A 231964-nucleotide genomic window follows, 5' to 3' on the forward strand; every position below is an offset into this window, starting at 1 on the left:
AAATAGTATAAAATAAACTTACAATATTAGAAATGAAATTTATTACTATTTTATACATTTTTTAATCTAGCTTTATCTATTTTTAGTTTTTTTTTATAGATAAGTAATTGTCTACTGTACATAAGCACTGAAGGGTGTCAGTTATGTTTCCCATCTTCACCAAAACAAATTTTTTCACATATTCTATACTTGAGTTTGCTATTATCATGTAACAGAAATCTGGTATATAGTACGAGACATACATAAAAAAAAGGTAAAACAGGCTATCTATTGCAGACAATTGTATTTGTGGCATTGTGAGCATGTCCTACAAGATTTTATTATGAAGACTGTTGAAAGAGTGGGCACTACTAAAGTACAGCTGACTGCTGCTATAGCTTCAAATGGAAAGACCCTCCTGTAATGTTGGGGGAGGACTACCACTAACACTTGTCTTTTACGAGATATGAGAAACTTGGCCAGTGCTAGATAATTCTGGAAAATAAATTAAAAAAACATTAGCTTTATGCATTTCTGGTATGCCAGCACTATGCTTCTCTGTTGGGTAAACATTTGTATTACACGAGTCTGTGATATCCTTTTTATAGGTGTAGCCTAACCCAAACTAAAATTTCACTTTCTTGTCTGGGGATTTTTGTCCAGGTACGCCCTAAGCATTGCAAGATCCTCCGCCAGAGGAAGTAGATTAATTTTGTTGTATTTTCTCTCTCCGACAGAGGCTAGGGACTTGGAAGATACCTGAAAATATATTAACACATTAGTTTCTTTTAGAATAGCTTGAAAGTCATTATCACTATTCTTTTTATAATCAGTATAAATGCTGAACTTTTTATATTTAAAAAAACATCAAATTAAGCCAAAAGTGTTAAATGCTGCGGTTGTAACTGACTACACTAATTTTAGGGCGGACCACAAGGATCTAACATAATGTGGAATGAACAGATCCATACCTTTTGAGCCCACTCTATATCCATAAGATGGAGGATAGCTGCATCATCTTGGCGCCTGAGCCCAGTTGCCCACTTCAGTGAAGTGCACTAGTGAAGTGCGCTAGGGATGGTGAAGATATGCCGGGCACCACTAAAGCCGGCAACCCGCTTCACCCCCTCTTTTACCAGGGCGAAATTTCGGGAAGTGATGAGTTCAGTCAGGCCATGTTGGCTCGGTTCATTTATTTTAACCTCGAGCACCAATCTGGCTATCTCCCTCATTTTGGTGCTCATATAAGTAGCCTGCCTCTCGCCATGCTGATCATAGAGGCAGTTCCCCATCTGTATTATTAGTTCATCGTGCTTGGCCACGAAGCCGACCTCGTCACGCTCACAATACAATTTATTCACTTCACCGTATACAGATTTGGTATATAGGTTGGCTGAAAATGAAATACTAAATCATAGACTCCAGCAGCATTCCCCTTCTATGTATCGTTTTTTTAATTAAAAGCATGAGAAGACATCCTTGCCGCCTCCTTTGCTATTTTCTTTGGAGGGTTATTACAGAGAAAATCTGCTTCTACGATTTCTTAGCGAAAACAAATCCCCAGGATCTACTGCGTATATTTTCTGCACTGCACGACAAAGTCCTCCGTTTACCGTGTCCGAAAAGAATTGAAATGTATGTTCATGAACTTGTTTATAATATTTATACCTTCTTTGTCTGTCCCATGCTGTTTAAACGCACACTTCTTTCTGTGCCTCCAAAGGTCGTCCCCCTTGTGAAACCCAAGGCACGACTTACAAGGGAGGTAGGCATACCACAATCAGTTGTCCTTCGCCTAAGCTCCGGACATTGCAATTGTGGTGATAATCACCGAGGAGCCGGAGCCTTTCGTGTTCTTTTACTTTGTTCTTTTTACTCGTTCCTGCAAGCTGGCAGGCCACTTCAGATTCCTTGGAATGTTGCCTTTTGATGTGCCTCGCAAGCTTCACCCCCTGGTACCCACAAAAAAGCCCACTTGCATTTGGTCTGTGGCAAAGGTGATACCAACTGTAAAAAAAAAATAAGGTGTTATTCATTATTTATTTTCCCTATAGCCAGGCCACACAAGAAAAAGGGGGTAAAAATGTTTTTTTTTTTCACTTATTTTGTCTTGTTTTGAATTGCTTGTTTTGGAGCCTGAGTATCCTTATCTTAATATATTTAGCGAGAAGTGTGGTTTCAAATAAACCACGATTTATCGACTTGACGGTTGTTTTGGGAGCCGTTTTCTGCGTAGATAATCAGAGGTCAGATAAACATCTTCTTTTATTACAAATGCCATGAAGGCTTTTACAATTTTAACATAGAATCGTTTGTCAAATCTAAGTCAACTAGACTAATCCGCCACAACTCTGCCCTCGATCTCTTTGTTCCTAAATGTCGCACTCTATATCCATAAGATGGAGGAAGTCCTGTGCCTCTCGGATAGCTGCATCATCTTGGCGCCTGAGCCCAGTTGCCCACTTCAGTGAAGTGCACTAGTGAAGTGCGCTAGGGATGGTGAAGATATGCCCGACATCACTAAAGCCGGCAACCCGCTTCACCCCCTCTTTTACCAGGGCGAAATTTGGGAAGTGATGAGTTCAGTCAGGCCATGTTGGCTCGGTTAATTTATTTTAACCTCGAGCACCAATCTGGCTATCTCCCGCATTTTGGTGCTCATATAAGTAGCCTGCCTCTCGCCATGCTGATCATAGAGGCAGTTCCCCATCTGTATTATTAGTTCATCGTGCTTGGCCACGAAGCCGACCTCGTCACGCTTACAATACAATTTATTCACTTCACCGTATACAGATTTAGTATATAGGTTGGCTGAAAATGAAATAAAAAATCATAGACTCCAGCAGCATTCCCCTTCTATGTATCGTTTTTTAATTAAAAGCATGAGAAGACATCCTTGCCGCCTCCTTTGCTATTTTCTTTGGAGGGTTATTACAGAGAAAATCTGCTTCTACGATTTCTTAGCGAAATCAAATCTCCAGGATCTACTGCGTATATTTTCTGCACTGCACGACAAAGTCCTCCGTTTACCGTGTCCGGAAAGAATTGAAATGTATGTTCATTAACTTGTTTATAATATTTATACCTTCTTCGTCTGTCCCATGCTGTTTAAACGCACACTTCTTTCTGTGCCTCCAAAGGTCGTCCCCCTTGTGAAACCCAAGGCACGACTTACAAGGGAGGTAGGCATACCACAATCAGTTGTCCTTCGCCTAAGCTCAGGACATTGCAATTGTGGTGATAATCACCGAGGAGCCGGAGCCTTTCGTGTTCTTTTACTTTGTTCTTTTTACTCGTTCCTGCAAGCTGGCAGGCCACTTCAGATTCCTTGGAATGTTGCCTTTTGATGTGCCTCGCAAGCTTCACCCCCTGGTACCCACAAAAAAGCCCACTTGCATTTGGTCTGTGGCAAAGGTGATACCAACTGTAAAAAAAAAAATAAGGTGTTATTCATTATTTATTTTTCCTATAGCCAGGCCACACAAGAAAAAGGGGTAAAAATGTTTTTTTTTTCACTTATTTTGTCTTGTTTTGAATTGCTTGTTTTGGAGCCTGAGTATCCTTATCTTAATATATTTAGCGAGAAGTGTGGTTTCAAATAAACCACGATTTATCGACTTGACGGTTGTTTTGGGAGCCGTTTTCTGCGTAGATAATCAGATGTCAGATAAACATCTTCTTTTATTACAAATGCCATGAAGGCTTTTACAATTTTAACATAGAATCGTTTGTCAAATCTAAGTCAACTAGACTAATCCGCCACAACACTGCCCTCGATCTCTTTGTTCCTAAATGTCGCACTAAACTTTTTCCATCAAGCTACTTCAATCGTATCCCTAAACTGCGGAATAATCTATCTACGTCTACTCGCTCTGCTAGCTCACTTAACCAGTTTAAATCCTGTTTAACTTGCCACTACTTACCTGCGTTTACTAACAGCTACGACACAGATAACACTAACACCTGGAAATCCATTTGCCCTAAGTGCTCCTCTTCCCGCAACCTTACTGTCTCTTCTGCTCGTAACTGCTGCTACTAATGTCAATTTTATCACAATTTTATATTATTATTGTTACAAACCATATATTGTACATAGTTGTTAATATTTTACCTATCAATGTCCTTATTTTATATATTTGCTCACATCATAGTTTAGTTAAATAGTTTTAGATTAGATTAGTTATTAATTATAGATATATATATGCAGAACTGCTGAGTACTTGAAAGTTGCAGTATCTTTACCAGTTTGACTTTGAACTTGTGTTGAGCTTGTCGGGGACAACCAAATAAACTCACTTATATTCTCTTTACTTTATTTCTTGATCACAAACTCTCCGTAGTAATAGTACACTCGCATCTCAACTCTAGGGGCACAACCCCCTTTTTTACCTATCTCGAATTACAACATGATCACATAACAAAACTAAATATGTAACGTAATACAGTATTATAAAGTAACGCAATCTTGCGGGTTTTCTACTTCCGGACACTTGGCCCGCCATCTAGCACGTGTGACATAAGAATCGCGTAGACTTTTAGGACGAGATCGGCCTTTATGCCGCGCGTATTTTCTTTGTAGGAACGTAAAACATCTCTAAGACTCTTTACAGAAAGTTTCTGAATGTCTTCTAACGAATTGAGATTGACATTTTGATAAACTAGAACCATTTTTGCCAAAAACTCAGCAATGACAACAATGTTTGTTTTGATTATGAGTCAACTCTCGCCTTGTTTTCATGTTTGTATCCAAGATGGCGGCGGGGACTGTGAATAGGACTATTCAGTCTCCTAATTTCTCACAGAACTATCCTGTCCATCTGCACTTTGTAATAATAAAAATATTTTATCCACTGTCGTTTAAATTCGGAACCGGAATATTTTATTGTGCGTTCTATAACTTTTAGTGTAACAAGCTAGAGTAATCACAAAAATTTATAATTAATCGCTCATAACTCATAAGTATCATATGCTTTACTTACTTGACTGTGAAATAAGTAGTTAATGCTCTATCCAAATTGACCAGGTATTTTTTATGCCACATGTGTTTACTTGGTATTTCAATCAGAGTATGATAAATGAATATAATTACATAATAAAAATTAGATACAAAAAAATAACCACTTGATAATATTCTAGGGGGGATCTAGCTTTTTGCTGATAGTAAAGGGATGTAATGTCCATTTCTACGTTTGGCTTTCTTACTCCCACAAAGAGAAAAATCACTTATATCTGATATTGAGATTAGGATATTATCATTGTTTCCCTCTGATTATTTGCAATTAGATGGTTATATCCCTCTTATCTTATTAGGATCTTCTAGATGTCTATTCAGATACCCTCCTTCCCTTTTCTGGACACCTTGATATTGTATTATTATCAGAAATTATCTTATTAGAACCTACTAGATGTCTATTTAGATGTACTTGCCTCTGCTGCCCCTTAACATTTTGATATTATCCGAGATAGAGCCCCACAGTCCCACATAACCATCAGTACCAGTATGGGTGATATTATCCGAGATAGAGCCCCACAGTCCCACATAACCATCAGTACCAGTATGGGTGATATTATCCGAGATGGAGCCCCACAGTCCCACATAACTACCAGTACCAGTATGGGTGATTTCAAGAACTTGCTTATACATAATTTTATATGATGCTATAACAACTTTTTAACACTATATTCAACCGAAGTTCAGTCCAAGTTTGGTTCAATAACATACAAGATTAGTAATAGAAGCAGAGGTAAGCAATTTTCATTTCGCTCGTTCTTTAAATAACAGCCCATAGTTTGTTTTTGTAAACGTAATTGGTTAAATGTTTGTAAAAGTGTTTAACAGATAGAGTCAACATTAGTCATAGTTTATGCTTTTGTAGCCAGGAACTGAATTACAGGAAAGTTGTGGTACACCCAACACACACACAAATAGTGTATAAAATAAATAGTGTATGTACACTATAAGAGTAGTCTCGAATCAGGGGATTGACTAATGTAAGATCTTAATAAAGCCCCTGGGCTTGTATGATCATTCACTAAAAATAGTATAGAATAAACTTACAATATTAGAAATGAAATTTATTACTATTTTATACATTTTTTCAGCTAGCTTTTACTATTTTTAGTTTTTTTTATAGATAAGTAATTGTCTACTGTACATAAGCACTGAAGGGTGTCAGTTGTTTCTCATCTTCACCAAAACAAATTTTTCACATATTCTATACTTGAGTTTGCTATTATCATGTAACAGAAATCTGGTATATAGTACGAGACATAGATTTAAAAAAAAAGTAAAACAGGCTTTCTATTGCAGACAATTGTATTTGTGGCATTGTGAGCATGTCCTACAAGATTTTATTATGAAGACTGTTAAAAGACTGGGCACTACTAAAGTACAGCTGACTGCTGCTATAGCTTCAAATGGAAAGACCCTCCTGTAATGTTGGGGGAGCACTACCACTAACACTTGTCTTTTACTAGATATGAGAAACTTGGCCAGTGCTTGATAATTCTGGAAAATAAATTAAAAAAACATTAGCTTTATGCATTTCTGGTATGCCAGCACTATGCTTCTCTGTTGGGTAAACATTTGTATTACACGAGTCTGTGATATCCTTTTTATAGGTGTAGCCTAACCCAAACTAAAATTTCACTTTCTTGTCTGGGGATTTTTGTCCAGGTACGCCCTAAGCATTGCAAGATCCTCCGCCAGAGGAAGTAGATTAATTTTGTTGTATTTTCTCTCTCCGACAGAGGCTATAGACTTGGAAGATACCTGAAAATATATTAACACATTAGTTTCTTTTAGAATATCTTGAACGTCATTATCACTATTCTTTTTATAATCAGTATCAATGCTGAACTTTTTATATTTAAAAAAACATCAAATTAAGCCAAAAGTGTTAAATGCTGCGGTTGTAACTGACTACACTAATTTTAGGGCGGACCACAAGGATCTAACATAAGGTGGAATGAACAGATCCATACCTTTTGAGCCCACTCTATATCCATGAGATGGAGGAAGTCCTGTGCCTCTCGGATAGCTGCATCATCTTGGCGCCTGAGCCCAGTTGCCCACTTCAGTGAAGTGCACTAGTGAAGTGCGCTAGGGATGGTGAAGATATGCCGGACATCACTAAAGCCGGCAACCCGCTTCACCCCCTCTTTTACCAGGGCGAAATTTGGGAAGTGATGAGTTCAGTCAGGCCATGTTGGCTCGGTTAATTTATTTTAACCTCGAGCACCAATCTGGCTATCTCCCGCATTTTGGTGCTCATATAAGTAGCCTGCCTCTCGCCATGCTGATCATAGAGGCAGTTCCCCATCTGTATTATTAGTTCATCGCGCTTGGCCACGAAGCCGGCCTCGTCACGCTCACAATACAATTTATTCACTTCACCGTATACAGATTTGGTATATAGGTTGGCTGAAAATGAAATACAAAATCATAGACTCCAGCAGCATTCCCCTTCTATGTATCGTTTTTTTAATTAAAAGCATGAGAAGACATCCTTGCCGCCTCCTTTGCTATTTTCTTTGGAGGGTTATTACAGAGAAAATCTGCTTCTACGATTTCTTAGCGAAATCAAACCCCAGGATCTACTGCGTATATTTTCTGCACTGCACGACAAAGTCCTCCGTTTATCGTGTCCGAAAAGAATTGAAATGTATGTTCATTAACTTGTTTATAATATTTATACCTTCTTTGTCTGTCCCATGCTGTTTAAACGCACACTTCTTTCTGTGCCTCCAAAGGTCGTCCCCCTTGTGAAACCCAAGGCACGACTTACAAGGGAGGTAGGCATACCACAATCAGTTGTCCTTCGCCTAAGCTCAGGACATTGCAATTGTGGTGATAATCACCAAGGAGCCGGAGCCTTTCGTGTTCTTTTACTTTGTTCTTTTTACTCGTTCCTGCAAGCTGCCAGGCCACTTCAGATTCCTTGGAATGTTGCCTTTTGATGTGCCTCGCAAGCTTCACCCCCTGGTACCCACAAAAAAGCCCACTTGCATTTGGTCTGTGGCAAAGGTGATACCAACTGTAAAAAAAAAAATAAGGTGTTATTCATTATTTATTTTCCCTATAGCCAGGCCACACAAGAAAAAGGGGGTAAAATGTTTTTTTTTTCACTTATTTTGTCTTGTTTTGAATTGCTTGTTTTGGAGCCTGAGTATCCTTATCTTAATATATTTAGCGAGAAGTGTGGTTTCAAATAAACCACGATTTATCGACTTGACGGTTGTTTTGGGAGCCGTTTTCTGCGTAGATAATCAGAGGTCAGATAAACATCTTCTTTTATTACAAATGCCATGAAGGCTTTTACAATTTTAACATAGAATCGTTTGTCAAATCTAAGTCAACTAGACTAATCCGCCACAACTCTGCCCTCGATCTCTTTGTTCTTAAATGTCGCACTCTATATCCATAAGATGGAGGAAGTCCTGTGCCTCTCGGATAGCTGCATCATCTTGGCGCCTGAGCCCAGTTGCCCACTTCAGTGAAGTGCACTAGTGAAGTGCGCTAGGGATGGTGAAGATATGCCGGACATCACTAAAGCCGGCAACCCGCTTCACCCCCTCTTTTACCAGGGCGAAATTTGGGAAGTGATGAGTTCAGTCAGGCCATGTTGGCTCGGTTAATTTATTTTAACCTCGAGCACCAATCTGGCTATCTCCCGCATTTTGGTGCTCATATAAGTAGCCTGCCTCTCGCCATGCTGATCATAGAGGCAGTTCCCCATCTGTATTATTAGTTCATCGTGCTTGGCCACGAAGCCGACCTCGTCACGCTCACAATACAATTTATTCACTTCACCGTATACAGATTTGATATATAGGTTGGCTGAAAATGAAATACAAAATCATAGACTCCAGCAGCATTCCCCTTCTATGTATCGTTTTTTTAATTAAAAGCATGAGAAGACATCCTTGCCGCCTCCTTTGCTATTTTCTTTGGAGGGTTATTACAGAGAAAATCTGCTTCTACGATTTCTTAGCGAAATCAAATCCCCAGGATCTACTGCGTATATTTTCTGCACTGCACGACAAAGTCCTCCGTTTACCGTGTCCGAAAAGAATTGAAATGTATGTTCATTAACTTGTTTATAATATTAATACCTTCTTTGTCTGTCCCATGCTGTTTAAACGCACACTTCTTTCTGTGCCTCCAAAGGTCGTCCCTCTTGTGAAACCCAAGGCACGACTTACAAGGGAGGTAGGCATACCACAATCAGTTGTTCTTCGCCTAAGCTCAGGACATTGCAATTGTGGTGATAATCACCGAGGAGCCGGAGCCTTTCGTGTTCTTTTACTTTGTTCTTTTTACTCGTTCCTGCAAGCTGGCAGGCCACTTCAGATTCCTTGGAATGTTGCCTTTTGATGTGCCTCGCAAGCTTCACCCCCTGGTACCCACAAAAAAGCCCACTTGCATTTGGTCTGTGGCAAGGGGGTACCAGCTGTAAAAAAAATAAGGTGTTATTCATTATTTATTTACTCTATAGCCAGGCCACACAAGAAAAAGGGGTAAAAATGTTTTTTTTTTTCACTTATTTTGTCTTGTTTTGAATTGCTTGTTTTGGAGCCTGAGTATCCTTATCTTAATATATTTAGCGAGAAGTGTGGTTTCAAATAAATCACGATTTATCGACTTGACGGTTGTTTTGGGAGCCGTTTTCTGCGTAGATAATCAGAGGTCAGATAAACATCTTCTTTTATTTTGATTATGAGTCAACTCTCGCCTCGTTTTCATGTTTGTACCCAAGATGGCGGCGGGGACTGTGAATAGGACTATTCAGTCTCCTTATTTCTCACAGAACTATCCTGTCCATCTGCACTTTGTAATAATCAAAATATTTTATCCACTGTCGTTTAACGTGCGTTCTATAACTTTTAGTGTAACAAGCTAGAGTAATCACAAAAATTTATAATTAATCGCTAATAACTCATAAGTATCATATGCTTTACTTAATTTACTGTAAAATAAGTAGTTAATGCTCAGAGTATGATAAATGATTTATAATTACATAATAAAAATTAGATACAAAAAAAATAACTACTTGATAATATTCTAGGGGGGATCTAGCTTTTTGCTTATAGTAAAGGAATGAACTGTCCATTTCTACGTTTCGCTTTCTTACTCCCACAAAGAGAAAAATCACTTATATCTGATATTGAGATTAGGATATTATCATTGTTTCCCTCTGATTATTTGCAATTAGATGGTTATATCCCTCTTACCTTATTAGGATCTTCTAGATGTCTATTCAGATACCCTCCTTCCCTTTGCTGGACACCTTGATATTGTATTATTATGAGAAATTATCTTATTAGAACCTACTAGATGTCTATTTAGATGTACTTGCCTCTGCTGCCCCTTAACATTTTGATATTATCCGAGATAGAGCCCCACAGTCCCACATAACCATCAGTACCAGTATGGGTGATATTATCCAAGATAGAGCCCCACAGTCCCACATAACCATCAGTACCAGTATGGGTGATATTATCCGAGATGGAGCCCCACAGTCCCACATAACCACCAGTACCAGTATGGGTGATTTCAAGAACTTGCTTAGACCTAATTTTATATGATGCTATAACAACTTTTTAACACTATATTCAACCGAAGTTCAGTCCAAGTTTGGTTCAATAACATACAAGATTAGTAATAGAAGCAGAGGTAAGCAATTTTCATTTCGCTCGTTCTTTAAATAACAGCCCATAGTTTGTTTTTGTAAACGTAATTGGTTAAATGTTTGTAGAAGTGTTTAACAGATAGAGTCAACATTAGCCATAGTTTATGCTTTTGTAGCCAGGAACTGAATTACAGGAAAGTTGTGGTACACCCAACACACACACAAATAGTGTATAAAATAAATAGTGTATGTACACTATTAGAGTAGTCTCGAATCAGGTGATTGACTAATGTAAGATCTTAATAAAGCCCCTGGGCTTGTATCATCATTCACTAAAAATAGTATAGAATAAACTTACAATATTAGAAATGAAATTTATTACTATTTTATACATTTTTTCAGCTAGCTTTTACTATTTTTAGTTTTTTTTATAGATAAGTAATTGTCTACTGTACATAAGCACTGAAGGGTGTCAGTTGTTTCTCATCTTCACCAAAACAAATTTTTCACATATTCTATACTTGAGTTTGCTATTATCATGTAACAGAAATCTGGTATATAGTACGAGACATAGATTTAAAAAAAAAAGTAAAACAGGCTTTCTATTGCAGACAATTGTATTTGTGGCATTGTGAGCATGTCCTACAAGATTTTATTATGAAGACTGTTAAAAGACTGGGCACTACTAAAGTACAGCTGACTGCTGCTATAGCTTCAAATGGAAAGACCCTCCTGTAATGTTGGGGGAGCACTACCACTAACACTTGTCTTTTACTAGATATGAGAAACTTGGCCAGTGCTTGATAATTCTGGAAAATAAATTAAAAAAACATTAGCTTTATGCATTTCTGGTATGCCAGCACTATGCTTCTCTGTTGGGTAAACATTTGTATTACACGAGTCTGTGATATCCTTTTTATAGGTGTAGCCTAACCCAAACTAAAATTTCACTTTCTTGTCTGGGGATTTTTGTCCAGGTACGCCCTAAGCATTGCAAGATCCTCCGCCAGAGGAAGTAGATTAATTTTGTTGTATTTTCTCTCTCCGACAGAGGCTATAGACTTGGAAGATACCTGAAAATATATTAACACATTAGTTTCTTTTAGAATATCTTGAACGTCATTATCACTATTCTTTTTATAATCAGTATCAATGCTGAACTTTTTATATTTAAAAAAACATCAAATTAAGCCAAAAGTGTTAAATGCTGCGGTTGTAACTGACTACACTAATTTTAGGGCGGACCACAAGGATCTAACATAAGGTGGAATGAACAGATCCATACCTTTTGAGCCCACTCTATATCCATGAGATGGAGGAAGTCCTGTGCCTCTCGGATAGCTGCATCATCTTGGCGCCTGAGCCCAGTTGCCCACTTCAGTGAAGTGCACTAGTGAAGTGCGCTAGGGATGGTGAAGATATGCCGGACATCACTAAAGCCGGCAACCCGCTTCACCCCCTCTTTTACCAGGGCGAAATTTGGGAAGTGATGAGTTCAGTCAGGCCATGTTGGCTCGGTTAATTTATTTTAACCTCGAGCACCAATCTGGCTATCTCCCGCATTTTGGTGCTCATATAAGTAGCCTGCCTCTCGCCATGCTGATCATAGAGGCAGTTCCCCATCTGTATTATTAGTTCATCGTGCTTGGCCACGAAGCCGACCTCGTCACGCTCACAATACAATTTATTCACTTCACCGTATACAGATTTGATATATAGGTTGGCTGAAAATGAAATACAAAATCATAGACTCCAGCAGCATTCCCCTTCTATGTATCGTTTTTTTAATTAAAAGCATGAGAAGACATCCTTGCCGCCTCCTTTGCTATTTTCTTTGGAGGGTTATTACAGAGAAAATCTGCTTCTACGATTTCTTAGCGAAATCAAATCCCCAGGATCTACTGCGTATATTTTCTGCACTGCACGACAAAGTCCTCCGTTTACCGTGTCCGAAAAGAATTGAAATGTATGTTCATTAACTTGTTTATAATATTAATACCTTCTTTGTCTGTCCCATGCTGTTTAAACGCACACTTCTTTCTGTGCCTCCAAAGGTCGTCCCTCTTGTGAAACCCAAGGCACGACTTACAAGGGAGGTAGGCATACCACAATCAGTTGTTCTTCGCCTAAGCTCAGGACATTGCAATTGTGGTGATAATCACCGAGGAGCCGGAGCCTTTCGTGTTCTTTTACTTTGTTCTTTTTACTCGTTCCTGCAAGCTGGCAGGCCACTTCAGATTCCTTGGAATGTTGCCTTTTGATGTGCCTCGCAAGCTTCACCCCCTGGTACCCACAAAAAAGCCCACTTGCATTTGGTCTGTGGCAAGGGGGTACCAGCTGTAAAAAAAAAATAAGGTGTTATTCATTATTTATTTACTCTATAGCCAGGCCACACAAGAAAAAGGGGTAAAAATGTTTTTTTTTTTCACTTATTTTGTCTTGTTTTGAATTGCTTGTTTTGGAGCCTGAGTATCCTTATCTTAATATATTTAGCGAGAAGTGTGGTTTCAAATAAACCACGATTTATCGACTTGACGGTTGTTTTGGGAGCCGTTTTCTGCGTAGATAATCAGATGTCAGATAAACATCTTCTTTTATTACAAATGCCATGAAGGCTTTTACAATTTTAACATAGAATCGTTTGTCAAATCTAAGTCAACTAGACTAATCCGCCACAACACTGCCCTCGATCTCTTTGTTCCTAAATGTCGCACTAAACTTTTTCCATCAAGCTACTTCAATCGTATCCCTAAACTGCGGAATAATCTATCTACGTCTACTCGCTCTGCTAGCTCACTTAACCAGTTTAAATCCTGTTTAACTTGCCACTACTTACCTGCGTTTACTAACAGCTACGACACAGATAACACTAACACCTGGAAATCCATTTGCCCTAAGTGCTCCTCTTCCCGCAACCTTACTGTCTCTTCTGCTCGTAACTGCTGCTACTAATGTCAATTTTATCACAATTTTATATTATTATTGTTACAAACCATATATTGTACATAGTTGTTAATATTTTACCTATCAATATCCTTATTTTATATATTTGCTCACATCATAGTTTAGTTAAATAGTTTTAGATTAGATTAGTTATTAATTATAGATATATATATGCAGAACTGCTGAGTACTTGAAAGTTGCAGTATCTTTACCAGTTTGACTTTGAACTTGTGTTGAGCTTGTCGGGGACAACCAAATAAACTCACTTATATTCTCTTTACTTTATTTCTTGATCACAAACTCTCCGTAGTAATAGTACACTCGCATCTCAACTCTAGGGGCACAACCCCCTTTTTTACCTATCTCGAATTACAACATGATCACATAACAAAACTAAATATGTAACGTAATACAGTATTATAAAGTAACGCAATCTTGCGGGTTTTCTACTTCCGGACACTTGGCCCGCCATCTAGCACGTGTGACATAAGAATCGCGTAGACTTTTAGGACGAGATCGGCCTTTATGCCGCTCGTATTTTCTTTGTAGGAACGTAAAACATCTCTAAGACTCTTTACAGAAAGTTTCTGAATGTCTTCTAACGAATTGAGATTGACATTTTGATAAACTAGAACCATTTTTGCCAAAAACTCAGCAATGACAACAATGTTTGTTTTGATTATGAGTCAACTCTCGCCTTGTTTTCATGTTTGTATCCAAGATGGCGGCGGGGACTGTGAATAGGACTATTCAGTCTCCTAATTTCTCACAGAACTATCCTGTCCATCTGCACTTTGTAATAATAAAAATATTTTATCCACTGTCGTTTAAATTCGGAACCGGAATATTTTATTGTGCGTTCTATAACTTTTAGTGTAACAAGCTAGAGTAATCACAAAAATTTATAATTAATCGCTCATAACTCATAAGTATCATATGCTTTACTTACTTGACTGTAAAATAAGTAGTTAATGCTCTATCCAAATTGACCAGGTATTTTTTATGCCACATGTGTTTACTTGGTATTTCAATCAGAGTATGATAAATGAATATAATTACATAATAAAAATTAGATACAAAAAAAATAACCACTTGATAATATTCTAGGGGGGATCTAGCTTTTTGCTGATAGTAAAGGGATGTAATGTCCATTTCTACGTTTGGCTTTCTTACTCCCACAAAGAGAAAAATCACTTATATCTGATATTGAGATTAGGATATTATCATTGTTTCCCTCTGATTATTTGCAATTAGATGGTTATATCCCTCTTATCTTATTAGGATCTTCTAGATGTCTATTCAGATACCCTCCTTCCCTTTTCTGGACACCTTGATATTGTATTATTATCAGAAATTATCTTATTAGAACCTACTAGATGTCTATTTAGATGTACTTGCCTCTGCTGCCCCTTAACATTTTGATATTATCCGAGATAGAGCCCCACAGTCCCACATAACCATCAGTACCAGTATGGGTGATATTATCCGAGATAGAGCCCCACAGTCCCACATAACCATCAGTACCAGTATGGGTATTATTATCCGAGATGGAGCCCCACAGTCCCACATAACTACCAGTACCAGTATGGGTGATTTCAAGAACTTGCTTATACCTAATTTTATATGATGCTATAACAACTTTTTAACACTATATTCAACCGAAGTTCAGTCCAAGTTTGGTTCAATAACATACAAGATTAGTAATAGAAGCAGAGGTAAGCAATTTTCATTTCGCTCGTTCTTTAAATAACAGCCCATAGTTTGTTTTTGTAAACGTAATTGGTTAAATGTTTGTAAAAGTGTTTAACAGATAGAGTCAACATTAGTCATAGTTTATGCTTTTGTAGCCAGGAACTGAATTACAGGAAAGTTGTGGTACACCCAACACACACACAAATAGTGTATAAAATAAATAGTGTATGTACACTATAAGAGTAGTCTCGAATCAGGGGATTGACTAATGTAAGATCTTAATAAAGCCCCTGGGCTTGTATGATCATTCACTAAAAATAGTATAGAATAAACTTACAATATTAGAAATTAAATTTATTACTATTTTATACATTTTTTCAGCTAGCTTTTACTATTTTTAGTTTTTTTTATAGATAAGTAATTGTCTACTGTACATAAGCACTGAAGGGTGTCAGTTGTTTCTCATCTTCACCAAAACAAATTTTTCACATATTCTATACTTGAGTTTGCTATTATCATGTAACAGAAATCTGGTATATAGTACGAGACATAGATTTAAAAAAAAAAGTAAAACAGGCTTTCTATTGCAGACAATTGTATTTGTGGCATTGTGAGCATGTCCTACAAGATTTTATTATGAAGACTGTTAAATGACTGGGCACTACTAAAGTACAGCTGACTGCTGCTATAGCTTCAAATGGAAAGACCCTCCTGTAATGTTGGGGGAGCACTACCACTAACACTTGTCTTTTACTAGATATGAGAAACTTGGCCAGTGCTTGATAATTCTGGAAAATAAATTAAAAAAACATTAGCTTTATGCATTTCTGGTATGCCAGCACTATGCTTCTCTGTTGGGTAAACATTTGTATTACACGAGTCTGTGATATCCTTTTTATAGGTGTAGCCTAACCCAAACTAAAATTTCACTTTCTTGTCTGGGGATTTTTGTCCAGGTACGCCCTAAGCATTGCAAGATCCTCCGCCAGAGGAAGTAGATTAATTTTGTTGTATTTTCTCTCTCCGACAGAGGCTATAGACTTGGAAGATACCTGAAAATATATTAACACATTAGTTTCTTTTAGAATATCTTGAACGTCATTATCACTATTCTTTTTATAATCAGTATCAATGCTGAACTTTTTATATTTAAAAAAACATCAAATTAAGCCAAAAGTGTTAAATGCTGCGGTTGTAACTGACTACACTAATTTTAGGGCGGACCACAAGGATCTAACATAAGGTGGAATGAACAGATCCATACCTTTTGAGCCCACTCTATATCCATGAGATGGAGGAAGTCCTGTGCCTCTCGGATAGCTGCATCATCTTGGCGCCTGAGCCCAGTTGCCCACTTCAGTGAAGTGCACTAGTGAAGTGCGCTAGGGATGGTGAAGATATGCCGGACATCACTAAAGCCGGCAACCCGCTTCACCCCCTCTTTTACCAGGGCGAAATTTGGGAAGTGATGAGTTCAGTCAGGCCATGTTGGCTCGGTTAATTTATTTTAACCTCGAGCACCAATCTGGCTATCTCCCGCATTTTGGTGCTCATATAAGTAGCCTGCCTCTCGCCATGCTGATCATAGAGGCAGTTCCCCATCTGTATTATTAGTTCATCGCGCTTGGCCACGAAGCCGGCCTCTTCACGCTCACAATACAATTTATTCACTTCACCGTATACAGATTTGATATATAGGTTGGCTGAAAATGAAATACAAAATCATAGACTCCAGCAGCATTCCCCTTCTATGTATCGTTTTTTTAATTAAAAGCATGAGAAGACATCCTTGCCGCCTCCTTTGCTATTTTCTTTGGAGGGTTATTACAGAGAAAATCTGCTTCTACGATTTCTTAGCGAAATCAAACCCCAGGATCTACTGCGTATATTTTCTGCACTGCACGACAAAGTCCTCCGTTTATCGTGTCCGAAAAGAATTGAAATGTATGTTCATTAACTTGTTTATAATATTTATACCTTCTTTGTCTGTCCCATGCTGTTTAAACGCACACTTCTTTCTGTGCCTCCAAAGGTCGTCCCCCTTGTGAAACCCAAGGCACGACTTACAAGGGAGGTAGGCATACCACAATCAGTTGTCCTTCGCCTAAGCTCAGGACATTGCAATTGTGGTGATAATCACCAAGGAGCCGGAGCCTTTCGTGTTCTTTTACTTTGTTCTTTTTACTCGTTCCTGCAAGCTGGCAGGCCACTTCAGATTCCTTGGAATGTTGCCTTTTGATGTGCCTCGCAAGCTTCACCCCCTGGTACCCACAAAAAAGCCCACTTGCATTTGGTCTGTGGCAAAGGTGATACCAACTGTAAAAAAAAAAATAAGGTGTTATTCATTATTTATTTTCCCTATAGCCAGGCCACACAAGAAAAAGGGGGTAAAATGTTTTTTTTTTTCACTTATTTTGTCTTGTTTTGAATTGCTTGTTTTGGAGCCTGAGTATCCTTATCTTAATATATTTAGCGAGAAGTGTGGTTTCAAATAAACCACGATTTATCGACTTGACGGTTGTTTTGGGAGCCGTTTTCTGCGTAGATAATCAGAGGTCAGATAAACATCTTCTTTTATTACAAATGCCATGAAGGCTTTTACAATTTTAACATAGAATCGTTTGTCAAATCTAAGTCAACTAGACTAATCCGCCACAACTCTGCCCTCGATCTCTTTGTTCTTAAATGTCGCACTCTATATCCATAAGATGGAGGAAGTCCTGTGCCTCTCGGATAGCTGCATCATCTTGGCGCCTGAGCCCAGTTGCCCACTTCAGTGAAGTGCACTAGTGAAGTGCGCTAGGGATGGTGAAGATATGCCGGACATCACTAAAGCCGGCAACCCGCTTCACCCCCTCTTTTACCAGGGCGAAATTTGGGAAGTGATGAGTTCAGTCAGGCCATGTTGGCTCGGTTAATTTATTTTAACCTCGAGCACCAATCTGGCTATCTCCCGCATTTTGGTGCTCATATAAGTAGCCTGCCTCTCGCCATGCTGATCATAGAGGCAGTTCCCCATCTGTATTATTAGTTCATCGTGCTTGGCCACGAAGCCGACCTCGTCACGCTCACAATACAATTTATTCACTTCACCGTATACAGATTTGATATATAGGTTGGCTGAAAATGAAATACAAAATCATAGACTCCAGCAGCATTCCCCTTCTATGTATCGTTTTTTGAATTAAAAGCATGAGAAGACATCCTTGCCGCCTCCTTTGCTATTTTCTTTGGAGGGTTATTACAGAGAAAATCTGCTTCTACGATTTCTTAGCGAAATCAAATCCCCAGGATCTACTGCGTATATTTTCTGCACTGCACGACAAAGTCCTCCGTTTACCGTGTCCGAAAAGAATTGAAATGTATGTTCATTAACTTGTTTATAATATTAATACCTTCTTTGTCTGTCCCATGCTGTTTAAACGCACACTTCTTTCTGTGCCTCCAAAGGTCGTCCCTCTTGTGAAACCCAAGGCACGACTTACAAGGGAGGTAGGCATACCACAATCAGTTGTTCTTCGCCTAAGCTCAGGACATTGCAATTGTGGTGATAATCACCGAGGAGCCGGAGCCTTTCGTGTTCTTTTACTTTGTTCTTTTTACTCGTTCCTGCAAGCTGGCAGGCCACTTCAGATTCCTTGGAATGTTGCCTTTTGATGTGCCTCGCAAGCTTCACCCCCTGGTACCCACAAAAAAGCCCACTTGCATTTGGTCTGTAGCAAAGGTGATACCAGCTGTAAAAAAAAATAAGGTGTTATTCATTATTTATTTACTCTATAGCCAGGCCACACAAGAAAAAGGGGTAAAAATGTTTTTTTTTCACTTATTTTGTCTTGTTTTGAATTGCTTGTTTTGGAGCCTGAGTATCCTTATCTTAATATATTTAGCGAGAAGTGTGGTTTCAAATAAACCACGATTTATCGACTTGACGGTTGTTTTGGGAGCCGTTTTCTGCGTAGATAATCAGAGGTCAGATAAACATCTTCTTTTATTTTGATTATGAGTCAACTCTCGCCTCGTTTTCATGTTTGTACCCAAGATGGCGGCGGGGACTGTGAATAGGACTATTCAGTCTCCTAATTTCTCACAGAACTATCCTGTCCATCTGCACTTTGTAATAATCAAAATATTTTATCCACTGTCGTTTAACGTGCGTTCTATAACTTTTAGTGTAACAAGCTAGAGTAATCACAAAAATTTATAATTAATCGCTAATAACTCATAAGTATCATATGCTTTACTTAATTTACTGTAAAATAAGTAGTTAATGCTCAGAGTATGATAAATGATTTATAATTACATAATAAAAATTAGATACAAAAAAAATAACTACTTGATAATATTCTAGGGGGGATCTAGCTTTTTGCTTATAGTAAAGGAATGAACTGTCCATTTCTACGTTTCGCTTTCTTACTCCCACAAAGAGAAAAATCACTTATATCTGATATTGAGATTAGGATATTATCATTGTTTCCCTCTGATTATTTGCAATTAGATGGTTATATCCCTCTTACCTTATTAGGATCTTCTAGATGTCTATTCAGATACCCTCCTTCCCTTTGCTGGACACCTTGATATTGTATTATTATGAGAAATTATCTTATTAGAACCTACTAGATGTCTATTTAGATGTACTTGCCTCTGCTGCCCCTTAACATTTTGATATTATCCGAGATAGAGCCCCACAGTCCCACATAACCATCAGTACCAGTATGGGTGATATTATCCAAGATAGAGCCCCACAGTCCCACATAACCATCAGTACCAGTATGGGTGATATTATCCGAGATGGAGCCCCACAGTCCCACATAACCACCAGTACCAGTATGGGTGATTTCAAGAACTTGCTTAGACCTAATTTTATATGATGCTATAACAACTTTTTAACACTATATTCAACCGAAGTTCAGTCCAAGTTTGGTTCAATAACATACAAGATTAGTAATAGAAGCAGAGGTAAGCAATTTTCATTTCGCTCGTTCTTTAAATAACAGCCCATAGTTTGTTTTTGTAAACGTAATTGGTTAAATGTTTGTAAAAGTGTTTAACAGATAGAGTCAACATTAGTCATAGTTTATGCTTTTGTAGCCAGGAACTGAATTACAGGAAAGTTGTGGTACACCCAACACACACACAAATAGTGTATAAAATAAATAGTGTATGTACACTATTAGAGTAGTCTCGAATCAGGGGATTGACTAATGTAAGATCTTAATAAAGCCCCTGGGCTTGTATGATCATTCACTAAAAATAGTATAGAATAAACTTACAATATTAGAAATGAAATTTATTACTATTTTATACATTTTTTCAGCTAGCTTTTACTATTTTTAGTTTTTTTTATAGATAAGTAATTGTCTACTGTACATAAGCACTGAAGGGTGTCAGTTGTTTCTCATCTTCACCAAAACTAATTTTTCACATATTCTATACTTGAGTTTGCTATTATCATGTAACAGAAATCTGGTATATAGTACGAGACATAGATTTAAAAAAAAAAGTAAAACAGGCTTTCTATTGCAGACAATTGTATTTGTGGCATTGTGAGCATGTCCTACAAGATTTTATTATGAAGACTGTTAAAAGACTGGGCACTACTAAAGTACAGCTGACTGCTGCTATAGCTTCAAATGGAAAGACCCTCCTGTAATGTTGGGGGAGCACTACCACTAACACTTGTCTTTTACTAGATATGAGAAACTTGGCCAGTGCTTGATAATTCTGGAAAATAAAGTAAAAAAACATTAGCTTTATGCATTTCTGGTATGCCAGCACTATGCTTCTCTGTTGGGTAAACATTTGTATTACACGAGTCTGTGATATCCTTTTTATAGGTGTAGCCTAACCCAAACTAAAATTTCACTTTCTTGTCTGGGGATTTTTGTCCAGGTACGCCCTAAGCATTGCAAGATCCTCCGCCAGAGGAAGTAGATTAATTTTGTTGTATTTTCTCTCTCCGACAGAGGCTATAGACTTGGAAGATACCTGAAAATATATTAACACATTAGTTTCTTTTAGAATATCTTGAACGTCATTATCACTATTCTTTTTATAATCAGTATCAATGCTGAACTTTTTATATTTAAAAAAACATCAAATTAAGCCAAAAGTGTTAAATGCTGCGGTTGTAACTGACTACACTAATTTTAGGGCGGACCACAAGGATCTAACATAAGGTGGAATGAACAGATCCATACCTTTTGAGCCCACTCTATATCCATGAGATGGAGGAAGTCCTGTGCCTCTCGGATAGCTGCATCATCTTGGCGCCTGAGCCCAGTTGCCCACTTCAGTGAAGTGCACTAGTGAAGTGCGCTAGGGATGGTGAAGATATGCCGGACATCACTAAAGCCGGCAACCCGCTTCACCCCCTCTTTTACCAGGGCGAAATTTGGGAAGTGATGAGTTCAGTCAGGCCATGTTGGCTCGGTTAATTTATTTTAACCTCGAGCACCAATCTGGCTATCTCCCGCATTTTGGTGCTCATATAAGTAGCCTGCCTCTCGCCATGCTGATCATAGAGGCAGTTCCCCATCTGTATTATTAGTTCATCGTGCTTGGCCACGAAGCCGACCTCGTCACGCTCACAATACAATTTATTCACTTCACCGTATACAGATTTGATATATAGGTTGGCTGAAAATGAAATACAAAATCATAGACTCCAGCAGCATTCCCCTTCTATGTATCGTTTTTTAATTAAAAGCATGAGAAGACATCCTTGCCGCCTCCTTTGCTATTTTCTTTGGAGGGTTATTACAGAGAAAATCTGCTTCTACGATTTCTTAGCGAAATCAAATCCCCAGGATCTACTGCGTATATTTTCTGCACTGCACGACAAAGTCCTCCGTTTACCGTGTCCGAAAAGAATTGAAATGTATGTTCATTAACTTGTTTATAATATTAATACCTTCTTTGTCTGTCCCATGCTGTTTAAACGCACACTTCTTTCTGTGCCTCCAAAGGTCGTCCCTCTTGTGAAACCCAAGGCACGACTTACAAGGGAGGTAGGCATACCACAATCAGTTGTTCTTCGCCTAAGCTCAGGACATTGCAATTGTGGTGATAATCACCGAGGAGCCGGAGCCTTTCGTGTTCTTTTACTTTGTTCTTTTTACTCGTTCCTGCAAGCTGGCAGGCCACTTCAGATTCCTTGGAATGTTGCCTTTTGATGTGCCTCGCAAGCTTCACCCCCTGGTACCCACAAAAAAGCCCACTTGCATTTGGTCTGTAGCAAAGGTGATACCAGCTGTAAAAAAAAATAAGGTGTTATTCATTATTTATTTACTCTATAGCCAGGCCACACAAGAAAAAGGGGTAAAAATGTTTTTTTTTTCACTTATTTTGTCTTGTTTTGAATTGCTTGTTTTGGAGCCTGAGTATCCTTATCTTAATATATTTAGCGAGAAGTGTGGTTTCAAATAAACCACGATTTATCGACTTGACGGTTGTTTTGGGAGCCGTTTTCTGCGTAGATAATCAGAGGTCAGATAAACATCTTCTTTTATTTTGATTATGAGTCAACTCTCGCCTCGTTTTCATGTTTGTACCCAAGATGGCGGCGGGGACTGTGAATAGGACTATTCAGTCTCCTAATTTCTCACAGAACTATCCTGTCCATCTGCACTTTGTAATATACAAAATATTTTATCCACTGTCGTTTAACGTGCGTTCTATAACTTTTAGTGTAACAAGCTAGAGTAATCACAAAAATTTATAATTAATCGCTAATAACTCATAAGTATCATATGCTTTACTTAATTTACTGTAAAATAAGTAGTTAATGCTCAGAGTATGATAAATGATTTATAATTACATAATAAAAATTAGATACAAAAAAAATAACTACTTGATAATATTCTAGGGGGGATCTAGCTTTTTGCTTATAGTAAAGGAATGAACTGTCCATTTCTACGTTTCGCTTTCTTACTCCCACAAAGAGAAAAATCACTTATATCTGATATTGAGATTAGGATATTATCATTGTTTCCCTCTGATTATTTGCAATTAGATGGTTATATCCCTCTTACCTTATTAGGATCTTCTAGATGTCTATTCAGATACCCTCCTTCCCTTTGCTGGACACCTTGATATTGTATTATTATGAGAAATTATCTTATTAGAACCTACTAGATGTCTATTTAGATGTACTTGCCTCTGCTGCCCCTTAACATTTTGATATTATCCGAGATAGAGCCCCACAGTCCCACATAACCATCAGTACCAGTATGGGTGATATTATCCAAGATAGAGCCCCACAGTCCCACATAACCATCAGTACCAGTATGGGTGATATTATCCGAGATGGAGCCCCACAGTCCCACATAACCACCAGTACCAGTATGGGTGATTTCAAGAACTTGCTTAGACCTAATTTTATATGATGCTATAACAACTTTTTAACACTATATTCAACCGAAGTTCAGTCCAAGTTTGGTTCAATAACATACAAGATTAGTAATAGAAGCAGAGGTAAGCAATTTTCATTTCGCTCGTTCTTTAAATAACAGCCCATAGTTTGTTTTTGTAAACGTAATTGGTTAAATGTTTGTAGAAGTGTTTAACAGATAGAGTCAACATTAGCCATAGTTTATGCTTTTGTAGCCAGGAACTGAATTACAGGAAAGTTGTGGTACACCCAACACACACACAAATAGTGTATAAAATAAATAGTGTATGTACACTATTAGAGTAGTCTCGAATCAGGTGATTGACTAATGTAAGATCTTAATAAAGCCCCTGGGCTTGTATCATCATTCACTAAAAATAGTATAGAATAAACTTACAATATTAGAAATGAAATTTATTACTATTTTATACATTTTTTCAGCTAGCTTTTACTATTTTTAGTTTTTTTTATAGATAAGTAATTGTCTACTGTACATAAGCACTGAAGGGTGTCAGTTGTTTCTCATCTTCACCAAAACAAATTTTTCACATATTCTATACTTGAGTTTGCTATTATCATGTAACAGAAATCTGGTATATAGTACGAGACATAGATTTAAAAAAAAAGTAAAACAGGCTTTCTATTGCAGACAATTGTATTTGTGGCATTGTGAGCATGTCCTACAAGATTTTATTATGAAGACTGTTAAAAGACTGGGCACTACTAAAGTACAGCTGACTGCTGCTATAGCTTCAAATGGAAAGACCCTCCTGTAATGTTGGGGGAGCACTACCACTAACACTTGTCTTTTACTAGATATGAGAAACTTGGCCAGTGCTTGATAATTCTGGAAAATAAAGTAAAAAAACATTAGCTTTATGCATTTCTGGTATGCCAGCACTATGCTTCTCTGTTGGGTAAACATTTGTATTACACGAGTCTGTGATATCCTTTTTATAGGTGTAGCCTAACCCAAACTAAAATTTCACTTTCTTGTCTGGGGATTTTTGTCCAGGTACGCCCTAAGCATTGCAAGATCCTCCGCCAGAGGAAGTAGATTAATTTTGTTGTATTTTCTCTCTCCGACAGAGGCTAGGGACTTGGAAGATACCTGAAAATATATTAACACATTAGTTTCTTTTAGAATATCTTGAACGTCATTATCACTATTCTTTTTATAATCAGTATCAATGCTGAACTTTTTATATTTAAAAAAACATCAAATTAAGCCAAAAGTGTTAAATGCTGCGGTTGTAACTGACTACACTAATTTTAGGGCGGACCACAAGGATCTAACATAAGGTGGAATGAACAGATCCATACCTTTTGAGCCCACTCTATATCCATAAGATGGAGGAAGTCCTGTGCCTCTCGGATAGCTGCATCATCTTGGCGCCTGAGCCCAGTTGCCCACTTCAGTGAAGTGCACTAGTGAAGTGCGCTAGGGATCGTAAGGATATGCCGGACACCACTAAAGCCGGCAACCCGCTTCACCCCCTCTTTTACCAGGGCGAAATTTGGGAAGTGATGAGTTTAGTCAGGCCATGTTGGCTCGGTTCATTTATTTTAACCTCGAGCACCAATCTGGCTATCTCCCGCATTTTGGTGCTCATATAAGTAGCCTGCCTCTCCCCATGCTGATCATAGAGGCAGTTCCCCATCTGTATTATTAGTTCATCGCGCTTGGCCACGAAGCCGACCTCGTCACGCTTACAATACAATTTATTCACTTCACCGTATACAGATTTAGTATATAGGTTGGCTGAAAATGAAATAAAAAATCATAGACTCCAGCAGCATTCCCCTTCTATGTATCGTTTTTTAATTAAAAGCATGAGAAGACATCCTTGCCGCCTCCTTTGCTATTTTCTTTGGAGGGTTATTACAGAGAAAATCTGCTTCTACGATTTCTTAGCGAAATCAAATCTCCAGGATCTACTGCGTATATTTTCTGCACTGCACGACAAAGTCCTCCGTTTACCGTGTCCGGAAAAAATTGAAATGTATGTTCATTAACTTGTTTATAATATTTATTCCTTCTTCGTCTGTCCCATGCTGTTTAAACGCACACTTCTTTCTGTGCCTCCAAAGGTCGTCCCCCTTGTGAAACCCAAGGCACGACTTACAAGGGAGGTAGGCATACCACAATCAGTTGTCCTTCGCCTAAGCTCAGGACATTGCAATTGTGGTGATAATCACCGAGGAGCCGGAGCCTTTCGTGTTCTTTTACTTTGTTCTTTTTACTCGTTCCTGCAAGCTGGCAGGCCACTTCAGATTCCTTGGAATGTTGCCTTTTGATGTGCCTCGCAAGCTTCACCCCCTGGTACCCACAAAAAAGCCCACTTGCATTTGGTCTGTGGCAAAGTTGATACCAACTGTAAAAAAAAAAATAAGGTGTTATTCATTATTTATTTTCCCTATAGCCAGGCCACACAAGAAAAAGGGGTAAAAATGTTTTTTTTTTTCACTTATTTTGTCTTGTTTTGAATTGCTTGTTTTGGAGCCTGAGTATCCTTATCTTAATATATTTAGCGAGAAGTGTGGTTTCAAATAAACCACGATTTATCGACTTGACGGTTGTTTTGGGAGCCGTTTTCTGCGTAGATAATCAGATGTCAGATAAACATCTTCTTTTATTACAAATGCCATGAAGGCTTTTACAATTTTAACATAGAATCGTTTGTCAAATCTAAGTCAACTAGACTAATCCGCCACAACACTGCCCTCGATCTCTTTGTTCCTAAATGTCGCACTAAACTTTTTCCATCAAGCTACTTCAATCGTATCCCTAAACTGCGGAATAATCTATCTACGTCTACTCGCTCTGCTAGCTCACTTAACCAGTTTAAATCCTGTTTAACTTGCCACTACTTACCTGCGTTTACTAACAGCTACGACACAGATAACACTAACACCTGGAAATCCATTTGCCCTAAGTGCTCCTCTTCCCGCAACCTTACTGTCTCTTCTGCTCGTAACTGCTGCTACTAATGTCAATTTTATCACAATTTTATATTATTATTGTTACAAACCATATATTGTACATAGTTGTTAATATTTTACCTATCAATATCCTTATTTTATATATTTGCTCACATCATAGTTTAGTTAAATAGTTTTAGATTAGATTAGTTATTAATTATAGATATATATATGCAGAACTGCTGAGTACTTGAAAGTTGCAGTATCTTTACCAGTTTGACTTTGAACTTGTGTTGAGCTTGTCGGGGACAACCAAATAAACTCACTTATATTCTCTTTACTTTATTTCTTGATCACAAACTCTCCGTAGTAATAGTACACTCGCATCTCAACTCTAGGGGCACAACCCCCTTTTTTACCTATCTCGAATTACAACATGATCACATAACAAAACTAAATATGTAACGTAATACAGTATTATAAAGTAACGCAATCTTGCGGGTTTTCTACTTCCGGACACTTGGCCCGCCATCTAGCACGTGTGACATAAGAATCGCGTAGACTTTTAGGACGAGATCGGCCTTTATGCCGCTCGTATTTTCTTTGTAGGAACGTAAAACATCTCTAAGACTCTTTACAGAAAGTTTCTGAATGTCTTCTAACGAATTGAGATTGACATTTTGATAAACTAGAACCATTTTTGCCAAAAACTCAGCAATGACAACAATGTTTGTTTTGATTATGAGTCAACTCTCGCCTTGTTTTCATGTTTGTATCCAAGATGGCGGCGGGGACTGTGAATAGGACTATTCAGTCTCCTAATTTCTCACAGAACTATCCTGTCCATCTGCACTTTGTAATAATAAAAATATTTTATCCACTGTCGTTTAAATTCGGAACCGGAATATTTTATTGTGCGTTCTATAACTTTTAGTGTAACAAGCTAGAGTAATCACAAAAATTTATAATTAATCGCTCATAACTCATAAGTATCATATGCTTTACTTACTTGACTGTAAAATAAGTAGTTAATGCTCTATCCAAATTGACCAGGTATTTTTTATGCCACATGTGTTTACTTGGTATTTCAATCAGAGTATGATAAATGAATATAATTACATAATAAAAATTAGATACAAAAAAATAACCACTTGATAATATTCTAGGGGGGATCTAGCTTTTTGCTGATAGTAAAGGGATGTAATGTCCATTTCTACGTTTGGCTTTCTTACTCCCACAAAGAGAAAAATCACTTATATCTGATATTGAGATTAGGATATTATCATTGTTTCCCTCTGATTATTTGCAATTAGATGGTTATATCCCTCTTATCTTATTAGGATCTTCTAGATGTCTATTCAGATACCCTCCTTCCCTTTTCTGGACACCTTGATATTGTATTATTATCAGAAATTATCTTATTAGAACCTACTAGATGTCTATTTAGATGTACTTGCCTCTGCTGCCCCTTAACATTTTGATATTATCCGAGATAGAGCCCCACAGTCCCACATAACCATCAGTACCAGTATGGGTGATATTATCCGAGATAGAGCCCCACAGTCCCACATAACCATCAGTACCAGTATGGGTGATATTATCCGAGATGGAGCCCCACAGTCCCACATAACTACCAGTACCAGTATGGGTGATTTCAAGAACTTGCTTATACCTAATTTTATATGATGCTATAACAACTTTTTAACACTATATTCAACCGAAGTTCAGTCCAAGTTTGGTTCAATAACATACAAGATTAGTAATAGAAGCAGAGGTAAGCAATTTTCATTTCGCTCGTTCTTTAAATAACAGCCCATAGTTTGTTTTTGTAAACGTAATTGGTTAAATGTTTGTAAAAGTGTTTAACAGATAGAGTCAACATTAGTCATAGTTTATGCTTTTGTAGCCAGGAACTGAATTACAGGAAAGTTGTGGTACACCCAACACACACACAAATAGTGTATAAAATAAATAGTGTATGTACACTATAAGAGTAGTCTCGAATCAGGGGATTGACTAATGTAAGATCTTAATAAAGCCCCTGGGCTTGTATGATCATTCACTAAAAATAGTATAGAATAAACTTACAATATTAGAAATGAAATTTATTACTATTTTATACATTTTTTCAGCTAGCTTTTACTATTTTTAGTTTTTTTTATAGATAAGTAATTGTCTACTGTACATAAGCACTGAAGGGTGTCAGTTGTTTCTCATCTTCACCAAAACAAATTTTTCACATATTCTATACTTGAGTTTGCTATTATCATGTAACAGAAATCTGGTATATAGTACGAGACATAGATTTAAAAAAAAAAGTAAAACAGGCTTTCTATTGCAGACAATTGTATTTGTGGCATTGTGAGCATGTCCTACAAGATTTTATTATGAAGACTGTTAAAAGACTGGGCACTACTAAAGTACAGCTGACTGCTGCTATAGCTTCAAATGGAAAGACCCTCCTGTAATGTTGGGGGAGCACTACCACTAACACTTGTCTTTTACTAGATATGAGAAACTTGGCCAGTGCTTGATAATTCTGGAAAATAAAGTAAAAAAACATTAGCTTTATGCATTTCTGGTATGCCAGCACTATGCTTCTCTGTTGGGTAAACATTTGTATTACACGAGTCTGTGATATCCTTTTTATAGGTGTAGCCTAACCCAAACTAAAATTTCACTTTCTTGTCTGGGGATTTTTGTCCAGGTACGCCCTAAGCATTGCAAGATCCTCCGCCAGAGGAAGTAGATTAATTTTGTTGTATTTTCTCTCTCCGACAGAGGCTATAGACTTGGAAGATACCTGAAAATATATTAACACATTAGTTTCTTTTAGAATATCTTGAACGTCATTATCACTATTCTTTTTATAATCAGTATCAATGCTGAACTTTTTATATTTAAAAAAACATCAAATTAAGCCAAAAGTGTTAAATGCTGCGGTTGTAACTGACTACACTAATTTTAGGGCGGACCACAAGGATCTAACATAAGGTGGAATGAACAGATCCATACCTTTTGAGCCCACACTATATCCATGAGATGGAGGAAGTCCTGTGCCTCTCGGATAGCTGCATCATCTTGGCGCCTGAGCCCAGTTGCCCACTTCAGTGAAGTGCACTAGTGAAGTGCGCTAGGGATGGTGAAGATATGCCGGACATCACTAAAGCCGGCAACCCGCTTCACCCCCTCTTTTACCAGGGCGAAATTTGGGAAGTGATGAGTTCAGTCAGGCCATGTTGGCTCGGTTAATTTATTTTAACCTCGAGCACCAATCTGGCTATCTCCCGCATTTTGGTGCTCATATAAGTAGCCTGCCTCTCGCCATGCTGATCATAGAGGCAGTTCCCCATCTGTATTATTAGTTCATCGTGCTTGGCCACGAAGCCGACCTCGTCACGCTCACAATACAATTTATTCACTTCACCGTATACAGATTTGATATATAGGTTGGCTGAAAATGAAATACAAAATCATAGACTCCAGCAGCATTCCCCTTCTATGTATCGTTTTTTAATTAAAAGCATGAGAAGACATCCTTGCCGCCTCCTTTGCTATTTTCTTTGGAGGGTTATTACAGAGAAAATCTGCTTCTACGATTTCTTAGCGAAATCAAATCCCCAGGATCTACTGCGTATATTTTCTGCACTGCACGACAAAGTCCTCCGTTTACCGTGTCCGAAAAGAATTGAAATGTATGTTCATTAACTTGTTTATAATATTAATACCTTCTTTGTCTGTCCCATGCTGTTTAAACGCACACTTCTTTCTGTGCCTCCAAAGGTCGTCCCTCTTGTGAAACCCAAGGCACGACTTACAAGGGAGGTAGGCATACCACAATCAGTTGTTCTTCGCCTAAGCTCAGGACATTGCAATTGTGGTGATAATCACCGAGGAGCCGGAGCCTTTCGTGTTCTTTTACTTTGTTCTTTTTACTCGTTCCTGCAAGCTGGCAGGCCACTTCAGATTCCTTGGAATGTTGCCTTTTGATGTGCCTCGCAAGCTTCACCCCCTGGTACCCACAAAAAAGCCCACTTGCATTTGGTCTGTAGCAAAGGTGATACCAGCTGTAAAAAAAAATAAGGTGTTATTCATTATTTATTTACTCTATAGCCAGGCCACACAAGAAAAAGGGGTAAAAATGTTTTTTTTTTCACTTATTTTGTCTTGTTTTGAATTGCTTGTTTTGGAGCCTGAGTATCCTTATCTTAATATATTTAGCGAGAAGTGTGGTTTCAAATAAACCACGATTTATCGACTTGACGGTTGTTTTGGGAGCCGTTTTCTGCGTAGATAATCAGAGGTCAGATAAACATCTTCTTTTATTTTGATTATGAGTCAACTCTCGCCTCGTTTTCATGTTTGTACCCAAGATGGCGGCGGGGACTGTGAATAGGACTATTCAGTCTCCTAATTTCTCACAGAACTATCCTGTCCATCTGCACTTTGTAATATACAAAATATTTTATCCACTGTCGTTTAACGTGCGTTCTATAACTTTTAGTGTAACAAGCTAGAGTAATCACAAAAATTTATAATTAATCGCTAATAACTCATAAGTATCATATGCTTTACTTAATTTACTGTAAAATAAGTAGTTAATGCTCAGAGTATGATAAATGATTTATAATTACATAATAAAAATTAGATACAAAAAAAATAACTACTTGATAATATTCTAGGGGGGATCTAGCTTTTTGCTTATAGTAAAGGAATGAACTGTCCATTTCTACGTTTCGCTTTCTTACTCCCACAAAGAGAAAAATCACTTATATCTGATATTGAGATTAGGATATTATCATTGTTTCCCTCTGATTATTTGCAATTAGATGGTTATATCCCTCTTACCTTATTAGGATCTTCTAGATGTCTATTCAGATACCCTCCTTCCCTTTGCTGGACACCTTGATATTGTATTATTATGAGAAATTATCTTATTAGAACCTACTAGATGTCTATTTAGATGTACTTGCCTCTGCTGCCCCTTAACATTTTGATATTATCCGAGATAGAGCCCCACAGTCCCACATAACCATCAGTACCAGTATGGGTGATATTATCCAAGATAGAGCCCCACAGTCCCACATAACCATCAGTACCAGTATGGGTGATATTATCCGAGATGGAGCCCCACAGTCCCACATAACCACCAGTACCAGTATGGGTGATTTCAAGAACTTGCTTAGACCTAATTTTATATGATGCTATAACAACTTTTTAACACTATATTCAACCGAAGTTCAGTCCAAGTTTGGTTCAATAACATACAAGATTAGTAATAGAAGCAGAGGTAAGCAATTTTCATTTCGCTCGTTCTTTAAATAACAGCCCATAGTTTGTTTTTGTAAACGTAATTGGTTAAATGTTTGTAGAAGTGTTTAACAGATAGAGTCAACATTAGCCATAGTTTATGCTTTTGTAGCCAGGAACTGAATTACAGGAAAGTTGTGGTACACCCAACACACACACAAATAGTGTATAAAATAAATAGTGTATGTACACTATTAGAGTAGTCTCGAATCAGGTGATTGACTAATGTAAGATCTTAATAAAGCCCCTGGGCTTGTATCATCATTCACTAAAAATAGTATAGAATAAACTTACAATATTAGAAATGAAATTTATTACTATTTTATACATTTTTTCAGCTAGCTTTTACTATTTTTAGTTTTTTTTATAGATAAGTAATTGTCTACTGTACATAAGCACTGAAGGGTGTCAGTTGTTTCTCATCTTCACCAAAACAAATTTTTCACATATTCTATACTTGAGTTTGCTATTATCATGTAACAGAAATCTGGTATATAGTACGAGACATAGATTTAAAAAAAAAGTAAAACAGGCTTTCTATTGCAGACAATTGTATTTGTGGCATTGTGAGCATGTCCTACAAGATTTTATTATGAAGACTGTTAAAAGACTGGGCACTACTAAAGTACAGCTGACTGCTGCTATAGCTTCAAATGGAAAGACCCTCCTGTAATGTTGGGGGAGCACTACCACTAACACTTGTCTTTTACTAGATATGAGAAACTTGGCCAGTGCTTGATAATTCTGGAAAATAAAGTAAAAAAACATTAGCTTTATGCATTTCTGGTATGCCAGCACTATGCTTCTCTGTTGGGTAAACATTTGTATTACACGAGTCTGTGATATCCTTTTTATAGGTGTAGCCTAACCCAAACTAAAATTTCACTTTCTTGTCTGGGGATTTTTGTCCAGGTACGCCCTAAGCATTGCAAGATCCTCCGCCAGAGGAAGTAGATTAATTTTGTTGTATTTTCTCTCTCCGACAGAGGCTAGGGACTTGGAAGATACCTGAAAATATATTAACACATTAGTTTCTTTTAGAATATCTTGAACGTCATTATCACTATTCTTTTTATAATCAGTATCAATGCTGAACTTTTTATATTTAAAAAAACATCAAATTAAGCCAAAAGTGTTAAATGCTGCGGTTGTAACTGACTACACTAATTTTAGGGCGGACCACAAGGATCTAACATAAGGTGGAATGAACAGATCCATACCTTTTGAGCCCACACTATATCCATGAGATGGAGGAAGTCCTGTGCCTCTCGGATAGCTGCATCATCTTGGCGCCTGAGCCCAGTTGCCCACTTCAGTGAAGTGCACTAGTGAAGTGCGCTAGGGATGGTGAAGATATGCCGGACATCACTAAAGCCGGCAACCCGCTTCACCCCCTCTTTTACCAGGGCGAAATTTGGGAAGTGATGAGTTCAGTCAGGCCATGTTGGCTCGGTTAATTTATTTTAACCTCGAGCACCAATCTGGCTATCTCCCGCATTTTGGTGCTCATATAAGTAGCCTGCCTCTCGCCATGCTGATCATAGAGGCAGTTCCCCATCTGTATTATTAGTTCATCGCGCTTGGCCACGAAGCCGGCCTCGTCACGCTCACAATACAATTTATTCACTTCACCGTATACAGATTTGATATATAGGTTGGCTGAAAATGAAATACAAAATCATAGACTCCAGCAGCATTCCCCTTCTATGTATCGTTTTTTTAATTAAAAGCATGAGAAGACATCCTTGCCGCCTCCTTTGCTATTTTCTTTGGAGGGTTATTACAGAGAAAATCTGCTTCTACGATTTCTTAGCGAAATCAAACCCCAGGATCTACTGCGTATATTTTCTGCACTGCACGACAAAGTCCTCCGTTTATCGTGTCCGAAAAGAATTGAAATGTCTGTTCATTAACTTGTTTATAATATTTATACCTTCTTTGTCTGTCCCATGCTGTTTAAACGCACACTTCTTTCTGTGCCTCCAAAGGTCGTCCCCCTTGTGAAACCCAAGGCACGACTTACAAGGGAGGTAGGCATACCACAATCAGTTGTCCTTCGCCTAAGCTCAGGACATTGCAATTGTGGTGATAATCACCAAGGAGCCGGAGCCTTTCGTGTTCTTTTACTTTGTTCTTTTTACTCGTTCCTGCAAGCTGGCAGGCCACTTCAGATTCCTTGGAATGTTGCCTTTTGATGTGCCTCGCAAGCTTCACCCCCTGGTACCCACAAAAAAGCCCACTTGCATTTGGTCTGTGGCAAAGGTGATACCAACTGTAAAAAAAAAATAAGGTGTTATTCATTATTTATTTTCCCTATAGCCAGGCCACACAAGAAAAAGGGGGTAAAATGTTTTTTTTTTTCACTTATTTTGTCTTGTTTTGAATTGCTTGTTTTGGAGCCTGAGTATTCTTATCTTAATATATTTAGCGAGAAGTGTGGTTTCAAATAAACCACGATTTATCGACTTGACGGTTGTTTTGGGAGCCGTTTTCTGCGTAGATAATCAGAGGTCAGATAAACATCTTCTTTTATTACAAATGCCATGAAGGCTTTTACAATTTTAACATAGAATCGTTTGTCAAATCTAAGTCAACTAGACTAATCCGCCACAACTCTGCCCTCGATCTCTTTGTTCTTAAATGTCACACTCTATATCCATAAGATGGAGGAAGTCCTGTGCCTCTCGGATAGCTGCATCATCTTGGCGCCTGAGCCCAGTTGCCCACTTCAGTGAAGTGCACTAGTGAAGTGCGCTAGGGATGGTGAAGATATGCCGGACATCACTAAAGCCGGCAACCCGCTTCACCCCCTCTTTTACCAGGGCGAAATTTGGGAAGTGATGAGTTCAGTCAGGCCATGTTGGCTCGGTTAATTTATTTTAACTTCGAGCACCAATCTGGCTATCTCCCGCATTTTGGTGCTCATATAAGTAGCCTGCCTCTCGCCATGCTGATCATAGAGGCAGTTCCCCATCTGTATTATTAGTTCATCGTGCTTGGCCACGAAGCCGACCTCGTCACGCTCACAATACAATTTATTCACTTCACCGTATACAGATTTGATATATAGGTTGGCTGAAAATGAAATACAAAATCATAGACTCCAGCAGCATTCCCCTTCTATGTATCGTTTTTTTAATTAAAAGCATGAGAAGACATCCTTGCCGCCTCCTTTGCTATTTTCTTTGGAGGGTTATTACAGAGAAAATCTGCTTCTACGATTTCTTAGCGAAATCAAATCCCCAGGATCTACTGCGTATATTTTCTGCACTGCACGACAAAGTCCTCCGTTTACCGTGTCCGAAAAGAATTGAAATGTCTGTTCATTAACTTGTTTATAATATTTATACCTTCTTTGTCTGTCCCATGCTGTTTAAACGCACACTTCTTTCTGTGCCTCCAAAGGTCGTCCCCCTTGTGAAACCCAAGGCACGACTTACAAGGGAGGTAGGCATACCACAATCAGTTGTCCTTCGCCTAAGCTCAGGACATTGCAATTGTGGTGATAATCACCAAGGAGCCGGAGCCTTTCGTGTTCTTTTACTTTGTTCTTTTTACTCGTTCCTGCAAGCTGGCAGGCCACTTCAGATTCCTTGGAATGTTGCCTTTTGATGTGCCTCGCAAGCTTCACCCCCTGGTACCCACAAAAAAGCCCACTTGCATTTGGTCTGTGGCAAAGGTGATACCAACTGTAAAAAAAAAATAAGGTGTTATTCATTATTTATTTTCCCTATAGCCAGGCCACACAAGAAAAAGGGGGTAAAATGTTTTTTTTTTTCACTTATTTTGTCTTGTTTTGAATTGCTTGTTTTGGAGCCTGAGTATTCTTATCTTAATATATTTAGCGAGAAGTGTGGTTTCAAATAAACCACGATTTATCGACTTGACGGTTGTTTTGGGAGCCGTTTTCTGCGTAGATAATCAGAGGTCAGATAAACATCTTCTTTTATTACAAATGCCATGAAGGCTTTTACAATTTTAACATAGAATCGTTTGTCAAATCTAAGTCAACTAGACTAATCCGCCACAACTCTGCCCTCGATCTCTTTGTTCTTAAATGTCGCACTCTATATCCATAAGATGGAGGAAGTCCTGTGCCTCTCGGATAGCTGCATCATCTTGGCGCCTGAGCCCAGTTGCCCACTTCAGTGAAGTGCACTAGTGAAGTGCGCTAGGGATGGTGAAGATATGCCGGACATCACTAAAGCCGGCAACCCGCTTCACCCCCTCTTTTACCAGGGCGAAATTTGGGAAGTGATGAGTTCAGTCAGGCCATGTTGGCTCGGTTAATTTATTTTAACCTCGAGCACCAATCTGGCTATCTCCCGCATTTTGGTGCTCATATAAGTAGCCTGCCTCTCGCCATGCTGATCATAGAGGCAGTTCCCCATCTGTATTATTAGTTCATCGTGCTTGGCCACGAAGCCGACCTCGTCACGCTCACAATACAATTTATTCACTTCACCGTATACAGATTTGATATATAGGTTGGCTGAAAATGAAATACAAAATCATAGACTCCAGCAGCATTCCCCTTCTATGTATCGTTTTTTTAATTAAAAGCATGAGAAGACATCCTTGCCGCCTCCTTTGCTATTTTCTTTGGAGGGTTATTACAGAGAAAATCTGCTTCTACGATTTCTTAGCGAAATCAAATCCCCAGGATCTACTGCGTATATTTTCTGCACTGCACGACAAAGTCCTCCGTTTACCGTGTCCGAAAAGAATTGAAATGTATGTTCATTAACTTGTTTATAATATTAATACCTTCTTTGTCTGTCCCATGCTGTTTAAACGCACACTTCTTTCTGTGCCTCCAAAGGTCGTCCCTCTTGTGAAACCCAAGGCACGACTTACAAGGGAGGTAGGCATACCACAATCAGTTGTTCTTCGCCTAAGCTCAGGACATTGCAATTGTGGTGATAATCACCGAGGAGCCGGAGCCTTTCGTGTTCTTTTACTTTGTTCTTTTTACTCGTTCCTGCAAGCTGGCAGGCCACTTCAGATTCCTTGGAATGTTGCCTTTTGATGTGCCTCGCAAGCTTCACCCCCTGGTACCCACAAAAAAGCCCACTTGCATTTGGTCTGTAGCAAAGGTGATACCAGCTGTAAAAAAAAATAAGGTGTTATTCATTATTTATTTACTCTATAGCCAGGCCACACAAGAAAAAGGGGTAAAAATGTTTTTTTTTTCACTTATTTTGTCTTGTTTTGAATTGCTTGTTTTGGAGCCTGAGTATCCTTATCTTAATATATTTAGCGAGAAGTGTGGTTTCAAATAAACCACGATTTATCGACTTGACGGTTGTTTTGGGAGCCGTTTTCTGCGTAGATAATCAGAGGTCAGATAAACATCTTCTTTTATTTTGATTATGAGTCAACTCTCGCCTCGTTTTCATGTTTGTACCCAAGATGGCGGCGGGGACTGTGAATAGGACTATTCAGTCTCCTAATTTCTCACAGAACTATCCTGTCCATCTGCACTTTGTAATAATCAAAATATTTTATCCACTGTCGTTTAACGTGCGTTCTATAACTTTTAGTGTAACAAGCTAGAGTAATCACAAAAATTTATAATTAATCGCTAATAACTCATAAGTATCATATGCTTTACTTAATTTACTGTAAAATAAGTAGTTAATGCTCAGAGTATGATAAATGATTTATAATTACATAATAAAAATTAGATACAAAAAAAATAACCACTTGATAATATTCTAGGGGGGATCTAGCTTTTTGCTGATAGTAAAGGAATGAACTGTCCATTTCTACGTTTCGCTTTCTTACTCCCACAAAGAGAAAAATCACTTATATCTGATATTGAGATTAGGATATTATCATTGTTTCCCTCTGATTATTTGCAATTAGATGGTTATATCCCTCTTACCTTATTAGGATCTTCTAGATGTCTATTCAGATACCCTCCTTCCCTTTGCTGGACACCTTGATATTGTATTATTATGAGAAATTATCTTATTAGAACCTACTAGATGTCTATTTAGATGTACTTGCCTCTGCTGCCCCTTAACATTTTGATATTATCCGAGATAGAGCCCCACAGTCCCACATAACCATCAGTACCAGTATGGGTGATATTATCCAAGATAGAGCCCCACAGTCCCACATAACCATCAGTACCAGTATGGGTGATATTATCCGAGATGGAGCCCCACAGTCCCACATAACCACCAGTACCAGTATGGGTGATTTCAAGAACTTGCTTAGACCTAATTTTATATGATGCTATAACAACTTTTTAACACTATATTCAACCGAAGTTCAGTCCAAGTTTGGTTCAATAACATACAAGATTAGTAATAGAAGCAGAGGTAAGCAATTTTCATTTCGCTCGTTCTTTAAATAACAGCCCATAGTTTGTTTTTGTAAACGTAATTGGTTAAATGTTTGTAGAAGTGTTTAACAGATAGAGTCAACATTAGCCATAGTTTATGCTTTTGTAGCCAGGAACTGAATTACAGGAAAGTTGTGGTACACCCAACACACACACAAATAGTGTATAAAATAAATAGTGTATGTACACTATTAGAGTAGTCTCGAATCAGGTGATTGACTAATGTAAGATCTTAATAAAGCCCCTGGGCTTGTATCATCATTCACTAAAAATAGTATAGAATAAACTTACAATATTAGAAATGAAATTTATTACTATTTTATACATTTTTTCAGCTAGCTTTTACTATTTTTAGTTTTTTTTATAGATAAGTAATTGTCTACTGTACATAAGCACTGAAGGGTGTCAGTTGTTTCTCATCTTCACCAAAACAAATTTTTCACATATTCTATACTTGAGTTTGCTATTATCATGTAACAGAAATCTGGTATATAGTACGAGACATAGATTTAAAAAAAAAAGTAAAACAGGCTTTCTATTGCAGACAATTGTATTTGTGGCATTGTGAGCATGTCCTACAAGATTTTATTATGAAGACTGTTAAAAGACTGGGCACTACTAAAGTACAGCTGACTGCTGCTATAGCTTCAAATGGAAAGACCCTCCTGTAATGTTGGGGGAGCACTACCACTAACACTTGTCTTTTACTAGATATGAGAAACTTGGCCAGTGCTTGATAATTCTGGAAAATAAAGTAAAAAAACATTAGCTTTATGCATTTCTGGTATGCCAGCACTATGCTTCTCTGTTGGGTAAACATTTGTATTACACGAGTCTGTGATATCCTTTTTATAGGTGTAGCCTAACCCAAACTAAAATTTCACTTTCTTGTCTGGGGATTTTTGTCCAGGTACGCCCTAAGCATTGCAAGATCCTCCGCCAGAGGAAGTAGATTAATTTTGTTGTATTTTCTCTCTCCGACAGAGGCTATAGACTTGGAAGATACCTGAAAATATATTAACACATTAGTTTCTTTTAGAATATCTTGAACGTCATTATCACTATTCTTTTTATAATCAGTATCAATGCTGAACTTTTTATATTTAAAAAAACATCAAATTAAGCCAAAAGTGTTAAATGCTGCGGTTGTAACTGACTACACTAATTTTAGGGCGGACCACAAGGATCTAACATAAGGTGGAATGAACAGATCCATACCTTTTGAGCCCACACTATATCCATGAGATGGAGGAAGTCCTGTGCCTCTCGGATAGCTGCATCATCTTGGCGCCTGAGCCCAGTTGCCCACTTCAGTGAAGTGCACTAGTGAAGTGCGCTAGGGATGGTGAAGATATGCCGGACATCACTAAAGCCGGCAACCCGCTTCACCCCCTCTTTTACCAGGGCGAAATTTGGGAAGTGATGAGTTCAGTCAGGCCATGTTGGCTCGGTTAATTTATTTTAACCTCGAGCACCAATCTGGCTATCTCCCGCATTTTGGTGCTCATATAAGTAGCCTGCCTCTCGCCATGCTGATCATAGAGGCAGTTCCCCATCTGTATTATTAGTTCATCGCGCTTGGCCACGAAGCCGGCCTCGTCACGCTCACAATACAATTTATTCACTTCACCGTATACAGATTTGATATATAGGTTGGCTGAAAATGAAATACAAAATCATAGACTCCAGCAGCATTCCCCTTCTATGTATCGTTTTTTTAATTAAAAGCATGAGAAGACATCCTTGCCGCCTCCTTTGCTATTTTCTTTGGAGGGTTATTACAGAGAAAATCTGCTTCTACGATTTCTTAGCGAAATCAAACCCCAGGATCTACTGCGTATATTTTCTGCACTGCACGACAAAGTCCTCCGTTTATCGTGTCCGAAAAGAATTGAAATGTCTGTTCATTAACTTGTTTATAATATTTATACCTTCTTTGTCTGTCCCATGCTGTTTAAACGCACACTTCTTTCTGTGCCTCCAAAGGTCGTCCCCCTTGTGAAACCCAAGGCACGACTTACAAGGGAGGTAGGCATACCACAATCAGTTGTCCTTCGCCTAAGCTCAGGACATTGCAATTGTGGTGATAATCACCAAGGAGCCGGAGCCTTTCGTGTTCTTTTACTTTGTTCTTTTTACTCGTTCCTGCAAGCTGGCAGGCCACTTCAGATTCCTTGGAATGTTGCCTTTTGATGTGCCTCGCAAGCTTCACCCCCTGGTACCCACAAAAAAGCCCACTTGCATTTGGTCTGTGGCAAAGGTGATACCAACTGTAAAAAAAAAATAAGGTGTTATTCATTATTTATTTTCCCTATAGCCAGGCCACACAAGAAAAAGGGGGTAAAATGTTTTTTTTTTTCACTTATTTTGTCTTGTTTTGAATTGCTTGTTTTGGAGCCTGAGTATTCTTATCTTAATATATTTAGCGAGAAGTGTGGTTTCAAATAAACCACGATTTATCGACTTGACGGTTGTTTTGGGAGCCGTTTTCTGCGTAGATAATCAGAGGTCAGATAAACATCTTCTTTTATTACAAATGCCATGAAGGCTTTTACAATTTTAACATAGAATCGTTTGTCAAATCTAAGTCAACTAGACTAATCCGCCACAACTCTGCCCTCGATCTCTTTGTTCTTAAATGTCGCACTCTATATCCATAAGATGGAGGAAGTCCTGTGCCTCTCGGATAGCTGCATCATCTTGGCGCCTGAGCCCAGTTGCCCACTTCAGTGAAGTGCACTAGTGAAGTGCGCTAGGGATGGTGAAGATATGCCGGACATCACTAAAGCCGGCAACCCGCTTCACCCCCTCTTTTACCAGGGCGAAATTTGGGAAGTGATGAGTTCAGTCAGGCCATGTTGGCTCGGTTAATTTATTTTAACCTCGAGCACCAATCTGGCTATCTCCCGCATTTTGGTGCTCATATAAGTAGCCTGCCTCTCGCCATGCTGATCATAGAGGCAGTTCCCCATCTGTATTATTAGTTCATCGTGCTTGGCCACGAAGCCGACCTCGTCACGCTCACAATACAATTTATTCACTTCACCGTATACAGATTTGATATATAGGTTGGCTGAAAATGAAATACAAAATCATAGACTCCAGCAGCATTCCCCTTCTATGTATCGTTTTTTTAATTAAAAGCATGAGAAGACATCCTTGCCGCCTCCTTTGCTATTTTCTTTGGAGGGTTATTACAGAGAAAATCTGCTTCTACGATTTCTTAGCGAAATCAAATCCCCAGGATCTACTGCGTATATTTTCTGCACTGCACGACAAAGTCCTCCGTTTACCGTGTCCGAAAAGAATTGAAATGTATGTTCATTAACTTGTTTATAATATTAATACCTTCTTTGTCTGTCCCATGCTGTTTAAACGCACACTTCTTTCTGTGCCTCCAAAGGTCGTCCCTCTTGTGAAACCCAAGGCACGACTTACAAGGGAGGTAGGCATACCACAATCAGTTGTTCTTCGCCTAAGCTCAGGACATTGCAATTGTGGTGATAATCACCGAGGAGCCGGAGCCTTTCGTGTTCTTTTACTTTGTTCTTTTTACTCGTTCCTGCAAGCTGGCAGGCCACTTCAGATTCCTTGGAATGTTGCCTTTTGATGTGCCTCGCAAGCTTCACCCCCTGGTACCCACAAAAAAGCCCACTTGCATTTGGTCTGTAGCAAAGGTGATACCAGCTGTAAAAAAAAATAAGGTGTTATTCATTATTTATTTACTCTATAGCCAGGCCACACAAGAAAAAGGGGTAAAAATGTTTTTTTTTTTCACTTATTTTGTCTTGTTTTGAATTGCTTGTTTTGGAGCCTGAGTATTCTTATCTTAATATATTTAGCGAGAAGTGTGGTTTCAAATAAACCACGATTTATCGACTTGACGGTTGTTTTGGGAGCCGTTTTCTGCGTAGATAATCAGAGGTCAGATAAACATCTTCTTTTATTACAAATGCCATGAAGGCTTTTACAATTTTAACATAGAATCGTTTGTCAAATCTAAGTCAACTAGACTAATCCGCCACAACTCTGCCCTCGATCTCTTTGTTCTTAAATGTCGCACTCTATATCCATAAGATGGAGGAAGTCCTGTGCCTCTCGGATAGCTGCATCATCTTGGCGCCTGAGCCCAGTTGCCCACTTCAGTGAAGTGCACTAGTGAAGTGCGCTAGGGATGGTGAAGATATGCCGGACATCACTAAAGCCGGCAACCCGCTTCACCCCCTCTTTTACCAGGGCGAAATTTGGGAAGTGATGAGTTCAGTCAGGCCATGTTGGCTCGGTTAATTTATTTTAACCTCGAGCACCAATCTGGCTATCTCCCGCATTTTGGTGCTCATATAAGTAGCCTGCCTCTCCCCATGCTGATCATAGAGGCAGTTCCCCATCTGTATTATTAGTTCATCGCGCTTGGCCACGAAGCCGACCTCGTCACGCTTACAATACAATTTATTCACTTCACCGTATACAGATTTAGTATATAGGTTGGCTGAAAATGAAATAAAAAATCATAGACTCCAGCAGCATTCCCCTTCTATGTATCGTTTTTTAATTAAAAGCATGAGAAGACATCCTTGCCGCCTCCTTTGCTATTTTCTTTGGAGGGTTATTACAGAGAAAATCTGCTTCTACGATTTCTTAGCGAAATCAAATCTCCAAGATCTACTGCGTATATTTTCTGCACTGCACGACAAAGTCCTCCGTTTACCGTGTCCGGAAAGAATTGAAATGTATGTTCATTAACTTGTTTATAATATTTATACCTTCTTCGTCTGTCCCATGCTGTTTAAACGCACACTTCTTTCTGTGCCTCCAAAGGTCGTCCCCCTTGTGAAACCCAAGGCACGACTTACAAGGGAGGTAGGCATACCACAATCAGTTGTCCTTCGCCTAAGCTCAGGACATTGCAATTGTGGTGATAATCACTGAGGAGCCGGAGCCTTTCGTGTTCTTTTACTTTGTTCTTTTTACTCGTTCCTGCAAGCTGGCAGGCCACTTCAGATTCCTTGGAATGTTGCCTTTTGATGTGCCTCGCAAGCTTCACCCCCTGGTACCCACAAAAAAGCCCACTTGCATTTGGTCTGTGGCAAAGTTGATACCAACTGTAAAAAAAAAAATAAGGTGTTATTCATTATTTATTTTCCCTATAGCCAGGCCACACAAGAAAAAGGGGTAAAAATGTTTTTTTTTTTCACTTATTTTGTCTTGTTTTGAATTGCTTGTTTTGGAGCCTGAGTATCCTTATCTTAATATATTTAGCGAGAAGTGTGGTTTCAAATAAACCACGATTTATCGACTTGACGGTTGTTTTGGGAGCCGTTTTCTGCGTAGATAATCAGATGTCAGATAAACATCTTCTTTTATTACAAATGCCATGAAGGCTTTTACAATTTTAACATAGAATCGTTTGTCAAATCTAAGTCAACTAGACTAATCCGCCACAACACTGCCCTCGATCTCTTTGTTCCTAAATGTCGCACTAAACTTTTTCCATCAAGCTACTTCAATCGTATCCCTAAACTGCGGAATAATCTATCTACGTCTACTCGCTCTGCTAGCTCACTTAACCAGTTTAAATCCTGTTTAACTTGCCACTACTTACCTGCGTTTACTAACAGCTACGACACAGATAACACTAACACCTGGAAATCCATTTGCCCTAAGTGCTCCTCTTCCCGCAACCTTACTGTCTCTTCTGCTCGTAACTGCTGCTACTAATGTCAATTTTATCACAATTTTATATTATTATTGTTACAAACCATATATTGTACATAGTTGTTAATATTTTACCTATCAATATCCTTATTTTATATATTTGCTCACATCATAGTTTAGTTAAATAGTTTTAGATTAGATTAGTTATTAATTATAGATATATATATGCAGAACTGCTGAGTACTTGAAAGTTGCAGTATCTTTACCAGTTTGACTTTGAACTTGTGTTGAGCTTGTCGGGGACAACCAAATAAACTCACTTATATTCTCTTTACTTTATTTCTTGATCACAAACTCTCCGTAGTAATAGTACACTCGCATCTCAACTCTAGGGGCACAACCCCCTTTTTTACCTATCTCGAATTACAACATGATCACATAACAAAACTAAATATGTAACGTAATACAGTATTATAAAGTAACGCAATCTTGCGGGTTTTCTACTTCCGGACACTTGGCCCGCCATCTAGCACGTGTGACATAAGAATCGCGTAGACTTTTAGGACGAGATCGGCCTTTATGCCGCTCGTATTTTCTTTGTAGGAACGTAAAACATCTCTAAGACTCTTTACAGAAAGTTTCTGAATGTCTTCTAACGAATTGAGATTGACATTTTGATAAACTAGAACCATTTTTGCCAAAAACTCAGCAATGACAACAATGTTTGTTTTGATTATGAGTCAACTCTCGCCTTGTTTTCATGTTTGTATCCAAGATGGCGGCGGGGACTGTGAATAGGACTATTCAGTCTCCTAATTTCTCACAGAACTATCCTGTCCATCTGCACTTTGTAATAATAAAAATATTTTATCCACTGTCGTTTAAATTCGGAACCGGAATATTTTATTGTGCGTTCTATAACTTTTAGTGTAACAAGCTAGAGTAATCACAAAAATTTATAATTAATCGCTCATAACTCATAAGTATCATATGCTTTACTTACTTGACTGTAAAATAAGTAGTTAATGCTCTATCCAAATTGACCAGGTATTTTTTATGCCACATGTGTTTACTTGGTATTTCAATCAGAGTATGATAAATGAATATAATTACATAATAAAAATTAGATACAAAAAAATAACCACTTGATAATATTCTAGGGGGGATCTAGCTTTTTGCTGATAGTAAAGGGATGTAATGTCCATTTCTACGTTTGGCTTTCTTACTCCCACAAAGAGAAAAATCACTTATATCTGATATTGAGATTAGGATATTATCATTGTTTCCCTCTGATTATTTGCAATTAGATGGTTATATCCCTCTTATCTTATTAGGATCTTCTAGATGTCTATTCAGATACCCTCCTTCCCTTTTCTGGACACCTTGATATTGTATTATTATCAGAAATTATCTTATTAGAACCTACTAGATGTCTATTTAGATGTACTTGCCTCTGCTGCCCCTTAACATTTTGATATTATCCGAGATAGAGCCCCACAGTCCCACATAACCATCAGTACCAGTATGGGTGATATTATCCGAGATAGAGCCCCACAGTCCCACATAACCATCAGTACCAGTATGGGTGATATTATCCGAGATGGAGCCCCACAGTCCCACATAACTACCAGTACCAGTATGGGTGATTTTAAGAACTTGCTTATACCTAATTTTATATGATGCTATAACAACTTTTTAACACTATATTCAACCGAAGTTCAGTCCAAGTTTGGTTCAATAACATACAAGATTAGTAATAGAAGCAGAGGTAAGCAATTTTCATTTCGCTCGTTCTTTAAATAACAGCCCATAGTTTGTTTTTGTAAACGTAATTGGTTAAATGTTTGTAAAAGTGTTTAACAGATAGAGTCAACATTAGTCATAGTTTATGCTTTTGTAGCCAGGAACTGAATTACAGGAAAGTTGTGGTACACCCAACACACACACAAATAGTGTATAAAATAAATAGTGTATGTACACTATAAGAGTAGTCTCGAATCAGGGGATTGACTAATGTAAGATCTTAATAAAGCCCCTGGGCTTGTATGATCATTCACTAAAAATAGTATAGAATAAACTTACAATATTAGAAATGAAATTTATTACTATTTTATACATTTTTTCAGCTAGCTTTTACTATTTTTAGTTTTTTTTATAGATAAGTAATTGTCTACTGTACATAAGCACTGAAGGGTGTCAGTTGTTTCTCATCTTCACCAAAACAAATTTTTCACATATTCTATACTTGAGTTTGCTATTATCATGTAACAGAAATCTGGTATATAGTACGAGACATAGATTTAAAAAAAAAAGTAAAACAGGCTTTCTATTGCAGACAATTGTATTTGTGGCATTGTGAGCATGTCCTACAAGATTTTATTATGAAGACTGTTAAAAGACTGGGCACTACTAAAGTACAGCTGACTGCTGCTATAGCTTCAAATGGAAAGACCCTCCTGTAATGTTGGGGGAGCACTACCACTAACACTTGTCTTTTACTAGATATGAGAAACTTGGCCAGTGCTTGATAATTCTGGAAAATAAAGTAAAAAAACATTAGCTTTATGCATTTCTGGTATGCCAGCACTATGCTTCTCTGTTGGGTAAACATTTGTATTACACGAGTCTGTGATATCCTTTTTATAGGTGTAGCCTAACCCAAACTAAAATTTCACTTTCTTGTCTGGGGATTTTTGTCCAGGTACGCCCTAAGCATTGCAAGATCCTCCGCCAGAGGAAGTAGATTAATTTTGTTGTATTTTCTCTCTCCGACAGAGGCTATAGACTTGGAAGATACCTGAAAATATATTAACACATTAGTTTCTTTTAGAATATCTTGAACGTCATTATCACTATTCTTTTTATAATCAGTATCAATGCTGAACTTTTTATATTTAAAAAAACATCAAATTAAGCCAAAAGTGTTAAATGCTGCGGTTGTAACTGACTACACTAATTTTAGGGCGGACCACAAGGATCTAACATAAGGTGGAATGAACAGATCCATACCTTTTGAGCCCACACTATATCCATGAGATGGAGGAAGTCCTGTGCCTCTCGGATAGCTGCATCATCTTGGCGCCTGAGCCCAGTTGCCCACTTCAGTGAAGTGCACTAGTGAAGTGCGCTAGGGATGGTGAAGATATGCCGGACATCACTAAAGCCGGCAACCCGCTTCACCCCCTCTTTTACCAGGGCGAAATTTGGGAAGTGATGAGTTCAGTCAGGCCATGTTGGCTCGGTTAATTTATTTTAACCTCGAGCACCAATCTGGCTATCTCCCGCATTTTGGTGCTCATATAAGTAGCCTGCCTCTCGCCATGCTGATCATAGAGGCAGTTCCCCATCTGTATTATTAGTTCATCGCGCTTGGCCACGAAGCCGGCCTCGTCACGCTCACAATACAATTTATTCACTTCACCGTATACAGATTTGATATATAGGTTGGCTGAAAATGAAATACAAAATCATAGACTCCAGCAGCATTCCCCTTCTATGTATCGTTTTTTTAATTAAAAGCATGAGAAGACATCCTTGCCGCCTCCTTTGCTATTTTCTTTGGAGGGTTATTACAGAGAAAATCTGCTTCTACGATTTCTTAGCGAAATCAAACCCCAGGATCTACTGCGTATATTTTCTGCACTGCACGACAAAGTCCTCCGTTTATCGTGTCCGAAAAGAATTGAAATGTCTGTTCATTAACTTGTTTATAATATTTATACCTTCTTTGTCTGTCCCATGCTGTTTAAACGCACACTTCTTTCTGTGCCTCCAAAGGTCGTCCCCCTTGTGAAACCCAAGGCACGACTTACAAGGGAGGTAGGCATACCACAATCAGTTGTCCTTCGCCTAAGCTCAGGACATTGCAATTGTGGTGATAATCACCAAGGAGCCGGAGCCTTTCGTGTTCTTTTACTTTGTTCTTTTTACTCGTTCCTGCAAGCTGGCAGGCCACTTCAGATTCCTTGGAATGTTGCCTTTTGATGTGCCTCGCAAGCTTCACCCCCTGGTACCCACAAAAAAGCCCACTTGCATTTGGTCTGTGGCAAAGGTGATACCAACTGTAAAAAAAAAAATAAGGTGTTATTCATTATTTATTTTCCCTATAGCCAGGCCACACAAGAAAAAGGGGGTAAAATGTTTTTTTTTTTCACTTATTTTGTCTTGTTTTGAATTGCTTGTTTTGGAGCCTGAGTATTCTTATCTTAATATATTTAGCGAGAAGTGTGGTTTCAAATAAACCACGATTTATCGACTTGACGGTTGTTTTGGGAGCCGTTTTCTGCGTAGATAATCAGAGGTCAGATAAACATCTTCTTTTATTACAAATGCCATGAAGGCTTTTACAATTTTAACATAGAATCGTTTGTCAAATCTAAGTCAACTAGACTAATCCGCCACAACTCTGCCCTCGATCTCTTTGTTCTTAAATGTCGCACTCTATATCCATAAGATGGAGGAAGTCCTGTGCCTCTCGGATAGCTGCATCATCTTGGCGCCTGAGCCCAGTTGCCCACTTCAGTGAAGTGCACTAGTGAAGTGCGCTAGGGATGGTGAAGATATGCCGGACATCACTAAAGCCGGCAACCCGCTTCACCCCCTCTTTTACCAGGGCGAAATTTGGGAAGTGATGAGTTCAGTCAGGCCATGTTGGCTCGGTTAATTTATTTTAACCTCGAGCACCAATCTGGCTATCTCCCGCATTTTGGTGCTCATATAAGTAGCCTGCCTCTCCCCATGCTGATCATAGAGGCAGTTCCCCATCTGTATTATTAGTTCATCGCGCTTGGCCACGAAGCCGACCTCGTCACGCTTACAATACAATTTATTCACTTCACCGTATACAGATTTAGTATATAGGTTGGCTGAAAATGAAATAAAAAATCATAGACTCCAGCAGCATTCCCCTTCTATGTATCGTTTTTTAATTAAAAGCATGAGAAGACATCCTTGCCGCCTCCTTTGCTATTTTCTTTGGAGGGTTATTACAGAGAAAATCTGCTTCTACGATTTCTTAGCGAAATCAAATCTCCAAGATCTACTGCGTATATTTTCTGCACTGCACGACAAAGTCCTCCGTTTACCGTGTCCGGAAAGAATTGAAATGTATGTTCATTAACTTGTTTATAATATTTATACCTTCTTCGTCTGTCCCATGCTGTTTAAACGCACACTTCTTTCTGTGCCTCCAAAGGTCGTCCCCCTTGTGAAACCCAAGGCACGACTTACAAGGGAGGTAGGCATACCACAATCAGTTGTCCTTCGCCTAAGCTCAGGACATTGCAATTGTGGTGATAATCACTGAGGAGCCGGAGCCTTTCGTGTTCTTTTACTTTGTTCTTTTTACTCGTTCCTGCAAGCTGGCAGGCCACTTCAGATTCCTTGGAATGTTGCCTTTTGATGTGCCTCGCAAGCTTCACCCCCTGGTACCCACAAAAAAGCCCACTTGCATTTGGTCTGTGGCAAAGTTGATACCAACTGTAAAAAAAAAAATAAGGTGTTATTCATTATTTATTTTCCCTATAGCCAGGCCACACAAGAAAAAGGGGTAAAAATGTTTTTTTTTTTCACTTATTTTGTCTTGTTTTGAATTGCTTGTTTTGGAGCCTGAGTATCCTTATCTTAATATATTTAGCGAGAAGTGTGGTTTCAAATAAACCACGATTTATCGACTTGACGGTTGTTTTGGGAGCCGTTTTCTGCGTAGATAATCAGATGTCAGATAAACATCTTCTTTTATTACAAATGCCATGAAGGCTTTTACAATTTTAACATAGAATCGTTTGTCAAATCTAAGTCAACTAGACTAATCCGCCACAACACTGCCCTCGATCTCTTTGTTCCTAAATGTCGCACTAAACTTTTTCCATCAAGCTACTTCAATCGTATCCCTAAACTGCGGAATAATCTATCTACGTCTACTCGCTCTGCTAGCTCACTTAACCAGTTTAAATCCTGTTTAACTTGCCACTACTTACCTGCGTTTACTAACAGCTACGACACAGATAACACTAACACCTGGAAATCCATTTGCCCTAAGTGCTCCTCTTCCCGCAACCTTACTGTCTCTTCTGCTCGTAACTGCTGCTACTAATGTCAATTTTATCACAATTTTATATTATTATTGTTACAAACCATATATTGTACATAGTTGTTAATATTTTACCTATCAATATCCTTATTTTATATATTTGCTCACATCATAGTTTAGTTAAATAGTTTTAGATTAGATTAGTTATTAATTATAGATATATATATGCAGAACTGCTGAGTACTTGAAAGTTGCAGTATCTTTACCAGTTTGACTTTGAACTTGTGTTGAGCTTGTCGGGGACAACCAAATAAACTCACTTATATTCTCTTTACTTTATTTCTTGATCACAAACTCTCCGTAGTAATAGTACACTCGCATCTCAACTCTAGGGGCACAACCCCCTTTTTTACCTATCTCGAATTACAACATGATCACATAACAAAACTAAATATGTAACGTAATACAGTATTATAAAGTAACGCAATCTTGCGGGTTTTCTACTTCCGGACACTTGGCCCGCCATCTAGCACGTGTGACATAAGAATCGCGTAGACTTTTAGGACGAGATCGGCCTTTATGCCGCTCGTATTTTCTTTGTAGGAACGTAAAACATCTCTAAGACTCTTTACAGAAAGTTTCTGAATGTCTTCTAACGAATTGAGATTGACATTTTGATAAACTAGAACCATTTTTGCCAAAAACTCAGCAATGACAACAATGTTTGTTTTGATTATGAGTCAACTCTCGCCTTGTTTTCATGTTTGTATCCAAGATGGCGGCGGGGACTGTGAATAGGACTATTCAGTCTCCTAATTTCTCACAGAACTATCCTGTCCATCTGCACTTTGTAATAATAAAAATATTTTATCCACTGTCGTTTAAATTCGGAACCGGAATATTTTATTGTGCGTTCTATAACTTTTAGTGTAACAAGCTAGAGTAATCACAAAAATTTATAATTAATCGCTCATAACTCATAAGTATCATATGCTTTACTTACTTGACTGTAAAATAAGTAGTTAATGCTCTATCCAAATTGACCAGGTATTTTTTATGCCACATGTGTTTACTTGGTATTTCAATCAGAGTATGATAAATGAATATAATTACATAATAAAAATTAGATACAAAAAAATAACCACTTGATAATATTCTAGGGGGGATCTAGCTTTTTGCTGATAGTAAAGGGATGTAATGTCCATTTCTACGTTTGGCTTTCTTACTCCCACAAAGAGAAAAATCACTTATATCTGATATTGAGATTAGGATATTATCATTGTTTCCCTCTGATTATTTGCAATTAGATGGTTATATCCCTCTTATCTTATTAGGATCTTCTAGATGTCTATTCAGATACCCTCCTTCCCTTTTCTGGACACCTTGATATTGTATTATTATCAGAAATTATCTTATTAGAACCTACTAGATGTCTATTTAGATGTACTTGCCTCTGCTGCCCCTTAACATTTTGATATTATCCGAGATAGAGCCCCACAGTCCCACATAACCATCAGTACCAGTATGGGTGATATTATCCGAGATAGAGCCCCACAGTCCCACATAACCATCAGTACCAGTATGGGTGATATTATCCGAGATGGAGCCCCACAGTCCCACATAACTACCAGTACCAGTATGGGTGATTTCAAGAACTTGCTTATACCTAATTTTATATGATGCTATAACAACTTTTTAACACTATATTCAACCGAAGTTCAGTCCAAGTTTGGTTCAATAACATACAAGATTAGTAATAGAAGCAGAGGTAAGCAATTTTCATTTCGCTCGTTCTTTAAATAACAGCCCATAGTTTGTTTTTGTAAACGTAATTGGTTAAATGTTTGTAAAAGTGTTTAACAGATAGAGTCAACATTAGTCATAGTTTATGCTTTTGTAGCCAGGAACTGAATTACAGGAAAGTTGTGGTACACCCAACACACACACAAATAGTGTATAAAATAAATAGTGTATGTACACTATAAGAGTAGTCTCGAATCAGGGGATTGACTAATGTAAGATCTTAATAAAGCCCCTGGGCTTGTATGATCATTCACTAAAAATAGTATAGAATAAACTTACAATATTAGAAATGAAATTTATTACTATTTTATACATTTTTTCAGCTAGCTTTTACTATTTTTAGTTTTTTTTATAGATAAGTAATTGTCTACTGTACATAAGCACTGAAGGGTGTCAGTTGTTTCTCATCTTCACCAAAACAAATTTTTCACATATTCTATACTTGAGTTTGCTATTATCATGTAACAGAAATCTGGTATATAGTACGAGACATAGATTTAAAAAAAAAAGTAAAACAGGCTTTCTATTGCAGACAATTGTATTTGTGGCATTGTGAGCATGTCCTACAAGATTTTATTATGAAGACTGTTAAAAGACTGGGCACTACTAAAGTACAGCTGACTGCTGCTATAGCTTCAAATGGAAAGACCCTCCTGTAATGTTGGGGGAGCACTACCACTAACACTTGTCTTTTACTAGATATGAGAAACTTGGCCAGTGCTTGATAATTCTGGAAAATAAAGTAAAAAAACATTAGCTTTATGCATTTCTGGTATGCCAGCACTATGCTTCTCTGTTGGGTAAACATTTGTATTACACGAGTCTGTGATATCCTTTTTATAGGTGTAGCCTAACCCAAACTAAAATTTCACTTTCTTGTCTGGGGATTTTTGTCCAGGTACGCCCTAAGCATTGCAAGATCCTCCGCCAGAGGAAGTAGATTAATTTTGTTGTATTTTCTCTCTCCGACAGAGGCTATAGACTTGGAAGATACCTGAAAATATATTAACACATTAGTTTCTTTTAGAATATCTTGAACGTCATTATCACTATTCTTTTTATAATCAGTATCAATGCTGAACTTTTTATATTTAAAAAAACATCAAATTAAGCCAAAAGTGTTAAATGCTGCGGTTGTAACTGACTACACTAATTTTAGGGCGGACCACAAGGATCTAACATAAGGTGGAATGAACAGATCCATACCTTTTGAGCCCACACTATATCCATGAGATGGAGGAAGTCCTGTGCCTCTCGGATAGCTGCATCATCTTGGCGCCTGAGCCCAGTTGCCCACTTCAGTGAAGTGCACTAGTGAAGTGCGCTAGGGATGGTGAAGATATGCCGGACATCACTAAAGCCGGCAACCCGCTTCACCCCCTCTTTTACCAGGGCGAAATTTGGGAAGTGATGAGTTCAGTCAGGCCATGTTGGCTCGGTTAATTTATTTTAACCTCGAGCACCAATCTGGCTATCTCCCGCATTTTGGTGCTCATATAAGTAGCCTGCCTCTCGCCATGCTGATCATAGAGGCAGTTCCCCATCTGTATTATTAGTTCATCGCGCTTGGCCACGAAGCCGGCCTCGTCACGCTCACAATACAATTTATTCACTTCACCGTATACAGATTTGATATATAGGTTGGCTGAAAATGAAATACAAAATCATAGACTCCAGCAGCATTCCCCTTCTATGTATCGTTTTTTTAATTAAAAGCATGAGAAGACATCCTTGCCGCCTCCTTTGCTATTTTCTTTGGAGGGTTATTACAGAGAAAATCTGCTTCTACGATTTCTTAGCGAAATCAAACCCCAGGATCTACTGCGTATATTTTCTGCACTGCACGACAAAGTCCTCCGTTTATCGTGTCCGAAAAGAATTGAAATGTCTGTTCATTAACTTGTTTATAATATTTATACCTTCTTTGTCTGTCCCATGCTGTTTAAACGCACACTTCTTTCTGTGCCTCCAAAGGTCGTCCCCCTTGTGAAACCCAAGGCACGACTTACAAGGGAGGTAGGCATACCACAATCAGTTGTCCTTCGCCTAAGCTCAGGACATTGCAATTGTGGTGATAATCACCAAGGAGCCGGAGCCTTTCGTGTTCTTTTACTTTGTTCTTTTTACTCGTTCCTGCAAGCTGGCAGGCCACTTCAGATTCCTTGGAATGTTGCCTTTTGATGTGCCTCGCAAGCTTCACCCCCTGGTACCCACAAAAAAGCCCACTTGCATTTGGTCTGTGGCAAAGGTGATACCAACTGTAAAAAAAAAATAAGGTGTTATTCATTATTTATTTTCCCTATAGCCAGGCCACACAAGAAAAAGGGGGTAAAATGTTTTTTTTTTTCACTTATTTTGTCTTGTTTTGAATTGCTTGTTTTGGAGCCTGAGTATTCTTATCTTAATATATTTAGCGAGAAGTGTGGTTTCAAATAAACCACGATTTATCGACTTGACGGTTGTTTTGGGAGCCGTTTTCTGCGTAGATAATCAGAGGTCAGATAAACATCTTCTTTTATTACAAATGCCATGAAGGCTTTTACAATTTTAACATAGAATCGTTTGTCAAATCTAAGTCAACTAGACTAATCCGCCACAACTCTGCCCTCGATCTCTTTGTTCTTAAATGTCGCACTCTATATCCATAAGATGGAGGAAGTCCTGTGCCTCTCGGATAGCTGCATCATCTTGGCGCCTGAGCCCAGTTGCCCACTTCAGTGAAGTGCACTAGTGAAGTGCGCTAGGGATGGTGAAGATATGCCGGACATCACTAAAGCCGGCAACCCGCTTCACCCCCTCTTTTACCAGGGCGAAATTTGGGAAGTGATGAGTTCAGTCAGGCCATGTTGGCTCGGTTAATTTATTTTAACCTCGAGCACCAATCTGGCTATCTCCCGCATTTTGGTGCTCATATAAGTAGCCTGCCTCTCGCCATGCTGATCATAGAGGCAGTTCCCCATCTGTATTATTAGTTCATCGTGCTTGGCCACGAAGCCGACCTCGTCACGCTCACAATACAATTTATTCACTTCACCGTATACAGATTTGATATATAGGTTGGCTGAAAATGAAATACAAAATCATAGACTCCAGCAGCATTCCCCTTCTATGTATCGTTTTTTTAATTAAAAGCATGAGAAGACATCCTTGCCGCCTCCTTTGCTATTTTCTTTGGAGGGTTATTACAGAGAAAATCTGCTTCTACGATTTCTTAGCGAAATCAAATCCCCAGGATCTACTGCGTATATTTTCTGCACTGCACGACAAAGTCCTCCGTTTACCGTGTCCGAAAAGAATTGAAATGTATGTTCATTAACTTGTTTATAATATTAATACCTTTTTTGTCTGTCCCATGCTGTTTAAACGCACACTTCTTTCTGTGCCTCCAAAGGTCGTCCCTCTTGTGAAACCCAAGGCACGACTTACAAGGGAGGTAGGCATACCACAATCAGTTGTTCTTCGCCTAAGCTCAGGACATTGCAATTGTGGTGATAATCACCGAGGAGCCGGAGCCTTTCGTGTTCTTTTACTTTGTTCTTTTTACTCGTTCCTGCAAGCTGGCAGGCCACTTCAGATTCCTTGGAATGTTGCCTTTTGATGTGCCTCGCAAGCTTCACCCCCTGGTACCCACAAAAAAGCCCACTTGCATTTGGTCTGTAGCAAAGGTGATACCAGCTGTAAAAAAAAATAAGGTGTTATTCATTATTTATTTACTCTATAGCCAGGCCACACAAGAAAAAGGGGTAAAAATGTTTTTTTTTTCACTTATTTTGTCTTGTTTTGAATTGCTTGTTTTGGAGCCTGAGTATCCTTATCTTAATATATTTAGCGAGAAGTGTGGTTTCAAATAAACCACGATTTATCGACTTGACGGTTGTTTTGGGAGCCGTTTTCTGCGTAGATAATCAGAGGTCAGATAAACATCTTCTTTTATTTTGATTATGAGTCAACTCTCGCCTCGTTTTCATGTTTGTACCCAAGATGGCGGCGGGGACTGTGAATAGGACTATTCAGTCTCCTAATTTCTCACAGAACTATCCTGTCCATCTGCACTTTGTAATAATCAAAATATTTTATCCACTGTCGTTTAACGTGCGTTCTATAACTTTTAGTGTAACAAGCTAGAGTAATCACAAAAATTTATAATTAATCGCTAATAACTCATAAGTATCATATGCTTTACTTAATTTACTGTAAAATAAGTAGTTAATGCTCAGAGTATGATAAATGATTTATAATTACATAATAAAAATTAGATAAAAAAAAAATAACCACTTGATAATATTCTAGGGGGGATCTAGCTTTTTGCTGATAGTAAAGGAATGAACTGTCCATTTCTACGTTTCGCTTTCTTACTCCCACAAAGAGAAAAATCACTTATATCTGATATTGAGATTAGGATATTATCATTGTTTCCCTCTGATTATTTGCAATTAGATGGTTATATCCCTCTTACCTTATTAGGATCTTCTAGATGTCTATTCAGATACCCTCCTTCCCTTTGCTGGACACCTTGATATTGTATTATTATGAGAAATTATCTTATTAGAACCTACTAGATGTCTATTTAGATGTACTTGCCTCTGCTGCCCCTTAACATTTTGATATTATCCGAGATAGAGCCCCACAGTCCCACATAACCATCAGTACCAGTATGGGTGATATTATCCAAGATAGAGCCCCACAGTCCCACATAACCATCAGTACCAGTATGGGTGATATTATCCGAGATGGAGCCCCACAGTCCCACATAACCACCAGTACCAGTATGGGTGATTTCAAGAACTTGCTTAGACCTAATTTTATATGATGCTATAACAACTTTTTAACACTATATTCAACCGAAGTTCAGTCCAAGTTTGGTTCAATAACATACAAGATTAGTAATAGAAGCAGAGGTAAGCAATTTTCATTTCGCTCGTTCTTTAAATAACAGCCCATAGTTTGTTTTTGTAAACGTAATTGGTTAAATGTTTGTAGAAGTGTTTAACAGATAGAGTCAACATTAGCCATAGTTTATGCTTTTGTAGCCAGGAACTGAATTACAGGAAAGTTGTGGTACACCCAACACACACACAAATAGTGTATAAAATAAATAGTGTATGTACACTATTAGAGTAGTCTCGAATCAGGTGATTGACTAATGTAAGATCTTAATAAAGCCCCTGGGCTTGTATCATCATTCACTAAAAATAGTATAGAATAAACTTACAATATTAGAAATGAAATTTATTACTATTTTATACATTTTTTCAGCTAGCTTTTACTATTTTTAGTTTTTTTTATAGATAAGTAATTGTCTACTGTACATAAGCACTGAAGGGTGTCAGTTGTTTTTCATCTTCACCAAAACAAATTTTTCACATATTCTATACTTGAGTTTGCTATTATCATGTAACAGAAATCTGGTATATAGTACGAGACATACATAAAAAAAAAAGTAAAACAGGCTTTCTATTGCAGACAATTGTATTTGTGGCATTGTGAGCATGTCCTACAAGATTTTATTATGAAGACTGTTGAAAGAGTGGGCACTACTAAAGTACAGCTGACTGCTGCTATAGCTTCAAATGGAAAGACCCTCCTGTAATGTTGGGGGAGCACTACCACTAACACTTGTCTTTTACTAGATATGAGAAACTTGGCCAGTGCTTGATAATTCTGGAAAATAAATTAAAAAAACATTAGCTTTATGCATTTCTGGTATGCCAGCACTATGCTTCTCTGTTGGGTAAACATTTGTATTACACGAGTCTGTGATATCCTTTTTATAGGTGTAGCCTAACCCAAACTAAAATTTCACTTTCTTGTCTGGGGATTTTTGTCCAGGTACGCCCTAAGCATTGCAAGATCCTCCGCCAGAGGAAGTAGATTAATTTTGTTGTATTTTCTCTCTCCGACAGAGGCTATGGACTTGGAAGATACCTGAAAATATATTAACACATTAGTTTCTTTTAGAATATCTTGAACGTCATTATCACTATTCTTTTTATAATCAGTATCAATGCTGAACTTTTTATATTTAAAAAAACATCAAATTAAGCCAAAAGTGTTAAATGCTGCGGTTGTAACTGACTACACTAATTTTAGGGGGGACCACAAGGATCTAACATAATGTGGAATGAACAGATCCATACCTTTTGAGCCCACTCTATATCCATAAGATGGAGGATAGCTGCATCATCTTGGCGCCTGAGCCCAGTTGCCCACTTCAGTGAAGTGCACTAGTGAAGTGCACTAGTGAAGTGCGCTAGGGATGGTGAAGATATGCTGGACACCACTAAAGCCGGCAACCCGCTTCACCCCCTCTTTTACCAGGGCGAAATTTCGGGAAGTGATGAGTTCAGTCAGGCCATGTTGGCTCGGTTCATTTATTTTGACCTCGAGCACCAATCTGGCTATCTCCCGCATTTTGGTGCTCATATAAGTAGCCTGCCTCTCGCCATGCTGATCATAGAGGCAGTTCCCCATCTGTATTATTAGTTCATCGTGCTTGGCCACGAAGCCGACCTCGTCACGCTCACAATACAATTTATTCACTTCACCGTATACAGATTTGGTATATAGGTTGGCTGAAAATGAAATACAAAATCATAGACTCCAGCAGCATTCCCCTTCTATGTATCGTTTTTTTAATTAAAAGCATGAGAAGACATCCTTGCCGCCTCCTTTGCTATTTTCTTTGGAGGGTTATTACAGAGAAAATCTGCTTCTACGATTTCTTAGCGAAATCAAATCCCCAGGATCTACTGCGTATATTTTCTGCACTGCACGACAAAGTCCTCCGTTTACCGTGTCCGAAAAGAATTGAAATGTATGTTCATTAACTTGTTTATAATATTTATACCTTCTTTGTCTGTCCCATGCTGTTTAAACGCACACTTCTTTCTGTGCCTCCAAAGGTCGTCCCCCTTGTGAAACCCAAGGCACGACTTACAAGGGAGGTAGGCATACCACAATCAGTTGTCCTTCGCCTAAGCTCAGGACATTGCAATTGTGGTGATAATCACCGAGGAGCCGGAGCCTTTCGTGTTCTTTTACTTTGTTCTTTTTACTCGTTCCTGCAAGCTGGCAGGCCACTTCAGATTCCTTGGAATGTTGCCTTTTGATGTGCCTCGCAAGCTTCACCCCCTGGTACCCACAAAAAAGCCCACTTGCATTTGGTCTGTGGCAAAGGTGATACCAACTGTAAAAAAAAAAAATAAGGTGTTATTCATTATTTATTTTCCCTATAGCCAGGCCACACAAGAAAAAGGGGTAAAAATGTTTTTTTTTTCACTTATTTTGTCTTGTTTTGAATTGCTTGTTTTGGAGCCTGAGTATCCTTATCTTAATATATTTAGCGAGAAGTGTGGTTTCAAATAAACCACGATTTATCGACTTGACGGTTGTTTTGGGAGCCGTTTTCTGCGTAGATAATCAGAGGTCAGATAAACATCTTCTTTTATTTTGATTATGAGTCAACTCTCGCCTCGTTTTCATGTTTGTACCCAAGATGGCGGCGGGGACGGTGAATAGGACTATTCAGTCTCCTAATTTCTCACAGAACTATCCTGTCCATCTGCACTTTGTAATAATCAAAATATTTTATCCACTGTCGTTTAACGTGCGTTCTATAACTTTTAGTGTAACAAGCTAGAGTAATCACAAAAATTTATAATTAATCGCTAATAACTCATAAGTATCATATGCTTTACTTAATTTACTGTAAAATAAGTAGTTAATGCTCAGAGTATGATAAATGATTTATAATTACATAATAAAAATTAGATACAAAAAAAATAACCACTTGATAATATTCTAGGGGGGATCTAGCTTTTTGCTGATAGTAAAGGAATGAACTGTCCATTTCTACGTTTCGCTTTCTTACTCCCACAAAGAGAAAAATCACTTATATCTGATATTGAGATTAGGATATTATCATTGTTTCCCTCTGATTATTTGCAATTAGATGGTTATATCCCTCTTACCTTATTAGGATCTTCTAGATGTCTATTCAGATACCCTCCTTCCCTTTGCTGGACACCTTGATATTGTATTATTATGAGAAATTATCTTATTAGAACCTACTAGATGTCTATTTAGATGTACTTGCCTCTGCTGCCCCTTAACATTTTGATATTATCCGAGATAGAGCCCCACAGTCCCACATAACCATCAGTACCAGTATGGGTGATATTATCCAAGATAGAGCCCCACAGTCCCACATAACCATCAGTACCAGTATGGGTGATATTATCCGAGATGGAGCCCCACAGTCCCACATAACCACCAGTACCAGTATGGGTGATTTCAAGAACTTGCTTAGACCTAATTTTATATGATGCTATAACAACTTTTTAACACTATATTCAACCGAAGTTCAGTCCAAGTTTGGTTCAATAACATACAAGATTAGTAATAGAAGCAGAGGTAAGCAATTTTCATTTCGCTCGTTCTTTAAATAACAGCCCATAGTTTGTTTTTGTAAACGTAATTGGTTAAATGTTTGTAGAAGTGTTTAACAGATAGAGTCAACATTAGCCATAGTTTATGCTTTTGTAGCCAGGAACTGAATTACAGGAAAGTTGTGGTACACCCAACACACACACAAATAGTGTATAAAATAAATAGTATGTACACTATTAGAGTAGTCTCGAATCAGGTGATTGACTAATGTAAGATCTTAATAAAGCCCCTGGGCTTGTATCATCATTCACTAAAAATAGTATAGAATAAACTTACAATATTAGAAATGAAATTTATTACTATTTTATACATTTTTTCAGCTAGCTTTTACTATTTTTAGTTTTTTTTATAGATAAGTAATTGTCTACTGTACATAAGCACTGAAGGGTGTCAGTTGTTTTTCATCTTCACCAAAACAAATTTGTCACATATTCTATACTTGAGTTTGCTATTATCATGTAACAGAAATCTGGTATATAGTACGAGACATAAATTTAAAAAAAAAGTAAAACAGGCTTTCTATTGCAGACAATTGTATTTGTGGCATTGTGAGCATGTCCTACAAGATTTTATTATGAAGACTGTTGAAAGAGTGGGCACTACTAAAGTACAGCTGACTGCTGCTATAGCTTCAAATGGAAAGACCCTCCTGTAATGTTGGGGGAGCACTACCACTAACACTTGTCTTTTACTAGATATGAGAAACTTGGCCAGTGCTTGATAATTCTGGAAAATAAATTAAAAAAACATTAGCTTTATGCATTTCTGGTATGCCAGCACTATGCTTCTCTGTTGGGTAAACATTTGTATTACACGAGTCTGTGATATCCTTTTTATAGGTGTAGCCTAACCCAAACTAAAATTTCACTTTCTTGTCTGGGGATTTTTGTCCAGGTACGCCCTAAGCATTGCAAGATCCTCCGCCAGAGGAAGTAGATTAATTTTGTTGTATTTTCTCTCTCCGACAGAGGCTAGGGACTTGGAAGATACCTGAAAATATATTAACACATTAGTTTCTTTTAGAATAGCTTGAAAGTCATTATCACTATTCTTTTTATAATCAGTATCAATGCTGAACTTTTTATATTTAAAAAAACATCAAATTAAGCCAAAAGTGTTAAATGCTGCGGTTGTAACTGACTACACTAATTTTAGGGCGGACCACAAGGATTTAACATAAGGTGGAATGAACAGATCCATACCTTTTGAGCCCACTCTATATCCATAAGATGGAGGATAGCTGCATCATCTTGGCGCCTGAGCCCAGTTGCCCACTTCAGTGAAGTGCACTAGTGAAGTGCGCTAGGGATGGTGAAGATATGCCGGACATCACTAAAGCCGGCAACCCGCTTCACCCCCTCTTTTACCAGGGCGAAATTTGGGAAGTGATGAGTTCAGTCAGGCCATGTTGGCTCGGTTAATTTATTTTAACCTCGAGCACCAATCTGGCTATCTCCCGCATTTTGGTGCTCATATAAGTAGCCTGCCTCTCCCCATGCTGATCATAGAGGCAGTTCCCCATCTGTATTATTAGTTCATCGCGCTTGGCCACGAAGCCGACCTCGTCACGCTTACAATACAATTTATTCACTTCACCGTATACAGATTTAGTATATAGGTTGGCTGAAAATGAAATAAAAAATCATAGACTCCAGCAGCATTCCCCTTCTATGTATCGTTTTTTAATTAAAAGCATGAGAAGACATCCTTGCCGCCTCCTTTGCTATTTTCTTTGGAGGGTTATTACAGAGAAAATCTGCTTCTACGATTTCTTAGCGAAATCAAATCTCCAGGATCTACTGCGTATATTTTCTGCACTGCACGACAAAGTCCTCCGTTTACCGTGTCCGGAAAGAATTGAAATGTATGTTCATTAACTTGTTTATAATATTTATACCTTCTTCGTCTGTCCCATGCTGTTTAAACGCACACTTCTTTCTGTGCCTCCAAAGGTCGTCCCCCTTGTGAAACCCAAGGCACGACTTACAAGGGAGGTAGGCATACCACAATCAGTTGTCCTTCGCCTAAGCTGAGGACATTGCAATTGTGGTGATAATCACCGAGGAGCCGGAGCCTTTCGTGTTCTTTTACTTTGTTCTTTTTACTCGTTCCTGCAAGCTGGCAGGCCACTTCAGATTCCTTGGAATGTTGCCTTTTGATGTGCCTCGCAAGCTTCACCCCCTGGTACCCACAAAAAAGCCCACTTGCATTTGGTCTGTGGCAAAGTTGATACCAACTGTAAAAAAAAAAATAAGGTGTTATTCATTATTTATTTTCCCTATAGCCAGGCCACACAAGAAAAAGGGGTAAAAATGTTTTTTTTTTTCACTTATTTTGTCTTGTTTTTAATTGCTTGTTTTGGAGCCTGAGTATCCTTATCTTAATATATTTAGCGAGAAGTGTGGTTTCAAATAAACCACGATTTATCGACTTGACGGTTGTTTTGGGAGCCGTTTTCTGCGTAGATAATCAGATGTCAGATAAACATCTTCTTTTATTACAAATGCCATGAAGGCTTTTACAATTTTAACATAGAATCGTTTGTCAAATCTAAGTCAACTAGACTAATCCGCCACAACACTGCCCTCGATCTCTTTGTTCCTAAATGTCGCACTAAACTTTTTCCATCAAGCTACTTCAATCGTATCCCTAAACTGCGGAATAATCTATCTACGTCTACTCGCTCTGCTAGCTCACTTAACCAGTTTAAATCCTGTTTAACTTGCCACTACTTACCTGCGTTTACTAACAGCTACGACACAGATAACACTAACACCTGGAAATCCATTTGCCCTAAGTGCTCCTCTTCCCGCAACCTTACTGTCTCTTCTGCTCGTAACTGCTGCTACTAATGTCAATTTTATCACAATTTTATATTATTATTGTTACAAACCATATATTGTACATAGTTGTTAATATTTTACCTATCAATATCCTTATTTTATATATTTGCTCACATCATAGTTTAGTTAAATAGTTTTAGATTAGATTAGTTATTAATTATAGATATATATATGCAGAACTGCTGAGTACTTGAAAGTTGCAGTATCTTTACCAGTTTGACTTTGAACTTGTGTTGAGCTTGTCGGGGACAACCAAATAAACTCACTTATATTCTCTTTACTTTATTTCTTGATCACAAACTCTCCGTAGTAATAGTACACTCGCATCTCAACTCTAGGGGCACAACCCCCTTTTTTACCTATCTCGAATTACAACATGATCACATAACAAAACTAAATATGTAACGTAATACAGTATTATAAAGTAACGCAATCTTGCGGGTTTTCTACTTCCGGACACTTGGCCCGCCATCTAGCACGTGTGACATAAGAATCGCGTAGACTTTTAGGACGAGATCGGCCTTTATGCCGCTCGTATTTTCTTTGTAGGAACGTAAAACATCTCTAAGACTCTTTACAGAAAGTTTCTGAATGTCTTCTAACGAATTGAGATTGACATTTTGATAAACTAGAACCATTTTTGCCAAAAACTCAGCAATGACAACAATGTTTGTTTTGATTATGAGTCAACTCTCGCCTTGTTTTCATGTTTGTATCCAAGATGGCGGCGGGGACTGTGAATAGGACTATTCAGTCTCCTAATTTCTCACAGAACTATCCTGTCCATCTGCACTTTGTAATAATAAAAATATTTTATCCACTGTCGTTTAAATTCGGAACCGGAATATTTTATTGTGCGTTCTATAACTTTTAGTGTAACAAGCTAGAGTAATCACAAAAATTTATAATTAATCGCTCATAACTCATAAGTATCATATGCTTTACTTACTTGACTGTAAAATAAGTAGTTAATGCTCTATCCAAATTGACCAGGTATTTTTTATGCCACATGTGTTTACTTGGTATTTCAATCAGAGTATGATAAATGAATATAATTACATAATAAAAATTAGATACAAAAAAATAACCACTTGATAATATTCTAGGGGGGATCTAGCTTTTTGCTGATAGTAAAGGGATGTAATGTCCATTTCTACGTTTGGCTTTCTTACTCCCACAAAGAGAAAAATCACTTATATCTGATATTGAGATTAGGATATTATCATTGTTTCCCTCTGATTATTTGCAATTAGATGGTTATATCCCTCTTATCTTATTAGGATCTTCTAGATGTCTATTCAGATACCCTCCTTCCCTTTTCTGGACACCTTGATATTGTATTATTATCAGAAATTATCTTATTAGAACCTACTAGATGTCTATTTAGATGTACTTGCCTCTGCTGCCCCTTAACATTTTGATATTATCCGAGATAGAGCCCCACAGTCCCACATAACCATCAGTACCAGTATGGGTGATATTATCCGAGATAGAGCCCCACAGTCCCACATAACCATCAGTACCAGTATGGGTGATATTATCCGAGATGGAGCCCCACAGTCCCACATAACTACCAGTACCAGTATGGGTGATTTCAAGAACTTGCTTATACCTAATTTTATATGATGCTATAACAACTTTTTAACACTATATTCAACCGAAGTTCAGTCCAAGTTTGGTTCAATAACATACAAGATTAGTAATAGAAGCAGAGGTAAGCAATTTTCATTTCGCTCGTTCTTTAAATAACAGCCCATAGTTTGTTTTTGTAAACGTAATTGGTTAAATGTTTGTAAAAGTGTTTAACAGATAGAGTCAACATTAGTCATAGTTTATGCTTTTGTAGCCAGGAACTGAATTACAGGAAAGTTGTGGTACACCCAACACACACACAAATAGTGTATAAAATAAATAGTGTATGTACACTATAAGAGTAGTCTCGAATCAGGGGATTGACTAATGTAAGATCTTAATAAAGCCCCTGGGCTTGTATGATCATTCACTAAAAATAGTATAGAATAAACTTACAATATTAGAAATGAAATTTATTACTATTTTATACATTTTTTCAGCTAGCTTTTACTATTTTTAGTTTTTTTTATAGATAAGTAATTGTCTACTGTACATAAGCACTGAAGGGTGTCAGTTGTTTCTCATCTTCACCAAAACAAATTTTTCACATATTCTATACTTGAGTTTGCTATTATCATGTAACAGAAATCTGGTATATAGTACGAGACATAGATTTAAAAAAAAAAGTAAAACAGGCTTTCTATTGCAGACAATTGTATTTGTGGCATTGTGAGCATGTCCTACAAGATTTTATTATGAAGACTGTTAAAAGACTGGGCACTACTAAAGTACAGCTGACTGCTGCTATAGCTTCAAATGGAAAGACCCTCCTGTAATGTTGGGGGAGCACTACCACTAACACTTGTCTTTTACTAGATATGAGAAACTTGGCCAGTGCTTGATAATTCTGGAAAATAAAGTAAAAAAACATTAGCTTTATGCATTTCTGGTATGCCAGCACTATGCTTCTCTGTTGGGTAAACATTTGTATTACACGAGTCTGTGATATCCTTTTTATAGGTGTAGCCTAACCCAAACTAAAATTTCACTTTCTTGTCTGGGGATTTTTGTCCAGGTACGCCCTAAGCATTGCAAGATCCTCCGCCAGAGGAAGTAGATTAATTTTGTTGTATTTTCTCTCTCCGACAGAGGCTATAGACTTGGAAGATACCTGAAAATATATTAACACATTAGTTTCTTTTAGAATATCTTGAACGTCATTATCACTATTCTTTTTATAATCAGTATCAATGCTGAACTTTTTATATTTAAAAAAACATCAAATTAAGCCAAAAGTGTTAAATGCTGCGGTTGTAACTGACTACACTAATTTTAGGGCGGACCACAAGGATCTAACATAAGGTGGAATGAACAGATCCATACCTTTTGAGCCCACACTATATCCATGAGATGGAGGAAGTCCTGTGCCTCTCGGATAGCTGCATCATCTTGGCGCCTGAGCCCAGTTGCCCACTTCAGTGAAGTGCACTAGTGAAGTGCGCTAGGGATGGTGAAGATATGCCGGACATCACTAAAGCCGGCAACCCGCTTCACCCCCTCTTTTACCAGGGCGAAATTTGGGAAGTGATGAGTTCAGTCAGGCCATGTTGGCTCGGTTAATTTATTTTAACCTCGAGCACCAATCTGGCTATCTCCCGCATTTTGGTGCTCATATAAGTAGCCTGCCTCTCGCCATGCTGATCATAGAGGCAGTTCCCCATCTGTATTATTAGTTCATCGCGCTTGGCCACGAAGCCGGCCTCGTCACGCTCACAATACAATTTATTCACTTCACCGTATACAGATTTGATATATAGGTTGGCTGAAAATGAAATACAAAATCATAGACTCCAGCAGCATTCCCCTTCTATGTATCGTTTTTTTAATTAAAAGCATGAGAAGACATCCTTGCCGCCTCCTTTGCTATTTTCTTTGGAGGGTTATTACAGAGAAAATCTGCTTCTACGATTTCTTAGCGAAATCAAACCCCAGGATCTACTGCGTATATTTTCTGCACTGCACGACAAAGTCCTCCGTTTATCGTGTCCGAAAAGAATTGAAATGTCTGTTCATTAACTTGTTTATAATATTTATACCTTCTTTGTCTGTCCCATGCTGTTTAAACGCACACTTCTTTCTGTGCCTCCAAAGGTCGTCCCCCTTGTGAAACCCAAGGCACGACTTACAAGGGAGGTAGGCATACCACAATCAGTTGTCCTTCGCCTAAGCTCAGGACATTGCAATTGTGGTGATAATCACCAAGGAGCCGGAGCCTTTCGTGTTCTTTTACTTTGTTCTTTTTACTCGTTCCTGCAAGCTGGCAGGCCACTTCAGATTCCTTGGAATGTTGCCTTTTGATGTGCCTCGCAAGCTTCACCCCCTGGTACCCACAAAAAAGCCCACTTGCATTTGGTCTGTGGCAAAGGTGATACCAACTGTAAAAAAAAAAATAAGGTGTTATTCATTATTTATTTTCCCTATAGCCAGGCCACACAAGAAAAAGGGGGTAAAATGTTTTTTTTTTTCACTTATTTTGTCTTGTTTTGAATTGCTTGTTTTGGAGCCTGAGTATTCTTATCTTAATATATTTAGCGAGAAGTGTGGTTTCAAATAAACCACGATTTATCGACTTGACGGTTGTTTTGGGAGCCGTTTTCTGCGTAGATAATCAGAGGTCAGATAAACATCTTCTTTTATTACAAATGCCATGAAGGCTTTTACAATTTTAACATAGAATCGTTTGTCAAATCTAAGTCAACTAGACTAATCCGCCACAACTCTGCCCTCGATCTCTTTGTTCTTAAATGTCGCACTCTATATCCATAAGATGGAGGAAGTCCTGTGCCTCTCGGATAGCTGCATCATCTTGGCGCCTGAGCCCAGTTGCCCACTTCAGTGAAGTGCACTAGTGAAGTGCGCTAGGGATGGTGAAGATATGCCGGACATCACTAAAGCCGGCAACCCGCTTCACCCCCTCTTTTACCAGGGCGAAATTTGGGAAGTGATGAGTTCAGTCAGGCCATGTTGGCTCGGTTAATTTATTTTAACCTCGAGCACCAATCTGGCTATCTCCCGCATTTTGGTGCTCATATAAGTAGCCTGCCTCTCCCCATGCTGATCATAGAGGCAGTTCCCCATCTGTATTATTAGTTCATCGCGCTTGGCCACGAAGCCGACCTCGTCACGCTTACAATACAATTTATTCACTTCACCGTATACAGATTTAGTATATAGGTTGGCTGAAAATGAAATAAAAAATCATAGACTCCAGCAGCATTCCCCTTCTATGTATCGTTTTTTAATTAAAAGCATGAGAAGACATCCTTGCCGCCTCCTTTGCTATTTTCTTTGGAGGGTTATTACAGAGAAAATCTGCTTCTACGATTTCTTAGCGAAATCAAATCTCCAGGATCTACTGCGTATATTTTCTGCACTGCACGACAAAGTCCTCCGTTTACCGTGTCCGGAAAGAATTGAAATGTATGTTCATTAACTTGTTTATAATATTTATACCTTCTTCGTCTGTCCCATGCTGTTTAAACGCACACTTCTTTCTGTGCCTCCAAAGGTCGTCCCCCTTGTGAAACCCAAGGCACGACTTACAAGGGAGGTAGGCATACCACAATCAGTTGTCCTTCGCCTAAGCTGAGGACATTGCAATTGTGGTGATAATCACCGAGGAGCCGGAGCCTTTCGTGTTCTTTTACTTTGTTCTTTTTACTCGTTCCTGCAAGCTGGCAGGCCACTTCAGATTCCTTGGAATGTTGCCTTTTGATGTGCCTCGCAAGCTTCACCCCCTGGTACCCACAAAAAAGCCCACTTGCATTTGGTCTGTGGCAAAGTTGATACCAACTGTAAAAAAAAAAATAAGGTGTTATTCATTATTTATTTTCCCTATAGCCAGGCCACACAAGAAAAAGGGGTAAAAATGTTTTTTTTTTTCACTTATTTTGTCTTGTTTTTAATTGCTTGTTTTGGAGCCTGAGTATCCTTATCTTAATATATTTAGCGAGAAGTGTGGTTTCAAATAAACCACGATTTATCGACTTGACGGTTGTTTTGGGAGCCGTTTTCTGCGTAGATAATCAGATGTCAGATAAACATCTTCTTTTATTACAAATGCCATGAAGGCTTTTACAATTTTAACATAGAATCGTTTGTCAAATCTAAGTCAACTAGACTAATCCGCCACAACACTGCCCTCGATCTCTTTGTTCCTAAATGTCGCACTAAACTTTTTCCATCAAGCTACTTCAATCGTATCCCTAAACTGCGGAATAATCTATCTACGTCTACTCGCTCTGCTAGCTCACTTAACCAGTTTAAATCCTGTTTAACTTGCCACTACTTACCTGCGTTTACTAACAGCTACGACACAGATAACACTAACACCTGGAAATCCATTTGCCCTAAGTGCTCCTCTTCCCGCAACCTTACTGTCTCTTCTGCTCGTAACTGCTGCTACTAATGTCAATTTTATCACAATTTTATATTATTATTGTTACAAACCATATATTGTACATAGTTGTTAATATTTTACCTATCAATATCCTTATTTTATATATTTGCTCACATCATAGTTTAGTTAAATAGTTTTAGATTAGATTAGTTATTAATTATAGATATATATATGCAGAACTGCTGAGTACTTGAAAGTTGCAGTATCTTTACCAGTTTGACTTTGAACTTGTGTTGAGCTTGTCGGGGACAACCAAATAAACTCACTTATATTCTCTTTACTTTATTTCTTGATCACAAACTCTCCGTAGTAATAGTACACTCGCATCTCAACTCTAGGGGCACAACCCCCTTTTTTACCTATCTCGAATTACAACATGATCACATAACAAAACTAAATATGTAACGTAATACAGTATTATAAAGTAACGCAATCTTGCGGGTTTTCTACTTCCGGACACTTGGCCCGCCATCTAGCACGTGTGACATAAGAATCGCGTAGACTTTTAGGACGAGATCGGCCTTTATGCCGCTCGTATTTTCTTTGTAGGAACGTAAAACATCTCTAAGACTCTTTACAGAAAGTTTCTGAATGTCTTCTAACGAATTGAGATTGACATTTTGATAAACTAGAACCATTTTTGCCAAAAACTCAGCAATGACAACAATGTTTGTTTTGATTATGAGTCAACTCTCGCCTTGTTTTCATGTTTGTATCCAAGATGGCGGCGGGGACTGTGAATAGGACTATTCAGTCTCCTAATTTCTCACAGAACTATCCTGTCCATCTGCACTTTGTAATAATAAAAATATTTTATCCACTGTCGTTTAAATTCGGAACCGGAATATTTTATTGTGCGTTCTATAACTTTTAGTGTAACAAGCTAGAGTAATCACAAAAATTTATAATTAATCGCTCATAACTCATAAGTATCATATGCTTTACTTACTTGACTGTAAAATAAGTAGTTAATGCTCTATCCAAATTGACCAGGTATTTTTTATGCCACATGTGTTTACTTGGTATTTCAATCAGAGTATGATAAATGAATATAATTACATAATAAAAATTAGATACAAAAAAATAACCACTTGATAATATTCTAGGGGGGATCTAGCTTTTTGCTGATAGTAAAGGGATGTAATGTCCATTTCTACGTTTGGCTTTCTTACTCCCACAAAGAGAAAAATCACTTATATCTGATATTGAGATTAGGATATTATCATTGTTTCCCTCTGATTATTTGCAATTAGATGGTTATATCCCTCTTATCTTATTAGGATCTTCTAGATGTCTATTCAGATACCCTCCTTCCCTTTTCTGGACACCTTGATATTGTATTATTATCAGAAATTATCTTATTAGAACCTACTAGATGTCTATTTAGATGTACTTGCCTCTGCTGCCCCTTAACATTTTGATATTATCCGAGATAGAGCCCCACAGTCCCACATAACCATCAGTACCAGTATGGGTGATATTATCCGAGATAGAGCCCCACAGTCCCACATAACCATCAGTACCAGTATGGGTGATATTATCCGAGATGGAGCCCCACAGTCCCACATAACTACCAGTACCAGTATGGGTGATTTCAAGAACTTGCTTATACCTAATTTTATATGATGCTATAACAACTTTTTAACACTATATTCAACCGAAGTTCAGTCCAAGTTTGGTTCAATAACATACAAGATTAGTAATAGAAGCAGAGGTAAGCAATTTTCATTTCGCTCGTTCTTTAAATAACAGCCCATAGTTTGTTTTTGTAAACGTAATTGGTTAAATGTTTGTAAAAGTGTTTAACAGATAGAGTCAACATTAGTCATAGTTTATGCTTTTGTAGCCAGGAACTGAATTACAGGAAAGTTGTGGTACACCCAACACACACACAAATAGTGTATAAAATAAATAGTGTATGTACACTATAAGAGTAGTCTCGAATCAGGGGATTGACTAATGTAAGATCTTAATAAAGCCCCTGGGCTTGTATGATCATTCACTAAAAATAGTATAGAATAAACTTACAATATTAGAAATGAAATTTATTACTATTTTATACATTTTTTCAGCTAGCTTTTACTATTTTTAGTTTTTTTTATAGATAAGTAATTGTCTACTGTACATAAGCACTGAAGGGTGTCAGTTGTTTCTCATCTTCACCAAAACAAATTTTTCACATATTCTATACTTGAGTTTGCTATTATCATGTAACAGAAATCTGGTATATAGTACGAGACATAGATTTAAAAAAAAAAGTAAAACAGGCTTTCTATTGCAGACAATTGTATTTGTGGCATTGTGAGCATGTCCTACAAGATTTTATTATGAAGACTGTTAAAAGACTGGGCACTACTAAAGTACAGCTGACTGCTGCTATAGCTTCAAATGGAAAGACCCTCCTGTAATGTTGGGGGAGCACTACCACTAACACTTGTCTTTTACTAGATATGAGAAACTTGGCCAGTGCTTGATAATTCTGGAAAATAAAGTAAAAAAACATTAGCTTTATGCATTTCTGGTATGCCAGCACTATGCTTCTCTGTTGGGTAAACATTTGTATTACACGAGTCTGTGATATCCTTTTTATAGGTGTAGCCTAACCCAAACTAAAATTTCACTTTCTTGTCTGGGGATTTTTGTCCAGGTACGCCCTAAGCATTGCAAGATCCTCCGCCAGAGGAAGTAGATTAATTTTGTTGTATTTTCTCTCTCCGACAGAGGCTATAGACTTGGAAGATACCTGAAAATATATTAACACATTAGTTTCTTTTAGAATAGCTTGAAAGTCATTATCACTATTCTTTTTATAATCAGTATCAATGCTGAACTTTTTATATTTAAAAAAACATCAAATTAAGCCAAAAGTGTTAAATGCTGCGGTTGTAACTGACTACACTAATTTTAGGGCGGACCACAAGGATCTAACATAAGGTGGAATGAACAGATCCATACCTTTTGAGCCCACACTATATCCATGAGATGGAGGAAGTCCTGTGCCTCTCGGATAGCTGCATCATCTTGGCGCCTGAGCCCAGTTGCCCACTTCAGTGAAGTGCACTAGTGAAGTGCGCTAGGGATGGTGAAGATATGCCGGACATCACTAAAGCCGGCAACCCGCTTCACCCCCTCTTTTACCAGGGCGAAATTTGGGAAGTGATGAGTTCAGTCAGGCCATGTTGGCTCGGTTAATTTATTTTAACCTCGAGCACCAATCTGGCTATCTCCCGCATTTTGGTGCTCATATAAGTAGCCTGCCTCTCGCCATGCTGATCATAGAGGCAGTTCCCCATCTGTATTATTAGTTCATCGCGCTTGGCCACGAAGCCGGCCTCGTCACGCTCACAATACAATTTATTCACTTCACCGTATACAGATTTGATATATAGGTTGGCTGAAAATGAAATACAAAATCATAGACTCCAGCAGCATTCCCCTTCTATGTATCGTTTTTTTAATTAAAAGCATGAGAAGACATCCTTGCCGCCTCCTTTGCTATTTTCTTTAGAGGGTTATTACAGAGAAAATCTGCTTCTACGATTTCTTAGCGAAATCAAACCCCAGGATCTACTGCGTATATTTTCTGCACTGCACGACAAAGTCCTCCGTTTATCGTGTCCGAAAAGAATTGAAATGTCTGTTCATTAACTTGTTTATAATATTTATACCTTCTTTGTCTGTCCCATGCTGTTTAAACGCACACTTCTTTCTGTGCCTCCAAAGGTCGTCCCCCTTGTGAAACCCAAGGCACGACTTACAAGGGAGGTAGGCATACCACAATCAGTTGTCCTTCGCCTAAGCTCAGGACATTGCAATTGTGGTGATAATCACCAAGGAGCCGGAGCCTTTCGTGTTCTTTTACTTTGTTCTTTTTACTCGTTCCTGCAAGCTGGCAGGCCACTTCAGATTCCTTGGAATGTTGCCTTTTGATGTGCCTCGCAAGCTTCACCCCCTGGTACCCACAAAAAAGCCCACTTGCATTTGGTCTGTGGCAAAGGTGATACCAACTGTAAAAAAAAAATAAGGTGTTATTCATTATTTATTTTCCCTATAGCCAGGCCACACAAGAAAAAGGGGGTAAAATGTTTTTTTTTTTCACTTATTTTGTCTTGTTTTGAATTGCTTGTTTTGGAGCCTGAGTATTCTTATCTTAATATATTTAGCGAGAAGTGTGGTTTCAAATAAACCACGATTTATCGACTTGACGGTTGTTTTGGGAGCCGTTTTCTGCGTAGATAATCAGAGGTCAGATAAACATCTTCTTTTATTACAAATGCCATGAAGGCTTTTACAATTTTAACATAGAATCGTTTGTCAAATCTAAGTCAACTAGACTAATCCGCCACAACTCTGCCCTCGATCTCTTTGTTCTTAAATGTCGCACTCTATATCCATAAGATGGAGGAAGTCCTGTGCCTCTCGGATAGCTGCATCATCTTGGCGCCTGAGCCCAGTTGCCCACTTCAGTGAAGTGCACTAGTGAAGTGCGCTAGGGATGGTGAAGATATGCCGGACATCACTAAAGCCGGCAACCCGCTTCACCCCCTCTTTTACCAGGGCGAAATTTGGGAAGTGATGAGTTCAGTCAGGCCATGTTGGCTCGGTTAATTTATTTTAACCTCGAGCACCAATCTGGCTATCTCCCGCATTTTGGTGCTCATATAAGTAGCCTGCCTCTCGCCATGCTGATCATAGAGGCAGTTCCCCATCTGTATTATTAGTTCATTGTGCTTGGCCACGAAGCCGACCTCGTCACGCTCACAATACAATTTATTCACTTCACCGTATACAGATTTGATATATAGGTTGGCTGAAAATGAAATACAAAATCATAGACTCCAGCAGCATTCCCCTTCTATGTATCGTTTTTTTAATTAAAAGCATGAGAAGACATCCTTGCCGCCTCCTTTGCTATTTTCTTTGGAGGGTTATTACAGAGAAAATCTGCTTCTACGATTTCTTAGCGAAATCAAATCCCCAGGATCTACTGCGTATATTTTCTGCACTGCACGACAAAGTCCTCCGTTTACCGTGTCCGAAAAGAATTGAAATGTATGTTCATTAACTTGTTTATAATATTAATACCTTTTTTGTCTGTCCCATGCTGTTTAAACGCACACTTCTTTCTGTGCCTCCAAAGGTCGTCCCTCTTGTGAAACCCAAGGCACGACTTACAAGGGAGGTAGGCATACCACAATCAGTTGTTCTTCGCCTAAGCTCAGGACATTGCAATTGTGGTGATAATCACCGAGGAGCCGGAGCCTTTCGTGTTCTTTTACTTTGTTCTTTTTACTCGTTCCTGCAAGCTGGCAGGCCACTTCAGATTCCTTGGAATGTTGCCTTTTGATGTGCCTCGCAAGCTTCACCCCCTGGTACCCACAAAAAAGCCCACTTGCATTTGGTCTGTAGCAAAGGTGATACCAGCTGTAAAAAAAAATAAGGTGTTATTCATTATTTATTTACTCTATAGCCAGGCCACACAAGAAAAAGGGGTAAAAATGTTTTTTTTTTCACTTATTTTGTCTTGTTTTGAATTGCTTGTTTTGGAGCCTGAGTATCCTTATCTTAATATATTTAGCGAGAAGTGTGGTTTCAAATAAACCACGATTTATCGACTTGACGGTTGTTTTGGGAGCCGTTTTCTGCGTAGATAATCAGAGGTCAGATAAACATCTTCTTTTATTTTGATTATGAGTCAACTCTCGCCTCGTTTTCATGTTTGTACCCAAGATGGCGGCGGGGACTGTGAATAGGACTATTCAGTCTCCTAATTTCTCACAGAACTATCCTGTCCATCTGCACTTTGTAATAATCAAAATATTTTATCCACTGTCGTTTAACGTGCGTTCTATAACTTTTAGTGTAACAAGCTAGAGTAATCACAAAAATTTATAATTAATCGCTAATAACTCATAAGTATCATATGCTTTACTTAATTTACTGTAAAATAAGTAGTTAATGCTCAGAGTATGATAAATGATTTATAATTACATAATAAAAATTAGATAAAAAAAAAATAACCACTTGATAATATTCTAGGGGGGATCTAGCTTTTTGCTGATAGTAAAGGAATGAACTGTCCATTTCTACGTTTCGCTTTCTTACTCCCACAAAGAGAAAAATCACTTATATCTGATATTGAGATTAGGATATTATCATTGTTTCCCTCTGATTATTTGCAATTAGATGGTTATATCCCTCTTACCTTATTAGGATCTTCTAGATGTCTATTCAGATACCCTCCTTCCCTTTGCTGGACACCTTGATATTGTATTATTATGAGAAATTATCTTATTAGAACCTACTAGATGTCTATTTAGATGTACTTGCCTCTGCTGCCCCTTAACATTTTGATATTATCCGAGATAGAGCCCCACAGTCCCACATAACCATCAGTACCAGTATGGGTGATATTATCCAAGATAGAGCCCCACAGTCCCACATAACCATCAGTACCAGTATGGGTGATATTATCCGAGATGGAGCCCCACAGTCCCACATAACCACCAGTACCAGTATGGGTGATTTCAAGAACTTGCTTAGACCTAATTTTATATGATGCTATAACAACTTTTTAACACTATATTCAACCGAAGTTCAGTCCAAGTTTGGTTCAATAACATACAAGATTAGTAATAGAAGCAGAGGTAAGCAATTTTCATTTCGCTCGTTCTTTAAATAACAGCCCATAGTTTGTTTTTGTAAACGTAATTGGTTAAATGTTTGTAGAAGTGTTTAACAGATAGAGTCAACATTAGCCATAGTTTATGCTTTTGTAGCCAGGAACTGAATTACAGGAAAGTTGTGGTACACCCAACACACACACAAATAGTGTATAAAATAAATAGTGTATGTACACTATTAGAGTAGTCTCGAATCAGGTGATTGACTAATGTAAGATCTTAATAAAGCCCCTGGGCTTGTATCATCATTCACTAAAAATAGTATAGAATAAACTTACAATATTAGAAATGAAATTTATTACTATTTTATACATTTTTTCAGCTAGCTTTTACTATTTTTAGTTTTTTTTATAGATAAGTAATTGTCTACTGTACATAAGCACTGAAGGGTGTCAGTTGTTTTTCATCTTCACCAAAACAAATTTTTCACATATTCTATACTTGAGTTTGCTATTATCATGTAACAGAAATCTGGTATATAGTACGAGACATACATAAAAAAAAAAGTAAAACAGGCTTTCTATTGCAGACAATTGTATTTGTGGCATTGTGAGCATGTCCTACAAGATTTTATTATGAAGACTGTTGAAAGAGTGGGCACTACTAAAGTACAGCTGACTGCTGCTATAGCTTCAAATGGAAAGACCCTCCTGTAATGTTGGGGGAGCACTACCACTAACACTTGTCTTTTACTAGATATGAGAAACTTGGCCAGTGCTTGATAATTCTGGAAAATAAATTAAAAAAACATTAGCTTTATGCATTTCTGGTATGCCAGCACTATGCTTCTCTGTTGGGTAAACATTTGTATTACACGAGTCTGTGATATCCTTTTTATAGGTGTAGCCTAACCCAAACTAAAATTTCACTTTCTTGTCTGGGGATTTTTGTCCAGGTACGCCCTAAGCATTGCAAGATCCTCCGCCAGAGGAAGTAGATTAATTTTGTTGTATTTTCTCTCTCCGACAGAGGCTATGGACTTGGAAGATACCTGAAAATATATTAACACATTAGTTTCTTTTAGAATATCTTGAACGTCATTATCACTATTCTTTTTATAATCAGTATCAATGCTGAACTTTTTATATTTAAAAAAACATCAAATTAAGCCAAAAGTGTTAAATGCTGCGGTTGTAACTGACTACACTAATTTTAGGGGGGACCACAAGGATCTAACATAATGTGGAATGAACAGATCCATACCTTTTGAGCCCACTCTATATCCATAAGATGGAGGATAGCTGCATCATCTTGGCGCCTGAGCCCAGTTGCCCACTTCAGTGAAGTGCACTAGTGAAGTGCACTAGTGAAGTGCGCTAGGGATGGTGAAGATATGCTGGACACCACTAAAGCCGGCAACCCGCTTCACCCCCTCTTTTACCAGGGCGAAATTTCGGGAAGTGATGAGTTCAGTCAGGCCATGTTGGCTCGGTTCATTTATTTTGACCTCGAGCACCAATCTGGCTATCTCCCGCATTTTGGTGCTCATATAAGTAGCCTGCCTCTCGCCATGCTGATCATAGAGGCAGTTCCCCATCTGTATTATTAGTTCATCGTGCTTGGCCACGAAGCCGACCTCGTCACGCTCACAATACAATTTATTCACTTCACCGTATACAGATTTGGTATATAGGTTGGCTGAAAATGAAATACAAAATCATAGACTCCAGCAGCATTCCCCTTCTATGTATCGTTTTTTTAATTAAAAGCATGAGAAGACATCCTTGCCGCCTCCTTTGCTATTTTCTTTGGAGGGTTATTACAGAGAAAATCTGCTTCTACGATTTCTTAGCGAAATCAAATCCCCAGGATCTACTGCGTATATTTTCTGCACTGCACGACAAAGTCCTCCGTTTACCGTGTCCGAAAAGAATTGAAATGTATGTTCATTAACTTGTTTATAATATTTATACCTTCTTTGTCTGTCCCATGCTGTTTAAACGCACACTTCTTTCTGTGCCTCCAAAGGTCGTCCCCCTTGTGAAACCCAAGGCACGACTTACAAGGGAGGTAGGCATACCACAATCAGTTGTCCTTCGCCTAAGCTCAGGACATTGCAATTGTGGTGATAATCACCGAGGAGCCGGAGCCTTTCGTGTTCTTTTACTTTGTTCTTTTTACTCGTTCCTGCAAGCTGGCAGGCCACTTCAGATTCCTTGGAATGTTGCCTTTTGATGTGCCTCGCAAGCTTCACCCCCTGGTACCCACAAAAAAGCCCACTTGCATTTGGTCTGTGGCAAAGGTGATACCAACTGTAAAAAAAAAAAATAAGGTGTTATTCATTATTTATTTTCCCTATAGCCAGGCCACACAAGAAAAAGGGGTAAAAATGTTTTTTTTTTCACTTATTTTGTCTTGTTTTGAATTGCTTGTTTTGGAGCCTGAGTATCCTTATCTTAATATATTTAGCGAGAAGTGTGGTTTCAAATAAACCACGATTTATCGACTTGACGGTTGTTTTGGGAGCCGTTTTCTGCGTAGATAATCAGAGGTCAGATAAACATCTTCTTTTATTTTGATTATGAGTCAACTCTCGCCTCGTTTTCATGTTTGTACCCAAGATGGCGGCGGGGACGGTGAATAGGACTATTCAGTCTCCTAATTTCTCACAGAACTATCCTGTCCATCTGCACTTTGTAATAATCAAAATATTTTATCCACTGTCGTTTAACGTGCGTTCTATAACTTTTAGTGTAACAAGCTAGAGTAATCACAAAAATTTATAATTAATCGCTAATAACTCATAAGTATCATATGCTTTACTTAATTTACTGTAAAATAAGTAGTTAATGCTCAGAGTATGATAAATGATTTATAATTACATAATAAAAATTAGATACAAAAAAAATAACCACTTGATAATATTCTAGGGGGGATCTAGCTTTTTGCTGATAGTAAAGGAATGAACTGTCCATTTCTACGTTTCGCTTTCTTACTCCCACAAAGAGAAAAATCACTTATATCTGATATTGAGATTAGGATATTATCATTGTTTCCCTCTGATTATTTGCAATTAGATGGTTATATCCCTCTTACCTTATTAGGATCTTCTAGATGTCTATTCAGATACCCTCCTTCCCTTTGCTGGACACCTTGATATTGTATTATTATGAGAAATTATCTTATTAGAACCTACTAGATGTCTATTTAGATGTACTTGCCTCTGCTGCCCCTTAACATTTTGATATTATCCGAGATAGAGCCCCACAGTCCCACATAACCATCAGTACCAGTATGGGTGATATTATCCAAGATAGAGCCCCACAGTCCCACATAACCATCAGTACCAGTATGGGTGATATTATCCGAGATGGAGCCCCACAGTCCCACATAACCACCAGTACCAGTATGGGTGATTTCAAGAACTTGCTTAGACCTAATTTTATATGATGCTATAACAACTTTTTAACACTATATTCAACCGAAGTTCAGTCCAAGTTTGGTTCAATAACATACAAGATTAGTAATAGAAGCAGAGGTAAGCAATTTTCATTTCGCTCGTTCTTTAAATAACAGCCCATAGTTTGTTTTTGTAAACGTAATTGGTTAAATGTTTGTAGAAGTGTTTAACAGATAGAGTCAACATTAGCCATAGTTTATGCTTTTGTAGCCAGGAACTGAATTACAGGAAAGTTGTGGTACACCCAACACACACACAAATAGTGTATAAAATAAATAGTATGTACACTATTAGAGTAGTCTCGAATCAGGTGATTGACTAATGTAAGATCTTAATAAAGCCCCTGGGCTTGTATCATCATTCACTAAAAATAGTATAGAATAAACTTACAATATTAGAAATGAAATTTATTACTATTTTATACATTTTTTCAGCTAGCTTTTACTATTTTTAGTTTTTTTTATAGATAAGTAATTGTCTACTGTACATAAGCACTGAAGGGTGTCAGTTGTTTTTCATCTTCACCAAAACAAATTTGTCACATATTCTATACTTGAGTTTGCTATTATCATGTAACAGAAATCTGGTATATAGTACGAGACATAAATTTAAAAAAAAAGTAAAACAGGCTTTCTATTGCAGACAATTGTATTTGTGGCATTGTGAGCATGTCCTACAAGATTTTATTATGAAGACTGTTGAAAGAGTGGGCACTACTAAAGTACAGCTGACTGCTGCTATAGCTTCAAATGGAAAGACCCTCCTGTAATGTTGGGGGAGCACTACCACTAACACTTGTCTTTTACTAGATATGAGAAACTTGGCCAGTGCTTGATAATTCTGGAAAATAAATTAAAAAAACATTAGCTTTATGCATTTCTGGTATGCCAGCACTATGCTTCTCTGTTGGGTAAACATTTGTATTACACGAGTCTGTGATATCCTTTTTATAGGTGTAGCCTAACCCAAACTAAAATTTCACTTTCTTGTCTGGGGATTTTTGTCCAGGTACGCCCTAAGCATTGCAAGATCCTCCGCCAGAGGAAGTAGATTAATTTTGTTGTATTTTCTCTCTCCGACAGAGGCTAGGGACTTGGAAGATACCTGAAAATATATTAACACATTAGTTTCTTTTAGAATAGCTTGAAAGTCATTATCACTATTCTTTTTATAATCAGTATCAATGCTGAACTTTTTATATTTAAAAAAACATCAAATTAAGCCAAAAGTGTTAAATGCTGCGGTTGTAACTGACTACACTAATTTTAGGGCGGACCACAAGGATTTAACATAAGGTGGAATGAACAGATCCATACCTTTTGAGCCCACTCTATATCCATAAGATGGAGGATAGCTGCATCATCTTGGCGCCTGAGCCCAGTTGCCCACTTCAGTGAAGTGCACTAGTGAAGTGCGCTAGGGATGGTGAAGATATGCCGGACATCACTAAAGCCGGCAACCCGCTTCACCCCCTCTTTTACCAGGGCGAAATTTGGGAAGTGATGAGTTCAGTCAGGCCATGTTGGCTCGGTTAATTTATTTTAACCTCGAGCACCAATCTGGCTATCTCCCGCATTTTGGTGCTCATATAAGTAGCCTGCCTCTCCCCATGCTGATCATAGAGGCAGTTCCCCATCTGTATTATTAGTTCATCGCGCTTGGCCACGAAGCCGACCTCGTCACGCTTACAATACAATTTATTCACTTCACCGTATACAGATTTAGTATATAGGTTGGCTGAAAATGAAATAAAAAATCATAGACTCCAGCAGCATTCCCCTTCTATGTATCGTTTTTTAATTAAAAGCATGAGAAGACATCCTTGCCGCCTCCTTTGCTATTTTCTTTGGAGGGTTATTACAGAGAAAATCTGCTTCTACGATTTCTTAGCGAAATCAAATCTCCAGGATCTACTGCGTATATTTTCTGCACTGCACGACAAAGTCCTCCGTTTACCGTGTCCGGAAAGAATTGAAATGTATGTTCATTAACTTGTTTATAATATTTATACCTTCTTCGTCTGTCCCATGCTGTTTAAACGCACACTTCTTTCTGTGCCTCCAAAGGTCGTCCCCCTTGTGAAACCCAAGGCACGACTTACAAGGGAGGTAGGCATACCACAATCAGTTGTCCTTCGCCTAAGCTCAGGACATTGCAATTGTGGTGATAATCACCGAGGAGCCGGAGCCTTTCGTGTTCTTTTACTTTGTTCTTTTTACTCGTTCCTGCAAGCTGGCAGGCCACTTCAGATTCCTTGGAATGTTGCCTTTTGATGTGCCTCGCAAGCTTCACCCCCTGGTACCCACAAAAAAGCCCACTTGCATTTGGTCTGTGGCAAAGTTGATACCAACTGTAAAAAAAAAAAATAAGGTGTTATTCATTATTTATTTTCCCTATAGCCAGGCCACACAAGAAAAAGGGGTAAAAATGTTTTTTTTTTTTCACTTATTTTGTCTTGTTTTGAATTGCTTGTTTTGGAGCCTGAGTATCCTTATCTTAATATATTTAGCGAGAAGTGTGGTTTCAAATAAACCACGATTTATCGACTTGACGGTTGTTTTGGGAGCCGTTTTCTGCGTAGATAATCAGATGTCAGATAAACATCTTCTTTTATTACAAATGCCATGAAGGCTTTTACAATTTTAACATAGAATCGTTTGTCAAATCTAAGTCAACTAGACTAATCCGCCACAACACTGCCCTCGATCTCTTTGTTCCTAAATGTCGCACTAAACTTTTTCCATCAAGCTACTTCAATCGTATCCCTAAACTGCGGAATAATCTATCTACGTCTACTCGCTCTGCTAGCTCACTTAACCAGTTTAAATCCTGTTTAACTTGCCACTACTTACCTGCGTTTACTAACAGCTACGACACAGATAACACTAACACCTGGAAATCCATTTGCCCTAAGTGCTCCTCTTCCCGCAACCTTACTGTCTCTTCTGCTCGTAACTGCTGCTACTAATGTCAATTTTATCACAATTTTATATTATTATTGTTACAAACCATATATTGTACATAGTTGTTAATATTTTACCTATCAATATCCTTATTTTATATATTTGCTCACATCATAGTTTAGTTAAATAGTTTTAGATTAGATTAGTTATTAATTATAGATATATATATGCAGAACTGCTGAGTACTTGAAAGTTGCAGTATCTTTACCAGTTTGACTTTGAACTTGTGTTGAGCTTGTCGGGGACAACCAAATAAACTCACTTATATTCTCTTTACTTTATTTCTTGATCACAAACTCTCCGTAGTAATAGTACACTCGCATCTCAACTCTAGGGGCACAACCCCCTTTTTTACCTATCTCGAATTACAACATGATCACATAACAAAACTAAATATGTAACGTAATACAGTATTATAAAGTAACGCAATCTTGCGGGTTTTCTACTTCCGGACACTTGGCCCGCCATCTAGCACGTGTGACATAAGAATCGCGTAGACTTTTAGGACGAGATCGGCCTTTATGCCGCTCGTATTTTCTTTGTAGGAACGTAAAACATCTCTAAGACTCTTTACAGAAAGTTTCTGAATGTCTTCTAACGAATTGAGATTGACATTTTGATAAACTAGAACCATTTTTGCCAAAAACTCAGCAATGACAACAATGTTTGTTTTGATTATGAGTCAACTCTCGCCTTGTTTTCATGTTTGTATCCAAGATGGCGGCGGGGACTGTGAATAGGACTATTCAGTCTCCTAATTTCTCACAGAACTATCCTGTCCATCTGCACTTTGTAATAATAAAAATATTTTATCCACTGTCGTTTAAATTCGGAACCGGAATATTTTATTGTGCGTTCTATAACTTTTAGTGTAACAAGCTAGAGTAATCACAAAAATTTATAATTAATCGCTCATAACTCATAAGTATCATATGCTTTACTTACTTGACTGTAAAATAAGTAGTTAATGCTCTATCCAAATTGACCAGGTATTTTTTATGCCACATGTGTTTACTTGGTATTTCAATCAGAGTATGATAAATGAATATAATTACATAATAAAAATTAGATACAAAAAAATAACCACTTGATAATATTCTAGGGGGGATCTAGCTTTTTGCTGATAGTAAAGGGATGTAATGTCCATTTCTACGTTTGGCTTTCTTACTCCCACAAAGAGAAAAATCACTTATATCTGATATTGAGATTAGGATATTATCATTGTTTCCCTCTGATTATTTGCAATTAGATGGTTATATCCCTCTTATCTTATTAGGATCTTCTAGATGTCTATTCAGATACCCTCCTTCCCTTTTCTGGACACCTTGATATTGTATTATTATCAGAAATTATCTTATTAGAACCTACTAGATGTCTATTTAGATGTACTTGCCTCTGCTGCCCCTTAACATTTTGATATTATCCGAGATAGAGCCCCACAGTCCCACATAACCATCAGTACCAGTATGGGTGATATTATCCGAGATAGAGCCCCACAGTCCCACATAACCATCAGTACCAGTATGGGTGATATTATCCGAGATGGAGCCCCACAGTCCCACATAACTACCAGTACCAGTATGGGTGATTTCAAGAACTTGCTTATACCTAATTTTATATGATGCTATAACAACTTTTTAACACTATATTCAACCGAAGTTCAGTCCAAGTTTGGTTCAATAACATACAAGATTAGTAATAGAAGCAGAGGTAAGCAATTTTCATTTCGCTCGTTCTTTAAATAACAGCCCATAGTTTGTTTTTGTAAACGTAATTGGTTAAATGTTTGTAAAAGTGTTTAACAGATAGAGTCAACATTAGTCATAGTTTATGCTTTTGTAGCCAGGAACTGAATTACAGGAAAGTTGTGGTACACCCAACACACACACAAATAGTGTATAAAATAAATAGTGTATGTACACTATAAGAGTAGTCTCGAATCAGGGGATTGACTAATGTAAGATCTTAATAAAGCCCCTGGGCTTGTATGATCATTCACTAAAAATAGTATAGAATAAACTTACAATATTAGAAATGAAATTTATTACTATTTTATACATTTTTTCAGCTAGCTTTTACTATTTTTAGTTTTTTTTATAGATAAGTAATTGTCTACTGTACATAAGCACTGAAGGGTGTCAGTTGTTTCTCATCTTCACCAAAACAAATTTTTCACATATTCTATACTTGAGTTTGCTATTATCATGTAACAGAAATCTGGTATATAGTACGAGACATAGATTTAAAAAAAAAAGTAAAACAGGCTTTCTATTGCAGACAATTGTATTTGTGGCATTGTGAGCATGTCCTACAAGATTTTATTATGAAGACTGTTAAAAGACTGGGCACTACTAAAGTACAGCTGACTGCTGCTATAGCTTCAAATGGAAAGACCCTCCTGTAATGTTGGGGGAGCACTACCACTAACACTTGTCTTTTACTAGATATGAGAAACTTGGCCAGTGCTTGATAATTCTGGAAAATAAAGTAAAAAAACATTAGCTTTATGCATTTCTGGTATGCCAGCACTATGCTTCTCTGTTGGGTAAACATTTGTATTACACGAGTCTGTGATATCCTTTTTATAGGTGTAGCCTAACCCAAACTAAAATTTCACTTTCTTGTCTGGGGATTTTTGTCCAGGTACGCCCTAAGCATTGCAAGATCCTCCGCCAGAGGAAGTAGATTAATTTTGTTGTATTTTCTCTCTCCGACAGAGGCTATAGACTTGGAAGATACCTGAAAATATATTAACACATTAGTTTCTTTTAGAATATCTTGAACGTCATTATCACTATTCTTTTTATAATCAGTATCAATGCTGAACTTTTTATATTTAAAAAAACATCAAATTAAGCCAAAAGTGTTAAATGCTGCGGTTGTAACTGACTACACTAATTTTAGGGCGGACCACAAGGATCTAACATAAGGTGGAATGAACAGATCCATACCTTTTGAGCCCACACTATATCCATGAGATGGAGGAAGTCCTGTGCCTCTCGGATAGCTGCATCATCTTGGCGCCTGAGCCCAGTTGCCCACTTCAGTGAAGTGCACTAGTGAAGTGCGCTAGGGATGGTGAAGATATGCCGGACATCACTAAAGCCGGCAACCCGCTTCACCCCCTCTTTTACCAGGGCGAAATTTGGGAAGTGATGAGTTCAGTCAGGCCATGTTGGCTCGGTTAATTTATTTTAACCTCGAGCACCAATCTGGCTATCTCCCGCATTTTGGTGCTCATATAAGTAGCCTGCCTCTCGCCATGCTGATCATAGAGGCAGTTCCCCATCTGTATTATTAGTTCATCGCGCTTGGCCACGAAGCCGGCCTCGTCACGCTCACAATACAATTTATTCACTTCACCGTATACAGATTTGATATATAGGTTGGCTGAAAATGAAATACAAAATCATAGACTCCAGCAGCATTCCCCTTCTATGTATCGTTTTTTTAATTAAAAGCATGAGAAGACATCCTTGCCGCCTCCTTTGCTATTTTCTTTGGAGGGTTATTACAGAGAAAATCTGCTTCTACGATTTCTTAGCGAAATCAAACCCCAGGATCTACTGCGTATATTTTCTGCACTGCACGACAAAGTCCTCCGTTTATCGTGTCCGAAAAGAATTGAAATGTCTGTTCATTAACTTGTTTATAATATTTATACCTTCTTTGTCTGTCCCATGCTGTTTAAACGCACACTTCTTTCTGTGCCTCCAAAGGTCGTCCCCCTTGTGAAACCCAAGGCACGACTTACAAGGGAGGTAGGCATACCACAATCAGTTGTCCTTCGCCTAAGCTCAGGACATTGCAATTGTGGTGATAATCACCAAGGAGCCGGAGCCTTTCGTGTTCTTTTACTTTGTTCTTTTTACTCGTTCCTGCAAGCTGGCAGGCCACTTCAGATTCCTTGGAATGTTGCCTTTTGATGTGCCTCGCAAGCTTCACCCCCTGGTACCCACAAAAAAGCCCACTTGCATTTGGTCTGTGGCAAAGGTGATACCAACTGTAAAAAAAAAAATAAGGTGTTATTCATTATTTATTTTCCCTATAGCCAGGCCACACAAGAAAAAGGGGGTAAAATGTTTTTTTTTTTCACTTATTTTGTCTTGTTTTGAATTGCTTGTTTTGGAGCCTGAGTATTCTTATCTTAATATATTTAGCGAGAAGTGTGGTTTCAAATAAACCACGATTTATCGACTTGACGGTTGTTTTGGGAGCCGTTTTCTGCGTAGATAATCAGAGGTCAGATAAACATCTTCTTTTATTACAAATGCCATGAAGGCTTTTACAATTTTAACATAGAATCGTTTGTCAAATCTAAGTCAACTAGACTAATCCGCCACAACTCTGCCCTCGATCTCTTTGTTCTTAAATGTCGCACTCTATATCCATAAGATGGAGGAAGTCCTGTGCCTCTCGGATAGCTGCATCATCTTGGCGCCTGAGCCCAGTTGCCCACTTCAGTGAAGTGCACTAGTGAAGTGCGCTAGGGATGGTGAAGATATGCCGGACATCACTAAAGCCGGCAACCCGCTTCACCCCCTCTTTTACCAGGGCGAAATTTGGGAAGTGATGAGTTCAGTCAGGCCATGTTGGCTCGGTTAATTTATTTTAACCTCGAGCACCAATCTGGCTATCTCCCGCATTTTGGTGCTCATATAAGTAGCCTGCCTCTCCCCATGCTGATCATAGAGGCAGTTCCCCATCTGTATTATTAGTTCATCGCGCTTGGCCACGAAGCCGACCTCGTCACGCTTACAATACAATTTATTCACTTCACCGTATACAGATTTAGTATATAGGTTGGCTGAAAATGAAATAAAAAATCATAGACTCCAGCAGCATTCCCCTTCTATGTATCGTTTTTTAATTAAAAGCATGAGAAGACATCCTTGCCGCCTCCTTTGCTATTTTCTTTGGAGGGTTATTACAGAGAAAATCTGCTTCTACGATTTCTTAGCGAAATCAAATCTCCAGGATCTACTGCGTATATTTTCTGCACTGCACGACAAAGTCCTCCGTTTACCGTGTCCGGAAAGAATTGAAATGTATGTTCATTAACTTGTTTATAATATTTATACCTTCTTCGTCTGTCCCATGCTGTTTAAACGCACACTTCTTTCTGTGCCTCCAAAGGTCGTCCCCCTTGTGAAACCCAAGGCACGACTTACAAGGGAGGTAGGCATACCACAATCAGTTGTCCTTCGCCTAAGCTCAGGACATTGCAATTGTGGTGATAATCACCGAGGAGCCGGAGCCTTTCGTGTTCTTTTACTTTGTTCTTTTTACTCGTTCCTGCAAGCTGGCAGGCCACTTCAGATTCCTTGGAATGTTGCCTTTTGATGTGCCTCGCAAGCTTCACCCCCTGGTACCCACAAAAAAGCCCACTTGCATTTGGTCTGTGGCAAAGTTGATACCAACTGTAAAAAAAAAAATAAGGTGTTATTCATTATTTATTTTCCCTATAGCCAGGCCACACAAGAAAAAGGGGTAAAAATGTTTTTTTTTTTCACTTATTTTGTCTTGTTTTTAATTGCTTGTTTTGGAGCCTGAGTATCCTTATCTTAATATATTTAGCGAGAAGTGTGGTTTCAAATAAACCACGATTTATCGACTTGACGGTTGTTTTGGGAGCCGTTTTCTGCGTAGATAATCAGATGTCAGATAAACATCTTCTTTTATTACAAATGCCATGAAGGCTTTTACAATTTTAACATAGAATCGTTTGTCAAATCTAAGTCAACTAGACTAATCCGCCACAACACTGCCCTCGATCTCTTTGTTCCTAAATGTCGCACTAAACTTTTTCCATCAAGCTACTTCAATCGTATCCCTAAACTGCGGAATAATCTATCTACGTCTACTCGCTCTGCTAGCTCACTTAACCAGTTTAAATCCTGTTTAACTTGCCACTACTTACCTGCGTTTACTAACAGCTACGACACAGATAACACTAACACCTGGAAATCCATTTGCCCTAAGTGCTCCTCTTCCCGCAACCTTACTGTCTCTTCTGCTCGTAACTGCTGCTACTAATGTCAATTTTATCACAATTTTATATTATTATTGTTACAAACCATATATTGTACATAGTTGTTAATATTTTACCTATCAATATCCTTATTTTATATATTTGCTCACATCATAGTTTAGTTAAATAGTTTTAGATTAGATTAGTTATTAATTATAGATATATATATGCAGAACTGCTGAGTACTTGAAAGTTGCAGTATCTTTACCAGTTTGACTTTGAACTTGTGTTGAGCTTGTCGGGGACAACCAAATAAACTCACTTATATTCTCTTTACTTTATTTCTTGATCACAAACTCTCCGTAGTAATAGTACACTCGCATCTCAACTCTAGGGGCACAACCCCCTTTTTTACCTATCTCGAATTACAACATGATCACATAACAAAACTAAATATGTAACGTAATACAGTATTATAAAGTAACGCAATCTTGCGGGTTTTCTACTTCCGGACACTTGGCCCGCCATCTAGCACGTGTGACATAAGAATCGCGTAGACTTTTAGGACGAGATCGGCCTTTATGCCGCTCGTATTTTCTTTGTAGGAACGTAAAACATCTCTAAGACTCTTTACAGAAAGTTTCTGAATGTCTTCTAACGAATTGAGATTGACATTTTGATAAACTAGAACCATTTTTGCCAAAAACTCAGCAATGACAACAATGTTTGTTTTGATTATGAGTCAACTCTCGCCTTGTTTTCATGTTTGTATCCAAGATGGCGGCGGGGACTGTGAATAGGACTATTCAGTCTCCTAATTTCTCACAGAACTATCCTGTCCATCTGCACTTTGTAATAATAAAAATATTTTATCCACTGTCGTTTAAATTCGGAACCGGAATATTTTATTGTGCGTTCTATAACTTTTAGTGTAACAAGCTAGAGTAATCACAAAAATTTATAATTAATCGCTCATAACTCATAAGTATCATATGCTTTACTTACTTGACTGTAAAATAAGTAGTTAATGCTCTATCCAAATTGACCAGGTATTTTTTATGCCACATGTGTTTACTTGGTATTTCAATCAGAGTATGATAAATGAATATAATTACATAATAAAAATTAGATACAAAAAAATAACCACTTGATAATATTCTAGGGGGGATCTAGCTTTTTGCTGATAGTAAAGGGATGTAATGTCCATTTCTACGTTTGGCTTTCTTACTCCCACAAAGAGAAAAATCACTTATATCTGATATTGAGATTAGGATATTATCATTGTTTCCCTCTGATTATTTGCAATTAGATGGTTATATCCCTCTTATCTTATTAGGATCTTCTAGATGTCTATTCAGATACCCTCCTTCCCTTTTCTGGACACCTTGATATTGTATTATTATCAGAAATTATCTTATTAGAACCTACTAGATGTCTATTTAGATGTACTTGCCTCTGCTGCCCCTTAACATTTTGATATTATCCGAGATAGAGCCCCACAGTCCCACATAACCATCAGTACCAGTATGGGTGATATTATCCGAGATAGAGCCCCACAGTCCCACATAACCATCAGTACCAGTATGGGTGATATTATCCGAGATGGAGCCCCACAGTCCCACATAACTACCAGTACCAGTATGGGTGATTTCAAGAACTTGCTTATACCTAATTTTATATGATGCTATAACAACTTTTTAACACTATATTCAACCGAAGTTCAGTCCAAGTTTGGTTCAATAACATACAAGATTAGTAATAGAAGCAGAGGTAAGCAATTTTCATTTCGCTCGTTCTTTAAATAACAGCCCATAGTTTGTTTTTGTAAACGTAATTGGTTAAATGTTTGTAAAAGTGTTTAACAGATAGAGTCAACATTAGTCATAGTTTATGCTTTTGTAGCCAGGAACTGAATTACAGGAAAGTTGTGGTACACCCAACACACACACAAATAGTGTATAAAATAAATAGTGTATGTACACTATAAGAGTAGTCTCGAATCAGGGGATTGACTAATGTAAGATCTTAATAAAGCCCCTGGGCTTGTATGATCATTCACTAAAAATAGTATAGAATAAACTTACAATATTAGAAATGAAATTTATTACTATTTTATACATTTTTTCAGCTAGCTTTTACTATTTTTAGTTTTTTTTATAGATAAGTAATTGTCTACTGTACATAAGCACTGAAGGGTGTCAGTTGTTTCTCATCTTCACCAAAACAAATTTTTCACATATTCTATACTTGAGTTTGCTATTATCATGTAACAGAAATCTGGTATATAGTACGAGACATAGATTTAAAAAAAAAAGTAAAACAGGCTTTCTATTGCAGACAATTGTATTTGTGGCATTGTGAGCATGTCCTACAAGATTTTATTATGAAGACTGTTAAAAGACTGGGCACTACTAAAGTACAGCTGACTGCTGCTATAGCTTCAAATGGAAAGACCCTCCTGTAATGTTGGGGGAGCACTACCACTAACACTTGTCTTTTACTAGATATGAGAAACTTGGCCAGTGCTTGATAATTCTGGAAAATAAAGTAAAAAAACATTAGCTTTATGCATTTCTGGTATGCCAGCACTATGCTTCTCTGTTGGGTAAACATTTGTATTACACGAGTCTGTGATATCCTTTTTATAGGTGTAGCCTAACCCAAACTAAAATTTCACTTTCTTGTCTGGGGATTTTTGTCCAGGTACGCCCTAAGCATTGCAAGATCCTCCGCCAGAGGAAGTAGATTAATTTTGTTGTATTTTCTCTCTCCGACAGAGGCTATAGACTTGGAAGATACCTGAAAATATATTAACACATTAGTTTCTTTTAGAATAGCTTGAAAGTCATTATCACTATTCTTTTTATAATCAGTATCAATGCTGAACTTTTTATATTTAAAAAAACATCAAATTAAGCCAAAAGTGTTAAATGCTGCGGTTGTAACTGACTACACTAATTTTAGGGCGGACCACAAGGATCTAACATAAGGTGGAATGAACAGATCCATACCTTTTGAGCCCACACTATATCCATGAGATGGAGGAAGTCCTGTGCCTCTCGGATAGCTGCATCATCTTGGCGCCTGAGCCCAGTTGCCCACTTCAGTGAAGTGCACTAGTGAAGTGCGCTAGGGATGGTGAAGATATGCCGGACATCACTAAAGCCGGCAACCCGCTTCACCCCCTCTTTTACCAGGGCGAAATTTGGGAAGTGATGAGTTCAGTCAGGCCATGTTGGCTCGGTTAATTTATTTTAACCTCGAGCACCAATCTGGCTATCTCCCGCATTTTGGTGCTCATATAAGTAGCCTGCCTCTCGCCATGCTGATCATAGAGGCAGTTCCCCATCTGTATTATTAGTTCATCGCGCTTGGCCACGAAGCCGGCCTCGTCACGCTCACAATACAATTTATTCACTTCACCGTATACAGATTTGATATATAGGTTGGCTGAAAATGAAATACAAAATCATAGACTCCAGCAGCATTCCCCTTCTATGTATCGTTTTTTTAATTAAAAGCATGAGAAGACATCCTTGCCGCCTCCTTTGCTATTTTCTTTAGAGGGTTATTACAGAGAAAATCTGCTTCTACGATTTCTTAGCGAAATCAAACCCCAGGATCTACTGCGTATATTTTCTGCACTGCACGACAAAGTCCTCCGTTTATCGTGTCCGAAAAGAATTGAAATGTCTGTTCATTAACTTGTTTATAATATTTATACCTTCTTTGTCTGTCCCATGCTGTTTAAACGCACACTTCTTTCTGTGCCTCCAAAGGTCGTCCCCCTTGTGAAACCCAAGGCACGACTTACAAGGGAGGTAGGCATACCACAATCAGTTGTCCTTCGCCTAAGCTCAGGACATTGCAATTGTGGTGATAATCACCAAGGAGCCGGAGCCTTTCGTGTTCTTTTACTTTGTTCTTTTTACTCGTTCCTGCAAGCTGGCAGGCCACTTCAGATTCCTTGGAATGTTGCCTTTTGATGTGCCTCGCAAGCTTCACCCCCTGGTACCCACAAAAAAGCCCACTTGCATTTGGTCTGTGGCAAAGGTGATACCAACTGTAAAAAAAAAATAAGGTGTTATTCATTATTTATTTTCCCTATAGCCAGGCCACACAAGAAAAAGGGGGTAAAATGTTTTTTTTTTTCACTTATTTTGTCTTGTTTTGAATTGCTTGTTTTGGAGCCTGAGTATTCTTATCTTAATATATTTAGCGAGAAGTGTGGTTTCAAATAAACCACGATTTATCGACTTGACGGTTGTTTTGGGAGCCGTTTTCTGCGTAGATAATCAGAGGTCAGATAAACATCTTCTTTTATTACAAATGCCATGAAGGCTTTTACAATTTTAACATAGAATCGTTTGTCAAATCTAAGTCAACTAGACTAATCCGCCACAACTCTGCCCTCGATCTCTTTGTTCTTAAATGTCGCACTCTATATCCATAAGATGGAGGAAGTCCTGTGCCTCTCGGATAGCTGCATCATCTTGGCGCCTGAGCCCAGTTGCCCACTTCAGTGAAGTGCACTAGTGAAGTGCGCTAGGGATGGTGAAGATATGCCGGACATCACTAAAGCCGGCAACCCGCTTCACCCCCTCTTTTACCAGGGCGAAATTTGGGAAGTGATGAGTTCAGTCAGGCCATGTTGGCTCGGTTAATTTATTTTAACCTCGAGCACCAATCTGGCTATCTCCCGCATTTTGGTGCTCATATAAGTAGCCTGCCTCTCGCCATGCTGATCATAGAGGCAGTTCCCCATCTGTATTATTAGATCATTGTGCTTGGCCACGAAGCCGACCTCGTCACGCTCACAATACAATTTATTCACTTCACCGTATACAGATTTGATATATAGGTTGGCTGAAAATGAAATACAAAATCATAGACTCCAGCAGCATTCCCCTTCTATGTATCGTTTTTTTAATTAAAAGCATGAGAAGACATCCTTGCCGCCTCCTTTGCTATTTTCTTTGGAGGGTTATTACAGAGAAAATCTGCTTCTACGATTTCTTAGCGAAATCAAATCCCCAGGATCTACTGCGTATATTTTCTGCACTGCACGACAAAGTCCTCCGTTTACCGTGTCCGAAAAGAATTGAAATGTATGTTCATTAACTTGTTTATAATATTAATACCTTTTTTGTCTGTCCCATGCTGTTTAAACGCACACTTCTTTCTGTGCCTCCAAAGGTCGTCCCTCTTGTGAAACCCAAGGCACGACTTACAAGGGAGGTAGGCATACCACAATCAGTTGTTCTTCGCCTAAGCTCAGGACATTGCAATTGTGGTGATAATCACCGAGGGAGCCGGAGCCTTTCGTGTTCTTTTACTTTGTTCTTTTTACTCGTTCCTGCAAGCTGGCAGGCCACTTCAGATTCCTTGGAATGTTGCCTTTTGATGTGCTCGCAAGCTTCACCCCCTGGTACCCACAAAAAAGCCCACTTGCATTTGGTCTGTAGCAAAGGTGATACCAGCTGTAAAAAAAATAAGGTGTTATTCATTATTTATTTACTCTATAGCCAGGCCACACAAGAAAAAGGGGTATAAATGTTTTTTTTTTTCACTTATTTTGTCTTGTTTTGATTGCTTGTTTTGGAGCCTGAGTATCCTTATCTTAATATAATTTAGCGAGAAGTGTGGTTTCAAATAAACCACGATTTATCGACTTGACGGTTGTTTTGGGAGCCGTTTTCTGCGTAGATAATCAGAGGTCAGATAAACATCTTCTTTTATTTTGATTATGAGTCAACTCTCGCCTCGTTTTCATGTTTGTACCCAAGATGGCGGCGGGGACTGTGAATAGGACTATTCAGTCTCCTAATTTCTCACAGAACTATCCTGTCCATCTGCACTTTGTAATAATCAAAATATTTTATCCACTGTCGTTTAACGTGCGTTCTATAACTTTTAGTGTAACAAGCTAGAGTAATCACAAAAATTTATAATTAATCGCTAATAACTCATAAGTATCATATGCTTTACTTAATTTACTGTAAAATAAGTAGTTAATGCTCAGAGTATGATAAATGATTTATAATTACATAATAAAAATTAGATAAAAAAAAAATAACCACTTGATAATATTCTAGGGGGGATCTAGCTTTTTGCTGATAGTAAAGGAATGAACTGTCCATTTCTACGTTTCGCTTTCTTACTCCCACAAAGAGAAAAATCACTTATATCTGATATTGAGATTAGGATATTATCATTGTTTCCCTCTGATTATTTGCAATTAGATGGTTATATCCCTCTTACCTTATTAGGATCTTCTAGATGTCTATTCAGATACCCTCCTTCCCTTTGCTGGACACCTTGATATTGTATTATTATGAGAAATTATCTTATTAGAACCTACTAGATGTCTATTTAGATGTACTTGCCTCTGCTGCCCCTTAACATTTTGATATTATCCGAGATAGAGCCCCACAGTCCCACATAACCATCAGTACCAGTATGGGTGATATTATCCAAGATAGAGCCCCACAGTCCCACATAACCATCAGTACCAGTATGGGTGATATTATCCGAGATGGAGCCCCACAGTCCCACATAACCACCAGTACCAGTATGGGTGATTTCAAGAACTTGCTTAGACCTAATTTTATATGATGCTATAACAACTTTTTAACACTATATTCAACCGAAGTTCAGTCCAAGTTTGGTTCAATAACATACAAGATTAGTAATAGAAGCAGAGGTAAGCAATTTTCATTTCGCTCGTTCTTTAAATAACAGCCCATAGTTTGTTTTTGTAAACGTAATTGGTTAAATGTTTGTAGAAGTGTTTAACAGATAGAGTCAACATTAGCCATAGTTTATGCTTTTGTAGCCAGGAACTGAATTACAGGAAAGTTGTGGTACACCCAACACACACACAAATAGTGTATAAAATAAATAGTGTATGTACACTATTAGAGTAGTCTCGAATCAGGTGATTGACTAATGTAAGATCTTAATAAAGCCCCTGGGCTTGTATCATCATTCACTAAAAATAGTATAGAATAAACTTACAATATTAGAAATGAAATTTATTACTATTTTATACATTTTTTCAGCTAGCTTTTACTATTTTTAGTTTTTTTTATAGATAAGTAATTGTCTACTGTACATAAGCACTGAAGGGTGTCAGTTGTTTTTCATCTTCACCAAAACAAATTTTTCACATATTCTATACTTGAGTTTGCTATTATCATGTAACAGAAATCTGGTATATAGTACGAGACATACATAAAAAAAAAAGTAAAACAGGCTTTCTATTGCAGACAATTGTATTTGTGGCATTGTGAGCATGTCCTACAAGATTTTATTATGAAGACTGTTGAAAGAGTGGGCACTACTAAAGTACAGCTGACTGCTGCTATAGCTTCAAATGGAAAGACCCTCCTGTAATGTTGGGGGAGCACTACCACTAACACTTGTCTTTTACTAGATATGAGAAACTTGGCCAGTGCTTGATAATTCTGGAAAATAAATTAAAAAAACATTAGCTTTATGCATTTCTGGTATGCCAGCACTATGCTTCTCTGTTGGGTAAACATTTGTATTACACGAGTCTGTGATATCCTTTTTATAGGTGTAGCCTAACCCAAACTAAAATTTCACTTTCTTGTCTGGGGATTTTTGTCCAGGTACGCCCTAAGCATTGCAAGATCCTCCGCCAGAGGAAGTAGATTAATTTTGTTGTATTTTCTCTCTTCGACAGAGGCTATGGACTTGGAAGATACCTGAAAATATATTAACACATTAGTTTCTTTTAGAATATCTTGAACGTCATTATCACTATTCTTTTTATAATCAGTATCAATGCTGAACTTTTTATATTTAAAAAAACATCAAATTAAGCCAAAAGTGTTAAATGCTGCGGTTGTAACTGACTACACTAATTTTAGGGGGGACCACAAGGATCTAACATAATGTGGAATGAACAGATCCATACCTTTTGAGCCCACTCTATATCCATAAGATGGAGGATAGCTGCATCATCTTGGCGCCTGAGCCCAGTTGCCCACTTCAGTGAAGTGCACTAGTGAAGTGCACTAGTGAAGTGCGCTAGGGATGGTGAAGATATGCTGGACACCACTAAAGCCGGCAACCCGCTTCACCCCCTCTTTTACCAGGGCGAAATTTCGGGAAGTGATGAGTTCAGTCAGGCCATGTTGGCTCGGTTCATTTATTTTGACCTCGAGCACCAATCTGGCTATCTCCCGCATTTTGGTGCTCATATAAGTAGCCTGCCTCTCGCCATGCTGATCATAGAGGCAGTTCCCCATCTGTATTATTAGTTCATCGTGCTTGGCCACGAAGCCGACCTCGTCACGCTCACAATACAATTTATTCACTTCACCGTATACAGATTTGGTATATAGGTTGGCTGAAAATGAAATACAAAATCATAGACTCCAGCAGCATTCCCCTTCTATGTATCGTTTTTTTAATTAAAAGCATGAGAAGACATCCTTGCCGCCTCCTTTGCTATTTTCTTTGGAGGGTTATTACAGAGAAAATCTGCTTCTACGATTTCTTAGCGAAATCAAATCCCCAGGATCTACTGCGTATATTTTCTGCACTGCACGACAAAGTCCTCCGTTTACCGTGTCCGAAAAGAATTGAAATGTATGTTCATTAACTTGTTTATAATATTTATACCTTCTTTGTCTGTCCCATGCTGTTTAAACGCACACTTCTTTCTGTGCCTCCAAAGGTCGTCCCCCTTGTGAAACCCAAGGCACGACTTACAAGGGAGGTAGGCATACCACAATCAGTTGTCCTTCGCCTAAGCTCAGGACATTGCAATTGTGGTGATAATCACCGAGGAGCCGGAGCCTTTCGTGTTCTTTTACTTTGTTCTTTTTACTCGTTCCTGCAAGCTGGCAGGCCACTTCAGATTCCTTGGAATGTTGCCTTTTGATGTGCCTCGCAAGCTTCACCCCCTGGTACCCACAAAAAAGCCCACTTGCATTTGGTCTGTGGCAAAGGTGATACCAACTGTAAAAAAAAAAAATAAGGTGTTATTCATTATTTATTTTCCCTATAGCCAGGCCACACAAGAAAAAGGGGTAAAAATGTTTTTTTTTTCACTTATTTTGTCTTGTTTTGAATTGCTTGTTTTGGAGCCTGAGTATCCTTATCTTAATATATTTAGCGAGAAGTGTGGTTTCAAATAAACCACGATTTATCGACTTGACGGTTGTTTTGGGAGCCGTTTTCTGCGTAGATAATCAGAGGTCAGATAAACATCTTCTTTTATTTTGATTATGAGTCAACTCTCGCCTCGTTTTCATGTTTGTACCCAAGATGGCGGCGGGGACGGTGAATAGGACTATTCAGTCTCCTAATTTCTCACAGAACTATCCTGTCCATCTGCACTTTGTAATAATCAAAATATTTTATCCACTGTCGTTTAACGTGCGTTCTATAACTTTTAGTGTAACAAGCTAGAGTAATCACAAAAATTTATAATTAATCGCTAATAACTCATAAGTATCATATGCTTTACTTAATTTACTGTAAAATAAGTAGTTAATGCTCAGAGTATGATAAATGATTTATAATTACATAATAAAAATTAGATACAAAAAAAATAACCACTTGATAATATTCTAGGGGGGATCTAGCTTTTTGCTGATAGTAAAGGAATGAACTGTCCATTTCTACGTTTCGCTTTCTTACTCCCACAAAGAGAAAAATCACTTATATCTGATATTGAGATTAGGATATTATCATTGTTTCCCTCTGATTATTTGCAATTAGATGGTTATATCCCTCTTACCTTATTAGGATCTTCTAGATGTCTATTCAGATACCCTCCTTCCCTTTGCTGGACACCTTGATATTGTATTATTATGAGAAATTATCTTATTAGAACCTACTAGATGTCTATTTAGATGTACTTGCCTCTGCTGCCCCTTAACATTTTGATATTATCCGAGATAGAGCCCCACAGTCCCACATAACCATCAGTACCAGTATGGGTGATATTATCCAAGATAGAGCCCCACAGTCCCACATAACCATCAGTACCAGTATGGGTGATATTATCCGAGATGGAGCCCCACAGTCCCACATAACCACCAGTACCAGTATGGGTGATTTCAAGAACTTGCTTAGACCTAATTTTATATGATGCTATAACAACTTTTTAACACTATATTCAACCGAAGTTCAGTCCAAGTTTGGTTCAATAACATACAAGATTAGTAATAGAAGCAGAGGTAAGCAATTTTCATTTCGCTCGTTCTTTAAATAACAGCCCATAGTTTGTTTTTGTAAACGTAATTGGTTAAATGTTTGTAGAAGTGTTTAACAGATAGAGTCAACATTAGCCATAGTTTATGCTTTTGTAGCCAGGAACTGAATTACAGGAAAGTTGTGGTACACCCAACACACACACAAATAGTGTATAAAATAAATAGTGTATGTACACTATTAGAGTAGTCTCGAATCAGGTGATTGACTAATGTAAGATCTTAATAAAGCCCCTGGGCTTGTATCATCATTCACTAAAAATAGTATAGAATAAACTTACAATATTAGAAATGAAATTTATTACTATTTTATACATTTTTTCAGCTAGCTTTTACTATTTTTAGTTTTTTTTATAGATAAGTAATTGTCTACTGTACATAAGCACTGAAGGGTGTCAGTTGTTTTTCATCTTCACCAAAACAAATTTTTCACATATTCTATACTTGAGTTTGCTATTATCATGTAACAGAAATCTGGTATATAGTACGAGACATAAATTTAAAAAAAAAGTAAAACAGGCTTTCTATTGCAGACAATTGTATTTGTGGCATTGTGAGCATGTCCTACAAGATTTTATTATGAAGACTGTTGAAAGAGTGGGCACTACTAAAGTACAGCTGACTGCTGCTATAGCTTCAAATGGAAAGACCCTCCTGTAATGTTGGGGGAGCACTACCACTAACACTTGTCTTTTACTAGATATGAGAAACTTGGCCAGTGCTTGATAATTCTGGAAAATAAATTAAAAAAACATTAGCTTTATGCATTTCTGGTATGCCAGCACTATGCTTCTCTGTTGGGTAAACATTTGTATTACACGAGTCTGTGATATCCTTTTTATAGGTGTAGCCTAACCCAAACTAAAATTTCACTTTCTTGTCTGGGGATTTTTGTCCAGGTACGCCCTAAGCATTGCAAGATCCTCCGCCAGAGGAAGTAGATTAATTTTGTTGTATTTTCTCTCTCCGACAGAGGCTAGGGACTTGGAAGATACCTGAAAATATATTAACACATTAGTTTCTTTTAGAATAGCTTGAAAGTCATTATCACTATTCTTTTTATAATCAGTATCAATGCTGAACTTTTTATATTTAAAAAAACATCAAATTAAGCCAAAAGTGTTAAATGCTGCGGTTGTAACTGACTACACTAATTTTAGGGCGGACCACAAGGATTTAACATAAGGTGGAATGAACAGATCCATACCTTTTGAGCCCACTCTATATCCATAAGATGGAGGATAGCTGCATCATCTTGGCGCCTGAGCCCAGTTGCCCACTTCAGTGAAGTGCACTAGTGAAGTGCGCTAGGGATGGTGAAGATATGCCGGACATCACTAAAGCCGGCAACCCGCTTCACCCCCTCTTTTACCAGGGCGAAATTTGGGAAGTGATGAGTTCAGTCAGGCCATGTTGGCTCGGTTAATTTATTTTAACCTCGAGCACCAATCTGGCTATCTCCCGCATTTTGGTGCTCATATAAGTAGCCTGCCTCTCCCCATGCTGATCATAGAGGCAGTTCCCCATCTGTATTATTAGTTCATCGCGCTTGGCCACGAAGCCGACCTCGTCACGCTTACAATACAATTTATTCACTTCACCGTATACAGATTTAGTATATAGGTTGGCTGAAAATGAAATAAAAAATCATAGACTCCAGCAGCATTCCCCTTCTATGTATCGTTTTTTAATTAAAAGCATGAGAAGACATCCTTGCCGCCTCCTTTGCTATTTTCTTTGGAGGGTTATTACAGAGAAAATCTGCTTCTACGATTTCTTAGCGAAATCAAATCTCCAGGATCTACTGCGTATATTTTCTGCACTGCACGACAAAGTCCTCCGTTTACCGTGTCCGGAAAGAATTGAAATGTATGTTCATTAACTTGTTTATAATATTTATACCTTCTTCGTCTGTCCCATGCTGTTTAAACGCACACTTCTTTCTGTGCCTCCAAAGGTCGTCCCCCTTGTGAAACCCAAGGCACGACTTACAAGGGAGGTAGGCATACCACAATCAGTTGTCCTTCGCCTAAGCTCAGGACATTGCAATTGTGGTGATAATCACCGAGGAGCCGGAGCCTTTCGTGTTCTTTTACTTTGTTCTTTTTACTCGTTCCTGCAAGCTGGCAGGCCACTTCAGATTCCTTGGAATGTTGCCTTTTGATGTGCCTCGCAAGCTTCACCCCCTGGTACCCACAAAAAAGCCCACTTGCATTTGGTCTGTGGCAAAGTTGATACCAACTGTAAAAAAAAAAAATAAGGTGTTATTCATTATTTATTTTCCCTATAGCCAGGCCACACAAGAAAAAGGGGTAAAAATGTTTTTTTTTTCACTTATTTTGTCTTGTTTTGAATTGCTTGTTTTGGAGCCTGAGTATCCTTATCTTAATATATTTAGCGAGAAGTGTGGTTTCAAATAAACCACGATTTATCGACTTGACGGTTGTTTTGGGAGCCGTTTTCTGCGTAGATAATCAGATGTCAGATAAACATCTTCTTTTATTACAAATGCCATGAAGGCTTTTACAATTTTAACATAGAATCGTTTGTCAAATCTAAGTCAACTAGACTAATCCGCTACAACACTGCCCTCGATCTCTTTGTTCCTAAATGTCGCACTAAACTTTTTCCATCAAGCTACTTCAATCGTATCCCTAAACTGCGGAATAATCTATCTACGTCTACTCGCTCTGCTAGCTCACTTAACCAGTTTAAATCCTGTTTAACTTGCCACTACTTACCTGCGTTTACTAACAGCTACGACACAGATAACACTAACACCTGGAAATCCATTTGCCCTAAGTGCTCCTCTTCCCGCAACCTTACTGTCTCTTCTGCTCGTAACTGCTGCTGCTAATGTCAATTTTATCACAATTTTATATTATTATTGTTACAAACCATATATTGTACATAGTTGTTAATATTTTACCTATCAATATCCTTATTTTATATATTTGCTCACATCATAGTTTAGTTAAATAGTTTTAGATTAGATTAGTTATTAATTATAGATATATATATGCAGAACTGCTGAGTACTTGAAAGTTGCAGTATCTTTACCAGTTTGACTTTGAACTTGTGTTGAGCTTGTCGGGGACAACCAAATAAACTCACTTATATTCTCTTTACTTTATTTCTTGATCACAAACTCTCCGTAGTAATAGTACACTCGCATCTCAACTCTAGGGGCACAACCCCCTTTTTTACCTATCTCGAATTACAACATGATCACATAACAAAACTAAATATGTAACGTAATACAGTATTATAAAGTAACGCAATCTTGCGGGTTTTCTACTTCCGGACACTTGGCCCGCCATCTAGCACGTGTGACATAAGAATCGCGTAGACTTTTAGGACGAGATCGGCCTTTATGCCGCTCGTATTTTCTTTGTAGGAACGTAAAACATCTCTAAGACTCTTTACAGAAAGTTTCTGAATGTCTTCTAACGAATTGAGATTGACATTTTGATAAACTAGAACCATTTTTGCCAAAAACTCAGCAATGACAACAATGTTTGTTTTGATTATGAGTCAACTCTCGCCTTGTTTTCATGTTTGTATCCAAGATGGCGGCGGGGACTGTGAATAGGACTATTCAGTCTCCTAATTTCTCACAGAACTATCCTGTCCATCTGCACTTTGTAATAATAAAAATATTTTATCCACTGTCGTTTAAATTCGGAACCGGAATATTTTATTGTGCGTTCTATAACTTTTAGTGTAACAAGCTAGAGTAATCACAAAAATTTATAATTAATCGCTCATAACTCATAAGTATCATATGCTTTACTTACTTGACTGTAAAATAAGTAGTTAATGCTCTATCCAAATTGACCAGGTATTTTTTATGCCACATGTGTTTACTTGGTATTTCAATCAGAGTATGATAAATGAATATAATTACATAATAAAAATTAGATAAAAAAAAATAACCACTTGATAATATTCTAGGGGGGATCTAGCTTTTTGCTGATAGTAAAGGGATGTAATGTCCATTTCTACGTTTGGCTTTCTTACTCCCACAAAGAGAAAAATCACTTATATCTGATATTGAGATTAGGATATTATCATTGTTTCCCTCTGATTATTTGCAATTAGATGGTTATATCCCTCTTATCTTATTAGGATCTTCTAGATGTCTATTCAGATACCCTCCTTCCCTTTTCTGGACACCTTGATATTGTATTATTATCAGAAATTATCTTATTAGAACCTACTAGATGTCTATTTAGATGTACTTGCCTCTGCTGCCCCTTAACATTTTGATATTATCCGAGATAGAGCCCCACAGTCCCACATAACCATCAGTACCAGTATGGGTGATATTATCCGAGATAGAGCCCCACAGTCCCACATAACCATCAGTACCAGTATGGGTGATATTATCCGAGATGGAGCCCCACAGTCCCACATAACTACCAGTACCAGTATGGGTGATTTCAAGAACTTGCTTATACCTAATTTTATATGATGCTATAACAACTTTTTAACACTATATTCAACCGAAGTTCAGTCCAAGTTTGGTTCAATAACATACAAGATTAGTAATAGAAGCAGAGGTAAGCAATTTTCATTTCGCTCGTTCTTTAAATAACAGCCCATAGTTTGTTTTTGTAAACGTAATTGGTTAAATGTTTGTAAAAGTGTTTAACAGATAGAGTCAACATTAGTCATAGTTTATGCTTTTGTAGCCAGGAACTGAATTACAGGAAAGTTGTGGTACACCCAACACACACACAAATAGTGTATAAAATAAATAGTGTATGTACACTATAAGAGTAGTCTCGAATCAGGGGATTGACTAATGTAAGATCTTAATAAAGCCCCTGGGCTTGTATGATCATTCACTAAAAATAGTATAGAATAAACTTACAATATTAGAAATGAAATTTATTACTATTTTATACATTTTTTCAGCTAGCTTTTACTATTTTTAGTTTTTTTTATAGATAAGTAATTGTCTACTGTACATAAGCACTGAAGGGTGTCAGTTGTTTCTCATCTTCACCAAAACAAATTTTTCACATATTCTATACTTGAGTTTGCTATTATCATGTAACAGAAATCTGGTATATAGTACGAGACATAGATTTAAAAAAAAAAGTAAAACAGGCTTTCTATTGCAGACAATTGTATTTGTGGCATTGTGAGCATGTCCTACAAGATTTTATTATGAAGACTGTTAAAAGACTGGGCACTACTAAAGTACAGCTGACTGCTGCTATAGCTTCAAATGGAAAGACCCTCCTGTAATGTTGGGGGAGCACTACCACTAACACTTGTCTTTTACTAGATATGAGAAACTTGGCCAGTGCTTGATAATTCTGGAAAATAAATTAAAAAAACATTAGCTTTATGCATTTCTGGTATGCCAGCACTATGCTTCTCTGTTGGGTAAACATTTGTATTACACGAGTCTGTGATATCCTTTTTATAGGTGTAGCCTAACCCAAACTAAAATTTCACTTTCTTGTCTGGGGATTTTTGTCCAGGTACGCCCTAAGCATTGCAAGATCCTCCGCCAGAGGAAGTAGATTAATTTTGTTGTATTTTCTCTCTCCGACAGAGGCTATAGACTTGGAAGATACCTGAAAATATATTAACACATTAGTTTCTTTTAGAATATCTTGAACGTCATTATCACTATTCTTTTTATAATCAGTATCAATGCTGAACTTTTTATATTTAAAAAAACATCAAATTAAGCCAAAAGTGTTAAATGCTGCGGTTGTAACTGACTACACTAATTTTAGGGCGGACCACAAGGATCTAACATAAGGTGGAATGAACAGATCCATACCTTTTGAGCCCACACTATATCCATGAGATGGAGGAAGTCCTGTGCCTCTCGGATAGCTGCATCATCTTGGCGCCTGAGCCCAGTTGCCCACTTCAGTGAAGTGCACTAGTGAAGTGCGCTAGGGATGGTGAAGATATGCCGGACATCACTAAAGCCGGCAACCCGCTTCACCCCCTCTTTTACCAGGGCGAAATTTGGGAAGTGATGAGTTCAGTCAGGCCATGTTGGCTCGGTTAATTTATTTTAACCTCGAGCACCAATCTGGCTATCTCCCGCATTTTGGTGCTCATATAAGTAGCCTGCCTCTCGCCATGCTGATCATAGAGGCAGTTCCCCATCTGTATTATTAGTTCATCGCGCTTGGCCACGAAGCCGGCCTCGTCACGCTCACAATACAATTTATTCACTTCACCGTATACAGATTTGATATATAGGTTGGCTGAAAATGAAATACAAAATCATAGACTCCAGCAGCATTCCCCTTCTATGTATCGTTTTTTTAATTAAAAGCATGAGAAGACATCCTTGCCGCCTCCTTTGCTATTTTCTTTGGAGGGTTATTACAGAGAAAATCTGCTTCTACGATTTCTTAGCGAAATCAAACCCCAGGATCTACTGCGTATATTTTCTGCACTGCACGACAAAGTCCTCCGTTTATCGTGTCCGAAAAGAATTGAAATGTCTGTTCATTAACTTGTTTATAATATTTATACCTTCTTTGTCTGTCCCATGCTGTTTAAACGCACACTTCTTTCTGTGCCTCCAAAGGTCGTCCCCCTTGTGAAACCCAAGGCACGACTTACAAGGGAGGTAGGCATACCACAATCAGTTGTCCTTCGCCTAAGCTCAGGACATTGCAATTGTGGTGATAATCACCGAGGAGCCGGAGCCTTTCGTGTTCTTTTACTTTGTTCTTTTTACTCGTTCCTGCAAGCTGGCAGGCCACTTCAGATTCCTTGGAATGTTGCCTTTTGATGTGCCTCGCAAGCTTCACCCCCTGGTACCCACAAAAAAGCCCACTTGCATTTGGTCTGTGGCAAAGGTGATACCAACTGTAAAAAAAAAAATAAGGTGTTATTCATTATTTATTTTCCCTATAGCCAGGCCACACAAGAAAAAGGGGGTAAAATGTTTTTTTTTTTCACTTATTTTGTCTTGTTTTGAATTGCTTGTTTTGGAGCCTGAGTATTCTTATCTTAATATATTTAGCGAGAAGTGTGGTTTCAAATAAACCACGATTTATCGACTTGACGGTTGTTTTGGGAGCCGTTTTCTGCGTAGATAATCAGAGGTCAGATAAACATCTTCTTTTATTACAAATGCCATGAAGGCTTTTACAATTTTAACATAGAATCGTTTGTCAAATCTAAGTCAACTAGACTAATCCGCCACAACTCTGCCCTCGATCTCTTTGTTCTTAAATGTCGCACTCTATATCCATAAGATGGAGGAAGTCCTGTGCCTCTCGGATAGCTGCATCATCTTGGCGCCTGAGCCCAGTTGCCCACTTCAGTGAAGTGCACTAGTGAAGTGCGCTAGGGATGGTGAAGATATGCCGGACATCACTAAAGCCGGCAACCCGCTTCACCCCCTCTTTTACCAGGGCGAAATTTGGGAAGTGATGAGTTCAGTCAGGCCATGTTGGCTCGGTTAATTTATTTTAACCTCGAGCACCAATCTGGCTATCTCCCGCATTTTGGTGCTCATATAAGTAGCCTGCCTCTCCCCATGCTGATCATAGAGGCAGTTCCCCATCTGTATTATTAGTTCATCGCGCTTGGCCACGAAGCCGACCTCGTCACGCTTACAATACAATTTATTCACTTCACCGTATACAGATTTAGTATATAGGTTGGCTGAAAATGAAATAAAAAATCATAGACTCCAGCAGCATTCCCCTTCTATGTATCGTTTTTTAATTAAAAGCATGAGAAGACATCCTTGCCGCCTCCTTTGCTATTTTCTTTGGAGGGTTATTACAGAGAAAATCTGCTTCTACGATTTCTTAGCGAAATCAAATCTCCAGGATCTACTGCGTATATTTTCTGCACTGCACGACAAAGTCCTCCGTTTACCGTGTCCGGAAAGAATTGAAATGTATGTTCATTAACTTGTTTATAATATTTATACCTTCTTCATCTGTCCCATGCTGTTTAAACGCACACTTCTTTCTGTGCCTCCAAAGGTCGTCCCCCTTGTGAAACCCAAGGCACGACTTACAAGGGAGGTAGGCATACCACAATCAGTTGTCCTTCGCCTAAGCTGAGGACATTGCAATTGTGGTGATAATCACCGAGGAGCCGGAGCCTTTCGTGTTCTTTTACTTTGTTCTTTTTACTCGTTCCTGCAAGCTGGCAGGCCACTTCAGATTCCTTGGAATGTTGCCTTTTGATGTGCCTCGCAAGCTTCACCCCCTGGTACCCACAAAAAAGCCCACTTGCATTTGGTCTGTGGCAAAGTTGATACCAACTGTAAAAAAAAAAATAAGGTGTTATTCATTATTTATTTTCCCTATAGCCAGGCCACACAAGAAAAAGGGGTAAAAATGTTTTTTTTTTTCACTTATTTTGTCTTGTTTTTAATTGCTTGTTTTGGAGCCTGAGTATCCTTATCTTAATATATTTAGCGAGAAGTGTGGTTTCAAATAAACCACGATTTATCGACTTGACGGTTGTTTTGGGAGCCGTTTTCTGCGTAGATAATCAGATGTCAGATAAACATCTTCTTTTATTACAAATGCCATGAAGGCTTTTACAATTTTAACATAGAATCGTTTGTCAAATCTAAGTCAACTAGACTAATCCGCCACAACACTGCCCTCGATCTCTTTGTTCCTAAATGTCGCACTAAACTTTTTCCATCAAGCTACTTCAATCGTATCCCTAAACTGCGGAATAATCTATCTACGTCTACTCGCTCTGCTAGCTCACTTAACCAGTTTAAATCCTGTTTAACTTGCCACTACTTACCTGCGTTTACTAACAGCTACGACACAGATAACACTAACACCTGGAAATCCATTTGCCCTAAGTGCTCCTCTTCCCGCAACCTTACTGTCTCTTCTGCTCGTAACTGCTGCTACTAATGTCAATTTTATCACAATTTTATATTATTATTGTTACAAACCATATATTGTACATAGTTGTTAATATTTTACCTATCAATATCCTTATTTTATATATTTGCTCACATCATAGTTTAGTTAAATAGTTTTAGATTAGATTAGTTATTAATTATAGATATATATATGCAGAACTGCTGAGTACTTGAAAGTTGCAGTATCTTTACCAGTTTGACTTTGAACTTGTGTTGAGCTTGTCGGGGACAACCAAATAAACTCACTTATATTCTCTTTACTTTATTTCTTGATCACAAACTCTCCGTAGTAATAGTACACTCGCATCTCAACTCTAGGGGCACAACCCCCTTTTTTACCTATCTCGAATTACAACATGATCACATAACAAAACTAAATATGTAACGTAATACAGTATTATAAAGTAACGCAATCTTGCGGGTTTTCTACTTCCGGACACTTGGCCCGCCATCTAGCACGTGTGACATAAGAATCGCGTAGACTTTTAGGACGAGATCGGCCTTTATGCCGCTCGTATTTTCTTTGTAGGAACGTAAAACATCTCTAAGACTCTTTACAGAAAGTTTCTGAATGTCTTCTAACGAATTGAGATTGACATTTTGATAAACTAGAACCATTTTTGCCAAAAACTCAGCAATGACAACAATGTTTGTTTTGATTATGAGTCAACTCTCGCCTTGTTTTCATGTTTGTATCCAAGATGGCGGCGGGGACTGTGAATAGGACTATTCAGTCTCCTAATTTCTCACAGAACTATCCTGTCCATCTGCACTTTGTAATAATAAAAATATTTTATCCACTGTCGTTTAAATTCGGAACCGGAATATTTTATTGTGCGTTCTATAACTTTTAGTGTAACAAGCTAGAGTAATCACAAAAATTTATAATTAATCGCTCATAACTCATAAGTATCATATGCTTTACTTACTTGACTGTAAAATAAGTAGTTAATGCTCTATCCAAATTGACCAGGTATTTTTTATGCCACATGTGTTTACTTGGTATTTCAATCAGAGTATGATAAATGAATATAATTACATAATAAAAATTAGATACAAAAAAATAACCACTTGATAATATTCTAGGGGGGATCTAGCTTTTTGCTGATAGTAAAGGGATGTAATGTCCATTTCTACGTTTGGCTTTCTTACTCCCACAAAGAGAAAAATCACTTATATCTGATATTGAGATTAGGATATTATCATTGTTTCCCTCTGATTATTTGCAATTAGATGGTTATATCCCTCTTATCTTATTAGGATCTTCTAGATGTCTATTCAGATACCCTCCTTCCCTTTTCTGGACACCTTGATATTGTATTATTATCAGAAATTATCTTATTAGAACCTACTAGATGTCTATTTAGATGTACTTGCCTCTGCTGCCCCTTAACATTTTGATATTATCCGAGATAGAGCCCCACAGTCCCACATAACCATCAGTACCAGTATGGGTGATATTATCCGAGATAGAGCCCCACAGTCCCACATAACCATCAGTACCAGTATGGGTGATATTATCCGAGATGGAGCCCCACAGTCCCACATAACTACCAGTACCAGTATGGGTGATTTCAAGAACTTGCTTATACCTAATTTTATATGATGCTATAACAACTTTTTAACACTATATTCAACCGAAGTTCAGTCCAAGTTTGGTTCAATAACATACAAGATTAGTAATAGAAGCAGAGGTAAGCAATTTTCATTTCGCTCGTTCTTTAAATAACAGCCCATAGTTTGTTTTTGTAAACGTAATTGGTTAAATGTTTGTAAAAGTGTTTAACAGATAGAGTCAACATTAGTCATAGTTTATGCTTTTGTAGCCAGGAACTGAATTACAGGAAAGTTGTGGTACACCCAACACACACACAAATAGTGTATAAAATAAATAGTGTATGTACACTATAAGAGTAGTCTCGAATCAGGGGATTGACTAATGTAAGATCTTAATAAAGCCCCTGGGCTTGTATGATCATTCACTAAAAATAGTATAGAATAAACTTACAATATTAGAAATGAAATTTATTACTATTTTATACATTTTTTCAGCTAGCTTTTACTATTTTTAGTTTTTTTTATAGATAAGTAATTGTCTACTGTACATAAGCACTGAAGGGTGTCAGTTGTTTCTCATCTTCACCAAAACAAATTTTTCACATATTCTATACTTGAGTTTGCTATTATCATGTAACAGAAATCTGGTATATAGTACGAGACATAGATTTAAAAAAAAAAGTAAAACAGGCTTTCTATTGCAGACAATTGTATTTGTGGCATTGTGAGCATGTCCTACAAGATTTTATTATGAAGACTGTTAAAAGACTGGGCACTACTAAAGTACAGCTGACTGCTGCTATAGCTTCAAATGGAAAGACCCTCCTGTAATGTTGGGGGAGCACTACCACTAACACTTGTCTTTTACTAGATATGAGAAACTTGGCCAGTGCTTGATAATTCTGGAAAATAAAGTAAAAAAACATTAGCTTTATGCATTTCTGGTATGCCAGCACTATGCTTCTCTGTTGGGTAAACATTTGTATTACACGAGTCTGTGATATCCTTTTTATAGGTGTAGCCTAACCCAAACTAAAATTTCACTTTCTTGTCTGGGGATTTTTGTCCAGGTACGCCCTAAGCATTGCAAGATCCTCCGCCAGAGGAAGTAGATTAATTTTGTTGTATTTTCTCTCTCCGACAGAGGCTATAGACTTGGAAGATACCTGAAAATATATTAACACATTAGTTTCTTTTAGAATAGCTTGAAAGTCATTATCACTATTCTTTTTATAATCAGTATCAATGCTGAACTTTTTATATTTAAAAAAACATCAAATTAAGCCAAAAGTGTTAAATGCTGCGGTTGTAACTGACTACACTAATTTTAGGGCGGACCACAAGGATCTAACATAAGGTGGAATGAACAGATCCATACCTTTTGAGCCCACACTATATCCATGAGATGGAGGAAGTCCTGTGCCTCTCGGATAGCTGCATCATCTTGGCGCCTGAGCCCAGTTGCCCACTTCAGTGAAGTGCACTAGTGAAGTGCGCTAGGGATGGTGAAGATATGCCGGACATCACTAAAGCCGGCAACCCGCTTCACCCCCTCTTTTACCAGGGCGAAATTTGGGAAGTGATGAGTTCAGTCAGGCCATGTTGGCTCGGTTAATTTATTTTAACCTCGAGCACCAATCTGGCTATCTCCCGCATTTTGGTGCTCATATAAGTAGCCTGCCTCTCGCCATGCTGATCATAGAGGCAGTTCCCCATCTGTATTATTAGTTCATCGCGCTTGGCCACGAAGCCGGCCTCGTCACGCTCACAATACAATTTATTCACTTCACCGTATACAGATTTGATATATAGGTTGGCTGAAAATGAAATACAAAATCATAGACTCCAGCAGCATTCCCCTTCTATGTATCGTTTTTTTAATTAAAAGCATGAGAAGACATCCTTGCCGCCTCCTTTGCTATTTTCTTTAGAGGGTTATTACAGAGAAAATCTGCTTCTACGATTTCTTAGCGAAATCAAACCCCAGGATCTACTGCGTATATTTTCTGCACTGCACGACAAAGTCCTCCGTTTATCGTGTCCGAAAAGAATTGAAATGTCTGTTCATTAACTTGTTTATAATATTTATACCTTCTTTGTCTGTCCCATGCTGTTTAAACGCACACTTCTTTCTGTGCCTCCAAAGGTCGTCCCCCTTGTGAAACCCAAGGCACGACTTACAAGGGAGGTAGGCATACCACAATCAGTTGTCCTTCGCCTAAGCTCAGGACATTGCAATTGTGGTGATAATCACCAAGGAGCCGGAGCCTTTCGTGTTCTTTTACTTTGTTCTTTTTACTCGTTCCTGCAAGCTGGCAGGCCACTTCAGATTCCTTGGAATGTTGCCTTTTGATGTGCCTCGCAAGCTTCACCCCCTGGTACCCACAAAAAAGCCCACTTGCATTTGGTCTGTGGCAAAGGTGATACCAACTGTAAAAAAAAAATAAGGTGTTATTCATTATTTATTTTCCCTATAGCCAGGCCACACAAGAAAAAGGGGGTAAAATGTTTTTTTTTTTCACTTATTTTGTCTTGTTTTGAATTGCTTGTTTTGGAGCCTGAGTATTCTTATCTTAATATATTTAGCGAGAAGTGTGGTTTCAAATAAACCACGATTTATCGACTTGACGGTTGTTTTGGGAGCCGTTTTCTGCGTAGATAATCAGAGGTCAGATAAACATCTTCTTTTATTACAAATGCCATGAAGGCTTTTACAATTTTAACATAGAATCGTTTGTCAAATCTAAGTCAACTAGACTAATCCGCCACAACTCTGCCCTCGATCTCTTTGTTCTTAAATGTCGCACTCTATATCCATAAGATGGAGGAAGTCCTGTGCCTCTCGGATAGCTGCATCATCTTGGCGCCTGAGCCCAGTTGCCCACTTCAGTGAAGTGCACTAGTGAAGTGCGCTAGGGATGGTGAAGATATGCCGGACATCACTAAAGCCGGCAACCCGCTTCACCCCCTCTTTTACCAGGGCGAAATTTGGGAAGTGATGAGTTCAGTCAGGCCATGTTGGCTCGGTTAATTTATTTTAACCTCGAGCACCAATCTGGCTATCTCCCGCATTTTGGTGCTCATATAAGTAGCCTGCCTCTCGCCATGCTGATCATAGAGGCAGTTCCCCATCTGTATTATTAGTTCATTGTGCTTGGCCACGAAGCCGACCTCGTCACGCTCACAATACAATTTATTCACTTCACCGTATACAGATTTGATATATAGGTTGGCTGAAAATGAAATACAAAATCATAGACTCCAGCAGCATTCCCCTTCTATGTATCGTTTTTTTAATTAAAAGCATGAGAAGACATCCTTGCCGCCTCCTTTGCTATTTTCTTTGGAGGGTTATTACAGAGAAAATCTGCTTCTACGATTTCTTAGCGAAATCAAATCCCCAGGATCTACTGCGTATATTTTCTGCACTGCACGACAAAGTCCTCCGTTTACCGTGTCCGAAAAGAATTGAAATGTATGTTCATTAACTTGTTTATAATATTAATACCTTTTTTGTCTGTCCCATGCTGTTTAAACGCACACTTCTTTCTGTGCCTCCAAAGGTCGTCCCTCTTGTGAAACCCAAGGCACGACTTACAAGGGAGGTAGGCATACCACAATCAGTTGTTCTTCGCCTAAGCTCAGGACATTGCAATTGTGGTGATAATCACCGAGGAGCCGGAGCCTTTCGTGTTCTTTTACTTTGTTCTTTTTACTCGTTCCTGCAAGCTGGCAGGCCACTTCAGATTCCTTGGAATGTTGCCTTTTGATGTGCCTCGCAAGCTTCACCCCCTGGTACCCACAAAAAAGCCCACTTGCATTTGGTCTGTAGCAAAGGTGATACCAGCTGTAAAAAAAAATAAGGTGTTATTCATTATTTATTTACTCTATAGCCAGGCCACACAAGAAAAAGGGGTAAAAATGTTTTTTTTTTCACTTATTTTGTCTTGTTTTGAATTGCTTGTTTTGGAGCCTGAGTATCCTTATCTTAATATATTTAGCGAGAAGTGTGGTTTCAAATAAACCACGATTTATCGACTTGACGGTTGTTTTGGGAGCCGTTTTCTGCGTAGATAATCAGAGGTCAGATAAACATCTTCTTTTATTTTGATTATGAGTCAACTCTCGCCTCGTTTTCATGTTTGTACCCAAGATGGCGGCGGGGACTGTGAATAGGACTATTCAGTCTCCTAATTTCTCACAGAACTATCCTGTCCATCTGCACTTTGTAATAATCAAAATATTTTATCCACTGTCGTTTAACGTGCGTTCTATAACTTTTAGTGTAACAAGCTAGAGTAATCACAAAAATTTATAATTAATCGCTAATAACTCATAAGTATCATATGCTTTACTTAATTTACTGTAAAATAAGTAGTTAATGCTCAGAGTATGATAAATGATTTATAATTACATAATAAAAATTAGATAAAAAAAAAATAACCACTTGATAATATTCTAGGGGGGATCTAGCTTTTTGCTGATAGTAAAGGAATGAACTGTCCATTTCTACGTTTCGCTTTCTTACTCCCACAAAGAGAAAAATCACTTATATCTGATATTGAGATTAGGATATTATCATTGTTTCCCTCTGATTATTTGCAATTAGATGGTTATATCCCTCTTACCTTATTAGGATCTTCTAGATGTCTATTCAGATACCCTCCTTCCCTTTGCTGGACACCTTGATATTGTATTATTATGAGAAATTATCTTATTAGAACCTACTAGATGTCTATTTAGATGTACTTGCCTCTGCTGCCCCTTAACATTTTGATATTATCCGAGATAGAGCCCCACAGTCCCACATAACCATCAGTACCAGTATGGGTGATATTATCCAAGATAGAGCCCCACAGTCCCACATAACCATCAGTACCAGTATGGGTGATATTATCCGAGATGGAGCCCCACAGTCCCACATAACCACCAGTACCAGTATGGGTGATTTCAAGAACTTGCTTAGACCTAATTTTATATGATGCTATAACAACTTTTTAACACTATATTCAACCGAAGTTCAGTCCAAGTTTGGTTCAATAACATACAAGATTAGTAATAGAAGCAGAGGTAAGCAATTTTCATTTCGCTCGTTCTTTAAATAACAGCCCATAGTTTGTTTTTGTAAACGTAATTGGTTAAATGTTTGTAGAAGTGTTTAACAGATAGAGTCAACATTAGCCATAGTTTATGCTTTTGTAGCCAGGAACTGAATTACAGGAAAGTTGTGGTACACCCAACACACACACAAATAGTGTATAAAATAAATAGTGTATGTACACTATTAGAGTAGTCTCGAATCAGGTGATTGACTAATGTAAGATCTTAATAAAGCCCCTGGGCTTGTATCATCATTCACTAAAAATAGTATAGAATAAACTTACAATATTAGAAATGAAATTTATTACTATTTTATACATTTTTTCAGCTAGCTTTTACTATTTTTAGTTTTTTTTATAGATAAGTAATTGTCTACTGTACATAAGCACTGAAGGGTGTCAGTTGTTTTTCATCTTCACCAAAACAAATTTTTCACATATTCTATACTTGAGTTTGCTATTATCATGTAACAGAAATCTGGTATATAGTACGAGACATACATAAAAAAAAAAGTAAAACAGGCTTTCTATTGCAGACAATTGTATTTGTGGCATTGTGAGCATGTCCTACAAGATTTTATTATGAAGACTGTTGAAAGAGTGGGCACTACTAAAGTACAGCTGACTGCTGCTATAGCTTCAAATGGAAAGACCCTCCTGTAATGTTGGGGGAGCACTACCACTAACACTTGTCTTTTACTAGATATGAGAAACTTGGCCAGTGCTTGATAATTCTGGAAAATAAATTAAAAAAACATTAGCTTTATGCATTTCTGGTATGCCAGCACTATGCTTCTCTGTTGGGTAAACATTTGTATTACACGAGTCTGTGATATCCTTTTTATAGGTGTAGCCTAACCCAAACTAAAATTTCACTTTCTTGTCTGGGGATTTTTGTCCAGGTACGCCCTAAGCATTGCAAGATCCTCCGCCAGAGGAAGTAGATTAATTTTGTTGTATTTTCTCTCTCCGACAGAGGCTATGGACTTGGAAGATACCTGAAAATATATTAACACATTAGTTTCTTTTAGAATATCTTGAACGTCATTATCACTATTCTTTTTATAATCAGTATCAATGCTGAACTTTTTATATTTAAAAAAACATCAAATTAAGCCAAAAGTGTTAAATGCTGCGGTTGTAACTGACTACACTAATTTTAGGGGGGACCACAAGGATCTAACATAATGTGGAATGAACAGATCCATACCTTTTGAGCCCACTCTATATCCATAAGATGGAGGATAGCTGCATCATCTTGGCGCCTGAGCCCAGTTGCCCACTTCAGTGAAGTGCACTAGTGAAGTGCACTAGTGAAGTGCGCTAGGGATGGTGAAGATATGCTGGACACCACTAAAGCCGGCAACCCGCTTCACCCCCTCTTTTACCAGGGCGAAATTTCGGGAAGTGATGAGTTCAGTCAGGCCATGTTGGCTCGGTTCATTTATTTTGACCTCGAGCACCAATCTGGCTATCTCCCGCATTTTGGTGCTCATATAAGTAGCCTGCCTCTCGCCATGCTGATCATAGAGGCAGTTCCCCATCTGTATTATTAGTTCATCGTGCTTGGCCACGAAGCCGACCTCGTCACGCTCACAATACAATTTATTCACTTCACCGTATACAGATTTGGTATATAGGTTGGCTGAAAATGAAATACAAAATCATAGACTCCAGCAGCATTCCCCTTCTATGTATCGTTTTTTTAATTAAAAGCATGAGAAGACATCCTTGCCGCCTCCTTTGCTATTTTCTTTGGAGGGTTATTACAGAGAAAATCTGCTTCTACGATTTCTTAGCGAAATCAAATCCCCAGGATCTACTGCGTATATTTTCTGCACTGCACGACAAAGTCCTCCGTTTACCGTGTCCGAAAAGAATTGAAATGTATGTTCATTAACTTGTTTATAATATTTATACCTTCTTTGTCTGTCCCATGCTGTTTAAACGCACACTTCTTTCTGTGCCTCCAAAGGTCGTCCCCCTTGTGAAACCCAAGGCACGACTTACAAGGGAGGTAGGCATACCACAATCAGTTGTCCTTCGCCTAAGCTCAGGACATTGCAATTGTGGTGATAATCACCGAGGAGCCGGAGCCTTTCGTGTTCTTTTACTTTGTTCTTTTTACTCGTTCCTGCAAGCTGGCAGGCCACTTCAGATTCCTTGGAATGTTGCCTTTTGATGTGCCTCGCAAGCTTCACCCCCTGGTACCCACAAAAAAGCCCACTTGCATTTGGTCTGTGGCAAAGGTGATACCAACTGTAAAAAAAAAAAATAAGGTGTTATTCATTATTTATTTTCCCTATAGCCAGGCCACACAAGAAAAAGGGGTAAAAATGTTTTTTTTTTCACTTATTTTGTCTTGTTTTGAATTGCTTGTTTTGGAGCCTGAGTATCCTTATCTTAATATATTTAGCGAGAAGTGTGGTTTCAAATAAACCACGATTTATCGACTTGACGGTTGTTTTGGGAGCCGTTTTCTGCGTAGATAATCAGAGGTCAGATAAACATCTTCTTTTATTTTGATTATGAGTCAACTCTCGCCTCGTTTTCATGTTTGTACCCAAGATGGCGGCGGGGACGGTGAATAGGACTATTCAGTCTCCTAATTTCTCACAGAACTATCCTGTCCATCTGCACTTTGTAATAATCAAAATATTTTATCCACTGTCGTTTAACGTGCGTTCTATAACTTTTAGTGTAACAAGCTAGAGTAATCACAAAAATTTATAATTAATCGCTAATAACTCATAAGTATCATATGCTTTACTTAATTTACTGTAAAATAAGTAGTTAATGCTCAGAGTATGATAAATGATTTATAATTACATAATAAAAATTAGATACAAAAAAAATAACCACTTGATAATATTCTAGGGGGGATCTAGCTTTTTGCTGATAGTAAAGGAATGAACTGTCCATTTCTACGTTTCGCTTTCTTACTCCCACAAAGAGAAAAATCACTTATATCTGATATTGAGATTAGGATATTATCATTGTTTCCCTCTGATTATTTGCAATTAGATGGTTATATCCCTCTTACCTTATTAGGATCTTCTAGATGTCTATTCAGATACCCTCCTTCCCTTTGCTGGACACCTTGATATTGTATTATTATGAGAAATTATCTTATTAGAACCTACTAGATGTCTATTTAGATGTACTTGCCTCTGCTGCCCCTTAACATTTTGATATTATCCGAGATAGAGCCCCACAGTCCCACATAACCATCAGTACCAGTATGGGTGATATTATCCAAGATAGAGCCCCACAGTCCCACATAACCATCAGTACCAGTATGGGTGATATTATCCGAGATGGAGCCCCACAGTCCCACATAACCACCAGTACCAGTATGGGTGATTTCAAGAACTTGCTTAGACCTAATTTTATATGATGCTATAACAACTTTTTAACACTATATTCAACCGAAGTTCAGTCCAAGTTTGGTTCAATAACATACAAGATTAGTAATAGAAGCAGAGGTAAGCAATTTTCATTTCGCTCGTTCTTTAAATAACAGCCCATAGTTTGTTTTTGTAAACGTAATTGGTTAAATGTTTGTAGAAGTGTTTAACAGATAGAGTCAACATTAGCCATAGTTTATGCTTTTGTAGCCAGGAACTGAATTACAGGAAAGTTGTGGTACACCCAACACACACACAAATAGTGTATAAAATAAATAGTGTATGTACACTATTAGAGTAGTCTCGAATCAGGTGATTGACTAATGTAAGATCTTAATAAAGCCCCTGGGCTTGTATCATCATTCACTAAAAATAGTATAGAATAAACTTACAATATTAGAAATGAAATTTATTACTATTTTATACATTTTTTCAGCTAGCTTTTACTATTTTTAGTTTTTTTTATAGATAAGTAATTGTCTACTGTACATAAGCACTGAAGGGTGTCAGTTGTTTTTCATCTTCACCAAAACAAATTTGTCACATATTCTATACTTGAGTTTGCTATTATCATGTAACAGAAATCTGGTATATAGTACGAGACATAAATTTAAAAAAAAAGTAAAACAGGCTTTCTATTGCAGACAATTGTATTTGTGGCATTGTGAGCATGTCCTACAAGATTTTATTATGAAGACTGTTGAAAGAGTGGGCACTACTAAAGTACAGCTGACTGCTGCTATAGCTTCAAATGGAAAGACCCTCCTGTAATGTTGGGGGAGCACTACCACTAACACTTGTCTTTTACTAGATATGAGAAACTTGGCCAGTGCTTGATAATTCTGGAAAATAAATTAAAAAAACATTAGCTTTATGCATTTCTGGTATGCCAGCACTATGCTTCTCTGTTGGGTAAACATTTGTATTACACGAGTCTGTGATATCCTTTTTATAGGTGTAGCCTAACCCAAACTAAAATTTCACTTTCTTGTCTGGGGATTTTTGTCCAGGTACGCCCTAAGCATTGCAAGATCCTCCGCCAGAGGAAGTAGATTAATTTTGTTGTATTTTCTCTCTCCGACAGAGGCTAGGGACTTGGAAGATACCTGAAAATATATTAACACATTAGTTTCTTTTAGAATAGCTTGAAAGTCATTATCACTATTCTTTTTATAATCAGTATCAATGCTGAACTTTTTATATTTAAAAAAACATCAAATTAAGCCAAAAGTGTTAAATGCTGCGGTTGTAACTGACTACACTAATTTTAGGGCGGACCACAAGGATTTAACATAAGGTGGAATGAACAGATCCATACCTTTTGAGCCCACTCTATATCCATAAGATGGAGGATAGCTGCATCATCTTGGCGCCTGAGCCCAGTTGCCCACTTCAGTGAAGTGCACTAGTGAAGTGCGCTAGGGATGGTGAAGATATGCCGGACATCACTAAAGCCGGCAACCCGCTTCACCCCCTCTTTTACCAGGGCGAAATTTGGGAAGTGATGAGTTCAGTCAGGCCATGTTGGCTCGGTTAATTTATTTTAACCTCGAGCACCAATCTGGCTATCTCCCGCATTTTGGTGCTCATATAAGTAGCCTGCCTCTCCCCATGCTGATCATAGAGGCAGTTCCCCATCTGTATTATTAGTTCATCGCGCTTGGCCACGAAGCCGACCTCGTCACGCTTACAATACAATTTATTCACTTCACCGTATACAGATTTAGTATATAGGTTGGCTGAAAATGAAATAAAAAATCATAGACTCCAGCAGCATTCCCCTTCTATGTATCGTTTTTTAATTAAAAGCATGAGAAGACATCCTTGCCGCCTCCTTTGCTATTTTCTTTGGAGGGTTATTACAGAGAAAATCTGCTTCTACGATTTCTTAGCGAAATCAAATCTCCAGGATCTACTGCGTATATTTTCTGCACTGCACGACAAAGTCCTCCGTTTACCGTGTCCGGAAAGAATTGAAATGTATGTTCATTAACTTGTTTATAATATTTATACCTTCTTCGTCTGTCCCATGCTGTTTAAACGCACACTTCTTTCTGTGCCTCCAAAGGTCGTCCCCCTTGTGAAACCCAAGGCACGACTTACAAGGGAGGTAGGCATACCACAATCAGTTGTCCTTCGCCTAAGCTCAGGACATTGCAATTGTGGTGATAATCACCGAGGAGCCGGAGCCTTTCGTGTTCTTTTACTTTGTTCTTTTTACTCGTTCCTGCAAGCTGGCAGGCCACTTCAGATTCCTTGGAATGTTGCCTTTTGATGTGCCTCGCAAGCTTCACCCCCTGGTACCCACAAAAAAGCCCACTTGCATTTGGTCTGTGGCAAAGTTGATACCAACTGTAAAAAAAAAAAAATAAGGTGTTATTCATTATTTATTTTCCCTATAGCCAGGCCACACAAGAAAAAGGGGTAAAAATGTTTTTTTTTTCACTTATTTTGTCTTGTTTTGAATTGCTTGTTTTGGAGCCTGAGTATCCTTATCTTAATATATTTAGCGAGAAGTGTGGTTTCAAATAAACCACGATTTATCGACTTGACGGTTGTTTTGGGAGCCGTTTTCTGCGTAGATAATCAGATGTCAGATAAACATCTTCTTTTATTACAAATGCCATGAAGGCTTTTACAATTTTAACATAGAATCGTTTGTCAAATCTAAGTCAACTAGACTAATCCGCTACAACACTGCCCTCGATCTCTTTGTTCCTAAATGTCGCACTAAACTTTTTCCATCAAGCTACTTCAATCGTATCCCTAAACTGCGGAATAATCTATCTACGTCTACTCGCTCTGCTAGCTCACTTAACCAGTTTAAATCCTGTTTAACTTGCCACTACTTACCTGCGTTTACTAACAGCTACGACACAGATAACACTAACACCTGGAAATCCATTTGCCCTAAGTGCTCCTCTTCCCGCAACCTTACTGTCTCTTCTGCTCGTAACTGCTGCTGCTAATGTCAATTTTATCACAATTTTATATTATTATTGTTACAAACCATATATTGTACATAGTTGTTAATATTTTACCTATCAATATCCTTATTTTATATATTTGCTCACATCATAGTTTAGTTAAATAGTTTTAGATTAGATTAGTTATTAATTATAGATATATATATGCAGAACTGCTGAGTACTTGAAAGTTGCAGTATCTTTACCAGTTTGACTTTGAACTTGTGTTGAGCTTGTCGGGGACAACCAAATAAACTCACTTATATTCTCTTTACTTTATTTCTTGATCACAAACTCTCCGTAGTAATAGTACACTCGCATCTCAACTCTAGGGGCACAACCCCCTTTTTTACCTATCTCGAATTACAACATGATCACATAACAAAACTAAATATGTAACGTAATACAGTATTATAAAGTAACGCAATCTTGCGGGTTTTCTACTTCCGGACACTTGGCCCGCCATCTAGCACGTGTGACATAAGAATCGCGTAGACTTTTAGGACGAGATCGGCCTTTATGCCGCTCGTATTTTCTTTGTAGGAACGTAAAACATCTCTAAGACTCTTTACAGAAAGTTTCTGAATGTCTTCTAACGAATTGAGATTGACATTTTGATAAACTAGAACCATTTTTGCCAAAAACTCAGCAATGACAACAATGTTTGTTTTGATTATGAGTCAACTCTCGCCTTGTTTTCATGTTTGTATCCAAGATGGCGGCGGGGACTGTGAATAGGACTATTCAGTCTCCTAATTTCTCACAGAACTATCCTGTCCATCTGCACTTTGTAATAATAAAAATATTTTATCCACTGTCGTTTAAATTCGGAACCGGAATATTTTATTGTGCGTTCTATAACTTTTAGTGTAACAAGCTAGAGTAATCACAAAAATTTATAATTAATCGCTCATAACTCATAAGTATCATATGCTTTACTTACTTGACTGTAAAATAAGTAGTTAATGCTCTATCCAAATTGACCAGGTATTTTTTATGCCACATGTGTTTACTTGGTATTTCAATCAGAGTATGATAAATGAATATAATTACATAATAAAAATTAGATACAAAAAAATAACCACTTGATAATATTCTAGGGGGGATCTAGCTTTTTGCTGATAGTAAAGGGATGTAATGTCCATTTCTACGTTTGGCTTTCTTACTCCCACAAAGAGAAAAATCACTTATATCTGATATTGAGATTAGGATATTATCATTGTTTCCCTCTGATTATTTGCAATTAGATGGTTATATCCCTCTTATCTTATTAGGATCTTCTAGATGTCTATTCAGATACCCTCCTTCCCTTTTCTGGACACCTTGATATTGTATTATTATCAGAAATTATCTTATTAGAACCTACTAGATGTCTATTTAGATGTACTTGCCTCTGCTGCCCCTTAACATTTTGATATTATCCGAGATAGAGCCCCACAGTCCCACATAACCATCAGTACCAGTATGGGTGATATTATCCGAGATAGAGCCCCACAGTCCCACATAACCATCAGTACCAGTATGGGTGATATTATCCGAGATGGAGCCCCACAGTCCCACATAACTACCAGTACCAGTATGGGTGATTTCAAGAACTTGCTTATACCTAATTTTATATGATGCTATAACAACTTTTTAACACTATATTCAACCGAAGTTCAGTCCAAGTTTGGTTCAATAACATACAAGATTAGTAATAGAAGCAGAGGTAAGCAATTTTCATTTCGCTCGTTCTTTAAATAACAGCCCATAGTTTGTTTTTGTAAACGTAATTGGTTAAATGTTTGTAAAAGTGTTTAACAGATAGAGTCAACATTAGTCATAGTTTATGCTTTTGTAGCCAGGAACTGAATTACAGGAAAGTTGTGGTACACCCAACACACACACAAATAGTGTATAAAATAAATAGTGTATGTACACTATAAGAGTAGTCTCGAATCAGGTGATTGACTAATGTAAGATCTTAATAAAGCCCCTGGGCTTGTATGATCATTCACTAAAAATAGTATAGAATAAACTTACAATATTAGAAATGAAATTTATTACTATTTTATACATTTTTTCAGCTAGCTTTTACTATTTTTAGTTTTTTTTATAGATAAGTAATTGTCTACTGTACATAAGCACTGAAGGGTGTCAGTTGTTTCTCATCTTCACCAAAACAAATTTTTCACATATTCTATACTTGAGTTTGCTATTATCATGTAACAGAAATCTGGTATATAGTACGAGACATAGATTTAAAAAAAAAAGTAAAACAGGCTTTCTATTGCAGACAATTGTATTTGTGGCATTGTGAGCATGTCCTACAAGATTTTATTATGAAGACTGTTAAAAGACTGGGCACTACTAAAGTACAGCTGACTGCTGCTATAGCTTCAAATGGAAAGACCCTCCTGTAATGTTGGGGGAGCACTACCACTAACACTTGTCTTTTACTAGATATGAGAAACTTGGCCAGTGCTTGATAATTCTGGAAAATAAAGTAAAAAAACATTAGCTTTATGCATTTCTGGTATGCCAGCACTATGCTTCTCTGTTGGGTAAACATTTGTATTACACGAGTCTGTGATATCCTTTTTATAGGTGTAGCCTAACCCAAACTAAAATTTCACTTTCTTGTCTGGGGATTTTTGTCCAGGTACGCCCTAAGCATTGCAAGATCCTCCGCCAGAGGAAGTAGATTAATTTTGTTGTATTTTCTCTCTCCGACAGAGGCTATAGACTTGGAAGATACCTGAAAATATATTAACACATTAGTTTCTTTTAGAATATCTTGAACGTCATTATCACTATTCTTTTTATAATCAGTATCAATGCTGAACTTTTTATATTTAAAAAAACATCAAATTAAGCCAAAAGTGTTAAATGCTGCGGTTGTAACTGACTACACTAATTTTAGGGCGGACCACAAGGATCTAACATAAGGTGGAATGAACAGATCCATACCTTTTGAGCCCACACTATATCCATGAGATGGAGGAAGTCCTGTGCCTCTCGGATAGCTGCATCATCTTGGCGCCTGAGCCCAGTTGCCCACTTCAGTGAAGTGCACTAGTGAAGTGCGCTAGGGATGGTGAAGATATGCCGGACATCACTAAAGCCGGCAACCCGCTTCACCCCCTCTTTTACCAGGGCGAAATTTGGGAAGTGATGAGTTCAGTCAGGCCATGTTGGCTCGGTTAATTTATTTTAACCTCGAGCACCAATCTGGCTATCTCCCGCATTTTGGTGCTCATATAAGTAGCCTGCCTCTCGCCATGCTGATCATAGAGGCAGTTCCCCATCTGTATTATTAGTTCATCGCGCTTGGCCACGAAGCCGGCCTCGTCACGCTCACAATACAATTTATTCACTTCACCGTATACAGATTTGATATATAGGTTGGCTGAAAATGAAATACAAAATCATAGACTCCAGCAGCATTCCCCTTCTATGTATCGTTTTTTTAATTAAAAGCATGAGAAGACATCCTTGCCGCCTCCTTTGCTATTTTCTTTGGAGGGTTATTACAGAGAAAATCTGCTTCTACGATTTCTTAGCGAAATCAAACCCCAGGATCTACTGCGTATATTTTCTGCACTGCACGACAAAGTCCTCCGTTTATCGTGTCCGAAAAGAATTGAAATGTCTGTTCATTAACTTGTTTATAATATTTATACCTTCTTTGTCTGTCCCATGCTGTTTAAACGCACACTTCTTTCTGTGCCTCCAAAGGTCGTCCCCCTTGTGAAACCCAAGGCACGACTTACAAGGGAGGTAGGCATACCACAATCAGTTGTCCTTCGCCTAAGCTCAGGACATTGCAATTGTGGTGATAATCACCAAGGAGCCGGAGCCTTTCGTGTTCTTTTACTTTGTTCTTTTTACTCGTTCCTGCAAGCTGGCAGGCCACTTCAGATTCCTTGGAATGTTGCCTTTTGATGTGCCTCGCAAGCTTCACCCCCTGGTACCCACAAAAAAGCCCACTTGCATTTGGTCTGTGGCAAAGGTGATACCAACTGTAAAAAAAAAAATAAGGTGTTATTCATTATTTATTTTCCCTATAGCCAGGCCACACAAGAAAAAGGGGGTAAAATGTTTTTTTTTTCACTTATTTTGTCTTGTTTTGAATTGCTTGTTTTGGAGCCTGAGTATTCTTATCTTAATATATTTAGCGAGAAGTGTGGTTTCAAATAAACCACGATTTATCGACTTGACGGTTGTTTTGGGAGCCGTTTTCTGCGTAGATAATCAGAGGTCAGATAAACATCTTCTTTTATTACAAATGCCATGAAGGCTTTTACAATTTTAACATAGAATCGTTTGTCAAATCTAAGTCAACTAGACTAATCCGCCACAACTCTGCCCTCGATCTCTTTGTTCTTAAATGTCGCACTCTATATCCATAAGATGGAGGAAGTCCTGTGCCTCTCGGATAGCTGCATCATCTTGGCGCCTGAGCCCAGTTGCCCACTTCAGTGAAGTGCACTAGTGAAGTGCGCTAGGGATGGTGAAGATATGCCGGACATCACTAAAGCCGGCAACCCGCTTCACCCCCTCTTTTACCAGGGCGAAATTTGGGAAGTGATGAGTTCAGTCAGGCCATGTTGGCTCGGTTAATTTATTTTAACCTCGAGCACCAATCTGGCTATCTCCCGCATTTTGGTGCTCATATAAGTAGCCTGCCTCTCGCCATGCTGATCATAGAGGCAGTTCCCCATCTGTATTATTAGTTCATCGTGCTTGGCCACGAAGCCGACCTCGTCACGCTCACAATACAATTTATTCACTTCACCGTATACAGATTTGATATATAGGTTGGCTGAAAATGAAATACAAAATCATAGACTCCAGCAGCATTCCCCTTCTATGTATCGTTTTTTTAATTAAAAGCATGAGAAGACATCCTTGCCGCCTCCTTTGCTATTTTCTTTGGAGGGTTATTACAGAGAAAATCTGCTTCTACGATTTCTTAGCGAAATCAAATCCCCAGGATCTACTGCGTATATTTTCTGCACTGCACGACAAAGTCCTCCGTTTACCGTGTCCGAAAAGAATTGAAATGTATGTTCATTAACTTGTTTATAATATTAATACCTTCTTTGTCTGTCCCATGCTGTTTAAACGCACACTTCTTTCTGTGCCTCCAAAGGTCGTCCCTCTTGTGAAACCCAAGGCACGACTTACAAGGGAGGTAGGCATACCACAATCAGTTGTTCTTCGCCTAAGCTCAGGACATTGCAATTGTGGTGATAATCACCGAGGAGCCGGAGCCTTTCGTGTTCTTTTACTTTGTTCTTTTTACTCGTTCCTGCAAGCTGGCAGGCCACTTCAGATACCTTGGAATGTTGCCTTTTGATGTGCCTCGCAAGCTTCACCCCCTGGTACCCACAAAAAAGCCCACTTGCATTTGGTCTGTAGCAAAGGTGATACCAGCTGTAAAAAAAAATAAGGTGTTATTCATTATTTATTTACTCTATAGCCAGGCCACACAAGAAAAAGGGGTAAAAATGTTTTTTTTTTCACTTATTTTGTCTTGTTTTGAATTGCTTGTTTTGGAGCCTGAGTATCCTTATCTTAATATATTTAGCGAGAAGTGTGGTTTCAAATAAACCACGATTTATCGACTTGACGGTTGTTTTGGGAGCCGTTTTCTGCGTAGATAATCAGAGGTCAGATAAACATCTTCTTTTATTTTGATTATGAGTCAACTCTCGCCTCGTTTTCATGTTTGTACCCAAGATGGCGGCGGGGACTGTGAATAGGACTATTCAGTCTCCTAATTTCTCACAGAACTATCCTGTCCATCTGCACTTTGTAATAATCAAAATATTTTATCCACTGTCGTTTAACGTGCGTTCTATAACTTTTAGTGTAACAAGCTAGAGTAATCACAAAAATTTATAATTAATCGCTAATAACTCATAAGTATCATATGCTTTACTTAATTTACTGTAAAATAAGTAGTTAATGCTCAGAGTATGATAAATGATTTATAATTACATAATAAAAATTAGATACAAAAAAAATAACCACTTGATAATATTCTAGGGGGGATCTAGCTTTTTGCTGATAGTAAAGGAATGAACTGTCCATTTCTACGTTTCGCTTTCTTACTCCCACAAAGAGAAAAATCACTTATATCTGATATTGAGATTAGGATATTATCATTGTTTCCCTCTGATTATTTGCAATTAGATGGTTATATCCCTCTTACCTTATTAGGATCTTCTAGATGTCTATTCAGATACCCTCCTTCCCTTTGCTGGACACCTTGATATTGTATTATTATGAGAAATTATCTTATTAGAACCTACTAGATGTCTATTTAGATGTACTTGCCTCTGCTGCCCCTTAACATTTTGATATTATCCGAGATAGAGCCCCACAGTCCCACATAACCATCAGTACCAGTATGGGTGATATTATCCAAGATAGAGCCCCACAGTCCCACATAACCATCAGTACCAGTATGGGTGATATTATCCGAGATGGAGCCCCACAGTCCCACATAACCACCAGTACCAGTATGGGTGATTTCAAGAACTTGCTTAGACCTAATTTTATATGATGCTATAACAACTTTTTAACACTATATTCAACCGAAGTTCAGTCCAAGTTTGGTTCAATAACATACAAGATTAGTAATAGAAGCAGAGGTAAGCAATTTTCATTTCGCTCGTTCTTTAAATAACAGCCCATAGTTTGTTTTTGTAAACGTAATTGGTTAAATGTTTGTAGAAGTGTTTAACAGATAGAGTCAACATTAGCCATAGTTTATGCTTTTGTAGCCAGGAACTGAATTACAGGAAAGTTGTGGTACACCCAACACACACACAAATAGTGTATAAAATAAATAGTGTATGTACACTATTAGAGTAGTCTCGAATCAGGTGATTGACTAATGTAAGATCTTAATAAAGCCCCTGGGCTTGTATCATCATTCACTAAAAATAGTATAGAATAAACTTACAATATTAGAAATGAAATTTATTACTATTTTATACATTTTTTCAGCTAGCTTTTACTATTTTTAGTTTTTTTTATAGATAAGTAATTGTCTACTGTACATAAGCACTGAAGGGTGTCAGTTGTTTTTCATCTTCACCAAAACAAATTTTTCACATATTCTATACTTGAGTTTGCTATTATCATGTAACAGAAATCTGGTATATAGTACGAGACATACATAAAAAAAAAAAGTAAAACAGGCTTTCTATTGCAGACAATTGTATTTGTGGCATTGTGAGCATGTCCTACAAGATTTTATTATGAAGACTGTTGAAAGAGTGGGCACTACTAAAGTACAGCTGACTGCTGCTATAGCTTCAAATGGAAAGACCCTCCTGTAATGTTGGGGGAGCACTACCACTAACACTTGTCTTTTACTAGATATGAGAAACTTGGCCAGTGCTTGATAATTCTGGAAAATAAATTAAAAAAACATTAGCTTTATGCATTTCTGGTATGCCAGCACTATGCTTCTCTGTTGGGTAAACATTTGTATTACACGAGTCTGTGATATCCTTTTTATAGGTGTAGCCTAACCCAAACTAAAATTTCACTTTCTTGTCTGGGGATTTTTGTCCAGGTACGCCCTAAGCATTGCAAGATCCTCCGCCAGAGGAAGTAGATTAATTTTGTTGTATTTTCTCTCTCCGACAGAGGCTATGGACTTGGAAGATACCTGAAAATATATTAACACATTAGTTTCTTTTAGAATATCTTGAACGTCATTATCACTATTCTTTTTATAATCAGTATCAATGCTGAACTTTTTATATTTAAAAAAACATCAAATTAAGCCAAAAGTGTTAAATGCTGCGGTTGTAACTGACTACACTAATTTTAGGGGGGACCACAAGGATCTAACATAATGTGGAATGAACAGATCCATACCTTTTGAGCCCACTCTATATCCATAAGATGGAGGATAGCTGCATCATCTTGGCGCCTGAGCCCAGTTGCCCACTTCAGTGAAGTGCACTAGTGAAGTGCACTAGTGAAGTGCGCTAGGGATGGTGAAGATATGCTGGACACCACTAAAGCCGGCAACCCGCTTCACCCCCTCTTTTACCAGGGCGAAATTTCGGGAAGTGATGAGTTCAGTCAGGCCATGTTGGCTCGGTTCATTTATTTTGACCTCGAGCACCAATCTGGCTATCTCCCGCATTTTGGTGCTCATATAAGTAGCCTGCCTTTCGCCATGCTGATCATAGAGGCAGTTCCCCATCTGTATTATTAGTTCATCGTGCTTGGCCACGAAGCCGACCTCGTCACGCTCACAATACAATTTATTCACTTCACCGTATACAGATTTGGTATATAGGTTGGCTGAAAATGAAATACAAAATCATAGACTCCAGCAGCATTCCCCTTCTATGTATCGTTTTTTTAATTAAAAGCATGAGAAGACATCCTTGCCGCCTCCTTTGCTATTTTCTTTAGAGGGTTATTACAGAGAAAATCTGCTTCTACGATTTCTTAGCGAAATCAAATCCCCAGGATCTACTGCGTATATTTTCTGCACTGCACGACAAAGTCCTCCGTTTACCGTGTCCGAAAAGAATTGAAATGTATGTTCATTAACTTGTTTATAATATTTATACCTTCTTTGTCTGTCCCATGCTGTTTAAACGCACACTTCTTTCTGTGCCTCCAAAGGTCGTCCCCCTTGTGAAACCCAAGGCACGACTTACAAGGGAGGTAGGCATACCACAACCAGTTGTCCTTCGCCTAAGCTCAGGACATTGCAATTGTGGTGATAATCACCGAGGAGCCGGAGCCTTTCGTGTTCTTTTACTTTGTTCTTTTTACTCGTTCCTGCAAGCTGGCAGGCCACTTCAGATTCCTTGGAATGTTGCCTTTTGATGTGCCTCGCAAGCTTCACCCCCTGGTACCCACAAAAAAGCCCACTTGCATTTGGTCTGTGGCAAAGGTGATACCAACTGTAAAAAAAAAATAAGGTGTTATTCATTATTTATTTTCCCTATAGCCAGGCCACACAAGAAAAAGGGGTAAAATGTTTTTTTTTTCACTTATTTTGTCTTGTTTTGAATTGCTTGTTTTGGAGCCTGAGTATCCTTATCTTAATATATTTAGCGAGAAGTGTGGTTTCAAATAAACCACGATTTATCGACTTGACGGTTGTTTTGGGAGCCGTTTTCTGCGTAGATAATCAGAGGTCAGATAAACATCTTCTTTTATTTTGATTATGAGTCAACTCTCGCCTCGTTTTCATGTTTGTACCCAAGATGGCGGCGGGGACGGTGAATAGGACTATTCAGTCTCCTAATTTCTCACAGAACTATCCTGTCCATCTGCACTTTGTAATAATCAAAATATTTTATCCACTGTCGTTTAACGTGCGTTCTATAACTTTTAGTGTAACAAGCTAGAGTAATCACAAAAATTTATAATTAATCGCTAATAACTCATAAGTATCATATGCTTTACTTAATTTACTGTAAAATAAGTAGTTAATGCTCAGAGTATGATAAATGATTTATAATTACATAATAAAAATTAGATACAAAAAAAATAACCACTTGATAATATTCTAGGGGGGATCTAGCTTTTTGCTGATAGTAAAGGAATGAACTGTCCATTTCTACGTTTCGCTTTCTTACTCCCACAAAGAGAAAAATCACTTATATCTGATATTGAGATTAGGATATTATCATTGTTTCCCTCTGATTATTTGCAATTAGATGGTTATATCCCTCTTACCTTATTAGGATCTTCTAGATGTCTATTAAGATACCCTCCTTCCCTTTGCTGGACACCTTGATATTGTATTATTATGAGAAATTATCTTATTAGAACCTACTAGATGTCTATTTAGATGTACTTGCCTCTGCTGCCCCTTAACATTTTGATATTATCCGAGATAGAGCCCCACAGTCCCACATAACCATCAGTACCAGTATGGGTGATATTATCCAAGATAGAGCCCCACAGTCCCACATAACCATCAGTACCAGTATGGGTGATATTATCCGAGATGGAGCCCCACAGTCCCACATAACCACCAGTACCAGTATGGGTGATTTCAAGAACTTGCTTAGACCTAATTTTATATGATGCTATAACAACTTTTTAACACTATATTCAACCGAAGTTCAGTCCAAGTTTGGTTCAATAACATACAAGATTAGTAATAGAAGCAGAGGTAAGCAATTTTCATTTCGCTCGTTCTTTAAATAACAGCCCATAGTTTGTTTTTGTAAACGTAATTGGTTAAATGTTTGTAGAAGTGTTTAACAGATAGAGTCAACATTAGCCATAGTTTATGCTTTTGTAGCCAGGAACTGAATTACAGGAAAGTTGTGGTACACCCAACACACACACAAATAGTGTATAAAATAAATAGTGTATGTACACTATTAGAGTAGTCTCGAATCAGGTGATTGACTAATGTAAGATCTTAATAAAGCCCCTGGGCTTGTATCATCATTCACTAAAAATAGTATAGAATAAACTTACAATATTAGAAATGAAATTTATTACTATTTTATACATTTTTTCAGCTAGCTTTTACTATTTTTAGTTTTTTTTTATAGATAAGTAATTGTCTACTGTACATAAGCACTGAAGGGTGTCAGTTGTTTTTCATCTTCACCAAAACAAATTTTTCACATATTCTATACTTGAGTTTGCTATTATCATGTAACAGAAATCTGGTATATAGTACGAGACATAAATTTAAAAAAAAAGTAAAACAGGCTTTCTATTGCAGACAATTGTATTTGTGGCATTGTGAGCATGTCCTACAAGATTTTATTATGAAGACTGTTGAAAGAGTGGGCACTACTAAAGTACAGCTGACTGCTGCTATAGCTTCAAATGGAAAGACCCTCCTGTAATGTTGGGGGAGCACTACCACTAACACTTGTCTTTTACTAGATATGAGAAACTTGGCCAGTGCTTGATAATTCTGGAAAATAAATTAAAAAAACATTAGCTTTATGCATTTCTGGTATGCCAGCACTATGCTTCTCTGTTGGGTAAACATTTGTATTACACGAGTCTGTGATATCCTTTTTATAGGTGTAGCCTAACCCAAACTAAAATTTCACTTTCTTGTCTGGGGATTTTTGTCCAGGTACGCCCTAAGCATTGCAAGATCCTCCGCCAGAGGAAGTAGATTAATTTTGTTGTATTTTCTCTCTCCGACAGAGGCTAGGGACTTGGAAGATACCTGAAAATATATTAACACATTAGTTTCTTTTAGAATAGCTTGAAAGTCATTATCACTATTCTTTTTATAATCAGTATCAATGCTGAACTTTTTATATTTAAAAAAACATCAAATTAAGCCAAAAGTGTTAAATGCTGCGGTTGTAACTGACTACACTAATTTTAGGGCGGACCACAAGGATTTAACATAAGGTGGAATGAACAGATCCATACCTTTTGAGCCCACTCTATATCCATAAGATGGAGGATAGCTGCATCATCTTGGCGCCTGAGCCCAGTTGCCCACTTCAGTGAAGTGCACTAGTGAAGTGCGCTAGGGATGGTGAAGATATGCCGGACATCACTAAAGCCGGCAACCCGCTTCACCCCCTCTTTTACCAGGGCGAAATTTGGGAAGTGATGAGTTCAGTCAGGCCATGTTGGCTCGGTTAATTTATTTTAACCTCGAGCACCAATCTGGCTATCTCCCGCATTTTGGTGCTCATATAAGTAGCCTGCCTCTCGCCATGCTGATCATAGAGGCAGTTCCCCATCTGTATTATTAGTTCATCGTGCTTGGCCACGAAGCCGACCTCGTCACGCTCACAATACAATTTATTCACTTCACCGTATACAGATTTGGTATATAGGTTGGCTGAAAATGAAATACAAAATCATAGACTCCAGCAGCATTCCCCTTCTATGTATCGCTTTTTTAATTAAAAGCATGAGAAGACATCCTTGCCGCCTCCTTTGCTATTTTCTTTGGAGGGTTATTACAGAGAAAATCTGCTTCTACGATTTCTTAGCGAAATCAAATCCCCAGGATCTACTGCGTATATTTTCTGCACTGCACGACAAAGTCCTCCGTTTATCGTGTCCGAAAAGAATTGAAATGTATGTTCATTAACTTGTTTATAATATTTATACCTTCTTTGTCTGTCCCATGCTGTTTAAACGCACACTTCTTTCTGTGCCTCCAAAGGTCGTCCCCCTTGTGAAACCCAAGGCACGACTTACAAGGGAGGTAGGCATACCACAATCAGTTGTCCTTCGCCTAAGCTCAGGACATTGCAATTGTGGTGATAATCACCGAGGAGCCGGAGCCTTTCGTGTTCTTTTACTTTGTTCTTTTTACTCGTTCCTGCAAGCTGGCAGGCCACTTCAGATTCCTTGGAATGTTGCCTTTTGATGTGCCTCGCAAGCTTCACCCCCTGGTACCCACAAAAAAGCCCACTTGCATTTGGTCTGTGGCAAAGGTGATACCAACTGTAAAAAAAAAATAAGGCGTTATTCATTATTTATTTTCCCTATAGCCAGGCCACACAAGAAAAAGGGGTAAAAATGTTTTTTTTTCACTTATTTTGTCTTGTTTTGAATTGCTTGTTTTGGAGCCTGAGTATCCTTATCTTAATATATTTAGCGAGAAGTGTGGTTTCAAATAAACCACGATTTATCGACTTGACGGTTGTTTTGGGAGCCGTTTTCTGCGTAGATAATCAGATGTCAGATAAACATCTTCTTTTATTACAAATGCCATGAAGGCTTTTACAATTTTAACATAGAATCGTTTGTCAAATCTAAGTCAACTAGACTAATCCGCCACAACTCTGCCCTCGATCTCTTTGTTCCTAAATGTCGCACTAAACTTTTTCAATCAAGCTACTTCAATCGTATCCCTAAACTGCGGAATAATCTATCTACGTCTACTCGCTCTGCTAGCTCACTTAACCAGTTTAAATCCTGTTTAACTTGCCACTACTTACCTGCGCTTACTAACAGCTACGACACAGATAACACTAACACCTGGAAATCCATTTGCCTTAAGTGCTCCTCTTCCCGCAACCTTACTGTCTCTTCTGCTCGTAACTGCTGCTACTAATGTCAATTTTATCACAATTTTATATTATTATTGTTACAAACCATATATTGTACATAGTTGTTAATATTTTACCTATCAATATCCTTATTTTATATATTTGCTCACATCATAGTTTAGTTAAATAGTTTTAGATTAGATTAGTTATTAATTATAGATATATATATGCAGAACTGCTGAGTACTTGAAAGTTGCAGTATCTTTACCAGTTTGACTTTGAACTTGTGTTGAGCTTGGCCCGCCATCTAGCACGTGTGACATAAGAATCGCGTAGACTTTTAGGACGAGATCGGCCTTTATGCCGCTCGTATTTTCTTTGTAGGAACGTAAAACATCTCTAAGACTCTTTACAGAAAGTTTCTGAATGTCTTCTAACGAATTGAGATTGACATTTTGATAAACTAGAACCATTTTTGTCAAAAACTCAGCAATGACAACAATGTTTGTTTTGATTATGAGTCAACTCTCGCCTCGTTTTCATGTTTGTATCCAAGATGGCGGCGGGGACTGTGAATAGGACTATTCAGTCTCCTAATTTCTCACAGAACTATCCTGTCCATCTGCACTTTGTAATAACTTATGACTACATCCCAATGCTGATGGCAATGATTCTCCGAAAACGATTCACTGACATTGATGGAATTACCCGGCATGTTAGTTTAGCTGAGGATGACCCTGCCCGAATCCAACCAACCTTTGCAATGGCCAAGCCTGTTAGCTCTCGTGAACTGTTTCAAGCACACCAGTCGAGGTTCAGACCTCCTAGCACCGAAAATGAGTGATGGAAACCAGCTCATACACCACTTAAGGTTATTTGATTTGATATTATATATATATATATATATATTGTTCTGACCAGAGCTGCTTAAAAACAATTGCCAAGCAATTCAGAGAAATTTTCAATAAAATGTTTTTTTATTACCACTCAGTATTTACCCATTGTGGGAAATTATTTAAATTAGCTCTATTCCACTGTGTTGCATGGTGAAAACTCCAAGTCAGCTTAACCCAACAATTAGTTTAGATAACCCTGATGTTGAAGCATCAAAAATATATCTTGTTTAAGTAACAGCTCTCAAATAGTCCAATTTATGTACTTCTATTATATGGGTGAATTTCAATCAGCATAATTGCATACACCTAATAAAAAAACATTGTCAGTGCAAATGGCAATTGGAGAATGGAAGTTTAAATCAAATGTACCATGGTCTAGTTATATTTCTACCACAGTCGAATACCAGTTTTTACCAATTACAGTATATGGATAATTCGTATTAAGCTAATGTTTGGCTCTGGTATTGCCAGATTTTTTTATGGCCTTTAATTTTATAAATAATCAGTACCGAAAAGCACCTTTCAGTCATAGAACTTTCATTCGTCGTTTGCACTGACATCTGTTTATCTGGTTTATCAAAAAGGGACGTTTATGCTAAACCTCTCTAGTTCTCTCTGAACCCCATGTAGATCCCAGTTCTAGTAGGATAATGATGTCTTATTTGCCATACAATGCACGAGGGGGCCACTCTTCTTCTTCCCTTGCAAAGGTACCCATGCTTGTCAAGGATGTAGTTCCTGTAGCCTGCCTTTCGAAACGCCCTTGCACTGCTGTCATGCCAATCATTCCTAATATCTGCTGATGACCTGATACCAAGCGATAATACCTCTACATCCAGGCAGAGCTTGCCAAACCTTGCTTTGGCGGACTCACAATTTCTTTTACCACAGCAAACATTTTCAATTTGCTGTGGCATTTCACGGCAATTACCACATTTGCACCAGTCTGGTAGTGGTTCCCCTGGTGGTCTTGGTGCTGGTGTAATGCCAACAGCAGTGGGGCCCTGTGGGTGAGTGCTTGGCCCTGCGACATCCATTGGTTCCTTTGCAAGGCCAAGATTTTCCTCCTCTATGTCATTGTCATCATCTTCCATGACCAGAAGGGAGTCAATGAAGTCCATGCTTCCAACTCCTCTTTGCAGGCTTTTTACACATAGGCTTTTGATTGTTTCAAAATCCAGTGTGTCTATAAATTCCTAAGTTAAAGAAAGTAAAATCAGCATCATCATCCCTGGTGGGAGGGATACACCCAATATTTCTTTGGTTATCAATTTCCTTTACCTTTTTATTGATTTATTTGATATGCTAGTTAATAACTTTTACCGCTCTGCTCTCTGAACGTGAGAAATTCTCATTCCTTACCTGTACGCTTTGTCTATCAGGAGTCCTTCTTTCGATCTCCTCCTATATGCTTTCCTCCATTTTCTAAGCCAACCTCTTTAGTTCAATAATTCCGTCTTATTTTAAAAACCTACGAAATAACGCGGGAAAACAGCCCGCGCCGTAACCTCTCAAGACCTCACGCATTGAGTGTTTTGATGGGTTTATTCATTGTTCTGGTCCAACGCACACACTTCGATTGTTATGCTAATTACTCAACGGTCGCCTCGACTGCGCATGCGGAACTGCTGACAATGCGGCTTTAATTTTTACAACTTCTGACCTTAGATAACATAGTCTTACTGATGACATTTGGAACTCTTCAATGTTCTTTACTTTATTGGGAGTTCGGGATAACAATGCATGCCAATCATTTAATGTGGATTCACAATTCCGAGCTCTCAAAAGAAGATCTCTAAAGTAGTCTTGGTCATTGCTGTCGCCATCAACTCTATGATTTACTGTTAAAGAGACAACTTCTTTGAACTGTTGATACATGAGATGGCCCTGAATTTGCTTATCTGATTTTGGAAAAGTGGCTTGTCACTAACTGGAGATAGCTGTGCTATATCACCAACTAAAATAACTGAAAGGTCACCAAAAGCATGATCAGCTAGACCTGTAGCTTGCCTACATCGACAATCCTATCCATCCAAATAAGGACTGGCCAACAAATGAATATTCATCAATAATCAAATATTTTTTTATTTTCTAAATTAGTCTGAAGTTGCTGCAAAGCTATACCTTCCAATTCAAATAGTCTTTTGGAACCAATTGGAAGTTTAAGAAAGGAGTGTAGTGTCAGGCCATTGACATTAAATGAGGCCTTTCCAGTGTATGCTAACACTTGGCAGTTTTCCCTGAGAACATTTCTTACGGCATCGATAACATAGCTCTTTCCTGAGCATGCTATTCCTTTTATAAGAAGACGAAGTGGTAACTGAGTGTTCTGCTTGAAGTGATTCAAGATAATATGGTATGCAAGCAATTGATCTTTACTAAAACTTGAAATATCTATTACTCTTGATGGTATATGCCAACTTGACTCGTTTTGATTTTTTTTAGTATTTATCTAGGACGTTACAGAATTCAAATCTTCATCATCAAAATATTTATCAAAGTTGTGCCAATATCCTTCTGGAGCTAAAACTGAAGTCTGTTCACTATTTGTCCCCAATTCTTGAATATTCAGTTCTGACATTAACATCCATTCTTCCTTTTCTTCCTCGACATATTGTCCTGAGTTAACGTCATCATTTTCTATATGAATAGCTGCTTTAAGGGTATTGAACTTTACTTCCCAATCAGGAACATGGTTCTTGCCACACTAGCTGGACAAAAAATTGATCCAACATGTTTTGTAAGTTTCATCACATTGTTGACGATTATCCCACGCATTGTCAGGTACATGTTGAAATAAGCGGACGCTACATGGGGTACGCCACCTTGGATGCCAACTGAGTTTTATTGGTCAGCGGTATGAGTGTGCAAGGGCGCTAGGATATTACATTTCTCCCTTACTTTGAAAAGAATAGCTCTATACGATCTTAACATTTCTAACGATCAACTTAATAAAGTTCTCTTGAAACAGTATCTCAAGAAAAAGTATCTTGTTTTCTAACTGGTAATGTAGTCCTTGAGGTAACTCGGCTTGCGCCTCTTCCTCTTGAGTCGCTCCCTCAGCTCTGGTGTCTCCTGGTCCTCTCTAGGCTGTGGTTTAGCGTTAGCTGTTTCTTTGCTTTCTTCCTCCGTCTTGTCTGTGCTGTCGCTTATCTCTGCCGCTACGCTTGCACTCTGAGTAGGTTGATCACTGCCCTCTGGCTTGAGCATGGATGGATTTCCCTCACACAATTTTATCTGGTTTCGTCCGCTGTGTTGATAATACAGTTAGTGAGTTTGAACTGGCTTGCGTCTCTGCATACCGTCCTGCTATCTGTAGCTCTGCGTGCTGTCACCTTTGATCCCTCAATGCTTGTGACAGTGTAGAAGGCTGGTTCGTATGGCGTGCTCCATTTGTTTCTCTTCTGCTGTTTCACCAATACGTAATCTCCTAGGATGAGCTGTGTCTCCTTTGTAGCGGAGCGTAGCCCCATAGGCATAGAAATATGGTATAGGTATGCGACTTGGTTTTTGTGGTCATCGCGCGGGTATCCTGTGGTGTCACTCGCCAGCCAGCCAGTCAGTCAGCCGCGCGACTCCCAGGCCCCACTCGGCCCCGAAATGGCGACTAAATACAAACACGGAGCAAGGGACAAAATTCTTGTCGATTATGCGATGATTATTTATTTTGCCTCAAATTTTGTGACTTAAGGATAAAGTCAACTAGAGGAGATCAACTAACATTCATTCACGCCACTATTTATCTGGTTTTAGCTAGTAAATTTAAGCAAGTAACAGTTCACATTAAAAAGCGAACAGAACCACAAGAAAGCGACAAAAAAAAACAAAAAAAAACAATGCAAGGTGAGTTTCGGACGACGATTTGTATTGCCTATTGAGGATTTGACAGTTATTAGGCTTTTTGTTGTCCTTTTTGTATGCTTTGAGAATGCGAGTACTTAACTTAGTAATCAAATTAATTGAGCATAACAGGTTTTGTTTTGACATTCTTCGTTTTATCTATATTCTTGCTTGTGTTAAATAAAATACAATACAACAAAAAACTGGAATTCGTCTTTAATAAGACTTCTTCAGGGCAGATTGATTGTGTTGAGATATTTCATAAAGGCTAACCAATATCGTGTTGCATTTGTCAAATACTGCTAAAGAAGACCGTTCTTGTCTTTATATCCTGTGCTCTTATTCCTAAGAAGATACATATCCTTAGAAGATACAGCAGCTTTTTCAACTTACAAGAGAAATTTTCCTTACCGAGGATAAAAAAAACCTATTTTCAATATGTATTGTTGTTATTGTCTGCATCTTGCATCTCATGTGTTTATTTTTTTTTCAAATAGTTGTGGAAAATTAGTTAGATTATAAATGGCTTGATAAAAAGATTGTTTTGAAAAGAATTATAATTAAAAATTCTTTTCACTCTTTTATGAACCAGGAACTACCTGGCCAAGATGAATGCTAAAGACTGGAAGACATGAGAAAAAATCATGTCTTGAAGAGAACAGTAGGATGTTCTTATTCACTAGTCATTTGATACCCCCACACCCATGGTCCCAGGGAAGGGTGGGGGATTAAACTTTAATAAAAGCCTGTTTCCAAGTTAAGAGTCAAAAACAGTCAATACCACCACCCCTCTTGACATATTCTAGTTAAAAGGTGGTCTAAAACCCCCTGACTTCTGCGGGACCATAAGGGAGGGGGCGCAAATGACTAGTTCATTACTATGTGATTCAGCAGTACACACTCATAGGTTTTTTTAGAACAAGATACTCATATAATATAAAACAAAAAACAAACTTTTGCTTTTTAAATAATAAATCTGTAAAGAAAACAGTTTTCTATCAACCTAAAGATAATGGGAAAGGGGATATTTTAGAAAAGTACTGAATATAATTACCACATTATTTTTATTATATTTTCTTTTCAAAAATTTAAGGAAGAGTCATATTTCTTCCTTTTTCTTCTCCCTGTTGACTATTTTTATGCAATTGATGCTCTTTGCTATTTCCCCTCTACACCAAAAATAAATTAATGAACAGATTTGATTTTTAAATTAGAAATTTTCATTTATTACTTTCACTTATATTTTCTTTTTAGGATTTTCTTTCCAAGTCTCTTGCCCATTACATTTATTTTAGATGTTTAGATTTATTTCATTGGAATAGTTAGATCCAGGGTTTCTCAAAACACCAAAATATAATGCATTACTGGATGTATATTTGTAGATATTAATTCCCATGGGGATGGAAAATCACCACTTAAAATGGTACATTAAATCTTCAGCATTGCATCTTATCTAAAATTGTGTCTGACACTATATTCCATCTTTGAAATCCTGTTTCATCCATTGTTCTTCGCAAGAACAAAGCTTGTCAGAATGTAGCTTTGCAAATGTACATTAATGGAACTTTTATTAAGGGGAAGGGTTTTTTTAGGGCAAGATACTTACACTTTATAACACTAGCAACAACCTTGTTCTTTTTCAATAATAGAATTCTGTTCACATAGCTTGGATAGCAAAGACATGGCCTCTTTTGAGGCCTGTGGTGGTGAAAGGGTTAAGATAATGGGAAAGGGGAAATGTCAAGAAATGCTCAATCAAATTATTTTCATTACTGTTATATTTTTTTCACAAAACCTTTCAAGTTGAGTCAATTCACTTTATATCTCCTCTCCCGTCGATTATTTTTTAGTCAATTGATATTCTTTGATTCCTCTCTACCCCAAACATAGATCAATGAAAGGGTTTGGTTTGAAATTAGAAGTTAGCATTTTCTGTTTTTTCATCTGTTTTTTCATCTGTTTTTTCTTCATTGCATTCATTTGGGAGTAGGCCACCAACAACAAGGCCACTATATGGTAAAGTGGGGTGCACCAATATGTAATGAAAGGAGATATATTTTTGGATTTTAATTTCCAGATATTTTTCTGAATATTCGGTCCAATGAAGGAGAGAATCGCCACTAAATCAATACATAAAAATCACAGTATGACATCTAAACAGTCTAAATATATTATTTTGAATCTTTGGAATGCTGTTACATCCATGACATTTTCTGCACAAGGGCAAAGCTTGTAAAATAAAGATATTCATAATGGAACTTCTATATGATGGGACATAAGAATTTACCATTAGACTCTTGACAACTTTGACAGCCATATTCACACCAGGAATTGTGTTTGTTAACTTTGATGTGCTTCATAATTTAAATTATTGAATAAGGCCTGGATCCATTTGGTTGGTACATTAAATAAGTCTCAGTAGAGAGCAGGATCCTAGATCCCCCAATAATACCTTTGATCAGTCAACACAAAAGGTGTTTATGCTGGCTCCGCTTTTAGGCAGTGCCTAAATCTATTCTTGTTCTCTCGATTTGCCTTCATTTTCTTCTTGTATTCTTCATCTCTGGCATCGCTTCCTCCTTGGCTGTTCTCTCTGTGGTTGGTGGTGTGTAGTCTAGCTTGGTTCTAACACTCACTCCTCGCATGGCTTCATAAGGTGTTACTCCTGTCGCAGGGTGGGGTGTCGATCTGTATGCTACTATCATGTTGTGAATGGCTTCTTGCCGTTCGTACTTGTCTTTCCCTTCAAGGGTTGCTATGCGTTCAGTCTTGTTTAGTGTTTGCATGAACTTCTCGCTTTCTCCATTTGCTCTGGGACGTCCTGGCGTTATCCTGTGGGGATCGAATCCTTCTTCCTTTGCGAACTCTTCATAGTCCCCGGAATTGAATGGTGGTCCATTGTCACTCTCTACCCTCTTGGGTGTGCCATATGTTGCAAAGATGTTCTTCATCCTTTCCTTGACTGGTCCCAGGCTTGTGCTTGGCACTCTTTCCACAACTGGATATCTGCTCCTCTTATCAATAACCACGAGGTTGTAGTGTCCGTCTGGGTACGGTCCACCGAAATCTGTTGAGATGGTCTCCCAAAGTTTACTAGGGATTTGGGTTGGCTTGATGGGTTCTTCCTTGTGGCTTGTGGTTACTACTTGGCAATTGAAGCACTGATCGACTGCTGTATCTATCATACTGTTCATGTTTGTGAACCAATACTTCTCCCTGAGCATTTGCTTGATCTTTGTCTTGCCTAAGTGTCCCAGTTTGTGCCCGATCTTGACGATCTTTCTCTGCAGTACTTCAGGAAGCACGATTCTTTCTTCCCGGAAGACCAGTCCTTCAGCAACTGAGAGTTCTTGCCTTACTTGGTAGTAAGTCCTTACTTGGTAGTATGTCCTTATCTCTTCTGAACTTCTCCCAGTCACATCTTGCTATTCTCTCTGCCAACTTCTGCGATTTCTTGTCTTTCAGTGTCTCTTCCCTGATTCTCTTAAGCACAACTGCTTGGTCAGCATCGACGGTCCACTTGATGATCTTCTCTGTGCTGTCGTCCCCAGTCTCCGGGAGGGGGTGCCTGGAAAGGTAATCTAGTGGATCTTGCTCGTCCTTCCCTGGTTCGTAGATCAGCTCGAAGTCGACGTCTTGCATTTCCATCACCAATTTCTCTATTCGTGGGGGCATCTTCGCAGTAGCCTTGTTGAACATGGGTAGTAGGGGTTTGTGTGCGGTCACGATTCTGAATCTTGGTGCACCTAGCAGATAGATCCTCAGCCTCTCTTTGGCCCACTTGATCGCTAGTGCATCCTTCTCTGTCTGGCTGTATCTCTTCTCGGTGTCAGTCATCGTGCGGCTGATGAAGTGTACCGGTTGCATTCCTTTGTCTGTCTGCTGATACAGCGCAGCAGAGAGTCCTTGGTGGTAGCTTGCCTCCGTGCGGAGTATGATGTGGCTTCTGGGGTTGAAGTATGCCATTGTTGTCTCGCTTGATATGCTCTCCTTGATCTCCTGAAACGCTTTCTCTTCTCGTTCTCCCCAGTGGAACTTTGTTTCTTTTCTCGTTAGCTCGAATAGTGGTGCGGCTTTGGTGGCGTAGGCGCTGATGAAGTTGTCAAGATACCCCGCCATTCCGAGAAAGCTTCTCACCGCCTCCTTGTCCTCAGGTCTCTCGCTCTCCTTTACTGCTCTCACCTTGTCCGGCGCTGGTCTGAGCCCTTTGTTGGTGAAAATGTGTCCAAAGAACTCAATCTCTTGCTTCTCAAATTCGCACTTCTCCCCGTTGAATGTTATCCTGTGATCCTTTGCTCTCTGGAGGACTGTTCTGCTTCATCTCTGCCTCCGATCAGGATATCGTCTCGCTGATTGATGCAGTTGGGGATGTCTCCGAATATCTTGAACATTGCTTCGTCAAATACATCTTGTGAGGACTTGGCGCCAAAGACAAGTCTTCGGGGTCTGAAGTTTCCCCATGGCGTGCTGAATGTCGCTACCTTCCTGGTCTCTTCGTCCAGAGTCAGCTGGTGGTATCCTTGCCGTAGATCTAGCTTGGAGAATATCTTGCAGTCACGGAGCTTATGGGTGAAATCTTCCACTATCGGGGCTTGAATGCAGCGGCTTCTCTTCGTTGATAAGTTTGGTACCCTCATGTCTATGCTTGCTCTGATCATCTGTGGTTCTAGCTTCTCCTTGTCTGTCTTTGTGTACTTCGGTTTGGGCTGAACAACTAATGGCGAACACCAGGTGATGGGGTCTCCCTCTGCCACCGGTTCAAATATGCCTTGTTCAACTCCCTGATCGAGCCATTTCTTGAGGGGTTGTTGCAGGTAGTAGGCAACATTCCTTGGTCGCTCTGCCACTGGAGTTGCTTCTGGGTCCATCTCCAGCTTGAATTCGATCGGCTCGCCTGTCTTGTCCTGGAAGCAGCCAATGCCGTGAAAGACCTTCTCGAATTGCTTGGTAATTTCTTCACTCTTCGTGGTTTGCTTTACCGTTTTGATTCTTAGATCATTGGGTTCTCTGATACACCCTTCTGGATCGATCTTCAGCATTCCAAGCTCGTTCAATGTCTCCTTTCCTATGAGTGGCGGCAAATCCATTCTTCCCCTTATCACCACAAAGCGAGTCTTTGCACCTCGGTTTTTGTTTCGTATGGTCGTATGGTGACTTCAAACTCTCCTTTCACCTGAAGGCTTGTCTGGATGGTCTTCAGCTTTTCTCTGCAGTCTGTCAGATCTCCAATCTCGTCAGAGCGGTGGGAAAGTGCCTCGTACTGGTATTCGTCCATTACATTGACGCTGGCGCCGCTGTCTGGTTCGACCTGCGCATCCACGTCTCCAAGTCTAACCAAAACTGTACCCTTGGGCTTGCCTGATGTCACTATCTTCACATGGGATAGGTGCTTTTAAGTTAACTCCAGGTACCCACTATTCGATCCACTGCTGGAATCCTCGTGCTCTGGTTCATGACTGACTTGATGGATACGTTTGAATCTTCTTCTATGCTTGTCTTCTGTTCCACCTTCTGACTTGCAACAAACTGCGAAGTGGTTGTACTTGCCGCATTTTAGGCATTGTTTCCTATAGGCTTGGCAGTCTTTCCCCGGCTTGTGTGCACCAGTCTTCCCACAATAGTCACACTTGTGCCTGTCCTTCTTTCTCGCCTCTCCACTTCTTTGTTGTAATGGGGGTTTCTTGGCTTGGGGCTTCTTTTGTGTTTGGATCTTGGTCACTTTGAAATCTTCCTTCATGTCATTCACCTGCTTATTAATCTCCTCCTTCTGGCCAGCATTTTCTATGAATTCGGTCAAATTCCATCTATTCTCTATGGCTCTCTTGACTAAATCTCCATCTGAGATCGTCTGGATGAGGTGCTCTAGAATCCTCTCACCTTCTTGAGTACCGAACTCTCACTCCTTGGCTTGGTATCTCGTTCTGGCTGCATATGTGACAATACTCTCGTTCGTTTCCATCTTTTGTTTGTTGAACGTGTATCTTGCGTGGTGTTTGTTCTTCTTCGGCAGGAAATGGTTGTTAAGTTTCCTCTTCATTCTCGTGAAGTCGTTGTCATCCGCGCTTGGCGTCGGCTCTGGTAAGTTTCTTGCTAGTTTCTTGATCTCAGGCCCTCCATAAATCTTCATCGCTCACACTTTATCTTCGGTTGTTTTGATTTCAAAATACTCGACCTCCTCTTCAAAATCTTCAAGCCATTCCTTCCAGGCTCTTCCAATCTCCAACTGATTCGTCGGGATGCTGAAGGGTTGGATTCTGAGAGACTTACCACTCGTCAAAACCCTAATTTCGCGAGGTTGCTCGTTCTCTCCCATTTCGACACGTGACAGAATTCGTCGTTTTCTTCGATTTTCTCGCTAAATTCTCCCGCTGGAGCCCTATTTTCTTCTCTCTAGGTTTCTTCCACGACTCTTGCTGATTTCTGTCTGATTTACCGGTCTTCGCACGCGGTTTTCTCCGTTGTTTTTCCTCTCGTCGCCACTGAAATAACCGGACGCTACATGGGGGACGCAATCTTGGATGTCAACTGAGTTTCATTGGTCAGCGGTATGAGTGTGCAAGGGCGCTAGGATATTACACATGTTGCCAAGGCTTATATTTCAATAGTTCATATTTACAGAACAGTCTATAATGCTGACTTTGTGGATTTGAAGAAAACCTAGGGTACATTTTCGCTATGACAGGCTTTTACAAGTTTTGAGGCTTTGTAAGTAAAAGTGGAGGTAAATTCCAAAAAATTATAATCCAGAATGTATGGAAATGTCTTAATAAACTTTTCTCTTTCAGCATAAATATCAATCATGGATGAGACAGTACAGTAATCCTTATTCCCAGATATTTGTACTCTTCATGAACCATCAAGTGATGCATTTACTACTTCATGTGTTTCACTTACACACTTCAGTGAGAGTAAATGATGCATGACTTCTTGGATAGAATAGTCTCTTTGCCCTACACTTTTGATCATAATTTGTTTTAAAGCATTCTGAGTGTTACTTGTATCAGACATTTTGCTTATAACATTTGCAAATGCAGCATTTAGAACAGAAGAAGCTTTCTCTCCTTTAGATGCATACTTCACAAGATATCCCAAACAGGCCTGATAATCTATAACTATTTGGATATCACAATTCCCTCGCCAACCTTGAAGTTGCAGTGGCTGATGACGGTTTAACCTAGAGTCATTTCGCTTTGTGACAGCTGTTGCTTTATACTTTGTTTTACCTGATATAGTATTAACAGGCTCAAAATCTATTCTTGTCTTGGTACAGTTTTCAAAAGGAAATTTGAATCTGCAACTTAATTCACCTTGACTTTCCCTTAGACAGTACTTAGTGCTGCACATTGTATGCCTCTCAACATAATTCAAAAGATTCACATAGTCTTCTGTTGTCTGATTGTGTTTCAGGGACGAATAAGGTGTCTGGCAAGAATGAGTGTCTGGTTTGGACCACCCTTCATCTGGAGAACATGGATTCCAAGTTGTTAATAAAAATTCTACATATTGACAAATCACGGACTCTGCTTTTATACCCTGAATCTTCTTACTTTTTAGTTCTAACATCTCCTCTTGTACCAATTTGTTTTTGTGCTTATCAACATATTTTGATGCCAAAAAGCCTTGTAATGCAATTTCAGTCAGCTCACAAAGTCCTGGGTCATTGTTCAGTTTAGCTACTCCATGGCAGTGAATTGACGCTCTTTGAACTGCATATTCATATCTATACCAGTGCCAAGAGGCCCCCAAAGACTCCCTTAACCAGAACTTGACAAAACGATCTGTTCGCTCAGTAAAAAACCAATCCAGAAAATGTGGATTTTCAATAACATTTTGTTGTCTGATTGCTGGTGTAATGTTTTCTAACTTACCTGGTTTCGTATAAACAGATATGATGGGGAAAGCACGAGCTATAAGCATTTTCTCTAATTGTGTCAAATTTTGTAATTCCTTTGGCACTTGAGAAGGTGTCATGTTATTCTCAGGTGAAATTTTGTTCACTTTATTCTTGTTGCGTGATCATCTTGAACAGATATAAGGATCTTTCTTTTTACCTTTTGCTGATAGTGGCCATGCTTCATGGCAAACTTTGCATTTATAAATTTAAATTTTATAGAATTATGAAAATCTTGCATGTTTTTGACAGCCCACTCCTGTTCATGAATTGGTCCATTATTTATTCTATCAAATTCAGATAAAAATGTTTCTCTGTCAACATTGCCATAGCATAATTAATTTAGTGCTTGTGCAGTTTCAGTGTCCTGTGCATTGAGTTTACCAAGTTCCACTCTCTTTTTATTTTCAGTCTTATTATTTTTGTTCTTCCTGAATTTCCTCATGTATTCTTTCTTTTTCACTTGTCTAGCAGTTTTCTCACTTTCCGTCTCCTTAGCTTTAATCAGCTCTCTGTATTTTCTCATGCATTCTTTTTGTTTTACTTGCCTAGAATGTTTTTCATTTGCTGTTTCCTTAGCTTTTTTGCAGTTTTGTAAAATCTCACATATTCTCTTTTTCTTATTTGTCTTGATGGTTTCTCTTTTTCTATTTCCACACATTTATCTTGTCTTCTATTTCCAGTTTTGTAAAATCTCACATATTCTCTTTTTCTTATTTGTCTTGATGGTTTCTCCTTTTCTATTTCCACACATTTATCTTGTTGGCTACTTTTTAGCTTTTTGTGTACTTGATCTAGCTCATTAGTACCTTTAACTTCTATCTTTCTTTTGCTGGGAATGTGAATTTGATTGTCATCTGATGTCTGGCTTTTTTTGTCTCCTAATTTTGAACATTCGAGTGGTAACATGTATGAAACAAAGTTGTCACTTATATTGTCTAGAAATGAAGCAGACAGCTTTTCATAGACAGCAAAATACCATCCATTGTTATAGACATTCACTACTGCTTGGAAAGAATGAAATTGCTGAACTACAGTACAAATATCATCGTAATACAACCAATATGCACCACTATTTATTGCAATGGTGAAATGCTGGCTTGAACAACGTACAACAGCTTTAAGTGAATAAAAATTGCTTAAGACTTCCATACTCGAGGGGAATACAATTTGATCAATTGAGATTGCTGATAATTCAATACATAGCATTTCTGGCCGGGATACAAAATGCTGTAAAGCTGAAATATCACCAGAATGTGATTTGCATATGTCACAAAAAAGTTGTCTGCTATCAGGCAGAGCAGCCTCTGAGACACAGTTTTGAAAGTCGACATTTGTACAATTTTGGCAAGTAATAAAAGTACAACTACACTTGTACTTTTTATTATTTGATTGTCACATAGCCTGCAATATGTCTGATTTACTTGTTGAACAACAAATGATGATTTAAGATCATCAGTTAGATCTCCAATTGTTCTTAATGTAAAAATTTCGCTAAAAACAGCATCTGCAGTCATTGCAGAAAAAGACGGGCACCGATTTCTGATCAGTGACCATACTGGCTCTCGCACTGCCTCAACAGCTCCAAGATTTTTCCGTTGATTACATGACTCATAGATAACTCTAAAAAACTCATTGCATGCTATATTTGAAAGGTGGTTTCTAAAAACTGCAAAACATAGTTCTAGAAGGCAATCAATTGCACATCAGAATTTCCCTGCCTCCGTCAAACAATAATTGCGGAAATTATCTCTCACATCTGATTCCTCATGTATATGAATAGTATCAGCACATAGTGGTATTACATGTGCTTTTTCTTGTAAGACTTTAGTTGCATCAGATTTTATATTCCCATTAACAATATGTGCCTCCTTGTTTGAAATGAGAAAGGGGTTGAAACTGCCATTAGAAGGATAAGCTATCCGCCTTAACAAATATCTTCCCTTGTACCTAAAACACGTGACACGGTCACTAAATGGGATGGTTTTCCTTTGACTTTTTTGCAAGCTACACATTTGGCGATAGTTTTTTTGTGACTTGTGTTCCTGTCGGGAATCAACCAGGTATCTTGGTGATAAATTCCTTCATAACATAACAAGGCTCAATAGCTTGTCGATTTCAGTGCATGCAAACCAAGCCTAGGTCAGGTCAGCTCATTAATGCAAGGATAAACTGTGGACTGTATTGACCAGTAACAGGACGAAGTACCAATAAGTTATTTTAAAATCAACATGAACCCTTTTTTCATACATTTTCAATTATCATTTTTTTTTATCATTTCTAATCAATTTTTAGACTGAAGTTAACGGACAAAAAGTATGTTTTGTTTAGTTATAGTACGATGACTAGTTCCACAGCAGTCCTAGTTCCGTATCACTCAGCATTTGTTTTCATCTTTTTGCCTCGAATATTGTAGATTTGAATAATCCAAAACTACCTAAATGATACAAAATTATTAACCTTTCCTGAGATATAAATCCAGCTTATTTCATCCATTGGTTTGTTCAGAAAGTATCATTATTTCGAAGCGATTTTCATAATTGTTGCTAAAATGAGCGACGTTTACTGCACAGTGAACTGACCCGCGTCACGAAAGTCAGATGAAAACAATATCTCCTTTAACAAAAATATCCTTATTTTTATACGAATGCTTAGAAGAAAGAATGTCTTATAATGTGTATGGTTTTTTTCTGTCTTGATGCGATTTTTTCGATTAATATTGCTTTTAGTTTTTCGTGATTCCCGGAGGTCGTGGGTATAGTTCCGTATCACCCTGCGCCCATAGTGTGTTTTTGGTTTGACTGCAGATATACAGCCGCGAAAAGGATTGATTTGATTATTCCGTTCTCAATTTATCCTATTAATCCCAGTATTTTTAATTCTAAACGGTTAATTTTTATTATTTGGGCCTTTTATTTCAGTCATTTGGCTGAACTTCATTTTAAAGAAAACCTCCTTGATATTGTTAGTGCTCGATAAAATATTATTCTATATTAAAATAATTACTGAAACTGTGATCGATATATCAATATGGTAGGATTATTAAATAAAACGGCCAAGATTAACCATACTTAAATCATTAGCTTGCTCACTTACAAAGGGATATGGGATTGTTATTGCAGAACTCTTAAAAGAACGACAACAACGCATTGGCGGCCGTAGCATTCACATTTTGTTCTTGTAAATAAAAACGGCTTTTTGTTGAGCTCTCGTGCACGAAAATTATCAAAATAAATCACCCAATTCTAGGCTAACCTTGTCCTCTAAATTTTTGCATTTTGTCCATTTTGCCGTTTCAGTATTTGTATTTTTGCATTTTGTCCATTTTGCCGTTTCAGTATTTGTATTTTTGCATTTCGTCCATTTTGCCGTTTCAGTATTTGTATTTTTGCATTTTGTCCATTTTGCCGTTTCAGTATTTGTATTTGTGCATTTTGTCCATATTGCCGTGTCAGTATTTGTGGGGGATGTGGCATGGGGGCTGAGCTATACTTTTTTTTAGCGCGCGTTCGTGTTTAAAGTTGTGCGAGAAAATTATGAATTGAACAACGATCTGGATGTGAAAGGCTCGTGGTTTTTTTCAATCCTGTTAAATGTTATGTTAAATCCTAAATGTTATTTTTTAATGAACTACACAGAGGCATCAGATGCATGCAAAACGCCTGTTTCCTCGCACCGCCGCGTACATCTGCACTAACAATGCCGTAGTTAAAAAATGTAATGATTAGGCGGGAGGACTTCTGTAGACCGGAGTCGTACCTTTATTCTGAGTCAGTGGTATGAAGAGTAATGAGGAATTACAATGCGGTCCTATTTGTAGTAAAACAAGTAATACGTTTGATTGACAAGCACTGACCACGTGTGCAGAGTGCGGTGATTGGACGATACTTGACAATGCAAACAGTTACATCAGATATCATTAACTCTCGGCAAAATTAGTGATAACAAAGGAAAGCTTTGAAAAGAATTTAAAGATACAAAATGAATGTCCTTTGCTATGAAACTAAGGGAGTCGGTAGGAAAGGTCATAAGGTAACTTTGGAGGAACAAATATGTAACTTGTAATCGAATGTTATTGAACGGAAGGGGAAAGAACTGGTCGCTCAAGTAGCGTAGGTGTGATGTTTGCTGACTTAGATTAGCATAGTTAATCAGATTGCCAACACTGCAGAGCTAAGCACCTCCTACTTGAGTGTGGGCGATCCTACGTGCTGTGCTAATGATACCGACAATTAACGTACGACATCTAAAGGAAACTATATAAACAGAGACTTGTAAGTTTACCAACTTAATGGGAAGTTGAAGACAGATAAGTACCCAAAACATGGTACGACCCGATAAAAGTCATTAGGTCGCTAATTAAGCGAACAACTTCCTATTCAAGCTAAATCAACAAAAACTAACAATGCTTCAAGAATACTTTCAACCTTGAACAACCCTTTTAGCTAGAGCAAATATCTTAACTTTGTCTATTTGCTTACCACAATTAGCAAAATACGGATTCATTCTAACATAACCTATCATAACAAAAACTTTGTACATTGGGGCAAGCCTCAGATATTTCTTAGGGAGCAGACGTCTCTTGTATATTCCGGTATACTTAAAGGGCAGCTACCCTGTGCTGGCTCCGTCTTAACCAATCCGCATACAGAGTTTCGATCCGTTTGACAGCAAAGCTTCAAAGATTTTAAATCCCTGCCAAAAGATTACTGAGTGTAATCAGCCGTGCATATTCAACGGAAAATACGACAGTGCCGCAACAGGCCTCGAAATATTGGAAGGGCACAGTACAGAAAGATCAAGAAAAATATTGAGGGGAACAGCCACGGCCCTGCTGGTCATTTCCTTATAATTATTAAAAATATTGAGGGGAGGGGGGCACGTGCCCCCAATGCCCCACCCCCTACTACCCTGTACGAGGATTCTAGTAGGATCATAGGAAAGCAAAACGAGTTGACAATCACACAGATATTATAGATGACTACAAAACGAAACTTTTTTTCCAACAGGTTTGAAAATGTATGTAATATTTTACTTTGTGATCGTCACAAAGTGACGACGACCCCTTTTTTTCTACTGAGTAATAATAAGCTAAAACCTTCCGAAAGCCACCAGAATAAGAGACCCTAAATAACCGACTCCTTTTATGAGGAAAGGTATTATATACCAAATTCCCTAATTATTTTGGCACCAAATAATTCTCTCGAATAAATCCGACCAGTTATCATCAACTTCTTAGACTCTCATACTCCATTTCTATGCAAAAGGGCCTCAAATTTTAAAAAAGGGTTTAGGGGAGGGCCTTTTTTATGAACAGGTATTCTGATCAATTTTCGAGCCTACTAATAGCCGGAATTTCACAATTTTCTGGGATACCCCAGACCCTCTATAAATAAAAAAAATGTGATTGGTCTTATGCTTGCACTATTATGACTTCCGTTTGGCTGACGCTTTTTTCTACAGTGATAGAAAAATCGGAATATTGGTCCCTGAAATGGGCAAAAAGTGCTCGATTTTATGTAAAACTGCGCAAATATTGCGAACATGTGGTTTCGCGCGTCAAAATTAAAAACATTTATATCTCGTGAAAGAAACATAAGTATAGTTATAATATAGTAAGTAAAGTATAACAGCCCAACTTGGTAGGTGTGATGTATGTTTCAAGTGGGGTGCAATGAGATGTACCACGTGACATCATCGATGACGTCACTAACAGTAAAACTACCCTGACCACTGACGCCGAAACATCGTATGACAACTAAACTTGTTATGTGTCATGTAGATGTCAAGGGTTTTAAACAAGTTGGTCGCGTGATCTGTGAAATCGTTAACGTCTTCAAGAAAACAGAAATATAATAATATTTAATATTCTTTTAATTATTATGCGAAAAAAAGCAAAGCCTAAATCTATATAATACGGTCATTTTTTTTTTTTTTTTTTGGGGGGGGGGGGGGTTTACTGGAAAAACGTCCCGTACGTAAAAAACATCTCACGACTCAATAGACTTGGGGGAGGGCGTTCACTTTTGCGGGGTCACCATGTTTTTGCTAATGGTTTTTAAAATGGGAAAAAATTCAACATTATACCCCCCCCCCCCCTTTGTGGGGGATGGGGGATGTGGCATGGGGGCTGAGCTATACTTTTTTTTAGCGCGCGTTCGTGTTTAAAGTTGTGCGAGAAAATTATGAATTGAACAACGATCTGGATGTGAAAGGCTCGTGGTTTTTTTCAATCCTGTTAAATGTTATGCTAAATACTAAATGTTATTTTTTAGTGAACTACACAGAGGCATCAGATGCATGCAAAACGCCTCTTTCCTCGCACCGCCGCGTACATCTGTACTAATAATGCCGTAGTTAGAAAACTTTGTACATTGGGGCAAGCCTCAGATATTTCTTAGGGAGCAGACGTCTCTTGTATATTCCGGTATACTTAAAGGGCAGCTACCCCGTGCTGGCTCCGTCTTAACCAATCCGCATACAGAGTTTCGATCCGTTTGACAGCAAAGCTTCAAAGATTTTAAATCCCTGCCAAAAGATTACTGAGTGTAATCAGCCGTGCATATTCAACGGAAAATACGACAGTGCCGCAACAGGCCTCGAAATATTGGAAGGGCACAGTACAGAAAGATTAAGAAAAATATTGAGGGGAACAGCCACGGCCCTGCTGGTCATTTCCTTATAATTATTGAAAATATTGAGGGGAGGGGGGCACGTGCCCCCAATGCCCCACCCCCTACTACCCTGTACGAGGATTCTAGTAGGATCATAGGAAAGCAAAACGAGTTGACAATCACACAGATATTATAGATGACTACAAAACGAAACTTTTTTTCCAACAGGTTTGAAAATGTATGTAATATTTTACTTTGTGATCGTCACAAAGTGACGACGACCCCTTTTTTTTCTACTGAGTAATAATAAGCTAAAACCTTCCGAGAGCCACCAGAATAAGAGACCCTAAATAACCGACTCCTTTTATGAAGAAAGGTATTATATACCAAATTTCCTAATTATTTTGGCACCAAATAATTCTCTCGAATAAATCCGACCAGTTATCATCAACTTCTTAGACTCTCATACTCCATTTCTATGCAAAAGGGCCTCAAATTTTAAAAAAGGGTTTAGGGGAGGGCCTTTTTTATGAACAGGTATTCTGATCAATTTTCGAGCCTTCTAATAGTCTGGAATTGCACAATTTTCTGGGATACCCCAGACCCTCTATAAATAAGAAAAAATGTTATTGGTCTTACGCTTGCACTATTATGACTTCCGTTTGGCTGACGCTTTTTTTTTACAGTGATAGAAAAATCGGAATATTGTACCCTGAAATGGGCATAAAGTGCTCGATTTTATGTAAAACTGCGCAAATAGTGCGAACATGTGGTTTCGCGCGTCAAAATTAAAAACATTCATATCTCGTGAAAGAAACATAAGTATAGTTATAATATAGTAAGTAAAGTATAACAGCCCAACTTGGTAGGTGTGATGTATGTTTCAAGTGGGGTGCAATGAGATGTACCACGTGACATCATCGATGACGTCACTAACAGTAAAACTACCCTGACCACTGACGCCGAAACATCGTATGACAACTAAACTTGTTATGTGTCATGTAGATGTCAAGGGTTTTAAACAAGTTGGTCGCGTGATCTGTGAAATCGTTAACGTCTTCAAGAAAACAGAAATATAATAATATTTAATATTCTTTTAATTATTATGCGAAAAAAAGCAAAGCCTAAATCTATATAATACGGTCATTTTTTTTTTTTTTTTTGGGGGGGGGGGGGGTTTCCTATAAAAACGTCCCGTACGTAAAAAAACATCTCACGGCTCAATCGACTTGGGGGAGGGCGTTCACTTTTGCGGGGTCACCATTTTTATGCTAATGGTTTTTAAAGCGGGAAAAAATTCAACATTGTACCCCCCCACCCCACCCCAATAAATTATGACCTTTTCTATAATTCTCATAACTTGATTAATTTGTAGAATAGGCAGTATACCGCCAAAAAAATCCATTACAATTCCATCCTCCATTGCATTTTACTTGAAATACCGCTGATCTATGATCTAGAATTGCTTTTAGTCCTCCCCAGATCGTATTCAAAATAATTTCAATGCAAAATTAATACTATATCATAGCAAGTTATTTGGCGTTCTTTTTGTATATCTTGAATTACTGAATGTATAACAGTTTCGACAATTGACTTTTTAGCCTCAATACTGAGGAAACTTGCATTTGGATATTTCACAGCCGTGACCTCCTCCAAGCGTTTCACATCCGTGAAAACCGTGAGAGTTTTTACTCGCTTTTAGCGAGAGAACTTTATGATGTTAAGAAATAAAAGTAGCACATATGAAAAAAAGATTTTTCAAATCCACTTGCGTGAAATTTTGTTTTATTGCAAGAAATCATCTTTCGCCGGGAACAAGACAGTTTTAAGTCTAATTTAAATATTGGCTCAAATATCGCATAAATTAAAGCTGAGTTTGTGTTTTAATTTTGGCCATTCCTATTTTCCAAATTGCTTGATGCCCATGTATTTAGAAACGACCATCTGTGTATGAAAAGCCAAAAATACTCTTGTTATATGGTAATGAAAGGTTTATTATTATTATTTTTGTATTTGAAAGTGAAAGTGATGTCATCGATTGCGAGCTATTTCGGGACTTCCCCGAAACACTGCATCTCTGATAAACAATTCCCAGAATCAGAGAGAAGCAAATTGTGCTCGTTCTCTTATTGAAAAGGTAACTCTGAGGAGCAGTTCACTAAAGAAGTGCAGGGAATGAAGAAGACTCTATGACCTGAGTAAAAGGCTAAGGTAACCTAGGTAATCTAGAATCTTTAAGCGACGGCAAAGGGAATTTTTAAGCGACGGCAAAGGCTGGGAAATGGACCGAAAATGCTTCTAAACTTTGCGCTCATTTCTCTGCGCTCAATTGTCTGAAATGCTTGGGTTGTTAAGACGCTGAATGTTAGTAAAGGTGAGCTGGTCACTAAATGGGATTGTTTTCCTTTGACTTTTTTGCAAACTACACATTTGGCGATAGTTTTTTTGTGACTTGTGTTCCTGTTGGGAATCAACCAGGTATCTTGGTGATAAATTCCTCCATAACATAACAAGGCTCAATAGCTTGTCGATTTCAGTGCATGCAAACCAAGCCTAGGTCAGGTCAGATCTCATTAATGCAAGGATAAACTGTGGACTGTATTGAATTTGACCAGTAACAGGACGAAGTACCAATAAGTTATTTTAAAATCAACATGAACCCTTTTTTCCATACATTTTCAATTATAATTTTTTATCACTTCGAAATCAATTTTTAAACTGAAGTTAACGGACAAAAAGTATGTTTTGTTTAGTTATAGTACGATGACTAGTTCCGTAGAAGTCCTAGTTCCGTTTCACTCAGCATTTGTTTTCATCTTTTTGCCTCGAATATTGTAGATTTGAATAATCCAAAACTACCTAAATGATACAAAACTATTAACCTTTCCTGAGATATAAATCCAGCTTATTTCATCCATTGGTTTGTTCAGAAAGTATCATTATTTCGAAGCGATTTTCATAATTGTTGCTAAAATGAGCGGCGTTTACTGCACAGTGAACAGACCCGCGTCCGAAAGTCAGATGAAAACAATATCTCCTTTAACAAAAATATCCTTATTTTTATACGAATGCTTAGAAGAAAGAATGTCTTATAATGTGTATGTTTTTTTTTCTGTCTTGATGCGATTTTTTCGATTAATATTGCTTTTAGTTTTTCGTGATTCCCGGAGGACGTGGGAATAGTTCCGTATCACCCTGCGCCCATAGTGTGTTTTTGGTTTGACTGCAGATATACAGCCGCGAAAAGGATTGATTTGATTATTCCGTTCTCAATTTATAATATTAATCCCAGTATTTTTAATTCTAAACGGTTAATTTTTATTATGTGGGCCTTTTATTTCAGTCATTTGGCTGAACTTCATTTTAAAGAAACCCTCTTTGATATTGTTAGTGCTCGATAAAATATTATTCTATATTAAAATAATTACTGAAACTGTGATCGATATATCAATATGGTAGGATTATTAAATGAAACGGCCAAGATTAACCATACTTAAATCATTAGCTTGCTCACTTACAAAGGGATATGGGATTGTTATTGCAGAACTCTTAAAAGAACGACAACAACGCATTGGCGGCCGTAGCATTCACATTTTGTTCTTGTAAATAAAAACGGCTTTTTGTTGAGCTCTCGTGCACGAAAATTATCAAAATAAATCTCCCAATTCTAGGCTAACCTTGTCCTCTAAATTTTTGCATTTTGTCCATTTTGCCGTTTCAGTATTTGTATTTTTGCATTTTGTCCATTTTGCCGTTTCAGTATTTGTATTTTTGCATTTTGTCCATTTTGCCGTTTCAGTATTTGTATTTGTGCATTTTGTCCATTTTGCCGTGTCAGTATTTGTGGGGGATGTGGCATGGGGGCTGAGCTATACTTTTTTTTTAGCGCGCGTTCGTGTTTAAAGTTGTGCGAGAAAATTATGAATTGAACAACGATCTGGATGTGAAAGGCTCGTGGTTTTTTTCAATACTGTAAAATGTTATGTTAAATCCTAAATGTTATTTTTTTAATGAACTACACAGAGGCATCAGATGCATGCAAAACGCCTCTTTACTCGCACCGCCGCGTTCATCTGCACTAACAATGCCGTAGTTAGAAAACTTTGTACATTGGGGCAAGCCTCAGATATTTCTTAGGGAGCAGACGTCTCTTGTATATTCCGGTATACTTGAAGGGCAGCTACCCCGTGCTGGCTCCGTCTTAACCAATCCGCATACAGAGTTTCGATCCGTTTGACAGCAAAGCTTCAAAGATTTTGAATCCCTGCCAAAAGATTACTGAGTGTGTAATCAGCCGTGCATATTCAACGGAAAATACGACAGTGCCGCAACAGGCTTCGAAATATTGGAAGGGCACAGTACAGAAAGATTAAGAAAAATATTGAGGGGAACAGCCACGGCCCTGCTGGTCATTTCCTTATAATTATTGAAAATATTGAGGGGAGGGGGGCACGTGCCCCCAATGCCCCACCCCCTACTACCCTGTACAAGGATTCTAGTAGGATCATAGGAAAGCAAAACGAGTTGACAATCACACAGATATTATAGATGACTACAAAACGAAACTTTTTTTCCAACAGGTTTGAAAATGTATGTAATATTTTACTTTGTGATCGTCACAAAGTGACGACGACCCCTTTTTTTTCTACTGAGTAATAATAAGCTAAAACCTTCCGAGAGCCACCAGAATAAGAGACCCTAAATAACCGACTCCTTTTATGAAGAAAGGTATTATATACCAAATTTCCTAATTATTTTGGCACCAAATAATTCTCTCGAATAAATCCGACCAGTTATCATCAACTTCTTAGACTCTCATACTCCATTTCTATGCAAAAGGGCCTCAAATTTTAAAAAAGGGTTTAGGGGAGGGCCTTTTTTATGAACAGGTATTCTGATCAATTTTCGAGCCTTCTAATAGTCTGGAATTGCACAATTTTCTGGGATACCCCAGACCCTCTATAAATAAGAAAAAATGTTATTGGTCTTATGCTTGCACTATTATGACTATCGTTTGGCTAAAGCTTTTTTTTTACAATGATAGAAAAATCGGAATATTGTACCCTGAAATGGGCAAAAAGTGCTCGATTTTATGTAAAACTGCGCAAATAGTGCGAACATGTGGTTTCGCGCGTCAAAATTAAAAACATTCATATCTCGTGAAAGAAACATAAGTATAGTTATAATATAGTAAGTAAAGTATAACAGCCCAACTTGGTAGGTGTGATGTATGTTTCAAGTGGGGTGCAATGAGATGTACCACGTGACATCATCGATGACGTCACTAAAAGTAAAACTACCCTGACCACTGACGCCGAAACATCGTATGACAACTAAACTTGTTATGTGTCATGTAGATGTCAAGGGTTTTAAACAAGTTGGTCGCGTGATCTGTGAAATCGTTAACGTCTTCAAGAAAACAGAAATATAATAATATTTAATATTCTTTTAATTATTATGCGAAAAAAAGCAAAGCCTAAATCTATATAATACGGTCATTTTTTTTTTTTTTTTTTTTTTTGGGGGGGGGGTTTCCTGGAAAAACGTCCCGTACGTAAAAAAACATCTCACGACTCAATAGACTTGGGGGAGGGCGTTCACTTTTGCGGGGTCGCCATTTTTATGCTAATGGTTTTTAAAGCGGGAAAAAATTCAACATTGTACCCCGCCACCCCACCCCTATAAATTATGACCTTTTCCATAATTCTCATAACTTGATTAATTTGTAGAATAGGCAGTATACCGCCAAAAAAATCCATTACAATTCCATCCTCCATTGCATTTTACTTGAAATACCGCTGATCTATGATCTAGAATTGCTTTTAGTCCTCCCCAGATCGTATTCAAAATAATTTCAATGCAAAATTAATACTATATCATAGCAAGTTATTTGGCGTTCTTTTTGTATATCTTGAATTACTGAATGTATAACAGTTTCGACAATTGACTTTTTAGCCTCAATACTGAGGAAACTTGCATTTGGATATTTCACAGCCGTGACCTCCTCCAAGCGTTTCACATCCGTGAAAACCGTGAGAGTTTTTACTCGCTTTTAGCGAGAGAACTTTATGATGTTAAGAAATAAAAGTAGCACATATGAAAAAAAGATTTTTCAAATCCACTTGCGTGAAATTTTGTTTTATTGCAAGAAATCATCTTTCGCCGGGAACAAGACAGTTTTAAGTCTAATTTAAATATTGGCTCAAATATCGCATAAATTAAAGCTGAGTTTGTGTTTTAATTTTGGCCATTCCTATTTTCCAAATTGCTTGATGCCCATGTATTTAGAAACGACCATCTGTGTATGAAAAGCCAAAAATACTCTTGTTATATGGTAATGAAAGGTTTATTATTATTATTTTTGTATTTGAAAGTGAAAGTGATGTCATCGATTGCGAGCTATTTCGGGACTTCCCCGAAACACTGCATCTCTGATAAACAATTCCCAGAATCAGAGAGAAGCAAATTGTGCTCGTTCTCTTATTGAAAAGGTAACTCTGAGGAGCAGTTCACTAAAGAAGTGCAGGGAATGAAGAAGACTCTATGACCTGAGTAAAAGGCTAAGGTAACCTAGGTAATCTAGAATCTTTAAGCGACGGCAAAGGGAATTTTTAAGCGACGGCAAAGGCTGGGAAATGGACCGAAAATGCTTCTAAACTTTGCGCTCATTTCTCTGCGCTCAATTGTCTGAAATGCTTGGGTTGTTAAGACGCTGAATGTTAGTAAAGGTGAGCTGGTCACTAAATGGGATTGTTTTCCTTTGACTTTTTTGCAAACTACACATTTGGCGATAGTTTTTTTTGTGACTTGTGTTCCTGTTGGGAATCAACCAGGTATCTTGGTGATAAATTCCTTCATAACATAACAAGGCTCAATAGCTTGTCGATTTCAGTGCATGCAAACCAAGCCTAGGTCAGGTCAGATCTCATTAATGCAAGGATAAACTGTGGACTGTATTGAATTTGACCAGTAACAGGACGAAGTACCAATAAGTTATTTTAAAATCAACATGAACCCTTTTTTTCATACATTTTCAATTATCATTTTTTTATTATTTCTAATAAATTTTTAGACTGAAGTTAACGGACAAAAAGTATGTTTTGTGTAGTTATAGTACGATGACTAGTTCCGTAGCAGTCCTAGTTCCGTATCACTCAGCATTTGTTTTCATCTTTTTGCCTCGAATATTGTAGATTTGAATAATCCAAAACTACCTAAATGATACAAAACTATTAACCTTTCCTGAGATATAAATCCAGCTTATTTCATCCATTGGTTTGTTCAGAAAGTATCATTATTTCGAAGCGATTTTCATAATTGTTGCTAAAATGAGCGGCGTTTACTGCACAGTGAACTGACCCGCGTCACAAAAGTCAGATGAAAACAATACCTCCTTTAACAAAAATGTCCTTATTTTTATACGAGTGCTTAGAAGAAAGAATGTCTTATAATGTGTATGTTTTTTTCTGACTTGATGCGATTTTTTTGATTACTATTGCTTTTTGTTTTTCGTGTAATTAATCCCAAATTTTACGAGGTAGCTATACTTTATTATTTCCTGCCATAAGAAACTAATATATAGAATTAGGCACTGCCTCAAAGCGGAGTCAGCTTTATTACCATATATTCATATGGAGAATCCTTTGTCAGTTTTATGACCCCTTGAAGAGTTACGTAACTATAATTTCTTTAGAAAATATAATAAAGAGATCCAAAATAACTTTCACCTCTATCTGCTGTAGAGACTCAAGAGTGCTGTAAATCAGTTGCTGTATACACCCTTCCCCCCCCCCCCCCCCCACACACACACTATCATACATGCAACCCGTTTGAAATGCATGGTCCAAGATTTCTTTTATTTGATCTTAGCTATTTTTAACCTAAAAAAGTTGGATAGCGTTGATTGTCCTATCTTTAGGTTATGCTACTAAATGCTATGCCTCAGGGAGTGTTAAAAATGCTTAGAGATAGCACGAGTGTCATGCCCGTTTATCGTTCCCTTTGAAGTATATACCGGGAAGCGATAAAAATAGGGCCTGATACAAATACTGTAAAATTTTCATGTTCGGGTCCCGTATATTGGGATTGGCTATTGGTTATTGGTTATTATAATTGTTAAAATTGGAGGGCAATACCAACCAAACAGGAAAATAGAATGCATAATGATTGCAAAGGATAATCATATTTGAAAAGCAAGAAAAGGAAAGCTAAATATTTTGTAAAATATGCTGCTCATCACCCATACCTTCATTTTGCCTCACATCATGGCTTTTGGGTAAAGTAATCACCTGAATAAGAGAAAAAATATATGGTTGTCATTTCAAAGCAATGTTTATACCTTTTCTAATTTTCTCAAAACATGAGAAAAACATATAGGAAAACAAAGATAATTAGATTAGTATCCTTACCAAAACATAACAGACAACAGAAAAATTTTGGCTTTAATACAGTATGAGAAAGAAAGAGAGACATTTTAACGTTTCTGTATATTGAACATCAAATTTGGAGTAAAAACATAACAAAGACAAATGACAAGGAAAAGAGAAAGAGAAAGAAAAAGAAGACTTTGCAAGGTTGATGTGTTTTATTTGGGGAAAGTTTCTTTTTTTCGATTCTTACCATTATATTGTCGCCTAAATAGCATCCAGTCAGCGTCTAAGAATTTGGTCTCTCAGCCAATCAAAGACACAACAAGTTGATGGATTGTGACAGCGGGAAAATCAGAAACCTTTTAGGATTTTAGGATTATTTGCAAACAAAAAGCATTACACATAAAAGAAAAGGACGGAAATTACGTTTTTATTCATATATTCTATTCACAATATTTTAAATTTAAATTTTCGTCCGAAACTCACCTTGACTGCCCATGTTGTTTCCTTGGTTTGTGTTCGCTTGTTGGTTTGGACAACAATTTTAGCTATCATAAATAAAACTTTTCTTCTTTGATTTTGCACCGTAACATCTTAATGAGAATAGTAGTGTAGAGCCTCGACAATTAGCTAATAAATGCTGCTAGTATTGTAGCCTTTGCCTTCATCTAATAAGTATCAAATACCGCACTAGGCGAAGAAGTCGAGCCGATGATGTTCCAAGCTTAGTAAAAGTACAAAGTAGTTCATTTGACAGATATATCTTTCAAATTCTCATTTTCAAACGACCATTTGACCGGCTAATCAGTTGCATTTTCTTGTCAATTCTTCCCTGGAAATTTGTGTTCCGTTGATAGTCTTAGTCCCCCACCCCCTGGCTTTTTCAAGTCCCCCCAGTTTTTGTTGGAGCTTGTCTGTCATTGGTTTAGAGCGATCAATTAATTAGCTGGTCGCATGAGCTGGTCACGTGAGGGGAACAGATAGCTGACAGCTGTGAAATGACGTCATTGACCACCAATTTTCGAGTCGCCTACTGTAGTTTATGACCAATTTCTATACCTCTGTAGCTGCGGCCGCGCTGGCTCTGCACTATGCACTTGAAGCCTTTACAGGAAAGGACCTGTCACTAGTGCAGTTCTTGACAGGTTTTTGTGCCAAGTGTTTCTCTACTCTAGTGTGATGGACAGAAAATCTGCAAAACTAAAAATGCCTTATAATACAAAACTTATTTACCCCGAACGTCACGCCGGGAAATCAAACTTCGGCTTTGGCGCATGAACCTCGCAAAGCCTCGGTTGCAAAGTCCGTTTTATATCGGTGGGGGAGGGGGGGTAGTGTGAGGGGATGGGGCGGTTGTGTGTGTGCGTGCGTGCGTGTGCGTGTCAGTGCGCGTGTCTGTGTGCGTATCTGTGTGCGTGTTTGTGGGTGTGTGTCTGTGGGTGTGGCGGGGTGGGGGTGAGGGGGTGGGGAATAGGGTGTGTAAGGGGGTTTGTTAGTTGCGTGTAGTTCATTATGTGGTATGAGCTTGCTTCTTTATTTGATTATAGAATGTGGCGTGGATCAAGAGGGCCAGAAAGTGGTTACCGTGCCAGCCGAAGCAGGGGTAACCACAACAACGCAAGCAGGGGTAACCACAACAACGCAAGCAGGGGTAACCACAACAACGCAAGCAGGGGTAACCACAACAACGCAAGCAGGGGTAACCACAACAACGCAAGCAGGGGTAACCTTAGCAACCCAACCAGAGGTAACCGTAGCAACCAAAGCAGGGGAGGACAGTCACAAAATTCATTTCGTGGCGGAGCTTGCTACCGGGACGGTATGTTGATTACCCATTAACTTTTTAAAAGAATCTTAGTTATTGTCTACATTTTAAATTGATTAAAACAAATTATGTGAAGAAATATCGAAATATCCATTCAAAAACAAAGTTTTATACTCTTTCTACTATATTCAATTTAAGATATTACAAATCTTTCTCACAAATATTTCTAAGAAAAATTAAAAGACTCTATAAGATTTGTTTAGTATAGTAGACAGACAATGTTGTCATTCATCCAGTGAAATAGCAAAATGATTTCAATCTGTTTACTGAATAAAACTGAATAAAAGAAATGAAGAGAACAGTTGTTGTAAGAAGTTCAGTTAGTGATTTGATTTGTTTTCCACCAATATAATTTACAACAACAATTAGAAACTAATATGTGTTACTCTTTTTTTTCAGATCGCTATAGTAACCATTATGTATCTGACAATAGAAGAGAAGTGAAGTTAGGCTACAATGCTTTATCTCAGATGCTTTCTGTTGAGCCGGACAATATCGTCATTGACTTGACTTCAGAGCGAGTGACTTCAGCCACAGAAGAGCTCCTTGAGGCAAAAGAAATGCGTGATGACTTGTTCTTGCTGGTGTTGAAGGTTTTGTCTCGGGCTTGCAAGAGCGCAGCAAGGTCAAGTCTTCTGAGACTTTTAAATCTTGTCCAGGCTTCGAGATTTTTAACTGTTCACTTGTCAGCATACCTCAACAGCCACTGGGGTAAAAGCCACATGGAATGGGAAGGTGTTTTGGAAGCTCTTCAAAACACTGTTGTTTTGTTCTCAGAGATGCTTATTCGCCTTCCAAGTTGCTATGTTTACCTTCCAATTCCATCGCTTCAAAAATGTACTTCCATCCTTGTGGCTAGTGGTAAAATACAGAATAATGGGATCGAAGCTGCCGTGGAAGAGCTTGTAATGTTGATGAGGGAGAAAAGCGAAGAGCTGAGGAGAAATGCTGATCTTCATCGAGGAAATAGGCGAGGGTACAACAGTGATGGTAAGAAATATATAAGATTATATATAATATATATGAGATTATAATTACAATCACCATTATTGTCATCATTATCATCATGAAAGTGAATCACAATAATCATCATTATAATCACCCGGCCTTAGCATCGGTATATATCAGAAAGAACTTATTATCATCATTATCATCTCATATTTCACAGTATCACCCAGACATTGTTGCAATATAGATCACTTATCGCACAACTAAACGGACATATGTTTTCTCTTAAGGTGCTAGCGATGATAGCGCCCCCCCAGAGGACTTCCGTCAGATAAGTGTCATACCCACCCAGGATGACATTTGTAGGACGGATACTCCATTCCTGAGGAAAAACAAGGCGACAGGAGGCTTCAGTAACCCTGAACACTACTTGGATGTGCAGTTCCGTCTGATGCGAGAGGATTTTATCAGACCACTTCGACAAGGCATACAAGACTTACTACTGCAATGGGACGCAAAGAAAAAAAAAATGCAGGTGTGATATCAGATTTCCATTCATAGTGCGACCTGAAACGCGTTATCGATCTTTAGATTTAGACCAATTTCAAATCTTTTTTTTTCGAAATCCGAAAGAAATGGGGGTTCCGGGTCGGGTGAATCAGTGTGGATTGCAGATCCGCCATGGAGGTGAATTTATCGCAATTTAAGGTATCATCATTGGAAACAAAAGATTTGTCTAGGCTTGCTTAAGCTGAAAGTGACCGGCACAAATGTTTTTTTTAGAAGCGTTCTATCCCCCTTCTGTATGTGACGCTCTCAGGGATATGTTTTTTGATAGGCTCTGCTATGGGCATAGTACTACAAAGCGAGTAGACCATTTAAAGAATACCCGTAAGGTATAGGCTACTTACATATACTTTAAAGTTACTAAAACCGCGAATACATTAATGCTGTTGGCTGTGACAAAGTTAGTATACTTGTTGAGAATAGATTTCCGTCATATTGATGTGATTTTGATTGACAGTTAGTAATTAGCATTTTAGACACGTGCAACGATATCATATACTCTTGTAAACGCTTTCGATCGGAGCACGAACGAAACGATGTGATTAAAGTGATTTATATTAGGAAGCGTCTGTTCTATCGTCTTACGTTTTCGACACAGTGGTGACCACGCCAGGACAGACATGGAGGAGCAAATCGCGGAGTTAAACGGGAAACTCCAAACCTTGAAGTTCCGAATCGAGAAAACAACCAAAGTCATCGAGAAACGTGAGCGTAACGCGGCGGAACGATGCCACGAGTCTCTTGTCAGAATCATAAAGGCTGTGAGTGACCAGAGAGAAACGATCGAAGAGAAGAAGTACGGGAAAGGTGAGACGGCCGAGGAGGTTGAGAGTTGGGCCCTGAACTTGGATATAGATGCGATACTAAGCCGCGCAGATCAATGCTCAAAAAGGCTGAAAATTGTGATCGCTGAGATAGATCATGAAGAGAAACAAGAGGAGCAATTGCGCGATAACCATCAGGTTCTCAAACTCGAGGAGAAGCTACAAATGCAGCACGAGACAACGTCCAAGGCACGCTGAACAACTCGAGTTTGAGCGGAAGAGCTTGGAAATCCAACAACAACACGGGGAGCTAGCATCGCCCCAAGTTGGAGTCGCGTGCGGCACTACTGGTGTAAAAATGCCGTAACTTCGCAGTTCGATGGTACGCATAGGGATTGGCTGCGCTTCTGGAGTCAGTTCTAGTCACAAATCGACAAATCTAGTGTTGCAGGAGTCAAATTCTCATATCTAAAGGAGCTAGTGAACCCGAAGGTAAGAAATTTGATCGGAGGACTTCCGTTACTTACGGATGAAGACTGTCAAAAGGCTACCGAACTATTACAGCGTAAGTTTGTCAACATAAGCGAAGTCGTGGGTTCCTATGTTAGGAACATGTTGGAGCTTCCAAACATCAAGGAGAGGGATGTGAGCAGCATCCACGAGTTTTACGAAACATTATTGTTTAATGTTGAGTCGCTGCGAACAATGGGGAAACTCAAGAAAATCGATGCCGCGGTGCGCTTCACCTTTGATAAGCTCGAGGTGATACTGACAACTGACAATCATGGATGACAACTGAGCAGAGTGGAATTTTTATCCGTTTTTGAAGGCTCTGGAGAGATGGTCGATCAACAACCCCGTGTTGGAATTGCCGAAGAACCAGCGAAGAAAGGAAAGGGCTTTCTTGTGGAATGAGGAAGAAGGAAAAAACAAAGTGGAAATCGCAATCGGAGCTCAGGCTGCCTCTATTGTGACAGCGAAAACCACAAAGCAGTCAACTGTGACAACGTCAAGTCTTGCCAAGAGCGGAAGAAAATTCTGTCAGTGAAGCGCTTGTGTTTTACTTGTACCGGTGAGAAGCACAGAGCAGAAAATTGTAAAAGTAAAACGCTATGCAAAACGTGCAACGGAAGACACCACACTTCGATCTGTCATTATGATCAGCAGCCTCGCCGGGAGTCCGGTCATGCAAGGGAACTGTGGCTCTGTAGTCCACCCTGTTGTAGTCGTGTGCATAAATGGAATTAAGTTTAGGGCATTGTTGGACAGTGGCGCAAGCCATTCCTACATTTTATCGACTGGAGTTAACCTGATTATAGCGAAACCGCATTCTGTTGACCTGAGACAGATAGCAATGCTCACTGGGACGACCACGCGAACAATGCAAACATACGAAGTGCTAATTGAATCGGTGATTTTCAGTTAAGCGTAAACGTGACCAAGGTCGACAAGCGCGAATTGTTGATTTTGGATAATCCAAATTACCCCAAGCTACTGTAAGAACATGCCTATTTACGGGGAGTACGTATGGATGACGTGGACAAGAAAGATAAACTACCGGTCCATATAATCCTTGGCGCAAACGATTTTGCAAAAATACGCACAAGTGAGAAGTTGCGAGTCGGCAGGCGAAACGATCCGGTCGCGGAGTACACGCGCTTTGGCTGGTCCATCATGTCCCCTGGAGCTCCAACAGAGTCGACAAACGCCTTCGTAACAGTAGATTCTACCGTGTCTAACTACGAGCAGCTTTGCGCCTTAGATATTTTAGGGCTGGCAGACAACATCGGAAGTCAAGCGAATGTGTACAGCGACTTTAAAGAGACACTAAAACGCTCCCCTGAGGGTTGATATGAATTCACGTTACCATGGAAAGAAAACCACCCGGAACTCCCTGATAACTATAGCGGAAGTATGCAAAGGCTGAACTCCTTACTCCGTAAGTTAAGGGAAACAGACAAACATGTTAGCTGATTACGACGCTGTTATTTGCGAGCAACTGGATAATGGTATTGTCGAGAGGATTCCCGTGGGAGAGGAGGACGGTTGTTTATATTTGCCACATAGGGCTGTGTTGCGTGACAGTTCTAGCACACGTTTACGGGTTGTGTATGATGCCAGTGCGCGTGCGCACGACCAAGCCATCTGTAAATGAGGCTTACACACGGGACCTCCTCTCAACAATGAACTATGGAACGTTATTAATCGCCAACGGTTTCATCCTGTAGCAGTGGCGGGAGATCTGCGCAAGGCGTTTCTAGAGATTAGAGTGCGAAAAGCTGACAGGAATATACTGCGATTCCACTGGATCAAGGATAAGAACTCTAGGGACATAGAGACACTGAGATTTACCAGGGTGCTTTTCGGTCTCGGACCTTCACCCTTCTTGCTTAACGGAGTGCTACAGCAACACTTAGAGAGTCTCTCGGATACTTATCCCGACACCGTGCGAGAGAAACGCAACAGTCTGTACGTTGATTATCTGATCATCGGTGCACCGACAGTCAACAAGCTAAACAACTGAAGCGTGATGCCGTCGAAATCTTTGAAGATGGGCAGTTAACACTACATAAATGAAACTCAAATGTAAGGAGCTCGAGACAGATGAGGTCAGCGGAAGCGAGCAGTCGTATGCTAAGGAACAGCTAAATGCAGTGCAGGGGGAGTGTAATATACTCGGAGTTGGCTGGGACAAAGCGGAGGACAAGCTGTCTGATTCTCGCTAACTTAGCAAAGGTGTATGACCCCCTGGGACTTGTTTCGCCTGTTATCTTAGAGGCAAAGCAAATGTATCGTGATGTGTGCGTTAAGATGCTAGCGTGGGATGCGCCGCTACCACAAGAGATCCGAGAGAGATGGGAAAGATGGGAGCGCGGATTACTGGACGTTGTTACTACATTACGCAGCATTCCAGCTTACCAGGAACCAATCGACGAGATTCAGCTACACGCGTTTGGAGACGCCAGGGGTCATGGAGTGTGCGCCGCAGTCTACGCTGTTGTGGCGCAAGCCTCGGGTGTTAGCCGAGGTCTAGTGTCAGCAAAGTCACGGCTCGCCAAAGAAGGACTGACGATTCCTCGTCTGGAACTAGTGGCAGGTCACATGGCTATCAACCTAGCGTCTAACGTATGAGTGCCTCAAGAAGGCTTTCCTGTTGCACCATATACTTACTGTTGGCTGGACAGTACAGTAGCGTTACACTGGATTCACGACAACAGAGAGTATCGACAGTTTGTAGCCAATCGCGTGCGCAAAATCCAAAGTCACAACGAAGCGAAGTGGAACCACGTTTCGACTAACGACAACCCTGCCGACCTCGGGAGTCGGGGAGGAAGTGTGAGTGGACACATGAACTCTGGTGAAAGGGTCCCGACTGGCTACCAGACCCGCAGCAGTGGCCACCGCAGATTGTCACCATAGCCAGTCCACAGAGTACAGCAGAAAAGAAGGTTCAACGGGAGCTTTTCGCGGCTGCGGAAGTAAACAATGACTTTCAACAAATGCTCGATAAGTTCAGCGGAAGCGGCAAAGCCACGAGGATTGGTGCGTGGATCTCACGATTCACTCACAATTCTCGAAACCCTTCGAACAAGATCCGGGGAGCAATCACAACTAGCGAGCTAAAGAAGCAAGAGCTGGTTTGGATTAAGAGATCGCAACGCCAAGGGATGAGTGAGAGTAAGTTTACCGCCGACAAGGAGCAGCTGAACTTACAACTGAACAGCAAAGGCATCTGGGTATGCCACGAAAGACTCCAGGGGAGTTACCAATCTACCGGATTCATGTGCCTTCACAGCCGCAGTTGTGAAACGCGCACATGAGACCACTTTCCATGGGGGTGTAAGTCTTGAAAGGGCCAAAGTGAGAGAAAGGTTCTGGGTACCACGCATGCGCCGGCTAGCCAAGAGAATTGTGAAGCATTGCTGCCTCCCCCCCCCCCCCCCCCCCCCCCCTCCTCCAGGATATCTACCGAAAGAGCGGATTGAGGGGACCGGGCCCTTTGGAGTAGATTTCGCTGGCCCAATCAAGTATCGCGAGCAGAAAAAGGAGAAGAAGGCCTACATAGTCCTATATTCGTGCTGTCAGACGCGTGCAGTATTCTTAGAGGTCCTACTCAGTCTACAGACTGACAATTTCTTAGCGAGCTTGAAGCGCTTAATTGCACGGAGAGGGCGACCTTCACTGATCTATTCCGAAGATAGGTCTATTCAAGGCAGCTGCTAACTGGCTACGAAAGGTCAAAGATGATGAGAAGTTTTATGAGTTCTTGAGCAACTATTCAATCAAGTGGAACTTTAACGTGAGTCTCGCACCGTGGTAGGGCGGTCATTTTGAGCGTTTGAATGGCGTGATGAAATCGGCGTTCTACAAGTCCGTCGGGCAGGGGTTTCTAACCTTGTCAAAGTTTTGTGAGCTAATCCTGGATATTGAGGTAACGATGAACACACGCCCATTGTGATACCAAGAGGAAGACGCACAACTGCCGACGTTAAGACCGAATTCGTTCCTGTTTCTTAACACCAACTACCTTCCAGAGCTGGAGCCACACCATATCGATAATCGGGATCTGAGAAAACAAGCCAAGTTTCTAAAGGCCGCTAAGGAGGCCAGGTGGCGCCGCTGGACAGGCGAGTACATGCGAGCATTAAGATAGCGCCGCCAGCTGAAGCATCAAGGGAAACGGAACCAGCTCGCCGGAGACGTGGTGATAATAAAGTCAGAGGACCGTAACCGTAACAAGTGGCCAGTAGGCGTAGTGGAGGAACTCTATGTTGGGCAAGATGACGTAGTGCGTGCAGTGAAATTGCGAGCAGGTAGAGGCAACATGGAGCGCGCCATCAAGCATGTTTACCCGCTGGAACTTTCCTGTGACCTCCCTCGTGATCAACCGCCAGCGACGCCAGTGCTTAACCCTAGAGCAGTGGAATTCAGGCCCAGAAGAGACGCTGCAGTAGCAGCTGGTCTACGTGTCCAGGACAGTCTAGATGACAATGATCTTTAGAACTATGTACATTAGTACACGCTTACAATCACCCTTGTAAACGCATTTAGCTTTAGAATTTATTAGTTTCGTTTAAATTCGAAATAATCATAATCGCATATGTCTCGAGAACGAGTCATATGGGGGAGTGTGTTGAGAATAGATTTCCGTCATATTGTTGTGATTTTGATTGACAGTTAGTAATTAGCATTTCAGACACGTGCAACGATATAATATACTCTTGTGAACGCTTTCGATCGGAGCATGAACAAAACGATGTGATTTAAATGATTTATATTAGGAAGCGTGTGTTCTATCGTCTCACGTTTTCGACATACTTCCCTAAAAGAGAGAGAGCCCAGAGACACCTGGGAACGAGACTATCTAGAAAAGTGCATTGGTCGCTTGTCTCATGCTTATGAAGAAAAAGGGGTCTAGGCGAAAGCGCAAGTGCATACTTTTATCGAGCAAAAGATAAAAAAACTTTTATCGAGCATAAAATGAAACCAGTAATACGATGTTTGGATTATTTGTTATAGTTTAAAAGTTTATTAAGGAATACCTATTGCTCTATGTTCTGTACAACAACGAATTAATTGATAGAGCAAGTAGTAATAAATAATGTTTACTTCTTGTTGGATTCCCCTCGACGCACTCTGCCTCGCTTTCATGTATTAAGGGAAATAAAGTGATTGATGCCTTAAAATAGCGATGACGTCACCTCCATGGGGAATCCACAATTCCACCCTGATCTGTACCAGAATCCCCATGTCCTATAATACTATTTTTTTCAGTTTGGATGCTCTGTAATCAAATTTTCTATTTTTCTATCTTTCTATCTATCCAGGACATTCGTGTCTACCATAATGCCCGCCTCCTCTTCCCTGTGTTTAGCGAAAAAGGGATATCCTACAAAGTGAGCTTTGATGTGTCGAGTCTGAAGAGAGTTAACTGGAAGAACAGTAAAAGGCTCATCTACGGGTCTCTTCTCTGTCTCTCCAAGGACAACTTTGAGTCGTTTATTTTGGCCACAGTGGAAAACAGGGATGACATCGAGCTGGAAGAGGTAGAGCTTTTATTTACTTCATACTTTACAGTTTTATTGCAAGCAATATTATGCGGAAAAAGCAATAAGAGAATAAAAGAGAGGGCCATGGTAATCAAGTGGTCGCGAACGGAGGAATGATATTTAATTTTTTTTTAAAAAAGGAGGGCAAAACGCCCCCCCCCCCCCTCACCCTCACTTTTTAACCTTTGCAGCCTTGAGGGTTACAAAATCATTTGATCCAGCTGATAAGAAACTTGAGAATTCATCATTTATGCATGAGGGTGCAAACCAATCCCAGCACAGTATTCAGGTCACATGTACACAGCTGTAAATCCCAACACAACTCTACTGTGCTCAAGCACGGGGTGGGTTTGAATAGATTGCCGGGAAAGACTGGGGTTGATGAACTATTAAACAGTACCATTAACTTTTAACAGATCCGTGCTCAGCTAATTATTAACAGGGCTTCTGGAATTACGTCTTTGTGCGGGAGCGCGTATATTGGCTTTCTCCGCGTAATCCACAAATTTCCGCGTAATTTGGCTAAATTTTGAAAGACAAAACATATTCTATTCATTCTATTTCTCGTAAAAGTTTGTAAGAGTGCGATATTTTGAACTGAATTTCGAAAAGAAATAAAATGACTAGGCGTTCTTTGCTAAACCGCGAAGGCCTAGGACTAATAATGTAATACCTTTTTTAATTGGCTGGTGGCTAGGAGCCAATGAAAACTCGCCTAAGATATTTTCGTTCTAGTGTTATTTCGTGCTTTTCTTCGGTACAAAATGTTTGGGCGTAACAGTTGATATTCCGTGTAATTTAGCGCGTAATACAGTAAAGAATCCCGCAAAATTTTGATTTTTAAAGAAAAATGTATTGCAAAATCCCGCGTAACGCGTAATTATTGATTTTCCACGTAATTTACCAAAGAATCCCGCGTAATTTTGAGTTTTTTCCGCGTAATTCCAGAAGGCCTGTATTAAGTATGCATTAACTTTTGATACAGATATATACTGATTAGCATAGAAAACACAACGACATATTCCCGGCAAAGCATTTACTTTCATCATTTAACAACAGATTTGCAGCAATATGCTTTTGTTAATTTCAACGCTCTGCAAGCGAACTACTAACCACTTTGCTTCGCAACTTCGCAAATGAATTTACTATGCCAGAAGATTAACGTCCTTGCGGACATGTGGTGTAGTACTTCTCGTTGTTTCCTAACTCCAACTTCGCGTTTTTCCTTTCCCTTTGCCCATGCCTCAAAAACAGTGACCTAGTACGGTCTAAGGTAGCATGAACTCTCTTCCTTGAACACACCGAAACGAGATGTTGCCATTTCGACAGTATGGCAATGACTAAAAATAATTTGCATTTTGGCTTGATGTTTTCCGCTCATGCCCTTTCTACTCTCTAGGGACGCACCGCATTACGGAATGCGACCCAATTACCGATTGCACAACAATAAGAAGCATACAATCTATTGTATTCATTTCACAAGTAGAATAAAATATTCGCGTTTGATATGTATGGGCAATAACAATAGCTCGCCTGGGGCTCGCAGGCCCATACAGATCAGCTGCTCATATTTTATCTACTACTAAGAATCCTTGTTTTATCTTGCATTACAATAGGCGGATGAAAATATTATCTGATGCAAGGCAACAAATTTTTGATAAGACAAGGGGAATTTTGCCAGACTTCTACGCAGCACCTCCCCACACGACGTATAAACATCCTGTTTGAACAAGACTGACACGGATCTATTTCCCCACGTTCAAAGGCGTAAATACGAAGGCGAAGTGGATAGTGGTTAATAGTCTACAACCACCCACTAAGCCCAGACGCGAAATTGCAGATGGGGGGGGGACATTCATAGGATAAGGAAAAGGATAATTTTTGATCTAACAATGTTTCGCGATTGGATACTGTTCATTATCAGACCTTCTGTGTTTATGAACTTCCCTTTAAGTATTTGCTGATACATCAAAGCTTGAAGTCTCTTTGGAGTCCCTTTTTCTAAGGATTTAAATATTAAATTCATATTCAATTTAAAGGGTTTAATCGACATTTCGTTTCACAACCATGCTGCACACGGGATCAACCTTACTGACGACTTGTACGAGATGGTGGAGACTACTGCGTACTTCGAGTCTTATCGCCACGTGCTCGAAGGACTGAAGGAGATCGATCCGCAGTCCATGCCATTCCAGGTACCACATTTACCTAAAATTCGGGCATGGGTTTGGATACTGTATAGGGGTATAACTTCCTTCAAGCCAGTTAAGCAGGGCTTCTTCACTAGTAATAACCTGCTTTTTGTGTACTTAGAGCATGCATAGGAGTAGCCTGTCACAGCTATTTTGTACTTTTTGGTAGAGATATATAGTTCGCTGTGAGAGTGAAGTCGATGCTCCCGCGTATCTGCGAAACAGAATGATGGAAAAGATCACGTATGACTTCGCGCCCATCTTAGACAAAAGGTAAATGAAACACCACGCAGCTTTACAAACCTGTTTTTTTTCACCAGAATTACATGATCTGGTTTTATGGGCGGTGTTCAAGTATATATTTTTCAGGAGCTTAGTACCTGTTATCCAGCTATTAAGTATTTCGCTCGTCCTTTTTATTTTGTTATTTACATCAGTTCGACCGACATACACTTGGAGCCAGAAAAAAGGACCAAAGATGCTCATCTTGCCTTCAAATTTTATCTTCATCTAGAAACACAAGCCAAACGCATTCAGCATTATTCACATGATGCGGCATGACCATTGCTTGTGATTCTACTCCCGTACGATGGTGCGATTTAACAATGAGAGTACCGCACTGTTCAGCTTGCAGTCCCGCAAACGCGCTCTTAACCCAAATCACAAATAAGTGAATAAGTGCCTCGCCTAAAAGTGGATTGATACTCTTTCTCGTAGTTATCGGGCAGTTTTTTAACTAGAGATAAACAGGCATTGAAATAAGCGCCTCCTACAAATACGCGCCTCGGCTGGTTCATGACGCTTATCACAATGCGTTTGATCTTGTCGAAATGTGGATTTATGTTTTAAGTTTGTTATCTTTCTAAAAATAAAAATCAAAGGGCTCTGTGAGCCAACTCGGGAATGTTGGTGTACACCTATACTAGAAGCTAAAAAAAGATTTCGCTTCAAATACAAGAACTGTATAAGAAATTCTCGATAATTTTTCCAGGGAGAGTTTGGCTAATATATTGTATCCTCTTTAGAGGAAGGAAGCTTTCAAATTGATAAATGTATTTATTACAAATTTACTTAGAGCTTACAAAAGTGGCAACAAGAACCACTATCGAGTAACTATTAACTGCCTTTTAAGAATAAGTGCACAATGTGCAATGCATTTTGTGAAATGTCTGTCCTCTGCTAGTTTGCTGAACAACTATAGTACTGTAGGTAGTCATAGCATACAACTTTTTACTCAGTATTTGGTCCGTTTAACGAATTTCTTACTTTTTATGGGAATATAAATCATTTTAAAATAAATAAGAAAAAGACAAATCGTATGGTGTATACTCTGATCAAACAAAGGTAACACAAAAAGCAAGATAATGGGCAATTGTTGTAAGACCTTGGGCTACCTAGGAATAAATCTTGGATATGAAAGTTTTCAAGTGTTCTTTAGAAAATCCTTATAGCATACAGTAGCTACCCTTGTTGCAAATTAATTTCACATAATTGTTGTGTTTTGTACTTCATATGGTCAGGTTCTTCCATTATTTTTGTAGAGTTTTCCTTTTCCTTTTTCCTTTGACTACCTCTTTGCTGGAACTCAACTCTATAAAAGAAATCTTTTATTTCTAATTGGAGCTGTATCACTTTTTAGTACATCACGGAGGAAAAGTTGAACCATATGGGCAAAATTCCTAGCACATGTTACAGGATCCTTTTGAATTAGATTGTTCCTGCCAAGTCATTTGTTTGATTTCATCATCAGTATAATTCTTATTCTCAACTATTATTCCAAGCATTCTAAGGAGATGATTCCATCTTGTCTCTGCAGCTTAGAAAGAACAAAACCAGTAGGATTTCCTAATTGACGTATCATAGCAAAAAGATATTTCTTGCATCTTTCAAAATAAGGTGGAGAGCCTCTTAGATTTCCGAAAACTCTAAATCATTCATCTAGGTGAACAAGCTTATTCAGGTAGTCATCTGATTTTAATTGCCCTGCTGTAAATGTTTTACCTTTTGTTTTACACTTCCTCAAAGAGATCCCTGCACTATCCTGTATTTGTTTGATTTGCAGCTTTTTCAGTTTGTAAAATATATTTGGAACAGACCTTGCAGCCCTTCTATCACGACACACCAATTCCCATTAAGCAGCAGTACTGTATGAAACATGTATTTGCCTCTTACTGTTATCTGGCCTTCTTTGCTCACAAAATATGGTTGGGAATGATAGATACTCAGAGTCTTTGTCCATAAACATCCATAAGGTCTATTTCCCTCTCCTGGTGCAAAATACATGATTCTATCTGCATTTTCTGTCTCATCTGGTTGTTGTAAAAAAGTATCAGTGACTCCAGAGGGACGCTCTTCTACCTCACACCAACCATCATTATCATTTTGTTCTTCACTGTTCTTTTTATCTGAAATTATGTTAGCAGAAGACTTACCCAAATTGTCAATTTTATCACTCTCAAGGTTCTGTTTATCTGAGCCAGTCACTGTTGACTGGTCAACATCAATAGTATTTTCAAAAGGTGTTATGTGTCTATGCCTTGTTCATAACATAGCATTTTATTAGAGTTGTTTGTACTATCTCTAAAAACATCACTCCACTCTTCGAGTCGAGAGTGGCTCCATTCGGTCTTAATCGCTCGAATGTGATAAAAGGTAGGATTCACCTTTGGAATGAACCATGATGTAAACCTCAGAAGTTTCGAATAAAACAGCGGAGAATACTCGTGCAGTCTCTCACGTCAAGGAAAATGGGGTCTCTGAAATTGCACGTGAGCGAGTTGACCAAGTGACTCGCGACAGGAAAACGACGGTAAATCGACCGCTTATTGTATTTGTGAAGTAAAGAAAAGATTGACAACAACAGCCTAAAAGCCTAAACAAATCTGTCTTGACTACAAAATCCATCTTATAAACTTTAAAGATACATCATTATCCATCATGTCTTACCTTGTCTTTGTTCGTCGAAAGTACACCATCTTCGTACGGGTTCGTCTGATTGTTCGGCTGTATACAAATCACGAAGAATATTTCGACGTATCTCTATATCGCTTTGCTCTCCATACAGGTTATTAGAATAGCCTAGTGATTTAAGAGTCTGCTTGGAGACGCTTACATTTGTCTTGGAATGTTTTTAACAATCTTCAAACCAAGTTATTTTGAAAATCGTCGTTGAGATGACTCTGAGCGACCTTGCCTCCAAATTCCGGCCGTAATCCATAGCAACCCACATCGCAGAGATTCTGGAGATTGTCAGGCTATAAATACGCTAGCGTCACCCCCCTAGCAGCGAAGGCGTGTTACGAAAGCGCCACGCTGGCAAATATACGAATTTTGTTTATTTGTGGGATTACTGTGTTGTGAAACCACAGAAAGACCATAAAAAGTTTACGGATTAGTGATCCAATGATCCAATGATGGATTGACATCGGAGTCCCCACAATAACTCGTACATGCTTCGCATTCCTGAGTTAAAAACGCAATTGTATGCGGAATTTAAATTTTTTCGCGTTTTTTGCCGATTATTAAAAAATGGCGGTGCTGAATGAGACACTAACTCAAATTCGGCGCACTGAACCTTATCACGTTGAAATGTTGCTCTATTCTGCAGATACCAGAAGATGAGACAGCTAAGAACATTCAAGGAAGGTGAGTTGATATTTATCTCTAGCCAACTCATATACATTTCAACATGTCGTGCAATTTTTTCGGGAAAATAGAATCCTTTTAAACCTTCTTGATTCCTTTTAGTGAGCATTCTGGATACTAATTCTTGGCCAAACGCCCATGTTCTAAACCTGGACGAGTCCCAGCTCCGTGCTGTCCAGACAGCTTTGACAAAAGAGTTTGCAGTGATTCAGGGACCCCCCGGAACTGGCAAGACTTACATTGGTCTCAAGGTTAGGGCATTGTTTCATCACATTCGTTGCACCACCAACAGCAGCAATATTTACACTACCAGCATATTAATTTATCATCACCATCATTTTCTATCATTACTACATTACTAACATCAATTAACTCACTACTTTACATTACATCAACACTATCATGCTCAATCATTAGTAAGACACTACACTACCTACTCACATGATCACCATCACCGTCATGGTCAAGCAGCAGTAACTGCACGACATACATCATATCACCAGCGTTATCGCCGTTGTTGTCAAAATTACTTTTGTTTTATTTCTCCTTTTCCTACTCTTATTCGTTATTAACACCATTAAATTTTTCTTTCACCATCACTTACCATCAACTTTCTTTGTACACAAGGTCGCCAAGGTTCTTCTTCACAACAAGGAAAAGTGGGATAGCGGTACAGAACAGCACGATGACGAAGGTGTGGAAGGCGAGCAGCTGCAGATGATCAGAGAAAACCACCAGGCGGAAGTACGACACAGACCAATCCTTGTGGTGTGCTTTACTAACCACGCGTTGGACCAGTTCCTGGAAGGAATACACGAGTTTCATCCTGAGAATATTGTCCGTGTAGGTGGAAGATGCAAAAGTGAAGTTTTAAGCAAGTGCAACTTGAAGGAAATAAGACGCGACTTGGGGAAAGGTGAGATTTCTCATTGTAATATCGATACATTTCCTTTTTGTTACCGCCTTGCCTTGAGTAGTCTCTGTTGTAGTCGTTTTTGTGCTAGAGGTCAAAATAAAATGAATGCCGTATACGATTTTTAAAATTTTGTATTTTCTTGTGCCGTATAGTTGATAGAGTGAAGAAAAGATTGAAATTGTACAGGAGCTAGAGTGATTGTATTTGAATTCTCTTTGGAATTGTATAGGAGATAGAGCGATTGTATTTGAATTCTCTTTCACATTGTATAGGAGATAGAGTGATTGTGCTTGAATTCTCTTTGACATTGTATAGGAGATAGAGTGATTATATTTGAATTCTCTTTCACATTGTATAGAAGATAGAGTGATTGCATTTGAATCCTCTTGGAAATTGTATAGGAGATAGAGTGATTCGCAGGAGGTACTGGGAAGTTAAAGAGGAACAAGATATGGTCAGCAAAATTGTTGATAGTGCGACGGAGAACCTGAGACGTTGCACTGAAGAATTGATCCACGAGGACGAATTAGTCAAACACGGCCAGATATCCACGAGGCAGAAGGAATCCATTCGCAAGGATCACATGTCCTCATCGGTGTCTGCGATGCCATATTGGCTGGAAGTGATGCCTCTTCTTGCTCAAGAACGTAAGTGAATTATTGGTCGCCACCAGTACAGCTGGTTTGGACGTCACTTCTTATTTATGATCTTATTTATACATAAACACTGGAGCAGATATACTGATAAGCATATGAACCTGGGCAATTGTACGAACGTAGGTATAAGAGACCCTACACCCAAAACTAACACAGGTTGACCGCGAGACGAAGTGAATGCTGGCGAAGAGTCTGCTAAAAGTTTTTCCTCAATCAAACTTTTCCCAGCTGCCTGCACTATCCAACTTTTTGATATGACCCAGTCATACCTGGGTTTTTTCGTTTTTGCCAGACATCTTGACATTATGTCCATTATTCTTTTATTCATGCACTTATTCATTCATTCTTTCATTCACCTGAATCCTGAATAATTGAAAGCCGTCGGCCCATAAAAAAATATTACAGCTTTCTTAATTAACCTGGACATGTTATTTTCCCTTTTTGCTTATCTATTTGATACACATCACACAGCACTGCGGGTTACTGCTACTACTTGAGCAACCTTTTTGAAACGATGTAAACATGACAGCGCAAGGCCATAGCTAAAAGTTTGAAGCTGATCCCCCTTCCCCCTCCCTCTAGAGTTGGAATTTCACAAAGCACAATGACATCTTTCGACAGACAAAATATTCTAGCTACTGCCAGTCATAAAAAAAATTGTTTTTCCAGCTTTAAATGTCCCACCTGTTGGCATTTTTCCTCTCTGCGAAGCCGCGGGAAAATGGAACATGGCTAACGAGAATGGCAAGCCCGAAGCTTATTTCAGCCAAAGAACAAAATACGGCCCAGGAGTTGACGGGCGCCCCAGTGGATCGGTGGAAATTCTTGGGAGTAGAGATAGTTTTGTGGCAATACAGAATGGCCGTCAATGGATGCTTGATATCGAAGAGTCGATATCCATCGCATTTTACGTCTTTCCAAATAATTCTCTTGGTGGGCCGATTGTTTCCTACGACGGTTCTGCCTCCGACAGATTTGGAGTGGAAATAAGCCAGAAGGAGATGATCGCCGATAAGGGGGTTTTATCGGCTCGATTCTCAAGGTTTGGCCGGCTTGCTATCCCCCTATCTCTTTCTTATATCTTTCTCACTGTCACTATTTAAAAAAAGTCTGCTAACCAGGGGCCCAGTGTGTCATGCTGTAACCACTACTGTCACTCGGCCTCCAAATCGGCTTGTTAAGCGTATGTGGGTTGGCTTGAAGTTTGTGTTCTTCAGCACAAATCTTTAATAGGCGTTGACTGTAAGATTCGAGAAAAGTTGGAAATTTGCCCCAAAATATTTTTTGTTACATTGCCTGAATGAAGAGCTTTTTGTAAAAACAAAAGTTTTGAAGTTCAAAATCAAATAAACAGCATTTTCCAAAAAAACGTTAAAATTAAAGAATGATAATCAAAATGTTAATCCTAGCGACTAACCTATATATGTACATTTGAAAACAGCAAGATTTGGAAGGATTGGACAAAATTTATTACGATGAATCAATGAAATATACAGCTTAGTATTTTGCATATATAAACAGCATGCATCCATGCTCCGTTTCGAGGGCTATATCTTGAGTAGTGGAGCTTTTCTCAAAATCTATTTCTAATATTTCTTAAAGTCCTAATGATGAAGTTTTTTATATAAAAATCTCTGCGGGCAACCTCATTGTCTTTACAGGGAATACGTCTAGAAATTGGCCAAAATTCAACTTATCGCGAGGGCGAGGGGTGACTTGTCTCAGATTTTGGTACAGTCGGTATGGCGGTATGTCACAGTGGCGGATTCAGGATTCTTTTGAGGGGGAGGAAGGTGAGATATTCGCGATGGAGGGGGGGGGCGCCATAAATATATAGAACAAAGGACGTAGGGGAAATTTGTGTTTTAGTTCTCATACATTTTCTTATCCAAATTTGGTGTAGGGGAGCCCCCAAGAGCCGCCACTGGTGCTCTTATTACTTATTCAGACGTGGTAGGGAGGGAAATGCTCTCCCCTTCGTATCTTTTTCTTGAGCTATGAACTCACATACGCTTAAAAAGTCAGCTTAGTATTTTGCATATATAAACAGCATGCATCATACATCACACCTACCGAGTATTGTTGTCACACGATGTTTCTTTAATGAAATACAAAAAACTTTTTTTGATGACGTCAGCATATTTTTTGCTTGTAGTGACGTCATTGATGACGTCACAATCACTTGACCATATTGGAGCACCCCCCTTAACACAAACATGACTCCTGCCAAGTTTGATTGCGAAACAATGTTTCTTTTATGAGATAGGAATGTTTTTGCTTTTAATCACGTTTTTTGCTTTAAGTGAGGTCATCGATGACGTCACACAACACGTGACCATATTGTTGCTTTCCCCTTGACACCTACATGAAACCTACCGAGTTTGGTTGCCATATGATGTTTCCTTGGTGAAATATAAATATTTTTTATTTTGATGACGTCAGCATATTTTTGCTTTTAGTGACGTCATCGATGACGTCACAAATCACGTGACCACAGTTTTGAACTTCCCTTGACACATACATGACACCTGCCAAGTTTGGTTGTCATGCGATGCTTTAAGGGACAGATGGATGGACGGACATCGCGTCACGAAAGCTCGAGTCGATGGGTCAATTGATGGGTCATAATACATAATACACTTCATTCAGGCAAACTAACCAATTTTTTTGGCCAATTTCTCGAATCTTACAGTCAACGCCTCTTAAAATGCAGATTTTTAGTTGTATATAGCAAAATAATATATTTATAATATTATCGGCTTTTTGTTAATTAATACATTGTTCATTGTTCAGTCGAAGGCATACCCCATGAAACCGTTTATTATATATTGAACAAAATTTACTTTCCTGTAGTCGAATCCTTGATACACTTGAAGTCAGTCTGTCGTATCCAGTGCTTAAAATCAACGCCTGGAACTACGTCGTAGCTACTTACAGCTCTAATACCGGGCTAGCAAGATTATGGCATGATGGGAAGGTTGTGGGTGAAGCTCTTATCGGCGAGTACCGACAGCTCGCCACACAATACCCGCTGCGCGTGGGTTCACTTTCCCACCATGGAGACAGACCGGTTTTCAAGGGAAGAGTGGCAGGCCTATACATCTTCCCTGAAGCAATAGGCAAAGATCAGATCTGGCGCATTGCCGGCATCACCCAAGAAGGTAAAGGGGTCATGGTTGATCCAGAGGGGCGCAGTGGGGCCGGTAAACCTCCACCCCATCCCCCCCACCCACACACACCTCTCTCTCCCTTTCGCCTTTCTCCAGCCTAAGGTTTCCTTTTTTGGATAACGCCCCTTTCCGAAAAATTTTTGATCCGCCCCTGACTAGTTCTTACCATCAGGATGTGGGATGGTGCTATTCCTTTGCAGATATCGATGAGGCTAACGATGAGGCTGAGGATTTTAGTTACGAGGCAGATGCAATGATGGAGGCCAGAAAGATCGACGACGACGATGATGATGATGATTATGATTATGAAGCGAGACGGAAAAGGTCGGGTTATTGAAATGAGTATTTATTGACTGTTTTGCTGGCTTGCAAGGGAATAATAAGAAAGAGGGTAAATAAGGGTCGTTTTTATCCTGATCACTGAATTTCTCTGAGCTCATTGTGTGAGTAGGTCCGCGCATTACCGGATTATTTAGTTCAGGCTATTTTTTAAATTTTTGGCCAAATTGATTTTATATATTTTTCTAGTTACGCAAAGTTCGATTTTCAACTCGATATTAAAAAACCTATTTACTTTCTTTCCAGAAGACTTAAAAACCAGCGCCTAATCGAAATCAAAGTTGCAGACACATCCGAATGGAAGACAGTGCGTGGGAAGAATTCGCGTAAGCGGCATGATGGGGCTGTGAGAAAAAGGATGAACTCAAATGATGTGATGACCCAAAAAGAGGCCGAGGCGATGGAGGAGGCTGACCTGTGGGCGATACCACTGGACGAGAGGTGGAGGCTGTACCGATACTGGATCAGCAACTTACGAAGGCAATACAAGGAAACTGTTATTATGTAAGTCAAAGCGCCAGCATCGGTCAGCATTCCTGGCATTTGGCAAATGAGGTGCTGTTGTTATGCGAGTGTACTGCCCTAAAAACCTCAATCAATGTTCGCAATAAGCGACTTAGCACTAACAAGAGTTTTTGAGTGGCGAATTCAAGCAAAAATAAACACCGAAATGTCTCCGCCCGTCACGCCAGAGGGCGAAAATAAATATCACAATGAAATTAAGCGCTTTCTGACAAAGAAACTTTCCGGCTGATTCGAAAGCGCTGAAAATAATTGTTGTTGTTATTTGGCCACTAGTGTGCGCTAGTGTGCGCGAGTCGGATAGTGTGCGCGAGTTTGCCATCCAAAACGTCACGTGATTTCTTAGTGCAAGTTGCCTATTATTCCTAGCTTGACTGGGGTTACGGATCTGATTCACACTGTCATGTCGGTCGGTAAAATTGTAACTTAAAAAAAGGTCTATAACAACGCAGAGTTGTTTTTTAACTATATTTCGGCAGTATATACGCTTGATATATTCACATGTTTCAGCTTGCATTCACTTCACTTCCGTAGGCATCAAGATGAGTACGTGGAAGTAAGCCAGAGGTTGAACGAAGCGAGGCGTATTGAAGACATATCCATCCTCAGGAAAGCGGCAGTCATCGGCATGACAACCACGGGTAAGAGAGGAATTTAAATGGAAAGAAGGGTTAGGGAGGTAGGAAAGGTAGGAAAGAAATAAGGAATATGGGTGAGTGGGAAAAGGGAAGTAGAGAACTAAAAAGGAGGGGAGGTGGGCGAGAGGCAGATTGCCTTTGAGATGTATCTATCCTCAGAAACCAAAGGTAAGAGAGCATTTTTAAAATCCAACACGTGTTTAAAAAGCTCGTTTTTGTACATAGATTAGTTGACAGATCATCCAGGTTTTCACGCATAGTGTAGACACGATAAGTCAAGGCTGGTCCTCTGCACGAAATTCAAAGTGCCTGACGACCACAGCTATCCTTGGTAGGTATGCCATTGCAAAGTAAAATATGGATGAAATACCAGATTGCGTTCGAGAGAGTTTTATCCATGTTTGCAAAACACTAGCTTCTTCTGCACGCAATGACCTGGTTTTCGGAAGTCACATGCGTGCATTTTATTTTCGGGTTTAATTCTCAGGCGGGTTCGAGCATTGGATATGATGTGCCTTGGATAAAAAAACACACGTACGATGCTGGACAAAATCAGAAACAAAAATAAACCTCGGCGTAGTGCAGATAAGTGAGCGATGAAAAGACTTTGAGGGATGAGGGAGAGGGGAAAGAGAATGTGGAAGGAGGGAGAGGCAGATTTGGAAAAGAGGAGTTGGAAAGTAAAAAAATAGATGAAGGGTTGTGGGAGAAAAGAAATTACATCGAAGGAGTGAGCTAGGAAAAAAAGGAGTACTGGCAGGTAAAATAAAGGAGGAACAAATGAATGAGGATGGAAATACCAACAAAAAGGGGGCAAAGAGAGTGAAGAAGGCAACCAAAACAGTGACCCCAGTTTACTTTAATATTCATAGTAGTGTTACAATTGTTTAGTTTTAAGTTTCTGTTTCTGTGGTGCCTCGCAGGTGCAGCAAAGTACCGAGAAGTCCTCCAAGAGATTAAGCCGCGCATAATCATAGTGGAGGAAGCCGCTGAGGTGCTGGAGGCTCATATTGTGACAGCGTTGAGTCCCGGATGTCAGCACTTGATTCTGATTGGCGATCATGAGCAGCTACGTCCTAATCCCACCGTATACAAACTCGCCAAGGACTACCATCTAGACATATCTCTTTTTGAACGAGTGGTGAGAGGTTTTTTTAATGCAATATGCTCGGCAACATGTTTAAGCTAGTAAACGTATCAAAATCTCAATCCAAAATCTTAATTTTGAGATCCAACCCCGATTTCTTCCTTTTGATTTGTCGAGGACTTGTAGAAACTTGAAGGAAAGCGAGTTCCACACTGTAGTGGAAGAAACTTTGGTATTTAGATTTTTAGTTGAAAGTGAACTTTGTTCCTTCTACAGCTAAACTTATTGATAAGGCAAAGATTAAAGATGTTTTTAATTTCTTCGACACTTCTCAAGAAATGGCGAATTGACAATATTTTTTTAAAAGCATTGCAGTAAAAATACTTTTTAGAAATCTATAGTTTCTTTGTTACTAGGTGAACAACAAAATGCATCTCGAGTGCCTTCGGAAGCAGCACCGCATGCGACCAGAGATCTCGCAGATGCTACAGCACATCTACCCAGATTTGGAGAACCACGAGTCAGTGCTCAACTTCGACAACATCAAGGGAGTCTCGACAAACATCTTTTTCATCGACCATCAGGAGAGAGAGGTTAGTATGGTCAATAGAATCCTACTTGGATCATCAAAATAAAGCGGTTGGTGTGTTAAAGAAACTGCTACCGACCACTAGGAGAGAGTCGTTATTGTGTTACTCTGACCAAAGCAAATACAAGAGCTGTGACTACCTTCATCAACTATCAGAAGAATCGGTTTTTGTCTATGCTTAACTCCATTGACCTCAATGAGAAGAAAAATTAAGTCTTGTTTATTGGCAATGTACTTTTTGATTGACGCTCAGTTTATCGGCATCTTAAAAATATTTCTGGAACATTTGTGTGTGATGTACTAATCCTAATACGGTAATATGTGATCAGGAATTCATCGAGGAGGGCAGAAGTCGGTCAAACATTCACGAGGCCAAGTTCGTGGCTGCTCTCTGTCGCTACCTCATCCTTCAGGGATATGAACGCTCTAAAATCACCGTGCTGACCATGTACACCGGGCAGCTCCTCCAGCTCAAGAAGGAGATGCCAAAAGATTTCTTTAATGGTGTTCGAGTGTCAGCCGTGGATAACTTTCAAGGTATTTCGCGGTATAATGTTTATAACCTTTTGCTTATTTTTCCCTTTCGTCTTCCTCCCCTCCTTTTTTCATCTTCTTTCTCGTCAAAAACTACAAAATCGTGCTGCTCGGGTGCTCACCTGGGCAAATTATGAAGTACGATCAAGAGATATCTTGGACAAACTTGAATGGGAACCCCTTATCCAAAGCTGGTCGAAATCGAAGGGAATCTTTTAAATAAAAAACCTTGTACCAAAGCTCAGATCAAGTTTTAAACGCTGCAATGAGCAAAATAGAAAGTATCGGTAAGGGAACAATGACACTGACCTGGCACTACCTAGGCCTAAAGCAAACCTTCTAAAGTGAAGCTTTGAACATAATGGTGGATCTCTTCTGATACTAAAGGCTCATCATCGCTCAGAGAGTTTTAAAGAGAGATGGCTAAGCAGCCATTCACGGAAACGTTTTGACTATAAATATCAGTTTATATCAATCTTCAAAATTTCAATACACATTATACATGTGTATTAAACCTGTTAAACCTTGAAACCAGCTGAAATTGTTACTGTAAATTTGTCAAGTTGTGTAAGGTGCTTCGCTTATAAGAACAATGTGAATGTATGCCCCCGTCCACTTTTATTCTTCTTTTCAACTTACGTTTCTCTTACTATTCCATTTTATTCTTTTTTCGTCTTCTTCTTCCTCGCCATGTTCTCTTTTTCGTTTTCTTCTTCGTTTCCATTTTATAATTAGGCTAGCCTTCATCTTCATATATTTCTCCATAACTTCCTTTGATCGTCAGGCGAAGAGAACGACATCATCCTTCTGTCCCTGGTACGCAGTAACGACGATGGCAACATCGGCTTTCTCCGTATTTCCAACCGAGTGTGCGTAGCGCTGTCCCGTGCAAGGAAGGGTTTCTATTGCATCGGAAACATGGGCCTGATGGAGGAGAAGGAGGAGCTTTGGAAGAAGATCCTGGATGATTTGCGCCAGAAGAAGAAGGTTGGTCAAACAAACACAACTCATCGACATTAGAGAACCTAACTACAAGCCTAACAGAAATCTGCTTTCAAGGATGTGAATAATATGTTTTCTCATTTCTTCTCGTGTACATTGTATTTTGTTCAGCCAGAATGGATAGCCTTTTAAAACATCTTTATAATATATACACTATTCTTAGTTATAAAGAATCAAGTCTAAAGTCATGGACATTCTGCATGTGCTCATGACTTCCTCTTTCACTTCCTCTTTCACCTTTTTTTATTTTAATGTACCATCTGATTGACATGAATTCACCAGCAAAAAAAGACACAACAGAATGACCGAAACCTAAAAATTAAGTTTATGTTATATTAAGAAAGACTGTAATTTTCGAAATTTATTTAGTTAGAAGTCTTTTAAGAAATCAAAACAATTTCTTGGTGGCCTCTGTAACTGCGCGTTGCACTCTAAAACTACCTAACCATAAAATGTGTTTTATAGGTTGGCCAAAATTTGGTCCTCGCTTGTCAAAACCACCCAAAGACACTGATCCATGCGTCTAAAGACAGTGACTTCAAAGCCGCCCCAGAAGGAGGCTGCATGGTGCCCTGTGCTACCAGGTAACCACGTAAATGCTGTCATACCGGGGTTAGCTTAGTTAGAAGCGTTTTATTCAAAATGTTTATTCAAGTTTCTTTATACAGCCTACTATAGTCATGGTGGTAATCACGTTTTGTGAGGTGCGGGGGAGCTGGCTTTTAACATATCCTCATCATATGGTTATCTTATCCTTGTTGTAGACTCGAATGTGGCCACGTGTGTGAGAAGGTCTGTCACCCGGGTGATCCAGATCACGTTGAGTACGAGTGCAGGAAGCCTTGCCCCAAGAAGCTTTGTGATCTAGGACATGACTGCCCTCGCCGATGCTTCCAGAAATGTGAGCCGTGCAAAGTGCTTATAGCTAAGGTAAGATTGATAGTTGAAAATGCACTTTTTTACAGTTGTACTGTAGAGTAACGCATTTAGATCCCCTAAATATTTCCTATGTCAGGGATAATGATATATGTTTTTAGACTTGGTCGGAGTATTAAAGAAGATTTAAAGTTGTTGAAGATTGCGTCTCATCTAGGTTTTTACCCTAGAAGCAGACAAGACAATGAGTTGTTGAGGTTTATAGTGTGTCCACTCATTCCACAATGACAAAGTTCATTCTAACAAGGCTAGACACGAATTTCAAAGCTACGAGGCTTACGTTGTGTTTTGAAGTGCATAACTGAAGCATTTCTTTGCTGATTGGCTAGTGAAGTTCAAAGTACATAGTACAAATTTCCGTCAAGGTCTTGCAATGCAAGACTGTAAGACTTTAAAGTGTTTTGGTCAAAGTATCTTTTCAGGTCTAAAGCCCCTGCAGTAGATGCGACGCTATTTAAATACACCCCTAGCAGTGACGCGCTTAATCACGTACGAATTAGGTCATAACGTTATCATTTTCTATCTAGGTAATTCCAAAATGCCAGCACGAGCAACAAATTCCATGCCACGTTGAGCCCGAAAAATTCAAGTGCCAAGAACCTTGCCCCAAGACTCTGAAATGTGGCCATCAATGCGCAGCGAAATGTGGCGATGATTGCACGAAAGAATGTATGGTTATGATCGAGGAGACGCTCCCGTGTGGGCATAAACACACGCTGAAGTGTCATGTCGATCCTACCACTGTCAAATGCAGAATCCCTTGTAATGCCAAGCTGAAATGCCTTCACACCTGCGCTGGTATTGGTGACTTTTCTATAAATTATTATATCCATCATAATCATCCTTAGGATAACTAAAGCCCCATCTACACTAACAATTTTTAGTTGACAACTATATTTGTTGGCATCTACACTAGCAAGTTTTCATGTGTGACAATTGCCGAGCTTTTGCTAGTTTTTGAGCAACTATAGTTGCCACATAAAAATTGCCTTCTTTGCTCAATCTACACTAGCAAATAAAAATTGTCATATAAAAATTGTCAACTAAAATTGTTAGTGTAAATGGGACTTAAAATGTTGTCATTAACACTAACATCACCGATATACGCATTTATTGTCATCAATCCTTTTATTTTAGCTACTCAACAGCTCAGAGTTACTGAGAGCCCAATGTTTCTCTATTTTTATACCGAATTCTACAATAGCTACCTGCCTGCTGCTAACTGCCCTGCTCATAGCTTATCAAAATGAATAGCTATACAGGCATACACGGTGCTACATCAATTAATCACACATAAGGATAACCAAGCTGTATTTGCTTTTGACAGGAAACTGCAATAGCTGCTTGCAACAGCGTGTGCATGAGCAGTGCAAGTCTAAGTGTGACCGAACCTTGTTTTGCGGTCACAGCTGCCAGGAGCCATGTACAAAGAACTGTCCTCCTTGTCAAAAGCAGTGCGAAAATAAGTGTAAGCACAGCAAATGCAAGAACAGGTGCGGTGAGCCGTGCGTGCCATGTGCAGAGCCTTGTGCCTGGGAATGCCGACACTATAAATGCAATAAGCTGTGCGGGGAGATGTGTGACCGCCCACGATGCGACAAACCTTGCCTTTATAAAATTAAATGCAAGCACCCCTGCATCGGGCTGTGCGGTGAGAAGTGCCCTAAGAAATGCCGCATCTGCGACAAAGATGAGGTGACTGCTATTCTCTTTGGCAACGAGGACGAGCAAGGTGCAAGGTTCATTCAGCTTGAGGATTGTCCTCACATCGTAGAGGTGAAAGCGATGGATGAGTGGATGGACAAGGTTGAAGACACGACTTTCGTGCAGCTCAAAAAGTAACTAAAAGCAGTAATAACACAGTGCAGTAAGACGTCTAGCTAAAAAAAAACAAAATCTGTTAAAGTAATTGGGGTTCCTGTAACGTTAAGTCAATTGGCCTCTTGCACAAATCACTTGACGTTTTGAGCGGCAAATTCCAGCCAAAGTTAACGTAGATATAGCTGCGTTCGCCATGACAGAGAGCTAGGGGAAAAATCTTTAATTTTTCTTGGAGGGGTGCGAAATCCAAAAGAGTGAACCTAATATTTTCGGGGGGAGATAAAAATCTAAACAGCTCCTGACAGCCCCGAAAGAACAAAAAGGGACTTTTTATGGCATTTCAGCATCTCCAAGGGACGTTTATCATCGGATTTGGCTTCAAAAGTTTTTTGGTTTTTTAAATAGTTTTTATAGATTTATTTTATACCAGAGTGATCTAGAATGCTTTTATTATCTTGTTTGCCTATGCTTTATAGTTTTGTTTACAAATATATTGTGAACAGCAAGTGGACTTTCCGCCATTATTGGGGGAAGTTTTGTTTTTATTGTTGTTGCTATTTTGCCGCCAATAGTCCAGTCAATCTACCAAAATTTATAGCCGAACCTAAAAGTAATTGCAACACAAACAATTTTATTGTTTAACACGAAACCGCGCTATGAAAGGGCCTGTGCCAGGCGTTTGTCACCTTCAGTTGTCATTCACCCTCCGACTGACAGAAGCTCCCGGTAGCGCTTTGAATAACAACGTGTATAGAGAGAAAGATTTTGACTTTATCCTTCTTATTATTTTTTGAATTATTTCAAATTACAACAATTCATAGCATAAACTCTACTAGGAATCTTCAAAAGGGTTTCACATACCGCAGAATGACAATAAACACCGGTATATGTTGAATTACAATTACACACGCTGTTGCACACTAGCTAAAATATCTACATTTTAGCCTAGAAACTACCCCTGAAGAATTCCTCCTTTGAAAGTAAACCTATAATATAACAAAACTTTTGGAAAATAGTTGTTCTAACCACTTAATAAAAGGATGAGCGAATCGCACGTTGCAAGCCGCGATCGATAAATATAAATATACCGTTGCGCAAACCACGTTGCTGATTCTAAGTTGTAAACAATTCAAAAGCGAAATAATTTTAAAATCTTCAGCAAAATTGCTATACTGTAGGACATGATTTCTCGTTTTCATTGCTATTCTTGCTGTAAACAGCTAAAGATTGCCAGCATCCCTTTAGGGGGAACATCTTTGTTTATTTGACAATAAACAATTTCTTTTGTCGGCTATCTTGGATTCTTTTGTTATTCATGAGCGCACTGGCAGAGCGATACCTTAAACGACTATTGCCTTTCCGAGCTCGCTTTGATAAGCTATGACTACCATCATAGATACATTTCTATTATGTATAAGTGTGATTTCCTTTCTATTCACTATTCTAAATTAAACTGTTTAAATATTTTGATTGACAGATGTCCCATCTGCACCGTCCCTATTAGGAACACCCGTCGCTATGGCAACATCGTCAAGAGGGTTCTCCGAGATTTCGAGACCATCAAGGGCAAGGTGGCGCTATCACTGCGCGAAATTCAGCCTGAGGTGCGAAGACTTGGAGAGGAGTTGCGAAACGTTCGGAGGCTCTCAGATGACCACCCTTCATTCCTAGACACAGATTGGAACAAAAAGTTGGAAAACAATTTGAAAACATCGAAATTGACGGTTAACCAGCTGAACGTGTTCGAAAACCAGATCAACTTCTTGAGGAGGTTACTTGAGCTTGCATGCTCCACATCCAAAGCCTTCCGGGCTGACTCGCTCAATCGATTACAGTCAGGCAAGACCTTGAAGAAGCAGGTTCGTCCCCTCGAGCGCCATATAATAGCCGATCGATCCTGGATCAGCGAACAGGAACTCGAGGACATCGATGAGGAGATTCGCCGCTTGGAGCTGTGGTTATCGCGCAAAATCCTAAAACACCAATTGGAAAAGAGAAGGAAATCTCTACTAAGAGAGGATAATGCATGTATTTACCTTATACACAAAGCATTGAAGTCAGGAGAGCGGATAGGTAAGAGATAGGCTATGCGCTCAATATGTTTCAGACGGAGAGGCAGTCAGGGACGAACAATTTTGCTCTAACAAACGATCCATGAGCCGTATTCAATGCAAATGCGTGCAAACGAAGATGAAACAATCGGCTCGATCATTTGCATGCATTTGCATTGAATACGGCTCGTGGATAATACGTGGACAAACCATTTTTTTTACAGCTTGCCTGTAGTTTTGCTAATTGAATCCAGCTCTCGCGCGAGCATGTTTTGATTAGGTGGCTAAGCGCAAAAATATTCTCATAAAACATGAGCGCTCACGCTTTTTCTGTTATGAATACACGAGAAAGTGGCTTCATGGAAATTCTGAGCTCTGATTGGATACAAGTAGACAATTTACGAAGCACTTGCCTTTTTTAAAGGCTAGCTAAAGGGCAAAACATGTAGGTTCAACATGTTTTAATGAAAATGTTTAATGAAAATGTTTTGAATTCGTTCAAACATATGTCTTGTTAGTGGCTAAACGTACAAACATTTGCGCCAAACGCAATGTTTTTCTATTCATGTTTGAATGTGTAGCCAGGCCTTTAGCATGCCCCACAAGAGGTGCAACTAATGGTGGACACCCACCAAGAGCCCGTACCCAGAATTTGGGGCGAGGGGGGCGGGGAGGGCTAAGTGATTGGTATCATATGGGAAAAGGATTCAATTAGACGAATTTAAAAGAAATCATAAGGGTAGGAAGACCTAGGTATGCGCCTGCCCTAAAAGAGTTTTATAACCCCATACTACTGTCCCGAAAGACATCAGTGTCCGTAGTTTCGTAGGGTCAATAGATAAGGTTCTGATGAAACAGATCATTTGCTCCATAACATCTTGCTATGTCTATTATTGAAGGGCCGATGGGTGTTATTTGACGCTTTATTCATAAAGTCCACCTTGCTCGTTATTTGTACATCATTTTTCTTTCACGTGATCTTTATGTTCCTCAGCCCCGTCAGAGCGCAAAGACTTCATGGACTGGCTGGATGAGCTTCGCAAGCAGTATCTGCCAGATGTCTTCTACGAATCCGTCACAAATGATGAGAAGAGGGAGATCGTAAAGGCGGTCGGACTAGCTAAGGGGCACTGGTACAAATGCCCAAATGGTAAACAACAAAGGCAGAATTATGGGGTTTAAAAAAAATTACATTTTAAAAAAAACTATTTTTTGAAAAAAAAAACTATGTTGTGGACAACTGGAGCACCATAGATTCTTCTGTCTATGTTTTTTGGCTTCCTCCCCCCTGCGGCGTCGGAACTAATCATCCCTCGGTTTCGGGGACATTTAATCACGAGATCAAATACGCTGTCCTCTTTGCGCAGGGTCAATTCCTGCGCAAATCAGGAAGCTGCCTTTTATTTGTTTCCCTGGTGGAAACTAGAAGACAAGCATCTTGGTTATAAATTTCTCTCAATCACTGAGGGAAATTTAGAAGGCAAAGGATTCTTTTGTCTTTTTTTTAAATTTCCCTCATCATAAAAGGGAAATTTCGCAAGTAATCTCCCCACAGAAAACAGAAGCACCTGAGGTGATCATGGTATTACTTATTCCATTCTCCTACTACTTTTGCTATTGTTCCTCCACTTCTTTCCTAAACTTTGCTTTCCTTGTTCTCTTCCATAGACTTTCAGATTCAAATACATGCTGTATAACTTAAAGTGCTGGATTTGATTTACATTTTGTTTCACTTCAGGCCATTTCTACTGCATCGGGGAATGCGGTGGAGCCACACAAGAGTCCAACTGCCCTGAGTGTGGGTCACGCATCGGAGGCACTGGCCACCGTCTGCTTGAAGACAACAGTCTAGCTCCAGAGATGGATGGGGCACAGTATTCGGCCTACGGAGACATGGCCAACATGAACAACTTTGACTTGGATAGGATTGACATGGATTGATGGGATGACTTAGATTAGTCGGGGAGCCAAGTCCGAAAAAGTGCTCTAATAAACGTGTTTGTTCAACTAGAATTACACGGCAAATTCTTACATATTCTGAATGGCAAATGACCACAGGGGTTAATTTTGGTTGACTTTGCTTCCTTTTACATGTATCTTATTGATATTAATACAATGTTAAACAAGGTACTACGTAAGCCTTTGAGCTCAACCTCGATCATACTGAATAGGCATAGTAGCTTTGACTTAGACGATCCATGGAATAGACATGACATACTTGATAGGGATCATGGGGATTAGGTTCAAATTTTTTATACAAAATGCTTGGTACTCTCCTAGACATTGAACTCAACTCTGATCACGTTGAATAGACATAGAATACCTGACTTAAGGTATTACGTACAATGTTTAACAAGGTACTGTTTCCTTTGACAAGGATGCTCTGCATTGCGAGGAAGTGACGTACACCACAAGCCAAACGGCAATGTGAACATCATTGTATATTGACCGTCTTCATAACTCAAACTAGAAGTTCTGTACTAAATAAATCAGTTCTGTAAGTTGACCAATAGCTGTTTATAACGTTTTAGTCGTGAACCAGGTTCATGGGGGATGTGATGAATTTTTTGGTCGTGATGATGATGATGATCAAGAGGGGTTGAGAAGGCTGGGGATTATGACGTTTTTTTTTTGTTTATCAAGATTTATATTATAAAATAGAATATTATAGGGAGTTTGCTATTATATTACATGTATTTCCTTTATACCTGTTAATTTTTTTTATAGACACAAAATAGCTTTGCCAGTTCGCCGATGAGGCACTCACGGCGTACCTGTATGTTACACAATTAAATAAATGTAAAAAAAGATATATAGATTTAGGCACTGCCTAAAAGCCGAGCCAGCATTGAAAGATTGTTTTTTATGAGATTAAAAAAAGCAATTTTTGCTGCCATGTTATTATGAATTGTATTGGCCCCTCCAAATGGATTAAGCAAGCACTCATTTAATAATATTAAATATGCAGTATGAAAGTACTAATCCTAATGTAAAAAAGGCTGTCAAAGTTCAAGGTGCCTTAGTTGATGCCAATGTTTTTCAAGAGTCTAATGGTCAATTCTTATTTGTTCCACTATGCATATTTTTCATCAAAACAGCATAATAACAATCTTTGACCTTGTAAAGAATATATTAAGGATGTAACAGCATTTCAAAGATTTAGATGCCATTCTGTAGTTTCCATGTACTGCAACTGATTATTCAGAAGAATGTGTTGAAATTAATACATATTAGTGCACCCACCCTTTGGCCAGTTGTTTTTAGAAACCCTGGATCCACCCATACTAGCTACTCAAAAATGAATGCAATGGAGGAAAATACTAAATTACTTAAAGTTCTTTAATTTCAAACCAAACAATGTTCATTGAGTTATGTTTGGGGTAGAGAGGAATCAATAAACAAATAAACAGAAAGTCAATGGGGAGTTGAAAGGGAGAAATGTCACTCTATTTGAAAAAATGTGAATTTACTTTAAAAAAATATATGACAAAAATGCAATAATAGCTTGACTGAGCACTTTCCTAACATTTTCACCTTTTCCTATTACCTTTAGTTTGATATAAAACTGTTTTCTTTATAGATTTATTATTGAAAAGCACAAGTTTGTTATTCTTTATATAATTTATTAAGTAAGTACCTTGCCCTAATAAAAACCCCTTATATAGAAGTTCCATTCATGTACACTAATACACTATCACTAGGTGCATTCCGACCGGCTTTGCCCTTGCAAAAAAACAAATAATGGATGAAACAGCATTCCAAATATAGAATGATATAGCTAGATACACTTCAGGTGCCACTTACTAGTGATACTCCATCACCAAGGAAATTAAAATCCACAAATATACCTCAGTCATGCATTACATATTGGTGAACCCACCCTTTAGCATGGTGGCCTGCTGTTTTTATTTTTATTTTATAGAAACCCTGCAGCTGGATCCACATATGCTAATTCTACTACAAAAGTAAATGCAATCAAATGGAGGAGAACAAATTGACTTGGGAAGCAAATTAAAAACAAATCCTTGATATTACTGATCAGTGCCAAATGAAAATGTCTAATTTCAAACCTAACCTATTTTTAATTTATTCAGGGTGCAGAGGGGAAACAGCAAATAATTATCAATTGCATATAAAAATAGTCAATAGAGAGAGAAAAAAGAAACTGGGACTATATTTTTGATAATAACTTTAACAGTATTGCAACAACTTGATTGAGCACTCTCCTATCATTTCCCCTTTCCTCATTATCTTCAGGTTGATAAAAAAATGTTTTACAGATTTACAGTATCATTGACACAAAAGTATCTTGCTCTAAAAACCCTATTACACTTATACTGCTGTATCAAAGTAAGAAAGCTCGGCTACATTTGCCTATTCTTATGTCCTCCAGCCTTTAGCATCAAGCATGACCCTCGGGTAGTCCTTGGTTGGTTTAACCTAAATAAATGTGAAAACAATTAACTTGGGTATTTGTTTTTCTTTCAAATTAATATTTTTATCATCCCATTTATAACCTTAATAATTTTCTATAACTATTTGAATAAAAATAAATAAACACATTAGATAGTATGCAAGATGCAGACAATAAAAGCTTGAGCAAAAAAATATAGGTTGCATTTTTGTTTTGTTTTTCGATGAAAAAATTATCTTGTAACTGTAAAGTATTTATGATAACGTTGAAAAAGTTGCTGTGTCTTCAAAAAGACTAAATACACAGAATATAAAGACGAGAAAGGTCTTCTTTAGCAATATATGGCAGGATTATATTTGTCAGCCTTGATTAAATATCTTAACGCTGTCAATAAAGTAAAGAGAGAACGAAGAATATCAAAGGATGTTGTTATATGCTCAAATTGCTTGTTAGACCACGAATTCTTATTTTTAATGCTCGGTTACTGTAAGCTGAGTTGCATTATACCAAGATAAATTAATATACATAAATAGATAAGACTAAAACAGTACATTATAATAATTTATACAGCTCTATTTCGAAACTAAGGTCTTAAAAGTAATGAACTGGCACTAGCGGTGTGTGCCGGAAGGCTGTTCAAATCTGGAATAGTGTTGGGGAAAAATGAAAACTTGTAAACATCTGTACTCTAAAAACATATGTATAAATCGAACAAGCTAAGTGTCATTGATACAGTAGCAAGACTACTACGTATTTCTGTCGTTAAATTCTTACTTACCGTGAGGAATATACGCCTGAATTTGTAGAACTTGAAAGTAAGTATTTACGAACAATTTAACATTTTCATGGCGATTGTCAGTTGAATAAAAGCCAAAAGTGTCAAAATTATAAACCAATCAAGCACGGGTGGCCAAGTGTGTTAGCGCGTCGGCCTCTCACCGCTGTGGCCAAGGTTCGAATCCTGGCTCGAGCTGGGGATTTTTCCGGGTTCCTGCCTTGGTTCGAATTTGTGTCACAAGTGAGTTGAAGTTATTCTCCCGTGTTTCCAGTCTTCTCGGATAAGGACACTAAACCGGAGGTCCCGTCTCTTCAAGCTGCACTACATTAACCTGAACCGAAGGGACGTAAAAGAACCACTGGGGACGCAATAAACCCTCTGGCAGTGACCATCCCCAGTGACAGTGCTTACAATGCTTACTAACAATACACTCAAGGGGGTACTTGAATTGGAGCCTAGCTCTGTTGTGCCTTCCGCACCAGTATAACTGGTGAAATAGAAATAGAAAATCGGAATTCAAGTAGATGGTCATTTAGCCAATCAAAACAAGGATTGATGACACTGATATGTCATCTTGACGTCATAATAAAGCTGGTACGGTGTTTTAGTTTGAGCGATTGGTTTTGGGAAAAAAGCGAACAAACGAGCATTATAAAAGCACAACAATAAATGAAAAAAATGTCGTATTCAAAATGCAAATCATCGTCAAAAACTCACCTTGGCAGTGTTTTTTTGTCGCTTTATGTTTGTCGCCTAGTGGCTGTGTTCGCTTTTTGTTGTAAACCGTGATCTTTCTGCTAGCAAGGAATTCGTCCACACAAGTGGATGATTTTTATAGCTGAAAACAGACATCAATCCAAGGCCTTTTCCTCTCAGGATCTCCTTACATAGATATAGACGTGAATGAATATAGAATGGTAGTGTAGAGCCTCTCCTCTTAGTCTTCTTTTTAGCTGCTGCTGCTGCCACGGGCGGGAATTTCCATCGGCTCGTACTTCAGACAAATGTTTCCTCAAAAACTTCAGCCCATTTGAATCCGCTTATTTTTTCATTAAATACTATTTTCAAGCTGCCATTCTTCTGTGAACATACGAACTTTGCAGCACAAAGCGAGGCGGTAAAAAACACAAAAGCGTAAGATCGAGTGGGGCCTGGGAGTTGCACGATTGACTGGATGGATGGATTGTGACACACAGGGTACCCGCGCGATGACCACCAAAACCAAGTCGCATAGCTATACCATATTTCTATACCTATGGAGCTCCGCGATGGCTCCGCTGATATAAGGTTCTAGGATTGTCTATATTTTTTAGGTCTTTAGGATTTTTATTTATCTTTTCACGAATTTTTCCGTATTTCCCGCTTCACCACCGAAAATCCATGGCTTAATTGAAGGGTTTACCGGACGTCTTTTTGTCGTCTTTTTAGTAAATGCATTGATGGGAATATTGACTAACAGCAATACTTTTAGCTATTCATGTGTTAGTTTGTGATCAAACCCTGAATGTTTTTAAAGATTTTTCTTTTCATTGGGTAGAACAGTTGGTCATTTCCGTAAGACATGAATTAACTAGGCGGCGGGAGGTTCAAATACAGAGAAAACGGCGAAATAGCCGTCAAGACGCCCGGTTAAACTGTCATAATCAGTTCAGGGGAATCAAGGATTAAACTGCATCAGCAAATTTTTATTCATTTGCGAGATTTCTTGCGTTGAAAAATGGCATTTAAATCTTGCTGTCAAATCCGTTGTATCGCGACCCGCGTTTTTAAAGCACGATTTGGTTTTGGTTTTCTGTTCCGTCAGTAAAACCATTCTGAGCCAGAGTCTTGCTTTGTGCTCTTCCCTGGCTATCCTCTGGACAAAAACCAGACAGTGTCGCGACAGAAAGCCAGGCAACTGCACTAGGCGAGAGATGGCAAGAATCTGATTGGCTTGACTGGCGGAACAGAAAATCCCAAAAGACAAAAACAAATCGATGTTTTGAGAGCGCTCCGCCGCACGCACCCACACTGCGAGGTAGTATGGGTAATATACAGCTATTTCAATAAACGTTGTCCAAGAGCGCTCTGCCGCACGCGCCCACACTGCGAGGTAGTATGGGTAATATACAGCTATTTCAATAAACGTTGTCCAAGAGCGCTCTGCCGCACGCCCCCATACCGCGAGGAGGTATGGGTAATATATGGTGTAACAAGTTTTCAGTAAATACGCCGCAGTCTTATAGAGAACTTCGCTGGAGAGGTATCAATTTTTTTGGCATTATCTATCAAAGACACTGCGGCATTTCTTTCTATGTGTCGCGTACAATTGTAAAAGGTATCTGCAAAAATAGGGACGGCAACGCGAAAGACGACGGCAGTAAATAATTGAGAATTTAAAGAGCAAGACCTGAAATATACTCTGAAAGGGGTTCTGTCTGATACACGTTAGTCGTTTTTCTTCAAACGACAACGTGAAAACTCCAAGTTTCATAGTGTAGCAAGAACTGGAACGTTTGCGCTGTAAACTAGACTATTCTTGCTCCCTATGCTAGACATAAGATTCTAGGTTTTACTAAAGATTTTTTTTGGGAATACATAAACGAGTGAATTTTATCTAAACAAGTTAAAAATTGAGCGCAAAGTATGAAAGCTATTTGGGTTCTCCCTGCAGTCGGTCGCCGTCGTCGTTGCTATTTTGTTCAGGCAATGACCATATATGAAGCTCTATTTTTCCCGCGAAACCGGTATCAGGTGATTTCGCCGACAACGTTCGTTTCGCCGACATGCTTTTATCATTGAAAGGAGTCGTTACAGTGGGTATACTGCCAATCACATGCCGTTTTGGAGACGCCGTATAGCAACTGCCACAGAGAACAATTGAGTCCAGCGCTCGGGTCATGACCCGGAGAGCTTTACCATCATCGCGTCGCAGATTTGTTCGAATGCAGTTTCTGCTAGAATAATGTGAAACAAAATTTGTTTATATTCAACAGCTTCAAAATTAATTTATATTCCCCAGACATAGTAAAGTTCAAAGAGAACAGGGAAGGATCGAGAAGAACGAACGCACTGTAGTTTTGCGCGAGCGACGAGTGGCACAGCAGTAATATGTGAAATCGGAGAGCTTCTGATGACAAAACTTCAATCATTTCCTGGTAATCGTGACTTTGGAAAGGGGATTTGGCAATATGTGTCAAACTTGCTGCATGGGTCCACTTTGATGGCCATTGTTTTCGAAGCTTGAGTATAAAGTGTTAGCGCGAGACTTTCCTTCGCAACGCAATTTTGATTTATAATATCTCGAAAACGAAAAGCACTATTAGACGCTTAAATTTTCAGGACTTCATATTAATCTCATATGCAATCGACTATTAAAATTTAAAGGAAAGTTGTCTTTCCTTTCGTACCGCCTTAAAATACTCAAGATGTGATATGCGCATGGAAAGAAATTCCGTGAGCACGCCATTTTGTATTTCCAAAAACACGAAATATCTAATTAATGCTGTCAACCAATCAATAAAGAATCCAATTTTAATTGTTGAATGCTAGCTATTTTTTTTTGCAAATAGACAATCATAATTTCAAATGTAAACGTACACAATCAAAAGTAAATCTTCCTTTTTTAAAGGAATAAAAAATCATTGCATGGCCATGAAATATGGTTTCAATATTAGAGCAACTCTGCAATGTCCCGCCATCATTTTTTCTTGTTGACCCCCTTTTATGTCACGACCCCTTACGACCCCGTTACAGCGGAGTGTGATGGCGTTACATCCTCTCCCCTTAGACGTATGCCAAACTTCTGCGTAATCCACACCGGACGAATGCAGCAAAGGAAAAAAGAACTTGATTTACCACAGAATGTTTCAAAGCTGAGAGTAACCAATACAACAGAATTACTCATTGCTCAGTCGTCAAACCGAGATTTGTTTAAGACTGGTGTTTATTCAGAGAATGCGAGGTTGTAAGAGCTTGATGGTTTGGAACTTCCTGTCGACTGTCGTTTCCCTCTCTAGCTCGGTTCCCGACTTAGTGTCTCGCTGTTCGGCTTCATGTAGAATACAAGCTCAAGACAAAGAGATTAATACGCTAGAAGTAAGTCTTATTTATCATTGGGACATTAAGAGTGGCGTGAAACTGGTTTCGAAACTTCATTCTGGGTCTGAGGCAAGCAAAGCTGTCATTGTTACCCCGTTACAGGACTAAGTGATATATCAAAGATAACTCATTGTAGTGAATCTAACGTGTTTGCATACGCGCTGGATCATTGTTGTAAGGAAAATTCATGGTTCGACTGATGAATTTGTGAATAGTTGTGTTAACGAGGAATGGATTCATTTATTTGAGGCGATACAGAACACTAATTTGCATTTTCCAAAAAAGGTCCGAATGATAGTAGGTCGTGTAGTTTACAACATCAAAATCATTAAGAATTCATAAACTTTCAAATCAGCAAATTATTGATTGTAATTATGATTACTGTTCACTTTACATCTTTGTGATTATTAGTCCATAATTTGAGCCTTTCCCGACAGGAAGTCCGCAAACGCTGAGACGAGTCGAGCTTACAAATATGTATGCAGCTAAAAGCCTGATAAATAACTCAATACTCAATTAATTTTAACGGAATGACAGAAAATTACATTTTTTCATTCTTTTCAGACAGCAGAATTTTACTATTGCTTTCAGAAGTGCCTAAGAGGAGTCGATGGTATAAGACGGAGAGAAGGTAGCGTTAGTATGTAAATGTCGATATTTTTGTATCACCTGATCAGCATTGATATTATCGGGATTGCAGGGTTGAAGTTTTCGATGACGTAATGCAGAAAACTTGACAAGACAAGACGCTGTATAAAAGCGACCTTTTAATACTGTATTTACTTCAAAGTTTTATCGCTTTCTGGTAACCTCTCCCCTGACAAGGAATCTACTGAAATTACAGCACAGTTTGAATGTTTTAGGGATCAGGAAAATACCCGGAAAATAATAGCGGAATCTAAATCAATCCTAAAAGACATACGAAGGGTTTCGGTAAAATAAATTTGAAAGGAAAATCCCGAGAAAATTTGTGGATTTTTATAAATGATTTAATTACCTTGATCGACGCGGATCTCTTAAATAAAGAAATACGAATGAGATTCGTGTTAAAAAGTACATTTCACGGGAACTCTGAATCATTGTATTCAGACAAACATCGTTGTTCTCGACCTGATAAGGATCGTTAAAAGTAAAGAAACCACCAGGGCTCATGCATGACTGCACTTGTTCTTGAGTTTCTCTCACATTTTGTTACTTCTGTGCAGTGCATCCCCTCGTACCAATGGCATCATCACGGCACTGGAGAAACAGACGATCAGCCAGTCACAACCACACGAATCACACGCACATGGGTAAATAGGCGTCTGAATTCTCATAGAACTATCAAACCTAGTTGAGTTATCGGGAGGGCACAAATTCATGGGTTTGAGTATCGAGGGTTTGAAATATCGAAAATATCGAGGGTTCAAGTTTCCAAGGGTTTGAGGTTAAAAGGGTTTGGGGTATCGAGGGTTTGAAATATCGGAAATATCGAGGGTTCAAGTTTCCAAGGGTTTGAGGTATCGAGGGTTCAAGTTTCCAAGGGTTTGAGTGACCGAGGTCTCAAAATATATTAGATTATCAACTGCTTGCAAAAAAATTTAACAATCTTTTTTTCAGGCTGCAAAGATATATTCCTCTCAGCATCAAAGTATCATATTATTGGTATCCCAAAGAACATTTGGGTTGACTTTGAGAAAACATCAATGAGAGTGAACGATAGTGACGTAGACCATTGGTCATCGGTCATCTCTTGGAGTGCAGTGAGTAAGTACATGATCCAGTGCGTATCATAATCATCCAGCGACAGGGCAGTTTTTCGTCCTAATAATCGACTAATTACAATCACGAGTAGAAGAAATGTTAAAATGCGTCGAATCTTGCCTTTTCTAGACAACAGCATGGCGAACAACTGGACCCACTATCTCGTCCTTTGGATGCAGGAGGGGGAGAGGGGGTACTCCTGTAGATTGGTTGCCAAGGTAACTATCCTACGTCACAATTAGAATCATTTGGTCTTTAGGCTCAGTTGTACCTCAGTGTACTCAGTGTGATTGAGGAGGGATTGCCAAGGTGGTCTGGGGTCTCCAGACATAGATATCATCACGAAGGCGTAAAATTCCAATGGTGCGTCATAAAAAGAAAAAACGTTTTTTCGGCTAAGTTGTGGTTTCACGCTAGGTAATGTATCTCCGTAGAATCAATCAGCCAGTATAAGCTGTTAGTATCATAATCACTGGGAACAAATTACTTGTCAGTTTTTTTTTCAGTTTCATGATTCTGTGATTGTCACGGATAAGTAAAAATTTTAGAAAAGATAACTAGTAGTTTCTTGATTTTTTGGTTGTCAGAGAAAGAAAAAAAACAATATTGGTAAATAATGTGGTATCGGAAAATACTTACCCGAGAAAAACAATTATTAAGCTACGAAAAACCCGGAGGCGACAAGTTCCCTACCTATTACCTAACAGATTATCGGATTGAGTATTTCTTAACTCTCGTATTTTGCCCCTTCAATACCTAAAAAAACAAGCAAACAATGGGAATAAAGTAGAAGATGGATCTATTGCGTGAGTACTCCCGATGATAGCCATTGGCTTTATATTCGGGAAATTTGAAAAAAAAATTATAGAGATGCCTATATAGTTGAAATTGATTTGGAAGGTCATTAAGAAAAACTTTGCCTTTCGGAAAATTCAAAATCCAATTTCAATGGATATTTTAATGGGAACACGAGACCTGATTACTGACATGCTTTAGTTAGAATTTAACATTGATATTCTGTTGGTATTTATCTTAATTATTAAAGTTCTTAAAACCTCTCACTTATATCAATCTAGCCAAAACAAAGCATAGATAAACTTTCAAATTCTGGAAACGGAATTGAATTTTATTGAAATTTGAATTTTCTACAGATCTTTGAAAATTTTTCCTGGCCGCGCGAAAGGAGATTGAATCGAGGGAATAATTCCAAGTTTTGGCGGGAAAATCTGAAACAACGTATTTTCCTTAAATCCGTTTAAATTCAGAGACGGCAATACCACAAAACATTGGCGAATTGTTTTTTTATTGTAATGCTACCCACAATGAAGGGAAGAATAATTTAAAGTCGAGAATTGTATGCGAAAAAAGAAAATATCGTTTTGTTGTAGCTTTCAAAAACAGCGCGCGCTCGTGAGAATGTTGCCATTCTTTATTGCGAATGCAGCGCGCGCGCACAATGAAAAACAATTCAAAGACTAAAAAAAATCTGCTAAATTTTGCAGTTATGTTTCCTGAAGTTAAATAATCATTTGACTACCAGGTTGAGATATAAAGATGACGGTAAAAGTTGTAACCACACAACGTTCTTCAGCAATAACTAGGGTGATTTAGATCCACGACGCCGGCAAGAAGAAGCCGCCTCGCGCGCGTTCGATTGCTCGCGCACGCTTTTCTCGCCGGCGTCGCGCCCTGTTCAGGACGGCATTTCATGCTTTTTCACGTCCTCTTCAGGACGGGACGCCGGCAAAAATCAGCGTGCGCGTGCAATAGAACGTGCGCGAGGCGGCGTCCCCTTGCCGGCGTCGTGGATCTAAATCACCCTACTAAGAAGACATGAAGACGGGAACCGGTTTACCTTGCATATGTTTTCTCATGTAATTTCGATCTACGTCACAAATGACTGGACCCGGGCCTTTCAGTTCACGGCCTTTTTTCCGATAGTTGATCAAAATACCTTAATATTACAGATTTGAGTTATTCGCGCGAACGCGTGTTTTATAGGGTCCATACGAACCACATACCATTTGGAAGATGAAAATATAAAGAATTGACAAAGTGTATCAACTCTGAAAGGTTATACTGTTATATGGCCTTTAATTATGTCATAATAATTGTAATTAGGAATCTTGTTAAACTTCTTGTCAAACTTCCTTTCCCCGACCTTGAATTTCAGAACCAAACATATCTGATTTTAAACAGCACGTCAGAGTGGAAGTATCCCAATAGCTTAGCTGTGAACGTAAGTAATCATTTGATTGTAATACATGGAGATTATAGTTATACCGTAATGATTCGAATAAGCGTCCTCATTGAAATAAGCGCCCCTCCCCTCCCACTAAAAAAATATATCCCAACAAAAGCACCACTTGAATGGTGTAAATCTTAATTTTATTTACAATACACCAAAAACTGGAAATCGACTCTGCCAAATTTTCGTCTTTAATAAGACTTCTTCAGGGCAGACTTAAGACAGAAGTCTTATTAAAGACGAAAATTTGGCAGAGTCGATTTCCAGTTTTTGGTGTATTGTATTCATTGTATTGGTACGAGATCGCGACAGTTTGGGCTTTTTGATTCTATTAATTTTATTTACAGTACCGTTCTCATATAAGCGCCCCCCCCCCCCAAAAAAAAAAAAACAGGGAAATAAAGTAAGCTCCCCTTCTTTTTGGTGTCAAAGGGGGAGGGTTTTGCGCGATTCCTCCTCACACCCCCTCCCCCTGTATCTGTGTACGCGCCTGGAGTTCTAACAAACATGTTTTAGCCCATTTGCCTCATGATGGCCCAGTCAAATCCGTAACAAATACGGACAACCTAAGGCAAAGGCAAGGCAAATCTTTAGTTTTTATTGTCCTAAAGTTTCTCCTTTTGTGAAACCATAGATTGTCTTTTATCCTACTCGATCTCCATCTTCCATTCTTGCATCAATCTTTTGTATTTATTTTTACAGGTTTCCACGTACCCAACGCATTCATCGAGTTATCTCTTTAACTTTTATGCTAACCCAAGGGGTATGTAATTGTCACGCAACTTTCGTTTGCTTTCGTGTATGGGTGATTTTGATGGGTGATTTATCGGGGGGCGGGGTGCTAAGTTGTATTTTTTCCGGTTAAAAAATTGCGCCCCTCCCAAAATCTAAAGCACAAAAATAGGACCCTCCCCCCAAAAGGCGACCAAAAATTAAGGCCCTCCCCAAGGTGTGGCGGAGCTGGTCTTAAACACCACAAAGCAAGGGGAAAAGTTTTTCTTGGTCGGGGGATGCTCCCCCGTGAATTCTGCTGTTTTTAAATATATGAAATGCTCATTTATTGTTAAAACCTAAATAGAAAATAGCAATGTTAGCTACCTTCCCAACTGAAATCTTAGGCCTCCATTTTTGATACAGGGTTTAGGGGAGGGCCTTATTTTTTGAACAGCTATTCTGATCAATTACCGAGCCTCCTAAAATTCCGTCAGGCAAACTCTATAAATAAAACAGCTTCATCACGTGATCTTATTCCAGATCCTGTCAAGTTCGAGATCGCAACTCTCCCACCTGACGGTTAGTAATGCAAATGCGTGTTATGTTTTTATGTTATGATTTTCATACGGGACAGTGTTATAAGTATTTCCCTTGACTTAAACTTTCCGCCAAACGTGGTAAGTTCTATTTAAGGACCTTAATCAATTCCTTATTTGAAAAGTCATTTTAGGGCGGTCGTGCCGCGGGGCTTCGTTAACTTTATGACTTGTTGTCAAAATACAACAACCCTTGCTTATGACAATCTTCAGTCAATATCTTTGGAAAGGTACTTTTTCGGTACCAAAACGACAACGTTCTCTTCATATGGGAAACATAAACCAATATAAAGTTTATGGTCAAAGTTCAGGGTAGGGCGCATGAACATCTCCTTGGCAACAGACCTGCGGAACACCCTTGACAACGACGGCGGCGACTTACCCTTGGGCAACGACGGCGGCGACTTACCCTTGGGCAACGACGGCGGCGACTTACCCTTGGGCAACGACGGCGGCGACTTACCCTTGGGCAACGACGGCGGCGACTTACCCTTGGGCAACGACGGCGGCGACTTACCCTTGGGCAACGACGGCGGCGACTTACCCTTGGGCAACGACAGCGGCGACTTACCCTTGGGCAACGACGGCGGCGACTTACCCTTGGGCAACGACAGCGGCGACTTACCCTTGGGCAACGACGGCGGCGACTTACCCATGGGAAACGACGGCGGCGACTTACCCTTGGGCAACGACGGCGGCGACTTACCCTTGGGCAACGACGGCGGCGACTTATCCTTGAGCAACGACGGCGGCGACTTACCCTTGGGCAACGACGGCGGCGACTTACCCTTGAGCAACGACGGCGGCGACTTACCCTTGGGCAACGACGGCGGCGACTTACCCTTGAGCAACGACGGCGGCGACTTACCCTTGGGCAACGACGGCGGCGACTTACCCTTGGGCAACGACGGCGGCGACTTACCCTTGGGCAACGACGGCGGCGACTTACCCTTGGGCAACGACGGCGGCGACTTACCTTGGGCAACGACGGCGGCGACTTACCCTTGGGCAACGACGGCGGCGACTTACCCTTGGGCAACGACGGCGGCGACTATGTGATACGTTTCTATTGTTTTTCTTCGAAGCGAAAACTCAAAATTCACGGTCTGTTGAGAATACGGAAGCCCTGATGAACTCCCAAAAAAGAGAAAGGGGTGATGATAGTCGGGAAATAAATTTTGAACCTAAGGGATCGCACGTTGGGTATGGTCAAAAGCAATTCTTACCCCTAAAATATGTCATTAGATGTGGCCGAAGCAATTTCTAACTTTAAACACTACAAACAAACACATTTTTCAACTTTCCAAAATTGCGGTCCTCAGGACGTCACCATCGAGCACATCTTTCTCTGACTACATCCATGTCCAGTTATTAATAAGATCAAGCGTGATACCCCTGAGGGATTAGAAAAACTTACCCCATAAGGGGTAGCAGTTAGAAGAGTCTGCTCTTATGGAGAGACCCCGGGGAGGGGGGGGGGAGTTTTTACTACAGGCAAGTTTTTAAGATTAGATATCTTTAAGGTTACCAGCAAGGTGCTGACCAATCAGAAAGCACCAAATAAAATTCCGTTAGTTTGAATGACGGGAGACAGAAAGCGGTTCAGCAGTTGGAAACTGTTCCCAGAATATTGAAAATTTCAATTTCCATTACATTGGATGTCCGAGGTATCTGAAGCAGCTCGTTTCTCAAATTCAGAATTCTTTTGGTAGTTTCCTTCAACAAACTTACCGCCATCTTGGTTGGCGTGATGTCTGGCGTGGTGCTGGTGGTTGCCATAGCGATATGGTTGGGAAGAAGGGTGCTGTGCCCGCCCAGTGATGACGCGTGGATTAATCTCATTCGCAAGCTGCCCCCTGAAGCACGTGGACGAATCAGATCCGCCACTTCACAATGTAAGCACTGGCGTCACACTTTTGTTTGGGCTTTACTTTTATTTTTTCTTATTTGCATTGAAAATTTTGCGGCAATAAAATACTCCACTCGTAAGTCGAATCTAGAGTTTTTTTTATTGTATTTTTTTCGCGTTTAACCGAATGATTTATTTGCAGGTACAAAATAGCTTTCAGTTTTGAAATTAACTTTGACTGTGTTTACCGCGCGCGCAATAACGCAAACATTGGATACATTTGAGCGGTACAGCCATCTTACCCAGCAAAGATGATATGTGCAATAAGAAGCAGCTGTTTAATAGCTCTGTAATTAGGATGCATTTACTAAAATGGGCTGCTGTACTCACTAGGGATTATTGCCGTGTTTGTAGCCACAGAGCCATAGAAGAAAATGTCACTCGCTATGTTTAACCAAATTTCCCTGCGCGGATTGAACATAAAATCTGAAATTCTAGAATTGCAGAAATAGCTTAGTAATTGCACTGGACTATTTGTTTCGTTATTTGTAAGATCGCCCAAAAGGCTGCAGAGTTTTCAAGCACGCTCGCAAGTTCTCTAATGTATACACATATTGCAATAAACGTCGTCAGTGAAAATGGCAAATGGCTGTTATAAGACCAATCACTACTAAAGAGTATAATTATTTGTTAGAATAAAGATATTAAGTAGTAATATAATCACAGAAATTATCCACATTTCCCTACATTTAGTAGAAATTTGACAGGTTCCATGGTATTTTTTTATAGCAGAACTGCCATTTGAGAATTGTCATTTGCCATTGGCACTGACAACATGACAGTATTTTGAAATAGGTGTATGCGCTATTTTGTTGCAGTGACGATAATCGAGGAAGAGAACACCTATTACATCTCGTACTACCCCGAGAGCGACGAATACGTCAAGCTTGTCGTCAAGTTTGTATCTTTCTTACGAGAGCTAGACTACGACGTAATCATGGACAAAATGTCTGCCAAAGTACCTCAGGAGGGGCCTATACGCTGGGCCCAGCAGCAAATCAGTACCTCGTCCAAGATTATTGTACTGTGCTCACCGAAGTACCTGAAGATGTGCCAGATGCGCCCCAAGGAAGACCCCAAGGTGTTCCTCACGGAAGAGGAGAGTAGGGTCTGGTACGAGATTGAGATGCTTGGGAGTATTTACATGCAGCGCAGGAACGCTAATAAGATGGTGTGTATCTGGATGAACAAAGGTGTCCCTGAGGGTCTTCCTCCTTGGATGCATGTGCGGTACACTTGGCCAGCGGACTACGAGAATATATTCATGCGTCTTGAAGACACAAAATCATGACATGGATACGGATGGTCACGCTGTGGCCGGATTTTTTTTTTTGCAAAAAACTGTACTCAAGTTACGTCTTGTCACGCAATATCGTGTCGTTTTTGGCCACTTCACAGTAACGCTCTGTGTCATGCAATATCAGTGTGTTCGCGATATAAGTGGCTTAACGTGTCACTACACACAGTAAACCAATGTCACACAATACTTTCCTTGACTGGTTGCTACACAAAAAAACGCCAAGTCACCCGGTGTCTTGGCTTGTCGTTCTTAAAAGTAACACCATGTCACGCAATATCAGTAGCTTGGCTTGCCACACACACCAGTAACGTCATGTCACGCAATATCAGTAGCTTTGTTTTATTTTCACACCAGTAACGCCATGTCACGCAATATCTGTACCTTCAATCGTAATCAACATTATTACCAAACTCCTATCACTTATTTATCTGTAAATGGGACCTTTAATACAGTTGTGAACATCAAAATCCTCGCTGAAAATCCCGTGCGTTTTACCTGTTATTATATATCCATTTTTTTTATAACAAGGATTTTATTATGTAAAAATGTATTAATAAAATCAGAATATCTTGCCCGTGGTGGTTTTTGCTGTGCAAATGTGTGTGAGTCGTGCCGCTTATAGAAGCAAACGGAAGGTGCGCTCATTATGCCGAATGCGAATATTTCTCTTATATCCCCTTGTGCCGCCTGCACAATCTACTACAGCACCAAAAAGGAAAAGAAAGATATTCAAACGTCTAGTCTCATTCATGATTAAGTAAAAAAACAAGAAAGAGAGGAGGGGGATGCGGATAAGCAAAGGAGGAGCTGTAAACATCACGAAGTATGATTAAGGTTAAACTAGGGACAGACGGAACAAAATGCGTTAAACGATAGAGGAAAAAGAATGTTTGATGAAAAACTAAGTAAAGAGACGGAAATAGTAAAAGATAGAAAACATTGCTACATCATTGTGGGCAAACGGTGATTTAAGTATTCTGCAAATTAATCGCGAAGTCCTTTCGAACTTTTTCGATTCACGTCAGTAGCTTCTCGTGTTAAATTTCACACGACTGTTTGAACGGATCTCTTGTTGAGGCTCACTAATGAAACAGTGAGTGATAACTGTGAGTAATAACGGTGACTTTCTCTGGGACCAGAACACTCTGGGTAAACACGAATCACATTGCTAAAAGCCTAAACGCGTCAACACAAAGGGTTTGAAGTGCCAAGGTTTTTCAGCCGGAGCCGTACTTAAGTGTGAGATTCATAAATGCAAGAGTCGGAACTGCTTGGGTTAGTTGAACATTAGCGAGCGCCGACATGAAGCTTCGTCTAGGTGCGCTTGTTGTGGTGGTGTTACTGGTGCAAGCATCACGGTAAGAGATGAGGGGAGAAGAATGTAGTCTTATTATCAGATAAATACTCAATGAATAATAATGCCAAACACTGTGGACGTTTATCATCATATTCTGGATAAGATAAACACTCAATTTTATCGGGATTTATATGTGTTTCTCTTTCTTGCCGTCGAGATCTTTGTGAAATAGGTCGTTCCTTCTTTAAACTAAGAGACCAATGATGCTCTTTTCATAGTTCTTATTGTTGTTGTTTCTTTTTTAAGAGACGTTTGGTTAAACATAGCGTTACCGTATAGCAGTTGACTCCAGAAACTCAGTAAATCGAACATTTCGCTGACTCATCATTTTTGTCCCCGGTAAAACCGAAACCTAGATAAATTGAACTCTTGTGACCTCAAACTCAAAATTCAATTAAATTTCTATACACTTTTGCCCTCTATTCTTTTTAAGCTGTAATGGGGTAAGTTCCTTGGTATTTAGATCTTAAGATAACTTCAAATAATTTCACAGCTCTCTTTATGGCCATGCTTTTTATCTGTTTTAAATAATTTTCGTTCTTTTTTTTCCTTTTGTCGTTTTTTTTTTCTTTAGTTGTATAATTTCCATCTCCAGCTAACTAGAGAGTTTTCGGGAGCAAGCAGCTCTATATTTTACTTTTTATCCCTTTTCTTAAATTTTCTTTGTTCTTTTTTTGTTCGCGATACCTATTTCTTGCGTGTTTTAAAATACATTTACCATGCTCTTTTGTTTATTAAGTAAGGGTTAAATTCCAAGGACGGAGACTGCACCCTCAGGCTGTTATACGGCGAACTGCCGACGTCCGAGATATTTAACTGGCTTATTACATGATCTACACCTGGTACATGACAATGTACACTGGGGGAAAAGAGACAAAACTCGATAATAGTTGACTTTTTTGAAAAAAAAAAAAAAACAAGGTTCAGGTTATTATTGACCTGCAAGAGAGCCCAGGAGATTTGGTGGTTGATTTCACAAATTTGAAAAGCTAATAAGATCAATCGTACCCAATCAAAATTAACAAAGTTTCAGGGCGAGCACGCTGCGAGAATGGAGCTCACTGACAGCGGAGAAGAGCGACTTATTTTTATTACGCAAAATATCTATTTTCAAGAACTGTAATGTCGACGACAATTAACAAGCGGAAAGAGTGAGTAGACGCCTCAGACAGCCACACCACAGCCTAGCTTTGCTGGTGGAATAATTTTCCAAAATGGTACATAAAATTTGACTGAACTTATTTTTTGAATTTCGAGGGTTACAAATACAAGTTTTGCCTACATGACGATGGATGGGGTTTTCTGGTACGTATACTAAGGGTGCTCTGCAAGGCTCTTCACAAATGAGACTTGTAAATATTGATGGAAAATTACTGTCCAGTACATATCTTCGCTGAACGCTTTCATGTTTTGAGACCATGGATCATGTCCAGGGAAGAGTTTAGCAATATACTTCATGTAGTGTGATATTAGGATCAGATCGTCTAAATTTTAAAAGGTTATGACACCCACGAAGTACTTGCCTTGTCGAATGTTTATGTCCAATGACAGAATTGGAAACCCGGGGTTCCGCAAAGATTCGAAAATAGGTTTAACCTACTCCTCTTTATAAGTATTCTAGTTATTAACCTTATTTATATTTAATGAATTCATATTAAACCCCATTTTTTCCCTGCTAATACATCAAGCCCTCCCCGTTCTTAAAGATTGTAAATTATTCATAGGAATTTTAGTGAAATAAAGGACTTGAAAGAACAACAGAAAAGGTGTCAATCATGTAATAAGAACTTTAAAGGAATAGGGGACCTTCAGGGTGGCAAATTCAAGCTTAAATAAACACAGAAATGACTACGCTCGTCCTGCCAGAGAACGACGAAAACATAAAATCTTTAAATGAAAATAAACTCTTTTTTCAGAAAAAAATTTCTGCCTTTATTCGCAAGCTCTAAATAAGTTGCATTTGTTGTTGGTATTGTTGTTATTGATCTCTAAGCGCAAGTCCCCTGCCTTTTTGTCAACGACACACTTTGACGTCATCTGTGCATCTATTAGAGACAAACGTACGCAAAACTAAAATCTATTTATGAAATAGTTTGCTTGTAAAGACGGTTTCGCTGACACTTTGAGTAAAACATCCGAAGAAAAGCTAATGCCCCGGATGCTCGAGAAATAAGCCACTACGTCTTTAGATACGTTCAACGCAAATCTTTTGCTCTTCTCTGAATATCTACAGTTCTCTGTCTTCTTTCTAGTTATACCATAAACATAGAGTGCTGTCGAATACCTTTAATTTTATAATTGCATGTAAAGACAAAACAACTAAACATCAAAGTGGTAGCAGCCGCTTTTAGTTTCGGTCACGCAACGTTTAAACGGCTGCAAGGAGACTATTCCTGCGCATGTAATAAGCATATTAGTGAGCACACAGGAAGACCATAACAGGTTTTTTCTGACTTGACAGGTGCTCGATAACTAGTGACATCGGTGATGTATGTCAGGACATGTGGAACGAAGATTCTAACAGTTTGAAGTACGGTGTAGATTTCACGATTGACAAACAAAACCCAGCAAAGTCGTACGTCGATAGCTCTGCGAGAGACCTCTTCACGTATGTCAACACGTGGAAGCTACGGGGACCGACATATACCACATTTATAAGTACGTGCTATGTGAGCCTGCGATGGGGCTTGGGGGACTAGTAATAGGAGGGGGCGGTCAGGGGGACTTGTTAGGTGGGGAGGGGTATGGAGGAGATACCTACAGGCTGTGAACCTTTAAAGCTTTAGGGTGAGAAAAGGGAGGTGTGGCTATCTGCAAAGGTAATGAGCATTTTCAGAAAATGTGCGGCGGGAAAAGTAACCTATTCTACACTGCATTCATTGGCGCATCGTATTAAGATTGTAATCTATTCTACACTGCATCCATTGTCGCATCGTATTAAGATTGTAACCTATTCTACACTGCATCCATTGGCGCATCGTATTAAGATTGTAACCTATTCTACAACGCATCCATTGGCGCATCGTATTAAGATTGTACCTATTTTACACTGCATCCATTGTCGCATCGTATTAAGATTTTACCTATTCTACAACGCATCCATTGGCGCATCGTATTAAGATTGGGGATAAATCCGACACTGAACGCAGTGTATGAAAAACAAAAAGTATAGAATACGGGTGGGTTTCTATTTTACCCTATCAGAACCCCGAAACAAAGACAACTAACAAAAATCTTAGGAGATATTTTTAGTTATTCGGATAAATGTTGTGAACGGGGCCATAAATAATGCCTTATGTTTAGATCTACTTGACAATTACTACATGAAGATCGGGATCACAGAGAGACTGACAGACACAGAGAAACAGGAGAATAGGAACTTTCTCAAGGCAGTGATGCAGACAAATGTCTTCAGAAAAATGCATGCTTTCCTCCTGGCGTCGGCGTCGAGATTATCATTAACCGTACCATCCACACAAGTAGGTCCAACCCTCCCATTAACACAAGTAGGTCCAACCATCCCATCCACACAAGTAGGTCAAACCATGCCATCCACACAAGTAGGTCAAACCATCCCATCCACACCAGTAGGTCCAACCATCCCATCCACACCAGTAGGTCAAATGATCCCATCCACACAAGTAGGTCCAACCATCCCATCCACACAAGTAGGTCCAACCATCCCATCCACACAAGTAGGTCAAATTATCCCATCCACACAAGTAGGTCAAATTATCCCATTTACACAAGCAGGTCAAATTATCCCATTTACACAAGTAGGTCAAATTATCCCATCCACACAAGTAGGTCAAATTATCCCATTTACACAAGTAGGTCAAATTATCCCATTTACACAAGTTAGTCAAATTATCCCATTTACACAAGTAGGTCAAATTATCCCATTTACACAAGTAGGTCAAATTATCCCATTTACACAAGTTAGTCAAATTATCCCATTTACACAAGTAGGTCAAATTATCCCATTTACACAAGTAGGTCAAATTATCCCATTTACACAAGTAGGTCAAATTATCCCATCCACACAAGCAGGTCAAATTATCCCATTTACACAAGTAGGTCAAATTATCCCATTTACACAAGTTAGTCAAATTATCCCATTTACACAAGTAGGTCAAATTATCCCATTTACACAAGTAGGTCAAATTATCCCATTTACACAAGTTAGTCAAATTATCCCATTTACACAAGTAGGTCAAATTATCCCATTTACACAAGTAGGTCAAATTATCCCATTTACACAAGTAGGTCAAATTATCCCATTTACACAAGTAGGTCAAATTATCCCATTTACACAAGTAGGTCAAATTATCCCATTTACACAAGTAGGTCAAATTATCCCATTTACACAAGTAGGTCAAATTATCCCATTTACACAAGTAGGTCAAATTATCCCATTTACACAAGTAGGTCAAATTATCCCATTTACACAAGTAGGTCAAATTATCCCATTTACACAAGTAGGTCAAATTATCCCATTTACACAAGTAGGTCAAATTATCCCATTTACACAAGTAGGTCAAATTATCCCATTTACACAAGTAGGTCAAATTATCCCATTTACACAAGTAGGTCAAATTATCCCATCCACACAAGTAGGTCAAATTATCCCATTTACACAAGTAGGTCCAACCATCCCATCCACACAAGTAGGTCAAATTATCCCAACCACACAAGTAGGTCAAATTATCCCATCCACACAAGTAGGTCAAATTATCCCATTTACACAAGTAGGTCAAATTATCCCATTTACACAAGTAGGTCAAATTATCCCATTTACACAAGTAGGTCAAATTATCCAATTTACACAAGTAGGTCAAATTATCCCATTTACACAAGTAGGTCCAACCATCCCATCCACACAAGTAGGTCCAACCATCCCATCCACACAAGTAGGTCCAAACATCCCATCCACACAAGTAGGTCAAACCATCCCATCCACACAAGTTGGTCCAACCCTCCCATTAACACAAGTAGGTCAAACCATCCCATCCACACAAGTAGGTCCAACCATCCCATCTACACAAGTAGGTCCAACCATCCCATCCACACAAGTAGATCAAACCATGCCATCCACACAAGTAGGTCCAACCATCCCATCCACACAAGTAGGTCCAACCATCCCATCCACACAAGTAGGTCCAACCATCCCATCCACACAAGTAGGTCCAACCATCCCATCCACACAAGTAGGTCAAATTATCCCATCCACACAAGTAGGTCAAATTATCCCATTTACACAAGTAGGTCAAATTATCCCATCCACACAAGTAGGTCAAATTATCCCATTTACACAAGTAGGTCCAACCATCCCATCCACACAAGTAGGTCAAATTATCCAATTTACACAAGTAGGTCAAATTTTCCCATTTACACAAGTAGGTCAAATTATCCCATTTACACAAGTAGGTCAAATTATCCCATTTACACAAGTAGGTCAAATTATCCCATTTACACAAGTAGGTCCAACCATGCCATCCACACAAGTAGGTCAAACCATCCCATCCACAAAAGTAGGTCCAATTATCCCATCCACACAAGTAGGTCAAACCATCCCATCCACACAAGTAGGTCCAACCATCCCATCCACACAAGTAGGTCAAATTATCCCATCCACACAAGTAGGTCAAATTATTCCATTTACACAAGTAGGTCAAATTATCCCATCCACACAAGTAGGTCCAACCATCCCATCCACACAAGTAGGTCAAATTATCCCATTTAAATAAGTAGGTCAAATTATCCCATCCACACAAGTAGGTCAAATTTTCCCATTTACACAAGTAGGTCAAATTATCCCATTTACACAAGTAGGTCCAACCATGCCATCCACACAAGTAGGTCAAACCATCCCATCCACAAAAGTAGGTCCAATTATCCCATCCACACAAGTAGGTCAAACCATCCCATCCACACAAGTAGGTCCAACCATCCCATCCACACAAGTAGGTCAAATTATCCCATCCACACAAGTAGGTCAAATTATTCCATTTACACAAGTAGGTCAAATTATCCCATCCACACAAGTAGGTCCAACCATCCCATCCACACAAGTAGGTCAAATTATCCCATTTAAATAAGTAGGTCAAATTATCCCATCCACACAAGTAGGTCAAATTTTCCCATTTACACAAGTAGGTCAAATTATCCCATTTACACAAGTAGGTCCAACCATGCCATCCACACAAGTAGGTCAAACCATCCCATCCACAAAAGTAGGTCCAATTATCCCATCCACACAAGTAGGTCAAACCATCCCATCCACACAAGTAGGTCCAACCATCCCATCCACACAAGTAGGTCAAATTATCCCATCCACACAAGTAGGTCAAATTATCCCATTTACACAAGTAGGTCAAATTATCCCATCCACACAAGTAGGTCCAACCATCCCATCCACACAAGTAGGTCAAATTATCCCATTTACATAAGTAGGTCAAATTATCCCATCCACACAAGTAGGTCAAATTATCCCATTTACACAAGTAGGTCCAATTATCCCATCCACACAAGTTGGTCCAACCATCCCATCCACACAAGTAGGTCCAACCATCCCATCCACACAAGTAGGTCCAATCATCCCATCCACACAAGTAGGTCAAATTATCCCATCCACACAAGTAGTTCCAACCCTCCCATTTACACAAGTAGGTCCAACCATGCCATCCACACAAGTAGGTCAAACCATCCCATCCACAAAAGTAGGTCCAATTATCCCATCCACACAAGTAGGTCAAACCATCCCATCCACACAAGTAGGTCCAACCATCCCATCCACACAAGTAGGTCAAATTATCCCATCCACACAAGTAGGTCAAATTATCCCATTTACACAAGTAGGTCAAATTATCCCATCCACACAAGTAGGTCCAACCATCCCATCCACACAAGTAGGTCAAATTATCCCATTTACATAAGTAGGTCAAATTATCCCATCCACACAAGTAGGTCAAATTATCCCATTTACACAAGTAGGTCCAATTATCCCATCCACACAAGTAGGTCCAACCATCCCATCCACACAAGTAGGTCCAACCATCTCATCCACACAAGTAGGTCCAACCATCCCATCCACACAAGTAGGTCAAATTATCCCATCCACACAAGTAGTTCCAACCCTCCCATTCACACAAGTAGGTCCAACCATCCCATCCACACAAGTAGGTCCAACATGTATATTACAAGTGTACCCTCCTCCTCCAGTCATGGTATGAATGAGGACCATGCCGATAGAATGTACATATAGCTGGTGTATATCTGACCCCCCTCCCCCGTCCTATTTGAAAGGGTTCTATCTAACTCAATGATTCACTGCTTATTTTTCAAGAGTCAATTTGAAGATCAACTTTACAAGATTTGGTTTTATTTTTACAACCGCGGTGCCTATCGAGATTCCTCTGGGTTTGAGCACGTGTTCGTGGGTGAGAAGTATGATGACTCGAAAAGCGGGAAAAAAATCGTCAAGGGCTATCACAGCTGGCTGCAATTCTACCTTCAGGAGAAACGAAGGGATGCAGACTATCACGGTTATTACGCGCTATCCACAAGTGAGGTAAGGGCTACTACGAGTCAATCAAATCCCCAGGGTCGTCCCCGCAGCCGTTTCTGGACTAGTTACGCAATGGCAGAATTATAACAAAAGAAGCTCCCAATTATAAAATGTTGTCCTTGTCGTCCTTGGTTATCGAAGTCCATCATGCAACACGTTTGGGCGAGGCACTTATTCGGGGGGAGGCGCTTATTCGGGATCGGGGGAGGCGCTTATTCGGGGGGAGGCGCTTATTCGGGATCGGGGGAGGCGCTTATTCGGGGGGAGGCGATTATTCGGGGTTGGGAGAGGCGCTTATTCGGGGGGAGGCGCTTATTCGTGGTCGGGGGAGGCGATTATTTGGGGTTGGGGGGAGGCGCTTATTTTGGGGGAGGCGCTTATTCAAATTTCCCCCTTCGGCCAGGCACGTATCCCAGTAATTACGTAATTGCATTAACTTCCCTATTCATACGATTGACATGGGCACTCCACGACAAATGGTTTTCCAGTGTAACATATTTGAAATAGGTTAATACCCTGTGATCTTTCTCCTCACTAGCCGAGGGGCCTCAAGCTGAAATTCGACGTGAACAATTATGATAAAGTGGTGAGCAGCTTTTTCCTTGGTACCAGTCCCGAGTTTGAGTTCAGCCTGTACACGGCCTGTTTTTACCTGCGGCCTGGGCAAGAGTGCACGTGTCGCATCAACTCGCAGACGATCAAGATCAGGACGTACACACAGGGGAGATTTGTAGGCACAGCCTTCCCGTTATTCTGATTTGATGGATCACGCCTCGTGCAAGCAACGCCAGTATTACAAACCTTCGTTAAGTTGACCACAGTGCAAACCTTCGTTATGTTGACCCCATTACAGAACCTCGTTATGCTGACCACAGTAAAAACCTTTGTTATGTGAACCGCAATTAAAACACCGTTATGTTGTTCACAATACACCAAAAACCTTGCTATGTTGGCCACAATACAAAGCTTAATTATATTGACCACAATACAGAACCACGTTATGTTGACTACAATAAAACCTTCTTTATGTTGACCACAATAAAAAAACCTCCATATGTTGACCACAATAAAAAGCCTCGTTATATTGACTACAAAGCAAGGCCAGCATTGCCATGGAAACACCACTTGGGTCAGCAATGCTGGCGTTGTTTGCACGTAAGGTTTAATTGAGGTTACACATTTTCCCAACGCTTCCAAATTGCTTTGTTGTCAAACCGAGCGCACTAATTCGGGTCCGTTATGCATCGGTAACTCTAAGCGGGGACTTATAATCGAGTATTTCTGGCGATATTCTGACGCTTTTTGAACGGCTTAATGAGGTAGTCCCGCACTAGCCTGACTCTGATAATAGGAAATAAAATGTTTTTTTTAATGATGGAAGGCTATTTTAGGCCATTTGTTGTAGTTTTGTTCAAAGGAATGGTCATTGGCCTTTTTCAATGAACAGAGTTCAAGCACAGTAAATAGACATGCGGGCAAGGCTAAGAAAACATGCGCGAGGATGCATTGGCATCGAGCATTTTTTACTTTTTATTGGGATACCTGTGGTAGCCCAGTCATAAAATGCAACTGCGACAAGTCTGCAAAATTGCGCAATGCACAAGAAGCCCAAGCTCCAATTCTTGTCAAGACTTCTCCGGCTGTGATTACAGTCCGCGATATTGGAATTTAAAATCTCATTGCTCGCATTGTTTTGAAAAGACAAGATTGACAGTTTTATTACTGGAAATACAATCAAATTTGCCATCTATAATGTCACAAACCTGATGAAACTCCAAATACCAATGGATGTAAACCTTTTTGTTGCTAATAATAACACATGCCTTCCTTTGATTTGTTTATTGTTCTCTTTTTCTTTCTAGGATAGATTATCCATCTCTTATTGAATGTCATATTTTTTAATGAAGCATTTTAATGCGAATGAGACATTTGAAAGAAGTAGAGGATTCTGTTCTTTTTGGAGTTCTTTTGCGGATTACCTGTGGTAGAATTTGCGCGTGTCATCTGGTGCGCTTTGGCTCCCTATAGGCTGTGGCGGAAGCTACAAGCAATCCTTTTGCGTTTTGTAGTTTTATGTGACCGATAATGCTGGTCAAGATGGGCGGGCTACCTGTGGCAGAGCTACGCGTGTCTGACGAGAGTCGCGGGCTCATAGTACCGCAACATACTACTGTGCTTGGTAGCCATGGATATCCAGCTGATCGTCACAAACACATTAACAGTAGGATCTGAACCCTAGATACAACATGGTCCCAAAGCTAGACGAGGTTTTTGGCGCGTTTGTCCTGATATCCGCTTTACTGCAAAATGCTGGTGAGTTACGTCGCGGTAGATATGTCTCCCATGTGCGTCTACTTTCGTTTCTTTTAGATAAGATTTCACTGGGATAGAAAATCATATATGGAAATATATTGAAAATGCCTTCGTTTAAAGCCATGGGAGTACATCTCTTGAAATAAACGTCCATCAAATACATCTGGAATATTGTGAAAAATACTGTGAAAAGACGGGGCTTTAATAGTAGCAGAAAATTATAATACTTAAAGTAGGTATTAGATTTTATACAACGAATGGCCTCTTATACAGTGTGCAGTTGTAAATAAAACAAATAAATATCTCATGGCATTATTTTGCAAACAGAGACCTTTTAAAGACCTTTTAAAGAGACCTTTTACTTCACGCCCTTTGCTACAAATTAGCAATTGCATCAGTACGTTATAAATATGGACACCTGCCTTGAATTTCGTTAAATTTTGTATTAGTCCATTTAGGTTCTTTTAGGAGATCTAAGGGTTTATAGAAAAGACCGACACATCTGGTCAAGCCGTCCCACTTCAATGTAATAAATAGGGTCACATATGACAACATCAACGCGTGTACTTGCTATTCACGAACAAACCCCAAGGAAACTGGGTGAAGTCACATACCAACTAAATGATGAACATACTGCGCTTCATTCTTTTGTTGTGAGGTTCAAACCCGTAAGATATGTCTAAATTAGTCAACACTAGGACTTGTTTTGCATTGGAAGAACGTAACGGCTTTATCGTCGAATTAATGGGCTCGTTTAAGAACTAAAACGCCTTTTGACAATAATTAGTTAATGAATCAATATATTACATAAGGCCACCTGCTTTGGTAAGCATATCTTATCTATCTATTAATTTTTGTTTACAAAAATTAAAATTAAAATGTAATGGTCTAAATGGTATTAACGTTAGAAACTAATGTTATACTTTTTTTTTTCGGGGCATCAAATCGCGCGCTCTGATCGACTCTCGTGAGGTCAGGTATCCTTAGATACGGACCCCCTGATACCGGACCGCTCACAAACCTCGAAAATAAGTTGGTCTGTAAAATGACCATCAAGAACTGGCTTTTTTAGTTTCGAGTTTATAGATCTTCACATTAAAATGGCATTTTATTTTTCATTTTATTTAGAATCATTGACTTCAAACTCCCTGTGTTTTGAAAATATCCCCTCATCGCGCGATAATTTTAAGTTTGCTTTATTTTATTTTGGATATCACAAGCAGCAAATCGTCTCTGTATACGAAGAAAAACGACAAATCACTCTAGGAATTCACCTGTATTACCAGATTAACGTATCCACATTTAAGAGAATTTTTTTAGTGGATATATTTTATCGTCTGTGGAGGATTTTAAGCGAAGGAAGATATTTCTATGATCAATTCGAGTTGAAAACGACGTATCAATCAGGACTACATTGTTTTACACAACTGTAGAGCAAAACTCAGAGAATGTCTTCTTTCGAGGTTCTGTATTTCTGGAGGACTAAAAGCGTTGTGTGAAAATACAAAATGGAGTTTATCGAATGATCAGATCGAACAAAATCTTCACGAACATCAACGAAAGTTAGGGAAGGTCATATTTAACGGGGGGGAGGGTTGCAATTTTTTAGCACTGATTTGGGGGAGGGCCTTAATTTTAAACAGGGTTTAGGGGAAGGCTTTATACTTTGAACAGGTATTCTGATCAATTTCTGAGTCTCCTAATAGTCTGGAATTTCAAAATTTTGTGGGGAGAACCCAGACCCCTTTAAACTTAAATCAATAAGTATGAAGGGCGGGTCAGTACGCAGCTCTTACAAGCTGCAATTTGATTGGGCAAATGAACAATATCCGCACCTCGACACAAAGAACGAAAAGAATAGAGACAAGAGAACTCCTTTGTAGAACAAAGATAATAGAAGACAAAGCAGCTGCGTACTTACTCTGAAGGGCCTCTTGCTAGCATTTTCATGACTTCGCCTGAATTTTTTTCACTCTGGTGAAATAGTGTGAAAACGACCGATAATTTTCATGAACAAAGTTAATGGATTCAGCTTCTTATTGTTCTGGAAATCGAAATTTTTGAATCCGAAAAAAATTCAACTTAGCAGCCCCCCCCCCCCCCAGAAATAATGACCCTTCCCTTAGAGTGAAACCTCGCCTCGAAATTGTTTTTAGATAATAACGTTTTGTTCGTGAAATACCGTGAAATCCGCTCTCTGATTGACCAAAGAAAACATAACCAAATATCTAGGTTGTGCTGAGACATTACCCTCCTGTGCAGAGCTTTCTGCGTTGTCCGTTTACTTTGCGCCATTCGCGCTCTCCCTGTGTGCCCGTTCTCTCTCTTCGTTGGCTAGATCCAGACCCCCGCTAACTTGCTCTCTCCTTTGGCGGACTCGAATCGGCTGAGCGTGTTGACAGTAGAACACCACAGAAGAAAAGCTCTTTCCCAAAGATAGTCCAACACTGTTAGCGCTAAAGAATTATACGGAGGTCTGTCACATTATTTACAACTTGGAGGTAGCAATAGTTTGTGGTATATTTCTGACTGATATAACAATGAATCAAACCGAGGCATTCGTATTATATTCAATCGTTCATGCCTCATGTTCACATCTGGTGCGTGTGCACATTGTTGAATACTGTATACAGTAAGTAATTTTGCAGCAGGATGAGAATGTTAGACAAGCATAAAACTCTTTATTTATAATTCATATTTCAACCATTATTTCACAGTAAAAATTTCTCCGTGTGTGTTTTCTCAGCTGATTTAAACCGGCGGGGCTAAAACACAGGTCGCCAGGTCGCCAGGGGCCGGTTCTTGAAAGCTTAGCAATTATCGGTAGATAAATATGCACTTTAGCCCCAGTTAAATCTATCCGTAGATAAATTGTGTTCCTGAATCATACGATAAAGTTATTCTCTGATAAAGAAGCAGATAAAGTTAGCAGAGGTCAGGAGGACCCGATCCGGCGGGGGTGACACACAGGTCGCCAGGTCGCCGAAAATGTGGAATAGCCCGATCAACATCTAGCTGATATTTTTTTACTTATTTTTATTTTTGCAAGTCAGATTGCGAATAGAGAGTATTGTTAAATATGATCACTTTTTATCCAACGATAATTAGGGATTTCTATGAACAGAGGGTGAATTCAAAAGGCGATGAATACTTAGGAGATACAGTCTTGACAGAAAGACAAGGGACTGTTCGACAGCTTCATAATGCAACTTTAATAATATTTCGAAATATTGGCACAGCTATTATTTGATATGAACGCCTTCGATCCGGGTTAGGTCTTTAAGAGTACAAAATCACTGTAAGGAAAACTACTGTATACATTTAATAGCATTTTAAAACAGGATTGTTTTCTGGATTCTTAGCAATGCAAAGTGCATAACGACAACTATAAGAGGAAATTTAAATTGGCTGTGAAAAAGATAATACACTTCTACCACGTCCAACAAATTGTCTTTTGTTCTTGGAAGCAGACAGGGTGCCGGTTCCTGAAAGGCTGGATAAAGTTATCTACGGACAAAAGTTATCTGTTGTATATGATTTGTTCAGGATTTATCCGTGGATAATCATTTATCTACAGATAACTCTTATCTGGCCTTTCAGGAACCTTTCAGAAAGCTTTTTACCAGATGCAATGTGGAATGTAACGTTAACTAAATATAACATCTGAACTTTTTGCTTAACCTCAGCTCTCAAAAATAGAAATGTTTGTCTAGCCGCTTTCCTGAAACGTAGAACTTTTGTCTAATCGCAAACATAGAATTGTTTATCCAGCCCCAGGGCCGTAGCAGGGGATGGGGGACAGGGCGCGCAGGGGGCACGTGCCCCCCCCAATATTTTCAAAAATTATAAGGAAATAACCAGTAGGGGCGTGGCTGTGTTTCCTCAATGTTTCTGTATCGTGCACCCCCCCCCCCCCGATATTTCCTCAATGTTTCTGTATCGTGCTCCTCCCTAATCATTCGAGGCCAGCTACGGCTCTGAGCCTTAACTCTCAAAAGTAATATTTTTTTGTCTATTACCTATCTTCAAAAGTACATCTTTTTGTATTGCCGCTACTCTAAAAAAGATATACTTTTGTCTAGCCCCTACCCTCAAAAGTATAACTTTTTGTGTAGCCCCTACTCTGCCCTGTGCAGCCCTGGATATAAACTGACTTCAGTATGGACATTTTTTCTCACTTGCTTCTTGATATTTGCTACTTTATACAGAAACAACAGATACCACATGCGGCAAAGTCATCAACTTCAGTCTACCAATCAGACACAAGTATCTTTCCAACCGAGTGATTAACACCTTTACCAATACCAGTCCTGTTGAGTGCGAACAGTTGTGTTTCCTTGATAACCGTTGCCTTTCAATCAACTTCAAGCCGCATTCCGATCACGCATTGGATCAGAGTGAAGAGGCGGAAGAGAAGGGAGAGTGTGACATCAGCTACTCAGATCATGTGATTCATCCCGCAGACATGAAGGCGGTTGATAAGGCCAATGATGTGCTGTACCAGCGAGTTGAGGTATGCAAAAATGTCTTGGTCACGGGAAACCTAATTTGCACGTGGTAACTATCAGGGCTAATTTGCATGTGGTCACTATCAGGGCTAATTTGCATGTGGTCACTATTAGGGTAATTTGCATGTGGTAACTATCAGGGGTAATTTGCATGTGGTCACTATCAGGGCTAATTTGCATGTGGTAACTATCAGAGCTAATTTGCATGTGGTAACTATCAGAGCTAATTTGCATGTGGTCACTATCAGGGATAATTTCCATGTGGTAACTATCAGGGCTAATTTCCATGTGGTCACTATTAGGGCTAATTTGCATGTGTTAACTATCAGGGCTAATTTGCATGTGGTCACTATCAGGGCTAATTTGGATGTGGTCACTATCAGGGCTATTTTGCATGTGGTAACTATCAGAGCTAATTTGCATGTGGTCATTATCAGGGCTAATTTACATGTGGTCACTATCAGGGATAATTTGCAAGTGGTAACTATCAGAGCTAATTTGCATGTGGTCATTATCAGGGCTAATTTGCATGTGGTCACTATCAGAGCTAATTCGACGGTACCCATCATCAGAGCTAATTTGCATTTGGTCACTATCAGGGATAATTTGCATGTGGTAACTATCAGAGCTAATTTGCATATGTGGTCATTATCAGGGCTTATTTGCATGTGGTCACTATCAGGTCTAATTGGCATGTTTTTCTACAGAACTCATGTGGCTGCATTTTTCCCGGTACTCGCGTGTGTCACGTGGACTTTACACGTAACACGCACAGATGCGAGTGCACCGCCAACTACACGCTCAGCAGCTGTGAAGCAGGTAGGTTCGCATGATACAGACTGTCCTATGAACCCACTTCTGCAAAACTTCGCACAGGTCACAACTTTACCCCCAAATCCCCTGTAACACTGTGATGCGCCAAATATATAACCCTCTCTTTAGTTGTAACACTGTGATGCGCCAAATATATAGAGTACCGAGCATATCGCTGCAAGTCGCATGACGTCACCGATAACACTATTCAAGTTGACGCAGGCCTCGCCTACTCACAACTCTTCTGCTTCGTCTCCATGACAACCCCAGAGGCCCTTTATGAAAATGTTCAGCGGTACACAATCACCGTTGACATGCGCAGTAAATCCTTATATGGAAGCTTGCGGATGTACCCGCTGGTGACCTCCAACATGGTCAATAACAACAACTACGAAGTAGTCTACTTTAGGTGGGTTTTTTGTTTCATACCCCCTGGTCACTTCAAAACAAGACAAAAGCTATAGTAGTCGTACATGTATTTACTGACCGTTTGATGAGGTTGGCTGCTCTTTGGAATCTCAGAGAAAAAAAGTAGAAAAGTTGTAATAATGTATGCTGAACCTTTCTCTTGGCTTTCCTAAATATGCAAAAGCCTAAGAATGACCCTTGCTAATAAAATATGTCACAAATGCAAAGCAAAAGCTCTTATATTTAGCGTAAAATTAAATGATGTGTGTGTATGAAAGTTTTTCCCGCAATTAATTTTCCGCCTTTCAATAGTTAGTTCTTGGATGATCGCTCGCACAGGAATTGATCTAAGTGTGTAATCGGTGTAATTCTCAGACTAGAAGATGCTAAGCGATGCGTGCAGCCCGCATGTGTACGACATGGAGTGCTTACAAGAGACTCTGAGGCAGTCTGCATCCTTGGGCCTCCACCTGTCGACGCCTGGTTCACCGTGACACTTAAAGTCACACAATCTTCAGTCACTGTTACAGTCAAAGGCCGCTTTGCCCGGAGTTTCACTCCACGACTCCCGCTAAAGATCATGGGGGCCGTTGGTGCGGTAAATGGTTTTTATACGATTGCAAATTTTAGAAAATATAGCGTAACTGTAGTATAGAACATGTAGATAAAACACCTTCAATCAGCAAGAAAACTTTTTGGAAAATTGAACGCCCCAAATGCAGTTTTAGATAGAAATCTAAATTACGTAGTATAGTGACTTTAATATCCTCTTCTAAATTGTATTACTGCTTTTTAGATGTCGTTTACAAAAGGTTTTGTCTCTAATTGTTAATAAACAAAGGGTTTCCATTTGTTACGGATTTCATTTAATAATAGAAGACAAATTCCGTGTGAAGAAACCTTGAAACAACTCTCTAAAAACAAAGTTTTGCACTTCATTTACATTTGTTCGCCGTAATGGTTAATCGGATTGCTTTCCCAAATCAGCCTATGATTGGATGTTTCTCACACATTGTATATTGCTGGAATGACCGTCGAATGTCGTCTGAAAGAGAATACATATATGCCACTCACTCTTTGCCACCCATTTTTACTATCGATTTATTACACTTATGACATTACAGAACACATTATGAAGATAGCATAACACTAAAGCACACTTACATTACGTTACATTCAACATTACGTTACACGGCCCAAGGCGGCTAATGCCCGGCATATATACGTCCCTTGTCTCTAACCTCCTCCACTAAGACCAAGGCCAATTGTTTACACTCTCTTTGGAGCCACAAAGTTGACACGTGTGCTATTTGTGGTTAGACAGGTGGTTGGAAGCAATCAGAACGTGCACATGCATTTCCAGTCATTTGCATCCATGACTCATGTATATCTAATTCATTAAATAAATCTTAGATTAATTGGGCTATAAGAATAATTTTGTGATGTCTGTATATAATTTAAAGTTCGTTTTTTTTTTCTTTCTCGTGCCCTCCCCTGAAAGGAGGTTACGTCTACTGAGGCGCTCCCCACTTTCCCCCAGTCCTCCTCCTCTTTGTCTTCTTTATAGCAGTTTGTTCACTGCGCCTGCGCTTGCGCGACGTCACTTCCGGTGCAAAAGTGGCCCAAGGCCAAGAGGCGACAGAATGGACTGTAGACAAAAATGGTTCTTCACTTACCTAGTACATTCCATTTGATATCTGACGGGTTGGTAACGAAAATAGCACACCTCCCTCCCCCCCCCCCCCCCTTCAAAAAAGTTTAGCGTCTAAAATCTCAAGAAATAAAAGAAGGATGAAGCAATCCTTGTCTAAAAGCACATTGCACGGATAGGAAATATCGATAAGAAAAAAATATGATACCTGCCCGTCCGATATCAATTTGTCTGTCCCTAATAGGGATTTACTTAAATCTCGCACTTTCTCACCTGAGCCACAAAGCGCATGGTAGTCAGATGACTGCATGTTATGGTTGATGGGTACCCTGTAGACGTCTTGGCGCAGGAAGACTGGTAAGGCGAGCTCAGTAGACATAGTAGACATGTTTCTATAGGCCGTATCTTGCTGAGTGTAATTAAAAAGCAATCTTCAATTAGTCTTACATGGTTTGTTTAACAAATTTGAAAGCGATCGTGTTTTCAGGTTTTCTTAAATTCACAAGTTATTTACGATTTATACAATTTATTTGAATAGAGAATAAAGGGCAAGCCCTACCTGAGAGGGTCCAGCGTGGCTTTGAGAGACGGGGGGCGTGGTGAGAGGGGGAACAGTGCCCTCGTCAATGACCTCCTCAATAAACTCCCTACAGCTCGCGCATCTGGAGTAGTCCACCACGTTATTTACGTCACCATTCTCTACAGCAGCCGTCACCTCGTCCGCAAGGGCAAGTAGCTCCCGCATGGTACTGGGGTCGGGAAGGAGGGTCTCGTCTGTTACAGCCTCAGAGGTATTGACTTCGTCCGCAAGGGCAAGTAGCTCCCGCACGGTACTGGGGTCGGGAAGAGGGGTCTCGTCTTGATCAGTTTCGTAGACTGCCTGGCTTCCAACACGCACTGTTCTGCCCTCTACCGCGGTGTTTACCTCGTCTGCAGGAGCGAGTAGCTCCTCCAGGGTGCTGCAGGCAGCGATTGCGAACTTGTATGTATCTTTAGCCTTGGTGTTTTTGTCTTCTGACGTCGTGTTATCTACTAAGGAAGGCTCCTCGTCTGCGAGAGTCAGTAGATCTTTTGCTGCGCTAGGGGCGACGAGGGAGTTTGTGACAGAATTGTTTACTTCATCTGCCAGAGCGACCTCATCCAAGGAAGAGCTAGGATCAGGGTCAGGGAGGGGCAGCTCATCCGTTGTCTCTCTTGACACAGTTTTCTCATTATCACCCTCAAGCCGATCTTTTATCCAGGCTGGACACTCACCGATGTCGCGCAAAGATTGTTGTGAGGGGTCTTTCCCCTCAGTGGTACCCTGGTCTACAGTAGAGCCAACCTTTCCCTCGCCCGGGTTGACGTTTAAGCCCCCTGCGTCTGGTACCGGGTCTGCCACGGGGGTATCAATCACTGTCACAGTCGCCTCGTTTGAGATAAATTCATGGATGCTTTCATCCACAGGGTTCCCGCCAGTGCTACTGTGACTTGATGAGCCTTGTGAATCATAGAGGTCAGCGGCCTCGCGCAGAAGTTGCTGCATCTCCTGGAACACCTCGTGTTTGTATGACTGTGAATAGTACAGCAAATTCTTAGTTCTTGTAGTATAGGTTCTTTTAATGTGCCCAAGACTGAGATAGTACATTATACAAAATATCTGGGGATAATTGAGCAAATTCATAGTTCTTGTAGTTTAAGTTTTTTTTCTAATGAGCCCAAGACTTAAGTTCTACATTATAGGAAATATATCTACCATTCCTTACCGAATGCAAGCGCGCATTTTAAGGTAATTCGCTTGAAATAGTTCTACAACCCAGAATTTTTTTAAACTTGGCATAAACAATATTGAAGTTAAGGGCTTTCAAAAAATGTAATAAAAAAATGGGGGTACCGACCTCGTTTTCACAATAGAGGGGCGTAGAGTTGACGCGTTTTTACTGATCGCGAAAGGAAAAATCCCAACTCTTAGTTTTCAAAAAGAGTGCCTATAGTCTTTAGAAAATTAAGTTCTGTTTGTCGAGCTGCCAAAATCCGATCTCCTAAACAATAACCCGTAGTAGTTAATGCTCAAAACAAGTCACATTTTAAGAAATCGCACTAAAAGACATTGTTTTCGCCACTATTCATACGGTAAAAAGCGCCATTTTGAAGTATTTTTACGGCTTTTAAGAGAAATAACAAAACTCCTACAACCCAACTTTTTTCTTCTTTCAGTATATCATTTTCCGTATATATTTAACTATTTGAGCAAATAAAAAATGGGGGTAACCGACTTCGTTTTTCTGTCAAAGCGTTTTAAGTAAAAAACGTGCGCCTTTTGCTTGTGTTTTCTTGTACAACTGTGGCGCGCGCGCACTTAATACCGGAAAATTCGAACAAACAGCGCGCGCCACTATGCGCAGAAGGGGTGCGCAGTGCAATTCAAGGGAATTACCTTAACTAGGGTGGTTTAAATGCACTGAAGTCGTGATTTCTCCACTTACCTGGCTTATCGGGCGTGCACTTGTTGCCAAGGCAACGGTAGATCGATTATTTACAGCCACCCCAGGGATGCACTGAGTGACAGCCCCGTCCACAGGAACCCCACCAGCAGGCGCCTGCATGACATACTGCCCAACGTGTGGCCCATTTGTCAAGTAATAAGAACCCCTATCAGAGCGCTGTTGCTGTACCAACATGGGGTAGGGTGGGGCTACTCCGTACAGGCCGCCATACATATGAGGGGTACCCCCAGGGGATGGTCGAGCGGGGATGACAGAAGGCATAATGGGGTTGCCATGGTGACTTATGTACCGTTCTTGCGGGGGGTACGGGGGCTGCCGTAAAGCCAGTTTAGACCGGAGCGCACACTCGTAGTCGGTCCATGATAACGGGGCCCTCACCCTTCCGTGGCTAGTAACGATGCGGTCTGGCGTAATCTGAAGTTAACGTTATAGCGGAGGATCAGATGAGAGGGTAAAAAGTTAGAGTGGGAAATCTATGTAACACATTTTGGACATTCATTAAAAGTCTTAAAGAGACATTTAGCAGAACATCCCTGCTCTCTTGAGATCAAAAGGGCAACGGAGCTCCCGGGAAAAAAGGGGGGAGGGGGGAGGGTAGCGTAATACAAAAAGCTAAGTGTCAGCTTTTGTCATTGACTTTGGGCTTATTTTTTTTTGTAATTTAAGCAAATGATTTCTTGTATAATATAGAAAAGAATGAATCAGGCTTTTAACTATTTGAACTCACGGATCCGGCAATGGTTGTCGAGAAACAAAGAATTGCTCATTTTTATAACAGGATAACAAAACATTAAATAAAAGCATTTAGAGAAAAAAAAAAGGATATCGAAAACAGTTGATAGTGTAGCCCGGGTACAAGAGTATTCTGCTTCACTTGTTTCGAAAACAGGCCTCGTCGTCTCAAGACATGCGAAACTTAAGTTATAACTACCGCTATCGCTATCGTCCGCTGTGAAAGCAGGCCATTTTACTACCCCGATCAATTAATAAAAGTATAATACTTCCAACGTGAAAAGGTATTTTGCAGTTTTTTTTACAAATAGTATTCTCGAATGTAAACAATACACCAAAAACTTGAATTCGACTCTGTCAAAATGTTCGTCTTTAATAACACTTCAGGGCAGTCTGCCCTGAAGAAGCCTTATTAAAGACGAACATTTTGGCAGAGTCGAATTCCAGTTTTTGGTGTATTGCATTCATTCTTTTGGTTCACGAACACGACTATTTGGGCTTTTTGTATTTACTCAAATGTAAACAATACCTTTACCTAAACTACGGACACTTTTAATGTATTCGCATATTTTCGAGTGTTTCTACCAATCGGTGCTGTAATAATTTGCACCTGAACCAACGCCACACATTAGTAATTTAAACATGATACTTAGGTGATTGCCTCAAGTATAGCGCCCGCAAAGGTTATAATTACCGCAAATGTAATATACCCGCAAATTTAATGAGGTTGTTGCTACACTCACAATTGCATAGAAAATAAACAAGCGGTCGTCGGCAATCAAAAAAAGGAAAAAAAAAAAAACGAGACAGCTTTTAAGCCTTATTTTAATACTTATTTTAAGACTTTTTTTAGAATGTCATATAACTGGAAACATTTTGAATAAAATATGAATAAAATAAAAAAGTAATTTCCAGTCAGGAACCGTTGGTTTTAAGCCTTGTGGACAATAATTGATAATCTCAGCATGTGAAAGTGGCCATATGAACTAAAGTATATTATATTTTGTCTAACCTTATTACATTTGCAAATAAAACCGTATTACATTACATAAGGGTTTATTACATTTGCGGGCGCTACAAAAGTATGGTGATTGGTCAAAACTTTTTGAATACATTAAAATTGCATACATTTTGGCTCAGTACATTTCCATACTTTCGGCGATGTAATAAGTGCCTACTCGATGTTCTTTAAGTGAAATTCACTCTACTAGGCGACTTTATTAGAGCAAGCCATCTTCTCGTTTATCTGGATCTTTATTTGTTGCAAATATTTTATGCAAAGGC

The 231964-nt window shown here is 39.0% G+C and overlaps 3 protein-coding genes and 23 long non-coding RNA genes across 32 annotated transcripts; 2 read left to right on the forward strand and 24 right to left on the reverse strand.

Annotated features, from left to right (window-relative positions):
- Positions 1-474: 474 nt before the first annotated feature.
- Positions 475-4493, reverse strand: LOC125568015. Its single transcript, XR_007312007.1, has 4 exons — positions 4222-4493; positions 3065-3403; positions 1648-1986; positions 475-1372 (listed from the first exon to the last, which is right to left on the reverse strand). It is a non-coding gene; the product is annotated as an uncharacterized LOC125568015 (long non-coding RNA).
- A 6477-nt stretch (positions 4494-10970) lies between these two features.
- LOC125568016 lies at positions 10971-14529 on the reverse strand. Its single transcript, XR_007312008.1, has 2 exons — positions 13766-14529; positions 10971-11419 (listed from the first exon to the last, which is right to left on the reverse strand). It is a non-coding gene; the product is annotated as an uncharacterized LOC125568016 (long non-coding RNA).
- A 2900-nt stretch (positions 14530-17429) lies between these two features.
- Positions 17430-19536, reverse strand: LOC125568031. Its single transcript, XR_007312030.1, has 2 exons — positions 18641-19536; positions 17430-17561 (listed from the first exon to the last, which is right to left on the reverse strand). It is a non-coding gene; the product is annotated as an uncharacterized LOC125568031 (long non-coding RNA).
- A 4497-nt stretch (positions 19537-24033) lies between these two features.
- On the reverse strand, positions 24034-25109 carry LOC125568029. The gene is made up of 2 exons (XR_007312028.1): positions 24958-25109; positions 24034-24745 (listed from the first exon to the last, which is right to left on the reverse strand). It is a non-coding gene; the product is annotated as an uncharacterized LOC125568029 (long non-coding RNA).
- Positions 25110-25877: 768 nt separating this feature from the next.
- LOC125568030 lies at positions 25878-29337 on the reverse strand. Its single transcript, XR_007312029.1, has 2 exons — positions 26829-29337; positions 25878-26009 (listed from the first exon to the last, which is right to left on the reverse strand). It is a non-coding gene; the product is annotated as an uncharacterized LOC125568030 (long non-coding RNA).
- Positions 29338-34006: 4669 nt separating this feature from the next.
- On the reverse strand, positions 34007-37441 carry LOC125568086. Its single transcript, XR_007312073.1, has 3 exons — positions 36634-37441; positions 35217-35555; positions 34007-34138 (listed from the first exon to the last, which is right to left on the reverse strand). It is a non-coding gene; the product is annotated as an uncharacterized LOC125568086 (long non-coding RNA).
- Positions 37442-38511: 1070 nt separating this feature from the next.
- On the reverse strand, positions 38512-46648 carry LOC125568011. 3 transcript variants are annotated; one of them, XR_007312000.1, is made up of 2 exons: positions 44140-46648; positions 38512-38960 (listed from the first exon to the last, which is right to left on the reverse strand). It is a non-coding gene; the product is annotated as an uncharacterized LOC125568011 (long non-coding RNA). The 3 variants fall into 3 exon arrangements; XR_007312001.1 differs by lacking the exon at positions 38512-38960 and adding an exon at positions 40357-40488; XR_007311999.1 differs by lacking the exon at positions 38512-38960 and adding an exon at positions 43189-43320.
- A 1154-nt stretch (positions 46649-47802) lies between these two features.
- Positions 47803-52679, reverse strand: LOC125568012. The gene is made up of 3 exons (XR_007312002.1): positions 50171-52679; positions 49013-49351; positions 47803-47934 (listed from the first exon to the last, which is right to left on the reverse strand). It is a non-coding gene; the product is annotated as an uncharacterized LOC125568012 (long non-coding RNA).
- Positions 52680-53833: 1154 nt separating this feature from the next.
- On the reverse strand, positions 53834-55940 carry LOC125568013. Its single transcript, XR_007312003.1, has 2 exons — positions 55044-55940; positions 53834-53965 (listed from the first exon to the last, which is right to left on the reverse strand). It is a non-coding gene; the product is annotated as an uncharacterized LOC125568013 (long non-coding RNA).
- A 1052-nt stretch (positions 55941-56992) lies between these two features.
- LOC125568009 lies at positions 56993-65719 on the reverse strand. The gene is made up of 5 exons (XR_007311997.1): positions 63211-65719; positions 62053-62391; positions 58555-58893; positions 57845-58279; positions 56993-57368 (listed from the first exon to the last, which is right to left on the reverse strand). It is a non-coding gene; the product is annotated as an uncharacterized LOC125568009 (long non-coding RNA).
- Positions 65720-66873: 1154 nt separating this feature from the next.
- LOC125568010 lies at positions 66874-71750 on the reverse strand. The gene is made up of 3 exons (XR_007311998.1): positions 69242-71750; positions 68084-68422; positions 66874-67005 (listed from the first exon to the last, which is right to left on the reverse strand). It is a non-coding gene; the product is annotated as an uncharacterized LOC125568010 (long non-coding RNA).
- A 1154-nt stretch (positions 71751-72904) lies between these two features.
- LOC125568104 lies at positions 72905-75011 on the reverse strand. The gene is made up of 2 exons (XR_007312099.1): positions 74115-75011; positions 72905-73036 (listed from the first exon to the last, which is right to left on the reverse strand). It is a non-coding gene; the product is annotated as an uncharacterized LOC125568104 (long non-coding RNA).
- Positions 75012-76063: 1052 nt separating this feature from the next.
- LOC125568005 lies at positions 76064-84792 on the reverse strand. The gene is made up of 5 exons (XR_007311993.1): positions 82284-84792; positions 81124-81462; positions 77626-77964; positions 76916-77350; positions 76064-76439 (listed from the first exon to the last, which is right to left on the reverse strand). It is a non-coding gene; the product is annotated as an uncharacterized LOC125568005 (long non-coding RNA).
- Positions 84793-85946: 1154 nt separating this feature from the next.
- LOC125568006 lies at positions 85947-90823 on the reverse strand. Its single transcript, XR_007311994.1, has 3 exons — positions 88315-90823; positions 87157-87495; positions 85947-86078 (listed from the first exon to the last, which is right to left on the reverse strand). It is a non-coding gene; the product is annotated as an uncharacterized LOC125568006 (long non-coding RNA).
- A 1154-nt stretch (positions 90824-91977) lies between these two features.
- On the reverse strand, positions 91978-93348 carry LOC125567964. Its single transcript, XR_007311943.1, has 2 exons — positions 93188-93348; positions 91978-92109 (listed from the first exon to the last, which is right to left on the reverse strand). It is a non-coding gene; the product is annotated as an uncharacterized LOC125567964 (long non-coding RNA).
- Positions 93349-95136: 1788 nt separating this feature from the next.
- On the reverse strand, positions 95137-102104 carry LOC125568008. Its single transcript, XR_007311996.1, has 5 exons — positions 101357-102104; positions 100199-100537; positions 96699-97037; positions 95989-96423; positions 95137-95512 (listed from the first exon to the last, which is right to left on the reverse strand). It is a non-coding gene; the product is annotated as an uncharacterized LOC125568008 (long non-coding RNA).
- Positions 102105-105019: 2915 nt separating this feature from the next.
- Positions 105020-109896, reverse strand: LOC125568007. The gene is made up of 3 exons (XR_007311995.1): positions 107388-109896; positions 106230-106568; positions 105020-105151 (listed from the first exon to the last, which is right to left on the reverse strand). It is a non-coding gene; the product is annotated as an uncharacterized LOC125568007 (long non-coding RNA).
- A 1154-nt stretch (positions 109897-111050) lies between these two features.
- On the reverse strand, positions 111051-113157 carry LOC125568103. The gene is made up of 2 exons (XR_007312098.1): positions 112261-113157; positions 111051-111182 (listed from the first exon to the last, which is right to left on the reverse strand). It is a non-coding gene; the product is annotated as an uncharacterized LOC125568103 (long non-coding RNA).
- Positions 113158-114209: 1052 nt separating this feature from the next.
- Positions 114210-122149, reverse strand: LOC125568033. Its single transcript, XR_007312032.1, has 5 exons — positions 120431-122149; positions 119272-119610; positions 115772-116110; positions 115062-115496; positions 114210-114585 (listed from the first exon to the last, which is right to left on the reverse strand). It is a non-coding gene; the product is annotated as an uncharacterized LOC125568033 (long non-coding RNA).
- Positions 122150-124093: 1944 nt separating this feature from the next.
- On the reverse strand, positions 124094-125535 carry LOC125568034. The gene is made up of 2 exons (XR_007312033.1): positions 125304-125535; positions 124094-124225 (listed from the first exon to the last, which is right to left on the reverse strand). It is a non-coding gene; the product is annotated as an uncharacterized LOC125568034 (long non-coding RNA).
- A 1717-nt stretch (positions 125536-127252) lies between these two features.
- On the reverse strand, positions 127253-129209 carry LOC125568094. The gene is made up of 3 exons (XR_007312087.1): positions 128816-129209; positions 128106-128540; positions 127253-127629 (listed from the first exon to the last, which is right to left on the reverse strand). It is a non-coding gene; the product is annotated as an uncharacterized LOC125568094 (long non-coding RNA).
- Positions 129210-131806: 2597 nt separating this feature from the next.
- On the reverse strand, positions 131807-133698 carry LOC5501503. Its single transcript, XR_007312027.1, has 3 exons — positions 133470-133698; positions 132315-132653; positions 131807-132039 (listed from the first exon to the last, which is right to left on the reverse strand). It is a non-coding gene; the product is annotated as an uncharacterized LOC5501503 (long non-coding RNA).
- Positions 133699-134159: 461 nt separating this feature from the next.
- LOC125568028 (P2X purinoceptor 7-like) lies at positions 134160-135420 on the reverse strand. The gene is made up of 2 exons (XM_048729309.1): positions 135379-135420; positions 134160-135293 (listed from the first exon to the last, which is right to left on the reverse strand). The coding sequence occupies exon 2, from the start codon at positions 135216-135218 to the stop codon at positions 134703-134705; it is 516 nt and encodes a 171-aa protein (XP_048585266.1). The 5' UTR covers positions 135219-135293; positions 135379-135420; the 3' UTR covers positions 134160-134702.
- An 18405-nt stretch (positions 135421-153825) lies between these two features.
- Positions 153826-194305, forward strand: LOC5501511 (NFX1-type zinc finger-containing protein 1). Of its 5 annotated transcripts, none has more exons than XM_048728734.1 (28): positions 153826-154653; positions 158934-159016; positions 162359-162630; positions 163036-163626; positions 163875-164119; positions 170744-170962; positions 173005-173160; positions 173327-173430; positions 176765-176802; positions 176905-177053; positions 177430-177718; positions 178120-178365; positions 179044-179416; positions 181228-181535; positions 181745-181868; positions 182130-182387; positions 182940-183046; positions 183967-184184; positions 184547-184723; positions 185049-185256; positions 186038-186240; positions 186721-186839; positions 187020-187185; positions 187719-187989; positions 188519-189029; positions 190490-191085; positions 192058-192213; positions 192802-194305. In XM_048728734.1, the coding sequence occupies exons 3-28, from the start codon at positions 162360-162362 to the stop codon at positions 193002-193004; spliced, it is 6306 nt and encodes a 2101-aa protein (XP_048584691.1). In that variant the 5' UTR covers positions 153826-154653; positions 158934-159016; position 162359; the 3' UTR covers positions 193005-194305. The 5 variants fall into 5 exon arrangements, with proteins under 5 accessions (XP_048584691.1, XP_048584689.1, XP_048584690.1 ...); XM_048728732.1 differs by having other exon boundaries at positions 153827-154653; positions 158934-159007; XM_048728733.1 differs by lacking the exon at positions 153826-154653 and having other exon boundaries at positions 158178-159016.
- A 212-nt stretch (positions 194306-194517) lies between these two features.
- LOC125567882 lies at positions 194518-197414 on the reverse strand. The gene is made up of 2 exons (XR_007311870.1): positions 196973-197414; positions 194518-195503 (listed from the first exon to the last, which is right to left on the reverse strand). It is a non-coding gene; the product is annotated as an uncharacterized LOC125567882 (long non-coding RNA).
- Positions 197415-199989: 2575 nt separating this feature from the next.
- On the forward strand, positions 199990-227243 carry LOC5501505. The gene is made up of 16 exons (XM_048729359.1): positions 199990-200332; positions 200900-200966; positions 201541-201627; positions 201935-202081; positions 202208-202296; positions 204252-204317; positions 205029-205089; positions 205581-205619; positions 213506-213681; positions 217548-217772; positions 218308-218523; positions 219995-220082; positions 224291-224595; positions 225298-225409; positions 225626-225812; positions 226187-227243. Exons 1-16 carry the CDS (start codon positions 200192-200194, stop codon positions 226464-226466), a joined length of 2286 nt encoding a protein of 761 aa, XP_048585316.1. The 5' UTR covers positions 199990-200191; the 3' UTR covers positions 226467-227243.
- Positions 227244-231964: the final 4721 nt, after the last annotated feature.

The sequence above is a fragment of the Nematostella vectensis genome, chromosome 6 (genome assembly GCF_932526225.1).
Source record: "Nematostella vectensis chromosome 6, jaNemVect1.1, whole genome shotgun sequence".
Classification (NCBI taxonomy): Eukaryota; Metazoa; Cnidaria; class Anthozoa; order Actiniaria; family Edwardsiidae; genus Nematostella; species Nematostella vectensis.

Bases quoted from the DNA above. Each gene is read 5' to 3' on its own strand.
- LOC5501505 (XM_048729359.1), top strand. From the start codon at position 200,192: ATGCGAGGTTGTAAGAGCTTGATGGTTTGGAACTTCCTGTCGACTGTC. The intron at 205,620-213,505 runs GTTAGTAATGCA...CCTTATGTTTAG, and splicing joins CGCAACTCTCCCACCTGACG to ATCTACTTGACAATTACTAC. The intron at 217,773-218,307 runs GTAAGGGCTACT...TCTCCTCACTAG, and splicing joins ACGCGCTATCCACAAGTGAG to CCGAGGGGCCTCAAGCTGAA.
- LOC5501511 (XM_048728734.1), top strand. From the start codon at position 162,360: ATGTGGCGTGGATCAAGAGGGCCAGAAAGTGGTTACCGTGCCAGCCGA. The intron at 181,536-181,744 runs GTAAAGGGGTCA...ATTCCTTTGCAG, and splicing joins TGCCGGCATCACCCAAGAAG to ATATCGATGAGGCTAACGAT. The intron at 187,186-187,718 runs GTAAGATTGATA...TTTTCTATCTAG, and splicing joins GCAAAGTGCTTATAGCTAAG to GTAATTCCAAAATGCCAGCA.
- LOC125568028 (XM_048729309.1), bottom strand. From the start codon at position 135,218: ATGGACTTCATTGACTCCCTTCTGGTCATGGAAGATGATGACAATGAC.